This window comes from Cavia porcellus, unplaced genomic scaffold (assembly GCF_034190915.1).
Source record: "Cavia porcellus strain 051 isolate PalLab524CR breed Dunkin Hartley unplaced genomic scaffold, mCavPor4.1 scaffold_38, whole genome shotgun sequence".
Classification (NCBI taxonomy): domain Eukaryota; kingdom Metazoa; phylum Chordata; class Mammalia; order Rodentia; family Caviidae; genus Cavia; species Cavia porcellus.
In genome coordinates, this window is record NW_026947521.1 from 11,007,448 (window position 1) to 11,295,805 (window position 288,358).

The following is a 288,358-nucleotide window of genomic DNA, read 5'->3' on the forward strand; positions in this document are numbered from 1 at the left end:
ATTATTTGCAGATAACATGATACTCTATTTGGAAGACCCAAAAACACCATGAAAAGATTACTGGAAGTAATAAACAAATTCAACAGTGTAGCTGGATACAAAGTCAATGCTCAAAACTCAATAGCATTCCTGTACACAAACAAAAACTCACTGAGAGAGAAATTATGGAAAGATAGCCTTTCACAACTGCATCTAAAAAATGAAATATTTAGGAATCAACCTAACTAAGAATGTAAAAGACCTATATGCTGAAAATTATGCTATGCTAAAAAAGGAGATTAAAGAGGATATTAGAAAATCAAAGGAAATTCCTTATTCTTCGTTAGGAAGAACCAACATTATGAAAACGGCCATACACCCAAAACTGTTCTACACATTTCATGCAACCCCAATCAGAATACCAATAACATGCCTCACGGATCTAGAGAAAACACTCCTGAAACTCACGTGGAAAAAGAAGAAACCTACAATAGCAAAGGCAATTCTGAGCAAGCAAGGCAACGTAGGAGGCATCTCAATTCCTGGCCTGAAACTATACTACGAAGGCACAGTGATAAAATCAGCATGGTACTGGCAAAGAAATAGACCTGAGGATCAGTGGAACAGATTACAAGATGCAAGCACAACTACAAAGACAATCAACCACCTGATATTTGAAAATGGGGCTAAACATGTTCACTCTTTAATAAATGGGGCTGGAAAAATTGGCTCTCCACATGCTGAAGACTGAAGCTAGATCCATGCCTATCACTATGCACAAAATTAAAGTCTAAATGGACCAAAGACCTAAATATTAATACAGAAACCTTAAATCTACTGGAAGACCAGGTAGGCAGAAGACTTGGAGACATAGGGGTAGGCAGAGAATTCATGAACAAAATGCAAACTGCATGGGAAACACATCAAAGAATCAACAACTGGGATCTCATGTTATTCAAAAGTTTCTGCACATCAAGAGAAATCACCAACAGAGTGAAAAGAAAACCCACAGAATGGGAAACAATTTTAGCCAACAACTCCTCAAAGGGCTTATATCCAGAACATGTAAAGAACGGAAAAACATCAAGCCCCCAAATTCAAAGACCCTCTCCAAAAATGGACATCTGAGATGAACACACATTTCTCAGATGAAGATACACAAATGGCAAATAATTACATAAAGAAATGTTCACCATCACTGGTCATTTGAGAAATGCAAATTTAAACAGCATCGAGATTTCATCTCACTCTGAAAAGAATAGTGGCCATCAAGAAATCAACTGATAACAAATGCTGGTGAGGCTGTTGGGAAAAAGGAACACTGCTCCACTGTTGGTGGGAGTGTAGAATGGTGCAACCACTATGGAAATCAGTATGGAGATTTCTCAGAAAACTAGGATTGGAAGTTCGATTCAATTCAGCTATTTCCTTCCTGAATATTTTCCCAGAAAACCTGAAAAGGTCATGCCAAAGTCATGTATGTGCACTCAAGTTCATAGCAACACAATTTGTAATAGCTAAATCTTGGAAACAACCAAGATGCACATCAACTGCAGAGTGGATGAAAAAGATGTGGTTTTTTATACAATGTAACATTACTCAGCTATAAAACAGGATGATCTTGAGGCCTTCATAGGTAAATGGAGACAACTTGAGACTGTCCTCACTAGTGAAATAAATAAGAATCATATTTATAAATATGACATTGTCTCTCTAGTGTAAAAAGTAATAAGAAATGTAGGAGTAACATAACCCTAAATGTGTAATTGCTATTGTGAAAAAGAGGAGAAAAAGTCCGAGGTAACGCGTCTGGCCGGCTGCGCCTCCGGGGGCCGGCGCCTCGGTGAGCTGCGCCGGAGCCCCGGGGAGGCGCGGCGGGCGGCATCCGCGTGGGGCCTTGCTGCGGCCGTCCGGCCTGCTCCTGCTGGCTCCCGGCGCTGTTCTTGGACGAACGTTTCCGCGGCCCAGCGCGCCCGGGAGCTCTGTTCCAAGCGCTTCTCAAAGGTTGCTTCTCACAAGTTCAGGCGATCAGCGCTGTCATGTAGACGCCACCCCAACCCCGCCTCTGCCGTTTTTTGTGACAGCCAAGAAGAAAATGCACCCGCGTTTCCAGGGTTCGCATCCCACAGTCTGCCCCAGGGGTCGCTCTCTGAAAACCGCTGCAAGCGTCCCGCGCCGTCTCAGGATGAGCTTCACAGCCCGACCCGGGAAGTTGCTTCTATTTGAGTCCGGTGCTCTGTCTTGATACCGGAAGAGATTACAGACGTGGGGATAAGGGAAAGCAGCGACTGTTGAGGAAGCCATCATGGTGCCAAAGTGGCTCATCTAGTCATGAGCCTTGGCCCTGCAGGCTACAGGGGCTCCACGAGGACTTTTGGAAGTGAGCGTGAAAGAGGAGAAGAACCATGCCTGTGGTCAAGAATCTGACAGGTCAAGGAAGACCTTTGAAAGCAGGGAGATCTTCCGAAGACACTTCAGGGAGTTCTGCTATCAGGAGACCCCGGGACCCCGGGAGGCGCTGCACCGGCTCCGAGAGCTCTGCCACCAGTGGCTGCGGCCCGAGACCCACAGCAAGGAGCAGATCCTGGAGCTGCTGGTGCTGGAGCAGTTCCTGGCCATCCTGCCTGCAGAGCTGCAGGCCTGGGTGCACGCACAGCATCCAGAGAGCGGGGATGAGGTGGTGACTGTGCTGGAGGACTTGGAGAGGGAGCTGGACGAGCCAGGAGAGCAGGTCCCAAGTCCTACTTACGAGCAAGAAGAGGTCGTGAGGCAGAAGGCAACTCAAGGAACAGCCCAGGTATCCCCATGCAGCCAGTTCCCGTGCTCAGAAGAGCAGCTGCAGTGTCACATGCCAGAGGCGCGCCCAGTGCAGGAGAGCGGTAGCGAGGCTGGGACTCGGAATGTTGAGTTCGCACCAGTGGAGGAGGGCTCTAAAGAAATAAAATTTCCTGTGGAAGGACCTGGAACTCTCAGCAGTGGTACCACTCAGGTGCCTGAATGCGGAGATGCTTGTGGCCCAGAGGGCAGACTGGGCAGGCACCGGGTAAGCTCCTCAGTGGCGGAGAGGCCTCACGTCTGCAGGGAGTGTGGGAAAAGCTTCACACAGAACTCCATTCTCGTGGAGCACCAGAGGCGGCACACGGGTGAGAGGCCCTATGTGTGCGGTGTCTGCGGGCGCGCCTTCAGCCAGCGCTCCGGCCTCTTCCAGCACCAGAGGCTGCATACTGGGGAGAAGCACTACCAGTGCCGCGTGTGCGGCAAAGCCTTCAGCCAGAATGCCGGGCTGTTCCACCACCTCCGCGTCCACACTGGAGAGAAACCTTTCCAGTGCAGCCAGTGCAGGAAGAGTTTTAGCCGCCGCTCTGTCCTTGTGAAGCATCAGAGAATTCACACTGGAGAGAGACCTTATCAATGTGGAGAATGTGGCAAGAGCTTCTTTTACCACTGCAACCTTGTCCAGCATCAGAAAATCCACACTGGAGCTGAGCCCGTGGGCTCCTTGGAGCAGGCAGGGCAAAATCTCTGAGCCCAGACCCCAAGGCAAGGTCGCAAGGGCACGGTTCCTTGCTTGGCCCCTGAGAGAACAATCATAATTTCAGGTAGTGAGGCTGAATAGAAAAGTACAGGGAATACCAGGAGAAATTCCTTTAATTTTAGGCTAAAAGAAAGCGTAATTAAGTGCATCTGTCAAGGTCTCCATGTCAATGACAGCCACAGCTTTGCAATGGCAAATCTTAGTTCTTCATCATAATACATGCTTCGATCTACGTACATGTGCAAGAAGTTTCTGGATTCAGGAACACTACATCTTTCTAATTTTTTTTAAAAAAGTTTAAAAACATATGCAACCCGAGTTCAAAATTATATCAAAGGTAATTTACTGAGTATTACAAATTAATTTTAAAATCACAGTAAAATTTACGTGAGCTGACTTTTTTTCCATGTACATATGATTTGCATTTTAACCTACAGAAGGAGGCACATGGTGCCTCCCATGCAAATGTATAAAACCTCTCCTTGTTGATTTCTACTCAGCCTTCGGTCAGGAACGAGGACATGGAGCAGCCTCATTACTGGCAGCTCAGTGACTGCTCCCAGGCAGCAGTGATGGGAAGACAGATCTGCACAGCGACCAGGATACTTCACTAAAAATAGGCTATTTCAGATCGTTATTTTAAAAACTTTAGTTTCCTTGCATTTTTCCTGTAACATAATAAAAATGGTTAGTTTTTGCCTTTTGCTTTCTTTTTTCTTTTTCTTTTTTTTTTTTTTTTTAACCGGTACCAGGGATCGAACTCACGACCACGCGCTTGCAAGGCAGGCGCTTGTGCTGCAGAGCTAAATCTCCAGCACCAGCTTTTTTCTTTCCTTTCTTTTTTGGCAGTGGTTATAGGGATGAACTCAGGGCCTGGTGCATGGTAGGCAGATATTGTACCACAAGGCAGTATCTCCAGCCACTGTTCAATCTTTTGTTTCAAAAGTCTCAGCTTTCCAAGAGTAGAGAGAAAAGTGTGGTCCATCGTGCATGTTGATTGCTTCTGTCTGCAGTGCTGGGGGTGAACCCAGTGCTAGATGAACTACTCTACCACAGAGCTACGTTGCTAGCCTCCTTAACATCCACATTTCTTGGAACTCTTTGTTGTTGATTACCAGCAAGGTCATACATACAAAATTAAAGTTTCTTTCCCTTGCCTTTAAAAAAAAAAAAAGAAAAGAAAAAGAAAAAGAAAAAGAGGAGAAAAGAAGATGCTCTAACGGATATAAATGCATGCATGGGTAAGTATGTAAGATTAATTACCATATTACTAAGTTTTGTTGGATCACTGAACACAATTGTTTGCAGTCTCACTGTTTGAATGTCTACTTTGTATGATTTACTTCTGTAATTTGAACAACTATTTCTAAGAGGACAATATGTGATTTATCAACTAGTGATTTCTTAATTTTTAATTTTAAATTATGTTTTAATCATTATTTCTTCCCTCCTTCAGTTTTGTTTTTTCTTGTTTTCTCTTTAAATAAAAAAATTTAAAAAGAAAAACCAGAACCTGACGGGCTCAAAATGAAATTCTTTAAGAACATCAGTGAACATCTAATAATAATACTCTGCAAACTCTGCAATAAAAATAAAGGTAGGACTTCAAAAATCATTCTGGGAAGCTATCATTATCCTCACCACCAAAGAAGAAAAGAATACAACCATAAAAGACAATTAGAGGACAATTTGTTTAATGAACATAGATGCAAAAATCTTTAAGACACTAGTAAACCAAATACAACAAATTATCAAAAAGATCATGCACCCTACCAAACAGGTTTCAGCCCCTGAATACAAAGATGGCTCAATAAACACAAACACAAAATTCCTCATCTTCATAGAATCAAGGCCCAAAGCCACATGATCATTTAAATAGGTTCAGAAAAAGCCTGTGATAAAATGCAACACTCATTCTTGATTAAAACCCTGAAGAAAGTAAGTTCAGAAGGTCTTCATCTCAACATGATAAAAGCCATTTATGACCAATCTACTGCTAATACACATGCCATGGGCAAACATTGAAAGCCTTCTCTCTAAAATCAGGAACAAGACAAAGAAGTTGTTTTTATCACCATTGCTGTTCAATGTGGTCATTCACGTAATAGCCTGAACAATTATTTAAGAGTAAGAAATAAAAGGGATACATGTAGGGAAGAACGGAGTCAGAAGACCTTTATGTGCAGATAACATGATCCTCTACTTCCAAGACACAAAACCCTCCATCACACAATTCTAGAACTGTTAACCAACATTATCAGGATACCAGGATACAACACACACACACACAGATAAAATCAATAGCATTGTTATACAATATTGAAGAACCCAATAGAGGTATATATTACAGTAACATTTTTGTTTTCTTATTAACCTGATATGATGCCCAGTATTGCTCTCCCCATCTTGTTCTGTCAGATTTTACTATATTCTATTTTGTTGATAGTATCAAGTTTGAGGGTATAGGCAACCAATTTCAAGGCAATAAGATTCACTAAGATGCCCATTATGGTTTGATTATTATCTTCTTTTGAAATCCTCTGAGGTCTCCAGTGTAGGTTTTATTAGTCTTGTTCTGTACTGTTTTGATCAATTCTATTATATCTGATGATATAGGCAACTTTTTAAAAACATAGCAGAGGCACAATGGTAAGCATTTTACATCACCTGATATTTTATTTTTACATCATGTACTATGCCCAACCTTTTGTTCTAACCGACTCTGCTTTGTTTAGCCACGTTAGGTTTTATTCTCTTCAAAAAAATAATAAGAATTGTGGGAGTAAAAAAACCCAAAAAGTGTAATTGTTATTAAAAAGAGAGGAAAGGAAGGTGGTCTAAGGGATATAGCTGCATGTATGTTTGAGTGTATAGGATGGAAATCCATATTACTGAACTTTTGTTCAATCATTGATCGGCACATTCTGCAAACTCATTCTATAAATGTTCACTGTACATGCTTTAATTTTATAATTTGGACAACTATTTCAAAGATGACAATATATAACCTATTAACTAGTGATATCTTACTGTATTTTATTCTTGAAATTCTGTATTATTTGTACCCTTTTACTGCTTTGTTTATTTTATTTCCTTTCTTTTTTCTCTTTAATTAAAAAAATTGAAGAACCCACTGAAAAAGCAATTAGAAAAATAATATCATTGATGACAACATTTAAAAAAACTTAAATAGATAGGTGTTAGCTTAAGAAAGCAAAGCATTGTATAGTGAAAATTACACCACTCAAAACTAGGCACCTGAAAATATCACAAAATGAAAAAATAGTCCTCATTTCTGGATAGACAGAATCGATACTGTCAAAATGGCCTGACTTTCAATATTGGTAAACATACTTGGTGCAACCCCAAGCTAAATACCAAAGTCAATTATCACAGAGCTAATGGAACAATCCTAAAATTGGGGGAAATTAGAAGAGACTCAGACTACCAAAAGCAATCCTGAGTAACAAAAGCAAAGCAGGTGGCATCATAATCCCAAGCTCAGAGCTACACTATAAAGTTACAGTGATGAAACCCACATGGTACTGACATAGAAACAGGCATGTGCATCAGTTGAAGAGAGCACAACAGAGACAACTCAAAGCACACAGAGCCAGAGCACTGGGTGATCTTTGACAAAGGAGTCAAAAACATACCAGAGTAAAGATATTCTTTCAGGGATGGTGCTGGGAAAATTGGATACCTACGTGCAACAGATTGAGACTAGATCCACATATATCACCATGTACTAAACTATAACCAAAATGGGCCAAAGAACTAAATGTTAAAACAGAAGCAATCTTCTGGAAGACAAAATGGGCAGTACTCAAAGACACAGGCATGCAAGGACTTTCTGAACAAAACCCTAATGGCACAAAATACAATATAGACAAGCAACAAATGGAGTCTCATGAAATTAAAAAGCTTCTCCATTGCAAAGGAAACAACCAACAGAATGAGGAGACAATCTTCAGATTGGAAAAAAAAATACTTTCATTAGCCACTCCACAGGCAGAGGACAAGCATCAAAGTATAGACCTACCAAAGAAAACTCAAAAGAACAGACAAATGAAATGAAATGATACTTGTTAGAAGTACAAATGGCCAATAAAAACATGGAAAACTCATCATTGCTTCTGGAAATTACATAAATACAAATTAAAAATACACAAAGATAGCATTTTATCTTAGAAAGATTTCCATGAAAAAAATCTAATGATAAATGGTGATGAGAATGAAGGATTTTTCTACAACGGTGGTGCGAATATAAACCAGTATGAACACTACAGGAAAGAGTGTGGTATTTCCGCAAAAAACTGAAAATAGAAATCCACTTGAGACAGCTACGTCCCCTTGCAGAAATCTTCCAAAATAGTTAAAATCATACATACAGGGATATATATATATCTATGTTTACAGCAGCACAATTTCTAACAGCTATATCTCTAAAATAGTGTGTACATCCATTAAGAGAATAATGTACAAGGAAAATGGCAATTATACACAATGGAATACTGCACTATGAAAAAGAAAGATAACCTTGAGGAACTCATAGATAAATGAATGCAACTTGAGGATATAAAGTTCTTTGAAATAAGTCTGAAACACAAGTTCAAATATTTTCTGGTTTCTCTTATATGAGCATACTTCTCCAAATTGCATATTTTGCTTCTCTAAATATTTTATGTGCCAACTTGTTTATATTACTAGCTCATTTTCAATCACTGAAAAGAAACATTTACACTTTTTCCTTTTTATATGAAGCATTTAGGCTTATGTTTTGTACTCTGAGGAAGTTCCATGAACATAGCAATACACAGTGTTTTTCCTTATTGTTTTACTACAAAAGTTATTCTTCTCATTAAAAAGCAGACATCAGTCAAAATTACTCAATAATAGCGCATGACTTGTACTGCACAGTATTCCTTATGTTGCCCAATCCAAATAATTTTTCTATCTGATGGTTTGTGTTGATCTTTTTCATTATACACCAGTCACTAAGGTAGTCTTTCAGCTACTGACTTATTTGACTTATTACCACTCCACAACACTGCTGAACTCTTGTTTAAAAAAAGAACAACCATACCTTTCCGGCTCATTCACCACATTCTTTGTTTCTGTCTTTTTTAACAATGCTGCCGCTTCCATTCTGTTTTCCCTTAGAGCAAGCATAAGTGGTGTGAGGCCTTCCTGTGGAGAAGCAGAAACAATTTAAAACCCACACAACTGCCTGCTTCTCAGCTGAACTGAACAGCTTGTGAAGGACCCTGACTGTTAACCTGATATAGATAACAACACACAGCAGTCTCTTCCTTCTCACTCCCAGTGTTTCCACACGTGCTGCCCTGCCATACCCTCTGCAGTGCATGCTCTCTGCCCACAGTGGCTACAGAAACCCCAGGGTCACAACTCGCTCCAGTCACTGGTTCCAAGGGTCTTTCCATCACAGCCTTTATCATGGTACTCAGAGTTATGTAACATCTCCCGCTTCAATCAAATGCACCTTCAGGGCAGGGGCTGTATCTTTTTTCTCAGTAGCTCCAACCATAATGCACAGTCAAAAATGATTGAAGGATTTGGATTAAATTAATGAGTTAAATCATCATCCCTAGGGCAGGAATTCTCAGCCTATCTTCCAAAGAATAATTTTCCATGACTTCTATGTCTCAACAGATTTGATAATCATGTTTGAGAAATTATAAAACTGCATTATTTCCTCAGTATTAAAATCTCTTTACCTTTGCTTTACTCCTATTTAACATTACTTTTCTTCTGACAAATATCAACATGAGGAATTAACAGTTTCAGGGATACAGAGCTGAGAGCTTTCTAGTACTATGGAAATTTTTTCTGAGTTAGGCAAGAAACTTGTTGGATTCTCCACCTAGTGTAAGGATCCAAATACAATTCTTAACCATTCCAGCTTTCAAGGAGTCCCTGAGGACATGATCCAAGTGAACATGGATCCCTTATTACTACACAATCCATGGGGTTCTGTCCTATTACTAGATGAAAGTGGAAAAGATCAGTACAAAATTTCAATTGTCATTTATGCTGATAATGCTAAGATCCCCACGCAGCATAGCTATTGTTTTTAATAAGTTATATTCTGTTTCCATTTTAATTACTAATGTTATAGAAATCAGAGGTAAAATATAGTTCATCAATAAAGATTCTAATACTGCTTAATTTGCATTTTCCCATAATAAATAAATTCTAATACTGCTCAAGATGGATTTTCTCATAATGAACAAATTCTAACACTGCATAATATGAAAATTTTCTCAGAATTTTCTCAATATGAATTTTCTCAATATGAAAATTGTATCATAATGAAACTCACCAAGTCACTTATATTTTTAAGGGATAAGGCTGAAAAAGAAGATACAAAATTCTTGGTAACATGCACAAACTATCCAGTTGTGATTATAATTAATAATACCTTCAGGCATTCTAATAGGAACATGGTTACTTATAGTATATGGGAAACCTTTTTTAAAGAATCTCTAAACTTCATTCCATTTTAAAATATTCATTCTAAAATCTAGATTACATCCTTATAAATGAATATAAGATATTCTGAAATTCCTGACTACATTAAAATATACCATCATTTAAGAACTGGAAACTCTCACAGAAGCACAGTAGTGGGCAGGAAGAAGTACAGAATTGAGCCAATAGCAAACTGGATAAGCCATGGGAGCTTTCTGTACAGGGGGCACACCCTCACAGTCACAGGGGCTCTGAAGACAGCACAGCCTCTTCTTTGTGAGCATCTCCAACTTCAAATTATGGAGACGTTTTCTGAAATTTCATTGTGAATTCAGTTGATGGAAGCAAATTGCATAGAGCTAAGAGGCACATTTAGTCCATAGTGTTCTGCTTATATCTTTGCTGTGCATGTGCTTCCAAATGGTTGTGTACAATGTAAAATTCTTCCCTTAACATCATGTTTTACCAAAAAGAGAGGTCCTGCTATGAAATAAAAAAGATTATACCTATTTTAATAATTTTTCCAGCACGCATACTTTTCCTCCATGTGTATGCAGTTCTCCCTGACTGTTAAGCAGGTAAAAAGGAGTGCCGAAAGGAAATTATCAAAACTATTCCCAGCGGGACAGGGGACAGGAACATCTGTAATCTTATCATTCTGGGAGGCTAAGAAGAGGGATCCAAGTTCAGATTTGATTTCTGTCTCTGCAACTTAGTGAGACACTGTCTCAAATTTTTAAAAGTGATGAGTGATGAGTGCTGGGGATGCAGCTCAATGGAAAAGTCCTAGGATCAATCATTAGTAACACACACACACACACACACAAAATAAAAATAAGCAATAAAAATGTATAAAACATTCCCACCTATGTTCTTACAATTTCAAGGATTTTCACCAGGGGGGTCACTTAATACATTGAAATAGTCTATCACATGCCTTCAACTAAATACAGGCTCAAGATGGATATTGTTCAAACTCCTGCAAATCACCATTTGTCAACACTGGGCCATTAATGATAATAAAGAGAGGCACTAATGATGATAAAGAGATGTGACATTCTTCAAGATTCAATCTCAACCATCAGAGAATTTCTACAGAGCTTCACAGTGGCAGTGAATGACTGCAGATGGGAGGGAAAGTGGTGGGATTCTGCGAAATAAGAGGTTTCACTGATGATACTCCTTTTCACTTCCCATGGACAGAGGTAGAGAAAGACAAATGAAAGTTGGCCTGATTTTATTGGAAAGGAGAGATTAGAAGGAAGTGGTATTTAATCCAACTCATCTAGAGATTTCTTCAGTTTCTGAGAATTAGGAATTCACCATTAAACATGCCTGTCCATTAAATGCTTCTGAGCTACGTCAGAATCTTGAGGAAATGTTTTGAAATATCCATGTCAGGGCTTAAGACATTTACTGAACCCAAATCTCCAGGACAGAGCCTCAACTGTTTCAAACCTTTCTCCTGACCACAGAAATGCACAAGTCTAGATGAGGACTAGAGAACCTAGAAGATGACATCAGTCTCATCTCTCATCTACACAGCCACTACTTTTTACTAGTTGAGAATTTAGACAAAAGGAGGGAAGGTGAGAGACAGGTACTCCATGGAAGCTCCATTTAATCCTCTTGGCTCAGGGCAGAACAGGGACTAGTACATTCAAAATACAACTGATCTCATCATACAAGCTCCTTAACTCCCAGCTCCCAGCAAGACATCATATGTTTGAAAGGACAATTCAGATTCTTATCTTAGTTGTGGTTTCTGACTGAAAAGGAGAGGACTTCTCTTTATTATTCATTCATTTCCCTTGTTTCCCACTTAATCACCATGCATCCAGTGAAAAACTGGATTGATCCAGTTCTCCTAAAATTTCAGGTTTATATCATTCTCTTTACTATTTAAAAAATTTTAAGAGGACAGGAATATAGCTCAGCAGCACCATGCCTGCCTGGTAAGTGCAAGGTCCAGAGTTTGATTCCTAGTATTGAAAAAAAGAAAGAAAAAAGAAAAGAAAAAAATAAAGAATTTTTATTCCCAAATTGAGTACAACCAGATTATCTGCACTATGGAATGCTGAGGTAGGCAGATTGCAAGTTTAAATTCAAATTAGGCAACTAATTTGAAACTCTACCTCAAAGTAAAACATAACACAAAAGAGCAGGAGATGCAGCTCAGTATGAATATTCTGTGTTCAATTTCCAGTACTGAATAGAAAAAAAAGTATTTTTCCTAAAAATTGATCTTATCTATGCACATGAACCAGAAAAAATATTTTTTCAAAAACAGCCAACCAACAAAGCAAACTCTATGGGCCTGCATTATTTCTAATTATTTTTCCTTCTCATTTTTCCCATTTAAGTCAAATCAAAAATGGATCATTTTTATGAGCTGTCAACAGCAACAAAATTACCACTTATTGTAAAATACTGTTGTTCTGTTTAAGTTTTAAAATAATACCTATTTCTGAGGCTAATTTTGCTGTCCTGTGTTGTTTTACACTAGTGCAAAAAAAAAAAAGAAAGAAAATATAACCATTTGGAAAAAATAACAGAAAAATGATTTACTTTTTAAATTTCAGTGTCTTCACAAATGCTTGCTGTAAGTGCATAATAGAAACTCACATCCTCTAGCATTTCATTAAAACTATCAACATTGAAAGTGAAAACATTAACTATTAAGTTATTTAAAACAGTGTATTTCCATCCATGAAACACTTGACCTTCTAAATATGGAGAACTGACCAACCAATATGTCACTGTGAACAGGAAAGTATTTCAGAAACTTTGGAAAGAAAATTCAGTGCTCTATACCTTGTTTTTTGCCTCAGCATCGGCACCATGCGAAAGCAGTTTTGCTGTTAGTGAAGACTTTGAACTGTAAACTGCATAATGCAGAGCAGTGTCGCCCTTGGTATTGGCAATATTTGGATTTGCACCATGTTCCAAGAGAATACTAACACAGTCTTCCTCGTAGCATTTTACAGCCTGTGGGTATTGTAACAGAGGAGACACCATCAACTCAAGAAACTCCAAACACACTTTCCACATGCCTGGCCAAGGAGTTATATTCAAATTACATCAACTGACTTTGATTTTCAGCATTTAAATACAATCCCTTCCATGCTGAAATTGTTGGCTGCTATTTACCTTAATCAGAGCGGTGTCATGGTCACTGTCCCAGGCATTAAGGTCAAACTTTTTCTGTATCAGGAGTCTCACCACTTCTGGATGGCCATAGGCACTGGCATAATGCAGAGCAGTCCTGGGACAGTCAGAAAGATTATTAGGAAATTACAGCACTCCATTTCAAAATTCATAATTATTCATGGAATTGTGAACATTAAATACCTTTCACAATAAGTATTTAATTATCTTTGAAAACATAGAATGCTTAGCATCTCTTATTACTCACCTGTGAATGGAAGAGCAAGTGGGTGATGCTGCATTTGTGTGTGGTGCAGGGGATGGAAGCTGCTGTCTTGCACATACTAAACAAGATCCCTGCACTGCGCTACCTCCCAGCCTAGTGCAACCCACTGGAATAGAAAGAGCAGGCCTTGGATTTAGCTCAATTGGAATTTAATTCCTACTCTAAGTTCTTACTTTCTAGCCATCCCTTAGCCTTTCTGTGCCTCGGGATTGTTACCTACAAAATGAGGACTGAAAGCAGTTCTCTCACAAGACACCACTGTGATGGTTAAGTAAGAATCCACACAAAATTTTTCGAATAACTTCTCAAACAAGTAACAGCTCAATAATTGTCTGATACTATAATGTCTCCTATTACTACTTAACAAAGGCAATATTTCAATTAAGTAAAATAAAATAATTCAAATGGACCTACCTTGTGGGGTTAGAATTATTTCAATAAGCCTCCAGACACTTTTTCTCATATTTTAACACCTCTGTCATTGGAAAGCCACACACAGCTCAGAAGACAACAGGTCTTGTGTAACTATAACTGGTGGTGTGGGAGGGCCCCTCCTGACCTTTGGAGTATGGGGGGCTTTTTTTTAACATCAGCCTCTGTGTATGCTACTGATATAACACTATAACATAAACCAGCCTATAGAATGTTAAGGTATACCGGCCAGACTGGAAAATCCTTGCATGTGCCCATATAAGGGAGATGAAAAGACAAAAATTGTATAAAAGGGGGCAACTATACCATGTTAATCATGAATCTGCTGAGTTAGTGTCAGCACCAATGAAGCTGCCTCCTTGGGCAGCTGGAGTGCCCTGCCTCTCCATGTGAAAATCCCACAGCAGTGGCTTTTAAAAAGGTTTCTTCGTAAGGCATCATCACATGATTCATAGTAAAATCTATACATACAGATAATTTCTTTATTTCAGAAGAAGTAAAAAGTTATCAGAAATACCAATACACACACATAAAAATGAAAATTATCTGTGCTTAACTAATATTTCTGTTTTTCTCAAGGATTATTTTATTAATAATCAACTTTCACTAGAGTTTCATATCTATTATAGAAATCAAGGATAAGAGAAAGGAAAGAAGAGCACACAGTACCGTTGCCAATACTAATCATAACATGCAAAATGCAAGGCACAAAAATGTCAAAATATAGAATACTCAGCATTGTTTCTGGGCCAATGAAACTGTTAGAATGAAAAAATTTAATAAACTCCTAAATATTACAACTAGAATGAACTTCTCGATAATAAAAAAGAACAGAAAATGTCAAATGCCTGAAAATAACAAATTTTGCCACAATTTGTATACATTTTCTGTCTAAAACAAGACTGCAGCCTATCTGTGTGTATGCAAAATTAAACTGACTCTTTGCTCAGTGGATATATGAAAGTACATCTTTCCCTGTTAAGAATATATTGATGTGATGCCAATTTCAGTGATTATATATCACTCCATCCTATGAATGCACTGCAACTGATACAATCTCTTCTGTGAATCCATCACTATTTTAAGCAATACTGAAGAAATGCATATTAAATGCGTCTCTGTATGTCCTAAAGATATTCTAGAAGAGAGCTGATTGGTGGAGACATGCTTTCCTAAACTGTGGTATAGTACTTATATCAAATTTCCTATTTGAAAAAGTCATAAGCCATCTCCAGTTTTAAGCAGCAGAATAAACTTTTCTTCATTCTCACACTCTGTAACTGGAAAACATTTGATTCCTTTGTAAAATTAAATTCCCCTTATCAGGGACATTAAACATTTCTTTTTATGTTTACAGGTCACTTGTCAAACCAACCACATAATTTAGAGTTAAATATAGCTCAGCAGTACAGCCCAGGATATGAGGCTCACAGTGTTGCTATCTAGCATGGAAGTAAATTAGTATTCAATATTTTTCTTTGATGATTTTTAAAAAATTACCCTGTAAGTTTAAGATACATTTTTTATCTGCTGTATGTATGTATGATTTTGTTTCATCTGATGTATGATGTATTTTATGATGTATCTATTTATCTCTCCTTTATTTTATTTTATTTTATTATTTTATTTTATTTTTTTGGCACTGCAAATCTAACTCCTGACCTCACATTTTCATGTGGGCACTGTGCCACTGAGTTAATATCCCAGGCCCTTGTTACAAATGTCTCACAAGTATGTTTTTCATTTTGTTAATGATTTTCCAATATAAATGAGAATTTAATTTTTCTTTTGGTAGTCAACCTTCAGAATGCAGGTGGGGAAGGGGATGGCTGAGTGGTAGTGTGTTTCGCATGCACCATGTTCTAGGAGCAACCCCCAACACAAAAAAATGAATGTTCATTGTTGGTGTCATTCTTAGGAAGGCTCAAATAGGCTATGTGTTTTCCTTTGCCACTTTTCTCATTTTGTATGATATAAAATTTTTAATCAATACACCACCAGAAACTTTTGTGACATAAAAATCCAGGTTTTTTGGAAACACTTTACAGGCATTTCATTCATGAGTCATTCCAATTTTTCAACTTCTAAAATCTGACAGATATTTGAATGTTTCCAGGTTTTCTACTAAGTTACATTCATTTATTTATCTTTTGGGCTGTTGGAAAACAATTAATTTGTGAAAATGACTTACGAAGGTGGGCTTTCACTACATTTTCTTAGTGACCCCATAGCGAAAGAGGCTACGGACACTCAAGTCTTATGCGATTTTTTTATTTAGCTTCTATAAAGCTGATACACAGAAAGCTCACATTTTGAGACTAACAGAACTTTCTAGTCAAGAACATGCCGTCACCTTCCCATCTCAGTTTTCTTATAAGGTTCCTTAGTAAAGAACATACATGCACAGGTGTACACTGATAGTAAATGGACACTAGATTTTCATCAGGTTAAGTTTCCACCCTAAGTTTGTAGATTACAGGAAACATGTCATAGTTCCCTTTTTAAATAATATGTACAACAGTACATCTCTTAATGTGATACTAAGAATAAAACTCTATACACGTGTTACCATGTTTAAATAGCTTTTCTGCAGTCAATAATGTAGTCTACACAGGAAGTATAAGTCCACTAAAAACCAGTGAATGTTTGGTTTTTATTTTGCAGCTTATGGACACCACCTGAGGATCGACTCTCTGGCCAGCTTTGCCTCCCAGGGTGGTGGGAATCCCCCTGCCCCCGCTTCACCCACTTCTTCCTCTCCCGCATCATCCTGGCCCCACTCACAGCCCCTGGGCCTGCAGCCCCATTACCTTTGCTTGCTGTCTCTGTAAACCGTGTTCCATTTCTGGAGGAGACGCTCCACCTTGGCCTTGTCGCCCTTGCGGGCAGCCTTGTGGAGCTTGGGCACTGAGCTGCCAAAGATGCCTGGCATGGCAGCCCTGTGACTCCTCCGACCGTCCAGTTTCCGGTCCTCACCGGGCAGAATCTCAGGCCCCTTTGACCTCTCTGACTTTCAATGAACGCCAAGCAACCTCTTTTATCCAATGTCTAGGCTCTAATGGCCCTGTACATGCGCATTTCCACAAGTCCTGAGCAAGAATCGCAACCACCTCACCCGCTCCGCTTCTGAGTAAGAAGCCTAACCGCTTCTGCACGTGCACGGCCCGTGCACGGCCCCCGGGCAAGCAGCCTAACCGCTTCTGCACGTGCACGGGCCCCCGGGCAAGCAGCCTAACCGCTTCTGCACGTGCACGGGCCCCCGGGCAAGCAGCCTAACCGCTTCTGCACGTGCACGGGCCCCCGGGCAAGCAGCCTAACCGCTTCTGCACGTGCACGGGCCCCCGGGCAAGCAGCCTAACCGCTTCTGCACGTGCACGGGCCCCCGGGCAAGCAGCCTAACCGCTTCTGCACGTGCACGGGCCCCCGGGCAAGCAGCCTAACCGCTTCTGCACGTGCACGGGCCCCCGGGCAAGCAGCCTAACCGCTTCTGCACGTGCACGGGCCCCCGGGCAAGCAGCCTAACCGCTTCTGCACGTGCACGGGCCCCCGGGCAAGCAGCCTAACCGCTTCTGCACGTGCACGGGCCCCCGGGCAAGCAGCCTAACCGCTTCTGCACGTGCACGGGCCCCCGGGCAAGCAGCCTAACCGCTTCTGCACGTGCACGGGCCCCCGGGCAAGCAGCCTAACCGCTTCTGCACGTGCACGGCCCCCGAGCAAGGAACCTAACCTTCTCTGCAATGCATGTCTCTGTAGGTTCTGCGCATGCTCACCAGGTCTTCCTAGTATGCTGGCCCATGGGTTTGTGCTAGCCTGGGGATGGCCAGGTAGTTAATCATCATACAGGTTTTGTTTTCAGATTTGGAGATGTTGGGGTGAAGATGTGGGCATTATGGAAAAGGTAGGGAGATGCTGGGTTTGAGCTGGGGTTATTTGTTGTGTGTTGTAATATTGGAGAATTTTTATTTGAACTTGAGATTTTAGGCTGGGATTTATGTGGGAGAAAGGAATAGTGAGGTTGAAAACTGTGCAGTAGACTGTCAGTAAGGCCGTGTGTCCTAGAAGGAGAATGAATAGGAGTAGTGGAAGAGGAAGTAAGACCGAAGGCTTTGTTTTAGGCAGTGTAAGGTGTTTGAATCTAAAATTTTAGTGAACAATAAAAGTTTTGGTGTTGTAGGGAGAGACTGAAGTATGACAGCAGCAGTATGAGGACCAGCAGTAAAAAATGCCAAGGAAGTAAAGAGAGTAACAGAACACTGGGCTATGAACGGGTGAGGTGGAGGTGTGTAGGTCTTATGATGAGGCACATGTGTAAAATCTATTAGTCTTTATTTGGAGTGTGTTCACAAAGTTGATAGGTTGGGAAAGAAGCAGATAAATGTCTCTGAGGAGAGGTTTTGGCACAAAACAGCTGTGAGTGACCTGATGAATATTTTTAGAGAGGAATGAGTAGTGAGTAGACTTAGTAGTTTATATAGGGCTTGACTGTCTAGATGAAAGCAGTTATGTATGTTAGTGATGAGGTCTAAAACATTGATCTGGGAGGAAGAACTTGTGGGTTTGTGAATTAACTGTCACTGTATAGATGAATATTGAAGTGAAGTCAATGTGTTTGGGATAAGGGGGGAAAGACGAGAGACATATTGTTGTTGTGTAGTTAATTTAGCCTGTGTGTTCACACAGGTACTATCCTGACAGATAGACCTGATGATGTTTGGTGTCCCTTATAGTGAATGATTGTTACTTGTTTTGGAAGTTGTGTTGTCTCTAACAAATTAAGAATGAGAGGTGTATTAGTGATTAGGGGTCCCTTGTGATTACTTAGATCTCATATTTGTTACATAGTATGAGAGTAAAGTATGTTGAATGTATATTTGGAGTCAGTATAGATATTTATGATTTTGTCATTAGTGTGAGGTCCCATGTGAGGGCAATTAGTTTTCTTTTCTGGGAAGATGTTTTGAGTGGCAGTGAGCTTGCCTCTATGACTTGAAGCCTTTGATTATAGAATATTTTGTCCTCTTTTGAGGGTTTGTGTTGGCTGTATTGTCATCTATGAACTGTGTATCAGAAGCTGTAGGGAGATGAATACTGTTAATGTGAGGGAAGGGAGTAGGAGTCATCTGCAGGACCTCACTATAATTGTGTAAGGGGTCTCGTCAGAGGTGGGAAGTAAGGTGGCTTGGTTCAGGGAGATATTAACAGAGATGGTGATTGTAGGATCCTGTATAAGAATTAAGTCAACTTGTAGGTGAGACGTCATTAAGGCAGGAAATATCTTGTGTAAAATAAGGTCACTGGAGCAATGGGGTAGGTGGACAATAATTGACTGTTTTAAAGTGAACTCTTTGGCCCCTTGTCTTAGTGAGGCTGCTGAAGCAAGTGGAGAAAGGCAGGAGGTCAGCTTTGTATCATGTTGTCTGTTTTGAGAGATAGGCTACTGCTTGGAAAGAAGGGTGTGTGTGTGTGTGTGTGTGTGTGTGTGTGTGTGTACTAAAACTCCTACAGCATTATGATCTTGAGTGGTAGAAATCTTGGGTTGGCCTAAGGAGAATGAGAGCTTGGGCCTTTGAAACAGCCTCTTTTAATTTAGAAAATGAGAAATAGGAGTAGTGGATGTGAGGCTTCTGATAAAGAACCTGTGGATGCTTTTATAAAGGTTGGGCTAGTGTAGCAAAGTAAGGGATCCAGAGATAAAAGAAGTTTTTAAATCTAGAAAAGATAAAACTTGTTTTGAAGTTAGCACCTGGAGATCATGGAGATGGGCTCTGTGGTCTGAGGTTATAGGTGGGGATGAGAGTGAGACTCAGGTATTTAATCTTTGGTGAAGCTATTTGGGCTTTAGTAGGGAACACCCTATGTTTGAAACTTGAGAGATAGTTGAGAAAGGTAGCTGGATGTTATGTAGTTAGAGGATAGACTGGAGAATAGAGGAGAAGCTCATCTGTATATTGGAGAAGAAAGTCAGGTTTAAGATTGAGAGCCACAAAAAAAAAAAAAAGGTTGAGAGCCACGAGATCAGCAGCAGGGGCTCAGCTGAAGTGTGGAGTGTCCATGAAGCCTTGAGGTAGGACTCTAAATAAGTTGTGTAGATTGCAGTGTCTGGATTTGTCCATGGAAAGGCAAAGAAATCTTGGCAATTGAGGTGTCAGGAAATAGTTAAAAATGTATCATTAAGGTATAATACAGAAAAGTGAAAGGTACACAAAGAAAAATGAGAGTATAGTGTAAGCGTTTGGCACCACCAGATGAACTGACACTATCAATTGCATTTTTAGTATCTCCAGGATCTTGGACTGGTGATAGAAGCCATTGGATGTGAGGATAGGGACAATAGTGGAGTTGAAGGGTGAGTGAGTGACTTTTGGAGACCCATTAGATAATAAGCAGCAGATTATAGGTTTGAGCCCCTGTTGATGTTTAGGGGCTATTGGATATGGGGAAAGTGAGGGGTGTTTGAGGTGAATTACAAGTAATGTGTTGGCATGAATAGGATTGGAGATGTCTCAGACTGTAGGGTTGACAGTGGAGGAGGGAAGGGGAGAGGCTGATTCAGCAGCACATGACAGTTGGCTTGGGAGTCTGACCCCCATGGGCAGAGAGTATAAGAGAAACTGAGTTTTTGGAGCAGATTATCAAAAAGAGGTACAGGATAGTTTGGGATACTGAGAAGTTGTGTGTAATGGAAAAGTTTTGGAATCTGCAGGAAGTAGGTCCTGTCTGGGGAGATCATGTAAGCTGGCTGTCAATTCCCATAAGAGAGCCTGCAGAGCAGAAACACTGCCCTGAAAACTCAGGAAGAATACCATAGGTGGCCTCTGTCAACAAGAAAAGAGACAGTTTTACTTGAGACATCCAGTGAGACATGGGGCTCTTGGAGAGATAATTTGGTGGAGCCTGCAGGCCCCAAGCCTTGTCTATCCTCTTCAGTGGTGATGCTGGGCAGATCAGCTGGTGATGAGTCCAAGGCAGCAATGTCTTAGCCTGTGAGGGTAGGGAAGGTGATGACTTACTCGTTCTCACAGGGCAGTTGCACTTCCAGTGGCCCTCTTGGTTGTAGATGGGACAAGTTCCCATTCATGGCCACAGGTCAGGGCAGGCTTGTATCCAGTGTCCTTTATCTGCTGCACTTGAAGAATGGTGGAGAGGGGCTCAGGTTTTTAGTCATTTTTTCTACCTGTGTTTTATCTTGAGCCCTGAGTTCCACTGTAGCTGAAGCTACTGAGGCCAGAAATTGGCATTTGAGTTTAGCCTAAAATGCATCCTTTTTAAGGTCATCCTGTTTTTGTTGTTTTCTCCACTGTTGAAGGCATGGAAAGCCATACCTAAGAGGTATCTCTAGGGGGATTGAAGACCAAGGTCTGACTTTTTGAATTTAGTCTGAATGTTTGGTGCTGCTTGGCAAATAAAATAGAAGTTTAATCTTTTGTTGAGGGCAAAGAGTGGAAGCAAGAATAGCATCAAGATCCTTGTAGATAGGATTGAAGGATGAATTTGAGCTTTTTCTGATATCATTGTACGGGTCAGCAGCAAAGGATGTTACATGCTGGAAGATATTTGAGAGACTGGAGAGGGAAAAAGGGACATGAATGTGGATTAAGCATTTGGTACCTCTCACTTTGTAAAGGGGGAGAGGGTGGGGTGAGCATCATGTCAAAGATGGCTGGGGTGGGGATAATGAAGACAATGTGTAGGAAGGGTCATCAGATGGCAGTGAGTGCAAGCAGCTGCAAGACGGTGGTGAGAGAGGAGTGAGATCTGCTATGGTGTGGTGGTGGAGAAACTGATGACAGTGGAGTTGGGGAGGAGTGGTGAGGTGAGGAGAAGAGAAGATGGTAATGAAGGAGTAGTGAGGGAGGTAGGAGGCGGAGGAGAAGACGGTGGCACAGGCGAGCAAGGAGAGCTTTGTGGATATGCTGGGGGGATATGAGAGTAGAATGGATATGGTTTGTAAGGTCAGCACAATAGTCAGGTAAGGTTTTTGGCAGTGTGGAGCAGGATAAAAGTATTTGGTGGCCCAGCCTGGGAGGCTGAGGCAAGAGGATCATGAGTTTGAGACCAACCTTGGTGACTTAATGACTTAGGGAGAACCTGTCTCAAAACAAAAAATAAAAAGAGCTCGGAATATAGTGTAGTGTGAAGGCTCTGGGTTCAATCCCCAGAACCAAAAATAGTAATAATATTAATACTCTAATATACATTAAAAAGATGAAAAATGAAGAATAAGAAATATTTCCAGCCCACACAGGAATTTTTTTCTTGAAATTCTGTATTACTTGTACCCTTTTACTGCTTTCTTTTTTATGTCCTTTCTTTGTTATCTTTAAATAAAAAAATAAATAAATAAAAGATGGTTCATAGGCAGGGAGCTCGAACTGGGAGTGACTCCCAGGAGCTAACGCACTCTGCCATCCAAGTCATGGGCACCATAATGATAGAGTATTCTGGTGCAATAGAGAAGCAAAAGTACAAAATGAACAGGTTTATTGAGTTGAGGACGTAGAAAGGAGCACACAACCCATGGCGGTTGGGCTGTCTCCTTCCACTGGACACAGAGAGGCAGAGGGTTATATGACCTCTGATCAGGAGTGGCATATGGGGTAGATACTGGTGATGTGTGAGGAACCGATTGAAATTCTGTGTGTGTGTGTGTGTGTGTGTGTGTGTGTGTGTGCATGCAAACAGGAAGGAGAGTTGTAATTAGGGCTGAAGACAAAGAAACACCTGCGCTCCTGCATCTAAAGGAGGCCAGAACCAGTGGCAACAACAACAGCCTGAACAACCTAGGAGAGATACTGCTCACAGAAAAGCCAGCCCTGGTCCCGCTGTGGACTGAATTAAAGGAGCAAGAAACCGAGAGCTAGAGCAGGCGCGGCCCACACCACACTGCCGGAGACGGGGCTCCCCACAGCCAGACGTCGGGGCTTCCTCCCCCAGCAGCCTGCTTTTATCAGCAGATACAATGAACTGCAGTCAAACAGTGCTCCTGATAGTTAAAAAAATCTTTTATTAAAAATGCTTCTGGTAGTGGGCAGTGGGAAGTGCACAGACTGTTCAAGTGGCTGTGATACACACGCACATATACACAAACACACAAGTGGCTTGAAGAAAAGTGCAAAACCCCTAGCAGCCTAGGGCTCGGGAAGCCTGGCAGGGACACTCCGCGGGCGGCCTGGAATGGTTCACAGCCTCCCTCTGGCCTCAGCTTCTCCCTCCACAGAATGGGTTGAAGGCTGGGTTAGGGGGATTTTGAGTCCAAGCTCCTGGAATGGGGCACTGACATGGAAGGAAGCAGGATTCTGGAGTCAGAATCCCCTTCCCAGCCCTTCAGGAAGCCAGAGGCTCCTCCTGTACCTGCTCATGGTAAACAGAGCTGGAAGACAACTGCCTCTGAAGCTTCCTCTGGCTAACAGTGGGAACCGCAGGGAGGAACCTGCGGCTCCATCTGAGCCATGATGTTGTGGCATAAGCTGTTAAGGGGGACACCATAGAATCTATGCAAAACTTTGCTCTATTAGCCCGACATACTTCAGGTTCTGTCTCACCAAAGTGGACTTTGGCTTGGGCGCAGTGGCACACACCTGTAATTTCAGTTCTCTAGGAGGATGAGGCAGGAGCATCCCAGGTTTTCAGCCCAGCCTAGACAACTTAGTTTCCCAAAATAAAATAAAATAGCTGAGGATATAGCTCAGTGTGAAGGCCCGGGGTTCAATCCCCAGTGCTAGAAGAAAACAAAACTGGGCTTTGAAAGCTCAGATCTGTTGCTGAAGGTCACATGTCCGGCCAAACCCTGTTACAAGCTTTACACCGTTCCTGTCTGAGCCGGCATTGGTGGCTGCCAGGTGGCATGCGACCCTGCCTTCTGTGGGCTCTCCTGAAACCAGAGAGGACACTGTGTTCTGCAGCCTTGGTCATTAGACTTGAGGACCTGGTCCTGAGGGTGTGCACACAGTCCTTAGCAAAGTGGGGAAGAAGACCCTGAATCCTGATGAAAGCCCACTGGAGGTTCTCTTCTCCCCTCCCTGAAAGGGGAAGCGCTGGGAATACCCGACCCGGAGCCCCTGCCTGTGCAGCGGCCCCGCAGAATTATCTTAAGCAGATCTTCCTTGAATAAACTGGGGTCACTACCCGCGTATCCTGTGAGGTCAGAAGAGGATAGCAGGGTCAGGCTCCTACTTCTAAGCAGTTGCGCTGCCTCTGCCTCCCACCAGGTGGCGCCACGACCCCTAGGCCGCCCCTCCTGGGGCCTCTGGGAACTGTCCATCTACCATGGGACACAGCTAGCCTGGCTAGAGTTACGGCAGCAGAATGGACACAGTTTCTTCCTGCTATGGCAGGTCTCTGGGCTGTGGCAATGGCCGTTTCCCTCCAGGGTCCTAGGTGCAAAGGACACCATAGAGACCAAGCAGCAGCAGCCCACCCAGTGCCTTAGGCTCAATGTGGGGACTCTGCTTGGTGCCAGAGGCAGGTTCAGCTGTCCATCAGTGGGCGGGGCCAGCAGTCCATCGGTGAGAAAGGCCGGCATCACAAGCCAGCCGCTGTCCTGCTGCCGGGGCTGCCGAGGAGGGGCATGGGCCTCAGAAGATCTTGAAGCCCTTTAGGAGGGTGAGGGTGGGCGCCTTGCGCTTGCTCTGGGCACGCGATGACTTCACTGTGACCAGCTTGGCCTGAGCCACGGCGGGCATCTCCTTCAGGCTGACGGTGGACAGCGTGTTGAAAGTGCAGCTGGCCAGCCCGTGCCGGGCCGTGAGCGGCACCTGGTGCACGGGGGCCCTGTCCTCAGCGATGAAGAGGGGCCGGGCCGGGGGGGGGGTCCGCTCCAGCTCCCGCCGCGCTTCCCGCACCGCCTCATGGAACACGTGCTGAACATGCTCGAAGTCCAGGCAGGCGGAGACCTTGAAGAAGAGGCAGCCGAACCTGCTGGCCAGCGCTGTGACCAAATGGGAGGGAGGGGCAGGCAAGGTGGCCAGTCAGAGGGGCCGCAGCTCCTCACTTTTCTCCAGCTCATTTTCACACCAGCATAATGGGATTGTGACATCAGCCTCTCTCGGAGTTGTCAGAACTAAGAAACACGAGTGGCACTGAGTGCTTAGCGCAGTACCTGTTTCAGGTCAGGGCTCAATATGTTGTAGTTGACACACTGAGGAAGGAGGCGGAACCCCGGATAGACCTGCTTGTGACTGAGGTACCCCATCCCAGCCTCCTTGCTCCATCACAGCACTGGCCCCTCAGGCAGGAATGAGCCCCTGTGGTGGTCCTGGCCTGAGAAAGGCAGCTGAAGGGACCACACAGGTGACTCAGGAAGCCTGCAGCAGGCAGAGCTTTTGGGACTCAAAGGGACAGCTGTCTTCCTGCCCAGGAGACAGCCAGGGAGAGCAGGGGTGATGACATTTCACATGAGCTGGGGACACAAAGAGAAGGGGCAACATCTCTTCCTGCCTGGTCCTGGCCCACTTCTTATGATGACCGGAAGGAACATCTGAGGTTGGGAAGGTTCTAGAAGCTTCTGGCCCGAATGCCATGGAATGGAAGTAGGGGAAAGAGCACATGGGCTCTTGAGAGGGAAGAAGTCTGGAGGCCAAAGCCAAAGCTGCTGGGCTGCCCCACCCACCATTCCCAGGGACAACGGCCCAGCCCAGGAGATGACAGAAGACCCCAGGGTGGGCCTTGATGGGTGCAGGCCCTGCTCCCCAGTGACGGGAGCAACAGAGGGAGGAGGTGACCGGGATCCAAGAGGCAGGGGCAGAGCATCTAACCCCCTGCCGCAGAGACACACCCCAGGGCTGTGCCCGGGCAGTTTGCACCTGCCGCTGCTGCCCGAGGAAGCCACCGAGCGCGGGAACTCTTCCTTTGTCACGAGCTTCACCCTGAACTCTGTCCTTTATCCTGCTCTGCTGTGGCCTGGTGAGCTTCTCAGGGCGTGGGCATCGCTGCTCTAACACCATTCCCACCTTGTAGCTTGCAAGACACTCATGGGGCGGGTGTGGGGAAGGACGCTGACTTCAGGGCAGCTAAAACATCCAGTGCGAGTCCTGAGTCGCGAAGACTGGGACAAGACCCAAGAGAGAGGGGGAAGCGTCCTGACTCATCCCTGGGGACCCAATGACACTGCCTCACTCCAACCTTATATTCTCGGTCAGTTGCTCCCAAACCATTCTGAGACCACCCCTTTGGCAGTGAACAGGGACCTGTTGGTTATGTCTCCCTGCTGAAAACAGGCCTATTTGAAGCCTGGTATTCCAAAGCCCTCTCACAGGCCCTGGGATTCCTCAGACCCTGCAGTCGCTTTAATGCCACACACTCTTTCCTTGCTTCAAGATGTCATTCTCCTGGGCCCTGACTGTGGCCTGCTTTGGGAAACCACGACTCCCTTCTCCCACTGCCCACCCAGCCTGTCCTAGACCAAAGGTCCCCTCTTCTGCTAACACCAGTCACTGGAGCTTCAGAGCCTGGGAAAGCAGGGGCAAGGGGCCTGAAAGGGACGGCAGGGGGACAGGACATGGCTTCCAGGGAGAGTCCAGGAGGATTACTCATCCATCGAATGTGGCATCACAGTCTCAGCTGCCTCAGGGCCAGGAGAAGTTGGAGGGAAACCTCGGGGAACAGCGAGGCTGTGGTCAGCCAGGCTGTGGTCACAGGGAGGAGTGGGCCCTACCCCAAAACATTCCAGTTCCTGTCTTGTCGAACACCATGCCGGCCAAGCAACACACGGCTGCAGACTCTGCGGTCATCCACCTTGTGGCCTGGTCCTGACCTCTGGCTCAGGTCCAGCATCTAAGAGCTGCCCTTGGCACCGCCTGGGGGGCTGCACTGGGGTGGAGACAGAGCTGGCTGGACCAGAGTGACCCCCCTGACCCAAGGGCCTCTGGAAGCCTAGCCTTGGAATGGAACGGGCATGGAATCAACTGTTTAGCTGCTGAGATGGGACGGAGGTCACAGTGGCTTGGGCAAGAAAGGGCGAGGCCAGGAGAAACCAGAAACCCACGAGGATGGAAGGAGTGGCTGCTGTTCTGATATTCAGGGTCCAGCCCTGCCCTGCTGGTCTCTGGCTGCTGGGAAGCCCAAGGCCCTTTCTGCTCTCAATGCCTTTACCTAGGTGCAACGTCCTCCAGGCAGCTCCCTAACCCATGGGCACCACTGCGCTCACCTGTACTGGGCCATGTCCAGTTTGTTGCCCAGCAGCAGGGCCGGGTAGCAACGCTGCGTCTCCTTGGCGTGCAGGGCGAGCAGCTCCAGGTAGCTGCTGCTGCCCTCAAAGCTCTGGCGGCTGTCTATGCTGTACATCACCAGGAAGGCATGGGCCCAGTTCAGGTAGCGCTCGCAGTTCTGGGGATGTCCTGCAGTGAGGGGAGAAGCCCTCCAGGTCACAGGCCATGGGATAAAAACCTTCACCTGAGCAGTCACCCCCGCTTGTCCAGGCCGGGTCTCTGTATTGTTCCCCACCCGAGCCCTTTCCAAAGGCACACTTGACCACGGACTTGGCTTGGTGTGAAAGGAGACATTGTCTCATGACCCACCCCCTGCCCTGCCCCAGCCAGCCAGCCAGTCAGAGACTTGGAGACCTTGGCTACTTGGGCACAATGCCAAGGACATGGCACAGCCCCTCCAGGGACCTGTTGTCTCTGGGCACTGCTGGTTTGGGGTCAAGTTCACGCTGCCCTCTTGGCTTCTGTGAAGCCAAGAGGGAGGACGAGGGGGAGATGGCCAAGGGGCTCTCACAGAAGCATCTGTGTCAACAGGCATGCACCTGTCTGACTGCACAGGGCCCAAGACCTGCCACGGGTAACTCCCCAGCCCCCTTCCCATCCTCCTCATTTGGCAGATGGAAGATTTGGGCTCAGGGAAGTCAGTGTCTCATTTCAGACCACACAGCAAGTTGCACTTTTAAAGGGACCCAAACTCCCTGCCCTCCAAGGGGCAGTGGGGAGGTTACCGGGTCTGCAGTGTCCATGACCCTCAGGTGGATGGGCTGGTGGTCCACCGTCTCCTCGGAGCTGTAGGTGTCCTCTGCAACACACACAGACAGGTTGGGCAGGGCAGGCTACTAGACAGGAAGCTGCGACTGAGTCACAACTGGACCCCCGTGCCAACTGGAGGGCCCCTGGGTGCTGCTCTGGGGCCAGCGGAGGTGGATGCAGGAGGACTCTCACCGAGGAGGGGCTGCTGTGCTGCAGGGCTCAGAGCATCACAGGCCACAGCATAAATCCCTGGTGGGCAGGCCAGTGGCCAGTGCCTGGCTCACTGCAGACTCAGGAGTGGCACTGCCCACCACCCTTCCTTCCCAAACCCAAGTCCTTCTGACACCAGGACCTGGTCCATGGGAGACCCTCCAAGGACACCGCCCATCCCGGGGGTGGGGGGGCAGAGACAAGGGAAAAGAGAAGCACATGACATCTTGGACGGAGGGTGGTCGGACCCCAAAGAAAAACTCTAAGAGGGTTTTACAAATAATCCTCAACCGTATGACGAGTTTTAAGCCCCAGATGTGGAACCAAAGCCAACGTTAGCCATTTCTGAGCTGTATGCTTGGACCAAGTCAGCCGCGTCCCCGAGCTCATCAGCAGGCGGCAGCACCTCTGCCCAGCGCGGGCTCCAGGGCGGCCCCGGGCCTGAAGGCGGCGGCCGCGGCCTCTCGCCGGCGTCGGTCCCCGGGAAGGGCCGGTACTGGGGCGGCGGCGGAGGCAGCGGCGGGGGCGGCACCGAGTAGAAACCGCCACCACTGCCACCGCCACCGCCGCGGCGGGAGCCTTCCGCGGGGACCCGGGGTTGCAGACCCAGCGAAGGCTGAAGGAAGGGGGCGGAGGTCCCCGGATAAGGGCCGGGCCGCTGGGGAAGGGGCGGCAGGAAAGCCGGGGAGGGTAGCGGCGGTGGCGGGCAGCCGAAAGGAGAAGGAGGCGGCGGCTGAGGGGGCGGCGGGCCGGGGCGGGCCGGGGAGAAGAAGGGCGGCAGGGCCATGTTCCCGGTGGGCAAGCTCTGAGAAGTGACAGGAATCTCGAGCGGGTCTCCCGGAGCGTCTTCTGGGAGGAAGTGACGTCTTACTACGCGCGACCGCCTGCAACGTGCCTGGGGGAAGCAGGGCGCAGGAATGGACTTGGATTCAACCTGTGATCCTTCCGATTAAAATACTGCGAGGCTGGGCGTGGTGGCGCACGCCTGTAATGCCAGCAGTCGGGAGGCTGAGACAGGAAGATCGCTGCGAGTTCGAGGACAGCCTGAACGCACAGGGAAACCCTGTCCCAAAAACACGAAACGAAACACTTAAACTGCGAGGCAGAAACTGTCCGTTCTAGGTGGCGCTCCCCTACTTAGTGTAGGGAAAACTCACAGATCAGATACTCGCACAAATGTGGACGCGGCATGATGAATATTTGACTTAGGCATTAGAGAAAGTGAGGTTTCACTCAGACTCGAAGGATAACTAGGAGTTAAAAAAGGAGGGGAAGCACAGTTCGCATGGGAAGAGCATTGTGCTAGCAGATACAGATTGGGGTAGGGAACTGAAAAAATGCCAGTGTATACAGAGCACAGAAAACCTGAAACTGGCTCGATTGTATTCTTGAGAGTAAACAATTTTGAGAAGACTGCTGCTGGGGCCTCGTATGGCACACATCTGTAATCCTGGCACTCAAGAGGCCTCCAGGCAGAAAGATCACTAAGAGTTGGAGGCCAGCCTGGACTACATAGTAAGACCCTATCTCAAAAGAAAAAAATTAGTGTAAGAGATCTGTGTCATTGCCCAGGTTCTCTTAATGGCAACATCTTGTAAAACTATTTTTACAACATGTACTATGCCCATCCTTTTGTTCTAACCGACTCTGTTTTGTTTAGCCACATTAGGTTTTATTCTCTCCAAAAAAATAATAAGAATTGTGGGAGAAAAAAAAAAACCCAAAAAGTTTAATTGTTATTAAAAAGAGAGGACAGGAAGGTGGTCTAAGGGATATAACTGCATGTATGTTTGAGTGTGTAGAATGGAAATCCGTATTAGTGAACTTTTGTTGGATGATTGAACGGCACTGTCTGCAATCTCATTGTATGAATGTTCACTTTACATGCTTTAATTTTATAATTTGGACAACTATTTCAAAGATGACAATATGTAACCTATTAACTAGTGATATCTTACTGTATTTTTTTCCTTGAAATTCTGTATTATTTGTACCCTTTTCCTGCTGTTTTTTAAATTTTATTTCCTTTTTTTCTCTTTAAATAAGAAAAGAGAGAGAGAGAATAATAATGGAGTATCTCTCATTTTAAAGGAACAGAAAATCTTCATCCATACCAGGCCTGAACAGAATGCTCAAGCATAAACAGTAGGGGAGAGGAAAGAGGAAGGAAACAAGGAAAGAGCAGAGTGGTCATCTGGGCAGAGGACAGCATATGCAGAAGTCTATGGGCAGCATGGGGTCGAGTGCACACAAGTGAGGAAAGCCAAGTGAGTCTGAAGAAGAAAGAAAGGACCAGGACACAAAAGACCAGGCTCGAGCGCCAGGCTTCTCAAAGGCCTGGCTCATGCTTCATGGGCAAGAGGGTCAGCTAATACCAGCCTCTTTAGAAATGCTGTATCAATACTGGCCAGTTATACAAAATAAAGCTTGTCTTATCTGACATGACTTTAAGAACAGAAGGAATCCTACAGGCGCTAGAGAAAGAATTATTCTGCCTGGAGATCCTGATGTTGTTAGTTCCCAAGGGCCCCACTCGATTCTGCCTTCCTTAAAGTCTCCTTAGACTCAGTTCATATCAATTGCATTGGTTGAGTTTCAAATTTCCAAGTTTCCAGGTTAGAAAGCCATGTATTTTAACTCACTTTATCAACAAAAACACACCTTGTTTTTACTAAAAATGTTCTTCTTCTTGAAAGAGAATAAAATGATGTCCCTGAAGTCAGCTGGGTGCTTCACGTGAGTGTCTTCTGCGCGGTACTGGAGGACCCGAGAAGTCTTGTTGATTAACCAGTAGGGACTAAAGACAGAGAGCACCATGCGGTTGCCAACTCGCCTGACGTGCACCGACAGGTCAACTGTCACTGCTTCTTTGGAGTTAGACGTAAAACACACAAGAAAGAACTCGGGAAGCGTGTCACATATGCGGAAATGACCGGTCCAGTCTCTGCCCAGGTATCTGACCAGAACTAATTCCATGACTTCTCCACTGATTGGGGAATGCAGGACGTCTGCTGTACTGCCTTCTGCCAGCTCATGAGTATCTGCTGTTCCCTAAACACACGCACAAACCAAGTCTGTTTAGCAACATCTTTGAAATACAAAACCTGTATTCTACACAGCGGCTAGACTCTGCAAGAAGCAGGTTTCCTGCCAAGTCTTCCACAGAGTACCATGTTTATATACTGTGCATGCCACAATTACCAAGGACTAAAAAGAAAACACAGACCACATTTACAAAGGCAGGAACTGTCTTTGGCCATTAATAGGCCAGCAGCCAGGAATTTTGAGAAGGAAAAAAAATGCATCCACAACAAGAATCCAAGGCTGGATTCCTTTACTCAGGGACCCTGGCGGCTGGCCGCTAGCACGGCATTACTGAACACGCCACCTGACTGCCTGGTCTTCAGCTCCTCTGCTAGTCACACACCAGGCCTGACAGTCCCCTGCAGGGGGAATAAGGAAAGTGACAGCGGTCCGCTGCTCTAGCAAGCTATGTAAGCAAGGTGAATTATTTTTAAAACGCATACTAACAATACCTAAATCAGGCTCCCTTACTAACACCTTATTATTTTATACTTTTTATTTATAAACTATTCTTCTCTTTATCCACTATTCAGTTGATTTAATTAACTGCATAATTCAGAAATAGTTCATGACTAGGTAACAGAAAATAACAACATAGGTAACCAGTTTTTTTTGTTTTTTGCACCATGCTCGGGCTTGAACTCAAGGTCTCTCACATGCTAAAGCGAACTCTTTACTACAGAGCTATACTCCAAGACCTGATATTCCAGTTTCTGCATCTTAATATAACATAGTATGTACAAACTTTAAAATATTTACCATATACCACTGCTACAAAATGCTGCTTATTATTTCCCAAGACAGTAATTCTGTTATTTTTAGTAGAAACCTTGGACTAAATAATTGTAATATTAACTTTAGAATAAAAACTTTACGTAACCCAGTACTTTGGGAGGCTGAGGCAAGAAGATTACTGTGAGTCTCAGTCCACAGTGAATTCAAGGCCAGCCAGCACTACTAAGTGAGCTACTGACTCATAAATACATAAGTAAAACTTTAAGGTGAAATATTCTCATTAGATTTTCTCCTTTGCAAATAATGAAAATTTTACTTAAATTAATAAAGTAATAATAATGGCTCTTAAATTTATGGCAGATGCAACAGAGAAAGTGGTAAAGAACAAGGAGCCAAACCACACAGGCATAAATCCCAGCTCTTCCACTGACTAGCTGTGAGACTTGGCCGCCTATGTAACCCCTGCATGACTCAGTTTCCCCAGCAGTACAGAGGTTCATTAATATCCACCATAGAAGGATTAAACATGTGAAGTCACAGGACAGTGCCTAACACAAAGCAGATGCTAGTTCCAGTCTTGCTTTCATTAACACTTTTAAAACACTGTAAGTATGGTATATAAAACACTGACTTCAGCTAAAAATACCACGAAATAAACTAGAATTCACTTTGTACAATGCTGGAATCTAAACCAAATACAAGAGACACACCTCCAGTAAGTATCTTAGGGAATAGGGGAGCAGATTCCGCAGTGTGAGAGAAGGGTAGAGGTGAATGATGTACGCCGGGTTCCAATCCTCCCCGTGTGCGCTGATGTGGCTCAACTCGTCAGGCTCGGCAACCGTGTTCACAACTAGCGGCAGGAAGCTGCGCTGCACCGCCGGACACTGCAGCCTGCCTGTTACGGAACTGCTCCTGTGCAGCTCCTCCTTTCAGGGGATGTAGGTGGTCGACTCCTTGTACTGATGCTCTAAGTCCCCAGCCGGCTGGATAAACAACTGAGATCTGCAGAAAAGCAAGCCCATGTGGGCAAAGAGGCTCCTGAGAACCCAGGAGCAACAGCCTCATTCAAACCTCAAGTCAACAATGGTCACTCTATTTTACAGGTAAGGAAACATGGTTCAGGCAGGGTGGAGAATGTGCATAAAATCTCATGGCTAACTCACAGAGGAACGCTCTGCGGGAAAAAACAAAAACCTATGTGAACAAAGGTGACTGAAAAATATTTTCATTCCAAATATAAAGGCTATCCAGTAAATACAGATTTCAGAAAAGTCTAAACCATTAAAAAAGTTGCGTCCATTTGATAAACTCAATATTTATTTTTCTACAGAATAAACCATGTCTTTAAAATAGGTTTTACATGTTTTTAGATAATAATTATATGAAGTTATATTCTTCACTATCTCTAATTCATAAAGGTAAAAACCCCATTCAGTGAATTTTCAAAAATTTAATGTTTTGAAAGAAGTACCCACCTATACGAATCTAAAGGGACATGGAACTCCTCTTCGGGGCTGACTGTTCCAATGCGCTCCAGAAGTTTAACATTCTTAACCAGTTTATAGATAATAAATGGAACAGAGAAGTGGTTTTTAATCTGTTGGACAAAAATACATATAATTAGCTTTAAAAACATAAGTTAAAAGGAAAATCATTAGCTGCATACACTACATAACTAATGTTTTAAACACAATTTTGGAAGATACTTCCCTTAACAATTGAAACTTTAGGATATTTAAAGGCTACATACATATTAGGACTATTAACTATCAGCCTAAAATTCAGATATTCACATAATCTACATATTGTAATACTGTTAATCTATATCACTGTCATCCAAATAGTATTGTTGTTTAAAGATTCTAATTACATTTTCTCCATTATAATTTTTATCAATCAAATGATCAAATCACATGATTAAATAAAAAAGGACAGCAAAAGAATATAAGAAAACCAGTATTACTATCTTTTCTTGACCACAGTATGATATACATTGTATTGTTTCGTTTTTTATCTTACACTGTATTAGGGAGAAATATTCTGTTGCTGATCATATACTAAAACCTAAAATAATACACAGAAAAAGAAAAATGTTTGGTAAAGGCTTACCAGTAGAAAAGGAAAAAAAAATTTTTTTTTATTTTTTGGTACCAGGGATCAAACTCTTAACCTTGTGCCTACCAGGCAAGCACTTGAGCTACTGAGCTAAATCTCTGGCCTGAAAAGGAAATATTTATACAGACTAAGATGCCAAAATTTTTTTTCAGGAGAATAGCTCATTTTAACAGTCCTTGTTACACGCTCAAAAAATATAACCCCAAGTGATATACAAAGAGAATGATGTTATCCTATGTGACAATCAACTGTAATTATAATTTTCATCAATTCTTAAAGAAATACGCAAAAATATTTCATTAATGGTAAACAGAGGAGATACAAAAATGGGCTTTAAATTTAAAAATTTTATTAACCATTTAAAATAAAGAACATTACAAAAGCAAATTAGGGAATAGAAATGACATCATTACTGATGTAATGCTGTGTTGCGATATTCCAAAATGAGTTAAACTGAGAACTGAACAGTATACACTTCACTTTAAAGTCACCTGCAGCGCAGAGCGGAGGGTGATGACTTTATTCCCTTCGGTGGCATCAATCTGTACCAAGACGGAGTCTGAGTAATTGGCATGGGGATTCCGCACATTGTACAACCGCCGTCCAGGTCGGGCAACAGGGACATTGGCAACCTCTGTGTATCCATGTGGTACTAAGGCAGAGGACAAGTGAAAAAAATTCTAAATATTTATTTACTAATATGTTTCCATCAGAATAGTTACCCTGCCAAAACAAAGACAAGAGTATTCTTCTTGTGATTGGAAATAATCACCATGAAATACTTTTCTAAAATACAGGGTTTTAAAAAAGAGAAAAACTATTACTGATACAACATTTTTGACCCTAGATAATTTGAGCAAGTCAGTTTAAATATACGAAAACAAACAAAATGTGACAGATTTCTTATTCTCTCAACTATCCAGCAACAACTTTCTTGTAACAGTACTTAATTATTCTCACTATTTTGGGACTGCTATCATCCCAAAACAAGAAACAAGTATCAACTATTTAATCCAAGTTTTTACAAGTGTTTTTTCCCAAATAAGTATGCAGCAAAATATTTTTCTATATTTTATCAAAACTAAGCCCACAGTGATTCTTAAGGTGCTCCTGAAGTAAAATGCAGCATACCGAAAGTCAGCGTGAAGAAGGAACTCTCCTGACGGCTCAGCACAGACAGCTTCCCTTGAGAGGAAGGTTCCGTGCTGGCATACTCCAGTTCCAGATGCTGACCGGCATCCACACCATAGACATTGCTCTTCCCTGGGGAGCCCATCACTCTCAGGTTACGACTGAGCTGCACCTTCATGGGAACACCTACAGCATTTCTGACCGTAAACGGAGCTCTGTCTTTTAAAGAGTAATCGAAAGTAGAAGCAGTGCCCTCCGAAAAACCCTGAAAAGGAATGTAATGCCATGAGATAGTTACAAAATGTACATTTCTTTCAAACACTTTCCCATGCATACACATTTCTGAAACTAATTTTGATCACAGAAGAATGTATACAGTACATTTCACTCTTAAATTCTACTTGAAATATTCCAAATAAGAGCCACACATACTTTTGCTAAATTGCTGAAAACATTGAGACACGTTTTGGATATTGTTATATTCATTGTGTCTGCTGAAGAAATATAAATTGCCATTTTGGGCTCAGGAATAAAATCATCTCCTGGTATCAAACTTTTATCCTGGATCGGGTTCTTCTTTACCTACAAAGATAAATAACATAAAAATTTAAACAGCCAGTTACTAACAAATCTAAGATAGTCAATAGTGTTGAATTTTCCTAAGCTGGCACTTTATAGTAAGGCTCCTCCAAAGCATCATTTTCAAAGCTATTCAGAGGTTTCCTCTGCTCAGGTGAGGTGAGCGCAGCACAGAGTCTACTCTGGGGAAATGCTTTGAACTCTGTCAGCCACAGAACCTGTTCCATGCATACCTCCCACCCAAGATCCCATCTAATCATCCGGTACTGCCCAGCTAGTAACTATGAGTTGATCAGTAATAAAAGGTGATCCTGAAGTCTGAATCTGTCCTTATTAGAATATCATCTAGAAATAATACTTTCTTGTCTTCTGCTTTTTATTGGTAACATCTATAAATAAGTAATATCAAGCTTTCAACCAGCCCCCAGATTCCAGCTATTGCAATATTCATGGTTTTGTTCTAACAGAGTTGCAAAAGCCACGATTTCTGGTTACTGTCCTTATGCCAGAGAGAGGGAGGCCAGAAATACTAGTTCTACTTCATTTGGAGCACACAGGACACAAGTTAGAATCTTCTTTGTCAGCGTCCACGTGTAACAGCCCCGTGAGGCCGCTCTAGAGAAGTGCTCTGGGACAATCTGCTAATGCCAGCTCACACACTGGGTACTCGAGAAAACCAGGCTCTGCAACCCAGGATTCTGACACACTTGGAAAAATACCAGGAAGAGATAATAAGGAAAGTTCATAAATTAGTGGTGATTCATAAGATTTTTAGTTACACCCTTAAAAAAAATCATTATCTCAAAGAGCTTCATTTATGAAAGCTTCGTTTATCTACCAATACATATTCTATTAGAAATGAAAACTGAGAAAAACTTTAATATTTATCCAAAACTAAGTTAATACAAGACAACATTTTAGTGAAAAGTATTTTTAAAATACAAATAGTGAGATAAAGGACATTAATAAACTTCTTCAGTGCCTGCTTAAAAGACAGGTGGTCTCATCTCTGCTTTGCAGTCTCCTACAGAATCACACTCACGTACTTTCCCGAAAACTCCATCACACATTCATGAGGATGAAAATTAAAATGATATATAATGTCTGAATATACACATAAAAACATTTTCTATCTTACGCATACAATAAAAGGGCTCCACAGGTTCTGGACTACATCTTGACAAGAACCAAATTAAAGAACATCAATGAACACGTGCAGTGCCACTCCATACAGAGATGCTTTACTGTGTCCTTACATCAAGCTTTAAGTTCCATTGTTTCTTCCCCTCTATTCGCTCGATCAATGGCTCCCACACAGCATGAATCTCATTGTAATAGTGAACCTGGCACAGAATTATAAAAGGTCAGTTTTCAACCTTAATTATGCAATTCTGGAACAAGCAGGAAAACAAGTAATACGATACAGTAATAGCCGTTCAAAACCACTTGCCTAAAGACACAAAAAAGTACCTAAAAAGAATGTATTTCCCTTTATCCCTTTATTTCTTGTCATAAATCATTTAGCACAAGACTTCTTAAAAACAGTTACCACATATACAGTTACACAGCCACAAACTGAATGTCAGCATATGTATCTATTCATATATATCATCTAATTCAATCATGCACAAACAAACTATAAGAGAACAAAACAAACAGGCAACAACAGAACCTGAATCTTAACCCCACAGTGTTTTAGGCAGCTGCCCTTGGGGTACTCCACCATGTCTCCATACCTGCAGTGTCACATCAGCAGTAGCAGCCAACAGGGAAGTCCAATTCTTAATATTTCCTGAAAACTTGGACTCTGCCAATAGTAAAGGCACAGTTCGGTGCCCAAGGCCACATTCTAGAGTGACTTGGACCGATTCCACAGCAACAGCACAGTTTTCCTCTATCAGTGGATGATCCATCGCTCTGAAACTTTCTGTTGCTTCGGTTGCCATGTCAACACCAAGAAACCAAGAATTATAATCATCAATAGACTTGATATCCCAGAGACTTTCCATTTCCTTAGATGTGTCTCTCGATTCATCCTCTTTCATCTTTGGAGACATGGCAGCCATTATTGTCATCACAGTATTCAGAATGATGGGTGAAATCTTTCAGAAGCAAAGCAGAGAAAAAATCTTGAAAAAATTCTTTCCCAGATGAGAATTGAAACACACATGTTAAAGCCTTTAAAAAGTAACAAGTTAAAATTTACCTGGTTATTCAGCTCCTAGCTAATGAAAATATGGATTAAGGCGTGTGTCTCTGTGTAACGCCACGTCCTGCTCACAGAACCTGAAGCAATTAATGCTGCGCAGCAAGAGTCAAAACTAACCACCAAGCTGAACTCACAGCATGGCATCAACCAAAAGCGCAGAACTCCAACCAGCTAAGTTCACTACGTCAAGACACCTGAACTGAACAGAGAGGCATAGCAGTATCTCCCTCTGTCTTATAGAAAGGAGAAGGCTGAAATCACTCATGGATCCCACTTGGCTCAACCAAGATCCCTGAACTTTGCTTCTGATATCTCTGGGTAGAGCCTCTGCTCACTTTCTCATTCCTGCACTGCGCTTTAGTTCTGACACTGAGGACATCTTTGTCTTATTTGTTTTTCAATGTCTTAATTTAGTCTTGTGGTGCTGGGGACCAAGCTCCAGGTCAAGCCACGTGCAAGGCAAGCACTCTACCTGAGCTACCGCTAGTGGCCAAGTGCTGAAGGTATTTTTTGTATCCAGTCAGCACTCTGTCCTCCTATCCTTCAAACTGTCACCAGCAGAGTTTCTTTAACCCTGACTCCATGCATATCACTCCTATGCTTAAAATCTTCACTGAGCTCCGTAACTTTCAGAATGAAATTCAAACGCTCTTTGGCTTGGTGCACAGCACTCTTTGTGAGCTAGTTCCTAGCCTATCTGCTAGCAAGGGTTCTATAAAGTTTGAGAAATACTCAGTTAAATAATTTAAAAGGATTCCTTTACTGTTAACTTCTCACAACCCTTTCTTCACTAACACACTAAACACATACAACTGCTTCATCACAAAGAGGATCTGATGTACACCACATTCCTGACCTACTTGCCTGCCAACCGACTGCTTTCTTTCTCCTTGTCTTATTAATGTTATCTGTAACTAACATCCCAGTCCTATGACTCAAACACACCGCTGAATGCAGCCATGGGGACGATCCTTCTAAGTTCTTCAAAAACATTCTCCAACCTTTGCCTCTGTGCAGACAGCAAATTCAGTCTGGAAAACCTTCCCCTTCCTCTCCATCTATCTAACTTACACCAACTTGCAGTCCTTAGTCCAAGATGTGTCCCTTTCAGACAACTTTTCTTGATATCCTAGTCTGAACCGCAGCCCCCTTGTTCATGCTGCCAGCAGCTTCTGTGCACGCCTCTAGCATTCGAAGTTACAATCACCGATCTACTGCTCTTCCCCTGGTCATTAAGTTTGTTGAAAGCAGAGACCATGTACTGCCAATGTCATACACAGGGTGTGTTTTTAAGTATAGAAGGAGATCAAAAATGATTTATACAAAGAAAAGAAGTCTCCATAACACTTACCCTAATGTCTTAGAGCAAACACAAGCAAATGCATTTTTATTATGCTACATCATTTAAAAAAAAAGTAAATTCATGAGAAAAACACAATCTAAGCCTTTCTAGTGTTTTTGTTTGTTGCGTGCTTGCTTTTTTTTTTTTTTTTTTTGTCTTTCTCATTTTTATCGGCACCAGGGATTGAACTCACAACTGCCTGCTTGCAAGGCAGGCTCTTATGCCACGGAGCTAAATTCCCAGCCCCACGTGCTTGCTTTTTTCAAAACAGGATCTTGCTTAGTTCAAGCTGCATTTGAATTCACTATGTACTCCAAGCTGGTCTCAAACTCATGGCACTTTTCTTGCTTCAGGCTCCTGAGTGCTGGGATTGCAGGCATGTGCCACCACACCTGGTTTTACCCAGTACTGTTTTAAACTGAAAAAAACCTGCGTTGTTATTTAAAATGGTTCAAATGATATTAGTTTAAGTATTAATCCAATCATACTGGTCTCTGACCTACAAAAGTAAAGCTAGTATCATTTATGCATCACTAGAATTAACTGTCTCATCTTTGCATCTTTCAAAAGAGAGCAAACTAGATTTGAGAAAGTATCATGTGCTCCCTATTTACAATGGGGAATGAAGTCCTACTGAAAGAATTTTGAATGACACTGGAAAATAGATTGTTCTTTAATATTTTAAATGTAAAAGATCTTTTAAAAAGCAAACCCCAGTGATTTCCAGCATACATCTGTCACCACAAATATAAGCTAAGTATCTAATCACATACTTATCAGGCCAAATCAAACTATACATTAATAAAAGCCTAAAAATAATGTCTCCATCCTTTCTTCGTTTCTCTATCTCTTCTCTCCCCTCTGACACATACACCACACACAAATGCAAATAAAACAGAGAAAACTACTCCTGCCAGGTATAGGTATTAAAAAAGTAGTCTCTTAAAGAAAACAGAATAAGCACTTAAAATGTATTTTAACCCAGAGGCAATCTGATTACCAAATATGTGACTTACAGCAATGCTGAGACCAAAGACACTATTTCAAGAATTTACACACAAAGAATCTGTCAGGCACCAACCTTAATTATAAATTCTTTAACCATAATATTGATATTCTGTTTTCCCGAGGCCCAGGTACATTTTTCCATAGATAAAGAGCATGGCTGCAAGACCTAGACAAGTAAATGAAAAGTCACATTTTCATTAATGTTTACATAACATGCACTTACACAAACCATGTCTCACTCCACTGAGATTCTGAACTATAAACTACTATTAAAAATTACATTAGCTAAGACACTCTTGTGAAGGTTCTTCTGAATTACGACAAGTCCATGTATATTGTTAAAGGACTTCAATCAGTTCTGATGAAGTTCTTCATTCCAAATGCTGATGTAAAGACACACATTTACTATCAGAAATTTAAAGTGTTTCTTTTTCCAAACATATTTTTTCAGTGACGCACTCTGTAAAATATAATTATGAGGTATCTACAAAATGAGCTGATGACTAGAGCAGGGGTTAGGGTAAATGACCAGTTTCCAGATGATTATCCAGTTAGTCCCGAGGAACACAGAAGTTCTTTGTCATGTGACTCCACCTGAGTTTTTTTTAATCTGAGCTTAAACATTTATTTTTCTCTCATTCGATATACTTAGTGAACAAAAGAAATAGCTGAAAAACACTGATCTGAACTAAAATTCAACAGAAGATCATGAAAAGAGGACTAGTCTGGAGGCAGCCCCTAGTTGTTTCCCTAGCAGCCACAACTCGCCAGGTAACACTGGCAGAACTTGACCTCTCTGCCTGCAAACCAGAGGTTGTACTAAATAATCACTTAAATCCTGGACAGCACTCAGGCTCTGAGATTCTCGGACTCAGCTATTTCTGTCATTCTTCAGTTGAGGGCCCAAGGCAGTGCTTACTGTGGTGATGGTTTGCCCCCTCTTCTCTCTGAGGAAAGGACAAGCGAGCACTCTCAGGTCTTTGATGGATGCCTCCGTCACCTGCTCCAGCCCAGATGCGGACACACAGAGCTTACACTGGAAGGAGGCCGACAGCGCAGGAGCGTCCGCCCTGCTCAGGCTGGCCACAAACACCACTTCCGGGTCTGTGATCTTGGCCTTCAAGGTCATGTTTCGTCTTGCAGAATCATCTGGAGAAACAAAAACGGGGACCAGAAAATTTTTAAAGTAAATCTTCCTATGGCTACAATATTATCAACAGGCTGTTAAACTGTTCTCAGTATTTTTCCTATAATGGGTATAGTGAAAGCACTAATTTTGAGTTGGTTAATTAATACTAATAATGAAATGATTATTTAGTAAGTGGTAATTATGCAAAAAGATGCAATCCAAAAACTGCCCAAAACAGATCATTCCCATTTTGATCTTTGATATTTTGGGGAACAAAGCTGTTTGGAAGTTCTTCTGGTCAGAGTCAAGGCAGGCACTTGTATACATACATGAGAATGTGTGATTCTATGACACAGGGGCCAAGAGGAGGAAAACAGAGAGAGAAATAACAGGAAGAAAAAGAGACATCCTGATAAAGATGTTAAACTATTCTTATTTTTTACTTTGGCTTTACCCCAAGGATCAGAGTCAAGAGTCATATTATCTATACTATAAATATGTTCAAAATATAAATGAATGCAGAGATATCAGTATGATTACTATTTAACAAACATTTAAAGTAAGTAAATGGAAAAATAACATTCTGATCTTGCCAGTGTTAGTTTCCAACATACTGGCTTAGGCATTGCAGAGAAAACGCCTGACCTTAAGTAATAATAATTTAACAAGAAAATCACCGATTGGTATAAAGGTGATGGGATATAAAATACAGGGCAGGGCTCAATGTGGATTCAGCATATTCCCAGGAAAGAGTTAAAGGTGACATCTAAGGGAACCCTGCTAGCTCCTGCAACAGCCTCACCTTCTTCTATCTTTTCAACTGTTCCTCAACATGATACAGTTCTTCAAAGTATTTTCCTGGACTAAATGACCCACCTATAAAATAGCCCTCCAACCACTTACCCCAATTAACTTCCTTTCCAGATGAGTATAGAATGTGAGTGACATGACAAGTCCCAGAGCAGAGTCCCTGCCCCTAATATGCTTCTACTATATACTTCTCACTTAAAAACATTTACTAAGATGTTTCTGTAAAGTATGTTTAAACCTAAAAGCCTAATTTTATTTTCTCAAACCCAATATGTCTCTTTCTTGCTGTTTGTAATTTGTGTTAAAATATACAACAAGCTGTCATCTAAGACAGATACAGTCTGCTAACCTTTTTCTGTCTTGACTTTCCCCATGGTAATGTGTCTTGATGGCATTTGTATTTCCTTCGCCGTATTTTCTGGGCTCTGAGGCACAGCTTTGATGAAGAAATCTGCCACAGTCATCAAAAACTCCACACTGGCACACACATACAGCTTGTCAAGAACAGCATCAATTAGACTTGTGTTTTTGTCTTGTTTGTAATGAATATCAATCATAGAACTGCTGCTATCTTGGTCATTCTTTCTGTCAATCATTCTGAAAAAAATACACACATATCACTCATTATTTTATCTCCCACTAAAAATAAAAATTATGAAAGTTTTCCTATGTATTTTAAGAATTCTTTCATCAATTAGTTTTTATCTGAACATAAAATAGGACAGTGTTAACTGGATATAATAAACCAACTAGTAACCAAAACATGTTTCCCCATTTCCCAAACAAGGTGCATGAGATTAAGCAATTATATTTTATAATCACAATTTAATACTAAAGAAATATTATTAGAAATGACTTGAGCAAATTTCAAAATGTATAAATGCAGTCCCAATATTTCACTAAATAAAAGAATTCATCTTCCTAAAAGAATTTATCTGCAAAAATCATCCTATACATTTGAATTCCAAAGGTATTTCATGCAACTCAAATCAGCACACGTTTATCAAGGGTCTGCAGACTTCCGGGAGAACATGGCGGACAGATAACAGCAACTACTGGAGGCTCTCTGAAAAACTAGGCTCAGAAGCCAGGAATGGTGCGGACTAAAGAGACATAAGCAGGTGGAGTTATGCTCTGCTGACTCAGGAACGAACTGGGCTGAGAGAAACCAACTTGGAATGCAGTCCTGGTGCTAAAACAGGAACAGAAAAGCCTCGGTGCGGAGGCTGGACCCCGCGCCATTGGAAGCCACGATTTGGGTTTCCCGCCGCGCGGTGGCTGGCTGCCTCTACATCGGCTTGGCAAGGAGAGAGACGCGCGGAAGCTCTGAGAACGGGAGTCTGTGAACGGAGTTGAAAACAGAACGGGCAGGGAGGCGTGTACTGACTTGTGGCGAGGTGAGTGAGAGAAACTGACACTCCACCACAGTTTGACTCCAGCGGAGGATTTTCTGGGCCCGAGCAGTCCTACGGGAGCAGGGCGTGGTGGTGACTCCAACCACACATTCCCCTCGCGGGCGGGATTGGTGAACAGTGCCTGGCCTGCGTGATGCTGCCGGCGGACCCAGTAGGCTGGCCCAACCCAGATCCCAGAGCCTGACGGTGGCCGGGAGGGGAGACGTGTAGGCTGCCTGGTCCGTAACTCCCTGGTGCCCAGCGGTGAGCGGGAACACCTAGCCAGCACAATTCGATCAGGCTGTGGCTGACAGGGAGGGAAGTTGGGCCTCCTATGTAAGCTTGCATATATATAAGGAACAGAGAACATGGGAAAAGGCAGCAACAAGAAAGGCTCCTCGGCCCCCAATTCTTAGAAACAGGCAATAGCGGACAGCGCACCAATAGACATTAAGCGCCATATAGAGAGCCTCATAGACCAATTCAGGAATGAAGTTATCAATGACCTGAAGCTAGAAGTATGCAGAATAGTTAGAGAAATGCTAAGCACCACGCAGGAAAAAACAGATGGTGGAATGGAAGAACAGAAAAAGAGGGGAGAATTGTTTGATGAAGAAAACAGAAAGCACAGAGTACGTGAAGCAGGTTCAAAGGGACTACCAAGAAATTAAGAAGTCTATCGAAGACTGGCATAACAGCTTGAAAGAAACTAAGGACAGACTATCTGAACTGGAGGGCAGACTTGTAATATGGGAGAATGAAATGGAAAACTTCTTAAAAATAACAAAGAAACAAACAGCAATAATACAAAGACAAGAAGATGATAAGAGGATCCATAACTTAAGGATCAAGAACATAAAAGAAGAAGTAGGAACACAAACAAGTGAACTTCAAAAGCTACTCACAGAAATAATCCAGGAGAATTTTCCTAATTTAGCAAAAGGTAAAGATACTCAGATGTATGAGGCATACAGGACCCCAGCTACCTACAACCCAAACAGAGCAACACCCAGGAATATAATAATAAAAATTCCAGAAATTCAATACAAGAACAGAATATTAAAAGCTGTCAGAGACAAGAAACAGACCACTTACAAGGGAGCACCCATCAGAATTACAGCAGATTTCTCTGCACAAACCATCAAATCACGAAGAGCGTGGGGGGAAATAATTCAAGCTTTGAAAGATAATAATCTCTAGCCGAGATTGAGATATCCTGCACAACCGTCCCTGGAAATTGATGGAAAAACAAGGTGCTTCCAGGATAAAGAGGAACTGGGGGAATTTGCAACCACCAATTCAACTCTACAGAGAGTATTGCAGGATATTCTAAAAAAAGAAAAATACAAAGAATCCAGAAATAGTGGCGGGGAGGCCACAACGAATGGAGCAGAGAACAAAATGAGGAAGACAAACTGACAGCTACTAACAGAATAACAGCTCAACAGAAATGAGGCAGAGAAGATTGGATGATAGGAACAGCTATTTTGGAGAAAATGACATCTTAATAGGTAATTCTGATTTAGCATCATCTTGTTTTGAAGTCTCATCTAGCCTTTGTCCTTCTGTCTCCAATGGTCTAAATAGGTTGTATCTTATTGGATTTTATTATGTATGATAGTATAAGCAAAAACCTTTTAAAGACAAGGAGATTATACAGAAACCATTGTTCATTTTCTGTTAGTCGATTCTAAATACTCTGTAATGCTGTCATTCTCTTAAATGGTTTTACATTGTTTTGATATACTTAATGCTACAGTATACGAAGTTGTGCTCAAAGATTTCAAGGAAAGAGACAATATGGTAACTACTTTTAGGTCAGGATTATCTGGTGGTGAAACACTATTCTGCTTAAATGGCTAGGTTTTGATCGGCGCTGTTTCCTTGTTATGCCCTCTTTTATCTCAATCTCCACTCCATTATTTACTTTTTTATTTTTATCCTTTTAATTTAAGGAAAAAAAAGAGCAGGATATATTATAGTAACCCACTTTGACTTTCCATTACCTCGATTTAAAGCCCTGTATTACTCTCACCATCTGGTTTTTAACTGATGTTCCCCTATTCTGTTTTGCTGGATAGTATCAGGTTTGAAAGTTTAGGCATCAGCGGTGAAGATAATGAGATTCATTATAATGCCCATTCTCATTGACTGTTATCTACTTTTGAAGACCTACAATGTCTCCAATGTTTTGGTTTTGTCGGTTTTTTTCTTTACTGTTTTGTTCAATTGTATTATAACTAACGATATAGGCAATTCTATTAGAGATAACGGGAGGCATTATGGTAACCATTGTTGATCACCTTGTATTATGTTTTTACATTATCTATTATGTCCACCCTTTTGACTTGACCGATTCTGTTCTGTTATGTCACATTTGGTTTTACTCTCTTCCAAAAAAGTAATAAGAACCATGGGAGCAATGAAACCCAAAATGTGTAATAGTCATTGTACAAAAGAGAGGAAAAGAAAGTGCTCTAAACTATATAACTGCATGTATATTTAAGTGTATAAGATAGAAAATGATATCACAGAGTTTTATTGGATCATTGAACAGAACTGTTTGCAGTATCATTGATGGAATGTCCACTTTACAAGCTTTAATTTTGTGACTTGAACAATTATTTCTAAGATGACAATATGTAATCCATTAACTAGTGATTTCCTACTGTTCATTTTTTTTTCTGTAAATCTGTATAACTTGTACCCTTTCTCTGCTTTTTTTTCTTTTCTCCTTAAATAAAATTTAAAAAAAAAAAGGGTCTGCAATGACAGTTCCTATGCAGCTCCACATGTAATGTAAAGACCAGGCTACCTAACAGATTTCGACATTTATCACCCCATCTAGAGAGCTGCGGACAGTTCCCTCGACGTAAAATTCCCGTAGGAGAAAAACTGCTGCATGGCCACGCTACTCATTTATTTCTCCAGGAAATACGGGGTTTAGCACTATCCAATACGTACTCAATAGAATACAAGAGTAAGTAGCAACACAGCTTTTCTCCAAAGAAAACCAGTAAGTAAAAAATAGTACATGTCTCATTATTTCAAAAAGGAATAAAAAATTATTAGGCTACTGAAGTTACACGTTTCTAACTTCACAGTAGGCTGATTCTGTCAAAAATGTGTTGATAATGTGATTATGCTTGGGATTCTACTCCTATTAAAAGTGACAGAAATTTTGTAGAAATGTTTTAAAAGACAGACAAAATAAGACAAAGGAAAAAGTCATAACTTTAAGGATTTTTAAAACATGATTCTGGTGAATGGAGATAATTTGAAAAAATATATCACCACATATTTAACTACTGAAACTCACATTGTGGTAGTTCCATTTTTAAGACAGTACTCCAATTTATTAATAAACTTTCATTTAATATAACCATCCCAGCAGCTGAATCTGATATTAGCATTACTTCTTGATGCAATTCAGATTAAAGGTCTGACCAAAAAGACACAAATATTTTTTGAAGAACCCAAGCACAGCAAAGCCTGCAGTGATGCCAGGTTCAGGGTTAGCCGTGAGTGGCATCCAGCACCCTGCGAACTGACAGACCTGGACGTGGCTCTCTCGATGCCTTATCTGAGGTCATCAAGCGTGCATGTCTTCAGCTTAAGGCTGACATTCACTGAGCCATCCTTGAACATCTTCCCTGCAGAGGCCATCAGGTACAGTCTGAGCTCACCGAGACGAAAACTATCATTACGAAATGCAAGTTTGGACTCCTGTGGTACATTTTTCAAACAAAAGAATCAATTAGCTTTAAAAATCATGTAATATTATTAAACATATTTAACCCAGAGCTAAAACACAAATCAATCTCATAAATTTTCAAAGCACAGGTGGGAAAACACAGAAATGGAACAGTTACGCATTGTCTATGAGTACATACGTACATACAAATAAATGCGTATGTGTCCTGATCCTCAACAATAGTTAATATATTAAAAGTAACCTGATATAGTTTGAAGTAAGTGTGACTAATTAGCAAATAGTTTTATCAGATAATATGCAATTCAGCTAATAAACATTAATGAGCTCTTCTGTAAACAACAGTGATAAGAACTAGGGACTTCATAAGAAAAAATAAGCCTTACTGTTGATCTCAGTGATTTTACACCTTAGTTGAAAGAATAAACTAGAAGTACATTAAAAATAACAGTCCAACGAGATGCTACAAGTTGTACATAACTACATACCTTGCGATATATATTAATTTTTATTAATATTTATTAGCATCCGAACTTCCACAAAGCATATAAAGTAGTTAGATAAAAAAGTACAAACAGTAAAAACTCGGAGAGGTAAAATTAATTACTGTAGGCTGCAGGTTAAGAACATAACTGTGTGGTGGAGAATGAGGAAGACCAGATAAAGGGAAAGATGTCCACACGGGGAAAGCGTGAGCATGTGAGGCACTCTCAGGGCACAGGGCACCTGCCCTCCTTCCCTGGAAATGAGACCTAGCCAAAAAATAATCAGCCTTGGAAACCAGAGATGAAAAATGCCAGCCCCAACAGCCTATCTGTCCCTTACCTGCCATCACTACACTCTTGCTGCTCTTTAAGGGGGGTAAAGTGAGGATATGTGGATTAGGATGACAATTTTGGTCTCCAGTTTTCAAGGTGTATTATCTTCCAGTTGGGTCTTACATGGGGGGAAAACTATAAGCTTGAACATTCTAGTTAAACAACATAGGGAATGAGGATAGAAGGAAACATGGATGCCTTAGGGCTCAAATGATGATCTGCACTTTCAGTTCTAGAAATGGGGGCCTCAGTCTTCATTCCACCATAACGTAAGTCCACATACTCCAGGTAAGCCCAGATTTTACAAAGAACAGACCTGACCCAACTGATCAACCAACAACCTTATCAGCCACAGTGGCTCACTAGACACCATGGCTTTGTGAATAGCACCAATGACCTGCAGTCAGATACAGTGGTTAGAAGGCCACAATTCCTTTCATTCCAGGTAGGAGACTGCATGTAAGTAGGTTAAAATGACATTACTGCCAGTAAGCTTTGAATGCCTTCACCTTATGAAGAGAGAACTATTTTGCAATTTTTGTTCTTTAACTATTGACAGAAATGACCCGAGTCACAACTAGTGATCACAAGACACTACCTTTCCTAATATGGCTCCTGATGTAGACAACTTGGAGACCCATTGTTTCCTAAGGGGACACTCACACACTGTAAGACAGAACCCCTGTAAGGAGAACGGGAAGTTATAAGTGGCCACTGGAGATATACTTATGACACTTGGACATTGCACCAATGTCTAAGACAAATCAAACAAAGCCACTGCAGTACAAGTGTGAGCTGAGGAAGAGTCTTGCACAACAAGCAGCAGTGAAAACAGACAGGAAAGGACAATGTACACTGACAAGAAAAGCTTGACGGTACTCAGTGTCTAAAAGAATACAAAAAGTAAACAAGGAAAGAAGTAAAAGAAGAGATGAAAATTTGAAGGCTGAGGAACCAACAGATAGTAGTCCTTAGATGAAATCAAGGTTCTTTTAACTGCTCCTTTCCTGTAAGGACATTCTCTGATGGTTTCACGCAGACTGGACAGCAGAAATTAAGACAGCTCACTGCATAAATCATGGACACTAAACCAAAGTTCAACAGTAACAACGTACAAATAGTATACTGCTTTAATCTTAGAAAACAGTATGAAATCAGTATATGAAAATGCACATTAACAGATGTAATACCTAAAAACTCATAGATTTATGTGAATTACATATGCACAATAGGTATTAACATATGGCATAATTGATAGAATAAAAATATTATAGGACAGAATATAATTAAAAAAAACAGCCTTCAAAAACACCACTGAAACATTAGCGTCTACCATTATAGAATTAGACTTTGGTTCTTAAATTTATTAATAGTATTATTAATACAAATTCACTATATATAACATTCATTTTATAGAAACACAATCACTGTTTACATTCATAGACAATCATGAATTTCAGAATAATTGTCCAAAGCTCTAAAGCCATTAAATTATTCTTAAATAGGTATCTACACATATGTATTTAGCTATGTCATAAAATGGAACATATAATTAATTGCACATATAAAAATCCTCTATTAGTGCAGATCAAAACACACTTTGGTGTCCATGTTAGCTAGAAAGAACTGGTATACCTTGGCCTACTGAGATTAAAAATAGAAATCCAGAGAAGACCGGCAGCAGAATCAGCACATGCACATGTGGCACAGGACAACCAACACTGGCAGATACCTTAACACTTCCTAATGAATACTTAAGTGACAAAACGTTAGTGTTTTCTTTTAATTTTAAAGAGAGTAAAACAGAACAGTAAAATGAAACAAAACAAAACAAAACAGTGACAGGACAGTAGGAAATCCACTATTGTTACTATACTGCACATTGTTATCCCCTAACAGCTGCTCAGACTACCGGCCCCAGGCTGCTTCCCTACTTTAGCTATTGTTCTCTGAGCCCGTGTGGCATCCAGCTGCTTGAGGGGTTGGCAGAGAGGCCTGGGGATGGCTTCCTTGTTGCTTCTCCTCAGCAGGCAGGCAGGCAACTATTCTTAAAACAAATACCAAGAGCAACAATGCATCCCCACCAGACACTTTACTACATACCTGACTGACGTCACTGTTATAAAGGATAATGGACAGAGATGCAAAATGAAAGTCAAATTGGAGTGTGACGGTCTGGTCCAAAGAAGTCTGTCAAATCTTCTTGTTCTCATGGTTTAAACATGAAAATTAAAATTATAAAGATTTTAAGTAAGCACATTATTTCATACATATTTTAAAAGCTGAGATAATAATTTGCTGTACTAAATTTATGTTATTCCTTCCAGTACTCTTTAAATCATATTATGTGACAGTATATAAAAGCAGCAATGATTACCTTATATTTAGTACAGGGCAAAGTGGCAAAGGGGAGACTAAACAGTATTTCAAGGCAGTTTTAACAGTTCTTCAGTGTAAGATCACTTGTTATCATTTTTCATATCAAGGCATTTTCACCTGCCTGTTTCCAACCATCCTCAAGAGGTTACGAGACAGAAGGCACAGAAAGCCGGAACATGTGGGTCCAGGTTAGGCAGTAAAAGCTTTGCTGAAGAGCACAAGTCTTACTACCTTTAAATACCCACACTGCTCACCTCTGCCTTCAGAAAGTATAGGATATAACTCAGCGGTAGCATCAGAGCTCAAATATGATGGAAGCTGGGGGGAAACTTAGGAATTTTGAGATGAGAGAGACTTCAAGAAAAATTTAGTCTTTTTTCTCATCTTTAGACAGGACAGACAAAGCCTGCCTTCAGTTGCAAAGAGACTCAATGATTCTCTCAGAGACTGTTTCTCTCTATTGGTTACAGTATAGGAGCTTCTTATCTTACAAATTCTACAAAAGGAAGCACTCCATAATTTTAACCAGGTAGGTTTCTCCAAACTGGAAAGTCTTTTTTTCTCCACTTTTCCTAAAAATAATTTACATTCCAATCTTCACCACCTTTGCAATCTTCACCTCTGTGGCTCGCATCTGAACTCAAATTTTCCCAAGTTCCACATGAACATCAGTGAGAATGGAAAACAAATCTGATCACAGGCGGATCTAACGAGATCATTAACCAAAAAGCATGCCTGTCATGTATGCTCTGTTCATGTCTACACAGCTCCTGTCTGAGACACTCTGCTCCCCCAGCACTTTAGAAGGCAGTATAAAGCCAAATGAAGGAGAACGTGTTGGCCTCACCAAGCTATGCAATACAAGTAACTATCTACTTAGACCAGAAACCTGTTCTGCAAAATGTTCCCATCATCTGTGGTATCCCTAATTCCAAAACATGTCAGTCCACCTATATAAGCAGTGTTAGTATGGTATTATTTCTTGGCAGTTTTACCAATTAAACTGGGATGATCTGAGAGCATTTGCAAGCACATACATAACCGCCCAGCACCATTTATTACAAAAGCAAAGGGTACTTCCTCTTTTCAGCATGGAAATAGTAACCTATTTGCATTCTAATAAAACATCTGGTGTTCATTCTAATGACTTCAAAAAACTATATTTGATAGAATCTGTTTAAGCAAGTAAAAGAAACTTTTATTCTACAACAACTATCATTTAAAAATGGCTGAATTTAAAAGGTTCAGTGCTTTTTTTTTTTTGTCTTTTTCCTGTTTATCGGTACCGGGGATCGAACTCACGACTGCCTGCTTTCAAGGCAGGCGCTTATGCTGCTGAGCTAAACCCCCAGCCCGGTTCAGTGCTTTCTGAAAGTTCAGTTTAATAATATGAAACAGAGCTGAAGTTCATATGACTGTATCCTTCTCCACATCAGGTAAGTAAAGCTTCTTTCTCAGGGTTCAGTCACCCACGGGTGGTGACACCACACCAAGTCCCTTTTCTCTCCCAAGGACTTTGGGACCAGGCCACACTGCTTGCCTACTGACTTCCTCTCGGTGTGCACTGCCTGCAAATGATCCCAAATTCAGTGCCTGGGGAATTCTGCAAATGCAGCTTTCACAAGTCAGGGCAAACACGGATCATGTGGCAAGAATGAGGCTCATCCTCTCGTCACAGATGACGGGCAGATCCCCTCCCCCTGGGAGTTTCCAGAGGCAGCTGCCACAGGCCCTCCCCAGTACACTGCCCAACAAGGAATGCAAAATTAAAGGGCACTCAGTATAAAGAGGGTACCGACAACAATGTTTCAGTCATCAAGCAAGCATCTTCATCTATTTCTACCTCTCAGGTAGTCTGGTCCACTTGGAATATCTTTCCTCACTCTCACAGCCTCCTGAGCAGACAGTGCAGGGCTTGGCTGTGGAGAAGCTTCCCCAAGATTTTCCAGCAAAATTTTCATTAGAACTGTTAGGTCATCTTCACTGAGAGCAACCTGGAAACAGGCAATAACTGTCAATATAAAGTAATAAAAAATCCAGAATATCATACATACATACATACATACATACATACATAATTAAGTTTAACCAACTGTTTGCATCTTTTTAAAAATAAAGATGGGGTGAGATTGTAGCTCACTGACAGAGTGTTTGCCTAGCATGTGCAACCCGTGTTCAATCCCCAGCACTGCAAAAATAAAAAGAGAGAGAAACAGAGATGGTGATGGACAGACTGGGAGTTGGGAGGAGGAGTGGAGAGAAGATTGCCACCTGTCCAGTGTGAGACACCTCTCCTGGGAGGCACCCTCTGCTCTGCCCATAGCCAGGCCCTGCCTCACCACCATGCTGCCTGGCCTCCGCCTAGCTGTCCCTTTCACAGGCCTGAACTCACTTCCAAGATCCCACCTTCTCACGCCCACTCCATCTCTCTTCCAGGCCCCATCTGCTCCTCCTCCTACGGTATTCACTCTGCTCCAACAAGTTCAACACCAGATGGTACAGTTTGATTTCTAGTCTCCAACAGAAAATAAGATTTTCTCCTGTTCTGTAGCTCTGTTCACACAGTACATATGCACCTGGACATACATAGACTATCTTAACGTATCAAAAATAATACCTTTTACAATAACAACGAACATAACTACAAAAGATTTTCTAAAACCAAAACACACACTAGGAAGGTAGCATCTTTTCATCTTTTAACTTTACAAAAGAGTATTTTATATTTATAAAAATACAAAACAGCAAGGCTTCGGACTCAAGTAGATCTGATTGCAGCACCCTAACACTTTCAAGCTGGGATGCTGGCCGGGTTTTCTTAGCTTTCTTACATCAAGTCTGTTAGTCTTAAAACAAGAATAGTAGTATCTTCCTTACACAGTGTTGCAGAACAACACACTTGCTACTGGCTATTAAAGTCTATTAAATCAGTACTTTCTTATTCTATCTTTTGTAAATTTCACTTCCAAACACCAGAATCGTAAAACTTTGTTTTCAGAACTTACACATGGTCTCACACCAACACGTACACGTGCACAGTTAACTTCCGGATGCGACGGTAACCTGTGTCCCCTAAATTAGATCCCTTCAGCCTGCAACACTGCCTAGTACCCCTCCTCAACGAAAATAAGGAGATACTTTTGCACAAGGCAATGATCAGGGACTTCTTGTTTGTTTCCAGCCCCGGTCCTTGGATAACAGGAAAAACACCAATTCCTTAGAACTTCCTCAGTGTCCATTCCTATCTGGATACCAACCAAGTTATCACAGTAGCCCAAAGGGCAGCTGACCTCACCACCCTGTGTGCTTTGAACAAAAGTGCTATAGATCGCCTACTACACCGACCTTCAGGAAGGCTACAGGATAATTCTGAAAGGTGGCCCCAGAGTTCTTCAAGAACTGTCAAACAATATACTGAAAAGAATTTATTGGTGTCACTTGCCTGATATCTTTCTCAGCAGCACCCTTGACCCAGGAAATTACACGAACCGTGCCCAAAGCCTAAGTGATTCAACAGGCCTGACTCACTGACAGATCGGGTTGTGGAAATGTTATCCAGTGTGGCTGCACTACTGAATTAACAAGACCCCTTTGGGTAAAATAATGATCATACTTTGATGCTAACCTGCTGGATTTACTGCTTTTTTCCTTTTTCCTTTTGATATATTTCAAGCATAAAAGAAAAAGAAAATACTATAATCCTCCCATGTGCCTACCACCTGGCTTCATCAAATCTTAACAGTTACCACATTTCCTTCAGATCTTTTTCCCTTTACAGACATAGCTGAATCCTCCATGCAACTCTGTGAGAGCCCGTTCCCACATCCATGGAAAGACTCCATCCCGAGTACGACAATTATTTTCATGAATGCTTTCTAACATTTACCATTACTACATATCCTATAACTTATGCAACCCTTGCTTGTTAAAATATTTTCAAGTAACATAAAACTGTACTATCATTTTGCAATTAATTTTTTTCATTTTTATCTTTAAGATATGCTATAATTCTGGTTCATTTATTTTAGATGCTTTATAATTCCCAAATGTGAGTAATTATAATTTTATCCACATTGTCCCATTGACAGACATTTACATTTTACTTTTGCTTTCAGGAAATCTGTAACTCTACAATCTTTGAAAGGAAGAATCAAATATTGTCCTGGAATCTAATATCTTAGCAATAAGGAGAAATTGAGGCACAGAAGATATTGTCTGGAATACAGACTACCCTACAACTTCAGAGAAAAAACTCTGCAATATGTAGTGCTCTGTGAACTGAAAGAAAGAACCCATGCTCTGGAGTATCAATCATTCAACCACTCTTTCATTTAATACATCTACTTGTACTCACTGGGACATCTACTTAAAAACCTTCCATTTGCACAACAAGCTTCTACTTTAAATGCCTTCCTAAATGCTCCTCCAACCCCTTCTTATCACAGAACCAACCTAGAATAACCACGGATACCAAAACTACTGACATTATAGTTTGGTTGGCTTTTCACTCGTTCAATTTGCTTCCTCTCTCCCCACTATCTTGACACGTGCTGTAGAGCTTCCCACTTCACACACGGGTACTTGAGAACCACAGGGCTAGTACACTCCCATAGCTCCTGTCCCCGGTCTCTCCTGCTCCCGGGAGCTGGCACAACACCTGCAAAGACTGCCTCTGAGACGCTGCTTCACTGCTCTGCTACCAACACAAACCTCTGCCTACTCAAAGTGATACTCCAGGAGGCTTCCTACACCTGAAAATACTACTCCGTCGCTGTACAAATATTGTGTCAATCGAAAAACTTTAATTTAAAAAGAAAATCACAACTAAAAAATCTCTGTGGTACGTGAACATCACTTTTCATTCTCTTACAATTTAAACGCACTAAAATTTTAATTTTCCAAAATTAAGAACAGTAGTTTCAGCAGACTCAACAGGTTTATCTTAGTCCCCACCCCCTCTCCTGTGTGTGCATGTGTGCACACACACACGCATGTTGCTAGGTCAAGTGCTCCCCCACAGGGCTACATCTGCAGGCCCTCAACTGCACCAACTGGCCTGAAACCTGAGCCACTGTACCAGCTCTTTCAACGTTCTTGCTAGTTTTACCACACAGCTAATTAAAATGTAATAAAAGAGCAAGCGACAAGGGTGCTCTCACTTGATACAAAGCATCTCTTTTAATACACTATAACTGCACTGTGATCCACCATGAAGGTCCACCTACAATGGCCATCTATCTCATGTGATCCGCATACCTGCATAGGTTTTAACTTTCCTTTTATCTCGATCCCGGGAATTTCCATGTACCAGGTTGCTGATAAGTTTCGTTGTATAGACAAAAGCATGTTTACTGGTTTTAAGATTTCAATGTCATCCTGTGGCAAGTCAGCTTGCAAGATAGTTCTGAGAGGAGAAACAAGATCATGCTTCCATATACGCTTTAAATTGACATTTAAAATGACAATATCCCACACTGTTTAAGAGTTTCCACAAGGCACCTTCCTAAATACATAAAAGCTACTATCAGAACTCTTTTAGAACATATTTCTTTCCATAAATCAGAGCAAATCAGAATAAAGTTTATATATAGTTATCTAAAACAAAGACATAACTTCCAGAAATTATCACTGTATCATTTGCTATCTTTCACAAAAACTATATGATACAGCAGCTAGTATCTCATATTTGTACTCTGTGAAAACAAAATAAATGAAGCAATCATATACTCAGTCCTCAATATGTTACTTCTCCAAATCCAAAGAGAAAAACACATCAAATCTAAAGTGACTCACATGGCAATAAACATTTCTAACTTGCCTACAAACAGCCATTTGCACGAGGAAATAAGAACTCTGGCCGCTAAACAGAGTCAACACCTTCCCATCTGGATTCAAAAATCCTTTAAGCACCACACTACAAATACTAAATCTCACTACAAATTTAGGAAGAACTAGCTATGAGCAAATGAAATGAAGATGTATTTCTGAGCAAGTACATACATTCTGTAGCATTCTCCATAAATTTTTTTTCTTTGTTCCTTGAGATAGGCTCTTGCTATAATACACAGCATAGTTTGGAACTTGTGAGCTCAAGTGAGCCTCCTGCTTCAAGTACTACAGGCATGAACCACTAATCCCAGCTAGTAAGCTGATATCTTTTAACATGTAAGTTTTCACAGAATGGAAAATAACATTCTAAACTTGGTACTACAAAATACAGATACTATAAAGCACACCATTATATTGACAATTAGTCAAAAATGATTAAGGTTTCATAATTAAACAATGAGAGTAAAATATCACTATTTTAATCCTAGGAAAACTATGTAAAAATCTTCTTTCTAGCAAATTATGACAGTTACACACATAATTTTACCTGGACAGCTTCAATTGAGTGAGTTGGACCTTCATTTTATCAATGACTGGAGGGAAAGGGTAACGTTCTACAGGAAGCAAGCTAAAGCTGTTTTCCACGCTGATTAAACCGAGATCTGCCACCACAGCGTTAGACGACACTGAAGACTGAGGGATAATAATAACCGGTGCTTTCAGGTCCACATCCATCGCAAGGCGGAAGCTCTTCTGGGCCAAGTCCCTCACACTAGAAGCAGCTCTCTCTGCAGCCTGCATGGTAGCCGTGCTCAAAGCTTCCTTGGCAGCTTGGAAGTTGTTGAGGAAATTCTGTTGGAAGAGAATGATAGTTAAAGACTTCCCCCCAAAAGATGTTTGTTCTCCAAAGGAAAACACTTTCAAAAGTACGTGCTGCAAAATGAACAACTAAATAAGCATAATAAAAGAGATTATTTATGATTGTGTACGTGGAGAAGAGTAAAGTCTAGGAAGATATACCCTGCGCTATTAACAACAGCTACCTCCAGGGAGTAAAGATTCTTAACTTTCATTTATATTTTTTATTCTTTTTTTATTTCTATTTTTAACCATTAATTTTATGATGAAGTTCTGATATAATTCTTTTTAAAATGTTTCTTAGTAACTATGCCACATGCAAGGAAAGGAATGGAGGACAGCACTTTATCTCCCCAACAGTAAGTTCTATTCTGTACCTCTAGGTCGCAGTAAATACAGTCTACTTTTAAAAATGAGGGTTCAGGAAGCTTATTACTGAGTTTGTTTCTAATGTACTGCATATGGATGGACACAAATGGTTAACCACCTACAATTCTGCAATCATGACTAAGAATCAAAACTTCTTTATTTAGGTAGGATGCATTTTCATCTCCACGCAACCAGAAAGATTCTTCCCAGCAAAGAAACAGTTGCTCTTACAACTCATGTTCTTAATATCCACCATTTGTCATAAACTTAATCTCTTCCTCTTCTCCCGAAATAACTCACTTTCTACACAAGTGAACATGACAGTTCAGAGAGAAATTCATGAAAGATAAGCTCTGGTTAGCAACCCTGCTAAAAGCAGTAAGCAGACTTAAAACTTTTCAGCATAGGCTACTTCCATGACGGATAAAAACAAAAGAATTCTATGGTCTTAGTGATCACAAATATAAGCAAAAGCTGTAAATTCTAATATTAGTTCTTAAGATACTTGCCAAACTTCCTTTAAAAGTTCTTTTAGCTAAACATCTCTACAAGCATTCCCATAAACAAGTACTACTAAAAAGTCCTAAATTAAAAAGCACTTGTAAAATACACACCTAAAAAAATGCTGGAGAAACACAGCTTGTGTACTTACCAATGAGTTTTAAAATTCACTTAGTTAACCATCATCTAAAGATCTCTGACTGCAGTAATCTGGCTGGTGTTTGGGTGTTTAACACAGCCCACTGTGAAGACCTGGACTCCCTGGGTTCAGGAGTACAGGCAATTATTTAGGTCCCAATGAGAAATAAACACATACTGAAACATACACTTACCAACAGAGACATGAAGAATTTATGAACGTAAACGATCTGAATACAACCCACTTTGAGACTAAGTCTGCCATCCACTTTAGACACGTCGGCATAGGCTTCTCCTTCTGTGGCGTCTGGATACAAAGTCATCTGGAACCGAAAGACTTCCTCTCCCAAGATGGAGACAGCCTGAAAGAATGAGATCATTGGCTTTGGCACCGGAGAGTTGCAGGCCCTTCTCTGTATCACAAAGTTCCTCATTAGAGAAAGTGACCCCCGATTCAGCCTTAAACATTATTAGTTAACCCAACTTATTTGACAGTAACTTTTTTCCTATCGTTATAAAAAACCCTTTACTAAAGGCAGTATCAGTCCATCACTGCACTTTCAGAAGTAACCAGAAGGCCTAGTGTGCACATGACAGGAAAGCAGGTGGTCACCATCTATATCCCCACCCTTAGAGAAGGCCTCATGTGACAGACTAGTAAATGCATTGGACAACAACAAAAAAGCATCTCAAATATAAAACACAGAAGACATTTCAGTTGAGAAATCAATTTCTACCTTTTTGTGAATGGACTTCAAATCAACATTTGTTACTATGATATTCTGAAGTCTGGCAAACATATCAGTCTGTTTTGGCTTCACAGAAACAGAGGCGTCCATTCCTAGGGAAGGCAAGACTTTCACAAAGGATTCATTCAATCCAGATGAGTCAAGTGAGCAGTGCTGTGTTCAGTAACATACTACTAACATACAGAGTCAACACAAGCTATTATTAGACATACTGGTATTGTTATACCAGTATTCACGTATGAGGTATGTAAGACAGGTTACACCTTTAAGTACTTCATGCATCTTACATAAAAGTTGTGAGTTTAAACCCAAATAAACAAAACACCTAGCCAGACCTGGAGGTGGAGGCCTATAACCCCAGTACTCCGGAAAGCTGTCAGGAGGATCCCAAATTCAAGCCCAGCCAGGGCAACTGAGCAACTTCAGAAGAAATTAAGTTCTCCTGGCTCAAAATTACAAAAAGTTTAAAAACTAGAGTGAGAGTATAGCTCAGTGGAAAGCCTCTGGATTCAATCCCACAAAGGAAAGACAGGAAAGAAGGAAAAGAGGAGGAGAGGAGGAAGGGTAATGTGCTGCTTCATTCTTCTTTCAAACCGACAACATCAAAAGGTCACAAAGTGTCTTTCAGAAACTCCTTTGCCTATGCTACATACGGGGAAAAGGCAAAATAAATAAACTATTTTTTAAAAATTCTGCGATGTCTCAATTATCAGATTATTCTAAAAATACAAGTACAGAAACAAATTAAGGCCTCAGATATAATCTGAAATTTTTAAAATACACATGGAATGTCTCAAGTCAGAAAAGAATTATAACAAATTTACTACAAACATTTCCAAATATACCTTTAACCTTCAGTGTAAGGAAACAATGTTTGACTCATAAGAAATTCACCCCTACAAGCTCACTTTTGCTGGATGTTCATATAACAAAATAGAATTACTCACCATGTATTTTAACATCAGCTACAGAATAACATTAATAGCATCTAATTCAGCTGTAACCTTTAAATCGAACATATCCTCTTTAGAAATGGTGCCAGATACTAAAAAGTAATAGAAAATTTGTGATTGGCAAAGTGTAAAGATGATAGAACACACAAAATAATCTCAAATTCAATAAAATAAAATTGTACTAGGAGGAGCCAAAAAGCTCTCCATTAAGATAAAATGTGACTTTGAGTCAATTTTCAAAAACCAACCCAAAATAGCAGTTTCCCTTCACATTAAGAGTAAACATAACTACTGTTAACATCCTGATTGTGTTATTCATGACATGAAAATTTCACTGATTTTCCTTCCAGAATAAAATAAAACACTTTAAATTAGAATTCTATTCTATTCGTCTAAAAGTTTGATTTTAAAACCTGTCATATATTATATCAAAACAGTAACTAATACAGAACTAAAATATGTTGACTAGTTAACACAGTTCATTTTATTTACTATGGCACTTATTATACATGTTATTTAACTATGGAAGCAATCCAATTTTACTACAGTATATGCAATGGCTCTATAAAGAATTGTAAAATAAATTCAGAATGGATAAGATATAAATATAAAGGACTACAGTTCTTTTAAAGTTCTTTCCTATAAAACTGCAAAACCATCAGGATATGTATTAGTAATTAATCCCCATTACATGATGATAAGCTGGTTTTTTCCCTAATACCAAATGTGGCAACATCAAACCATGAAGACCAATCATACAGCAAAACCACAAGACTGTTTCTATGAATTAAAATTGCTTGTAGGTTATCGTAATTTTAAATATTTATTTTTCATGTATTCAACTATTTTTCTATGTATTCTATTTATGTTATAACAGAAGAATTCCAAGGCTATTACCTCTAGATACTGTACTGCTGTTGCAAGCAAATTAACAATAAAATGGGTAAAACGTTTTTACTATAGTTTAGAACAATTCGCTATCTTCCAAGGTTAAAAAAAATCAGATCCTTGTATCAGATGTAATGGTAATAACAGTTTTATTCTAAAGATCCCAGTAATACCAATCTATTCTAATTGAATTACTGTATGTTACAAGTTCATATCATACAATGTGAAAAACCAAAATGATGCTTGCTCTATAAACCAATACACATTCTCTATTGACTGTAGATACTTCAGAGCTAACATTTCACAGCTCAAGGTATCTGCCTAGCAAACATGTCCCCAGATCTATTTAGAAACAGAATGAGTCCATCTTCTCTGTGAGATTCCTTCAGTGCGCACAAGGCTTGAAGCCTGCTCAGCACTAGACAGGACTGGGCGCAATACAATTTTGTAACTATGCGTGACTGCATTCGAACTTTAACTTCTTCCTTCCTCATTTCTATTGCACTGAAGAATGCAAAGAGATGTCAATGCAAAAAAGATGCTATCTAGCCAGTAAAATAAAAAAAAACACACCATTAAACAACATTTATTTAAAACATTTCAATAAACTGATGTATAATCCTATAAGGAAAAATTTTGAGTTCTTTCAAAACTAACTTAAACTGTCAAATCAGGTAGAGTAACATCAAGATAGTAAGTATCTTCTTAGCTTAAAATACATTACAGTATTATATGAGAGAAAGCATTTGACCATTACTCAAAAATTAATACCAGCTTTGATGGCAATACTTCTGGACTCCCCTACAAGTGGTTTTAGCTCAGATTCCTTCCTAGAAGATGACTCAGAGGATGGAACAGCCGATGACAAAAAATCCATAAGGGAAAGTAAAGCTTCTAAATGAAGTAATATGTCTAAGGATGAAAATGAAACCTAAGAAAACAGAGAGGCAGAGTAAGACATAGTAACATTTGTGTTAAGTTTCAACACACACAACTAGCACAAGAGCAGTTCAATTAAAGAAAGGCCCTTAAAAAAATGAATTACTACCAGCATCAATTCTTAGAAACACTATTATGTTAATTGTAATCAGTCAGTAAACCAATACTCTTCCCACTCCTGTGTGCAAACATAATTCTATTGTCCACAGGGTTTGAGTTTTAAGAAAATGTATAGGAAGCGTCCCAACACTGACCCATTTGCACAAAGGGAATGTGAACAACGTCCTTAATCCTAACGCCAACACACAATGCTAACATTTAATGCTGAATCAGTATCAGGCCAAATAACTATGGACAGCATTTCCTTGAGAATACATTATTTGTTGTATAAGTAAAGAGCAATTTACATCTGGGAAACAAGCAATCTCTTTATAAATCAAATTAATTTTTATAAAAAGTGTATTTTAATTCTATATGCACTGGCTTTATCGACAAAAATTAATCTATTTTTATTTTCACAATATTCTAATGTTAGCACAACCTTACAACTCAAAATGGCTATGAAGCTACATTTAATCATTACCAGCTTACCTTTAGTCTCTGTTTGGTATTGTCATGAACAGTTTTAAATTCCGGTCCATCACTGTCTGCCTACAAACAGTGGGTAATTAAATCAATGGATTACAAACACTAAAATTGCATGTACTGAATAAACATCCATTTTTTACTTATTAAAGTATGCTATTAAAACACATTTCTTATAGGTAAAGAACATGATTTAAACCACATCTCCCATCCTACAGATGAAAAGAACTACTCTGGAGGAAATACTAATGGACAAATCTGAACTGCAGGGGAAATGCTTGTGTACTGGATGATAATACACTCTGCTTCAGAACACAGCACAGCTTTTCTGTTCCACTTGTCCAAACCACTTGTCTGGTTTCCCTAGAGAAACCAGAAAGTTAACGAGTGTGTGCAGATGCTTTCAAATTCATCGCAGTCAACCCAAGGATAAAGCACACTTTCAAAGGAGAAAAACTGGAGCACTAAACATGAAGGGAACAGACATAACTTAGCATATTCAGGAGTTAGACAGAAAGCTGGTACCTTGGTCAAGGCCATCTTCAGGAGCGGCTCCTTAGTCACGCGAGAGGAGCGCACAATGTGCAGAGGGCCTCCTTCTGCGTCTGGGGGCAAGAGACAGGCTGGTCAGCACTGCAAATGCCTCACACTTCTTACACAGCATGAACAGCCAGTTACATTAAGGTATGTTCATCAGCACTAAGAATTTTACACTAAATATGAATTACACTGCTAAATTTTAGTGTAAATTTTACACTAAATATGAAATCATGCTTCAAGAAGCCTGGCTTTGAAAAGAGAGAGAAAAATCCCTAAAAACAACAAACCCAGTACCAGTCAATTATATAACCTGTGAGATGTGAAAAAATGTTCAGCATCACTGATCATTCAGAGATGCAAATGAAAACATCACTGAGATTTCACCACACCCCGGAAAGAATGGCCAGGACCAAGAAATCAACCAATAACAAATGCTGGAGGGGCTGTGGGAAAAAAGGAACCCTTCTTCACATTGGTGGGAATGTAAACTGGTGCAACCACTGGGAAATCAGTGTAGATTCCTCAAAAATCTAGGATTGGAGGGCTCACAGTCTAGCTATTCCCAACTGGGTGTCTTCCCAGAAAAATTAAGAACATCATACCACAGTGATACATGTGCACTCATGTTTATAGCAGCACAGTTTATAATAGCCAGATCTTGGAAAAAACCTAAATACCCAGTGATTGAGGAATGGATAAAAACAAATGTAGTGTTTTTATGCAATGGAGCACTACTCAATCATAAAGAAGGACAAACTGGAGACTTTTATAGGTAAAAGGATACAACTTGAGACCATACTCATTAGTAAAATAAATAAGACACACATGTGTAAACATCATATTGTCTCATTAGCATTAAAAGCTGAAAGAAACAACATATATATGTGTATATATATTTATATATATAAACAGTCAAGATAATTTAAAAATTATGTAACATTTGATACTACTAATATTACTGATTTGAGCAAATCACATATTATATGCTATAAAGAACAAAACTATAAAATACATAAAAGCATGGATTATTCTCAATATGAGCTTGTTTTGTTTTGAGACAGGGCCTGGCTATGTAGTGCGGGCTGGCCTTGAACTCCCAGAGCTTCTCCTGCCTTGGCCGCTTAAGTGCTGGGGTCACAGGCATGCACTACCACGCACGGCACAAGCTTGTTTTCCTAAAGCTCTTCCACAGAGTTCTTATAAACCTTAAATGTCACCAGAAACTTTTAAAAGTTGTCTCATATCACATTGTTCCTTTTCTATGAGAAATCCAGCATAAAGATGAAGACAGCTTAGGAAGAGGAAAGGGACAAGTGTGGGGGACAGGTGAGGGAGGGAAGGGAAAGGGGATGAAGATGTGTGGTGTAAGGTGTCAACTCCACACAAGGGAAGGGAACTTTACACACTACGCACATGTACTAGCACACTAAAACTAAGAAAGAGAAAGTGAATTTAGGAGATCCAAGAAACTCACAAAACAACAATTTAGTTTTTACTTGAGGGGAAAAGAGACTTCTGGATTATGTTACATTTTTCCTTCCATAAACTTCTGTATTGCTGAAATTTCCTTTTTCATAAGCATATAGTGATATACATGAGAAGAAATTTTAAAATACATGTAATTTTGAAATGAATAGCAACAAATAAACTAACTCAACTTTCCCAAGTAAGTCCCTGTATGTACCCAGGTCCTGGTCTCCTGATGGATCAGCTCTCGTGGCACAGTTACAACGAAACAGTGCCTTTCCTAAGTACTGAAGTATCACACACAGTGACAAGTGGCTCCTTCTCCAGAAATACTCTACTCTACACTACCTGAGTATGTATGTGTAACTAGGTAAGATGGTAGGTTTTAAACCGTCACATGCCTTCGCATCAATACATTTAACCTGAATGATTATGGTGACACATGCGGGGTGGCGATCCAGAAGACCACCTGCCTACTGCATAACTCACTGACCAGTGAAATCCAGGCACCGCATGCTGACTTGCTGGAGATAAGCTTCAGCGGTCACGGCATAAGCTTGAACTCTAGCTTCCACTCCAAGCTGCAGGACACTGAGCTCGTGCACTGGCCTCCCACTCTTTTCCGCCTTTTTCATCAGCATCACCATAACCTGTAGGAATGCACCAGTATTACCACCCACGATTTCACTGCTGCACAAGAATTTAATAAGGACACTGATACAACACTGAGAGTCACACAATGTAAAAACGTCCACCTTCTTTGGTGACTGGAGGCGGCATCATTTACCCGAGGCGACAACTATGCTTGTTCAGACTGAAGCACTGCCACTTTTTTCTAGTGGTTTTCTCCACCCTGACCACTGTCCTCAGGGAAGAGAACTACCATAGTATCTACAGCAAATCATATTAGAAAGGACTGACAGGTTTTCCATCTACATATGTTAATTACACACTTGTCAAAAAATTGACTCCGATCAGTCTTTTAATTATCAAGCTTAAAAATCTTCAGTAACTAAGCTAGGCATGGTGGCACACGCTTGTAATCCCAGCACTCGGGAGGCTGAGACAGGAGAATCATATAGCAACTTTGAGACCAGCCTGGGCTACAAAGTAAGCTCAAGGCCAGACTGAACTGCAGAGGGAGACACTTTCTCAAAAACACAAACAAATAAAAATAAAAATAAAGCTTATGTAACTGATATTACACAGAAAACATACTGGAGGTTTAACAATCCAGAATCTAGTTGCCAAGTGAACACAGAGCCCATTCATTCATCTTTAGCTCAGAGGAAGAGCATGACATTTAGAGAACTACGCAACAACCAGGTATTTTGGGAAAGGTCCGTGGTTCCCTGTACGCTCTATGCTTTCTCACAACTTCATGCCCACTCCAGTCCATCCTGCACCCCCCCCTTTCTTAATCTCCTTTTCTCAGGTTATTTACTGCTGCTCTTTTAAAAGCTCAACTCAAAGTTACACTTCCTGCAGGAAAACTCAGTTTAATACACTTGCGGACCCTCTCGGTTTGCTCAGATGCACCTTCCCTACCACCAGTGCCACAACCTTAACAGAACCCTAACTGAGCACATCTTTAAGGGGGAACAAACACTTCCGAGCTCAAGGTCTAGGCATCTAAATACCTAGCACGTGCAATGAATACGTGCTGAGTGTGTGCGTGAGGGAGAGGAAAAGCTACCTGACCTTTCCTCAACAATCTGTAAATGGAAGTACACTGACCGAGTACCATTCTCCATGAGTACCATAACGCTTGGTGTACACTTACTGGTTTTATTCTCTTTAGAATTTCTAACATTTGTAAAGGATTTTGCATCACTAGTTCCCTGTCTTGTTATGCTTAGATAATAAAAAACGCAAAGCAAGGCACATTCTGGCTGTCTCATAATCATTAAAAGGAAGTTATAGAAAATCCTACAGCTTTCTCTATGTAATCTTATATCCCCCAAACATAACTCATCCTTAAACTCTCAAATTTTAAACATCATTACATGTAAATAGCCTACCTAAGATTTTTTCACCCATATTAATTACCAGAAGCTTATTTTAATACAGGTAATTCTACAAATCCATTAACTTACCTCTCTACAAAAACATGAAAATCACCTACCTCTTTAATTTCAAAATTCAGCAGTACATTAACAATGTTTACAGATCTAATTTCTTCTCTTTCAGCTCTTGAAGCATCTTTTGAAGCTTGTAATCTCTGTGATGTAGAAACTTCAGGGGCATCTTTGATTTCACCTACAGATGTTAAAAAGAAATTCATTCACTTCTATGCACACATTTCTTACACACTCAGGAGGACATGGAGAAGTGCTCTGGACCTAATGAAGGAACTAAAAATCCATAAATCAATAACCCTTCTGGCCCTCAGAAAACCCACAGTTTAGTACAAGAGACATATACATTTAAACTAAAAACAAAAGACTAGGCATGGTGGCACATACCTATAAAAAACAAAAGACTGGCACTCTGGGAGGCTGAGGCAGAAGAAAGGCAAGTTCAAGCCCAGCATGGGACTATTAACAACTCAGCAAAACTATGTCTCAAAAAAATAAGTAAAATACTAAAAAGGCTGGGGATGCATCGCTTTGAGTTCAATCCTCAGGAAGGGTGGATAGACAGACACACAGACACGCATGCACACCCACACACCTACACCCACACCCCCCCCACACACACACAGTCTGCCCACTAGCCAGCCAGGCAGCCATACCTACTCACATGGAGTGGACAAAGGTTAACAGACTCTAAGGTGCACAGATGACACCAAACAAGGCACAGCCTGGTTCCAGCGTGGGGAAGAAAGGCCTGAGGGCGGAGGCATCCTCCAAGCAGAGCTGAAGACATGCTCCCGAAGAGTGGCTCCCTACAGCTTCACATAAAACCCGGGGAGATACGAGACCCTCCACGGTGGGACCGGTCGGAGCACAGTGACCTCTGGGCAGATGGGGGCACTATCTAGGCCTCGCGAGCCATGCTGCACCTCACTCACAGGGATGACACAGGAGCACACACTATAAAAACTCTGCCTCGCACACAAGATGTGTTCATGGATGTTACAATACAGTCAGAAAAACCCTGAAATCCTATGTTTCACTTTAAAAAGGGGCAAAACGTTTTAAATCTGGTACCATCTGGTGTTATAAAGGCACGCAAAAGCTACCCAGTAGGAGTACAAACCTAATACAAGTTCTTTAGTGAGCAATCAGCAAGATCTGCCAAATGATTACATCAATTTGTTAGATTTTTATGTTACTAATAAATTTAAATTAATAAAGATTGCACAGGCCTTAACTGATATTTTCTTATGACACACAAGTGCAAATTCAGTGCAATGTGATACAAATGAAACTTTGGAAGCGTGAAATTTCTGTCAGGAGAGACTTGCTAAATAAATTATGGCACGTACTTCCACAGGCTCTAATACCAGGCCGCCATTAAACAGAATGAAAGCAGCAGGCATGCTGGCAAAGGTCTGTAATCTCAGCACTCTGGGAGGCGCTGTAAATCAAACTCAGCCTGGGCAGCTCAGCAACACAACAAGACCCTACCTCGAAATCTAGGAAAGGGCTGGGAATGTAGCGCTGTGTACAGCCCTAGTACTTGGGCCCTTCGGTGCCATGAAAAAAAGACAAAAATGAAGACAGCCTATAGGCAGCATATAAACAGATATAAAAAGTACACACAAAAGATACTGATAATTTAGGAAAAACATAGCAAGGTTCACAAACACAGGTGCTAATTTGAAAAACACTGAAGATTATATCAATATGTGTGTGTGCATAACACATTATTTATATACATAAGTGTGCGTGTGCACGTGTATATACAGCAGCATGGAAAGTATGTAGTGGTTAAGTCAAAAAGGCCGTATCTGATCATTTAAATTTGCTTACATATTTATTGCAGCATGTTCTGGGATCTTTGGAAGGAGTGATAATTTATCAACTATTTTAATTCTTACAGACATCTGACTACTAAGCCTAATTTAAAAATCATATGGAATGTGCTACCACAGCTTAGTGGCAACTTAATTGCAAATTTAATAATTACTCCAGGACTTCATAATACCTGCTTGCTTAACTAATAAGAGTCAAGCATCTTTAACCACGATGTGTTATTTTCTGTTTTTGCTTTTATTTTTAAGACAGGGTCTGTGTAGTTCACACTAACCTTGAACTCGCCACGTAGCACAGGCTGGAACTCAGGACAACCCTCCTGCCTCAGGCTCCTAAATGCTGGGCCATCAGCAGGCAGCAGCGTGTCCAGTTAACACATTTCCACTGGGTGGCACTTTGTTTATTTGCTGGTAATACAAATCCAAATCATGAATGTGTACCTGCTTACCTCACGTGCCCTGTCTGTGCTGGGCTGCAGGTGCAGCACAGGGGTAGTATGTGCACCTTAACTCCTAGACTCTGGATTCAAATCCCAACCCACCATACAGAGAAGAGAACGATGTCTTCTTATTGTCTATCAAACTGCAAAATAACTGTGAAATATTAGCCACCTACTGTGCATCTCTTACCTGTCTCTGGTACTCTTGGTTTCACTTTATCTAACTCTTCAGGAGTTTCACCAAGATTTTCCGACAGTATTCTAAACAAAACATTAAGATCTTGATTTAGACAAACCTGTGAAATATTAGGTTCAAAAGGTAGATATATTTCATTTAAAATGCAGCAGTTTATTACAGAACATTCTCAGAAACAAAGCATGAAGCACAGAATAACCCTACCTTACCAAAAATATATACAATTACTACGCACGTGTTTCACTATTTCATGTTAACATTTTATTTTCAAAGATAGTAACATAAATCAACATTCACTCCACTGACTTAATTTATATTATTTTTTACTGAAAGGTATAATTAGAGAGTTGATTTTTTTAAAAGACATTCTGCAAATACATCCAATTTTGTCTGTTTGTTTAAATTGAGTGAAACAAAATGGCTGTTTTCAGTTACCAGGCACTTCTCCCAATGCTATAATTATCTTAGAGGTACTACATAGATGACCTTAAAAATTAAGTGATATATGATATATAGCAGACATGAAACCAGGAAAATTTGTGCACAGATTTCCTTCCATATGTACAGAAAATGTAAAAGTAAAATATTACTTATTTAGAGATTTTTATTGAAAGGGGTAATACCTTTTTGAGCTGTATCTTACTGAAATTCTTACATCATTCAGTAAAATACTCTACTTTTCAGGGAGTTCTATATTAAGAAAGTCTTCAGAATGTAAGACTTCAATGACCAAGGGTTTTTTTGTTTTGTTTTGTTTTTTCACTTGTGCACTTACATTCATTGTATCAAGATGTCCTTTAATTTCCACAACAGGTACCTTATGATACCAACTTGCAGGTAGATTTCGATTTACAAAAAACTCAAAGTTAATTGGGTGCAACAGCTGAATATCAGGCTGGGAGGTGCCTGGTTGGATCACTGTCCTAAAGAAAAACAGAAACATCAGATGTGGACATGTATGAGGGAAACACAACATGTCTTTAAAACAGCAAAGGCAAGCGGTCATTTGCCTTTTTAAAATACTGATTTGAAGCGGCATTACTTGAATTTTTCACTTCAAAACCGAGTTATAATTAATTGATAATCCACTATCAGGGATAAATTAAAATGTCATACACTGTACACTATTAAGAAAACATTTTTCTTTTAAAAAGAAATTTACACCGTTGAAGATGTGCAAGAAATCATCAAACTGTTTCTTGAGGACTGGCCGAGTTAAAATCACCAAACAGAGGTATTCAAACATACTGCTACAGTGGACCAGGAATGTTTCCACAAGATCAGAATGGAGAGGACAAATGACTGCTGCCTAGAGATGTCACGACTGTCCTTGGTGGTAGTGCAAGGCACGATGTGTGGGCGTGGAGATGCTGCTGTGAGCAAGCCTACTGTACAGCCAATCACACAGAATCACAGCACATCAGACCACACAGAGTACAAAGTCTTGATCATAAACTACTGTCACTGGCTTATGGATTTATTATACTTTTATTACGTTAAACTATATTTACCAAACAAATGTAACTACAACAGCTTGCCCCGTCACACTGACAACAGCCTCATCATCTCTTGCTGACTGTTGATCCAGATTACAAAAGACCATATCAAAATAACTGACCTACACCAGCAAGGCTCATCCAAGGAGCACTGTAACATTCACACAATGATGAAATCGCCCACAACTCGTTTCTCAGAAGGCAGCCTCACTGCTAAGTGATGTGTGACTGTGCGTTTGTTGGTATGGAGACCAAAAAAGACAACAGTAACAGAAACATTCTCAAATCACATGTCTCACAAATTTACTCTCCAACAGTATTTTCTGCAACTGTCTTATGAGTATTACTTTTTAAAATATGGATAGTTAAATCACCTTGGATGGAATAGGTCCTGAGTTTTAATTTTTTGTGTGTCTTCATGTCTCACACAGTGTGAGCACTGAGGGTATTACTTAGAGAGCAGTCAGGCCAAAAATGCTTCGGCTTAATCAAAACCCATGAGGAATCACTCAAAAAAAGAGTTGTTTCATGGAACAGCCAGATTATACCTCTCAAACCAGCATCATTGTAAGAGACAGAAAAAGGTGCAAGAACTATTCTAGAGAAAGCATTTATCAGGAAAGAAGTTCTTCTCAGTAAGAATGGAAACAGTTATGTGTGATTCTGGAAGGGGAGGGGAAATTACTACAAACAACATCACTGCAACAACTGATATGACCTTAATGCAGACTGCACGTTAGGTAATATTACGGTGATACTATATTTTCAGAATCTCACAAATACATTGTAGTTAACGTCAAGAGAATGAATTTTCTTGTTTATAGGACACACATGGTGAAATATTTAGGGGCAAAAGGTCCAGATGTCTATTATTAAATGATTCAGCAAAAATGTTTTACATTGTAAAGATGCTATAAGTAAATGACAGCAAATGTATAACAGACTGGTGAATGTAGATGAAACATTTATGTGTACAGTCTTTATTTTTCCAGTTTTAAAAAGGAAAAAAACCACTGATTCTGTGAAACAGCAACCTGTTGAGTATGAACTTGAATGATCATGAAATATCATAGAAAAAGTGAACCTAATACTTAAGCCCGGAAACACTGGAGAACACACCTGGACAGCTTCAGGTCCGTGAGCTGCACATCCATTCTATCGATCACAGGAGGATTTACAGACCCTTCCCCAGACACAAGACTGAACTGGTTCTGAACTCTGATCAAACCAAGGTCCACCACAACAGCGTTGCTGGAGACAGAAGACTGTGGGATGACAATAACGGGTGCTTTCAAATTAATGCTGACAGAGAAGCGCAAACTCCGCTGGGCAAGGTCTTTCACACTGGTGGCGGCCTTTTCTGCAGCCTGCGCGGTGGCTGCGCTCAGGGCCTCTTTGGCTGTCTGGAAATTGTTCAGGAAGTTCTGTGGACACAAAGGAAGTACGGAGAAACTGAAACAGAAAGCAGGCTCTCAAGAGGGACACCACCTTTTGTCTCCATGATGCTGACATCTTTTAGGACAGGTAACTTTCTGTTAAGCCTGCTGTGACCATGTTAGATGGGAGCAACTACTAACTCATCCAAGGTCACGAGCTGCCTGGCTTACACAGGGGTTACACAGGGTTACACAGCTAAGGAAAAGGAAGGACGGAAATCCATTCTCATGATTTCTGCATGGAAGAATGCGGCTTCAATACTTACTCTAACAAAAGTAACTTCAATTCAACACAAAAATCATTAAATCACTCAGATTTTAACTGTTAAGACAATTTACTTGAACCTTCATACATAACTACCACATCTAATCAAACAATATCACCTACAATGCAAGATTTGGAACACTTGCAATCATAACTATCAGCATTGTTTCCTCAGCTGAAAAACTCATATGGAAATAGCGATTTTACCAAAAGGGACACAAGGAACTTATGAAGATAGACAATCTGAATGCAGCCAACATTCAGCGACACCACGCCATCCACTTTGGACATGTCAGTGTATGAATCCCCTTCAGTCGCATCTGGGTACAAATCCAAGTTAAAACGAAAAACTTCATTTCCCATTATTGACACAGCCTGAAAAACAGAAATGTGAACATATTCTTTCTACCAAAGTAACGACAAAGTAAATTACCACTTAGAATATGGTTTATATTTATAATCTTTATAAAAAAACAAACATTTTCATGAAGTATACTTAGTTTCAAGTATATTACTTTAAAATTGGATTTTATATGCAATCACCAAAAACATAGTCATCATTTATTTAGTCCAACTTACATTTTTATGAACTGTCTTAGGATCAACATCTGTAACAATAATATTTTCCAGTCTGGCAAAAAGTGACTGCTTCCTTGACTGAAGAGAAAGGGACGAGTCGAGGCCTGAAAAAAAAATTAATATAACTTCTATAGATCTAGAACGAATAAGATATTTATTTCTATTGTATAGTGCAATTTTTAAAATTTAGCAACATCTCAATTCCCAACTGATCAACAAGCTATATTAGATATTTTATACTTTTATAAACACTCAACTTCTAAGTTAATAAACATTAATTACCTGAGTTTTCAATCCTCTGACAAAAGTACGTGAGAGATGATCCCGGGATTTAGTATATCCCTTATATCTTAAACCCAGGTATCTACATGGAGACTATGGAAGTGTCACAAATCCAGTTCATTCTAGTTGATGTACTACCAGATTAGAAAGGACAAAAAGAAATCCCTACCTTTCAGGTTCTTAAATTCTTAAAGGGTTTCATGAAACAGACTGAGCATATCTTTACCTTCAGCAAATGACAATACATTCTTATAACTATTAAGACCAGAGACAGAGCGAGATGCATTTCAGCAGCTTTCTCTGTAGATACTGATGGCTCACAGGCTTTCTCTCATTGAAGGGCTGCTGTGCAGAAAGCACAAATGCACAGAGCAGTACTAACCTCCCTTCCATCACTACATACAGACAGATAACTACACCCATGATGAATAAGGCTGGTGAAGAGCAGGATGTTCGCAGACTTCGTGTGCAAGCCGGACTGCCACTCCTGCCACCCGTCAGCATTTCTGCGCGGACATGCACTCTTCCACCCTACACAAGCCTGGGCCAGGCCCACAGCACCAGCGCACGCCATGAAGGAGCGGCGACGGCCTTGAACAACTGTGCCCCAAGAAAAAAGCACCCGATTCAACAGTATCCTGCTGGCTCTACCCCTGCCGAAGGCCTCGTTCGTGTATTCTTTAACACTGAAAGGGAATAAATGAAAAAAGAAAAAAAAGCTCATCTTTTAATGAATTTTAACGCTGTATTTTTTACCTTGTTTCTTGTTCTGTTTTGTTTGGTGATGCATGGAATTGAACCCAGTGCCACCAACAGGCTACATTCGCAGCCTTTTTCATTTCGTATTTTTTTGAGATGAGGTCTTGGCTAAGTCACTAAGTTACCTAGGCTGGGCTTGAACTCTAGCTCCTCCTGCCTCAGTTTTCTCAAGTATGTTACCTTCTATCTTTTTGGGGTTTTTTGGATCCATGACCCAAACTCAGGACCTCATGCTTGCCAGGCAGGCATTAGGCCACTGGACTATATCCCCAGAACCTGTTACCTTGTATCCTGATTTCAGCAATACTGCTCTTCTCATTGCAAATGGTGACACAGAAAACATTTAACTTGGCAAACAATCTGAAGCCAGTAACATCACTGTCTTTAGAGGATACAATCACTAAAAAGAAAATAAGAGTTATTTCACAATACAATTCAGATAATATAAATTCTATTCAAGACTTTTCTATATTAACTGAACCACAATTCTGTTAAACAGAAATATACACATACACAAGTTAAATTACAAACTTAATTTCAAATACTTCTTTTGCCTTACAAAACTAGGCTTTTTAGTAGACGTTCCTTTTGCAATTTAAAAAGAAGAGTCAGTCCCCGACTTATGAACAAATTCTATTCCAGATTTGTTCGTAAGCCAACAAAATGCATCTTATAGTTCAGTCTGAATGTCAGTGAGTTGGTGACGTTCTGTAAAACAAAGTAAATAAGGACAATAAAATTCTGAATAGCTAAACAATGCACCTACAGCCACATAGTTTAAGTAGGAAGGTCAGACTCTGAACTGAGCACTTTCCTATCCGAAATCTGGGCTCTTGGCTTGTAACACCTATCTGGAAGCTGGCCTGTCCCTGGGTCAGGATGGCCTCCAAGGCCTTCTGAGGGAAGGATGGTTGTCAGGTAGTTAATAGAAGAGAGAAGAGCTTGGGTTTGCAGCAACAAGTTCAAAGAGGAAAAGGCCACCTAAAAAGTTTTAAAACAAAGTTACTTTTCACTGGCAAATGCCAAGCTGCTGTATGCACAAGGGGCCTGACAGGCAGCCAGGCTTGCATCGCGGCTTCGCAGCTTCCATCACTGGGAAGACAGCAGCGAGGAAAGTCATGACCCTCAAGGCAGGGGTGCAGAGAGAGCAAATTAGATGTTCTCGCTCAGTGCTCAGCGCAGATTAGGGCACAGGTCCCTAATCACTCCATTTCCCAAGCAGCTGCCCAGGGAGCATATATTCTGCTGCATGTGGCCACCTGTATTCCCAACATGCATCTTTGTACATTTCCCATTCACTACTCATCATGATCATATAACAAGTTTAAGTCAGAACCTGAAACTCCACAAGCACTACATACTACTAAATCCACAGAGGATTCCAAATGTGGCATCTGTGAGATTAACAATTGGGAGAGTTCTGTTACTAAATCATTAAAACTACAAAAATGGTCCTGTCATAAACACAGAGGAAAGTAAATGTCATAAAAGTACTACACTTTTAGAAAAATGACTCCAGAAAGCTAAGACAACAACACAAATTGCCTCAAAGAAAGTGGTTTTCTAACAGCAAGTTAAAACAAAAGGTCCTTATGGAAAAGAATCTTTCGTTTTCTCATTTCTGCATGGAAAGAAATGTACACAAACAGTATGCTTATAATTCCAGCACTCAGAGAGACTGAGGAAGAAGGGATACAAGGCCAGACACTGTCTCAAAATAAAAAATATAACAACAGAAAAACACATGCACACATCAAAGAGGAAAAGTTCACTATTAAACCAGACCCTCTCAACCCTCTTTTTTGGTGCAACCCACAAGCACCAGCTGCCACTTCTTTAGGAGCACTTACCTCCCTCCCTGTGTCCTACACACTTTCTCAGTCCTGTATTACTTGAAGCTTACAATCCTCTCAGCTGTTTATAGATTACTGTTCCCTTATCTAAAGCATTCCCTTCTTTAGAAACAACACTGCAAGGGCTGGGGATTTAGCTCGGCGGCATAAACGTCTGCCTTGCAAGTGTACAGTCGGGATCCCAGCAGTTGGGTGGCTGAGGCAGGAGGATCGTTGCGAGTCCGAGACCAGCCTAGGCTACAAAGTAAGCTCAAAGCCAGCCTGAACTGCAGAGAGAGACCCTGCCTCAAAAAAAAAAAAAAAAAAAAATTGTAATATGACACAGCCAGCCAAAGTAACAGGGTTAATTTTTGTCCATTTAATATGATATTGGCTGCTGGTTTGTCACAGATGCTTCAAGAATAAGACAAGGATGTCCACTATCACCACTCCTACTCAATATAGCTCTGGAGACATTATACAGACTAATTAGACAAGCGAGAGAAATAAAAGAAATAAGGATAGGAAAAGAAGTTGTTAAACTATCATTATTTTCAGATGACATGACATTCTACATAGAAGACCCCAAAAACTACATCAAAAGACTACTACACTTCATCAGATTCGGCAGTGTGCCTGGATACAAAGTCAACGCTCAAAAATCAACAGCATTCCTGTACACAAACAAAAAACTCACTGACAGAGAAATTATGGAAATAATACCCTTCACCCAAAATATGAAATATTTAGGAATTAATCTAACAAAGGATATGAAGGATCTATATATTGAAAACTACAATACTCTGAAAAAGGAGACCTAACATGGTATCAGAAAATAGGAAGCCATCCCTTCTTCTTGGATAGAAGGAATCAACACTGTGAAAATGGCCATACTTCCAAAACTATTATACGGATTTAATGCAATTCCTATCAAAATACCATTAGCATACTTCACAGATCTAGAGAAAACATCCCTAAAATTCATTTGGAAACAGAAGAGACCTAGAATAGCAAAGGCAATCCTGGGCAACAAAGGCAAGACAGAGTGCATCACAATTCCTGACTTAAATTATACTATAAAGCTACTGTGATAAAATCAGCATAGTAGTGGCAAAAAAAAAGACCTTAAGATCAATGGAATGGATCAGAAGATGCAGACAGAAATACAATGACACTCAGCTACCTTATTTTTGACAAAGGGGGCAAACGTTCACTGGAACATGTTCACTGCCTCTTTACTAAGCAGTGCTAGAAAAACTGGCTTTCCACATGCCAGAGACTAAAATTAGATCCATGTCTATTACCGTGCACTAAAGTAAAGTCAAAATGGATTAAAGATCCAAATACTAAAACAGAAACACTAAATCTACTGGAAGATAAGGTAAATAGAAATCTTGAAGACACAAGGTAGGCAAAGAATTCATGAACAAAAATGCAAACTGCATAGAAGTACTTCAAAGAATCAGCAACTGGGATTCTTATCTTATTAAAAAGTTTTTACACTTCAAAAGAAATCACAGTGTGAAAAGAAAACCCATAGAGAAAAAATTTTAGCCTCCTGTCCCTCAGACAAAGGACTTACTAGAACATATAAAGAGCTGAAAATATCAGGCCCCTCAAATTCAAAGACTTAATTCAAAAATAGGCATCTGTGATGAGCATGCCCTTCTCAGATGCTGAAATACAAATGGCAAATAAATACACAAAGAAATCTTCAACATCACTGGTCATTCGAGAGATGCAAATTAAAACAACATTGAGATTACACTTCACTCCACAAAGAATGGCTGTTACCAAGAAATCAACCAATAACAAATGTCGGTAGGGAAAAAGGAACACTTCTCCATTGTTGGTGGGAGTGTAGACCAATGCAGCCACAGTGAAGATCAGTGTAGAGATTATTCAAAAAACTAGGACTGGAGGGCTCATTCAATCGAGCTATTCCTCGACTGGGTAATTTTGCAGTTTCCAGAAGAACTGAAAACATCGTGTCAAAGTGGTAAATGTGCACCAATGTTTACAGCAGCACAATTTATAATTGGATTGATCTGGGAAACAACCTAAGTGTCCATTAACTGAGGAATGGATAAAAAAGATGTGGTATTTTTATAAAATGGTGTACCACTCAGCTATAAAGAAGGACAAACTTGAGGTTTTTATAAGTGAATGGATGCAACTTGAGACCAAACTCATAAGTGAAATAAATCAGACTTACATGTGTTAAGTATTGTACTGTCTCTCTTATGTAAAACATTGAAAGGGGGTCAGGGATTTAGCTCAGTGGTGTAAGTGGCTGGTGGCAAGTGCAAGTTCATGAGTTCGATCCCTGATACCAAAAAACAAAAACAAAAAACCACTGAAAGAGTAAGAAAGATCCAAAATATACAATAGATACTGAGGAAAGTGATAGGAAAAGAATCTGCTCAAAAGGAAAGAACAACTGGAATAGGTGAAAGGAGAAAACAAAGAGGGGAAAGACTATATGTACCTAGACTCTTTTTTTTTTTTTTTTGTCTTTTTTGAAGCAGGATCTCACTATGCAGTTTAGGCTGGCATTGAGCTCACTTTGTAGCCCAGGCTGGTCTCGAACTCACAGCGATCCTCCTGCCTCAGCCTCCCAAGTGCTGGGATTACAGGCATGAGCCACCACGCCCAGCTATGTACATATACTCTTTATATACACTCAATAGATAACTATACTACTAAACTATTAGTTTGTCCAAAAAAACTTTGCTCTTTCATTTTTATGCCTATATCTTGTAACATGAATGTCACTTTGAAGGGAACAATACACAATACATAACCACTGTTAACCTATTACTTTGTTTTGAAATTTTATATCATCATTATTCTTTGGCTTTTAAAATTTAAAAAAAGTAACAGCTTTACTAAAAATCAGAGTATTTACAAGGTTAATTTATAACTTTTATTGGTTCTTGATTATATCATCAAGTTACACAGATCCTATCCCCCCAAAAATACTAAAGATTTCCATTAATAATTATTTTCAATAGGATATATGCTTTAATAGAATTTCTTACCTTAAATGTCTGTTCAGTTTTTTCAAAAGTGGTTTGAAAACTAGGTCCACTCTTATCAGCCTAAATAAAAAATGAACAAAGGAATTAAGACCAAAGTAATTAATCCACTGTAAAGTCATGCATTTTACTGATTGTAATATGCTGTGTGTTCTCCTCTGGGAGCCCGGGAGAACAATTACTCACTTCAGGGAACCTACAGCAGGGTGTAAGAATGATACACCTTGGGAGGTAGAAGGTGCAAAGGTCATCTAGGTCATCTAGTACATTGGACACCTAATGCTGAAATCCCTTGTCCACTTCTCTGGTAAGTCTGTTTACATCTCCAGTAAAACTTAATGCTACAGTATACGAAGTTGTACTCAAGGATTTCAAAGAACGAAACAATATGGTAACTACTTTTAGGTCAGGATTATCTGGTGGTGAAACACTATTCTGCTTAAATGGTTATGTTTTGATCTGCGCTGTTTCATTGTTATGCCCTCTTTTATCTCAATCTCCACTCCATTATTTACTTTTTTATCTTTATCCTTTTAATTAAAGGAAAAAAATAGCAGGATATATTATAGTAACCCACTTTGACTTTTCATTACCTTGATTTAAAGCCCTGTATTACTCTCACCATCTGGTTTTTAACTGATGTTCCCCTATTCTGTTTTGCTGGATAGTATCAGGTTCGAAAGTTTAGGCATCAGCTGTGAAGATAATGAGATTCATTATGACGCCCATTCTTGTTGACTTTTATCTACTTTTGAAGACCTACAATGTCTCCAATGTTTTGGTTTTGTCGGTTTTATTCTTTACTGTTTTGTTCAATTGTATTATAACTAATGATATAGGCAATTCTATTAGAGATAGCGGGAGGCATTATGGTAACCATTGTTGATCACCTTGTATTATGTTTTTACATTATCTATTATGTCCACCCTTTTGACTTGACCTATTCTGTTCTGTTATGTCACATTTGGTTTTACTCTCTTCCAAAAAAATAATAAGAACCGTGGGAGCAATGAAACCCAAAATGTGTAATAGTCATGGTACAAAAGAGAGGAAAAGAAAGTGCTCCAAACTATATAACTGCATGTATATTTAAGTGTATAAGATAGAAAATGATATCACAGAGTTTTATTGGATCAATGAACAGAACTGTTTGCAGTATCATTGATGGAATGTCCACTTTACAAGCTTTAATTTTGTGACTTGAACAATTATTTCTGGGATGACAATATGTAATCCATTAACTGGTGATTTCCTACTGTTCATTTTTTTTCTGTAAATCTGTATAACTTGTACCCTTTCCCTGCTTGTTTTTTTCTTTTCTCCTTAAATAAAATTTAAAAAAAAAAAGAAAAGGAAAAAAGAAACCTCATCTTCTTAGAAATCCAATCATCAGGGTGCTCTGATTTAATGAAGTCTTTGTACTGCTTCAAGCAATCTCCCAGCCTTATTATTCACTGTATTTCTGATCCCTGAAACAAACAGTGTAACTCCAAACACAAAGATGACCTCCCGGGGCCGGGGATTTAGCTCAGTGGCTTAAGCGACTGCCTTGCAAAAAAGCAATCGTGAGTTCGATCCCCAGTACCGATAAAAAAAAAGAAAAAGACAAAAAAAAAAAAAAAATGACCTCCTGTGAGTTTTCTGCCATTGCTTGTCTGCTTGTCTGCTCCCACAATGCTTTTGTTTTGCTTTATTATATTCATATTACACTGCTATATAATAATCATATTGTCAACCAATCAACACATTTTAATTATTTATTTTTGTACCTCTCCCTTCTAGTTTATAATTTGCCTGCAAAACATAATGTTTGTCATCTGTGTCTCTAAGCACCTGGTAGTGTAATCCATTTAGAAACACATATAGACATTCAATAAATAATAAGTGATTAAAACAAACCTATTAAATCTTAAATGAACCTAATTTTATCAATTACTTCAGCACTTTCCTGGTGCATTTCTTGGTCTCTTTCCAGGCCTGGGAGTTCTCTGCAGCACCTGATCCAATGTGTTTTTTTCTTTGAATGTGGCTTAGCCAAACTGTCACCTACTATACAGACAAGTGTGGACATATAATTATGCCCCTAAAGAGAGAAACAGTGCCTCCTTCCGCCCAGGCTTCTGCATTTGAGAAAAAGAGGTCAGCAGCCTTCTAATAGCTCTTCACTTAGTGAAAGAGAAACAAGGTGTTTACGTGCAAAAAGAAACAGTTAAAAACTAACCTACCACCCAGAATGATTAGTAACACACTGTCCTGTCCACTTCCCAGGGGCACAGTCCAGACTAGTGCTGGCAAATCAAAGACAAAAGATGCTAATGTAGAAGTTGTTCTTTCCTAAACAAAAATCTCAGTATTCAGGTTTAATTGCACTTAATTGGCATTCTGCCATAAAAAAGTGGGTTTTGGGGTGCAGTCTGAGCTCTCATCTCTCCACAGGTTCTCCAGCACTGCCATGGTCCTTACCTTAATATACTCTACTTTTAAAAGATCTGACCCAGGTTTGTCAGAAGAGCTAATCAAGTGAAGGGGCTTTTTTCTTGATCCTACAGAAAAAAAAAAAAAAAAAACATTTTCAAACAAGTTGCTTCTAGAACTTGCTAGACACTTCTTTATAAAAGCTGCTAATTAAGCTTCAAAAGAATACCTGTGCATATTTTCATGGTTATTAAATACTAAAACCATCACTCATGGAGAAATAAGCCACTCCAAGTTCTTGCCTTAGGCATCTAATTTACTTTAAAACATGTATTTATTTTCAGTTGAATTCACATCTGTTCAAAACTAATCAAAGCTTCTTTAGATATTTTTAAGGCCACATGTTCATTAGTAAGGCAGCAGAACAGAATACAGGTGCCAGCATCAAGAAATATCAATTCCAGCTCACCTCTATCCTTCTGACTTAAACTACAAGACATATTTTTCAACAATGTAACGAACAAGTTGGATGGGATTCTGTTGTGTCTAAAATTCTATGAAAGAACTTTATATAGAGAGAACTTTGTGTAGACTGGGAGAAGAGAATTTCAAGAGAAGCAAACTGCAATGCTTCCTGTAAAGTTTAAACACAAGCAGCCTCCACCCCTGCACCTGGGCCAGGGAGCAGCTCCCACGCAGGCCCTGGGAAGGGAGCAGCCGCCCACCGCCCACCTGACCACTGGACTTCTACTCCTGCTTCCCCACCGCACAGGGCATCTTTCTCCCGAGTCCTAATCCTCCATGACAACAAAACAGCCTAGAAAATTTATCATCTACATTTCCCTCTTTCTTTCTGTAAATTCTTTCTTTCTGTACAAAAAAATAGTAACGTAAAATATTTCTTTTCTAAATTGAGGCTGATTTCAGTTACAAATACTCTCAAATTATAAAACCCAGGCCTCTATATTTGACTGAAGCACTAAAGAATTTTAATTATCATACATTTTATTCCTTCATGCCTCAAATATCTGAGGTCACAAGATAAATACTGAGATGAATAAAGTTGCCGAGCTTCTAAGAGAGTGAACTTCGTATTCTCCCATTTTTATTTTTAACTGGAGCTTATGACATGTGACCACTACTGCACAGAAAGCCTGGGACCTGCCAGGCACAGCTGTTGTAATCCCAGCCCTCAGGAAGCAGTGTTGGAGGATCACCATGAGTTTGAGGTCAGCTGGGGCTAAATTAGCAAAATTCAAGACCAGTTGCCTTACATAGTAAGACCCTGTCTCAGAAAGAAAAAACAAAGGGGACCCTCAACATTGTAGGATCAGAGACAAACTCTCCAGTCTTCTAGCCATAAATACATGACATGAAGGAAGCTACTGAATTCTTCTCTGACCCTTTTTGTCTGTCCCTGTGTTTGCTAAGGAGAGTTACACAAAGGCAGAGGTAACAGATCAGAGTAGCTGAGAACAGCAACCGCAGACTGCTAGCCTGCCGGACTGCCAAGATTTCATTCACGGCTCTGCTACTCCTTGTTAGACCAAGGGTAAATTTTATAAGAAATCTATACCTTAGTTACATAAAACTACCAACAGTAACACTATGTTATTGTAAGATTTAAATGAATTGTTATTTGTAAAGTGTTTTGAACAATGTTTACTCTTGTTTATAATAGATACTATCATAGAAATAAAAGTGTTTTAGATGCTTAAAAGTGCTACTTTTATCACTTCCATTTTTAGGAATATTACCTTGAATTTCATGGTAATCCAAGCTGATCTTTAAATAAGACACCACAGTTAGGTCAAAAGTTCTCACTGTGGCCTCTGTTCCTAACTGAGTAACATTAAATACTAGAATTGTATCTTCTTCTTTCTGTTGTTTAGTAAATTCCAAAATTACCTAAAAGAATTAGCATAGCCAAGTGAAAAGTTGACAAAAGTTTAAGTCATAGTTCAAATAAAAAACAAAGTCTTTCTCCATACACATCACCATGAATACAGTTAAAACTTTGCTCAGACCCCTTTCCCACCATAAAGTTATTTAATGTTATAAATTATCATTATCAAGAGTATAAATTCATGTATAAAAGATTATGGTGAAATTTAACATCTTTTGTTGACTTTTTTAAGTTTAGAAAAATTTAGAATTTATGAAGTCTTCCTTAATATTTTCTCAAACTAAAATCACATTTGGTGATAACAGAAGCTATTCAAGTAAAAATTTATGACAAGAAAGTCAGGCAGCGGGCATATGCCTGTAATCCCAGCACTCAGGAGGCTGAGGCAAGAGGATTGCCAATAGCTCAAGGCCAGCCTGCACTACAAAGCAAGACCATGTCTACAAAACAAAAACAAGAGAAAAAGTTATGACGAGAGTGCTTGTTATCATATTACTTAAGTTAATTGTGGAATGGCAGCTGATACATTTAGATAATAAAAAGCAAAGCATGGTATCTTTTAAAAGATATAAACTCCCTCTTTTTATTTATTTATTTATTTATTTATTTATTTTCCCCCAAAATTCTTTAATACACTCTCCAAAAGACAGAGGTCTGTGCTGCTTCCTCCTGAACCTGGACAGCCTGTGAATGCCTCAATCAATAGAGCGCAGAGGACTCTGGTAACACAAAGGGCCTGGGAAAGCTGACAATCACCATGGGAACCTGGAGAGTCAAGCCCAGATAGCAGCCAGCCCTCAGCCTCCGCCAGCCTCCGCCAGCCTCCAAGGGAACCAAAGCACCTGCACCCCAAGGCTTCCAGTGACTGAAGCCCCAGGTAACACCTGATCAAAGACAACAGGCAAACCCAGAGTAGTCCAGCTGGGCTTTTTGGTACTCCTAACCCACAATGCATGAGCAAACAAAAATAGCTGTCTTAAGCAGCTAAGCGTGAGGGTAACTTGAGAAACAGCAATGGTAGCCAGTAAAATAGAAAAACTATGGAAAAGGCACACTAATATTAGCAGGTGGTATGATTATGTACTTAAGAAAAATCAAGCCAAAAGCAACCAAAAACAGAAGATAACAACAAGATAATACAGTAAGTAAAGTTCAGCACACACTTTATATACAAAATAAGCTTCCTACGCATTATTTAAACAAAAGCAATGAAATCGTAAATACATAAAACATGGGGCCAGGAATATAGCTTAGTGGCACAGGGCCTGCCTTGACAAGCATAAGGTCCTGCGTTCGATTCCTGGGACCCACAAAAGTAAAAGGGAGAAAATATATACATTTAATATATACATATATATATTAAATGTATATATATATATATATAAACATAGGTTTTATCTATATATATATATATACATACATAGATTTTATATATATATAAACATGGGTAAGTATTTTGCGAGAATTTTCTAGGCATACACTAAAACTGGGTCATAAAGAAAAAAACTGATAGATTTCACTATAGAAACCTTTTTAAAAAGTTCTACTGGGAAAAGTATTCCAAACAGCATTATTCTTTTTCCTTCAAAAGTTCTGTTTTCACCTCAGTTCATTCAATAGTCAATGAAGTATTTATTGCATATCATGTGCCATGCATGTATCAGGCTGTCCCAGGAGCTAAAAAGACCAAGGTTAAGCAGGCCAGACATAGTTCTTGCCCTCATGTGCCCCACATGCCAGAGAGAGAAGGAAAAGGAACACTGCTCTCTTGAGGTAGTCAGGTCTTCCCAGTAAGGAGACACATACAAGCGCTTGAAGCACACAAGAACCAAGCCATGCTAGGAAAGTGCCCCCAACCAAAAAATGGCAAGCAGAGAAAGTTCTGGTGCACATATGTGAGAAAAAACACATTTAGTGGACTTGGCGGTGCAAGGACTTCGCTCCCCACCCATTTCCAACATCAACACCGATGTCTGGTGGAGGACGGCACCGCACTCACTGGAGGAATGCAAGAAACGCAACTGCAACAGAGGAAGCAAGCAGAAAACAGTGGCCCAAACAGGCAGGCGGGTGATCCCTGCAAGGCCTTGCAGGCCACAGGAAAGCACAAGTCATCACTGAGCCAGGGGAGGGCACGAACAGAGCAGCGCCAGGACGCAGCCTCCGTGTTAAAAGGGTCGCTTTGGCTGCCTTATGGATAACAGAGCAGCGGTCAGGAAGCTGCTGCAAAGATACAGCCCGGAGATGAAGAGGACAGGACAAAGAGCAGCAGTGGGGGAGAGCAAGCATGTGAGTGCAATAGAAAACAAAGCTGAGAGGTCTGCTGCTACTGGGGGTCAAAGAGGAAGAGGAAGACAGCAGGCTAAAAAGGCTAACGCATCTCACTTCAAACACATACCAGCAATGCTTGGTCCACATGCACAAGTCAAATCAGTGACATTTCTCAGATCTGTAGCTGTAAACACCGCACCCCGAGATGAACAATCTGTACTTATCAAAGAAAACATGTATATGAAATTTTAAACAGATTGTGTCCTTGCTAGTGTACATTCCATTTTCATCAAGTAACTATATACCATGACCGTATTTCCAGGTTTCCTTTTACTACATGACTTATTTTTTGGACCATTTTGAGACAGGGTCTCGCTAAGCAGTACAGTCTGGCCTTGCGCTCACTTTGTAGCCCAGGCTGCCCTTGGACTTGCGGGATTCTCTTGCCTCAGGCTCCTGCGTGCTGGGATTACATTTGTGTGCCACCACACTCAGCTTACTAGATGACTTTTAAAGGGCAGAAAAAGCATGCTGGAAATTTAGGATGTTTACATTTTTCCAAACTATAAATATGACAATGAGCAACTATTATTTAACTCACAAATGAAAGTTAAAAAAATAAGCTGAACTTTGTGACACATGCTGGTAATCCCAGCTACAAAGGGGAATCCAAGGTCAGAAACAGCCTGGGCAACTTATCAAGACCTTGTCTCAAAATACAAACAAAAAAGAGCCAGGGAAGTAGCTCTATGATTCCTGGATTAAATCTCCAGTACCACAAAAAAAAAGTCAGAAATTGTCTGAAAAAACACAAATCCTAATTAAAAGCTCTGAGCTCTTCCAAAATAGATCAGACCACAAGTCATCCCTATTTAAAAAAAAAGAAAAAAAAGACTTTCATTGTTTTGACATGGTGTGTGGGGATACATTTTCCTAACCTGATGTGTGGTCTACCATGAAACAGTTTAATGATGACAAGAATACATTCATAGACAAAAAGTACACATACTCCTTTAACTTCAAACTTGAGCAGAAGATTAACGAGGGCCTCGTTCGGAACCTCCGCAGCCTTTCGGGGTTCGGAGCCTGGCGCACCTCTAGGCACCTGGGAGGCACCGCCTTCAGCGTCGAAATACTCATCATCAGACTCTAGGGTAGAAAGACATCCACTAAACACTGCACAAAGCACTCAAGCCCAAGTCCTCTCAGGCAAAGTTTATGCATTAGATGTAACTCTATATTCACACTCAAAACTGCCCCAGAGCTTTTATCAAGTCCCACGAGGTGACTCAGTTAGGCACGTGATAATCAAATTTGAAATCAAACAGCACTACAATCTTTCCTTCAGTGACTTCATTTTTGGCTTAGTTCACTCATTGAGTACTCCATGAAATAGTTACTGACCCATCTACCATGTTCCAAGCTGTGTCAGCCCCCAAGAACTTAAGAGTGACCAGAACAGACATACTTATTATCTCTGCCAAGCTTATGCTCTAGCTTGAAATCTCAAAAGATCAACTAAGCATGGCTACAGAAAAGGATCACACAGAGATCAGGTCATCAAGTAGCTTATTTAGAACCTGAAGTAAAAATTGTTGACCACCAAAAGGGCTTTAGTAAAGAAACCTGACCTTCCAAACGTAAATAACTGAAGGCACACTGTTAGGTAACAGCACGAGAACCAGAACCAGCAGACTGCTGTAATGCACTCCTAACACCTCTGCTTTTCTGAAAATGTTATTGTGATAAAGATAATTTAGAAACACACTTTTACACTCCTTACCTGAATCCATTTCACTCAGCAATAATGAAGTACCAAGGAGAACTTTTGTCCCACTTGAAGCAACAGGAACTGACGATACCTAGCAAAGTACACAGAAACAAAAACAAAATATGAATTTAACAGGATTAAATACACACGAGACTGAAAACTAACAAAGTTCAGAGATGGAAAAACTCATACACGCCATATATAAATCTTCCAACAGAATACATGACATCCAGACACGGGGACACGTGCCTATAATCCTAGCACTCAGGAGGCTGAGGCAAGGAGATTGTTGTGAGTTCGAGGCCAGCCTGAACTATACAGCAGGATACTGTTTTTTTAAAAAAATTTTAAATAAAAAAGGAAGGATAAATTCTGTAACTGAATAATAGTTGAAATTTACAAATTAAGATTGTCATCATGTTTAAAAGATAAAATTATGTATAACTCTAGCAGATAAGGTGATTCATTAATGTTTATCATTTAGCTGCTGTGAACATCAGAGGTCCCTAGAAAATGAGTTCAGCATCAGATGATTCTCTCAAAATGTGTTTCTAAGTAAGCAAAAATCCAACATTTCTTCTGTGTGTTTGGGGTGGAGAGGAGGGTTTTCACTAGTAGTTCACGCTGGCCTTGATCTCATTATGTAGTCCAAGCTGGCTGTGAACTCAGTGATCCTCCTGCCTCTGCCTCACAAGTGCTGAAATTACAGGTATGTGCCACCATGCCTGGCCCAACATTTCTTTTATGCTATGAAAATTATTTCAATTAAAGTGACTCAGAACTTTAAAGTCCAACACAAAAGGAAATTTTATCCCCATTATTTTATCTGTAACATTTCTAAGATGATTTATATTTCTAATTTTATTTAAAGTATGTTTTCTATTTTATTTTCCTTTCCTGTATTTTTGGTTCTTTCAAGCATAAAGTTTGCCCTAAAACTGCCTTCCGACTGCTACTCTATTACAGCAGTTGTCTGAAAACAGAAGATTGAATATTTGTGTCATACCCATTACCTGTCTCTCTGGAGATTGAGTTGATGATTTCTGTGGCAAAGGTATACTGTTAATCAAACACAGCACATCTTTCATCTTCTGGTCTGAAATCCTCACATGCATCAAAGGAAGTCCTCCTGATGCTTTAAATCTAAAAACACAATTCAGCCGTAAGATTTCAGGATCAGCCAGCCTCTCCATCAGTACTGCAGAGGGGGAAGGAGCTGCAGAGTCGGGTTACTGTAGACAAGTTCTAATCCAATCCCCGGCTTGTGCTGACAATACTGTCAGCCAACTGGGATTCTAAGTCAGGTTTCCAGGTAATTTAATTAATTTAAGGATACCTGGTAATTTAATTTCCAGGTATCCTTTTTTAAGCAGCCAAACTTTTAAAGGTTTTTACAAAGCCTAAACATACTAAACAAATTCTCTTTTTAAAACCAAAACCGCCATGTATACTTTATTTCCAAATATCCAAGATTTCTCATCATTAGTGGAAAAGAGTATCTATCCTGTCACTATCTCCTTGTCTCTTATTTATTTTAACAGAGCACTTGGGAGCACTTCACAAGTCATATACGGATACACTAGCTCATCTCACATCCCTGGCTGCAGTGTAAGTTCCCTGAGGCCATCTGTCCATCTGTCCACACTGTGTCACAGGCCTGCTGTCCTCAGCAACTGGCCCCACAGCTGTTCCCTGCACCCACCCCAGTCTGCCTGTCTCCATTACACTGTGCAGCCACTGCCGCCATAAAACTCTTTTAAGTTATCCCTGGCTTCCTGGCTGGGCTGTGAATAGCCGGGCTTACAGATGCCTACCTGCAGGTGGGCTTTTAGGGTCAGGATAAAGGCAGCAGTGGTTAGAGGGAAACTCATAGCGCTACATGCCTACATGAGCAACAAGGCTCAAACGAATGACCTCAACTACTACCTCAAGAAAATGCGAATGAAAGGGCAACAAAACTCAAAATACGCAGGAAAAAAGAACAGCAGTAAACATCAGGGTAGAAATGAGGACCAAAAAAAGGCAAAAACAGAAATCAACTTGAGAAAATATTTGAAATTAAAAAGAAGGTTAAGAAAACTCATAAATCTCTAGCAAGACTTGTAGGAAAAAAAAAAAAGAGAGAGAGAGAAAACTCAAATCACTAATACCAGAATTGAGAGAGATAACATGACTACAGATTATTAATGTATTAAACAAATAAGAAAATACTATAATTTTATGCTAATAAACCAAACAACAAAGATAAATTTCTTAAAATCATGTAAAATATTTGCAACACTCAAAGGATGATTCAAAACAATCTGAATACATGTGAATCTCTATAATAAACTAAATTTATAGTTTAAAACCTAGAAAAAAAAGAAAAACTCCAAGTGCTGATGGCCATTCTAACGTCTCTTTCTAACGTCCCCTTGGCCAACTCCACATGAATACCCATGGGCTGCAAGAAACACGCAGCCGATGGGTGGGAAAATAGACACTTCTTCCTCTTTAAAAAAAGATTTTAAAATTCTTCCAAACATAGAAAGAAAGAAAGAAAGAAAGAGAGAGAGAGAGAGAGAGAGAGAGAGAGAAAGAAAGAAAACTGATTTCTATGTAACATTTCCCACATAGCCAATATTACCCTAATATCAAAACAAAAAAGAAAAGCATGGATCAATATCCCTCATGAACACAGATACAACACTTGTTAACAAAATTTTTGCAAATTATTCCCCATGATATTTTGAATATTACCAAGTAAGGTTTCTCTAGTAAGACAGTTGGTTTAACATCTATCTGGTAAAGAGTATGAAGGAATTGCTGATACATACACCAACATGAATGAATCACTAATTATGTTCAAAGAGATCAAACAAAAAATTAAAAATCTATGTTTTCATTCATATAAAATTCTAGAAAGTTCTAACAAATCCCCAGTGTCAGAAAACAGACCAATGTTGTCCAAGGATTGGTTGAGGGGGAGAGGAATTAGACAGGGAAAGGAAGGGAAGGAGGAAATACCAGAGTTCAAGGAAACTTTTGGAGGTGATGGATGTGTTCATTACTTGCCTGTGAAATTTTCACGGAGATACACACATGTCAAAACTTACCAAATCATACACTTTCAACGACTCAGCCTACTGAATGCCAACCATATGTCAACAAAAATGTTTTTCTAAAGGGCAGTTTAACTGACCAAAATTCAGTTTTAATTTTTATCCTCTTAGATTTTTTAAAGATTTCAGGTAGTTTCATGGTGAAACATGTTTCTGGAGGCTTTACCTCATTAATAATGCACCTTGAAAGAGCTATAATGCACCTGAAAGCCATTTAAAGACACAGATCACCTAATTTTATACTGTCTAAAAGTCTAGATAAAACTTCTCAAAAGGTTACATATAATTCAAATTATCATTTCTTTAAAATGTATTTTAATTTTCTGTCTCCCACAGAAATCTATCCAGTAGCTGATATGGACAGCATTCACTTTGTTGGTTTCTGAAACAAAAGACACCCACGCATTACCTGGCCATTCTCGTGTCCTTCTCTACCATCGCCTTGGCTAGCTCCACATGAATATCCATGGGATGCAGTATATGCATAGTGGACGGGTGCTGAAAACGACACTTCTTCCAGTTTTCCCCTTCAAAAAAGGAGTTTAAATTAATTTTAATGCATTATCGACTATTCTGCAGAAAACTTTTAGTAGAAAATAGTGAAGGGACAGAGTCAATGCTCACTTTTAATTCTTTCATTATACAAGTATTTCTGCTGTACTGGGGATCAAACTGAGGGCTTCACACATGCTAGGCAAGCACTGTACCACGGAACTAGGGTAACCTGTATTTTAAACATAGGCTCACAGAGACTGTGATATAAAGATAATTCTATATACTTTTTGAAAATGTTTATATGACAATGCTTGCATTTCAAAGCAAGCATAGGGGGCTCAGTGGCCTAAGTGCCTGCTTGGCAAATACAAGGTTGTCAGTTCTACTTCCGTTACACACACACACAAAAAAAAAAAAAAAAACCAAGAAGGGGGGAAAAAAAACAGGAATTACCTCAATTCCAGAGTTAGCAATCAAGATAGGTAGCTATGGTAAAAAGTAGGGGAAAAAAGCACAAAAGGGTGAGGGTAAGGTTGATGGAATTCCTAAGAACAATAATTACATTTGCTTCACATATGATGGCAGAGAAAAAGTTTTGTAATGCAAGATTTTATGATAAAAACATCGGATAATGGACTGGGGATTTAGTTCAGTGGCATAAGCGCCTTCCTGACATGCACCAAGTTGTGAGTTTGATCCCTAGTAGCAAAAAAAAGTGTGATAATCACTTTTTCAAGAAAAGAAAATCTTAAAGATAGATTTCCCAATGGCTGTCTTGTACATGTCTTCCTGATGGCAATGTGGAGCATGTTTTGTCACTTGTACTTCAACTGTTTGTAAATACATACTCAAAAAGGGAAGTTTAATGGTTTGTGTATTTGCCTTACAGGAACTAACAGGCCCTTAGTGTACAAAAAACTCACTCTTATAGATTGTACACTGTACTCCGTAATTTTGCCTGTACTTTTCTCCGATGATCTATCACAAAGTGATATACAAAGACATTTAATAAATACTTAATGCCTGTAAAACTAGAGAAAGTATAAATACCCGAAGCCTTTACTCATGGGATAGAGAATACACCACATCTGTTTTGTTCAATTTTATTGTAACTGATGATATAGGCAATTCTTTTTAAGATAGCAAGAGGCATTAAGGGTAACCATTGTTGATCACCTTGTATTTTGTTTTTACATTATGTATTATGTCCATCCTTTTGATTTGACTGACTCTGTCCTATTATGTCACATTTGGTTTTACTTTTTTCAAAAAAAAGTAATAAGAACAGTGGGAGTAATAAAACCCAAAATGTGTAATTGTCATTGTACAAAAGAGAGGAAAAGAAAGTGCTCTACAGGACATAACTGCATGTATATTTAAGTGTGTAAGATAGGTAACCATATTACCGAGTTTTATTGGATCACTGAACAGAACTGTTTGCAGTTTCACTGTTTGAATGTCCACTTTATATGCTTTAATTTTGTAACTTGAACAATTATTTCTAAGATGACAATATGTAATCTATTAACTAGTGATTTCCTACAGTTTTTTTCTGAAATTCTGTATAACTTGTACCCTTTTTCTGTTTTTTTCTCCTTAAATAAAATTAAAAAAAAAAAAAAGATAAGTAACATATATAATAATAAAGGCAACATGGGAAAATGACATCAAAACATTCCAAAAAGCATCAGGACAGAGGAACCTGAACCAATCACAGCTTCCATTTTGGATTCTGAACTGTTTTACATCATATTGCAAAAATACAATTTGTGAATTGACTGGGTTCAAACACCACCCTAAGATGAATTGGCAAATACTGTTTCAGTTTATAACTGACAGTGGTTTGCATAATATGCTTCTATATGGTTTTCTTAAGCACCAATAGTTATTTGTGCAAAATCGTTATAAAGGTTTATATATGCACATGAACACATACATGTATCTGACTTAAGCCATTCACACTAATTTCAGTATTCTGAAAGTTGATCAGTGCTATACCTGCTCTTGCAAAGAGTAGTTGCACACTCTTTATTTCAACATCAAACTTGTCATATGCTTTATCCATTATTTCTTCCAAAGATGAACTGGTAGTCTTCTGTAGACCTTGACATTTACTGTTGAGCTAAAATGAAGAAAAAATTTTTGATTTTTTTTTACACAACAGAATGTACACAAATCAACATATTTTAGTTGTGTGTTTTCCCAAAACTTAAATAAATGAGACTGTCCTTAAGGCTCTGCACCTCCCACCACCCTACACCAGGAACAGCAGGGCTTTACTCCTTCTCTCCACTGTTCAGTGATAGCAATTAGCCCATGAGAAATTAGTGTCCAGTTCTATTTCCTTTTCCCCCTTCCTAGCCGAAGCAAAGACTTATTTCTGAAAGTTTTATCTTTCTTCCAGAGGTTGAGATTCCATGAGAGTCAAACACCAAAATCTATGGGTTCTTTTGTTCTACTTAGTTAACTGGCAGTGATTAAATAAATATATACATACAGTCTCCTGTAAGCAAAATACATAAGCAACATGCAACACTGCATAATTAATCTCGAGAAACCATGAAAACTAACACTGTTCCTCCCCAATTAGGAAAACACAAAAGCAATCCCATCATCAATGTGAAATCACCTACTACTGATTAATAGTGCTATTTAACCGTTATATAATGCATATACTGTAATGTAGGCAAGCACCAGGGAACTACACTCACACTCATACTGAGTAATCTAGACTAACCTTGACAAATGCTAAGAAAGTCTTAGTTTAGTTTAAGTGAACTCTGAGAAGTTTCACTTTTTATGGTAGAAACCTAACTGTGGCATTATCAGAAAAGACTTCAGATTTGTCCTTAAGTCAAGCACTTTTCAAGTCTCAATAATATGTTTGTTTAAGTTCTGAAGAAAAAAAATGGAAGATGAAATGGTTAGGCTGAAATATGTAATAAAGAAAATATGGAAAGAAGAGCAGGCTATCAGTTAGTGAGCTACCAAGCCTGTCAAAGCAGACAGAAGTGTGCATACACCTACCTGAAATGTACCAAAATCTAAAATGAGAAGATTTGACTTTTCATGGTGGAAGCCTGTCTGTGGAACTATTAGATAAGAAGGCTTCAGATTTATCCTTAAATCACGAACTTTTCGAGTCTCAATTATATGTGTAAGTCCTGAAGGAAAAGAAAAGGAAACGGTGAAATGTATAATCACACTACTAACCAGACTAACAGATTCACTTGAAAGGCACTGAGGAGGGCAGCAGGCTCTCATAAGTCAGATTCTCAGCTGAGGTGCAACCTGCACACAGTCAGTGAAAGTAACTGTGTCACAGCGGAGCATAGTCAGCTCAGTACGAGTCCAGTGCTAGTGTTCTCTATGGAGAGAGAATGAACAGGTAACACACTTGGCATGAGTAGAGGCCCCGTCACACAGAAGCGTCCAGCCTGAAAACCAGCATCCTGCGCTGCATGGACTGCAGCTTCCCAGAACAGATGGAGGGTGCCTCCATCTCAAGCTCCTTCTGGGCAGGGTCCTGGACATAGAGCAGGTGGAGTCATCTGCACTCCCTACCGTTCTCCTTGTCCAGCCTAGAATGGACGTTTCAGCTTGAGTTGCCTTGGTACTTTTGTCTTTTCTTTTTTGCTTTTTAGGTTTTTTAAAAAAATTTTTTTTGGTATTGAGGACTGAACTCAAAGCTTCCCACTTGCTACACAAGCGTTGTACCATTTAGCTAAATTACCCCAGTCCCTGTATTTCCACTTGAGTAAGCCGTGTCTGTTGTACAATCCGCACAACTGAAGGAACCTACACTAGTTTAAATACATGGACAGAAGAACACACATTTTTCAAGTGTATGGAGACATGAATTCTTTACCAGTAGCTGTTCTCTCTTTAATTTCTTCCAGCTTCATCAAAGTAGCTGATGTTATTTGCTCAAGATCCAATCCCCTATTTGACTGAAAGAAATCAACCACTGCATTGATGGTTTTCTGTAAAGGAATTTAAAAATACAATCAAGTTAAACATATATACCTCTTTCAATATTGTAACTTTTTAAGACTTTGCCTCATTCTAAAATAGTAATGGCTTTGAAAGGAGAAATCGAAAGATATTCTGGACTATTTCACCTCCCACTAGAGGAAGAGCAGCCGAGTAAGCTTATAGGGAAGTTGCCAACATCTGCATGTCACCTCAGTGTCAGCTGCATTCCACAGGGGTACAGCGACACAGGCAAGGAACTACAGACATCACTGCTAGCTTTAGCCTCTCGTCGGTCAGTAAAATAGTACTTTTGAAAACTGTGATTGGATTGCATTGTACTCTGAAATTTAGAGAGGAAGTAAGAAGAAAACTATTCAGGCCTTATTTATATACAAAAGTTGATGTTAATTCTAAAAAGAGATTTTTGTAAAATGAAAAAGGTTCTGGAGATTGGCCATAGAACACTATGCCACTTAACACTACTTTAAAACACTTAACATGGTAAATTTTGTTATGTGTATTTTACAAAAAACATAAAATTTTTAGACGTTCAGAAGCACAGTGCATTCTGGAGTGTCTGCATCCATCCTCCGTGTATACTGGGAACCCATCTCTAACCTCCACAGTGAAGTACAGGAGGGTGGCGGTGGGTGAGGCAGTATGTGGAGTGAGAGGGAGCTTGGGCTAGCGGAGGGCGAGGCACAGACACAGAGCTGGAGGCAGCGCTGTCCGGAACACCTCAGCGTCAGTGCTTGCTCCCATATAGACAGCACTGGGAATTCTCCCCCCACTCCTCGAGCTTAGGTTCCAAACACGGAGAGCAAAAAAGACCAGGCAAACAGTGTGCACCTAATCGGCAGTAGCTGGCACATGCACAGGCTGCTCTGTAGGTATATTAGGGTTTTTACATCTAACATAAGGAGACATAAATAAATCTTAAATACTTAAGGAAAAGAATGGCAATAGCATATGAGAAATTAAAATCGACTACTATAACACACACTGCTTTGAAACAAGAAAAAGCTTATGAAACTGAAGCTTGCTAATTAAACAGAACAGAAGAGAAATAAGCAAACACTAAATGCAAGGCAGCCGCAGCAAGGAGCCCAGCCTCCCTGCACCTACAGCATCGTAGATGACCTCCACAGGCTGGGACTGGATGGTCAGCGTCTGGTCAGCAAGGCTGTTCTCTGGATTGGTTTCAAACTCAATTTTAAGCAAGGATGATGCAGTGTCGCCAATGGAAGCCACAAGGGATGGCACAGTATCCTGCTGTCTCAGACCTGTGATATACCAGTGTTCTAACTTTGCTTCTACCCTGCAGTCCAAGGAGAATGAGAAAGTCATAAGAGCCTTTGTAATTTAATAGGCTGAAATACAACTTTTTCTTAAAACAGTCTTCCAAGAATCAGGCCCAGTCTATTACCCAGAAGTGAAATTTAGCTTCCTTAGCCTGCCGTCCATTCACTTTCGTCATCTGTTTGCAATGCTGCTATCACTTTGTGACTGTTTTTATTACCTCATTGTCTGCTGGAAAAGCTCACTTTCACCAACCCCAGGGGACTGCAGCGGTTCTGACCACTTTTTGGTGAATAAAAATTCATGCAAAATGGGAGAAGTTATCTGCCTGCTCCTATGCCAGCCTCACCAGCCTTCATCTCTCCCCTGCTTCTTCTCGTGCTCTTTCCCATCAGCCAGCCTAAGCCTTCATGGGTTCAGTTGGGCTCTTGCCCAGATGAGCTTGTGCAGCAGTAACAGAAGGTACTAATGTACACCATCACCTCACTCTGACCACCTAACATGTTACACAGCTCCTGAATTACTAGCTTTATGTATGTCGTACCAGCTACAGCTTACACTTCCTGAAAACGAAGGCTCACGGTGCCTACACACAGCTTTCGGAGCCTGAAGCACATGGCATCAAATGTTTGTGAAGAAAAGAAAGGAGAGTACAATAATGATGAACTCTATGTAGTTCCATAATAACTGAAACACAAGATGACTATCTTGGCACACACAAAAAAATTTTAAAAAGAGGTGTTACTGGCCAGGGATTTAGCTCAGTGGCATAAGTGCCTGCCTGGCAAGCATGAGGTCATGAGTTTGATCCCTGGTACCACAAAAAATAAAAAAAACTTTAAAAAAAAGAGTGTTACTGATCTTTTCCATGCTGCATAGCATTTCATATATTCTGGTCTACAATCATTATTAGAGTTAAAAACTGAAATAAGTTTTTAAAAACTTACTTAAGGGCTTGCGCTCCTGGTCGCTGGCATACTTGGGTGCCCAGGCCAATGATCTGGATTTTTAGGATTTCAGGAATATTTTTGTTTTCTCTGATTACAATAGAAGTGCTTACCAACTTCAAGGTCATTATATAGGCAACATACTGAAGAAAAAAATTGAGTGAAAATTGTTACAGTTTACATAACCTTTAGCAGTTTCTTTTTAAATAAATATGATGAATTATAATGTAACCTAGCAACATGTAGGTTTTGGCAATCACATAATTACCACAAATGAAGAACAGCAGAATATTTGATAAAATTTTCTCTCTAATACACATTTATAAAGATCCAAAGTTCATTTCTCTTAAGTTTTAAAGGTAGTATAACAATGACGTACAATAAGACTTCTTGTAGATGAGCAAAAAAAAACCAAACAAACAAACAAATCATAATAAGAAACACCCACCTGATGGCTGCAGGAAGTTAGCAACACACTAAAAGGAGACTCCTGACCCGATGCTTGTCAAGTCATGACTAGACCTAGACACAGGACAGCCAGTCAACCGGAAGATAACTCTGGAATCTGAGATCCTAACTCAGCCAGAGTGCTTGAAAACTGAATGAGGGAGCCAAGGGGCTGTGAAGCTGGCCAGCAAGATCCAAACTGGAAACGAGGTCCCCACAAAGGGCAATGGCACCGATGAGACTCCCCAACTTTGGCTAGGACCCTGATGGGCCACAGTGCAGGGCGAAAGGCAAGCATCTAAGTAGGCAGACTCCCAGGATCCACAGCACAGCATCGAATCACATCAAGCCCCCCAAAAGACAGAGGTGATCCCACGTAATGGTGCTACAGACACCAGGAAGAAACACAACGTCTCCCTGAAACAAGAATCTACCTTACTGGATACTATTTCCCTATGTCTCTAAAACATAAAAGTATATATCATTTGCAAAATCAATATCTAATATATTAGGCACATGTACAGATATGCTCATCGGATCCAGAATATGTCCAAACAAACCCAACAAAAACCACAAAGAATAGATACTCACAGGGACTCTAGACATCACATTTTACACTCACAGGAAGTGTAAGCTTAGAGGTACACTGTGGTGCTCACTATACTCAAGGAGCTAAAAGACAAAACTGAGCATGTTAGTAAAGAATTTCAAAGCTATTCTTTAAAAAAGAAAAGTGTACAGAACCAAACAGAAACTCAGGAACTAAACGATACAAAAAATAAGGAATTTAATGAATAAACAATCAGCTCATGGGAGAATAAGAGGAAACAATTTAAATTAAGAACTTGGATATACAGAATAAAGAAGAGACAGACACATGAGATATAAAATCTAAAGATATTAGAAATTTTAAAAAGAGAAAGAGAATGAAGAAAGAAAAATAAAAGCTTTAGTGATTTCCCATAAGACCTCAAGATAGCTTAATGAATTTAAACAATCTATAATTCTATATGCAGAAAAAAGAATCCTTCAAGAAAAAAGGGAAAATAGATACATTTTTAGAAAACTAATTACCAACAGACCAGTATTAAAAGGAATAATGTATAGGACTAGAGATGTAGCTCAGCTGCACAGCACCTGTCTGGTAAGTGCAAGGTCCTGAGTTTGATTCCCAGTACAAAAAAAAAAAAAAAAAAAAAAAAAAAGAATATACAGAAATGGGCACTCTTTGGGCAGAAAGTAATAGTACATGCATGGCCAAACAGAAAGGAACTAAATAACCGAAACATCCAGTTTGGTGACATTACCACTCTCCCTAAAGTAACCCATACATTCAGTTCAATCTCTAACAAATCGTCAGCATGTACTTCTGGAAACACTGATGATTCTGAATAGCATGTGGAAGCATGAATGATCTAGAGTAGCCAAGATTCCCTTATCCAAAGATCAAGCCAGTCATGGTGGCACAAGCTTGCAATCTCAACACTCAGGAGGCTAGGAAGATGAAGATAACAAGCTCAAGGCCAATGTAGTCTACACAGGGAGCTCTTGTTTTAAAATAATCAGAGCTTAACACCACTAAAATTTAAAAGATTGATGCCAAGTGTTGGTGAAGATGCAGAATCCTCATATCTGCAAATGGAAATGTTTTCCATCTTGCAAAACTATTTCAGAGACTACACTATTACATACACTCGTATCCTATGACCCAGCAGTTTTATTCCTAAGTAGATAATACACAGGAAATCTTAAGATATACACACTACAAAGATACCTACAAGAAATCCATGGCAGCATTACTCATAATAACCGAACAAACGGAACAACCCAAATGTTCATCAACAAAAGCACAAATGAATAACTTTTGGTATTTTTTGTAAGTGTTGGAATCCTATGGAACGACAAAAATGTGCAAAATATATGCAGTACAACAGGATGGGCCTCACAGCAAACACAAACATGTACTTTATAATTCCATTTAGAGAAAGACAAAAATGTACAAAATAAAATCAGTGCTTATACTAAAACAAAAATCAAACGAATTGTTAACACAAAAAGCTGGTTATTAACTGCCTCTGAAAAGCAAGAACAGGAATATACACAGGGGTTCTATATCAGTGGCAAGACTAATCTGGACCCTAACAGTAATTATACACTTGTGTCCTTTCTGATCAACCAAGTGAGCAGGACATTTCAGTTTCTTTCACTCTTACATGAGTTATGTTTCACAGCAAAAAACCTTTTAAAGATTCAATTTAAACTATAAGAAGCACTTTTTAATCAGATTATCCTTACACTCACTAATATCTAACGTTGAAGGGAAAATTTTAATTGGTAAGGTCTGACTGGAAGCATTTAACAACTGAAGAGTAAAGTAGAAACTAACAATAACATATTTCCAGCAGTTAAAAGTTGGAACTTATGTAATCCAATTACAGACCACGCGGCAGGAAGGATGGAAACACCTCTCCAGTGCAGTGTAATTACCTTCTTGGGCAAAGTCAAGTTATGCATGCTCCTGCTGTAACCAATAGCAGTGAATAGTTTGTCCTTCTCCTCAGGGGTCATAAGATCATCAATAGCTACAAGGAAAACAGTAATTCAAGAAATTAATTTCTTCAGCTTTACAAATAAAACCAACAAGTCAAAACAAATGTCCCAAAATCAACAGAGGCAAACGATAAAACAAATCAGCCAAGTAATTTCCTCTAATACTCCACTATGACAAAAATAAGCACCTGTCTGTGTTCACCATTTCAGTAAAGACAAAGAGATGGTACAAAAGAAATTCTGTTTGCAAAGGGTTTTAAAAGAGGGTCTTAGAAAATTTTAAAACTGAAGTGAAACTTATTATTAAATATTCATGGAAAAGGTAAGTGCTAAGTGCTGAAACCCCTAAATCTGAACATTTTAAATTTCATATAATTCTTCTCAAGAAAAAGTTTTACTTGAGATAAATTTACTAGGATACTGAGCTGATTTTTTTTCAAAATAAAAGTTTTTTGAAATAAAGTTCAACTGGAAGACTAAGGTATAATTTACCTAATATTTTCTCATGATTATACAATAAACTGGCAGACTCGGAACTTACTTTCAGGAATCAATGATTCTTCACCTTTTTTCTTAGACTCCTTCTTACCCCAAAACCCACTAAACCAGCCTCCCCGTTTCTCCCCTGTGTCAGTGGATTTCTTCCTAAGTTTCTGCCCAGATCGAATCACCTAAAAAATTAAAATTAAAAAATTAACTGAAAAATAAATGCTTTCTTCATTTTCATGCTCAACACAATGTCAGACTAAAACAGGCACAAAAGCCAGGTCCTTCTTAAATGATTCTCACAATACCATTTGGTAAACAGCACCCTTGTATTTATGGAAAGCATCTTGATGAGACTAAATCGGACCAGCAATACAACTGGTTTCAGGTAAGACTGGTCTGAGGGTTATAATCCAGAAATCTTTCAGTTCAAGGCACTAGAATTGCAGGTTAGTAAAGCAAAGGCTTCCACTAAAGAAAGATGTTCTCAATACCCAAAACGTATCAGTTCAAAGCAATTGTATTTCAGAATTCACATCCACTGCTGCTTTGCTAACTATGGTATGGCAGGAGAGGAGGGCTACAGATGGCACCCGAATCACACATCAGACTCTCTCCGCAACAAATTTCTCATCTGTTTCTATTACTCCCTCTCTTTGCCCACTTACCAGATAAACCAAAAAACAAAACACAGAGGCAAAGAAAATTTTCAGTTAGAACATAAAATATTCTAAGCTTATAGTGAACAATTCTATAGTAGAGAGAACAGGCTTGGTTAGTAAATTATAAAGATTAAAAGCATGAGAAAATGTTAGACATTTATCATATGCCAAGGAGGAGTGAAACACTAAAATCTTGTTTGAATTTGCAAGTCACAAGTGAATGACAGACAGTTACTGCAGATATCACAGCTCACTGGGTACTCAATCCTTTCTGTGCATGTGCATCATCAAGAAGCTTAAGAAAAACATCAAGGCCCAAGCCCACCCCAATTAAATCCATCTTAAGGGTGTGGGGCTCCAGGCATCCATATGTTACAAAAATTCCCCAGGTGACTCTAATGTACACCAGGTTCAAAACTACAACAATGGAGTTTCCTTCAACAACAGCAGAGATCAAAACACAGGACATTCAGAAGCTGGGCATGGTGGTGCATGCCTGTAATCCCAGCACTTGGGAGGCTGAGGCAGGTGGATCATCGCAAGTTGGAGACCAGCCTGGGCTACAAAGTGAGCCAAGGCCAGCCTGAACTGCGTAGAGAGACTCTGCCTCAAAAAGACAAAAAAAAAAAAAAAAAACCAGCCCACAGGGAGTTCAGCTGCTTCAACTTTTTCACAGCAGATGAAACTAAGCTACTCTGCAAAGGATACCCAATCACATGCCTACCATCTCGAGTTTGAAAGGTCTGAATTACAGTACTGACAACCCTCCCAGGAAAATGCAGCCTGAGATGGCACCCTGGAACCCCTCCTGGATACCTGCACTTCACAAATGGGAGGATTTATGAAGCATCCTTCATAAACCTAAATGCCAGAAAAACTGCAAGGCACCTGAGTATTAAAAATTTTTAAGTAAACTGATCACTTTAAAAGAGTAGACACAAATTATAACCATCATTTTAGTCTCCATAAAAAATCTAATTTATGATAATAAAAACATGTATTTTAACGAGATACATTTTTATTTTGAAAAAACATGAATTCATTGAAAAAAATCATTAAAACATTAAAATAAATACTCTGTTAAGAGACATCAAGTAATGGGATAACACACGGCAACATTCAATTTTCTCTTTTTCAAATCTCTACTTAAGTATCTTTTAAAAAATTCTTTTAGGGCCAGGGATGCAGCTCAGCAGCGCAGCACCTGCCTGACAAGCACAAAGTCCTGAGTTTGATTCCTGCTACAAAAAAAAAATTATTTTAAAGGAAGATAAAGTCACTATCAAAGTTGAAATCTCAGTTAGAGATGTGATCAACATGCTAAAATTTTCAAAGCGTTTCAAAATAAATTCAAAAATAGAAAAACAATTAGGCAAGGTGGTGCATACAATAATTCCAGCCAGCACTTGGGAGGTTGAGGCAGATGTTCAAGTTTACTGACACACACACCCAAAAAGTTAGCAACACTTTTTCTCAAAAGAAAAAAATTATAAACATGGCTGGGGATGGAGCTGAGTGTGAAAGTCCCAGCTCTGATCCCCTGTTCTACTACAAGGGGAAAAAATGTAGAAAGACTTAATAAAGAGAAAAGATACAAATTAATACAAAACATCTAATGAAAACACTAACCTCAATGACAAAGACTATGAAGAAAATAAGGAGTTCACTAAAAACGCTTTGATTTGTTTTGATGATTACCATTTTAAAACGATTACCATTTTAAAAATCTAAGAATCACCACTTAAAAACGTGACAGCTATCAGAAACTCTACTCAAACAGTACCAATTTCAAATCCTGGTTCTGATACTGTGTTTTAATTTACATTAGATGTAACCCCTGGGGGAAACTGAGTCAAAGAGACACAGGGACTCTGAAAAATATCTTTGCTGCTTATTTTCTGTAATGGCTCTATAATTATTTCAGAGTTTAAAATTTTTACACACACACACAGAGAGACCTCTTTTACATGTGTCTGTTAAAAATCAAAGTGCTCATACAAGTGACCAACAGAAACACAGATCCAGCACAGCCCTCTCACCTGTTCCACGTATCCGTGACCCACATCCTTCCCTGACTCACAAAGGGATTACAGTAAGCAAAACTTCAGCCCTGATTTAAAACTCTCTGGCTCCACAATGAGAACTGCCAATCTTAAATAAACTGCACTGCCTCTGTTTGCCCTATACCCGCCCTTCCTTGTCCAGTAATCCATCCTCAAGTTCTGAGCAGCTGCAAGTGGCCCTAACAGCACACAATGGAACCCAAGTGACTTAAGGAGGCCTGAAAGTATCTGTTTCCTCCAGTGATTCATTTCTGTTTCATTAGAACAATTCACAAATGGCAAACAACTCTTTAAAATATTTGTACTCCCTGACCCAACAACTATCCACTAAGGAATCTGACCTTATAAATGCAAACTATTCTCAAGATAGACAAGACTACCCACTAGTGTCACAATGGAATACAGCTAATGCAAACAGTGACACATATTCTGATACCTGCACAGACTGGAAAGCTACCCAGTTGTTTAAATGATGCGCAACAAGTAACAGTAGCAGCACTAAACCCTAGTAACTTAAAAAATAAAATAAAAACCAAGAAAACAACAAGAAGCAAGATATAAAGCCTCTTGATTCCACATCTCCCACGCTGCCACTCATTTCCGTTCCCCTTGCACACACTGTCTGTACTTACTCAGAGTCTCCAGTTCCTAGTCTTCCATTCTCTCTCGTTCCTTTCAAGTTTCTGCCTGTACCTTCTATTAAAAATGCCCCTTATTTCAAAAATTTATTACCGAATTGGTAATTTATTACCAAATCTGTTTTGACTCCATGGTGGTATTAGCCCTTCCTTTCTACTGATTAAAACTAAGAATTCCAAACATATTTTAAAAAACATTCATCAGAGCCTGAAAGTAGGCAAAGCAGACAGATGGTAGAAAGGGACCCAAACATGGAGAACCAACACACAAGAGTTTTGAGTTTCCGTGTCTTCTGTTTTTCTCAGTGATGTGCCCCAGCATCTCCCGCCCTTGGGTGAACTCCTGCCTGTGAATGCGGGTGTGCCTTCTGACTTGTTTCTAACCAACGGTGGTACAACGCATTCACTCTGTGCAGTGTGGGAGTTGCTGTTATAAGCCTAGTACCACAGCAGCCCTCCTGGGGGAGTCTCCCTCTCCCTTTGAAGAAGTAAGCTGCCAAGTTACGAGAAGCACATGACTCAGAAGGCAAGAAACAGAAAGTGACACTTAAGAGGTAGGAGAAGCCTGGAGTCAGCAGGCAACAGAAAAACAGTAATCCACCCCAAAGCCGAAAGACGGTAAATCCAAAGTACATTCAACTCGTGAGAATGGAGTATGTCAGCCATGCTTCAGCTGATACTACATCCCAGGTAACACCTTGCGGTATTCTGATCTCTTCCCAAGCAGAAGGCTCAGCCAAGCCATGCCGAGACTTCCTGCCCACAGAAACTGAAGTAGTCTAAGTGTGTTATTCTATCCTAAGCTCCTACAGACCCACAGAAAAATACCACACCTGGCTCCAACCAAGGAAGGGAGCTGCAAGAAATACGTGCAGCACAGCTGTGCAGGCAGCTACAACCCTGAGAAATCCTTATTTCTGACCAAACAACCAGAAAGTAAGTCCATGCTGGCCAGAGTATACAATGAGAAATCCTATGGGGGACAGAGCAGAGACTAGCCCTTACTTCTGCACGTGAATCTGCCTACAATCCAATTCAATCCAAGATTCATTATGTATGAAACTGATTCAACCAAAGAGACAAAGGCTTAGAGACCTGAACTGAGACATAAACCATCCCTCTAGCAGAGCTCAAATTAACCCCCATACAATTCATGCGTGTAACAGATTCATATCTACATGCTGAAGGGTTAGGAACTCAATTCAGACTTGAGCCACCATCCACAGAAGGCAACGCACACCTTAGGACCAGAACCTAACCAGGTTTTGTGATAATCACATTTTCCAGACAAGTATAACGGGATCCAAAGACTACATGCTACAGTAGCCCCAACATCAAAAATACAATCTGTAATCACTTGACATTAAAAAAAAAGAGAGAAAACAGGGAAAAGTGGCCAGTTCTCAACCTTAACGGTAACAGGTACCAACAGTCAAATAACTTAGTTTCTGAAATTAAAGAGCTCACAGGATAAGCTCAATAGCAAAATGGAGATGATAGAAGAGTGACTTTCAAAAGAGAACAATGGAAACTATTCAATTTTTAAAATACAGAGAAAAATAGATCGGGGAAGAAATATAATCAGTGCTCACAGAGCTACAGTACAACATCAAAAGGGCAAAATATATATACAGATAACAATGTAAGTATACAGCAGTATCATGTTCACCTAACAGGACATATAAAACAAAAATATGCTAATATAAGAACAAAAACAAGGAAGAAAAATAGAAATATGTGACCAATTCTCAACAGAAAAGATAACAGATGCGAACAGTCAAGTAACCACAATACATTTATGTGTGCATGAGAGTATGGTTTTGAGATATGTGTGTATATATGTATGATATCGCACCTTTATCTACAAATATATTTGTGTAACTTTAAAGGTTTTTAATGTAATACTTAACTCTCAGTGCCACCTCAAATGATGAGGCAGGTGACCCTGTCTTCCCTGAAATTCTCCTCTACTCCAGTATGAACACACTGCATTCAGACAGCTTCTCGACTACACCTCCAGCAGCCCCTTCATGGGCATCTTTGCTGGGCTTTGCCCATCTCACTGACCATAACAACAGGGTGCTTCAGATCTTCAGTACTGTCCGCTTCTCCTGCTACTCCAAGAAGTTCAATGATCTCATCCAATCGCATGACTGTCAATGCAACCTACAGGCTGACCCTTTCCAGATTCACACACCAGCGCGGATTTCTCTGCTAACTCCACAATCATGCACCCAGCTGCCTGCTGAACCCCTGAACTTCTCGCACCTCGCTCACACTTGCTAAATCCAGCCTTCCTCATCTCACAGAATAGGGACTATGTCCTTCCAACCATGCTCAGGAAAAATCCTTAAAGTCATCTCTTCGCTCTCGTACACACACATCTAATCGGGCAGGAAACACTGGCCCTGTACTCCATCGACCCTTTTTCTCCACTTCACTGCAAACTTCCCCAGGAAGTCACTACCACTGACCTCAATTATCTCAGCCACATCCAAAGAGTCTCCCTGCCCTCCTCCTGCCACTCTCTTACAGCCTGCTTTCAAGGCAGCCAGAGTTCTAAAACCACCACATTATACCGTCCTGTTCTCAAAAACCATACACAGCTTCCGAACTCAGAACACAAGCAAAAATCTACACTTCAGTTTGCAAGATTCTGCAGAATCTGACATCCTCCTCCTTCCCACAGCACCCCTTTCACTCCTTCCTCCTCTGACTCACTGGTCACCCCCCCCCCCCGCAGCAGATATGTTCCCACCACCCCAAGACCGTTGAGCTGGCTATGCTTCACTCTTTCTGCAGGAATAATCCTTCTCCTTAGAAACCTTTCTGAATGACTCCCTCAGCTTCCTCTGTCTTTGCTCAAACATCTCCCCAGTAAGATTTTCTCTAACCCTCCAGTCTACAACAGCAATGTCTATCAATACTGCCCAGCCCCAACCCTCTCTCCATCCATTCCTATTGACTTCATGTAAGTATATGCTTATTATCCTCTCCTAATGGAATGTAAAAAAGAAAGTTATGTCTGTTATGTGGATTTCTGTGTAATACGCAAACAGTGATGAAGGAAAAAACCACTTACTAATTACTACGTGCCATGCCCCCAGTAATCTAACTGCCTCACAGGGACTAGCCATACTCCTTACAATAACCCTATGACGCAGGTACTAATAATTAATGCCATTTTTCAAAAATAAGGCAAGAAGAAATTAAACATCCCAAAATCACACAATTAGAAGATAGCAAAGCTGGAACTATTATTATTCAGATGCTCTGATTCTCAACTCCATACTCTTAATCGTAAGGCTAGAAAAACCAAAACTCAATGAGCACTTGCTAAATAAATGAAAAATTGTGTATGCTTTAATCTCATTTTTAAAATGAGTATGGGTGGAGAGAATTTACAGCTACAAAAAGGACTAACAGAATACACAGAAAAGTGTTAACATTAGTGACTACGACTGAGAAGAGCCTGTGAGATGGTTCTCTCTCCATTGTTGATCTGTATTTCTAACTTTTCTACAGTGAGTTGTACTGCTTGGAGCTTATCACTGAAACATCCGACACAATTATACAAACTACACAGAACAAGGCACAATACATAAGCAATTATGAACAATTACAAACATAATTCAGTCCAACTTTGTAAAGAAGGAAAGTGAAAGAAGACAAGAGGAAAGAGATACGAGATAAGAAAGAGGAAACAGGAAAAAAGAAACAAACAAAAGAAGTTTTTTTAAATGAAAGATAAAAAACAAGTAGGTACATAAGTATGAAAGAGAAACTGGAGTCCTGCACAGAGAAAGGTTAACAAAAGCATTCTAAGTTGCTAAGATGATAACTGATCTCGATTTGCTTTCTTTTCCATGTATTTCAAATAGGAATTATAAATGTTCAAAGCTCTTCACCTTAGTGTTCGTAGCTTTTTTCTAGAATTCCAATTTATTTTCTTCTGATACTAAATTAATCAATGAAAACTTAAATCTCTTCTCTACTTTAGGTAAATCTGAATAACTTCCCATAAAACTTAGATGTCCTGATCCTGGATTTAAAAGAGCTGTATTAACATGTTGAAAACATCAAATGAACTAATAAAAATGATTACCTCGACTTGTGCTTGTTGCCTTGCTAAAATTATGTTAAAAACATCTAAAGTCTTCTCCAGGTCCTACGAAACAGAGACACTTGTAAATAAGGGAAATAATCATTAGATTAAAGTTTTCTTATAAGATTTCTAGGCTTATCTAGTTCATTCCCAAAACTTGTGATATAATCAAACTGGAACATATGCTAATCTTTGAAACCATTTAATTTTTACAGCAAGAAATTAAGTTTTCTAAGGAAGTATATTACATTTAAACACCTTAAGAAAATAAGAACTTTTCTGTGAAACTTTAAAAATCACAGACAGCTTTACATGTACATGGCAACAAAAATATTGAGAAAAAGGATTTCTTTTAGGTAGTAGCCTTACTTCTTACACTTCCTACTTTCCATATTATTTCACAATTATCATACTAAAGGCATCATTGCAAAACACACAAAATATTAAGAATATAAAATTCTGCAAGTCAGTAAGTAAGCTAAAGTAGAAACTGAATTTCAGAATTTACAATGAAGTATGTAGGAAGTATTTAACATTTCCCAGATGACTTGTATTTTAGGTCCTTTATGTATTATCTTATGCAATTCTCACAACTTGTAAGACAGGCACTGTTTCTACTTCCTACCTCAGAATAACAGACTTAAGAAACTCATGTCCAAGATCAGAACACTTCGTAAGCCCTGAGCCCAAATTCAGCTGACTCTGATACCTATGCCAATTCTAATATATTATGCTAGTGATTGTTACGTATTTCACAATACCACAAATTCAACTTGTACTTCGCATTATCAACCAGTGGCAGAAAGAGTTCTATAATCCAGATCATATGACAAATTATGTATTCAGTATATTTTCTATCTGTTATAAGAACAAATAAACCTCTGTCCTACCCCAAACTAAAAGCTGTTTTAAAAAATAATACCTTAAACTCTTTTTTAAAAAAGCCATGGTCACATAAATACGGAACTTTTAAGAGAAAAACATGTAAACAGAGCTAACTAGTAAATATATAAAAATGCTATTACAAAACCCTAAACATCTACCAAAAGGGTTTACAGTAACATTATTTCATCTGTTCTCAGGACTGGGAAAAGATTTTATTAAAGAAAAAAAAATGGAAAAACATACTCTTAAATTTCCCATAAAATCCTCTCACAAGCTGTTCTAAAATTATATTTTAATTCAAATAAGTGAAGAATCAACATTAAAAGGTGATCAGACAATTAAGGGCTCTCACCACTGTGCACAAAGTATACCTGAATTTGTTTCTGGATTTCTTCCAAGAGTTTAGTCTGAGTTAGCTTATTCTTGTAAGCGATTTTATAACTCTTGAGTAACTCTCTATGCTTCTTTATGTTACACCATGACCACATCTGTGTACATCTTCTTATATGAACTTCAAGAACTGAATCAATGGCATACTTCCACCTGAAAATCAAAACTTTTTAATGCATATGCACATAAAACATTTAAGAGAAATCAAGGAAAATAGCTCTGACTTTTAGATATTGCACTGTTAAATATCTTGGAATAAAATTTCCACTCTAACAGTGTGTCTCAATTATAGTTCTCTGGCTTAAATACATTCAGAATGAACACCCTCCAGGAAGAAGGTATGCCAAAGCAAATCAACTCTTTGGCACCCAGCAGACCACATATGCCCTGGTGGTCCTGTAAGATTACAGACCCTCTTGCCCTCACAGCTATCCCAGTTCAGCAAGTTCAGGAAGTAAATACATACAGATACATGTTTCAGAAGTTACCGCCACTGCTAAGCAACACATGATAGTATTCCAGCATGGTTACAACCTTAGGTCCCAGTAAATGACTACAGAGAAAGCAGGGTTTTTTAAATGCTGAAAATCTTAAATACTAAGTTAAAAAATTTGGATATAGATGCAAGAATACAAAAGGATGTGCTTACCAAAAAAGTACCACAACCATATAAAAGATGTCCCTCCTCGGCTTTTGGAGAGGAGGGGAAGACCCTATTTTTTTCTGAGTGGGTATACTACATTGCTTACAGGTCTCTTAATTTTGACATATTGTATAATTATGCTTCTCATAAAATAAAAAAAGCAAGCTCATACTTACCATTGCCTACAATTGGTATGAAGTGGTAAATTAGGTTTATATTTCCTATAAGGTACATTTCTAACCATATAATCCAACGATTCCAAAAGGTCAATCATACTTAAGTACTATTAAAACAAAACAAAAAACCAGGTTCATTATATTACACATTTTCAATAAATGTCAAATTTTATTATATTTTTTACTCTAAGACTTCTTCTCTGAACTTCTTAACAACCTAGTTCTACTTATTTCTGAACTAGTTTATTTTTAAAACTATTTCCATGTCTGCTGGATCATAACTTCACTGGTAGCTATCTATGAGTTAATTTTCAAACTGCTCCAGGAAACCGCTATGCAACTAAACAGGATAAAACTAACTAACCAACTAGCTTACCACCATCACAACAATGTGTGGATTTCAAACACTTCAACACTTCAAACGGCACGGCACGAGATATACACAGAGCGAACTCGAATGCAAGCAAGACCAAAGAAAAGGCAACTTCAGTTTGCTCCTTGCCAATTTTCTTAAAGCAATTCAACGGTTACGTACATTCATGTCTAGTGCGAACTTAAATGTATTTAAATTAAGAACATATCTGTATTTCAAAGACTGAAGGGGGAGAGAAAAGATGTAAAATATTTCTTTGAAATTTTTTATGATGACAAGTTGCAATGATAAGATTTTGGAAATATTAAGCTAAATAAAATAGGTTATTAAAGTTAATCTCATTTTTTTGCTTTGCTAATGTAGCTAACCAGAACATCTAACATTACAAAAGTGCTGTATAATAACTAGACAGTACTGGGCTAAACTCTCTTGGCCAAATCTCATACCTAAATCTGCAACTCAAATCAGTCATACAACTATACTTGGGAAACAAAAAGAAAAAAGCTGCCAAGACACTTATTTTACAAAATAGACAACACTTAACATGAAGGTCTAGTGTTAAAAACTAAGAAAGGAAAAACCACATTAAAATTTAAATAAATGAAAATATTATTCATTATAGTTTGATAAGATTCTGCAACATCTAAAGTCAGATAAATGAAAAAAAATTCTTCAGCTTGAAATTTTTTTTTCAGAAAAAGATTACTTGAAAAGTCAAATCTCCACAAAACAAACAAAGAGAACCAACAGATTTCACAAAAGAATCATCACAAAAGACAAAAGCGACCTAGATTCAAAACTACTAACGTGCCCTTGCATCTCACCTGGGGCTTGGTCAGCTCAATGGCAATATTCTGCACTTCTATGCTCCAATCTAATTTGGGAGTTTTGAGTTCTACTTCTGCATGAGGATTCATGTAGAGTTTTGCAGAGGCTGATATTGGCTGGAAAACTGACATCACATGAGAAGATATGAGTATGTTTATACACCCTTACATATGAACAACTTAAATAATCTGAGAGCACTATTATTTTAGAAGTAAAATGATCGAAAATAAAATAAAATCACTCCCAAAAACATGTAAAGTAGCTGTTCATCTTCACCCTGCCAATAAATGTTTGTATACACACTGAAGTCCTGTACTCCTAGGTAAGAAATGTACATAACACAGTCTACCTTTGGCTACTCATTTTGTATAAAATTAAGTTTCTTTACCCTTGCACAAAGCATTTAATACACTTATTATTCACTAAATATACTAATAAAATGAAATAAAATACAATTAATTTTCCTTAATCATTGCTAAAATTTAGGAACAGAATCATGAATAAAATTAAATACCTAAAAGACACCACTACTTTATGATTTTTAAAATACTCATGACACATGTACTATTACAATGAAATAAATAACGTAATTTGGAGGCTGAAAAAAATGTGTATTAGCAAAGATGATAGCTCAAAGCAAGGTGATAAGCTTTGTGAATATAATTTCAACTGTTACAACACTTTATGATGCTCATAAAATTATGAAAAGTATTAACTTAGCTACAAGATATAGATGAGCCCAAAGAATGAAGCTGTAGTGTTTTTGTATTCGTTTATCCATCAATGAAACTAAATGCTACTGCAGACACAGCTGCAGCACAGTGGCTGCCCTGAGTTTGATTCCCAGTAACAAACCCACCTCCATCCCTGCAAAAAAACTAAAGGCTTTCACAAACAGCGCTTGAAAACTACCATCACTAAGGAGAGGAGTATGAGTAGGATAGAAAGTGACAACCATCATCCAACAGCAAGAGAACAGGAAGAAGACAACAGAAGTAAACCAGTCGAATACAGAATATGGAAGAACACAGGTACAAAAGCTGAGGACAGTTAGGGCCATAACTCAGCGGCTAAGTACCTGCCTGGTAAGCGAAGGTCTTAAAAGTTCAATTTTTAAAAAGCTGAGGACAATTACAAAGGGACACAATAAGCAAAAGCAAACCAATACCTTCTTTAGAATGAAACTGAAATAGAGAAAATATGGGAAAGACACCTTTCAAATAAAGGTGACATTGTCAAAAAATAGAAAAGCTCACTTTAAAAATATGGGCAGATTTATCTTGCAAGAATAGTGGCAGCACAGAGGAGGAATGCTTAATACCCAGGGGTCAGAGACTTGGTTATCTTTTATAAAGAAAGAAAAAGAACTGCTAAGTCCTAAAATGAGTACAATTACAAGGCATAAAGAAAACATGGAAGCCAAAGAAGGTTGGCTACAAGGAGCTGACGGCTTTCGGGCCCTCCTGCCTCCTTCTCCAGCAGATGCCTTTCGAGCTATTCCCAAGCAGCACAGCGCTCTAGCCATGAAATGAAGGCATAAAATGAGTGTGCTCTTCTTGTCCACATAAGTTAATAAGGAAGTGCGGTAAAATATTCCACTACAACTTACTAGTACTTACTGTATTGATGGTTTGGAGGTCTCTGTCTACTTGGTAAGAATTTCATTTTTCAGTTGATCCTAAAGAAAGCATTTAAATTTTTTGAGACTAGAAAAGAAGCTGCAAACAGATTCAGCCACATATAGAGAAACAACTTGGTTATTACATCAATATTTTTATTCCTCTCTTTGTAACTAATTAGTCTATAGGAAAAACATGCTGAATATCATTTACAGATATATTTCTCTAGCATACTAAAAATATAGAAAGTGGTAATTTTTAAAACACTAAATGTCTACATTGTAATATTATTTCCCCCTTTTTTTCTTTTTTGAAGTCAGGGTCTCACTATGTAGCTCAGGCTGGTCTTGTGCTCACTCTGTACCCGTAAGGTGGCCTCAAACTCAATGGTCCTCCTGCTCAGCCTCCCGAGTGCTGGGATTACAGGCATGTGGCATCACACTGCCCCTCTCTCTGACTTTAAAAAAACCCATATATATGTATACTCCTACAAATTTCTAGTCAAAGGTTAAGTTATTTACTGCCATGAACACCAGCATAAGAACATGTTTAAGTCCTACTTTTGGTCTTTTTAGTTGCATACCCAGACCACACATTAAGTCATTTTCATCACTTCGCCACCTTTTAAGGTACAACACATGTTTTTAGCCAGGCATGGTGATGCACACCTCTAATCTCAGCACTTGGGAGGCTGAGGAAGATCTCTGTTGAGGTCAAGCCCAGTCTAGACTACATAAGTAAGTTTAGAGCCAGGCTGTAGTAATACACACTGAGATTTTGTCTCAAACACACTCACATACACACACACACACACACACACACACACAAAGTACACACACAAAATACACACTACGATGCATTCTGACATGGAGTATATTCATGACATTATTGTTGCGGTAGAGATAATGAATATACTCATCATCCCAAATTTCACTTCGTCCCTTTACAAGCCCCAGTTCCTCCCCACCACTGACTTCCAGGCAACCACGGATTTACTTTTTGTTCTACAGATCATTTGCAGTTCCTATGCTTTTTTTAAGAAGTACAGTATGGTTTCTTTTAGCCAGCATAATTATTTTAACACTGGTCCTTATTATTGTATTAATAATTCTTGCCCTTTAACTGGATGTAGTATTAATCATCTAATAGACATTTGGGTTGTTTATAGTTCTTATTCTTAGAAGGTACCGTGAACATCTTTCTATGTTTCTGTAGATATAATTCTCTTCTCTTGTGGATAAATAGAGGACAAACACTCAGTGTAACATTAGCTACGAGAAACTGACAGACTGATTTACAAAATGATTTTACCAATTCGGCATTCTCACCAGCTTCGTATAAGAATTCCAGGAAATTATAACATTATCTCACTTTGGTTTTCACTTGTATTTCCCTACAGAATCAAGATGTTTATACATCTTTTCATGTGTTTGTGTGCCCTACAGAATTTCTTAGGTGATGAGTTGGTTGACATCTCTTTCCCTATTTTCTTGTCTTTGTTTACAATATTCATAATCATTGTCAAATAAAATATTACAATCTAAGAGTGCCATTAAAATGAGTATAAAAGCCCAAATGAAGTTTTTAAGTTTTATAGGTTCTTACATCACTATGTAGCGAACAATTTCACAAAACATTCAAATCAGAAACTATCTTGAAGGCATACAGATTTCAACACTGTTTTTCACACTTCCAATTCAGTGACATACAAGTTAAACAAAGGACTGTGGCCTGTCCTCATTGAGGGGCTCTGTCATACAACATAATTAGGGAGTGGAGGTGGCTCTTCCAAAATTACCAAGATCTGTTCTCGGGACCCCTGGTAGGACAGGCGGCAGTTCACATTCCAGTAAGCACTGAGACTATCCAGTCGGATTAGCTAGGAAAGAAAAGAAAAACTGTCAAGCAATGAACAAACACAAAAGATAAAGCAAACTATGGTAGAAGACTACGCTCATGTTCACAACCCTGAGATTAACCAACTGCCACTTTGAACTTTTAAAGAAAATAATGCAAAGTTAAAGGAAAATATGTTCACAGTCTCTATTATTAAGCTTAGTATTTGCTAAACTGTGTGCCCAAGAACACAATTTCCAAGATATTCATTCATTCAACTATCAAACTGACCGGAGTTTAGCAGTTAGCAGATCCAGGAAACATTCTGCTAGACACAGAAGAAATGACACCTCTGGCAGACACCAGTGACTGTCTCCAAGGGAGGGGAGGGTGGTGCCAGAGCATCTCTAACCAACACAGTGAGGACCGCTAACACTATGAACATTGCAGTAGGAGGTTCACTGCACTTATTAGCATATTAAAGTACCTTGAAGCCCTTAGCTTACAATAAAATGAAACACACCTGTTTAATTACAGCGTGCTTGCTACTTAAAATTAGTAGCCTCACTTAACCAGAGAATACTTTTCCTACAAAACCTAACAGCATCTCTGACTTACATGAGATACTGTCATGCGCTCCAGGCCTCCAGTTGGACTCATGGAGGGCACTGCCATGAACTCTAGGTCTTCAGCTAGGCTTGCACAGCCAACTGAAGGTGCACACAGATAGCAGAGTTGCAGGATCAAGACACAGGATGGCAGAGTTGTTGAGCCAGGACGGCTTCTGCCTAGATTTCAGAGCAAAGCAAGTGTGCTCCTAAGAGGGCAGTGTGTAAAAGGTTTGAGTATAAAGCAAAAGCAGAGGGGGTCAAGAGAGAAGCCCTAGGTGCCACTACCATCAGAAGTGCCATGGGGCAGTCACCCAAGCCCTCTGGAGTTCACAACTTGCCACAGATTGCCTCCAAGGCTGGACATGGAACTATAGGAACTATAGGACTTAATGTTTGCCCTGCTGGATTCTGGACTTGCTTTGTCCCATTCCTTTATACCCTGCTTGTACATTCTGGAATGGAAATGCCTGTATTGTGCCATTGCATCCTGAAAGTTTAAGTCTCTTTTCATTCATACAGAGACTCACAGCTAACAGTTTGCCTTAGATCTTGAGAGACACTTGAGACTTGGACTTTTCAGCAATGCTGGAACTGTTAGGACTTCAGCAACTCTTAGCAATGGACCAAATGTCTTTTGCATAAAGAGATGTACATGAGTCTTTGGGGGGCGAGGGGCAGAACGCTATGGTTTGTGTCTAGATGTCCCCCAAAGCCTTATACAGTCAGAAAGACTGGCTTTCCAGTGGTGACTGAATCTAGAGTTGTGATTGATTCATCGTCTCCTGTTGGGATGGGGGGTGTGAGTCTACACCCAGCCTAGGGTAGGCAGCCCACACACAATGTAAAAGAACAGAAGAGGCTTGCTCCTCTTTTGCTCATTTCTTTTGCTGTCTTCCACCACCATGAACGGTTGCCCCTTTCCCATACCACCCCGAGACTTAGAACTAGCTGATTATGGACTGAAACCTCCACAAACTGAGCTAATAAACCTTTACTTCCTTTAAAAAAATCTAATAGTATCTCAATTACCTAATGCTTCATAAAATACCATATTCTTCACCTTACAGACGAACAACCTAAGATTGAGAGTCACACAGTAATAAGCAGAGCCAGAACTAGACTTTGGACTTTCAATTCACCCCAAGAGCACATTCTGCTCCACCATTTCAAGGAAAGACATTAAGTACTTGCACCTAGAAAACTAACAAAAGAATTTTTACTCTAATAATAATAATACAATACCTTGTATATAATTTTTTCTGCTTCATTTAATATGCATGGAGTCCAATTCTCGTTTGTAGTCTAAAAGAAAGAGTAACTATGAAATGTGGTATATGACAGTGTTTTAGTATCCTCAAGTAGAAACAAAATAACACATAAAGAAAACATACTTAGCTACTGTTGGCTAGTGTTACCTAATTCTTTATGTATCTGCATGGCAAAATCAAAGGAACTGTGAAACATAACTTGGGTTCACTCCTTTAGGAAATTACAGAGTTAATGTGTGAATGGAAGAATTGGGTATGAACAGAAACAAGAAAGCCTGCCTGTATTCTGTTGAAGAAGGCACACACTTTTAAAAGATACTACTTTCTGTAACATAGAAAGCAAACCAGAAAAGCATGGGAATGACAGCAGGGCCATGTGCCCTGCAAGGACAGCATAGCCAACAATGCTGTTTGGACCCGATTTAACAGCCAGCACATTACTGATGACCTTGCTGAGGACAAGAAAGGGGGAAGGCACAGGTAGTAAATTCCAGAAAAGTGTGGTTGTATAAGAGAGAGAAGGCAGTAGTTTCAGGGCCTGAGAGGGACTGGGGACATTAAGGAGGGGCTTTTAGCTGTGTTATAAAGAGGAGCCATGCACATGTTTAAGTGTGTGGGCAGGAGGAGATGAAGATTTAGGAGAGGGAGACTGACTCCCTGGGATGCTAGGGCGGGACACAGGTTTCTGAGGGTACGAGGCCTGAATAGAGCGGGAGGAGGATGTTAGGTTGAAAGGTTAGACACACCCTAGTTTCCCTGTTCATTGATTAATTCCTGTCACTGGTTGTCCAGCTCTCTTTCTCACTCTTCCACTTCATGTACCTATATACCTGCACTTCCTGGTGTGTGCTTTTAGGACTGCTCCATCACCACATCTCTCGGTTTCTCTGCCAGTAACCCTCGTTCACGTTTCCTCCTCGCCTTCCCTGAGGTCCTCGCCCTCAGTGGCAAGTCTCCCGTATGACTTATCATCCACCGCCCTTGAGTTTAACTGTATATGCCGTTTATTTGTAGAAAAGCCTTATGCAGCTGTTTTTCCTCATTTCTATGCCCTTCCCCCGGCAAATGTTTCCTACAATTGCCCTAAATACAAGCAAGTCCAATCTATATATATACAACTGTATTCTCTAGCAAACAAACAAACCTATTTATGAAATAACCAAACTGAATCACTTATGTGTCTCCCAATGTGACAGATTTACGTAAATACATACACATGCACAGCCACCTAGAAAATCCATTTACCTGTATCAAGTGGTAGCACTTAGCCCAACATACATTTTCCACCCCACTTTTCGCACATATTAAGATAGTTCTTATTCCTTTCAGACTGTTTGCTATTTAGATATATTTGTAAATTTAAATTTTAAAATTTAGTATTTTAAGTAACTTTTAAAATTGGTATTTAGATCTACTTGTGGTAAGAAAAATGAAAATGAAAGAATGTCATGTAATAAGAGCATCACCAAAAATGTTGAATTTCTACAAAACTGCAGCAACCTAATATAAAAAATGCATTAGCTAGTTGCAGACATAGTTGATTTTAGGCAATTCAGCTTATGACTTCACAGCGATATTTCAGAGGTTCCACCAAAATCAAAACCAAGGCAACATTACCAGTAGACTAAGCTCCCCCAGGGTAACACCAAATGAGAGCGGCTGCTCCGGATCAGTGACCTGCCAAAGAAAAGGGACAAAAGGATACATGGAAAGTGATGGTGACCTGTGGCCCATCCCTTCCAACAGTGGTGGGGAAACATGATTACAGGTGAGTCATACAACCCAACTGACAGGAAGGAAAGAAAGGCCCAGAAAGAGCAGGTCAGCACCCACAGCACCAGGGACAACACACTTCAGGATCTAATATGCTTTCCCAGGTTCAGAGACTCAGTAACCATCGCTAACAGAGTCCTAGAGAGAGTTAAGGAGAGACCGTCTTCAAGACACTCAATAACACTGCCACTAACTCCTTTTTATAACACTTAAAATTGTCACAATTAGAAACACAAATTGCTTCTTTGGGCCTTTACTTTTCTTGACAGTGCTTTCTTACGAAGCATTTCTACAATGCTTTGTTAAGAAAAATTAGATTAATATTTAATTTCCTGTCTTTTCATTCAAAATCTACCCATGTTAAACTTTTGTTTTATTCCTGAACTTTTGGTGTAAGTTATATTTACAGAGTGTTCAGAGCTTTCCACAGGATGCACAGACATTATCTGAGACATCTTGAAGACAGTCAAGTTACCAAGAACCACTGCATTGGGCCAGGGATGTAGCTCAGCAGCGCAACACCTGCCGCAAGCACAAGGCCCTAAGTTTGATTCGTGGCACCCAAAAGAGAGACAGAAAAAAAAAAAAAAAAGAATCACTTGATCATGATAGAAATGAGCAAAGCACAAAGAAATACTAGTATAATATTCTAAGTAACCCAAGACCCCAAAATTTTACCACATGCTCTTCTTAAACAGGAAAAATGCATATACGCCCTCATATAGTTGATACTGTGCACTCTTAGCCTTATTTGTAATTAACGCAGGTAATGATTTATAGCAAAACACTTCCCTATTTCCTTACATTCATCTTTTTGTACCTACAGATAAAATAATCTGTGGCTATTTCAGAAAGAACTTCAACAACACACAACTCCACAATCTCCACTACCCTATTCACAATTACTATTAGCCAGTGAGCACGTTTATGATAAAAAATACTTTCCCATTGATTTTTTGTTTTATGAGAGAAAGTCTCAATATATAGTTCACACTGGTCTTAAAACTAAGTAGCCCAGGGCCAGGGATTTAGCTCAGTGGCTGCCTGGTAAGCTCATGATTGTGAGTTCGATCCCTGCTACCAAAAAATAAAAAATAAAAATAAAATAAGAAACTATGTAGACCAAGCTGACCTCAAGCTCGTGTCAACCCTCCTGCCTCAGTTCCCCAAGTGCTGGAATTACACACATGTGCCACCACGCCAGGCTATTTTTCCCACCTCTTACATTCTGTGTTTCTCATAGCTTTTTAGCTATAACAGGAACTCTTTATGCTTTGTAATGTTCTTCTTTAGATAGTTCTAAAACATTTTTGTCACCAATTAAAACATGACAGATGTTACTTACCCTATTCCTGTGCATCTCTTTTTTACTAAAAGGAAAGAAATAATGTACCTTTCTAATTATACTGGGACAGTAAAAAGCTTAGTTTAGGTTCAAACTGAGGCCTTCATCCAATAATATGTCAGAGTGATTTTTTGCTATTTTCCAAATTGACAATGTATATATCCAATTCCAAGTCCACACATTTGTTTACTATAAAATGATGTGGCTTTTGGGCTGGGGATTTAGCGCAGTGGCATAAGCACCTGCCTTGCAAGCAGGCAGTCGTGAGTTTGATCCCCAGTACCGATAAAAAGGAAAAAGACAAAAAAAAAAAAAAAAAAAAAGAAAGAAAGAAAGAAAAATGTGGCTTTCAACAATCTTTTCTCTTAAGAGTCCACTTCTTATCATTAGGGAGTTTTGTGTTCATTTACGTATTTCCAGTAAGTAACTTGCTTTGCCACCATCAGTATGTGAGGGTTCACATTTCTTCATAGTTTTAACAAAATCTTTCACTCTCCTGTGTTATTTTTGTGTGTTAGAACATGAGCTTTTATAATGCATTTTGTAAGACATTTATGTTAATGAAATTCATCTGAATAAACTCCGTAAAGCCAGTGTATAAACCTACTCTAAAATAGAGATCCTTTCTGAAAAGCTACCAGTGTGCTTGAGTACTAAGCACAGAGAGCTAATCAGGAAATGAAAATATACCTACTGTCAGTACTGTTTAATTCAAACCCAAAACAAAAAAGAATGCAGATTCATTTTTAGAAAGATGGACTAAGATTTCCCCTTTCTTGAGTAAATAATAAAAGCTAAAATTTCTAAACCAAGAGCATTCTACCACTGAACTACACTCCCTGCCCTTTTCTAACGTTATATGGACACAGGATCATGCCCAATTGCCCAGCTCACCTCAAACTTAAAATCCTCCTGCCTCAGCCTCCCAGGAGGCTGGGATTATTCCAGTGGACCCCACCCCTGGTTTATTTCAAGCTTTAAACTCAGGGAAACAGACACAATTCAAGATACATTATACTTTAGCTAAATTCTTACCAACTAATGGTAAGCTTTTGGTCATAAGTGAAATTTTTGGTTTCTAAGTATAATGTCGCATATTGTAAGTAGCTGTGGGTGGCTTAATCCACTGAGTAGAAGGGAAAGAGAACGGCACCACACTCAGACGACCGTTGTTTTAGTCCCTTTCCTATGGATGACCACTACCACTGGTTATTTAATAAACTCCAGGAACTAACTGCTCAGATCCTTAAAGTTATCAGTCTTAACGCATAAAACAAAATTTTAAAAAACAGAGGACAACACGTGGTGGTTTCATGTCACCTTTACATATGTGCGTACTCAATGAAAAGAGCCCAGTGCAGAAAACACATGCAAGAACATTAATCTCAGATTCTGGGGAGATACGAGTCAGGCACAAAAGCAAATGCCTCTACTGACTGCACTGAGATCACTGAAGCACGAGGGGCACAAGTTCAAGTCCTGCATGGGCCCCTTCACAAGACACTCGAAAAATTTTTAAAAGGTCTAGGACTGTAGTTCAGTAGTAGAGTAACTGGGTTTGATCTGCAGTACTGCAAAAAATAAAAAATAAATCATGTTGGGTACAGATGAACCATACAAACCAAGACTATTATATAATATACATTTGTTAACTTAAACCAAATAATTGAAATTACTTACATCATCTTCATATTTAATGTGAATGTCTGTGATTTTCACTTGTACATTTTTTATTATTTGAGTTGCCAATTTTTCCAAAAATGTATCCTTTTTTGCTTCCTTAGGCTTATCTATTAAAAACAGAAAACACAAGCTCAAGCCGTGCCGTTCTCACAGCACCATGTAACGGACGCCCGAAGGAGAGGTAGGGACAGCTCAGAGGAAATTACACCTGCCCTAGCGTCATTACTTTTTCTCAGATTTAGTTTAGATTTTAATGTGATTTTCAACTTGAAATTAAATTAGAAGCTAACATTCATTTTACCTTCTGAGATAGATCAAGTGGCAATGTGTGCAAACAACACATGGCATAAAAACTACTTTTACCTACCTTTTGAGCGATCAAGACCTTTAAAACGTTTCTTAAAATGTTTTTTGTGCTTTTTACGCTTACGTCCTTCTCAGTGGAAGCATATTAGTGAGAAAAGGATAAAATTCAAGTTAGCAGACAAGAGGATAGAAAAGAAAATAAGAAAATTCTTCCCAAAAGCAAATTTTGGTATGATTCAACTTACTCTAATCAATACAAACACAAATTCATAGACCTCCTTTAATTTACAATAACATTTCTAGTAAAGAATAACCTTCCTTAATCTAGAAAATAACCTAAAGGTACAATTATACAAAAATGGGATAAAATATTCACTTGCAACATCCTTTATACATAACTTATTACTTGACAAAAGTTCCCCTTCGATTTTAATACTACCAAAATATTGGAAATGTAATAATGACAGAACTTTCAGAGGAAGGTTTGGATAAATGTGTGGCAGGAACACAAGTGAAATGGGTGGGCAGGATGCCGACAGATGACTCCCCAGATGATCCGCCTCGCAAACAAAACCCATGAGTCAAGGATGCAAAGAACATGAGAGTGACAGGAAATGCTCACAGAACCATGCACTGAACTGCCTTAGTAATTCCCTTAAACCTCATCCTTTGTTACTTAGCAGTGACTCAGTGAACTCCAGAATTAACCGACACTCGCCTCTCCCAAGCCCAACTTCCAATCCTTCACCCCCAGCTGCCCACTGGGCATCACCTCCACTTCCAAATCTGAGGTGGCCTCCGCATGGCTGCCCTGCTTCCTGCCTACTGAAGGCCCTTCTTTCCACCCACCATGTAGATTTCTTCTGAATACTACCCACAGCCTGTTAAGCCCTTGTTCAAAATTAGTTAAAGGCTCTCTGACGCCTGCCAGATAAAATTAAATCATGTTTGCCTGACAAAAAAGAGCTCTTTTGTGATGTAACCTCAGACATCCCTGTCTGCTTCTATCTCCAGCCACTCATCTTCATAATGGAAACTTCAGGAATATTATTTGTAATTTCCAATACAAGCCGTACTTTACAAAGTCTACTGTGTAAAATATCATTCCCTAAAGCTGGATTGTCCTCCCAGAAATTACCTTCTAGCAAACTTCTAGGAGACCGGGAAACCTCAGGCTCAGCACCTCTGTCTGGGTGTAGCCTTACTTAACTCCTCTAAGTAATGTGGGGTCAAGTCTCACGTGGAATTCCAGCAAACACAGGGAATCCCAGCACTACACTGCATTCACGGTGTTTACACAAGTCCCTTGCCCTGAAGCAGGAGGTTTCCTCTGGCAGTCTGTTTGTTTTAGGGCAGGGTGTAAAATCTGGGCACTGTTAAAATGAATTCAAAAAAACCCACATGTAAACATTATAACGAAACATATAAAGTCTATGTGACAAATTGACTTGTTGATTAATTGTATTGCTATACACAGACTGCATGTTATACATACATTTGAGAGCATATACATGAAATTTAGCTTGAAATTTTACTTTGTTTTCTTGATATTTGTAAACTGTTACACTACTAAATTAAGAATCAACTTCAGTTTATAAGACTAAAATCCCAAGTTTCAAGGAGAAAATATCTACTAAAATATGTAACAGAATCTGGGTAGTACTAATAATAGTATTTCTAGTCACAGTGATAGTCTGGACTCTATTTCATTCATAAATTAAAAATACATGCCAGGCATGGTGTGATGCACCCCTATAATCTTAGCACTTGGGAGGCTAAAGCAGGAAAATGAAGGCCAAGTTCCAGGTTACCCTGGACAACATAACGAACTCAGGCCAGGTTAAACTACATAAGGAGATCCTGTCTCAAAAAACAAAATTAAATAAATAAATAAAAAGACTGAGTTCTCAAATACCATGTGAAAACAAACAAGTAAGACACTAGCTCTGAAAATCATTCTACCTGGCTAGAACAGCAGGGTCTCTTCTTGTCTGACCTGTCCTTGTTGTTCCAAGGTTGTTCCAGCCCCTTGTCACGTCTCTGAACTCCATGTTAGAGATGCCACATTACACTTCTCTGAACGGTTTCACAGCTGAGTACTACATAGTTCCTTAGAGAACATTTCTAACTAATCTGGTAAATAATAAATCTATTATTCTCAATCATGCTCTAAAGCAGTTTTCAAATATTTTGGTCTCAGGATCCTTTGACACACTTAAAACCTGAGGCTTTGAAAGAGTTTTTATCTTTTGTGGGTTGTAACTTACTGATATTAATTATGCTGGAAATCTAAAACAGAATTTTTGAAGTATTTTGATTAATTCACTAAAAAAATAAACTATTACATATATAATTACACAGACAGCATATAGTTAAGAAGACAAGCATATACTCCTAAACAAAAACTTGGAGTGAGAAAGAGTCACACGGTTACAACCCTTTTAACAGCTGGCTCAAGACACAGCTGGATTCATGTGTCGCCTCTAATCCAATCTTTTGAGATACGTTGTTCTGACTAAAGGATATGGCAAAAACATCATTTCACTACAGATACACAATGGGAAAGACAAATATTTTCATGACCTTTCCAAGTAATTATGAATACAACATTCCAAGTGGTAGTCTCTTAAAGGCAGTTGTCTCATGAAATCTAAAACATTATCAATGAACTTTTCACCAGCATTAAAATCAATTGGTTTGCTCTGCACTTTAACCTTTTAAATGATTTATTTCTATTCATTACTAGTGCATTTGGAAATGTTGCTTATCTGAACTGTGCAAACCTGTCCAATGTTGGGTCATTTCCTTATTTAATATCCAAAGTCCTATCTGTTACTATCACCAACAGTCTCATCAGAAAAGTCTTCTAAGTATTAAGAAATGTCAAGCTCAAAGTAGCAAGTGTAAGGTTTTCAAAACTCTTAAAGTATTCCTCAGTTACTTTGTTCCATCGAACAACTCCCAAATCTGAATAATGATAATCCGTCAATTATTTTTTCAGGTAAACATGATTTTCCATTAAAAAAAGCAACCCAACTGCATGAACACTTTCTTCAGACCTACCCCTTAAGTACACTTGCTCTTTTGTTGCATATGACATTAAAGAGACATGTGATCAAAGTTGCAGTTTATTAAAATTGTAATTTTCCTACTTTACGAAAAATGTTAATACTGAAAAGGCAAGGTGGTAAAGAACACAGCCACTACCAACGCAGCAGGGTGCCCTGCCTTGAACCATGAGCCAGCAATTTACTATCGCATTTGTGCCAACAGGGCAAATGTCCAACACTGTGCGAAATCAAGCAATATCTTAGCATGATTACGAAAATGCTTTTGACTCTGAAGAACCACTGTCCTAGAATCAGAAAAGAAAAAAAAAAAAAAAAAAAAAAAAAAAAACCTGACACCAAAAGGGGAAAGAACATATGTTTGGAAACTGAAAAGAAATAATCATGAAGTACACAGGAATTCCTGGGTAAGTGAATGAAAATATCATCAACAAAATTAACTGTTCCCATTTCAGAATCATCAATATTCTGGATCTCATTTTTTATCCAAAGTAATGCACATTACAAAGGAAGAAGAAAACCAAATCCATTAGGTGTTCCTTTATAATGACTTCTCCACTGCTTTTAACAATAGCACCCAGGGATTTTGTGAGGTATCTCACTAGGCCACTAGTACTCATTTGTACATTGGGGATGGGTCATACCTAGAAAGATTAAAAAGTACTGTGCAGCAGACTACAGAAAACCACAACCTATTAAACTGGACAGACAGCCATATTCATCTGCGTGCTGCCTTTTACATAAAAGTAGCTAAAACAAAGTAACATAGTTAGCGAACTAAAAGGGTAGATTTGCTACAAGGAAATGTGCTTTCTGGGTAATTTCACTTAATGCTGTGAATCTGCCAAGCAAATTCTTTTTCCAACTGTCACAATGAACCTACATATTAAACAAGTTTCTAGGTGCAGAAGTAATTCTAGCACAATGCTTTTTGTCTAAAATTTGAGTTACAGAGCCCGCTTGCCATTTCATCAAACCAAATTTTAAGTGCGGGTAATATATCAAATTCTTTACACTTTTAAAGTACAAAATGCAATAAATCAAATTATGGTATTAAAATAATTGCATTTGATAGGGCAACCTTCAATCTGTCCTTATGAAGCTTTGAATATCAACATGCTCTACATAACAGTAGGCTACAGACCCCCCAGAACTACCTCTAAAGCCAAACAGATCAGGGAGAATACCAGAAAAAATGCCATGATGACCTTCTATCAGAATTCTGAATATAGTTCTGTTCCCCCAACCCTGAAAAGTTTTGTTTCTTTCATAAGCTTGAAAACCACTGCTACAGAGAGAGGAGGGACTTAATTGAGAAACTGGACTACTGTGCTAGAAAACTAAAATCCCAAAGGCAGTATAAATTTCACAGTGACCGACAGATCAAACTTTGGAGTTTCACAAGGGCAGGGAACTGTGCCTGTTTACCTTGAACAACTGGCACCCAGCATCATGCTTGCCACAAAGAGATAATCAAATGTTTAGTGAATGAATCAATGGCTGGAGAAGGTAGGAAAAAGGAAACGATGGTAAAGGGAAAGGTATGAATTACATTTCCATATTTTTCAAAGGATGGCACACCATCAAATGGACTCCTCTAAGAGCACAAGCATGGATAAGAGTATAACTTTTACAGTTGAAAATAATTAACCATGCATACCCACCAGGCTTGACGTCCTTGTAAACCAAGTTTTCCAAGCCATATATGAACTGTCCTGAATGTGTGCCTGTATCCACATGGCAGCAATAACCAAAACGCAAAGCATTAAAAGACAACTTTAATTTCCACGTGTAAAATACACCTAACCTTGATTGCAAAGAGAATTAGAAACCATTCACAGGACAACTGAAATTCAATTACACCAAACCATCTACTTCTGAAGAAATACTTACAGTGACATCATTTTTATTCTTACCACATACAAACTGCATTTTCGTAGTATTAAAGTAAAAATTCTTAATCAAAACTGTGACAATCAAATTAAGCAAGACAGGCAAATACTACTGATTATAGCTAATGTCTCACTGAAATATTTTACAAATTTTCAAATGGAACAAAATAATCTATTCCTTTGGTTCTCTTTGCCTGCTCTTTTGCCCATTTCAGAAAAGTGATATTTAACACTAATTTCAGAGTCAGCGGAAATGTCCTCATTTAAATTGGTAGGATCTGCTTTCAGACACAATGTCAGAATCCTTAGGGCTCACCACCCCCTCTTTGGATTTTTAAAGAAGGCAAAAGGAGAATTTAGCTCCCTGCTGGCCGCAGATTGAAGTTCACTATTAAGAATACAGAATCTAGCTAGGGATATAGCTCAGTAGCACAAGCATCTGCCTGGCAAGCACAAGGTCCTGAGTTTGATTCCTAGCATTAAAAAAAAAAGAATACAGAATCTAGAGTCAGAGTATATTAAAATTCTAGAGCTACCATTTTCTCATTGTGTCATACGCAGCAAATGATTTAACATTCAGCTTCCTCAACTCTAAAACAGATGGCAACAGCACCTGAACTGCTGGGTGGGAACTATTCACTGAGCTAACTCATATGAAGTACTCCGAAGAATGCCTGCATCACTGAGGCTTTCCAACCTCTTAAAATTACCCTAAATTAGCTTCCCAGCCTTCCAGGGATCCACACCCTATGCAGCTCCCTAACCGTCACAGGCAGTACACACCTTCCCACCCTCACTGTCCCCTCTTACTCTTCTGCACTCTTCACAGCTAGCTGAAGTAAACAACACGACACCTTCTGCCCCGATCTCTTGTGCTGCACATGATAAGTCCAATTCTCAGCTGCCCTAACGCCTGCACCTTTTAATCAGGATGCAACACACTTTCTCCTGCTTATCTTTATACAACTGCCTCTCTGTCCAAATCAAATGTAAGATCCCTGACAAGAGGATATAATAATTTTCTAAGTTTTATGTTTCCAACAATGTGTAAGCAGACTGACATTTGACTTCTCAAAAGCATCCTTCAAATTCTTGATTTTCTAGCTAGGGTTTAATCCCTAGGCAAAATACACAAGGCTAGAAGTAAAATAAAACAACATTTAGACTTAAAAATTTTACAAAATTACATTAAAAGCTACTAAATGTCTCTTAATGACAACACCCATAACAGGAGTATGGGAAAGCAAAGACAGAAAAACGGAAAGAGAACTAGATATAGTTAATTAAATGCGAAAGAGCAACAAAGAACAGTGTCGAGGAAGACAAGTATATAACAAGCCTTTAAAAAACAAAATAGAATGAAACAGGAAACAGTTCAAGGCCAGCAGTGGAGCTCAGCGGTACAGCATAATGCCTACTCAACCAAAGGCTTTGGAGTCAACACCTAGTGCTACAAAAAACACAACAGTTCAAAGGGAAAACTTCATGAAAAAGAGGTGGAGAGGACCAAGAGATGGGTAAAGACAACCTGAAAACAATTTTCACAGTCATATAACAGATCAATTTCACATAACATGAAAAATTTAAAGTATACATAGAAGACTAGGCAAATAAAAAGCATTTACAATGCAAGAAAAATGACTACAGAAGGAAGGACACATGACCACCATCCATTATTTAACCTATGCAGTGCACAATAATATTGTCATAGTAATGTAAGTACTAACCAGAAATTGCCAAAGTTATGATGCATCCATATTATGGGATAAGGAAGAAGGCAATGCAGGTTAGAAGAGGCAGTAACAGAGGTAAACTCCTTGACTCACCACAGCAGGAGTCCTTGCCAATGCCTGCCAGCCTTCCACTAATAAGCTGCACAACAGCAGAGTGTCTGCTGCTCAGGCTTGTGATTCCCTCTCAGGAGGGGGTTTGAAGAGCAGCAAATGTTGAAAGCCAAGCTGCCTTTTCTTATCGTAAGTCTTTTTTGGCAAAGCTTTGGATTTTTCAGGGTATATTTATATAGTACTTTGACAGAATTAACATTTTAAATACAGAATCTAAAATTTAGGAGTTTTCTGTTATTATCAGGAATTTCATATTCTGGGGAATATAAACTGATATGGTAAAACAAAAGGACAAAAGTAATCATTTCTACAAGGAAGCCAATTCTCTAGAAATAAAACCAAAGTTTCTTTTTTTTACATGACAGTGAGCAACACTCTATTTTGTCAAGTAAAACAAATTTTACAAACACTAAATATATCTATAGTATGCATTATATATCAGGCTTAAGTTATCTAAAACATAAACTTACTTACCCTTCTCTGCTGCTTTTTGAAGGGCTTCTTCAATTCGGGAAAGCTCTTTCTGTTTAACATCCTGCAAGGATTTTTCTTCTTTCTCAGCATCATACTTAATACCTAAAAATGTGTAGTTAATCACACAAAAGAAATGGAATCAATAAATAAATGTGAAAAGTTCAAACTTACTACAAATGTGTAACATAATATATTTTTTAAGTTCAAAAACACTTTTGTATTCTTTAGTTTCTCAAAATACTTAAATATAAGCGATTTCTATTGATTTATAAACCATAACCAAGAAAGGAAAAGAGCGAAGAAGTGACAAAAAGAAACAAAGATAAAAAAGGGAAAGAGGGAAAAGGCTATACAGATACATAAAAAGAGAAACTGAAGACAGAAATACCTGAGAATACTGGCAATTACTGAAAAATTTTCAGTAACTACAAAAATGATTTCCCATCCAATACCACCTGGTATCAATGTAGAAGGATAAAAAGGCTTTCAGAAATTAATTCAGGGATATGTGTCAACAATCATAAAATATATACCCTTTTTGTCTAGGAAATCTCATTTCTGATGATGTATCTTAAGGAAATAAAGTAAAAGCACACATTAAAAGATTTGTAAAAAAAAGATATCGACAAGGTTCGCTATAATGGTGATCAAACATTAGCACACCATGGAACACATTACGGCCTTTCAAAATTGTCACTACTACTAGACAAACTACAAAGTACATAAAAATGTCGTATCTTACATAAAAGACAGGTCAATGCTGCTGCTACTTAAAGGTTTATAATGTATATAATAAAACTTTGTAAGAAAAATACAAAACTGAAATTTGTATCTGTACTATGATTAGAAAATGATTAAGTAATTTTATCCTAAAACATCCAAATTTTTCTTATCACACTCTTCAAGTGGAAAAAATTAACTAAAGATGTTAAACTATAATATTTCAAAGAAATTCACTAAAATTAAAATAATGCAATTTGCTTAAAAATTTACCTATGTTGACATAAATTTTTGAAAAAACATTTACTTAAAATCAGAAGCAGTGAAATAGAATAAATTTTCTTATCTTGAAATGGGCAAATTAACATATCAGTACACTTTTAACAATTTATTACATTTCATTTCCTAATAAATTTGCCTAAAGCATCTTAACAGAAAGATTAGATGCAAAATAATTACTCAGAGAATAGAATTTAAAACACTGCATATATTCTTTATAATAATAAGACATTATACACACAAATGTGGCTATTTATGTATACATATTCGTACCTTACTAAATAAATTAGATATTTAACCCAGACAACAATTTAATATCCCTATGATATCACTGAATTGTTATAACTTAAAACATACTTGCTCCAGGGACAACAAGCAGATACAATCCCTCTAGAGTTGCAACAACTGCTTCTCCATAAAGGTTTTTCCAAGGAATCTTCAAAGCTAATTTACCTGCAGAAACATAATTCAATCTTAAGTCCTTGTTTCACTGCTCAATAAGAGAAAAATTTCTCACTTTTCATTAAAAGTATCATTAAAATTCTTCATGCATACATTATTACTCAGGAAAATTGCAACACTAGCATTTAAAATCTTTTTTCCATATAATATTACTAGTAGAAGCAAACTTCTTTATATTTGTCAAATTTCTTGCTAGTTCTTATTTGACATTCTAAAATGATAAGAGAAATGAAGCAGCTACTCCTTCAGTTTTTTAACAGAGGAAACTCGGTCTGGGAGAGGTTAAATTGTCCCAAATCCTTGCAGCCCATGAGAGAGCATCCAGAACCCTGCGTGCAGACCCATGCGCGTCCACTCATATCAGCCACTGACTCTCCAGAGCCCAAGTGTAAAATGGTATCTGCGCAAGATGCCAGGAGCTAAAGCATACACAGCAAGGAGCCCCAGGGGACTGAACCGCCACAATGAAAAGAGGGTAGCTCTAAAGGCAAGATAAATTACTTTATCAATAATGCTATGATGTTAGTAGTGTTACACGACTCAGACCATTTATACTCCTAACTTGTATTTACAAACCACTGGGAGGCAGAATACATTTGTTCTCTTGGACACAGGTCATTAATGTCAGGTCCTTCAAAGCCGGAGAAAGGTATGCAGGGCAAAAGGCAGAGAAGAAAGCTAAATTCTGAAATGGACAAAATCTGTTTTGGGTATTTTCTCCCATGTCCTCCTTCATCCTGTCTCCTTCTGTATCTACCTGTCCAGGTCTCCAGGCAGCCATGGCCCAGTCTCCCCTTAGTAGTATTAGTAACAATCCTGCCCACATCTTTCCTATCCCTGCTTTTTATGTTCCAAAAATAAATACCTTCCTTCCTCATAACTTTTTAAAAATAATGATATAACATCTACAGTTCTCTCAGTACTGCTGACCAAGACTTTCAGCAGAAAAGAATCTTTCAACTCACACTAAGCCATAGTACAAGAATCGATGGCATTTGTAATTGAAGATGCCCAAAGTTCAAAGAACTGATAAAGAATGCAGTGACCTGAAGAGGGAATAAAGTAGTATCTGGAATGCAGACTGTCCTGCCGGGTTGCAGCACTCAGCCAGAAATAGAAATACCAGCCATTTCTTTCTGGCTGGTAACGTGCTGAGTTTCTAAGGGGCTCTGAGGCAGGGGATCTGCTAAGACCACCGCGCTTCTAGTCACCTCTGACAATCTTGTGGTACCAAATACATATATGATACTACCATACACATATTACTTGCAATCATCTCACAATCTCATAACAAAATGTATCTGACTGCCTTCCTAGCATAAGACCGAGACTGGGAAGCGCTCCTCTAGGTGCTATATCCACAAAGGACTGCTTATGTCCTACACCTCTTCTTCCCTCTGTCCTAACTCATTGCCCTCATCCCTCCAGAAGGTCCTGGAACTCAGCTAGTTGTATTATCCCCTCCTTTCAGAGATAAGAACTTTGTTTTAATTTAAGTACAAGGACAACCTAGAGTCACTCACAGATATGATTAGCTCTTAGAAAATCAAACCATGTTTCAGCTTACTTAGCTACACTGACTCTACAAGTTAGGTACAATATTTTAACCCTGAACAGAAATTTAATAACTTATATAAACACTCCATAAACCAGAAAAGGATAAAAATAAAATATACTTTATATCCTAATATGTAATGGCCTTCTCAATACTCAATGAATAATCCTGGAAAAGGTATAAGTCCTCATGGCACGTTAAAAGAAAACAGAACAAATTTTAAATCATGAGAAAACTTATTCCAACATACAAATCTCCTTGTAAGAATATTTGAGTAGCCAAGGATTTAGCTCAGTAGCATAAGCACTTTGGCAAGCATGAGGTCCTGAGTTCGACCCCTGGGGTACCAAAAAAAAAAAAAATTTGAATAACATAAAATATGTTAGCTATATAACATATGTCAGTATAACTCATCCAATATACTAGAAATGCAATTTTAACTTATGTCCCAATCTTAGATCTCTGTAACTTCCTTGAAGGCAAACATACCATATTTACCCTAGCCTCTCCCACAACTATTGGCAGAGTTTTGGATTTAGCACATGTATGTAAAGTAAAAGAATGAATAAATGGCTGTAAGTTCTACACTCTGGATTTCATTAAGCATACGGCCTCAACAACAATACTTCTCAAGCAGTGCTAAAGAGCACAACAATAGTCAATGCTACTTAAAATACAAACAAAAAAGGTGACATATGTACTTGAGATATTTCCAAAATAAGGGACTCTTATTTCCAATGTGAAAAAACATGAAAACATTCCTTTACATTAACAGGACACATAAAAATGGACCCGAATAAGTAAGTAATTACTAAGACACTGGAGTAGTGAAAAACAAAGCCTTCTCAAACCTTGAGTACTAAATGAAGAGAAGCAGCAGTGTGATACACTCCTGGGATATAGACGGATATGGCAAAAGTGAAGATTCTACAGTATAAATAAGGAATCAAGTGTGGGTGTAGAGATGGATGGATAGATTGACAGACAGACATCTCCAATAGTGTGGATTAGTTGGGAGAACTTTGTAGATTAAACTTCCTATTGAAAATCATATACTTAGCTGTGTATGGTCTAAGTGTAAGAATTTAGCTGCAGGGCCAGGGATATAGCTCAGCGACACAGCACCCTACTGGCAAGTGCAAGGGCCCTGAGTTCGATTCCAGAAATCAAACAAAAAAAATTTAGCTGCAAAGAGAAAGACCCCATACTCACCAAAACATAGCATCCGTACCACACTGCTGTGTAATACAGCAAGTGAAAATGGTTGAACAAAACGTGAGGGAAATAAGCTGCATTTAAAGTTTATTAATAGTTTATGAATTATACTACTTTCACAAACAAAGAAAAGCTTACACAAGGTGGATATCTATAGTCAAGCCAATGCTGTATTTATGCAGCGGAGCCAAGCCTGAAGAGCACAGATGCAGTTTAAATGTCCCCTCACCTTGGAGGGTAACTTCTACCCTTCTGCCAAAACATTCAGGTAGGTATTATTTATATGTTATGTGTATTAAGTTCAGAACTCTATAAGCACTAATGGAAGACAAAAATTTCTCACACTTTTGGTCAAGCTTAACACCATTTCTTAGTTTAAGTAATGCAAAAAAATAAAAAACAAAGGAATAATAATAATTCATACAAAAAGTTAAGTACTTACCAATTTGCCCAGCCTTGACTTTAAAAGGAACGTCGAATTCACTCTTCAGGAAAAAAGAGAAATTTAAAGGACATCTCACATTATTAAGCCCCCAAAAGTTACTCTAGTATCACGTATATACAGAAATACAGTACCCTCTAAAGAAAAAAATAAATAATGCATTTTCCGTATTTCAGTAATTCAGAAAAGGGTTTATAGCTTTAAAAGAAAAAAATCTTTACTGAACTTTGACTCTGCATAAAAAATTCACATGGAAAACTATTAATAAGAAAAATTTAAACAGCTTGTAGTTTAAAAATGGAAGTGGATAAATTGGTTAATTTGCCCTAATAAATCAAATCAAATATAAGCTCCATTAACTTAAACACACAGACATAGTTTAAAAGAAATGCTAGAACAAGAAAAGGAAGTTATCTCACACAGTAACTAAAACAGTAACTTAAAAAAAAATTAACTAAATAATTGTCTCATATTTAATAAATAAATAAAAAAATTTTAAAGATACATTCTTCAACTTAGGCTAAGAATTCAATTTGTTTTCTATGCTCATAATTCTATTTATACTTATGTTTTTATAAAATATTGACATAAACTGAGAAAAGTAAGCTTTATTCCAATCTCTAACAATACAAAAATAACTCAAGTTTTTGGACAAAATTTAAAAGTTGTGATGTGCCATATAAACACAGGAAAAAAGATCCAAATATTCTGAGGACCCACAGTTTTCCAGTTCATTTTTCTTTTTTTTTTTTAACTTTTTATCCGTACCAGGGATCGAACTCACGACTGCCTGCTTGCAAGGCAGGTGCTTATGCCGCTGAGCTAAATCCCCAGCCCTCCAGTTCATTTTTCATCTTATTCAAGCCACAAACACAGGTATTTTAATGCTATAAATTAATTGTGCTTTAGCTGGGCGTAGTGATACGTGCCTATAATCCCAGCACTCCTGAGGCTCAGGCAGGAAAATTGTTGTAAATTAGAGGCCAGTCTGGGCTACAATGTGAGCCCAGGGCCAGTCAGAAAGAGATGGCAAGATCCTGTCTCAAAAAGACAAATAAATAAATAATAAAGTGTGATTTAAAGATGATTAAACCAATGCAGAAAGATATTATTAACTAGAAATTAGGAACCTGAAAATGTGATGAAGTGACTTCATAAATGTAAATTTAACCCAACAAACTAAATAGAAAGCAAATGGGATAGGAGAAAAATTGTTTTGCTTGCTCCACAGTAAGGGACAAAAATTATTTTCTGCAGTTAGTATTTTTTTTTTAATTCTTATTTTTTAAAAAAATTCTTTTTTTCTTATTATTACTGTTTTATAATGCCAGACTACTATAATTCATTACATAGTTGTTAAAGTCAAGCCCTTATTTAGTTGAAAAACGTGTAAAGATAATTCAGAAGAAAAATGTAGACTATGATGTTATAGTCAAGTTAGGTTAGGTAAAAGTTCCACTTTCCAAAAGATACTATCTTGATCATTAAGAGAAATTTTTTTCTGTATTTTTAATCTGAGATTTCCTAATGGAAAATCATTGTCATTAAATAAAATGACTCAATCACTTTATATGGTACCTGGTACCAGATGCCCAGTAACCAAATTAACTGAGTTATTAGCGTAGTTTTAAAAAAGACTTACCAGAGCATTTTCTTTTATCTGTAGATTATCTAAAGCCACATTGCCTTTTAAAGAGAGAAGGAAAAAAAATACATTAACACAACAACTAGTATAACCTATCATAATGCACACCAACCCCTAGGAATACAATGTTAAAAGCTAAAACACATGGCAAAGGACCTGCCTAAAAATGGAAATATCAGCAATGAGGCATAAATCATAATGTGTCTACATTAGAACCAAAAAAAGTAAAGAAATACAGTAAAATATGCACAGAATATTTTAAAAGATTAAAATGCATAGATTGATCCAACTTCAAAAGCTATACCAAATACACTGGTGTATGCACAGCACTGATAAAAAGACACATAGCATAAAGCTCTTGTCTCTATAGGACATCTTCTGGATATTTGTAGTTTTCAAATTTGCTAAAATAAATTGCTGAAAAGTATTATAAAACAAGAGGAGGACGCAAGAATATAGGCAGTAGCCTAGCACCTACAACACAACGAAAAAACTTAAACTAAGGCAGTAACTTCAGAGTCAAAGACATGGAGTCACAGTAGAGTGATTTTGGAGTCAGGACTGACAGGCTGGCACCAGTGCAAATCTAGGACTAACACAGTAACTGCAAAAAACTGGCATGTGCTTGGCAGTTGGAAAAAAAATCCTTAAGTATTATTTGCAGTAAAGTCATATAAGATGTACATATATTCCTGGGTTTTAGTCTATCAAACAATGAATCATACTAAACACAACTAGGAAGTCAAACCAACAAAACAGATATGCCCAGCGCTAGTGCATTACTAAAGCCATTCAAACTACTCCAGCAATAGCTGAAGTGCACAGGAAGACTTGCATACCTGCCTGGGAGGATCTAAGCATCACCAGGAGCGCTCAGAAGTCATTGGCATTAGAGGTGAAGTTTTCAAAACAACTACCAAGACAGTAACACAACAGGTGTAAAAAAAAAAATCTTTTAAAATAAGGGATGTTTCCAATGCACAAATTTTGGCTCTGTGATGAAGTAACACACTGGGAAACACTGAACAGCACCAATACAGGTAATGAAGTTAAACAAGTGTATTTAAAAAGATGGGCAAAGAGCTCACAAGAGATTATAACTGGGTGGTGGATTAAAGATGGCTTTTTATTTTTTCAATATTTTCTACTTGTCATATATTTTATCCACTTACCAGATTATAAGGGAAATGGGGAAATAAAGGTAAATCCCAATGTCAACATGACCTCAATATGTTTTATATCATTTCCTCCTGTATCTTCTATCTTATCTGCAGACAAAAAACTAACAGAACTACGTATTTCTGCTATCCAAAATCTAACAAATAAATGCGTACTTCCGCTCTGAAAAACAATGTGGATGCTATTTGACAATGTAACTATAACAATCCCATTCTGCACACTGTTTGCACTAGAGGAGGAGCCAGGAGCCCCAACACAAAGAGGAGGCAGCAGCTTGCAGATTAACAGGGCCAGGAAAAAGGGTGAAAAGCCCTGCCTAAGGGGAAGCAGCAGGTATGGTGGGCTCCTCAGGAGAGCTTGGGAGTCTCCTTAACACACTATAAACACTTTGCACAACAGCCATAAAGTCACACATCAGATCTTAAGGCCCACCGTGGAGATTTTAATCTCAAAGGGTAAATCTTTAACCCATATTTATCTATGAATCTTCATTCTCAAACCAGAAGACAGAAATGGAACTAAATCCATTAAAATTGGCAAATGAAAATAAATTGGCAAATGAAAAAAAAAAAAAAAAGGTGCTACATTACAGAACAACTAAATCCATCTATTTGCGAATAAAACTCCAATGGCAGTGGGGTAATACAGAACTATGCCTAGTAAGTATAAGAACAGCTTTTAAAATACATAATGACCTAGAAAATAAATATACAAATTATAGTGCTGGTGTTAAAACCTCTAACCTGAAATTACCTCCCCCAACTTTCTCAGAAGTTTCAGCTGCACCTTCTTTGCGATATTTAACACTTTATATAAACCCAACCTAACTATAAACCCTTGACTCTCCTCATAGCAAGTACTCCACCAATGCTGAATTCATCGGTTCAGGATGCACACCGTACGGGGCAGAAGCAACTCCAGTACAGACATAAACTTTTATTTTTAGAGAGTACTTCCAGATCTATGACACCACTGGACCCTCACAGCCCCCTGGGCAGAAGGACAGACATACTAAGAAAGCATACAGATATACTGAGGTTTAATGTGCGGTTAAAGGATGGGCCTCAAAATATCACAGGGACCTGTAAGCAGCAGGGCCACCATTCCGTCCTCTGTGTCCAAGGCTGGGCTCACAGCACCACTCTGCAACAGCAGGGCAGCAGCGGAGCAGGACTTTAACTCAGAAGGTCAAACTACTTCCTTGAGAGGAAAAAATGCCAGAGGAGAGCAGACACCAGGCTGGGAAGCCTGTGTACTTGTGGGCTCTACTTTCACACTCTGCATTTTCAGAGAGATGGAAAAAAATTCCAGAAACAAAAAGGGTAACTAAAATTAGTACAGCCAGGGCAGAAGCGCAGGCAGCACCAGCCAAGGGATATTGTTAGCAGCACAGAAGGAAGGACAGGCCGCAGGCAAAACCTGTGGGGGCGGGGTGAAAATCTACTTTCTCAACAAAAAGAAAAAGAAATTCCCAAGCTATGTTTTAGACCACATAAATCTAATCCTCCCTCATTATTTATACATGAATAAACCATAAGGACATCAAGAGATTTATCCAAGATTCTCCAATATTGTTGTGGCAGTAGTAAGCATAGAAACTATGTCTCCTGACTCCATGGCCAATGTTCTGCATATAAAAAGAGACAGTCATCAAAAACTGTGATTAAAATTCAAAAGCACCCAATATCCAAACATATCACACCCTAACCCAGGACACTGGGTAAAACAGGAAAAAAGAACACTCGGTGCCACAGACTTACAGATTTCTGTATGCACCTGTGACAGAAGCATTCTCTACTCATTTGAAAGTGTAACAAAATGTACACACACTCATTTCCCAAAGAAGTCAGGGAAATTATTGAAAAGAAGGAATCAAGTTATTTTAATGACCAGTTTTAGGAAACATGAGGAGAATACTGTAGCAATTCATGAACAAATTTCACACCAGCCTAGCCATGGACGCCTCACTATCCAAGGGACACTGCTTCTGATCTGCATGGAGACTGCTGGGAGCAGCCGGGGAAGAGAAGAAAAGCAACTCCTGAAAGGGGAAGTCCTGGCAACGGAAGGTCCAAGCTGCAGTCACCCGGAGCCCTCCTGAACTTTCTCCCTCCCACGCAGGAGAGATCCCGTGAGGGTGAGTAGTGCTCTCACTTCCTAGCAGAATGGTTACAAAGCGCTGACTCTCATTTTCTAACCCATAATGCTGCTTCATCTGATAACATATATATTACACTCCAGAAGGATCTTTCTGTGGATTAGTGTATATACTACAGGACAAGTGGGTAAGAAACCAGGCCTTCGGTTACACCAGGTGTTGGCCTGCAACAAAGGACTTTTCAACTTTTCTCTACAGGCTTAAAAACATCTGGGCACCTGAGTCTTGTTTTATTTATTTTTTTTTATTTTCAATGTGTTGAGGGAAGAAAACAAAAGATCTTCTTTTTCTTTCATTCCCACACTGCCCTACAGCTCCCTTTATGATAATACTGTAGCCTTGGACCGTGTAATGCCCAGCAGTGAGCAAAGAACACACAGGACAGCATCTGGCTCACCGGACCTCTTCTCACCACGCAGCAGGGTCAGCAGCAGAGCGCTTACCTGCTCACCTCACAAGGGGCTCAGGCTGCTCTGGGTTTGCTCCCACGAGGAAAGACAAGACCTGGCCCATCCTTCTGATTTACAGATTAAGAAGCAAACATCACTGCTCAGTGTGACCTACCAAAGCCACACAACCTGGCAGCACCGGAGTCAGGGTTGGAACCCAGGCTCCCGAATTCCTGGTGCCACCTCAGAGCTAATCCTCCTTTCCAATGCTGCTCTGCTTCACCGCCACGGGCAGCATCCCTGATGAAACACCCAAAATCCAAACTGTTCGAGACCATTAAAAGCAGCTCTGAGCAGGACTTAAATTTTACTAGTTAGCTTTCTATGTTTATCTGTGAGTCTGTCCTAGGCCTAGGCACCTTGCCTGGCGACAGGAGCTGATTCATAGTAAGTGAACCTCTATGAATCACTGGTCCTGGCTAAGGCCTATAGTGGCCTGTGAGGTCAGGGATACCTCAAAGGGCAAGATAAGGCCACAGCTTCGGACACTTGGCTCCAACCCTAATTAACTAGGTAAAGACTGCAGCTACAGAAATTACTCCTACAGTCACTCCTAGCATATCTTCATGATAAGACAGAGCTACTGAACTGACTTGATTCATTTCTTGGAGACGTCCTTGAAGTGACTCCCAAGGTCCTGCTCATTGCCTGTACTTTCCTCAGTTTCCCCACCCCTTGTTGTTGGACCTCATAAATAAAATGGGCAGTCCAGAGAAATCTCTGTCTCAGCCCTCTGAGTCTCGGGCTTAATTAAAGGGTCTTGACCCTCTTGAAGCCCTAAAAAAATCATACAATTTCTCTCTTTTAATTTAACCTCTGCCGTACACTCATTTGGGAGATGGGCGATCTAGATCAGGACCCGATACCAAACTGCTACAAAATCCCAAACCTTTGGAATGCTGCCTGCCACACTGCCACATGAAGCATCACAGTCAAAGTACACTGACACTAAAAACACTCAGGCTACATGCGTAAGACATGTAAGGAACATACGAAATATACATGAATACTGTGTTTAAACTTGGATCTCACACAGAGAAATCTCATTTTACATATGTACAGATATTCCAAGATCTGAGGACAAAAACCCAAAATGCAAAAACAGTTCTGGCCCCAAGAATTTCAAATAAGGGATCAGGCTACGGCAGTGATGGCAAACCTATAGCACGTGTGCAGCAGTAGGCTGTTCATGTCACTGAAAGCTCTGAAAGGTTCGCCACCCCTACTCCATGGGTACTGGCAAGCAACGGGGAGTCGAGAGAAAGATGGGACAGTAAACCCCACAGAGCAGTCTGGCTTGCAGGGCTTCTGAGCACTCCCTACCTTGTTCCTCTTTACGGCCACCTCAGCCGCTCCCTCCGACCAACATCTCCTGGCCACCTGTGTACTCCACTCCTCTAACCCAAGTTGAGAACCAAAGGTCTCACCAGAGATGTCCCTGCTCCTCCACACTAAATCACTATGAAAATCAAATTGGCAAAGAGCCTACCCCGGTACCTACATTGCAAAAGACCTACATTTCAACACACTTTCCAAATACTCGCTGCGCATAAAACAATTACATCCTGGATGCACCCCAGATAGCTGAGGGCTGTGCAATTTCTCTTCTGGTGCCAGGATGTGGAGAACAAAAACCTAAGTAAATCCTCCTATCTGCACAAGCAACATGTGTCCACCAGGCATTCCTCTCAATCTTCACAAACCCAAATTCCACACCAGCTGGCAGGAGGGTAAATGCAAACCCAATCAGACTTTTTAAGAAATTCCCTGGGAAAATAAGAAGTGTTTAGATACATAATGCTAGTTCTACCTTCTATAAACTGTAAGGCACCAGAGTTTGAATTTAAAAGAAATATACTTAGGAAATAAGTAAACTTTTTTCCATCACTCAGGTGGGATTACTATCATCATTCCTGTTAGTACTAACAATCACGAGACATTTTCACATCATTATAGATCCTACTCACTTTACAGATTAGGAAACTAAGACTTAAGAGAATTAAAATGTTTTGCCCACGGTCCTATAACTAGTAAATACTTAGGGTCTAATTTTTTTAAAACAGCAATTTTTGAAAGGGCATTCTGCCTAAACCCATTTAAAAATACTGAGAACTGCAAGAGGAAAACCCAAAAGAAAAACAATAGCTTCAGTTATTTGTTGGGTTTTGTTTGAGGGGAGCAGCTTCTCTAATTCAAAAGCAATACCCACGGCCCAATTCTGATACTTAATCCCCTGTCCTTTTTATTATTATTAAAAACATTTATTATTTTTATTATTGATTTTGCTGAGTGCCTATATATGTACAAGTTTATATACAACCCAATCCTCTTTAAATCATGTAAACACAGTATTCTAAATCTTAAAACCACTTCCTGAGACCATCCAAAAATTATGCAACGTAACTTCCAGTCACTTTTAACACATTGTTTCCTCTCCTCACTGTATGTCCTCTTTCTTTTTTTTTTTTTTTTGTCTTTTTCATTTTTATCGGTACCAGGGATCGAACTCACGACCGCCTGCTTGCAAGGCAGGTGCTTATGCCGCTGAGCTAAATCCCCAGCCCCCTGTATGTCCTCTTTCAACGGCCCTCCTAAAATGCGTGCAGTGCCCTGTACATCTCCTATACATGCAGAAGGCAATCTTAGCATTCATTCTCTTTACACCAGTGTCTCAACTAACACTGAAGGCTGTGTAATTCTTCATGGCAGAATACTGCCAAATATCCTCCCACCCCCTGGGGACCAAAGTCACTTGCTCACCAAAAAAACTACTTAAACTAGTCAAATACTACCATTACCAAGTATCAACACAGTTATTTCCAAACACTTATAAGATCAACTATGTGAATTCTTCACCACTTGAAAACGTGTAAATTCAACAAGAAAAAAACTGAAAAACCCAACTGTGAAGATGCAAACCTAATCTGATAATGCAAATAATTTTCAATTAGAACCATATAAAATTTTCAATCTTTGCATACCATCAATATTACAATTTCATAAAGCTTTATCAAGTTTATATTCCCATTTGTTCATTCCAAAATGTTTCAAGCTACTTTCTTTAGTAATATTTGCTAAGAACAGAAATAATCAATTCAGATATTCTATTTTAAGGGAAATTGGTGTTATGAAGATATGCTGAACAGTAACTGTAAATAAAAGTACCTAACTTCTCTCTTCCTTTGTAGTAACCACAAATTATGAAGCAAAATTATAAAATCGGAGAGGTGGATCGATAAAGCTGAGGGAATGAATATCCAAGTAGATATGCATTCGACACAATCCGTGAAAAAAATAAATTTGTTTGAGCCTATTATACAGTTCCCGTAGGGCCTGTCTGAACACTATATTCTAAAATACAGAAAACAGTATCAGGGTGTGGGTGTACAGTGTACCATATGACATGAATGCACAAGGCCTTGGGGCTTGAACCCCAGCAACAACGAATAAACACAAAAAAAGGATGAAGCTGGGAGTGATGGTGCATGTCTATAATCCAAGGCTGAGGCAGGAGGATCTTTGCGAATTCGAGACTAGCCTGGGCTGCAAAGTGAGTCCAAGGCCAGTCTGAACTGCATTGCCAGACTCTTGTCTCAAAAAAGCCAAAACGGAAAAAGAGACAAAAAAGGTAAAAAGAAACAGAGAAATAAAATTTAGTAACATTTAATTTAGCCCAATATGGTCAAATATCATCATTCAATAGATGAGGATTTTAAAAATTACTGAAATTGCACATTTTTCTCCTGTCGTATTACGAAAAACGTTCATACTCAAAAGCCAGTGTTTATATTACATTTGGACCACGTCTTAGTTCACACTCATCACATTTCAAGGGCTCCACAGCTACCTTAATAGGTAGCTTCCCTTTTAGAGCAGGTTCCTAAACATTCCTTAACTGATTCAGTAACTACCACATTTGCGTACTTTTCTGCATTTCCCACTAAAGCTGACAAAATCTTCCACAGAAGAAGAAAGTATTCGCAATATCCGCAAAGCTGAAGGCAAAGTTTTTGCAAATAACTAAGTGTCCGCACTGGAAACCAGGGCCTCAGGCACGCCGGGCTCCAGCCCTCCCCCAAGCCACACCCCTAGCCCCAAGGAAGCTTCGGGAAGAACGCTTAAGTACACTACTCAGAATCCGCTCTGCACGGCTAATCGCTGAGGACCAGAAGGCTGCGAGCGTTTTCCGGCGCCCAGGCACCTAATCGATGATGATGATGATGCAGGTCTGGGCTAGGACTGCTCTGTATCGCTGCAGCACATAACTGCGGGCGGTGTTGGCTCAGCGTGCAGGGGGACATCCCTCAGCCCACCCCCCGCTAGCCGCCCGTCCGCCCGGAAGCAGCTGCAAGCGACCCCTTACGGCACGGCTCACCCGGCCGACCGCACTGACCCACGATTCCGCCGAGGTCCTGGCCCAAGCCCGCCCATCCGTCCCCAGGCCCGCGCCGCCGCCCGCGCATACCACCCCAGATGCCCAGCTTCAGCTGCGACTTGTCAAGGTTCTCCACGTAGTCCCCCAGGAAGCGGTTCAACAGGTCTGCGACCACCGACTCCAGCACCATGGCGCAGCCGCGGCGGGGAAGGCGGAGCCGGAACGAAGTAGGCGGCGACCCGGGCGGGCACCCTGCCCCTGCGGCGGCGCACCGCTCAACCCGCACGGAGCGTGCTCCGTCCGCGCAGGCGCGCCGCCATCGGAGCGAGCGTGGGACCTGCGTGCCCGCGTGCGTGCGTGTTTGTGCGCGTGCGCGGGTCCGGGCGCGTGGGGCAGAACCAGGGCACGCGGGTACCCGGACCGAGGCGATGGGCGCGGGGAGAACTCCATTGAGTAATTTAAAATCTCCCGGGGACAAACGCGCGTGGAGACGGCGGAAGGAGGAGGCCTCCCTCCGCGGGGCTTCACCACCCGGAGGGCACCACAGCACCCAGGGCTTCCTGTTCTTCCGTCTCCTGACTATGGTTGCCGGTTCATCGTTCCCTGTGTCTCGCTGGCTTTGAACTGGCACTGCTGTGCCGTGACCTCAAATGGGAATACAGTATATGCGGGAATGACCTTCAGCCTAGTGAAATGGAACTGCCCGCTGGGATACCGAATCTCTACAGAAAATAAACTGCCGACGAAACAGTTCTCTGAAAAGCTGTTGAAATCCCATAGACAGAAACCTAAGACACGCTAGGATTTACTGTAGTCGCAAGCGTTTGTTGAATGCTTTACTGCGAGGCAGTTAATCCCAAAGACTATGTATTTATTGCTCTTGACATAAGTTTTTAAGGATACAAAGTGCATATTTCTTAAATGCGAAGTCCTTTAGATATAGAGAAGAAAAAGTCACTTTAGTGAGTGGAACAAAGGGTACGACCTAATCAGAGAAACGAGTGTTAGTGATGCCTTGCATACTCATTCCTAGTATTTCTATGTAAACTCTTGAAAGAGTAATGTATAAATGTGCTCTTACATGTTCGTTCCATTTTGTTACGTGTAAGCTATACTTTATTATGCCTAGGTAGGCATTTCCATATAATTCTCACAGAAGATTTTTACATCCATCAGTTCTCCTGTAACCGGACACAACCTTCAACACCCAAACCTAAAGAAGGACAGGTTAAATTTGACTATTTTAAGGGGATCCAGTCCATGGTCATCTGGTTCCAAAGAAGATGTATCATGCAAAAGCAGTATCACCGAGCAAAGCTGCTTAGTTCTTGGCATCTGGTGAGCGGAGAAGGGGAAAGGGACCGGCTATAGACCCCAAGGGTCACACCTCAGACACACCAGGAAGTGTACTCCACAATCCAGACTGCAAAGCCGGGTTAACCCTCCAACAATAACTGACACAGCTGGTGAGACAGTAAGTCAGGTAATAGTACTGTCTGCACAATGTAGAAAACTGAATTAATGTTGTGATTTACTTAAAATGACACAGCACAGAACGTATTACCTCCCTTTACTTCACGAGCCCCAGCCCCATTTCTCTGCCAACAGTTACACAGTTTAATCACCACGGGGCTACTAGTAATCCTCAGAGATCTTCCTTGAGAAAGATAATGCCAAAATAAAAACTTGGAAGGTGGAAACTTCAGCTCAAACTTTTTACTACAAATAATAGTATCATATAATTAAAAAATCTTACTATCTTCCATTTTCAACTTGTTCTGAAAACTTGTTATGGGCCTCCAACCCATTATAATGCCCCAAATCTTCTGTATTTTTAAGGAGTCAGATATGTACAGTCTCAGTTTAAAACAAGGATAGCTAATGTCAGGAAGAAACACCACTGGCATCCCTCAAGCACAGCCCTTTACCAGAAACTGCATACAGAGATGAACTGAAAAAAAAATCCCATAATTATAATTCTCACCTTTATTCGGGCTTTTTGGCAATGAGGACAATAAAGGCAATTACAAAACAAAAACTACAGTGAGGGACCGAGTCATAAAAACAAGCAAAATATTTCTGTTAAATTGCAAGTCAAAGTTAGGCAATATTTCTTAAACATCAACAACTGTTTAATTTTTTTAAAATTCTAACTTTACATCACCTGACATCCACACCTCTGCCCCGACCCATCCACCCAAGAGTTTCTGGAGGAAAATCAAGGATTTGGGGACAAAAAAAGATGCTGAAAAGGCCACAGCATAAGCAACTATGTCATAAACAGTAAAATTTAGGAAGGTAAGCTAGGAGGAAGCACAGTGTTAGGGCCAGAAGTAAACTTTAAGTTTGTCTGATTAATCCAATCCCTTACCAGACAGATGGAGACACAGAAACCCCCAGAGAACTAAGGGACTTGTCCAGTGCCCCACAAGTCAGTGACCAGGTAAGGTAAAATGCACATGGCCTGCCCACTTGGTCTGTGTTCCTTCTAACTCTCCATGTTCTACCAGATCAAATAGGATGCACACATCAGAAACTAGTATTTTATTTGCTTTAAGCTCTCTTCTTGCTTTGCCTGCTATCTAATCCCCTATGTATTAGTTTTGTGAGTCTGCATCTTCCTTCTAATCAACACATCCTAACTGCATATTTTGTAGTGTAATGTTTTGATTCATGTATAGTGATTTAACCAGGATAGTTAGCATACTGATCACCTTAAACTTTTTATCGTATCCTTACAGTGAGTACAGACTCTCTCCTAGGGACGTTGTGATCTACAGTGCATCATTGCTAACTACATTCACCCAACTGTGCCATAGGCCAGCAGAATTTATGCCTCATCTGACATTGTACCCTTTCACTATTCTCTCCCTCACCTCCCTCCCAACTCTGCTTTTAGATGTTCAGTTTCCTTTTAATCTGCAAGCACCTCCAGGCTTGGTGACATGCAATCTGTTTACGCTCACATCACGAATTGTTTTCCAGCTCCATTACCAAATGTTCCTATGGCTACAGCAGTGAGCTCAGGATGACCACAGTATTCCTCTGAGTAAGTCTGTGACCCTGTCACATCATCCTCCTGAGTCCTGGCTGGCTCACACTTCTGAGTTGAGTAAAAATAAGGTTTAGTGTGTAGTCAAGGGCCCCAGGCACTCAAGGGCACATCTCTGCTGATTTCAAAAAGCATTGTACACGAAATGCTTCTTAGGTATTACTGAAGAAAGTGAATCATTAATTTTAAAAAACACTAAACCTTTGTTTGGCTATGCAGAGAAATGTTTTTAAAGGAACCTATGTGAATCAGCTAACTCCCTGCCAAGGAAACAAGCATAACAACAACAACAAAATAATGACAGCTGTTAGTGGGCATTTGGTGCCTGCTAACCATTTTCATAGGTGATTTTTTAATCTTTAAAGCAGTCTTACATCTTATGTGATAGACCCTACCCCATTTTACAGTTTGGGCTTGGAACAGATTAATGAGCCTGATTAACAACGTCTCAGCCAACTTCTCAGCCTGAACTCTGACCTGTGCTCCTCTTCATTTTCACCAGAGGCTCTCTCTGCTTGCACAAAGCTAACAACACCTAGTTTAGAAAGAAAAGTTGAATAAGAAGTGTACCCTTTGGTAATTATCATCCCACAGTTTTAGCTTCAGCACAAGAATTTGGACCAACGGCCAAGGATTTAGCTCAGTGGCATAAGCACCTGGCAAGCACGAGGTCATGAGTTTGATCCCTGATACCAAAAAAAAAAAAAAAAATTGGACCAGGAATAAAGGTGGTATCAAGATAGAAAAGAACTGTCTCTAGAATAAACTCCAGGGCTCTCCAATCTTACCTTTCAAACTAAATGTCTAACTGGTGTTCAGAAGTCTCTTCTTAGCCCAGAGTGATGGCACATGACTGTAATCCCAACACTTGGGAGACTAAGGCAGGGGGATCATTGTGAGTTCAAGACCAGCCTGAGCTACAAAGTGAGCGCAAAGCTAGTCCGACCTGCACAGTGAGATCCTGTCTCAAAAAGACAAAAAAGCCTCTTCTCCCTCAGAAGACAGAATTCAAATATATCATTATTTAATAATAATTCCTCCTCCCCCTCCTTCTCCTCCTTCTTTTTCTTCTGATGCATGAACATAACTGATATCACCTGGAACAGCCTGGACCCACCTGCCAAGCACAGTGGCAGGGACCCAGAAAGCAGTCAATCAATACTGCTTTGAGTGAATGAATGAACTAATTGGCATTTGTTTTCCTCTATAATAATAAACACAGTATCTGACATGAGTATGCAAAGCTCTGTGCTAAGCAGTTCACATGCATTCTCTTAATTTATACCCTGACAATAATACAGGTAAACACCATTAATAATTCTAATTTGAGATGGAAGCTCAGAAAGGCTAAGTAACTTGCTCATGGTAAGCTCCCACTCTGGTATCAAAATCAGCTATGAGTTCCGACCCAGTTTCCTCAGCCATTATGCAATATTCCTGCTATCCTCACCAATAATAACCACTGCTCCTATGTGTTTACCATGTGCCATAATTTATATTATCACAGGTTTCTGAATTTAACCCCCCAAAACATTCACTGCCCATTAGTGGGTATTATCTCCCCCGCCTCCTCTCATCAGTGTGTGACCATGGGTAAGTTATTTGACCTCTGAAACAGTTTTTCACCTATAAAACAAGGATGGCCAGAACTCACAGGGTTTCTGAGACAATCCTAGAGACTATATCTAAGTCACCTACACAGCAACTGTGTGCTCTGGGAACAAAATACATACACCCTCTTCTGAGGACACCTTCACATGGAGGCAGTTTAATTCATTCAACATTATTGGAAAAGCAATTTGAAGGCAACATGTTAGAGACATCGTACACCACGCCCTGAACAAAATGCTCAACTCTCTATCTGCCAGAGCTAGGTGGAAACAACTCCCCTACAAAATAAACCCGAGTCAGTTTTCAAACTGAAGGAAAAGGGTTCCTGGTTGGCCAGATACAGTCACAGTGCCTCCAAAGATGATTCCAATAGCCCAGACATACTCAGGAATATATTTCTTTTAAAAAGGAATATATTTTCCTAAACAAAAATCATACATAGCTCAAGGAATAGGTTATGTTTTTTAATTGAAGTATAATGTACATACAATAAAGGGCCCTAATCTTCAGTGTACAGTAGATGATTATTTTATATGTTACACCCATTTCACCCACCCAGGCCGATATGGAAATTTTCCAGCACTTTATGAAATTCCTTCCAACCCACAGTGATTTAAATTCAACTCAGCCCATCTAAAGTAAAAACAGAAAACCAGAAAGCAATAAACAACTTAAAAAGCTGTGCAACGGAAACACAGGATTTCTAGAAGGGTAGTAAGAGTGAAACAAGCCCTACTTTTGTTTTCTTCTGAAGGGTGAAAGCAGAATGTTCCTGCATTCACCTTCCTTTGGGGTTTTGATCCTCAAAAATGACCCGGTTCCATAGTCAATTTAATCCTCTTTAGCACGGCAGGAAACAAACTTTGACACACCAGGAAACAAACACGGTTCAGGGTTTGGGAGAATACCTTCACCCAAAGCAGGAAAACCCACAGGCTGCGAGTCTGCCCGGCAAATCCCGACACGTGGCAGAGGGATAGGGCAGGGCCTGGCGTCAGGTTACCAGGCAGCGCAGCCAACGCCAGCTGGTATAAAAGCTGAGGCCAGCTGTCCCTGACATCGGTGCTGAACCTGCAGCGCGAGCTTTGAATTCCCGCGAAGCTGCGTGCCTCTTCCGGTGGGCGACACGAAGTCATCTAACACTGTTTGGAGAAGCAATTTACAAGGTAACATCGGGTACAAGCGGGACCCGAGCGGAGTGCTCAGTTCCCAGGGAAGGAGAGCTCTGCGGGGGCTGAATCTAAAAAGGGAGAACAAGCCAACTTCCCGGAGGAGACAAATAATAATTCTCGCTGGGAGCTAGAGTACAAGAGTCCCTTACGGATTCAGGGCACCAAAGCACAAAGCCGAGCGCCTTTTGGCACCAGGGCGACCAAAGTCAGAAGCCAGCACTGAGAATCTGTGCTTTAGGTCAGTGAAGGGAAGCACAAAGCTGCGCGACCCCAACTGCATGCGATAAGGCATCTGACAGGACAGGAGAAAAGCGATGTTCCATCACTAAACAACAAACAGTTCACAACCGTGAGCTACAGTCAGCCCTGTCCCAGCAAGGCAGCGAAACCGCAGAGTGCGCCGTGCGGGTGGTCTGTGTGCTGCAGGGAGTCAGTCCTGGGCAGAGAGTAACCGCGCCCGCGCCGGCCTCACGTGTGGTGCCTGGAGCGGCTGCTGCGGGGCAGGGACCGGATCCTCAGGAGTCGCGCCCGCCGCTCCAAGGCGCGCTCCCCCGCCACCTGCGCCAACGTGCTTACCCCGGACCGCATCCCCGAGTTCTGCATCCCACCGCGACTCGCGCCTCGCTTAGCCCTGGCCGCCCTCCAGAGCCCCCGGGCGGAAGAGGTCGCAACAGACGACGGCGCCAGCTGCACCGACTGGGACCCGCGCTCGCAGGCTGCGCTCTCGCTGTCGCACGTGCCCCGTGCGCGCACCGCCTACGGCTTCTGCGCGCTGCTCGAGAGCCCGCACACACGCCGCACGGAGTCGCTCTTCCTCGGGGACCCCGCGCCGCTCCCCCGGGCCCGCACCTACGGCGGCGGAGGGACGGGAGCCGCGCCCCTCACGCCCTCGCGGGCACCAAGCAGCGCTGCCCCCTGCCCGCCCCGGGACACGCCCGCCCCGGGGCCCCACAGCCGCCGCCGCCGCCTCCTGCGCGCCTCCGACCGCCTACTGAGCCGCGCGCTTCGGGCCGGGGGGAGTCGTGGCCCAGCCCGCTCCCGCTCGGTCTCCAGCGAGGAGGACGACGACCACGACAGCTACGGCAACGGTGACGGTGACGAGCGCCACAAGGACGCGCAGTCCCCGATCGAGCGCCTGCGGGCCGAGGGCGCCGCGGCTCTGGATCCCGATCCCGGCGCGCGCGGTGGGCGCCTCCGCCTGCGGCTGCTGCGCCCCGAGAGCCCAGCCACGGACGCCCCCGAGTCCCGCGTCTCTTGCCGCAGCCGCCACCTGGCCCTGCGGCCGACGAGCCCCACACGCGAGCAGCGCCGCCTGATGCTCGGCTGGAGCCGGGAGTCTGCTCCAGACCCGGAGCCAGACTGCACTGGGGCGTCAGGGGAGCCGGTGCGCCGTCTGACTATGCGCGTCCCGGTCGGGAACACGGGGCGCCCACGGGCACGGGGCTCCCTAGTGCTGGGCTCGCTGCTGCTGCTGCCCTGAAGATGCACCGTGGACTCTCCCACACTGACAGCTGCTCTGTACAAAATAAATGTGTTTTATCCTTTTATCCAGTGTTGGCAGAGATGATAGTGGATTGACAATCACCGTAAAGGACAGAGGCGTGTGTGTGTGTGTGTGTGTGTGTGTGTGTGTGTGTGTGTTCACACCTTGAAGATTTTTATCGCAGTGATGCTCTGCAGTGTTTCCTAGTGGAGAGAGCCAACTTCATTTCATATGTACCACACTCTAGAAATACATCTTCATGCAGTGTTAGAAAGAATGTCTTCATTTTGAACTTACTTCATTCCACAACAACTACTGAGACCATTTTAGAGCCCTCGTTACTTTTGAAGCAGTAAGACTCTGCAAAAGAAAGGGAAGCCAATGGACTGGAGGTTTAGCTCAGTGGCTCAAGGTTGCCTGATAAGCGCAGACCGCGAGTCCCTCCCTGGAACAAACAAACAAACAAACAAACAAAAAAAAAAAGCCAAGCATGGTGGAAGGACTTACCTAAGGCCGACAGTGATTTATTAGCGAGAATTCTAACCTGATTTTCATATCTACATCTTGCATGAAAACCACTGGAGAAAATAAAATCATCTTAGTAGTTTCACAAGTGCGTACCTGTGTAACTCTCAGATCAACCCTAAATAGTATGCAATGCTGTCTCCACTTTATGGAAGCCACAGAATAAAGAACGGAGTCAGGATTTGAACCTAGGCCACCAATACTTAACACACTCCTCTTGGGTAAGTCATTCCACAGTGAACTAAAGCGCTCACCTCGTGAATATGGTGAGCGGCTTCAGCTGCTCTGAGATTAGTGTGTATGCAGTTGAAATGAGGAATTTATACCAGTAACATCAGATACTGCGTTGTGCTGGAGGGTCCGAGACTTTGAGACCTCAGGACCACAGAAACGGGGTGACCTCCCCTGATTGGCACCAAGTGAACCAACCCACCAGGGCAACGGTATGAAGAGTGCATGTGACATTGTTCCACTCTGGCATCTGGTAGTGATAGACGACTATTTTTAAAGGACACTTTTCTGCAGGGTGTGGTGGCTCATGCCTGGAATCCCAGCACTTGGGAGGCTGAGACAGGAGGATCATTGTGAGTTCGAGACCAGCCTGACCTGCACAGAGAGACCCTGTCTCAAAAAGATAAAGGACGCTTTTCCTTTATCCCTCATAGTCACTGCCAACCAAGTGTCTTCTTCCCTTTTAATGCATATGAGAGGAAAATGTGTTCTAAGTGAGAGTTCAAAATGTTTAAACGGGTGGCACTGTGTTAACCATGGCAATGTGAACCCTCTCAATTCAGAATTGCTTTCTGCTTTCATTCAACATCTGGACAGCTGTAGGTGCTCCATGAAGAGTACTATTTAGAAAAATGTTTCAGTTTCCATCACAGCTCAGGCATAAACTCAATCACCGTAGTTTCACAGCTCAGGCATAAACTCAAAGTGGGCCACTCTGTGTAGTGTTTACAGTGGTGACCACTGACTGACATCGAAATCAACCACATCCAGAAGCCTGCAGTGGTGACCATGTGAGTGACGACGTGGTCCTCATCTCACCTGTCCTTTTACCTCCTCAAGGCCACCACTGCTCTATCCCACAAGCCAATAGTCACTTTTAAAATGTGTCACCTTCTTGGTGACTGCAGAATTTCAGTAAAGTAACTAATACTGGGGTTATGTACATCATACTTTAAAAGAAAAATGCATGGAGAATGAGAAAACTAGCTACGTAGAACATTGTGAGCTTCTCTTTTTCTATTTTTAAAAATAAAAAGATTATATTGATGCTTTAAACAGCAAGCCTCTATTCCAGAAGATAGCGCCACCACTACTGTACCTCAATTATACTGTCATTTAATCAAGTGCATTTATCACATAGATTTCCCCAAGACAAGTCAACTTATTTCAGTAACCTAAGTTTTCCATGAGATAATGATGGTTATTTCCAAACAAAATTTCCATTACTCTAATGCCAAGTTATGGTTAATCAAATAATCTAAAGCCTAACAAAAGACTTTAAAAGGATTAAAATACAATCATAAAACCATGGAATTTGAGTTGAAAAGAATTTTTAAGAATCATATTATTGCATGTTTATATACAAAATGTATCAGAGTGCCAAATTTTAGATTGTTTCAAATCTAAAAAAAGTGATGGGAAACAATTCTACCCTCACTGTTTTCAACCTAATGAAGCACTTATGCGTGTGTTATTTTATGAATGAATTAAATTAAGTGATCACATTTAGGAAACTTGTAGTAGGAAATACTTGTGATACCAGCTTTTCTGTGGGCAGATTTCAATCTGATTTACACTTGCTGTCCCCTAGTGGAAATGCCAAGTATCTTTTCAGTGGCTTTTTTTTTTTTTTTTTTGCCTTTTTATTAGGTTATCTCAATTAAATACAACCCATGGTTATACTGGAACCCAACTCTTGAAAGATGTTGGTATTATTATACTGAAAATCTCATATAAAAATAACTAAATGCAGCTTAGATGACAAAATACAAGAAATGGATCTAAAAAACAGATAAACTTTTCCTCTTTTACCATAAACCCTCAGTATCCTCAGAAAATTAGTCTGGACACCAAACCCTGAGCATGCTCAAACCCTTCATATAAATGTGGCATAACATTTGCATATGAGCTATAAACCTCCTGATTCACATTAAATCATCTATATATTACTTATAACACTTAACAGAAATGCCTAAGTGCATACATAAGTAGTCACTAAACTGTGTTTAGGGAATGGTGACCAAAAATGTCTGTACATAATAAAATACATATGCAACTTTAAAAAATATTTTTGACCCTCAATTGGAAGAATGTATCATGGAGTACACATTGCCATGAATAAAATGGACCGCATATTTATGTGCCCCCAAAATTTGTGTATTGAAATTCATTCCCCAAGCTGATGGTAAGCCTTTGCAGAGCTCTCAGAAAAGGATTAATGCCCTGATACACTAGAGGGATCTTTCATCACTTCTGACACGTGAGAATACATGGAGATAGTGACTAATTATAAGGAAATGGGCTTGCCCAAGAATCTAGGATGTTAGTGCCTTGATCTTGAACTTGCCAGTCTGCAAATGCAAGAAATAAATGTATTAAGAGCTACCTACTCTATGATACTTTATTATAGGAGCCTAACTATGATGGTATCCCTAACTAGGCAGGGAACAAATAGTAACATGGTCTTTGTTTTCATTTGACCATTTTCACAGATAATGTCTAACTTTTACATACACTTAAAGCTTCTCAACCAACCTTTGGGATAGTTACTCCTGTTGTATCGGGGAAAGGTGCTGTAGATTGGCTTTTTCAACACCCAATCCAACTCCCCCATACCATCGGTTCTATACTACAGAGGCTAGAAAACAAAGCCATATCTGTACAAACCATTCACAGCTTGGGAAAACCATGTGACTCAGCAATGGCCAATGAAATCCAGAGAGAGTTAGTAGATGGTGCCTCTTCCTCTGTGTCCCCCTAGAATACACAGCGACCCTCACTCAGCAAGCAAGACCTAGATGTGGGCACTGATCTTCCATGCCATCTCTGGCAACCTCCACCCTAAACTTATATCTATGGACAAATACATCCTTCACTCACAATCAGATCTGTATGAACACACTCCTAACTACACACAATACCCACTCCACAGAGAGCACCTAGATTAAAAAGAGCCGAATGAGCTGCATAAGATCACAGTGCATATATACCATGAATTTATGGGCAGACTTCTCAGATATCCATGCTCACTTCTTTTGTACATCTCACTGTTTCTCTTTGGGTAAGTCCACTTTTTAAAAAAAACTTGAATATAACTGACCTACTAGAAGTTGCACTTTTGTAAAGCAAACACTTTTGTGAGTTTGAGACATCACTCCACAAAATCGCTTCTTCCATCAAGGTAATGAACATATCCATCATTCCTAAGAGTTTCTTCATGCTTTTAGTAACCTTTCTCTCCTTCCTTCCTCACCTGTCCTCTCCCATGTCTACAGGATGACTGGTATGCTTTTTGTTGCTATAAAGTAGGTTATAATTCAGTGAGCAGGGCATGATGGTGCATGCCTGCAATACCAGCACTCAAGAGCCTGAGGCATGAAGATGGTCTTGAGTTAGATGTCAGCCCGGATTACACAGTGAGACACTGTCTCAAAACACAAAACAGAACAAAATTAGCTTGCAATCTATAGAATTTTATGTAAAAGGGAAAATAAGTATATATATTCTTGGGAGGCCAAGGCTTCTTTCACTCAGCATTACTATTTTGAAATGTATCCATGTTGCTAGTCTGTTCCTTTATATTGCCGATTCTGACAACTTTCAAAATTGGTAGTGCTGGTATATTATAATAAAGTATTTTGCTCTTTGAACTCCTCCTTCCCATTCTTTAGACTACTGCTGTCAACCATTTCACTTGTACAATCATTGATACCTTCATGTCTGTCACTGACTTTGGGAAACTTCTGTTTCCCTTTACTTTAAACAGTTTATTTGCTCCTTTTTCTCTGTTCCCCTGAGTATTCTAATTACTCATGTTACACCTCCTGAAATAGTCATAGCATGGATGTTGTGCTCATCACTTTCTTTTCCTCCTTCACGTTTCCCTTTGCCTTTCAGCTTGGGGAATCTGTCTGGCACAGCCTCAAAGCCTCTGACTGTCTCTTGGTCATGCTCCATTTATTAAGGAAGCTATCAGAGGCTTCCTTTATTTCTGTTGCAGTGCTCAAAATTTCTATCACTTCCTTTTGACACTTTTAAATCTATTCAGAGTATATATCTGTTCCTGTGTGTTGTCTACTTTTCTCATTATAACCCTTAATACATAAATGAGAGTTAAATTCCCCATTTAATCCTTCCAGAATGTGTGTCATGCACAAGTCTAGTTCTGATGCCTGCTTTGTCTATTCATACTGTGTTATTTTTCTTCTCTTTTAGTGTGCCTTGTATGCTGCCCTTTGCTGGATTTGATGCTTTCATGGAGTATCTGCCTCATACTCCGTATGTGATGTGTCAGGAAGGGAAAGTTGTGTATAATCCTACAGTGACATCTCACTCTTCTGGTGGAATATTGTTCTTGGACTATCAACTGAGCTTTTTAGATTTTTAGTCCCCACCTCACCCTGCACCTCTGCCCTTTCTCAGATGACATGGGAGAGCTAGAAGGGCTGGATATGGGTAAATGGTCTTTAACAAAGTCATGAGGATATGGTAAAGTCCTTCTTTCCTACTGGATACACTTGTTACAGGAAATGTTCTGGCAGTATTTCAAAGTGGTTATTTTTAATGGTTATCTTAATGTTTTTCTTTAGCTTTTCATCACAGGAACCTCATAGTTTCTGGAAATAAAACTCATAAATACGTGCCACCTACAAACCCTTGTCCCCAACTCAAGACTGCAGGGACCGAGAATATCTCGAGTTCACTTTAGTCCTTATTTAGCTCCAATAACTGGCCAACATAGACATTAAAGTTTTTGTATCAGTTCACAGCTCCCGAAACTTCTGTTTCAGATAAGCTGATGTTGACTTCATTGTATCATTCAGGCTCTCTTCAGATTTCAGGGTAATGATTTGTCCTGCTTCTTCAAATCTCTCACGTGCCCAAGAAAAGTTGATTTTCAGCTTGTTCAGATTTATTTGTTCTTATTGTAAAACTGGGAGTGGCGACTTATGAGCTGTTTACACATGAGTGCTCATTGTAAGTTTGAAGCAGGACAGCTGACCCCATTCCAGAACCAGACTTCTGAGTCAGCCTCCATTCACTAGTGTGGGTTATTATAGATAAAGCTGCTGTGAATATTCATGGACACGACATAACATGGACACACGGCTCCACTTCCTTGGAAAGCACCTAGAGTGGAAGTCATGAGTTCAATCTTCAGTACCAAAAAAAAAAAAAAAAAAAAAAAAAAAAAAAGAAAGAAAGAAAGAAAAAGAAAACCCTATATTTTCATCCCTAAGAATTGATTTTAATTAAATTAATGCCATATTCTTTGTTAAATTAATACCATATTCTTAGTCTCAGATTATTTAATGTAAATGTGAATTTATATTAAATGTATTCCAGCTTTTTTACTTCTATCAGACTTTTCACTCGTGCCTAAAGGTATAAATTATTTACACTTCCCACTCTATTCAAATAAATTATTTCCCTTTAAGTTTAGAAAATTATGCCAGTCACACACAGCTTTCTAAGTATGAACAATATAGAGTTAAGCACAAAATCCCTGTGTGTCTGGAGGAAAAAAATAAACCAAAAACAGTTGCTGACAGCGTTTGTTTTCCTAAAGGGATTTTCTTCCGTATTGCTGTAGTTTGTGATTTTAAGATAACAGAAAACCTCACTAACACCATTAAATTCATTCTAGAACATCTAATTTGCATTTTACCTTCATGGTGGGTTAAAACAACAGTAAAAAGTTGCCAACGATATGGGCAGCTCTTCAGCTTTGTAACTGTAGCCTGGGACCCTGATGGTCAACCCAGTGGTCAGCAGAGAACTGACAGAGCCCTTGTCCTCATGAGGGACCATGCTCAGTGTTCAGCACCTCCTGACACAGTCCCTGTAGCAATCTATATTGCCTTGGGCTCCTCCAGCGTCCACTCCACAAAGCCCTGAGAGCCTCTGAGCATTCCTGGAGTGGTGACGACCCAGGAAGGTTTCATCTGGAGAGGAAAGAACCTGGGATGGACCAGTGTACAGTTCAGTTCTGTTAAGACCAGTCCTGTGCAGCACCTCTCAGTAATAACCAGAGCCCACCCGTCACTGCCTTAAAGCTCCTTCCTTCAAGGCAATGCTCCCCCAGGGACACTTTGGCTTTAAGACCTGCCTCTCTTACATTGGTTTCTGTCTTATTGCTGGGACAAAACACCTAACATCCACCACTTAAAGGAGGAAAGGCTTATTTTAACTCAGTCTGATGAGGGTTCAGTTCATAATCTCCAAGGCAGGGTGGCATGGGGAGGGGCATTGCAGAGCAGAAACAGACCATGGCAAAGCAGGCAGGTGACAGCAAGCAGGGAGCAGCAGCAGGGAGCCTGCTTTCCTCCTGTCCCTTTATATTCCATCCTGACCTCAAGCCTATTGATCAGCACCACCCACATGCAGGCCGGGGCTTCTATTTCCAGGTAATCCATTCAGCCATTCCAAAACTATTCAGTCAGTAGACTAACCCTGTTATCACACACTCATAACACATACTCACACACCCTAGATCCAGAAACCTCTGAAAAGCTACAGCTAAGGAGCACATGAAGCTTTCGGGGGACATCTAGATACAAGCCATAGCAGTTCTCCAGAAGCAGCTGCTGAGAGGGAAATGCAGGGAGGGCGGGCTCCTAGAGCTGGAGGTGTGGCTCAGTGGTACTGTACTTCCCAGCATGTGCAAGGCACTGGGTTCAATCCCAGTATCTCAGGGGGAAGGGAAAGTGCTTCTGGGGGAACCTAGGGAACAGTCTGGAACTCAGTACTCCTCAGGACAGATCGGATCACAGGCAGAGTCCTAGAGAAGGCAGCTTCCATCTGTGCCCCGAGAGTAAGAATGCCGTAGCATTTGCCCAGGCCAAAGGCAAGGGGACCAGGTTTCCTACCCTGTCACCACTCACCTAGTGACTAAGGGCTGAAGGAGCAGAGATTCCAAAGCCCTTTCTTGCCCTCCAAATGAGTGTGACCAACGGCTCCACAATGAGGTGGGAGGCAAATGTCAGGGAGCGTCTGTCACAGTGATAAAACCTCCAAGAACATCACAAAGCACAAGTTTATTTTGGTTCAGGTTTCAGGGCCATCAGTCCACGTTTTCCCAGTGAACTTTGCTTTGGGCCTGTGATAGCACAGTATAGCATGGCAGGAATGCTAGGGGCAGAAGGATGCTTACCTCATGGTAGCCAGGAAGGAGAGAGAGAGAGAGAGAGGGAGAGAGAGAGAGAGAAAGAGAGATAGGGGGACACAGATACAGAGGTAAAGACAGAGAGAGGCAGAGACACAGAGAGACAGAGCATAGGTCCAGGGTCCCTATGCCCCCTTCAGTGCCCTCCCCAGTAACCTAACTTCCTTCTGTACCCTCTCCCATCCCCAAGGTTCTGTCATCGCTCAATGAGTCCACGGGGTGGTGGTCAACCCTTTATCAAATGACCCTTTGGGGCACTTTTCAGATCCAGACCATAACAGGGCCCATGAAACAGTGCCACAGACGTCCATCTGCTCATGGAGCTTGTCTGAAAGCATCAGTGCTGTGAGAACTCCAGGTGATGGAGCAGCTACAGCGGCTGAGGGCTACATCTAACCAAGTAGGACCCAAGATGCTTGCTGGCTCAGCCTGCCACACCCAGGCTCAGGGTGAAGCTCTGGCCTCCTGATCCGTACTTACTGATCCCGGACTCCTTTGTGTTGTCCTCAAGGCTTTGCACATGGATGCCCAAAGCACAGCTCCCCATCTACCTTAGCTTCTGAGTGAGCATCTTAATTCACTGGAGTATGATGAGGCCCCCTTCACTGGCTCCTCTGCCTCCCGCTCCACTGCTGTCGTTTTTGCTTCCCCTTCCTTGGCCTTCTCCCTATCAGGTGTTGGGGTAGCATCACTCACTGAACACAGGCCTCGCTACCCCATCTCCAGCAGCTGCTAGCTGGGCGTTTCAAAGGCCAGTACGAGAGACAGGCAAGAGGAGGGGTGAAGCAGGTTCTGCTAGACCAGGCCTACTGTTGGCCACCAGCCACTGGCAGGCTGCCCTGGAAAACCAGCCTGAGAATCTTCAGCCACATTTAAATCAGGGTTCCTAGTAAGAATTTAAATCTGAACTGCGTTGGCATGGCTGGATCTGGCAGGTTTGCACCTGCAGGAATACAGAGGGTTAGAAAAAGAGCTTCCTTTTAATAGCTTATTGAAGAAAGATTAACAATTTTTAAAAGTAGGAGGTGAGCCGCAACATTTACCATGACCGTGCGGTGGTCCTATACCCTCTGCTGGAGATGCCCCAGGTGTCTGCGGTCAGAACGGAAGCTGCTAGATTCGGTCAGATTCTCAGGAGGCAGTGTGACATGAAGAATACTGTGCCACTCCTATTGCTACCATGCAGCTCCAGGACATCATCATAGACAGCTAAATTAAGTAGAATTACAGGCAGTCAGACAGGGCGAGGCCCTCATGTATCAGTGCAGGAGATGAGAATACATTGCAACTGGTGAGGTATCACGTTGGTTAAAGGCTAGACCTCCAGAAGAGTTAGAATGACTACATCCATTACTTCCCCTAGGACTGAACGGCAGTGATTATGACCTGAGAGAGAACTTCCTGCTACTACAAAACAATAGCCTGCCCTCTGCAGACAAGAAGTAAGGGCCATGAAGAAATTTAGGACCAGACCTAAAGTTTTCCTGACACCATCCCTATCTACACAGCTGTGCTGACTGTCTTTGCAATTTTGAGTTTAAATACTCCATCCAGAGTCATTGAAACTGTGACCCCAACCCTGAACCCTATTTGTACTTAGCCCCTCCTCCAAATAGCTGCTGATGTCACTCAGATGTCGCCTGCCTAAAGTAGGTGGAACAAGCTCTAATCTTTCCCACAGTCTCAGTCCCTGTGTGTTTCCTCGTACTGCTGTTATCTAACACCACTCTCCTTGGGTGGAGGATCAGGAAGACTCCCTGACCCACCACTTTTTGCTCTGTTCATTCCATGTACCCTTGATATGTGACTGGCTTCCCCATTTAATCAATATTACCTAAGGAATTGTACTCGTAATCTTACTGTTGACCATAGTTTTGTCCTACCTCACATCCCACTTGTAATTTCCCATAGAATCCATGTTATCTAAGCAACTATACTTGCAATCGTATTAGTTGATTATACTTTTTCTTTCCTTAGACCCACCTCACCTCATGCTTTTGCTCTACAAGAATTCCTTGAGAAGTAGGGTCCTAGACAACCCATTGGGACCCCTTCTAGCTCCCTCAGAAGCTTTCTTTCCCCCAATAAACATAGCTTTCTTTACTTCGATAAATATGTCCTACTCGTAACCTCCTGTTGTTCCTAGAGTTCATTCTTTGATACTAGAGAACATGAACTCAGCATATTGGATATCTATCAGGTGGGTAGTTATGATATCTGCCTTGTATTACTTGGATAATTTGGAGGTACAGTATCATCCCTAAATCAACATTAGGTTGCACTTTTATTTCCTAGCAGAGTTTGGTTATTTTTTACTTACCACAGAAGATAAGGATTACATTTAAATACATTGTAGGAGTCACTGGGGAATTCTTTATTCATAGGTCTTTCATGATTTAATCTCAGTGGTAAAGGTGAATGAAACTCCTAGCCCGACAGATGTCCTAACACTGAGTTCATGTTGTCCAAAATTGAAGAATGAATCCTAGGAACAACTGAGGTTAAGAGTTAGAATTTATTGAGAGAAAGAAAGCTTCTGTCTAAAAGGGACAGATAGGGGTCTAGAAAGTGGGTTGCTCACCAACCCCTACTTCTCAAGGGTGTTTCATTGAGCAAAGTGATAAGGTGAGGTGGGCTTAAGGTGACACAAAACTATAACCAATCAGTAAGATTTCAAGGATAGTCGCTTAGGTAATATTGATCCATGGCAACTCAGAGAGTGGGTGTGAGGCAGGCCAAAACTATGGTAAAGTATACAACAAGTGTAGTGGCTTGGATAACACTGATTAAATGGGGATCAAATGGAGAAAGAAGCCAGGTGGCAGGAGCACATGGGACAGGGACGCTGCTGGAAGGGGTGGGTTAAGGAGGTTTGGTCCTCCTCCCCACGGTGATCGATGCCTACTCCTGATATTCATCACTGCTCTTCATCCCTAGGGAAGTATATGGTGAGTACTTATTTTTCTTGACGTCTGGCCTGAAGTGAGCGGGCCCAGCCCTGTTTGACTGATATGGGGGATGAAGCTCCCAACCTACTAGATGTCTGATGTGAGTTCGTGTTCTCTAAAATCAAAGAAAGAATTTAAGGAACAGCAGAGGTTAAGAACAGAATATATTCATTGAGAGAAAGAAAGCTTCTGTCTGAGAGAGACAGAAGAGGTCCTGAGTAGGTTGCTAAGGACTTTGTCTTTTCTAGGGAATTTTATAGAGGAAAACCACATGGGCATGAGGTGGACAGAACTATGGTCAACCAATAAGATCAGTTGTTCAGGTAAACTTGACTGAGTCAGGGACCAATGGGGAAGTGAGTCATGTACCAAGCAGGCATGCTTAAAGAACAGTGACTCTTCCTATAGGGATTGGGATGGTGACTCCTGGCTCCCTCAAGGAAATCCATAACTATTTAGAATATCGATCTGTGATATTTATACATAGGGTGTGGTTGCCTTTTGTTTTGAGATCTGGCCCACAGTGGGAGGTGTCTGTCTCCTCCAAGTTGCAAGATATCTGATCTTCTGCACAGGTTCTTCAAGGGCCCAGCCCTGCCTGACTGCCTGTTGTTGGGGTCTGTGCCTAAATCCCCAACACCCCAAATGGGTGCACGATGAAGGTCCAAAGGAATGAGACAAGCGGCACGATCTTTAGGGCTCCAGGAGGACCAAAATCCTCTGCAGAGCTCATAACCCTGCTAGCCGGCCAGCCGACTAATGCGGGGCAGCCTGTATTTAATCAGAACAAGCAATGAGTTGAGTGGAAAACACCAGACACCTAAGCAGGGTCTTGGAGGGGTTCAAGGACCCCTTAGAGCAACAGACGATGCTAATCAAGGAAAACCATCCAGATAGTCTCCAGGTGGCCTCAGCTGGGGCCTGTCTTGCCCCTCGAGGTCTCCTCATTCTCAGTTCAGTCATGCCCAGGCCACGCCACAGCCCTGCACATGTACTCAGCTTCAACAGCTCCACCAGCCTGTAATAATTCTGACTAACTCAGCTGCCTGTGGTAGACGGCCTACCATATTTTTACCTAAATTAGCAATCTATAATACCAAGGCACCTTTTTGAAGAAAAACAGTTTTGGGTATATGTTGTCAGTCATTTTGTTGCGAGCACTGGCTAAGGGAAACTTACTCCTTAGGCGATGTGTAGCATACAAGAAAATGTTTATAATTAAAGAACCAAGAAATCAAATATGGCACAGAGGGAAATGTACAAGGAGCTAAGTATAATTTGTGATGAAATATTCATCTTTTACATTTTTAAATATTTATCTGTCATAGCTATTAAGGGGTAGTGATAGAATTGTGTGTCTGTGAGTATTAAAGATAATAAGTGTTCCAAAATGCCTCCTGGTTCATAAAAAGTTCAAAAATGTGGCAGCTTATTATTGATAAACAGGAAAAAAATTCCAGGTTCAAATAAATTTTGGAAATGTTTGTTGAAACAGAATTAAGTAGACTACATTGCTGTAAGTGCTCAGAATCATTTACAAGCTAATACAGTTTGGGAATTATTACAGTAGACTAGTATGTTCTGAATTCCAGACCCATGAATACAGAATTCCCCTTTTTCTTTCCTAAGTAAACACAAGTGTTCTGGGAAATGCATTTTGGGAAGCTTTTATTCACCCTTCAGAAATACAACTGTAGGAAAAGACGTTAAGTAACATTTTAAAAGCCAGCATCTATTACTGTCCATTTTATGAAATACAGATTCTTATGCCCATAGGGACAGGGGCCCCACAGAGAGGAACAAAACAGGATGAAGGCCTCATTGAGCTTTATTAAAAATTAATAGAGAATGCTAGTAAATATACTTTCTGTCTCTGGAGCTAGACTTAAGCAATGAGAAAGACAAAGGCAGTGAAAGAGGGAAAGCTAGGCCTGGAAGGCCTCTTCGCGTGATTACCTCGAGAATCACACACTTGCCCTTTATTTAATACTTAAACCTAAACTACCTTTTCATAAAGCTCCACCCCTACTCCTACCCACCACCAAAGGACAGAGAAATGTCATGGCTGGAATAAATGCAAGGATTATAGTCTGCAGTTTATCCTTTTTCATGGCTGAGTATAAAAAAATCACATCTTTTTTATCCATTCCTTGGTTAATGGGCATTTGTGTTGTTTCCAAGATCTAGCTACTACAAATTATGTTGCTATAAACATAGGTGCATATATATCACTGGGAACTATGTTTTTAATTCTTCTGGGAAGATACCCAGAAGGGGAATAGCTGGGTCAAATGGGACCTCCAATCTGAGTGTGCTGAGGAATCTCCACACTGATTTCCATAGTGATTGCACCAGTCTGCATTCCCACCAACAGTGAAGAAGGATTCCTTTTCCCCCATACCCCCTCAGTAGTTGTTATTGGTGGATTTCTTGATAATAGCCATTCTTTCTGGGGTAAGGTAGAATCTCAGTGTTCTTTTAATTTGCGTCTCTCAAATAATCAATGATGCTGAACATTTTTTCCATATATTTATTTGTAGTTTGTATTTCTTCATCTGAGAAATACGTGTTCATCTCAGATGCCCACTTTTGGATTGGATCTTTAAATTAGGGGGTCTGATTTTTCTGAATTCTTGAAATGTTTTCAACAGTAATCTTTTGTCTGAAGAACAGCTGGCAAACATTTTTTTTCCCACATTGTGGGTTTCTTTTCACCCTTTGGTGGTTTTTCTTGCTGTGCGAAAGCTTTTTAATAATGAGATCCTAGTGGTTGATTCTTAGTAATAGTTCCGATGCAATCAGGGTTTTATTTATAAAGTCTTTGCTTATACCAATGGTTTCAAGAGTTTTACCTATTCTATCTTTCAGCAGATTGAATATTTCTGTTTTAATACTGAGATATTTGATCCATTTCAAATTAAGTTTAGTGCTTGGTGAAAGATATAGGTCTAATTTTAACCTTTGGCATGTGCAGAGCCAGCTTTTCTAAAACTATTTATTAAACAGATCATCTTCCAGTGAATGTGTTTGACACCTTTGTCAAAGATAAGGTAGCTTAGTATGTCTGGAGTTGTTTCTGCATCTTCTAATCTGTTCCGTTGATCTTCAGGTCTCTTAATCAATCCTGGCTTGAAATTCACTTTGTCTACAATAGGATAGCTATCCCTGTTTTTTTTTTTTTTTTCTTTTTCTGTGTTCCTGTTGCATGGAGTAATGCTTTCTATTCTTTGACTTCCACTCTATGTTTTTTTTTTAAATTAAGTATGTTTCTTGTATGCAGTATATGTTGGATCTTGATTCTTGATCCATTCTGTCTTTTGATTGGTGAACTGAGATCATTAACATTGACAGTTATAACTGATATGCATTGATGTATCCTTGTAGTGTTATTTCCTGGTTTTTGGTGCCCCCAACCTCTGTTTAATTGTTTGCCTTGCCTGGTGGGTTCTTTCTGTTGCGGTTCATGGAGTTGTAATCCTGGTTATCTCTTTGTAGAATGTCCTTCAAAATATTTTCGGTTAGGTGCTCATAAATTTCCTCAGATGTTTTTGTCATGGAAGTATGTTATTTCTCCATCAGTTTTGAAAGATAATTTTGCAGGTTACATAAATCTTGGTGGAAGGATGTTTTCTTTCAGAACTTGCAATACTTCACTCTAAGCTCTCCTTGCCTTCAATATTTATGCTGAGAAGTAGACTGTGATTTTGATGGACTTTCCTTTATAGGTGATTTGTTTCTTTTCTCTAACAGCTTTTAATATTCTATCTCTGTGTTGAATTTCTGGAGTCTTGACTATGATATGCTTGGCTCTAGTTTTTTTGGATTGTAGCTAACTGGAGTTCTATGTGTCTCACTTGTGTGTATGTCAAATTGTTTTTCTCTAGTAGCAAAGTTTTCTGCCATGATATCTGCAAAGAGTTTTATTTTTTTATCACCTTTGTGCTATCTCCTTCTTTTTCATTGACTCCAATCAATCTTAAGCTATTCTTTGCCTCATCTAGTAGCTTCAGGATTAATTTCTCATGATCCCTTGCCACTTATAAGAAATTTTCCTTTTCATTATTGCTAACTACAAGTCTGTCTTCTATATCTGAGATCCTGTCCTCACATTGACTTAAACTGCTGAAAACACTTTCAATTTTCATTCTCCTGGATATCTTCTTGAATCTCCCTTATTGGATTCCATTTCTTTCCTATTCTGAGTATTCATGGCTTCCATAATTTTCTATTCTTGTCTATTTTTTGTTTGTTCATTTGTTTCCATTTGTTCTACTGTCACTAAGCATGGTCTTCATTGTGGACACCATCTCTGCAGTTATTTGAGAAATTATCTCTGATTTCATTTTTTTGCAGAGCCTCATTTGACTGCTTTGTGGTTACTACTTGAGAGAGGCCAGAGGGGTGGCTTTCAGTTTGCCCCACCTCACTGTACCCTGGATTTACCTTTGGTGAACTAGATGCCAGGGGTTGCGTTGTGTTTCACTGTCTTTTCATTTTCTCTTCTTTTGTTAATTTCTAGAGTGATACTTATATACTACCTGTAATGAGTTGTATTGTTAGTATTTAGAACCCTTAGGTAATGACTACTTCTTTGAGATATCTTCCAAGTGTAGTTGGTTTTTGGGTTTTGAGTCTGATGTAAGATCCTATACCTTCAATTTGTTGGGGATGAGCAGTGGCTGCTTGTCTGAACCAATCCCTGGTTCTTTGGCACTGTGCCACAGCATTTTCTGTTTCCCTTAGTCAATCTCAGTCATAGAATACCAGAAAAAATAGCTGTTTAGAACAATTATGTCAGTTTTGGCTACAGTGGTACCATTAGCATCAAACACAATCTAGAAAATGACAAACTGAGCTAACCCTTAATTTGCCACTTTTAACTGTATGAACTAGATTTGTGGTTATATTACAAAATGTAACACAAATAAGAATATACAAGTCCTAAAAAAAAAAAGAATATACAAGTCCTTCATAGGTCAATTTTTGCCCTCACGGTTAAAATTTAAGGAGAAAATAGAGAAGTAAAAGAAGAGGAAGAGATTAAAAGTAAGGCTGGAGGACAAACAGGGATCCAGTTAACTTTGGGAAACTGGTACAGAAGATGGGAGGGAAAGAGAAAAGAGATGATAAGAACAGAATAAAGAGGCTAAAATTCACATTCATGCTCATAAAAACAAGATCTAACAATGAAGAAGAAAAAAAAATAAGCAAAAAAATGAAAACAAAACTATCACCACCCAATAGCAAAAAACAAACGAGAAAGAGAGGAAAAAAGAAAGGAGAAAGAAAGAAGTCCACGTCCAGATTTGTGTCTACTGTTGCTGGTAGCCCATATGTGGAGCTAGAGTCCAGATCTGTGTTGATGCATCCCAGCAAGCCCGCAGTAGCTTTTCAGTGAGGTAGTGGACAAGCTCAGTGCACCTGGACTTTCTGGCCGAGACCAGACTCATTTGGCCCACAGCCATCATCATACAGCCCGAGCTCAGCTGGAAGCTGCTAGCTGGAGCTGGAAGCCACTCTGAGCTCTGATCTCAGCAGGCCTGTCTCCAAGATGACTCCTGGCCAACTGCTCTCTTGCATGGGAGGACTGAGCCCTCGGCACTCACCACCAGCTGGTGCAGTCTTTCATGTTCACTGCCCTGCTCACTGCCATGTCTCTCCACAGAGGCCTCTGGGGTCATCAGCCATCACAGTGTGTCCACAGATTTGACCCGCTCCTCTAGCACAGTGAGTCAGTCTTGCCTCGGGAGAAGGCGCCGCTGGGTACCTCCTTCTTCTTCATTGAAGTCTCTCTCCTCCCTCTCTGTAGGCTTCAGTTTATGCCTCAGATCTTTCTGGGTCCAGGGCAAACTTCCCTCCTTCTTGTCTTCCTCATATTGCTATATTCCAGTGTCTGGAGGGCGACTCTCAGAGAGGCTCTTTTTCTGCTGCTTACTGCTCCTCTATTTTGGTAGGGCCCCCCATCTCCTTTTATTTTCAACTCTGCTTCTTCAGTTCTTTACTGATGCTGGCTTTACAAACCCTGGGAGCTGTGTGTTGTTGCCGAGCAGAGGCATGGCATGGACCTTACACCTACATTCACCTGCTACCATCCTGCTATCTCCATTTTTATTTTATTTCATCACTTCATGACCAATTACATCTTGTACAAACTTTGACAAAAGGAGCCCTTGTTTATGGATTTAAAAATAAATTTTCAAGAGCAGTCTTATTGAATTAATACATGTATAGATCAGGCACACAGTGCATAATGATGCTTTGATTGACGAGGTACCACACAGATGTGGGTCCTTTTAGATTAGCACAGGTAGCCCAGTGAGAGATGGGTGGTTTCCACTCCTTTCCACTCCCTTGAGTTTAGGCCACTCTCCAGGGCCAATCCTCCTTCCATTACTTTAAGAGAGGTAGAAATAACAAATAAAATAACAAAGATCTAGGAAATCTCTAAAGGTCCAGGACACGTGCATGTTAAATCTAGGGGCTTGACTGTCTGTAAACTTTCCCCTACTTGAGCCTTGCTTAAGGTTCATAAATATGGACTGCATCTCATCTACGTAATTTAATTGGAAAGACTTTTAGAGTGTGTTTCTTTGTTACGAGTCCCTGAAATGACTCAGCACCTTGTCAATCATTCTTGTCAGTCTTAGCACCAGGGCTGGGATGCACTTTGTTTAAAATCTGAAAGCTTGATTTATCTGTGTGCTTTTTACTTTCCTGTCATCTCAACTTTTCTGTTTGTGCAACATGTTTGTTAGCAGGGACATCTCCCCATGATCTGCAATAAATGTGACTGCTTTTCTCTTACCATTGGATGTACTTTTGTGATTCTTTGCTCAGGGTACACAAAAGCCTGGAATCTACCTGCTAGATTCATTCCACAGTATTGGGGTGATACGGCCTATTGATTTCCTAGGCATAGCCATATTAGACTCCATAAACAAACTCCAAGATGATCATCAAATCATAGGAATCAGCAGACAATACAGTTTTTAGGATTTACTGTTACTGGTAAGCCACACATGACTATATATATATATATATATATATAGTCTCTATATATATAGTCTATATATATAGTCTATATATATATAGTCTCTCTCTATATATATATAGTATATATATATATATATATATATCCATATTTACATAGGGGTTAATGCCAGTTTTTCCTCCAGATGGTGTTCAAACAGAGGATTTAATACAGGCTACTAGTCATTGAATCAAGTGTGGAAAGAACTAGAAGAACAAAAGAAGAAGACAAAAGTTCAGGCACAGATGTTCACTGACTTAGGTAGGGCTCCATCCTGAAGATCTCACAATAAACAGGTAAAATATGGGGTCAGTGCCCTGATCTATAAACCCAGCCACACAGTATACCAGAGAAGAAGTTTCCATTTATGATCTAGCTGGGAGTTGTCAGCACCAGGAGAGAGTGTCATATGGTGTGTTGCTATCATGGGCAAAGATCAAAATTCAAAATACAGTTTCTACTGAGTGGGTATAACTTTCTCAGCACCATAAAGAAAAAGAAACTCAAGCTATCTTAACTGAGCACTGCCTGTATTAGGAATCTGATGAACTGTTGTGAACCTTCTAAAGGACTGGGAACAAGGGTGGGTGCGCTGTCTTCCTGGGTGCACCTCTCTGCTCTGCCACTAGAAATAAGTACCCTGCGGGCCACCAGGGAGGGACTACTGAACTACAGCTGAACCTGCCAAGTCAGCCCTGGGCAAGTGAAGTGTCAAATAAATAGCTGAGCTAGGAAGAAATATTACAGGCAGTCAAACAGGCTGGGCCCTCAAGAGGGTCAGGGCAAAGTTGAAAAGTCATCACAGCTGTGATCGGAGGTGCATCCGCTGGAGGTCAGACCTCAAGATAAAGACAACTGACCAGGCCTGAGCTAAGTTGTAACACCTGTGTCTGATGAAGTCTAGATAGACATCTGTCACCTAGTGGGTGACCAAGACCCTCAGACTCATTGGCAAAGAAGAGAATCTTGAAAAACTGAAATTGAAAACCAAACCAGCCAGCTTGCACAAAGCAACTGTGACATTCGTTCCTCCTGTTATCTTGCTTGCGCAACCCGCCCCCAAATCCCTGTGCCTAACCACACCCCATGCTGCCTCTATAACTCAGCCTACAGTCCTGCCTAAAATCCATCTATAAACAGACAAGAGGCATGTGGGGCTCAGACTTTGGGGCATGCCACGCCTCTGAGTCTGCCAGCATAATAAACCATTCCCTCCACCTCTCTGAGTGGTGCTAAGTTCTTCCCCCATGGGGACAGGCTCATGACAACATCCTCTCTTCTAGAAAAGTTCTTCATTTGTTCAGTGTGTATTTGCTTTGTGACTTGCTTCCCCATTGGACCAGTGTTACCTCAACAGCTATACATCATCTGATTGGTTTGTCATAGCTGTAACCACATAGTTGTATTCTATAAAACAATCTCCTGAGAAGTGGGGTCCTCAGCACCCCACTCGGCTCCCTCCTGTCTCTCAGGAGCTGCATCTCTTCCCCTTCAGAAAGGTTTTTCTTCTCTTAGCCTCTGTTGTTTCTTAGAATTAGTTCTTCAGTTTTGGGAAACATGAACAAGCATACTGGACACAGAGCTGGCTGGGTGCTATGAGAGTTCTCTTACATCATTTTTGGAGGTCCTAATATCATTCCCTATACCTCTGCCTGGCTGGTGTAGGACTACTTTTCTCCGTCTCTTCTCAGCCCCTGCTACCTACCGTTCTACCCTCAACTTCTATGAGCTGAGTACTTTTCGTTATGCAATTTTTTCTTTTTTCAGTAGTGGGAATTGAACTCAGAACCTTGTACTTATCAGGCAGCCCTGAGATGACCCTTTCAGATTCCACATATAACTGAGCCCGGGTGTCACTTACCTTCCTGTGCTTGTCACACCTTCTGGACCGATCCAGTTCGATTCGTGCCATCAACAGTGACTAGACTCCATTCCTGTTTAAGGCCTTGTTACTGTTTGTCTTTTGTAAACAGCTGCTCTTACTGGAGGGAGGTGATATCTCCCTGTGGTTCTGATGTGTATCTTCCTGGTGATTCGTGATGCTGAGAATTCTGTACACCTGTATGTGGGGTGCTGGGAATTGAACTCAGGACCTGCTGGCAGGTGTTGCACCACTGAGCTATATCTTCAGCCCCTATCAATCAGTGTTTTGTTTTGTTTTGTTGCTTTGTTTTGGTTTTTGTTACTGAATTTTTAGAGTTTCTTATCTAGTAAGCCCTTGTTTGCAAATAGTTTCTCCTATTCTGACAGTTTTTCCTTCAGCCTTACGTCTTCTGCACTGCAGAAGTAAAGCCATTTCTCTTTCCTTTCATGATCAAAGGAGAAATTTTTTAAACTTTGCAAATCTGAATTAGTAATGAAGATTAAATTAGTGCTGAACTAAGGTAATTTGAGGAAATAGTACTTTTTTTTAAAAAAAGAAACTTCTTTCAACTCAGATCTGAAAGTGATAAAATGAAATAAAATTTCCATAACATATATTACAATCTTAACTTTCTTTAAAACATAAATATTTGACTTGGCTAAGCATGACATTTAAATTAGCATTAAGGACATTACCCCGTAGCTCTGCTTTTTAAATATGTTTTTTGCAAAGTTCACTCCTCAGTCAAGTTTTAGGGCTAATAATATTTATGTGGTTCTGTGTTTCCTCTGCTTTTAAAAAAAGAATACTGGTACTTTAATTCCTTGAGCTATTATTCAAAGATAGGAAACCCCTAAAGTGCCTCCTTTTGGTGAGACAGGTAAGGTCATGTCAGAAATCTGAATGCTTTCTCAGACCTAATATCACAAAGAGTCTTGGCCCAAGGAGCCCCCACTCTGTCTCCCACTGTAGGGGTAATTTTAAAAGAAGAGGAAATTTTAAAACTTACACTTCTAATACAGTTACATTACTGATCTCTATCCAAGAATGGAACTGGAAGTACAGTATGTTCCTAGAATTAGAAAGCTACAAAACTTAAGGAGCAATGACATTCCATTTCCAGCTGCAGGGTAAGTGTAGCTCAGCCAAGCAGTGATGTTTTTCTTGCTTTCAAGTTCCCAGACACATACTGTCACAAGGATATCTCAGTTCAAGTCTTTTTCCTTGTTATAGGATAGGAAACCCAATTAAGCTTAGGTAGTGTAAATTCTGCCTAGCAACATATGACAAGACATGCGTAACCAATTACAAAATGCCATGTTATCTGCCTTTGCGCCTCCTTCTAGAAACCTGTGTAACTGTTTTTCAAAAATGGGACTGGTGAGTTAGGCCTCATTGTCCCCCAGCCCGCCAGGTTAATAAAGCTGTCTGCCTTCCAAAGTGCCTCTGGTGCCATGCCTTCCCTCTGGTCATCATTACTAGCTTTCTGCCCAATGGCTTATTAAACATCTATTAAGGATCCTGGGTGATGCAGACAAATGGATAAATGAAAGAGATTTCCCTGAGATTTTCATCCACTAAGAGCTTCTAATCAAGTTCACTGATCCTAAGACTTTCAGATTCCGAAGTTACTAATTCATAATTTAGGAAAGGGATAATGTTGCTGACTTAGTGTGTGCTATTGTTAAGAATATACTTGAACTTTTATTGTTTCTAAAAGAAAAACCTACTTCAACATCAAAGAGTTGGGTGTTAGCTGGCTTTCATGACACAAGTCTATTTGGGAGGCTGACATAGGAGGATCCCAAGTTTGATATCTGCCTAGGAGATTTCACAAAACCCTATCTCAAAATGCAACACAAAAAAGGGATAGGGATGTAGCTCAGTGACAAAGCATTTGCCCAAAATGTTTGAGGCCCTAGGTTCAAACCCCAGTACTGAAAAATACAAGAAGAAGGAAGGAAGGGAAGGATGAGGGAGAAATGGAAGGAGGAAGGAAAGATATTACTGAAGGTAATCATTTTGTATGCATAAATTAACCTCTGAAAATTTATTGCCTTGGTTTTTTTCTTCCCCTCAAAATAAAAAGATGAAAGCCTCTTCATGGAGAAGTGGTTATTTGCTAACCACTGTTTTTCAAAATTCAAGAAGGTCATGTTTCTGCTCAGAAGTTGCTAGAACTTGCCAGAAAAATCCTGAGGTCCACTGACCATAAAGCCCTACTTCCACTCTCTGACCAATCACAAAAGTTTAGCTGAGGATCACATAACAGAATGTGACAATGTGAAGGATTAGACCCTCAGGATCCCAGGCAACTCTAACCTAAATCTTGTTATACAGCATTTGCATAAAACAAAGCCTTCTCTAGTGCCTGGCCGCAGGTGGGCTTTGGGAGGAAACCAAAGGGGTTAGCAGATGGAAGTGGAAATACACTTGGGTAACACAACTGTGTTATTTAATCCTTTTAGCCATTGTGTATGTTTTTAGAAGAACTGAAAGGAACTGAATCCAAAAGGAGGCAGATGTTATCACTAGCTGGATGAGATTACAGGTTATTTTTTTGTGGGAATTTTCAGTACTTTCCACATTTCCCCCAAGATGATACATTATTTATACACTGAGAAAAGAGTTTATCTTGAAAAAAATAACTACATAAGAATTTTGGACTATGGGCATGAGCTTCCCTAGAATTAGGCAACATACAGCCTGCAGAACCATATACAAGGTGTGTGCACAGACACACTCAGTGCTACTGTATTACTCCCTTTCATACCTTTTGAATTTTGCATTTTATGTGTGTATTATCTATTCAAAATATAATGACATGCCCACCGAAGTGGTGCACACTTGTAATCCCAGCACTCAGGAGGCTGAGGCAGGAGGATCACTGCAAGTTTGGGGCCAGTCTGGACTACATAAGTGAGTTTAAGGACAGCTTGAACTACACTGTCTCAAAATCAAAAACAAAATATAATGAGGTATTTTTGAAAATGTTCACAAAACTAGAAGGGTAATTTCTACACCATGAAGTTCATCACATCTTCTGCCTCCCTCTGTGGAACTCTTTTCTTATCCCATCTTGGAGGCTTTGTATGTTGAATAATTAGTACCCAGTTCTATGCTGGAAGTATGATTATTTTCATCTAACAGCACAGCTTTGACTGGCTTGGTTGTTTTGTCATTTTGAGCACCAGAAATCGAACTCAGGACCTCAGGCTTGCCAGGCACTGACTCGATTGCTACAATTAGGATGGCAAACAAGGATCAAGGAAGAGACTGCTTTAAAAATATGGTGCAGGGGCCAGGGATTTATCTAAGCAGCATAAGTGCCTGCTGCAAGCACGAGGTCATGAGTTGGATCCCAGTACCAAAACAAAACAACAACAACCAAAACAAGTGATTACCAAAACAAGGTGCTGCATTAGAAAGGTACTTAAATATAAATAAAGCAGAGCTCTGTGAATCAGGCCACGAGTCATGCGGTGGACGGGATTCTGGGGTCCCTCGGAACCCAGCTCCAGTCTCTGACCTTACCTGAACTTTCTTACTCATCCGTAAATATTTGAGATGAAATCTTTTTTTTTGTTCTCATCTCCTAATTATCATTTTTCCAAAGCATCTGCTTCTGGGAGAAGATTAATTAGCTATAGATTCCTAAAGGACGGATTCGAGGCCATCAAAGGCTTACAAAATAGAGAGAGCATGGTGGAAACTTCTCTTTAGAAGAGCTGGGAATGGTTTTGGGGACTCAGAACGAGCAAAGTTTGCTTCGGTTTTTCTTTCTTTAAGAAAATAAAGGTTCCTGAAAGCACACAAATATTTAACTTGTACTGCATTTTATTAGCCTTCTCTTTGAAGGACTCCCATTTAAAAATTCTCTCTACTGCAGTGCATAAACACACAGAAGATGTGTTTTATTTGAGACCACACGCAGAGGCCTTTCGGTATTTAGCAGGGAAAAAACGTCCTTGGAGGCTCAAGCCTGGTCTCCCTCTGCACCTCCCCGCTGGACTCCCCGGATATGTAGAGGGTCATCCTGCAAACAGGGCTGGGTACCACGTGCAGTTCCAGTATATGCAGAGGGCAGTGCCGGCTTGGGGACTCAGCTCACCTGTGCACTGCTTGACCTGCAACTGCGAGGAACTCTGCTTCCTTTGCCTTTAAAAAAAATCATCGGGGCTGGGGGTTTAGCTCAGCGGCATAAGCACCTGCCTTGCAAGCAGGCGGTCGTGAGTTCGATCCCCGGTACCGATAAAAATGAAAAAGACAAAAAAAAAATCATCATAACTTTTATATTTTGATCTGATACCTACATATATTTGGTAGCAATTTTAGAAAATACGCAAATTTTAAATTTCTGTCAATTGAACGGAGATAACTATTATTAGCATGTTGTTGTTTAATCTATCCTTCCAGCCTTATTCGAATCAGAAAAATACTTTTCGACATAAATTACATCTCACTGTTCATGCTATTTTTTAAATGTTCCTCCCCTCTTTTGCCCTTCCGCGATCCTCACCTAGAAGGCAGAGAAGAAAATAACTCTGCTCTGAGTGAGGCAGGCCTTGGAAGGGTTCTGATAACAAACGCCTGTCACATTTCACCAGTGGGAGCCACATATCGGAATTAGGAGAGCTGGGTAAACCTCTCCCGGCCCTCACCAGATACCCAAGATCCTGGGTCCCGAGATCCAGGAAGGAGGATTTCTTAGTTATGTTTTTTTTTTTCTTTTCAGTGCTTTTAATAAAGCATTTCATGCTTTTTCACAATTGTTCCTTGTTCTTAGCCCCCCCCCCCCAAATTGATCAATAACCTATTCCTCTTTATTTCATTAACCAGGTTCATTTTTTAAAATGGAGCTGATGTGTTCATTCAGACAACACGAGTCCAGATGAAGTCTGTCCAGACCAGTGTTGTCTGTCTAGACCTGGTCCACAAACCTGGCTGAGCCTCAGTCTCCCCATTGTAGAGACACTTGGGCACCTGTTTCCCAGTGTTCTCGGGCAGTTCCTGGGGAGCCTGGGAAGATGCACTGGGTGACACCCAGCCTTAAGAATGAGGCTGAGGAGACATCCTGTGCAGACACCAGTGTGGCGAGGCGGCTGCGCTCACAGATGACCCTGCCACACCTCTCACCGCCAGGCTGTGGAGGGGTGGGCTGGGGAGCTCGTGAACCGAAGGACCTGTCGGCCTCTCAAACCCAGGAGACCTGCATGCGCCTCAGCTAGCTGCCAGTGACCAAAATTTGAAGCAAAAAACAGGAATCACTTTAGCTGGGGATGGTGGTGCATGCCTGTAATCCCAGCCCTGGGAAAGCTGTGGCAGGAGGATCACTGGGAGTTCAAGGCCAGCCTGTGTTACACGGTGAGTGGAAGACAGCCTGAACTACACAGAGACCCTGTTTTCAAACAAAAAACAAAAGCCACTGAATCACTCTTCCCAGAACCTCCCCAGAATTGAGGAATTTTTCCTCCTCTTCCTTTCTCCTCACCCCCTTCTCTCTGTTGTTTCCACCTCCCTTCAACATCCCTCCCCCTACAGCCCACGGCCCTGTATGGTAAACAAACTGCATGTAACATTAATGCCTCGTTGTTATTCTTTGGTGCAGATTTCATTAGTGTTTGCCTTCCCCTTCATGCACTGGCGAGGAGCGAGAGGCCGGCGAGAGGGAGAAGGCAGAGGAGGGGCCAGGGGAGAGCCCGCAGCAGCGCCTGTCCGCGGCGCCTCGGAGGAGGGGGAGGGGAGCGGCCCTTTAGCCTAGCTCGCCCCCGCACCGGAGGCGACCACCCGGGTTGGAGCGGCGTGGGGCGCGCGTCGCGCCGGACGCAGCGCGTGAGAGCGTGCGCCTGCGCGTGGGCGACAGGGAAAAGGCGAGCACGCCCCCGCCCCCGGCTGCGGTCGCCCAGCTTGTGGCGGTCTCTTTCCTCCGTCCGGGCGTGGACTGAAGAACGCCCTCTCTCTGGTCTCCTCCCGCTCACCCCCTCAGGAAGGAGGCGCCCCAGAGTCTCCACTTCAGCCCGAAGAACCCTGAGGGGCAGCGGAGCCTGCAGCAGGGGAGCGGCTGAGGAGCGCGAGCGTGGGGGCTAGAGTTTCCCGTGTCCCGCCCCCGCCGCCGTCTTTCCCTGCCTCGCTGGGCGAAGCTGGCAGCGGAGCGGGGTCCCGTGGCCCTGAGCGCCTCTGGCTTCTGAGCTGCCCTTGCGGCTGCCGCTGCAAGTTGCCTCTCGGACACCCCGGCCGCCGAAGTCCGCAGGTGAGGGGGGGCGGCGGCTTGGGTTTTGTTTGGGATCCGGGAGGAAACGTTTGGGAACTTCACCTCGGCTCGCGGGGCTGGGGAGAAGGGGATCTCGCGTGAGGAGGCTGGACACGGAGTGGGGGAGGCACCGCGGAGCAGGGTCGGGGCGCTAGGGTCTCTCTCCCGGGTCATCCCACTTAACATTCTTGTGCTCACACTAGCACTAGGAGAGGCCACTACACACCTCTTTAAATATTAAACAATCCTATGGCCAATTCATTTTAAGGAACGGGACTGGGAGGGAGCTGGAACTCCTCTTTGACTGGCCTGGGATTTCCCAGCTTCTGCAGCCCCAAGAAACCCTTGTAGGTCCCAGGAGACTGCACTGAGATCAGAACCACAGTCTGAGGTCTTCCCAGAGGGTACTGGGGACACACCTCTCCCCCTTAAGATCAGAGGTGTTGACTTAACCTTGGGACGACCTGGAGAGTGGTTCCAAGTGATTGTGTCTTTCACTGTTTGTGTTATGAAATGCTTCTTCTCAGACTGTATTTATAGTCTATTAATCACTCCTAACCCAGGGAATTATCCAAGCCTTGGATGTTAGAGAGTTGTACATTGTTTTCTAATGCCGATATATAAATCTGTTAAACCTCACAAGTCCTTGTCAGTTTCTTGCATATCACGGATCACTGGAATCACTTGCATTCTTGATTCCAGAGGGCCAATTAACAAAAGCACCCCGTCTTCCAGTGTAGTTGAGAAGCAGTAAATACCCCTCTGTTCAAGGACAGATTAACATATAGTCTGTTAAAAGTGTTTGATCAAGGTGGTATATCATAAAACTTCACAAAACTTTTACTTTGGTGAAATAAGAAATTTTTATGTTTGAAAGACATCTGATATGGTACGGTGGTTACTGTAATTATAGTTGTACAATTGTGGTTACTTGTAGTTGCTCAACCAGCACAGGTTTTATCCTGACTTATATGGAATATTTAAAAATCCTGTTGAAGTGTCACAGGGCTGATAAAGTTGATTTTCTTTGTGTGTATCATGACTTACTAATGTCAAGGAATAGCTTTAAATCTAAAGTCCCAATGGGTATTCATTGGGTATTAATCTAAACAGGTACATAGAAAAGTATTAATGTCAAATTGGGATCACTGATTCATGATACTTATTTGCACATTTAGCCTGTACAAGATTTAGCACACACCTTTCAATCCTGAAATGTAGGTAACTGATCCAACTTCCTTTTCATAGGAGTGGGCAAGAAAAGTGTAACAATCTTAGAAACAAGTTCCTCTTACTCTTTACAGTTTTTCATATAAATTTATATGTAGAACATATTTGTGTTTGTGGTAATAGGTGGAGTTTCTGCTTAAAGTTGTAACTTTGTAAGTGCTAGTAATTTTATTACTTAGGTTAAGTAACAGTAATGAGAGCAGTGTATTAGGAAGTGATCTTAACATGTTTCAGCGTTAATTTAATGAGTTTTTATTTTGCACTGCTGAGGCACAAGGTTTGTATGCTTTCTGCCTTGAGGGAGTTTGCAGTCCAGGATGTAGGTAGGAAAGATACCGATTCAGCTATTAATTTTAACATTAAGTTATTGTGATAAGCAGTACAAAGGAGAATAGGTTTTGAGAAAGTCAGGATGGCTCAGAAGAAGTGAGGTCTAAGGGATGATGTCGAGGTTGCCAGCTAATTAGTGTGCGTGGGTGTAGAACACAGTTCCTGTTGGTTCCCGGATCCAGAATGTGTTCTGTTAACCTTCTGTCTGATTACAAAAGTGAAAAGAGTAGGCAGGGCTTGCTCAGTTGGCTCATGCACTATGGAAGAGGTCCAGGGAATGGAAAAGTGAGGAAGGAACAGCTGGCAGAAGCTCTCAATAAATCAGATGGCATTTGTCAAATTTTATTTTTGTTAAATGATAGACTCAGAAATCTTTTTGTAGGAGTGGTAGGAAAGTGGAAATGTTCAGTAGTGAAAGGTAGAGAAAAACAAGTATGAGCACAGGATAAACAGTTTTTGTATCTTAAGGTCAATGTATGGGACATATGGAAGAGGAGGAGGATGAAGAGGAGAGTGGAAGGCCGATGATAGCATAGCAGATCGTCAGCATCAGGGAAGGGTTGGAAATGAGCAGGCACACAATCTGGTTTTAGGAAGAGAGGAAGGAGGAACAGATTAGTGAAGAGATTGTTGGGAGATGGCTTGCCAGAGTACCCTGTGCAGTCATTGCATGCCTTCTCAATTCAAAACCTTTTAGCTTCTGCCTGAGGCCATTTCCTTGATGACATGATTCCTTTCCTCACACAGTAGTCCATTCCTTCTTTGAAGACCTTCTAAAAGGTTTTGCTTTATGAAATACAATTCTTGAATATTTTTTTCTGTTCCTTTGCTCAGCGTCAACCTATGTGATTCATTGCTTACTTTAAGGGTTCATTTGTCTTTTCACCTTTTTCTCTCACCTACCCATTGAGTTACCTATGTTTATCTCATTCTTTATATTCTCTTCTTGTCTTCATAGCTACCTGTAAGCTAATGAGTGTCCACTCTCTTCACATGCCAGTGGATCCCTTCACCAAATAGGCTTTGGTCCTCCTGCCTGTAACTTCCCTCGTCTGTTTTCCCTAACCACAACCAATTCCCATGTGAGGGCTCTCACATTGTTGGGATGATCCTATGGATTTGTCTTGTGTCACTTGTCGTGTGGCCATCAGTGTTTATCTGCTTACCTAGTTGAGATCTAAAAGACCTCCCTCCTGTTTCTCTCATTTCCATGGTCAGTAGTTCTGTTTGGTCTTTATCTCCTCAGTATTTTGTGAATGTGTTTTTCCTCTTCATTCCCACCTGGACTAGCAGTAGTGTCTCTGTCAATCTCTTTGACTTCACTGTTACCCTCTAGAAGTCTGTCCTCTTGCTGGAATAAGCTTTTTGATGTATTTTCTTAAGCATGCCGCTAACCCCACCTAACATTTCTTGTTAGTGCTCCTCAGCTTGGGCATTAGAGTCTAACCCTCTTGGCATGAGACTGTGAGGCCCTTTGTGTTCTTTACCACCACCCCTCTAATCCCAATTCAAAGTCTCCTCTTTTGTCACCCCTAGTTTGCACCTCGTGTTCCACCAGGCTAATTAAGTTTGGCATCTCTGTATCTTTGCATGTGCTGTCTTTCCTGTGAAATTCAGTTCCCATCACACCTCATCCACTTGTGAAACTCCTCATCCCACCAGTGACTTTTTCTCTACCAATCCTCTCTTCACTAAGAGTCTTCCTAGTCCTCGTTCTGTTTCTGTCCCTTTTGGGGTACTTTTTGTGCAACTTACTTTGTCTTCTTCGCCAGTCTTCACTTTGTGAAGATTGACACTGTCTTATTCATCTTTATATTTCTAGTGAAGCTGAACATCTGGCACAGGGGGATGACAGCGAACATCTGTTGACGGAATGTTGAGTTGCCTTCGTTTTTAACTCCCAAAACCATACTGCTCACATCTTGATGGCCCTTCATCTGTCTAATGGAATTTGTTTGTATGCAGGCAAGTGCTTGTGTGTGTGTGTGTGTGTGTGTGTGTGTGTGTGTGTCCCAGTTATCCTTAATCGCTTTATTCACTTTTTATAGTGTTCTGATTTTTTGTGTGCTTGGCCATCCTCCTGGTTATGCTTCCATTTTAGTATTTGTTGGTTGTCATCTTTTGAAAGATTATTGATCTTGCTAAGTTGTCTATAAAAAAAAGATCCATGCCCTTACGTGCCTGTCAGAATGAGTTGCAAAAGAGATCATAGATTTCTGGCATGAATGCTCTAAGCAGGTAAGGAATGTGACCGCTCTTTGTAGTATGTTTGAACATGAATAACTGATATTAAATTCATTGTGATATGGGAGGATTTGTATATGGAGTCAGGATTGGGGATATGACTCTTGGTTCTACAGTTTCGTATATCTTTAGGTTGGAGGCTCTAGGCAAGAAAGAATAATTATTTAACGGGATTGTCAGAAGAATGAACTGACATAAATAACAAATTGTATTGTAGTAAAATGGCTTTAATGTTTGTGTACTTTTAAAAATACACTGTAATTCTGTTAAAATATAGGAAGTTTTTGTTGATCCTTGTTGGTTTCTGCCTCCTGAGTTTTCTGTACATCAAGATAAATATTGAAGTAACAGTAATCTTATTTTATGGCATTTCTATGTAGTAGTTACTTTATTTCATAAGAGATTTCAATGTGATTGGGAGGTGTTTACCATGTCATTGTGTTTTGGCTACTGAGTAGTGTATCCATATGTTTGCCAGGCAGGTACTCATGCTGCTGAGCTAAATCCCCAGCCCTTGTGCTTAAGTTTTTAAACAACTAACTTTGTTAGGCAACACAATCAAGTGAAAGATGATTTTAAAATATAGCCCAAATTTTGTATTCATTTACAATAAAAAGTATTTTTTTAGTTCAAAACTTTTTGATATAAAATACCAAAGAGGGAATTCAGAACCATTGGTGTAATTTTGATCTCTTTCTAATCACTGTCTTAATCCTTTCTGCACACAACTTTTTTTTTTTTTTTTTTTTTTTTTTATCGGTACCAGGGATCGAACTCGCGACTGCCTGCTTGAAGGCAGGCGCTTATGCCACTGAGCTAAATCCCCAGCCCCTGCACACAACTTTTGATGGTTTTTCATAACATTATAACGTTTTGCTTTGTTGTCATATTTGAATCATTGAATTAAAAGATTTTAAAAATACAAGTTCATGTTTAAACACTGTTTATAACACATTTCATCACTTATACCAGAAAATTCATTTTTAACCCATGAAAAACCACTTATAATATTTTCCCCTGTTGCATTTGCATATGCGTACTTTTTTTTAGCAAAATCTTGATTATACTATTGTTTTCAAACTCATTTTTTCACCTAACAGTGTTTTAGAGATCTTTGTAAAGCAGTACATACAGATTTTCCTATTGCTGTTTTTAAAATGTATATATCATATTCTAGGGAATGAAGGTAATATTAACAGTGGCCAAGAATTCCTTCTGTAGAACACTCAGAGTTCCAGGCAACATACTATTCCTAGCAAGAGAGCCCCCCCCCCCCCCCGTTCTTTAGATGGGAAAACTGAACCTGAAATGTGAAGTGCCTTCCCAGAGTCTCATTATTGTCGTGTGGAAAATTGGGCATTTGAATACAGGTGTTTCCAACTCAAGTCTGTGTGGTTTTTTGTTGTTGTTGGTGGTGGTGCTGGGGATAGAACTCATGAGCTCCGACTTGTCAGGCAGATACTTGTGCCGCTGCGCTATATCCGCAAGGCCCAAGCCTGTGTTCTTGGCCGATGTGGTGGCATGTGTGTAATCCCAGCTCTTGAAGCAGGAAAATCATAAGTTTGAGCCAAACTTGAATATTTTAAGGACTTAGTGAGGGCTTGTCAAAAAGTTGAAAAAGGACTGGGGATATATATATCTCAATACAAAAGCTGTGGGGTGAGATCTAGTGTAAGGGCAAAAAGGCTACTAGCTATGTGTTTTGTTACTGAAATACTGATCTTGAATGTATTAAGAATAACAGGTATGATTGGAAAAATCTTACATTGTTTATAAATTAATATATATGATTTTCTTTTATATGTGTAAGATCAAAATATAAGTTCCATGTTAAGTAATTATGAGTTACTTTAATGTACAGTATTATCACAAATATTAGATGCTTACTCTTAGGCTGGAAGGGGGGTTATAAAATTGGCTGAAATGAGCAATTTTTGTTTTCCTTTTTGACTTTATGTGAAGAAAGGGCAGAGAGAGTTGGTAGCTTTGTATGTTATATTTTACTGAAATCAGGATTTGAGTTCTTAATAAGGAGTTAACAGTAGGGTAATCTGAAAATCAGATAGTAGGTTTTTGATTTTTTTCTTTAAAAAATTACCATTAGAAATAACTTCTTTAAAATGACTTTATAGCAAGAATTTTTCAGCTGAATTGTCAGTCAGACTGAGCTAAAGTTTTGGCTGTGGAACAGTCTGACTGAAAAATTAAAGATACCTCAGAATAAGGACCTTTGAGACTCGTGAGAATCACACATTGCTTGAAGCATAGCTTGCAAATTACTTCTGTTTCCCTTGTCTTGAGTTATATTCTGGGGGCAACCAGGTCAATTTCCATGCCTAAGAATAAGCATCTAATATTCGCGGTGAAAGAACTGTTTGGGAATGCCTAAAACAAGCATAAGAACAGGGAGATCTTCCCATAAACAGAAATAATTGTCCCAGCCAGGATGAGAAAAATTTCCTTTCTTCTCCATTGCTGATGGACATGGCCTGCCTCTGCTCTGTCCTTTTACCTGCCTGTGCATTTGCTGGCTGGGAGATAACATCTTGTCTCAGAAATTTCTGGAGTCTTATCTTACTTGAAATTAGTTTGGATCCCGTTTGTTGTCTGAAATGGAAAGAGAGGGAGAGTGAATAGGATAGGAGGAAGAGAGGGGTGGGCTTTCTTTCTCTTTGTTCCCAACTCTGAACAGCGTGCCCCATAGCATTTCACTACCATCATTGATAAGCAGAGGCACTAAAGTACATATGTGGGTTTTTAATGTTTGGATAAAGTTAATTGTTTCATTTGCTTCTTAAAACATTAAAAATTATAAAATTTTAAATGGTCTGTAAAATAAAATGTGAAACCATATGCTCCAGGGCCAGGGATATAGCTCAGTGGCACAGCACCAGACTGGCAGGAGCCAGATTGTGAGTTCAGTTCCAGTACTAAAAGAAAGGAAAGGAAAAAAGAAAACAAAAATCTTATGCTCCAGTTCTGTTCAGAGAATTTTATTCACTTTTAATAGTTATGGACTTTATATTTTATAAATACAGTTAAATATTTAAATGACAGTGCATGTATAACAAAAATAAGTATATTGTGCATGCTGGTTTTTTTAAATTTTTATTTTAAAGAGAATAAATAAAGAACAAAACAAAGCAGATCAGAAAAAAACAATGCAAGCAACACAGGATTTGAATACAACAGGAAATCAACAATGGCTACCATATCTCTTTGTTTTCTTCAAAATAGTTGTCCATATCTTCACACACAATGAATTTAAACAAAACAAAATACTATAAAACCGATCAAAATAAAAGAATGAAAGCATTACCGGCCTTCAAAACCAGACAGTAGGAAAATCAACAATGGCTACCATAATGTCTCTTGTTCTCTTCAAAATAACTGTCCGTACCTTCACATATATTGAAATTAAATAATATAAAACAGACTAAAACCAATCAAAATAAGTAATAAAAACATTCCTAGACTTTACAGCAAGATGATAGGAAATCAGCAATGGCTACCATTATGTCTCGGTTTCTTCAGAGTAGCTGTTCATACCCTCACATGTAATAAAATCAATTCTCATAAACTCTTCAGAAGTTCTAGGTTTGTATAAGCATATACATGTACATTTATTTCTGCATTAGAGTGAAAGCAAAACAAAACAAAACGTATTAGGGGAAAAACAAGAAACAAAAGAGACAAAAAAAATAACAATAATGGAGCCCAAAACAGTAATAATATAGACTTTCAAAACAAGGTGGTAGGGACATAATAACTAAGATTGTTATTTTGCAGTTATCTTTAAAAGAGTTATTCAGATTACCAGTTATAAACCTGTGCATGCTGTTTTATAAGCTTGTTTTAGGACCTCTTTCTATCTGCATATATGTAAAATTTATCAGAGTTGTTTTGCTCTCCCTATGATATTTTGTTTTATAGATGTATCATAATCTCTGTAACTAGGGGTGTGTGTGTGTGTGTGTGTGTGTGTGTGTGTGTTTGATCACAAATTTTCAAATGCAAACTAATCATAATCACTTTCCCACTACTAGGACAAAATTCTTAACATCCTAATTTAAAGGAGGGGAATTTTTCTGGCTTATGGTTTCTGAAGGTTCTGTCCAGGCGTACTTGGCTGACTCCAAGGCAGAAGTGCATGGTGGTGTGGAGGAGGAAGGCTGTTCATCTTCTTGCAACCAGAGAACAGAGAAAGAAGGGAGGAACCAGGGTTAAGAATACACCCTCTTTCTGTGTCACACCCCCAAGTGACTTTACTTTTCTAACCCAGCCCTCACTCCTGACACATTCAGCACTGAACCCACTGATGAGTTATGTCTCAGTCATCTTCCAAAACTTCCATCTCTGAACATGTCAGACTTCGGGTGGGGGGATGTTTGAGGTCTAAACCAGTAACACAAACAAATGGTGCAGTGAGCCTATTTTTTATAAATACCTTGTGTTGGTGTGCAGGCATTTCATGTAATGACTCTGTAGAGGCAGAATTGTAAAGTAGGAGTACTCACATATTACATTCTGGGGGTTATTTCCAAGTTGTTTCCCCAAAAAGCTCTCTTGCCACATACAAGTTGTATTCAGACATCATAGACTTTGCCAATTTGAGGCCGTTTTGGCCATCTTGAACCTAAGATGCTGGCAGAACATTTCTGTAAATGGTTTATAGAATGCGAGCTCTGATAAGTATAGGCTAGACATGTCTGTTCTGGAATTAGCTAATGGAAGTGATCACAGTTCAAGTCAAATAGAGCTTACTACCTAGGAAGAAAAAATATTTAGGGACAAACATTTAGGCATACATCCTTAATGGAGATTCCTAAGGAATGAAATAACTTCTATTTCTGGAGATACTGCAACAAATCTTAGAGTAAGAACTATATAAAATACTAAGGTTTATTTGGCACCTGCATAGCTTAGTGAGAAGCATGTATAGAAACAAATGGGATAGTTGTCAAGTATGTGATGCTGGTTCTCTGTCATGGTGTGACACTGAGTTAGATTGGTGGAGAGGATGATAGATGTGTAGTTCTGGTTTTTGGCTAGGAGATAAAGTGGCGTGAGGCAGAGTAAAGGCAAAGCAAATGGAACTGTACTTGGTCAGTAAGCGTTTCATGAAAGTTTCATTTGCAATCTCAAGTTTACCATTTGTTGTGTAATGGAGAAGTGGTTATTAGGTGATGAATCAGAACCATATAATCTTTAAATATGATCCCAATGCTAATAAAGAAGTCAGAGGAAGTATATTTGCTTCTTGTCCCTGTTTTCCCTGATTTTACTTGCCTTTTTTGTCATTCCTTGCTGCTTATACTTTGAGACTATAATTCTAGTTGTATACAAATTCTGAATTATCTTTCTAGTGAGTGGGTTCTTATTGTTATTTTTAGGAATTCTATTCATCTAAAAGCTGAGCAGTCTTACTCTAATATAGCTGTATCAGCTATGTTTTGATTTGTTTATAAATGTTTCCATTTATAATTTTTTAAGCCTTTTAGTAGTCTTCTAGGACACATATGTGGAGCATGTAGTTAGTGTTTTTTATTGTATTTGTCTGACAAATTTTGTATTTTTAATGGGACATGTCTCTTTAATGTAATAGCTGATAACTTTGATTTTACAGCTTCTACTTCATTATTCTTTGCCCTGCCTATTCTATGCTGCCTTGTCTCACTTTTCTTCTTTTATTTTTTCTCTCTTTTAGCTTGACAGTGTAATTTCTTTTATTGTTCATTTAGTGGTTTCCTAAATGTGTCTTTGACTAGACTTGTATCATTTCTTAGACAGTATAAGGTCTTTATAACCATTTGCCTTTCCCTTCTGATTTTTATATTGTTGTTGTATATTTTAGTTGGTTTTATATTTAAGATCCACAAGACATTGTTGGTTTTTTTTTCTAAGTCATTATTTATTTAGATCTGCCCAAATGTTTACTTTCTCAGTTACTCTTCATTTATTTCTGTGTCTCTGAATTTCCATGTGGGACGCTTTCTTCTGCCTGGAGAAGTAGTCTTTAGTTGTTTAGTTAAGTCTGCAGAAATTAATTTTCTCAGCTTTCGACTGTCTCAAAACATTTCTATTTTGTCTTCAGTAGGGTACTGAGTGTGTAGTTGTATGATGATAGTTTTCTTTCTGTCCTTTAAATAGTATGCCATTTCACTGTTTGCTGAACTTGATCTCCTTTTGGTGAGTAGTCAAGTGTAAATCTTTTCTTCTTTTGGTTAATCTCCCCACCTCCCACTCCCAACCTTGGGCCACTTTTAAGAGTTCCCCTTTAGATATGCTTCTCAGAAATTTGATTACGTTATGCCTCCTTGTGTTTTTTCATTGCATTGAACTGTGTTTTGGGTTTCTGGTATTTGGGATGATCACTTTCATCAGCTTTAGAAGGTATTTGGCCATTCCTTTCAAATCTTTCTTTAGTCCCATTGGAATTTAGTTCACTTAGCTTTCTTTGCATACATCTCTTTCTGATAGGTTCAGAAAAACTATGCTTTTCAGATTCTCTGTCCTGCTTTGGTTGTTTAGGACAACAGCAACAGTTTTTTTTAGATTTCATACACTGTCCAGGGGCAGCATTCCATTTATTGAGTTCTTACTTTCACCCGTTGAATTTTTCTGTTCTGGAATTCCATTTTGTTTTTTCTGTAGTTTTTGGGATTTTGCTGAGCTTTCCAGCTTGCCTTTCTGTTTCTTTTTTAATCCTCTCATAATATGTATTCCTGGAATGGGGGTTGCTTTTGTATCTTTTGGGTCTCCTGAATTCTGGTGCTACTTGTCTTTTCATATGTTTGTTTGTGTTTGAGTCCTTGGTATTAAATATGAAGGGATGATCTGCATGGTACTGTCTTCTCGTAGAAAGAATTTACATATGCTTCTGGTAGGTGATTATGTTAGAGACACTAATAATCTCAGGGCATGTTAATCCATTCAGGGATTGAGATGATTTAAAACTAAACTTTCAACCCTGTGAGCTAAGGTACTTTGTTTCTTGGATATAGTCCTTTTGGGTCCTACTCTACATTCTAAGGGGTTTACCTGCCTTTTGGACAAGTCCTAATCCCAGTTTATTTTCTGGCAGATCCTGGATTTGTAAAAGCTGTGATCATTTCAGCCTCTTAAGCGTAGCTTTTATTTTTTTTAAATTTTATTTTTTTGTGTTTTTGAAACAAGGTCTCTCTAGGCAGTACAGCAGGCTGGCCTTGAGCTCACTTTGTAGCCCAGGCTGGTTTTGAACTCGATCCTCCTGCCTCAGCCTCCTGAGTGTTGGGATTACAGGCGTGATTCACCATGCCCGGCTAAGTGTTGCCTTTAGAATCCAATACTTGTGATCAAAAAGGAGTTCCAAACACCAGGCAGCCTCTGGGTTTTCTTGCTGTGAGTCTTCATCTCTCAATTCTTTATTGTTTTGATTGCCCTCACACATATATTTTGTATTTTATCTAGTTTCTTCAGTTATTCTCAGTGGAAGAGTTGATCTGAACAATGCCTCTTTCTTTTGTCCTTTCTCTGATTTATGTTTTTGAGACATTTTCAAACACATCTTTGTTTTTTGGTGTCATGTACAATCTACTTCTTACTGCCCCTACTGAATTTCTGTGAAAAGTTACTCAGTTTTGTGGCCAAAAGCATTGTTTCCTGATTTCAGATTGTTCTCTTTTCATATACAAGTTTCTTTAGGATTTCTGAATTTTATAATTTTAATGACATTCTAAAAATCTCTTTTCTGTAAATTTTTCAGTGGTTCTTTGCTCCAGTTGATGCAGATCACTTTTGCCATCCTGAATTGTGTTTTCACTTCCTCAATTGGTTTAAAGTTTGGTGTTTGATCCAGTAAGAAAAAGGATCTTTTAAATAAAATAATTATGAATTTGCTGAAGTACTACTAGGTTAATTAAATCCTGCCTGATAGGAAACTTTTGACAGAATAGAGAGTTTTATACTCACCAGACCGTGTGTGGGAGTGGTGACTGTTCAGGGCTCTGTCAGCTTCTGGTGTTGCAGACATGAACAGATCTCTTAAGCTTAGATACCTGTTGTTGATGTGGGGATACTTTTCTCTGAAGCCAAGAGTCTTTGGGAGAACCAGAACAACAATGTGCATTTAAGTTTTTTGGGTTTTGCCCAGTAGTTAGATTATAAAATGTACTTTTACTGGTTGTAAATAAGATGTATGTGATTCTTCTTAGTAGTTCAAGAACTATTTCATGAACATTTGTTGTATATCATAAAAGAAGGTAATTTTATGGTGTTAAGTGAATCATGGAAAAGCTAAAACAGAATTTTTTTATATTAAAATCCTCCACAAACACATCAGTAGTAGTATATAATGCCATATTAAGATTAGATCTTAAATAGGAGCAGGTTACTTTAGCCAGTATCAGCATGGCTAAGTGATTATTTGTGTAGTCACCACTTTCTGGGCATTATGATACATTTATTGAGAATGAGGGATTTGGAACCCTGGGGATCTTTATTGTGGAAATCATCCTCAGGAATTCTTATTCACGTAGTTTGAGAAACATTTTCTGAGTATTGCCTGAAAGAACAGAAGAGATACCTCTATTTGTGGTGCAATGCAAATATTCTGAATTTACTTCTTTGTGAATTTAAAACAAATAGTGTTTTAGAATGAGTTCCCTCTCTCAGGGAACTTAACTGTGATAGGATATTACCTACTTGTGTTACTAGTCTTCTGTGTGTATTTGTGTTGCTATTCTTTATTCATGTGTGTTTAAGAAATGTCTCTCTATAGCTGTGGACATTAGGAATATTGAAAAGAACTGCTGTCAGTTATTTTCCATGGAAATGATCATGTGTTGACTTTTTTATTTAAAAAGGAAAAAAAGCAGTAAAAGGGTATAAGTAATACAGAATTTCAAGAAAAAAATATACAGTAAGAAATCACTAGTTAATAGATTGCATATTGTCATCTTAGAAACAGTTGTTCAAATTACAAAATTAAAGCATACAAAGTGGACATTCATACAGTGAGATTGCAGACAGTTCTGTTCAATGATCCAACAAAAAACTCAGTAATATGTTTTTATATCCTACACACTTAAATATACATGCAGTTATATCGTTTAGGCCACTTTCTTTTCCTCTCTTTTTTACAATAACAACTATACTTTTTGGGTTTTATTACTCCCATAGTTCTTACTACTTTTTTTTTAAAGAGAATAAAACCAAATGTGACAAAACAAAACAGAGTCAGTTAGAACAGAAGGATGGACATAGTATATGATGCAAAAATAGAATACCAGGTGATCAAAAATGATTACCATTATGCCTCTTGCTTTTTTGAAAAGAGTTGCCCATATCATCAGTATAATAGAATTGAACAAAACAGTACAGAACAAGGCCAATAAAACCTACACTGGAGACCTTACAAGACTTCAAAAGAAGAAAATAGTGAAACCATAATGGGCATCAGAGTAAATCTTACTGCCTTCAAAGTGGTTGCCTATACCCTCAAACTTCATACTATCCAACAAAACAGAATATGGTAAAATCAGACAGAACAAGATGGGGAGAGCAATACTGGGGTTTAAATCAGGTGAATAGGAAAACAAAAATTTTACTATAATATATCCTGCTATTTTTTAATTTAGTTTTCCCTTAATTAAAAAATAAGAAAATAAATTAATTTTAAAAAGTGGGAGATTGAGATAAAAGAGGACACAGTAACAGACCAACACAGGTCAGATCTAAACAATTTAAGCATCACTGTGTTTCACCACCAGATAACCTGATATAATAGTAGTCACCAGTGTCTCTTTCCTTGAATTATTTGAGTATAACTTCGTATACTATAGCATCAAACATATTAAGACAGTGTGAAGCCATTCAAGAGAACGTAAGAATTACGGGGTATTTAGAACCAGCTAACAGAAAACGAACAACAGTTTCTGTATTATCTCTTTGCCTATAAAAGATTTTGTTTATACTATCACATATAGTAAAATATAATAAGATACAACATGTTAAAACCTATGGAAACCGACGAACAACAGCTTGATGGAACTTCAACACAAGATGATATTAAATCAGAACTAGCTATTATGATGTCTTGTTTTCTTCAAAATTGCTATTCGTACTATTACAGACAATAAAATCAAACAACCCAGATTAAAACCATTCCAATTAATGAGTGAAAACATTATATGGCTTCAAACCAATATGATTGGGAATCATGATTACCACTTTTATGTATTCTTATCATTTCTTACACTAGGGAAACTATTTGGTATTTATACATGTGAGTTTGATTTATCTCACGAGTATGGTCTCAAGCTGCGTCCATTTATTTATAAATATCTTAATGTGATAATTCTTTGTAGCTGAGTAGTACTCCATTGTATAAAAATACCACAACTTGGGGCTAGGGATTTAGCTCAGCGGCATAAGTGCCTGCCTTGCAAGCAGGCAGTCGTGAGTTTGATCCCCGGTACCGATACAAAGGAAAAGGACAAAAAAAAAAAAAAAAAACCCACAACTTTTTTATCCATTCCTCAGTTGATGGACACTTAGGTTGTTTCCAAGATGTGGCTATTACAAATTGTGCTGCTATAAACATGGGTGCACATATATCACTGTGGTATGATGCTTTCAGTTCTTCTGGGAATATGCCTAGGAGTGGAATAGCTGGATCAAATGGGACTTCCAGTCCCACTTTCTGAGAAATCTCCAGACCGACCTCCACAATGGTTGCACCAGTCTACACTCCCACCAGCAGTGCAGGAGAGTTCCTTTTCCCCCACAGCCTCTCTAACATTTGTTGTTGTTGGTTTTCTTGAACTTGGCCATTCTTTCAGGAGTGAGATGATATCTCAGTGTGGTTTTAATTTGGATTTCTCTAATGACTAATGATGATGAACATTTTTTCATGTATTTATTTGCCATTTGTGCTTCTTCACTGAGAATTGTGTATTCATCTCAGATGCCTATTTTTGGATTGGGTCTTTGAATTTTGGGGGTCTGATTTTTTTAATTCATTATATGTTTCAGACAGAAGTCCTTTGTCTGAGGGCCAGTTCACTAAGATTTTTTCCCAGTTTGTGTGTTTTCTTTTCACTATGTTGGAGATTTCTTTTGACGTGCAGAAACTTTTTAATAAGAGGCGATCCCAATTATTGACTGTGAGAAGTATTTCCCATGCAATTTGAGTCCTGTTCATGAATTCTCTATCTACTCCTATGTATTCAAGGTTTTTACCCAATTTGTCTTCCAATAGATTTAGTGTTTCTGTTTTAATATTTAGGTCTTTGATCCATTTAGATTTTATTTTAGTACATGGTGATAGGCATGGGTCTAGTTTTAGTTTATGACATATGGCGAGCCATTTATTAAAGAGACTGTAGTTCTTCCAGTGAACATGTTTGGCCCCTTTATCAAAGATAAGGTGGTTGAGTGTGTTTGTAGTTGTGGTTGTATCTTCTAATCTATTCCACTGATCTTCGGCTTTGTTTTTATTCCAGTACCATGTTTATTTTACTACAGTTGCTTTGTAGTAAAAATTCAAGTCAGGGATTGTGATGCCTCCTGCCTTGCCTTTGCTGCTCAGACCTGTCCTTGCTATTCTAGGTCTCTTCTCGCTCCAGATGAATTTTAGGAGTGATTTCTTGAGATCTATGAGGTATGTTGATGGTGTTTTTATCGGAATTGCATTGAATCTGTATAACAGTTTTGGACAATGGCCATTTTCACAATGTTTATTCTTCCTATCCATGAGCAAGGGATGTCTTTCCATTTTCTGAGATCATCTTCCATTTCATTTTTCAGTGTATTATAATTTTCCCTGTATAGGTCTTTCACTTCTTTTGTGAGAGTAATTCCTAAATATTTCATTTTTTTGGTAGCTAATGTGAAGGGTATGGCTTCTCTTATTTCTATCTCTTTGATTTTGTTGTTAGTATATAGGAATGCTATTGATTTTTGAGTAATGATTTTGTATACAGCCACAGTGCTGAATTTATTTATTATATCTAGGAGTCTGTCAATGGAATTTTGGGGGTCTTCTATGTAGAGTATCAGGTCATCTGCAAATAATGATAATTTAACTTTTTCTTTTCCTATCTTTACGCCTTTTATTTCTCTCTCTTGTCTAATTGCTCTGGCTAGTGTATCCAGTACTATATTAAATAGGAGTGGTGATAAGTGACATCCTTGTCTTGTGCCTGATTTTAAAGTAAAGGCCCTCAATTTTTGGCCATTTAGTATGATACTGGCAGTTAGTTTGTCATAGATGGCCTTTCTTATATTGAGGTAAAGACCATCTATTCCAATTTTTTGCAAGGTTCTTACCATAAATAAATGTTGGACCTTATCAGAAGCTTTTTCTGCATCTATAGAAATGATCATGTGATTCTTACCTCTGGGTCTATTGATATGATGGATTTACATTTATTAATTTATATATGTTGAACCATCCCTGCATGCCTGGGATGAATCCCACTTGGTCATGTGTATGATCTTCTTGATGATTTGCTGCATCCTATTTGCCAATTCTTTATTGAGGATTTTTGCATCTATGTGCCTTAGGGAGATTGGTCTGTAGTTCTCTTTTTCAGTTGAGTCCTCAGGCTTTGGTACTAGAGTAATATTTGCTTCTAGGAATGATTTAGGAAGGATTGCTTCCCTTTCAGCTTCATTTAAGAGTTTGAGAAGTGTTGGCATTAAGTCTTCTTTGTATTTCTTGTAGAACTCTGCAGTGAATCCGTCTGGGCGTGGGCTTTTCTTTGTAGGTAAGGACTTAATTACATTTCAATTTCATTAATAGAAATTGGGTTATTCAGCAGTTTTACATCTTCATGAACTAGCTTTGGTACTTCATATGCTTTTAGAAATCTGTCTATTTCTTCTGTGCTATCAAACCTTTGAGAGTAGAGGTTTTCGAAATAGGTCTTGATGATCTTCTGTATTTCTATAGGGTCTGTAGTGATTTCGCCTCTTTCATTCTTTATCGCATGAATTTGAGCTTTTTCTTCTCTTTTTAAAATAAGGTTGCCTAGGGACTTATCGATTTTATTTATTCTTTCAAAGAACCAACTCTTTGATTTTTTTTTTTTGGATTGTTTTTTTAGTCTCTATTGCATTGATTTCTGCTCTGATTTTTATAATTTCCTCTCCTCTTTTGGCTTTGGGCTTGACTTGCTCTTCTTTTTCTAGATGTTTGAGGTATAGCAACAGGTTGTTTATTTGTATTCGTTCTGTTTTCCTCATGTGGGAACTCAGTACAATAAATTTTCCTATGAGGACAGCTTTCATTGCATCCCACAGATTCCCGTAAGTTGTATTTGTGTTTTCATTTGTTTGTAGGTATTGTTTAATTTCTTCTTTAATTTCCTCTGTGACCCACTGATTACTCAAGAGTGCATTACTCAGTTTCCATGTGTTTGTGTTTGAGAGAGAGGGAGAGAGAGAGAGAGGTCCGCCCCTGAGGCTAGGCCAGGCTCACTGTTCCTGGCGGGAAGCTGTGGCACATTCCCCAAGCCAGAGAAAGCTCTGCCAGGCTGGAAATGGAGTCCTGCGGCTAGCATTTGTTTATTTTTTTTTATTATTTTTAAATTTTTTTTGTATTTTTGTATTTTTACTGGTATCAGGGATCAAACTCATGACTGCCTGCTTGCAAGGCAGGCGCTTATGCCGCTGAGCTAAGTCCCCAGCCCCGCATTTGTTTATTTTTTGAGACAGGGTCTTGCTATATTGGTCAGGCTGACCTTGAGCTACCTATGGAGTCCAGACTGAGCTTGAAATTATGATCCTGTTGCCTCAGCCTCCCAAGTAGTGGGATTACAGGCATGTGCCACCATGCCAGACAATCTGATGGTTTCAGCTGTGAAATGTCATTAGAATTAGACTCTATTTCATTAACTTAATATATGGAAGATTCAGAATTACATATTTTAAAATAGGTTATTAACTGCTTCAACTTTTGAAAGCAAGAACATAAACACAAAGTTAGATCTGAGATTTGTAAGTTATTTTGTGTTTGCCAAATAAAATGAATTTCAGACTAAATAGTTCAGTAAACCTTTTTACAGAGTATATGCTACATGCTGGTCACTGTGTTGGGGCAATGAAGGTAAACAAAGCTTGTATTGTGGCTTGGTAAAGTTGACACTCTAGTGAGAATGAGATAGGGAAGGAATACATGTAATTAAGTTATTTATGTGTTGTTTAATTTAAAAAATTTTAAATTCTAGTAGCGGTAAGGTATTAGCTGGTATGGTGGTGTATGCCTGTAATCCAAACACTGTGGGAGGCTTAGGGCAGGAGGATTACTAGTTGGAGCACAGTCTAGGCAACTGAACGACCTAGTGAGACTCTGTTTCAGGATTTAAAACATTCAAAAGGGGTCCAGGTGTAGCTCAGAGTGAAGGCTGTGGGTTTCACTTTCAGGACTGGGATAAAGATAAGAAATTTGTGCATTGTAATACACACAAGGAAAAACATTTGTGTGTGCCCGTGTGGAGGTGAGGTGATGGTGATGGCTTCTAAGTGGGCTGTTGTAACTATCTGCAGTGATCACTTGGAGTGGGATTATGGAGGTGAAAAAAAGTTCATGGAGTGAAAAGATTTAGTTGACAAAATAGAATTTGTTAATGGACTGCCTGTGGTGGTGAGGGATAGGAACATGTCAAAGATGATTCTAAAGATTCCTTAGGATTTTGGTAGCAAGATGGTTGGTAGTATCTTTTACTTGGAAAGAAGTAAGTTTTAGTGGGCAAAAAGAGCATGAGTTTAATTTTAGATATAATGAATGTGATGTGCCTTTGAGTTTTCCAAGAGGCAGGTGTTTATACTGCCAGTGTGGCAGTTTTTCTCAGATGTGGGTAAAAGAGTTTTGCCCTAGAGTAAGTTACAGCATTGGCAGTGGGGGGTGGGGAGGCGGAATCAGGTTTACCTGTTTACCTGGAGGTCACTTCCTCCTTCCCCTATTACAACTTCCTTTTTTCTTTGCCAGTGCACGCAGAAAAAAGTTCCAATCAGCTCCTCGCCTGTCATCAATGCCCACCCTAAGCACCACCCCCAGACAGAGGTTATATATATATATATCCCATTCCCATGTTCCAGTCAGAGGAACCCAGACTGCCTATGGTCACGTTCTATTCTCTCACATGCCTATTCTCCACGTCCTTGGACTTTTATACTTTGCTCTTTCATTGCGCCAAAAACACTAACATCATGGTGCCATGACTCAGAGGGCAGAGTGCGTTAGCTCCTGAGAGCCCCTCCCAGGACAAGCTACCCTGCCTGTGAACTACCTATTTTTTCCTCTGAAACTGTTTACTTGCCACCACTAATTTGCATGCCACAAGGACCTTCCTCGCTCATCACAGGTGTCTTTTTGTCCAGTCTGTTCATACTGAACACATTGTTTGTCCATTTGCCTGCTCTGTAAACAACTGTTCCTTTTTATTTGAGCTCAACGATCTTTTTCCCTTCTCTTTTACGTTTTCAGATCATTTAATCAAGGTTTATTTGGGTTATAGATTTAAAAAAAAACATGCTTTCACCTAGGTTGCCAGCTGATCAAAATGATGCTAGAATTGGTTAGACAAAATCCCTTGGGCTGAGGCGACATTGGACAGAACTTCAGTTGACAAAAAAGTGGCCACCTGGTAACTTTAACCAGCTCTTGTTCATTAATCAGAGGCCCCAGTAATCTCCATAACCTTATGGGAGACATCCCAACTGAAGTTTTTATGACTATTCATTGTTGCTGATCTGATGGTATATTCATGCCTTCATATATAAAATTGGGATTGTTTATGATGATAAATGTTTTCTTTCAGATCCAGACATATGCCTTTTTCTTGTGCTCCAGCCAAGAGATTCAAATCAAGTCAATATGAGGTCATCAAATGATAATTTTTAAACAAAAATTTATGTAATATCCATCCACAAAGGACCTAAGAGCCAATGAGTTCCAATTGCTATAACCTAAAAGCAGCTTCTAAACTTAACCATCAGCCCTACTGCTCATGCTTTGATTATATGTTTTATACTTTGAGTGTGCATGCTTTGATTAAAGTTTATTCTTGACAAAAAGGTGCCAAACCCCAAGGCATCATAACACATATACTACTAAATTCTTTTTAGATTCCTTTTACTGGGATCCATGAGACCTTTTCCAGAAAAATGTTCTATGATGCATATTGGGGCCATAATTAACTATACTCAACTGGCCTTAACTGACACCACAGCTGATCTCTCTCCTAAATAAAAAGGTAAAATTAATAAAACAGGCCATTCTCCAAAAATCAGATGGCATTAGACATTATAACAGCACAGGAGGTACTTATAAAATTGTGAAATCTAAATATGTGTATGACAAATGAATGACCTTATTAAGGTATCCTTCTTAGAGCCCCAAGTCCCTCTGGAGGTCTTAGGTAAGACATTCTCTGTACTTGTGGACACAGAGGCCATGCATAGTGTTCTTCCTGAGTTTTCAGGCCATTATATTAAGCTCAGTCTCTATAGTGGGTGTTGATGGCCAAGCTATGCAGCCTTTGCAGACAGGGCCTATTCCACACAGGTTCCAGACTCTCTTCTTTACCCATAACTTCCTAGCAATTCCAACATGTCCCACACCCCTTTTAGATAGGGGTCTTCTTCAAAAGCTTAAATTCTCCTTTACTTTCTCCCTCTCTACAGCTCTTGTCCTCCAGCCACTCTCATAGTGTACCACAAAGCCATCCCCTCCCCTACCTTCTTCGCTGGTCGATCCCATAGTTTGGGATACCTCCAATCCCACCCGCACTACCCATGCCATGCCTATTTTAATTTGTTTTAAGGACCGTTCAATTTTTCCTTGCGTTCCCCAATATCCCATAGCTCCCAAATATTTACAGGGACTTAAACCTATGATCAAGCACCTTTTAGACAATGGTTTTCTTGAACCTACCCATTTACCCTGTAATACTGCCATTCTTCTGGTATTCAAGCCTGTGACTCTTAACGTCTAGTGAAGGATTTTAGGGTAATCAATAACGCTGTTACCCCAATCCACCCAGTGGTGCCAAACCCTTACATCATGCTCTCTCATATCCATTCCTCCACCACTCACTCTACAGTCATAGATCTCAAAAATGCCTTTTTTTTTATTCCTTTGTGTTTATGTAGACTGACTGAGACACTCTTGAGGTCTCAACAACTTACATATGTCATCTCTATATAGTATGTGTCAGGGACACATACCACCTGCTTCCTTTCCTATTCATCAATTTCGCAGATACATCTCTGGCCAGGACTGGCAAGTAGATATTTTACACATATGCCCTGCCACAAAACTCTCAAATATCTTCTCACCTTTGTTTGTACTTTTCAGGATGGATAGAAACCTTTCCCACAATCAGGGAGACTGCTGATATAGTTACTAAAGTCCTGTCACAGGAAATCATCCCAAGGATTACAACCATGGTGGAGCGACCGCTGCCTGTCTTCTTGGCAACCCCAGCAGCGGTCAAAGTTGCTGGACTGCCATCCTGGTTCCACATCACTCAAGCTAAGCAGTACCCTCCCAACCCTGAATCTAACCATCCTGAGTGATCATCTCATCTGCTATCTCTCACCCATCTCCATCTCACCAGGGCCTCACAGCCACAACTCTCGGGCTAATTCATGTTTTGTTATCCAATTTGGTTCCTAATCCCTTAAATTCTATTAAGTATTTTTTTACAGCAGGAATCTTGACAGTCTTTCCTAAAGACTCCCAGATCATGCATAAAATCATCTTCATGTTCTCTCTACCTTCAGCTGTTTAGTTAAATGTGAGATCCCTGTAGATCTATGTGCTTATGTTCCTTATATAGTGATACAGCCACAGCCCTCCCCACCCCTGGGCCGTAATTTCCTGAATATGATTCAATCATCAGGCCTTATATTTCTCATGCTTCTTATTCTTTTCAGCTCAACTCCTAGACCAAAGACAAGCCCAACCTACCTACACTTTTAACTTTTACCCTTTCGGATGGGTAACTTCACTCCTCTTAACCCCATACTTATTTTTCAGATTCTGCCTCACGGTGCGCTGATGGAATAGCATATTTAAATCAAAGACACCTTTCCTTCTACCTCTCTTGGGTCCTTAAATATGATAGTGCCTGCCTCCTAATAGCACCTTGTCTCTTTGTTTTTCTAATCTAGGATGCAGACATTACCAATGATAAAGTTGTCCTGGCTAAAACATCTGGTACCAGCTTCCACATGGACATCAACGATATCCCATCAACCTTTCTAACCCAAAAGATGGTGCCCCCTTTCAGCACTCTTCAGAGTGAAAGACTTCACCCTGTTCCTAACAATAAAAAGACAGGAATGAAGTTTTGCCTAGAATAAGTTACAGGATTGGCAGTGGGAGACGGAATCTGAGGATGTTTACCTTAAGGTCACTTCCTCCTTCCCCTATTACAACTTCCTTCTTCCTTTTCCAGGGCATGTGAAAAAAAGTTCCAATCAACTCCTAACGCATCATCAATGCCCTCCCTAAGCACCACCCCCAGACAGAGGTTTTATATATATATATATATATATATATATATATATATATATATATCCCATACCCAAGGTTCCAGTCTGCCTATAGTTATGGACTCCTGTCCACGTCCTTGGAATAAAGGTTACTTTTTACTGTTATACTTTGATCTTTTACTGCGCCAGAAACACCAACAGTGGGCAGATGTGGACTATAGACTTGGAAGTCATTTATTTAGATAATGGTTGAACTGAGAATGGTAGACTACTACAAGACAGAAGCATGTGGAGAAGTAATGGGAAGATTGGGAGAAGGGTGCATCATAGGAGCAAGAAGGGAGCCTTAGATTGTGTTGGTGGTGATGAAAGGTGAATATCCTTTGTGTTTCAGTACTCTCAGTCACCAGTGACCTTATTGACAGCCTTAGGTAAAATTTAGAAACAGGTTGAAAGTTTAGTGGGAAGGGAAGAAATAAACGCTTAAAAGTTCTACAAATTTAGCTGTGAATGAGAATGAATGCACTGGTTGGGAATGTGTTTAATGGGCAACAGGTTTGAACATACTTAAAAATTAAAAACTATTTGACATAGTTTGATTCTATAAGAAAATGAGATAGTGTCCAATTTTTGAAAAGGAGAACATGGAGTTCTGAGTGCTAACTGAAATCTTCACATTTGGAGGAGCAATAATGCTAGCGTTCAGCCAGAGGAAAGGAATATTAAGACAGATAAAAATTTTAACAAAGCTGTGAGATCTCTTGCTGTGTAGAAGCAGGAAATTTTCTGGAGAGTTGGAGAGTTAGTTGACCAGACAAATAGGATTACTAGTACTGTAGCAATGCTAATATGGCTATACTGTAGGAGGAGATAACATAACATTGTAAGTTCTATGGGGATAGCAGTGTGTGTGTGTGTGCGTGCACGCTTTTCTCCCCAGAATAGGAATAATGGTGTGAATAAGAAATCCAAGAATACTTTCACTGAGTACATACATTGGAGATTGGGGATTCCAAGTCAGTAAGGACATTGAAGAATGTAGGTTCCAAGTATATGTCTACCTACTGTGCAATCTTAAGTGAAAATTTAAACAAAAACTCATGATACGGAAGCTATTTCGAAGCTAACAAGATATATTATGGTAGCCATTTCTGATCTCCTTTATCTTGTTTTGAAGACTAATATCACTTTCATTTTAAGCTTTGATTGGTTTTATTCTGTTCTGTTTTACTTGATTTTATCATGTCTTAAGGTGTGGACAGCTATTTTAGAGATAATGAGGAATTTTGGTAGCCATTGTTGATTTTTCTGTTACCTTGTTTTAGAGTCCTGTATTGATCTAATTGTTTTGCTTTAATTGGTTTTACTATTTCATTTTGTTCTGTTTTGTTCTCTTTAAAATAAAATTTGAAATGTCTAATCTCTTTTAAAAAATGGTTATGTATAAGCAGTGGTTAATGTTGATTGATTTGAATTTTGTAGACTCAAATAAAAGTGAAGGCTTTTCCTGTAACAGTATTTAATTCACCATTTCAGCAAATCATTCCCTGTGGCCTACTGTTTCTTTAACAGTACCTCATCCAGGCAGCAGATTTTACTCATTTCAGGACTAATCCTTGTCTAAACAGATAATGGTAACATGTTAAATACATGGTAAGTGAAATAGATTTTTACCTCAGGGTGATTTATAGACATCCTTCTCTAAAATCCTGTTGTCTAAGAACATAAACTTTTACAACCAATTCTTAGCTTTGTAGAGGCTAATTATCTATTTTACTTATATCAAGGTAACAAAGTACCCTTGTTTCTCACCCCTAAGCTACCTCTCTGTTTGTCTATTTTGTTATTGTAAACTCATGAGTAAGATGAGAAGTAGAAAATGCAGATAAATTAATGACTGAAGTGATTTTTTGCATATTTCTTTTTTCTTTTACTTTGATACTTATTTCTTTGGCTTATTGAGTTGTCAGAAGTGACTGTCATCTAATATTCAATGTGATAAACTGGCTGCTTTGTGGCAGTAGTACAGGCCTGGCAAGTGCAAGGTCCTGAGTTGGTTTCCTAATAAACACACACACACACACACACACACACACACACACACACACACACACACACACAATGAGAAAAACTGGATTCTTGATGTGTGAGGATACCTCCACTTTATTTTGCTCATGAAAACAATTAATAGTTCCAGATAATAGTTAGAAATCTATGGTATTCTCAAGTGAAAAGTAGTTCATGGCACTTTATGGGCAGGAGCAACCTGTCTCTCCTGTCCATCTTTAGCATTTCTTTTTCTGACAGTCTTGTCCACAGTCCCAGGCATCCCCTGCTTCCTTTCCTTTCTTATCACTTCACATACTGCAAGCACATGAAATACTGGCACCTAGTAACCAAGGTAGATAGACTACAGTGAACATCTGGCTGAGTACAGAAGCATGGTAGACAAATTCAAATTATTATCACTGGACTCCGTTAACTCTAGGTAATGACCATGACTTTTAGTTCAGTACCATCAAGGCCTAACTCAGTTCTTGACATGTCTCCAGAAGTATTTTAATTTTGAATGAAAGACTTTCAAAATTATGTTTTTGCTTCTATAGGTTGAGAAGATGAGGCTTAGATTTAGTTGCATCAAGATTTATGTTCCTGTGACTTGACTAGTTATGCTTTAGTTTCAGCTGTTCAAGGAGATAAGTGAATATAGTATACAATCCCAGCTGCCTAGGAATCACAAGTTGAAAAGTGAGGCAAGCAGCCATTTGTCTAGCAGGGAATTGGGGGGGGGGATGGTAGTAGTAGTGTATAATTTTATTTTGTTCTCGGTGACCATATGTGCTGAATACTGTGCTATAGGAGGTACAGTATGGAAGGCATGGCCTTTGCCCTTGAGGAACTTGTGTAATGTGCTGTAACGTAAGACACCATGTAAGAATGAATATGTATCAAAAGCAGTATGTAGTAAATTATATATATACACCTTTGTATTTGCCAGTTCCGTAAAATGAAAAAAATTTTCATGGTCTAGCATGAAGAAACCATGCATTTTCAGTTGATCTCCCAAAAGTAGGGACACAGAGCAGTTGGGGGAACTCTGTCTAGAATTTTATATTGGTGGCTTCTGCCCATTTGGTATAAGAGTGGAAAGGGTTTCTCTGTGACAGCCGTGTGGAGATTGAGCCTTTTGATGGTTTCTGTTGTATCGTGGGATGCCATGTTACAGCTAAGGAATTCTCCCCATCAGTGATGTTGAATAGTGCTCGGCATATTGTAGAGTTATTAATGTGTATGTTTGCATGTGCTGAAATTCAAGTCCTAATTGGTTTTTTTCAATTTTTGTTTTGTTTTGTTTTGAACTGGTGGGGAGATCAGCAAGCAAATCCAGTGGGAAGCAGCGCCATGCATGGAGTCCCACTGCACTGGAGCAGCTGACCCCAGCCTTTCCCCATGAGTCAGCGCTGTTCCTGGACAGGGGGTAGAGATAACAAAGGACATATCAGCCAGCAAAACCAGTCTGGGAAGCATCCCCATGCATGGTGCCCCACCTGACTGGGAATAGACAGACCCTAACCCCTTAAGGCATGTGGGCTGGCAAACAAGAAGTACCAGCCCACATTGGGGTATGGAATACCCGCCTCATCCCTCCTGCACCCCCCCCCTTCCTCCATAAGAGACTGGCATATCCAGAGAAATACAGGCTGTGATAGCTATGGAGGTGAAATGCAATTGGATGCCTGTGATGCTTTGGTGCTTCGCTAACATTGCAGGTCTAGGGCCAGTGGTGGGATCATGGGTTCAAAAGATAGTGGTACGCAGTGTGGCATCTAGGGTGGTCTCCTTCTGAGGGTTGTAGCCATCGATTCCCTATGGTCTTGTTTTGAAGTCCTATATCATTTCCATTGCCTTATTGGATTCGGTTTTATTCTCTTGTTTGCTTTGATTATGTCAAATCCAATGGCAGGAGAAGCTCTTTCAAAGATAGCAAGGTACATTATGGTAGCAATTTTGGATTTACTACTGGCTTGGTTTGAAGTGTGGAATTCATTGTCTTATTTTTATTGTTTCTGTTCTGTTTGATTTTTACTATGTCCAAAGTTATCTGCAGCTATTTTGAAGACATCAAAAGGCATCATGGTATCTGTTGTTGATTTTATAATGTTTTTAGGCCTGTGTCTCTTACACTGGTTTGTTCCAATTGGTTTTATTGTGTTTTAGTCTCTTTAAAATAAATGAAAATGAACTGGTGGGAATCTTGAAGATCCTCAGTGTATTACTTGGTTTCCTTTGGCTGGAACAAAATGCCTAATATGTGCAATTTAAAGGAGGAGAGATTTATTTTGACTCACAGCTTCAGAAGTTTTGTCCATAGTAGGTTGGTTCCCAGATGCAGACATCATGTCCAACTAATTGCATATGGGAAGGAGCTGGCAGGGAAAGGCTGAGGAAAGGTAACTCTTCAAAGGCAAGCCCCCAGGGATCTGCTTCGAGGTCCCACCTCGTAACAGCCCATTCAGCCTTGAACTTATCACTGGATAAATCTGTTTTGAAGTTAGTGCCCCATGATGTAATCACCTTCCAAAAACCCATCCTCTGAACATATGAGCTTTCTGGGGGACATTTTTTTTTATCCAAACCATAACAGTATGCTTGAACCTCTTTCTTGTGTTAGAGGTTGTACTTCACTTGAGCTGTGACAATGTTCTCTTGTAACTTGTAGCTTATTTTCCTTTGTGTTGAATTTTCTTTCTTTTTACTAAGTTCTAGCACAAATATTCCTAGATAGAAAATGAGTGTTAGGGGCTGGGAATTTAGCTCAGTGGCATAAGCACCTGCCTTGCAAGTGTGTGGTCATGAGTTCAATCCCTGGTACCGATAAAAAAGAAAAAGACAGAAAACAAAAAAGAAAGAAAGAAAGAAAGAAAGAAAATGAATGTTGTATTTGCACTAGTTGGGGGAATAGCTGAGTATAGATAGAAAGAAAAGAAATTTGGGGAGGGAAAAGGTGAAATGGTACTTCCAGTGGGTTTATCAGAAGCACAAAGGAAAAAGAATTTAGGTACAAACACTTGGTTGGCTCTTTTTGTTTGCAAGCATGATGACTGGTTTCATTTTTACTGATAGCAATGGGGGGTATGAACTGATTCTATGATATGTTTGAGTTGCCAAACTCTTTAAGATAATTATATTTAGCATCTAAGTTTTATGCTACTCTCATGGTGTTTATAATTTAGTTAAGAGATAGTGCGTTCAACACCTTTACATTCTGGGAGTTAAAGGACCAAAACAAGTTAAATAGCAGTATAGTGTGTATTTGTATAAACAAAGGCTCCTTACTGTTGTCCTAGTGTCTGCAGTAGTGCTTGGCATATAGTAGATTTTTAGGAAATCTTGGTTCTATGGGTAGATAATAGTATTGATGGTAAACTAGAGGTTCTCTAGGGGCTGTGAAATTTGGAGAAAGCCTGGCATCTTGTGGAGTGCAAAGGATAAGTAATTTCATTCTGCTGGGTGTTGGAGACCACTACAAAGAGGCTCTGTGCAGCATTTAAAATTAACTAGTTGGCTTTCTATATTTGTGAGTCTGTCCTAGGCCTTGGCCCCTTGCCTGGCAATGGGAGTTGATTCATAGTAAGTGAACCTCTACGAATCACTGGTCCTGGCTGAGGCCTGTACTGGCCTATGAGGCCAGAGATATCTCAAAAGCGAGACAAGTGCACAGCTGCAGACACTCAGCTCAAATATCAATTATCAAATATCCCTGTCACATAGAGCATCGTTTTCTCATCTTTGACTTTCAGTTTATTAACCCTCTTTCCGGTTAAGTATATTTCCTATTCAGAGCATCTTGATGGCTCCTGCCTCCTCATCTACTCTGCCTGTGTTTCTTTTTGTTAGTGTATCAAGGCTGTCTGTATTAGAGATTATAGCCCACCTTCTCTACCTCATCTCTGCTATTCTATTTTTCTGCTATTATTTGTCCACTTTTTTCCTTCATTCCACTGTCTGCCCTGTTCATTGGGGCCTCTCTGCCATGGCTGCTGGAATCCTGGCATTTTTTTCTATCTCTCTCTAGAATGTCCTTCAGTATTTTTTGTAGGGTTGGATTGGTGGTCATGAACTCGCACAGTTCCTCATGATCATGGAAACGTCTTGTTTCTCCTTTAATTTTGAGAGTGAGTTTTTCAGGGTACATCAATCCGAGTTGGAGTTTATTTTTTTTCAGGGCTTGGACTATTTCACTCCAGGCTCTTCTTGATTTGTTAGTTTGTGTTGAGAAGTCTTTTGTTATTTTGATGGATTTTCCTTTATACGTAATCTGTTTGTTTTCTTTGACCACTTTTAATATTCTGTTCCTGTGGTGAATTTCTGGGATCTTGATTATTATATGTCTGGGTGTAGATCTTTTTTGGTTGTAGTTGGCCGGAGTTCTATATGCCTCATTTATCTGGATATCATTTCTTTTTCCTATGCTTGGGAAGTTTTCCTTAATTATTTCTGTGAATAGCCTTTGTAATTCATTTGTGTTTACTCCTGCTTCTTTGCTCATGTTTTTTATTCTTAAGTTATCGATCCTCTTGTCATCTTCTAGCCTTTGTATTGCTACTTCCTGGTTCCTTGTTATTTTTAAGAGGTCTTTTCTTTCATGATCACACATTGCAAATCTATCTTCAAATTTTGAAAGACTCACTTTGGTTTCTGTCAGGGCATTTTGCCAGCTTTCAATGGCATTTTAAATTTCCTGGTAATCTCTTTGGATCTGTTTCATGTATTCTAGGTTTTGTTTATATTCTTCACCAAAGGTTTCTCTTCTTTTTCTGGGTCCTTCCATTTTTTCATCTGTGTCTTCTTGAGAGGGGCTTAGCATTTCTTTTATTAATCTTTTTATGTCTTGCCTCACTTGGATTAGAATTTCAGTTTTAAGTTCATCTATGAGGTCATGAATGTATTTCTTTATGTCCGCTGATGTTGTGGCCAATATTGTACGATTGCTGTACTGGTTCTCTTCTGTATTTACCTCTCCTGGACTTACTTTCTCAGAGTCAGCGGCTGGAGGCTTTTTCTTATTTCTTTCTCTTGCCTTGTTTTTGGTTTCTTTCAGACAGGTGTATGGTGGAGGTCTCAGGCCCTTTCCTTATTGCTTGTGGTTTTTCTGAAGCGTGCTGGCTGGGGGCTTGCTGCCTTCTCCAGTTTGCTGTTATGTGAAGTGCATGCAGGGACAATGTGGGCTGGCCCCTCTTCTCTGAGCCAGTCAACGGGAGAGTGCCTTTAACACGTTAGTCTGTGCTGTACGGATATCACAGGTTCGAGACAGTTTCGTCCCTGGCCGTTGGGTCCCGACCAGGGACATGACTCAGCCCAAGCATGTCCCACCAGTCCTCATTGGGCCAGCGGTGACTGATTGACGCCCCTGAGGTTCCGGGTTCAGGCCTATCCTACCGGATTCCCATATGTCCTTCAGCCAGCCCCTACCACGAGACCCAATTTCCAGCATTCACCATGAATTAATGCAGCTCTCCACCTTGGCTACACTCTATGCTGTGCCACGTCCTCCTGCCAAGGGCCCCAGACTCAACAACTCCTATTATCGGTGGTCAAGGCTTTAGTGCGACCATGAATTGTCTGACTCCACGGCATGCCCAGCACAGCACGGGACTGGTCCCAGTGAGCGCGTCTGGTTCCAGCCTTTTATCCATGTTTTTGCTTCCTTTCTTTCTTTTTCTTTTTCCTCAGTTTCTTCCCTGTCACGAGAATCCCTCTCCTTTCGTCTGGTCTTCTCCATGGTGTTAAATTCTAGCGTCTGAGTTGTTTTTCTCAGAGACTCTCTACCCTGCTACCTATCAAGCTGCTGTCTTCAGAATTCTGGAACACCTATTTCTTTCTGTGCCTTTCTGTCCCCTTTCCTTATTCTCTTCCATGTTCTCTCTCTTCTTCTTGCCCCACTTGCCCTTCCAGGTGGGTCTGTCTGCCCTGGGGACCTCGTGGCCAAGGAGTGGCAGCCATATGTGTGTTCCAGAGTTGGGCCGACTGTTGGGGACTGCGGTCCAGGTCTCGTCTGAAGTCAGGGCCACCATGGTGCTTTGGTTACCTACTCCCCAGGGTGCTGGCTCTGCAGCACCCTCTCCATGGGGCTTTGCCACTGTGTGTTTCCACATCTCTCTGGTTATCCCGAGTTGTCATCATCGCAGTTCGTCTGAGATGATGAGATGCAGCAATTAATTTTGTTCTGTTCATTTTGGCTCATTATGCTTTCAGTGCTCCGAAGACAAGTACGTGACAAGTGCCTACCAGTGGATGGTGCCCTTCCTGCATCGCTGTGAGAAGCACTCTCCTGGCGCGGCCAGTGAGCTGCTACGAGAGTACTTAGTGACCTTGGCTAAGGGAGACTTGAGGCTTCCCCTGAAGATATTTCAGCATTCCAAGCCAGATGTAAGTAGAAACCGCAGCTTCTCAAATTGTTCAGCTGTGTTTTCTTGATAGAACTAAGTTTTATTTATAAGCTTATGATAGGCATTGTAAATGATTTTCCTGTAAAGTAAAAGACAACGGTTGTCATGCTGTTCATTTTTCAGCAGCGTTTTGTATCCATTTCAGCAGCATTGTGAGCACTGAAAATGTTAGTGATTATTAAATAGAACCATAAGGAAGTGTTATCCCCAGAATTCAATGTTACTCTGAACTAGAATCCAGGTTTTAAATATTTGGAGCTATTTTTAGAATTGGTGTAATTTGATAAGATAGGATGAGCTTTGCTTCCTGATATATGATTTTAATTGTTCACGTGCAGCATTTCCTTAAATTGCTGGAAGCCTCCATTGGCAAATGGCTCCACCTTTTAAAGCCCATCTAGGTTGCTGTGTGGGCTCTCATTGCCCTCGGATCACCCTGCAGTGATAAACACACAGAGCTGAGAAAAGAAAACACTCATGATTCATTACTTTGAAGGGGGTGTGAAGATTTAATGCTACGTCTCATGCATTGTGTGTGGAAATGAGCTATGACAATCATTTGAGTCATTGTAATAATTTTATTTTCTAATTTACATATATTCACAGTAACAATAAAACAGCTAGATGTGGTGGCACCTGCCTGTAATCCCAGCTCTCAGAAGGCTGAGGTTAGGCAGGAAGATTGCAAGAATGAGACCAGCCTGGGCTACACAGTAAGTTCAAAGCCAGCCTGAACTGCATAGTGATGTTGTATCTCAAAAAAACAAAACCAAAAACACATTAATAAAACAACTTAGGGAAGCATGTTGGCACATACCTGTTATCTCAGCACTCAGAGGCTGAGGCAGGAGATTGCCGTGAGTTCAAGATTAGCCTGGGTTTATAGTGAGTTTTGGATCAGCCTGGGCTACATAGTGACACCCTGTCTGAAAAAAAACCAAAGTTCAGGGCCAACCAATATCCACAGAGTTACCCTTGGTCTTTTTCCATCAGAGGGCACACAGCAGGATGGCACAGGCCCTGTGGGACTGACTTTGTGACGATGTCCTGCACAGTAGACTGCGGTGCATGTGGGGGACCCTCAATGCCGTTCCCATTTGAAATTCAAAGTGAATCTGCTTCCCGGTGCTTTGATAAAACGGGAATGTCAGGAAATAATAGTCTCAAGCTGAAGTAGAAACGAAAGCATTGCCTTCTCCTGGAGTAGAGCGTTTTTGTGTTTGGGGAGTTTCAGGGCCACTCTGGCTGCCTGTGTGTGGGCCTCTCCTGGAAGGACACTTCTTTGCTTCGGGCCCCCTCTGTAGCTGGCTTCTCCTGGCATGTGATTCTCTGGGCACTCACGTGCTCTGCATCACTGGGCTCTTTTCATGGTGCTTTGTAGCTGGCTTTCTTTCTTTCTTTGAGACAGAGTTTTGCTCTGGAACATCATTCTAAAGCCTAGACTGGCCTCGAAATCATAGCAGTTCTCCTGCCTCAGCCTCCTGAGTGCTGGAATGACAGATGTATGCCAGCACTTTGTGTTTTATGGCCCATTTCCTTTTTTTATTTTAAAAACAAAACAGTAAAAAGGGTAGAAATGATACAATATATTTTTAAAAGTAGGAAATTAACAGTAATTAACATATTGTATATTGCATCTTAGAAGTAATTGTTCAGGTTATAAGATTTAGGCATGAGAAAAAATGGCCAAACAATGAAAGCACAAACTGGTCTTTTGGATGAACTAACAGATTTGTAGTATAGTTATCTATCATATGTATATTCATGTATCTTTTTCCTTCTTCCTTCTCTCCTTTCCCCCATCCCAGTTGTTCTTTTCTTTTGAGCATTGTCTTTCACTATCACAATATCTATTGTTCATTTTGGATCTTATTACTCTTTCAGTTTTTTTTTTTACATTAGGGGGACTATATGATATTTACAAATGTGAGTTCGATTTATTTCACTTACGAGTATGATCATGTGTTCTCTCCATTTCCCTTGAAAAAGCCTCAAGATTATCCTTCTTTGTAGCTGAGCAATATTCCATTGTATAGAAAGGCCACATCTTTTTTATCCATTCCATGGTTGATGGGCATTTGGGTTGCTTCCAAGATTTAGCTGTTACAAATTGTGTTGTTATAAACATGGGTACACATATATTGCCATTGTTTTCAATTTTGCTGGAAAGATACCTGGAAGGGGAATAGCTGGATTGAATGGACCTTTAATCCTAGTTTTTTGAGGACTCTCTACACTAATTTCCACAGTCTACACTCCCACCAGCAGTGGAGAAGTGTTCCTCTTTCCCCACAGCCCTGCCAGCATCTGTTGTAGGTTGATTTCTTGATGGCAGCCATTCTTTCTGGAGTGAGCTAGACTCTCAGTGTTATTTTAATTTGCATTTCTTGAATGACTGGTGACTGGTGAACATTTCTTCCTGAATGTTTTTGTACAGTCCATTTCCTCTGGTTCGAGTGGTTCTTCTCTGTTTCTGATCCTTCGAGTCCCTGCTCTCTGGGAGCTTCTCTCCCACAAACTCTTTCGCCATCTGTCTGCCAGGATGGGTCCTTACGCTTTTCCACTCCCGTTGTGCCCTTGCCGCCGTGTTGGGACAGTGGTCCATGGCTGTCTGGCTTCTACTTCTCATTGATCTCCATGTGAGCAGGAATGAACCCAGGGCTCCCAGAGTGGGCATGCTCAGTGCGGGTGGGGACAGACTGGCTCTGCACAGGGCTGTTGCCTGCTGAGTCCCTTCGTGTGCTTCTCCAGGATTGTGCCACGCACCAGTCTCGCTTCTCTGAGGGCCCTGTATTTGTCCAGATGGCACAACATTCTCAGCCATGAAGCCTGGCAGAGAGGAGTCCACAATCCAGTTTACAGAACACAGAGAGAAAGTCATCTACGAGCCAGACCCTGCGGTGGACCTCTGTGCCCTCTGCAGTAGGTCATTTGGTCTGGCCACTGAAATGAATGTTCACAGATCGAAGGCATCGGGAAGAGATGGAACTGTGCCACGGAAGGCCACCGAGTGAGGACAGGAGCATAAGAGTCAAGAAAGAGCTGGATATAATCACAGGGACAGGAATGTACCGGATGGCCTCAAACCAGTGTATGACACAGTGTGAGGAAGAGCTGAAATCAGAAAATAGTTAAAGAGAGAATGTGTTTTTAAAGATAAATGTAAACTGAGGTTGTCATTACAGCCTTATCCTGAAAGGATTATCTGCAAGTGTTCTGCATAGGAAGGAAATAATCCAAAAATAGAGTAGATAAGAGAGTGGGGAAATAGTACTTAAGAAATAATAAATATGAGAATAGTATAAGTGAGTGTTCCATTATTAATCATGAAAATAGCAGGTCAGAAAGTGAAGACGAGGGAAGCACAGTGAGCATGTGGTCAGGGTGGGTGAGGCTGGTGTGAGGCAGGGGTCTGGCATCAGAGATCAGAGGGTCTGGGGCTGTTGCTCAGGTGCTGAGGACAAATGGTGACACTGGCAGGGACTTTGATGGCTCCAGTTCACTCAACGCCTGGCCTGTTACACTTCACTCTGAAGTGCACAGCACTTGCAGTAGTCAGAATGACGACCCCCAAAATATGTGCACTGTCAATCTGGACCCTGTTACAGTGTCCTGTACTCCCAAAAAGCTGGGCACATGGGGGACATCAAGCCACTGGAGGTCTCCCTGGTGTCCAGGTGAGCCCACTCTGATCGCATGAATCCTTTGAGCCACTGACCTTGATGATCTTCAGCTCCACTCACAGATGACTGCCCAGTGTCCCAGCCCCGTTTCTTAGGCAGCTTCTCCCTGCCAGAGCCGCCAAAGGTGCCATTTGTGTTACCTCTCCGAGTTCCCTTGATTATGGGCTGATTCCAGAGTGTCTGTGCTGTTGTGTTGGTCTGATTGTCCCTGCATTAGCACAGTACTGTTTTAATTATGAAGATTTTAGAGTATGTTTCAGTGTCAGATAAGGATAGTGTTTCCTTGCAGTTATTTTTCCTAACTCTTTTTGTTTTGAAGCTATTCTCAGATGGTTGTTTTTTCTATGTGAACATTGGTATCGGCTCATCTGATTCTAAAATTGGCTTACTTATATTTTTATTATGATTATGTTGAACTTGTAATGATAAGTCACCTTATTTAAGAATAGGAGACATTATTACATTTGTTTATGTCTTTTTAAATGTCTAGTTTGTCACATCTCTTGTTAAATTTATTCCTGTTTTATTGTTTCTGTTATAGATGGAGCTCTGCCACCTCATTTCCTATCACTCTTTATTCCTGTGTGTGAAAGCTGTTGATTTTATTTGTTCATTTTGCTCCTTCAGTCCTCTTTCTTACTTGCTTGTCTTATCATCTGCCATTCATTATAGAATTGAGCATTCTACAGTGCTCCATTTCAAGACTGTTTTTCTCAACTGTGATTCTCTTGCGTTTTGCTCAGTGCCTCATATGGACAGTGGCCTGCTGCCTGTGATGCAGGAAACCTACATAGCTAAGCTCTTAGAAAGCGCCAGGTGAGCTGGCACCCTTCTTCAGTTCAGGAAGGGCAGATAATGGTTTTATAGAGACTGCTGAGATACTAGGACTGGAATGATCAAACTAAGGAACAGTGTGTGGGTAGGTTTTAGAGTTTGGCATCACATGGGTGAGAAGGACAAGTATGCTGTAAATTTGAGCATCATGATTCATGGGTAGCATATATCACATTAGAAAAATATGCTGAGTGGCATAGACCAGTACCAAAAGAATACAGAGAAAAAGCGCTTCATGCATTAAGATAGAAAAGGATTTATTCATTGACTAGAATGGACTGCTGGGAAGTAGGGCCTCATTGAGGGAAGAAGGCCTCTAGGTGCCTGTTTTTGAAGGCCTCAACTTGTCTTTGGCACTCTCTTGATCTCTGCTTCTTAATTGCCTTAGTGTAGGCCAACCTAGGGAACTTGTATATGACCAGGGGGGATGTGTTGAACGTATGCACAGGATCATAGAGATCTTGGAAGTTCCAACTGAATCAAAGTGAAATGGAGTTAACACTGAATTATTAGGTTGGCAAGTTCTTGAAGAAGACATGTTAGGTGAGCATTCTACAGTGCTCCATTTTCTCTGTATTCTTTTGGTACTGGTCTATGTGTCAGATATTTTAAATAATAGAGTGGGAATTAAGCATGTAAGAGGATATATACCAGCAATATGCAGACATTACGCCATTTTATACCAGGCACTGGGGTGTCTGCAGATCCGGGGTCCACAGGGCCCTGGGGACCAGTTTCCTCAGGTGCTTAGTGACGTGGGTGGTGTAGGGAAGTGGTCTCACATGTGGCATCAGGAGTGTGAGCAGAAGGCAGGAACACATCCTCTGCCTTCTCTTGTGCACAGAAGCACCGCTGCAGGGTTTTCACAGGGGGCTTTGAGCAGACGCAATCAAACACAAGACTCTAGAACGTCAGACTTGAAAGCAGGCCTGTCATGTCTGTCTCCAGGAGGAACAGCTATGGAGCAGGGAGAGGGAATAAAGCATTCAGCGCTCTGGCTCCTGAGTCAGATGGCTTCCCAGCTACCCGTGAATGGCAATGGTGTTCGGGGCTCGCGGGTCCTGGCGCCTCCTTGCCACATGTATGTTTCATCCCCACCTTCCCTTGGGCCTGGCTTCTCCTGCCCAGATCTCCTGCAGGAACGCCAGATCCCATGCTGCTGGATGTTGGTCCCGGCCTTGCCACTTACAGCCTCTAGCAGCTTGAGCACATCACTCAGCCTCTCAGCACCTCAGTTTCTCCTTTGTATACAATGGAAACAATGTAGGGTCATTATGAAGATTGAAAAATTAATACAGTACATGCAGAGCACTTAGAAATGGAATCCAGCACAGAATAAAAAGAGTTATCATATTAATTTTTTTTTTATCTTTTTAAGACAGAGTCACTATGTAGTGTGCTGGCCTTGGGCTCACTTTGTAACCCTACTTGGTCTCAAACTTGGCGATGATTCTCCTGCCTCAGCCTCCCAAGTGCTGGGATTACAGGAGTGCACCACTGTGCCTGGCTGGTCATATTAATTTTTAATAGACTTTATTTTTCTGGGTGGCTTATCCTTATCTCACCAGTCACTTTGCTGCTTTGGTTCCCTCTTTTTCAAATGCTAGTGCCAAATTCAGGCTGTTATTTGTTTTCTTAGTACCTTGAAGCCATATATCTAAATCCTTAACCTAGCTGCTTTATTTCCGTAGTAATTTTCAGTATTTTTTATATATATCCACTGGTGTGTTTCTCCTAAGAAAATGCCTTTGCCAGCGTCTGTCACTTTTCTGTTTTATGTGTACTGTAAGTTTCAATTAGAATACAGGAATCCGTAGATAATTATTATAGAAATTATATTAATTTCTTTCTATATTAACTTCGCTGTTGAAAAGCGCTGTATGAAAGCAGTTTCAGGCTTCCGCTTTAGTTTCTGTGGTAAGAGCGTAAGGATTCCACATGTATTAATTTAATCTTCACAGTCACCCTCTGAGGGAGGCATTGTTAGTCCCTTGAGATTGCAGCATTTGGTTGTTTTCATAGTTGAGGAAATGCTCCCCGGCTGGTTTGCAAGGGAAGCGTGGTATTTGATATAAAACGAAGCTGGAAGTAGCCACGCCTGTGCTCCAGAACACGGAGCACTGTCTGTGGTTTGTGTGACACTGTGTCCCGTTTGGCTTGTTTTGGATGGAATGTCAGCCCGTGGTAGTTAAATGAGTAATACATACTTCATACTTAAGAAGTACTAGGTTCTCACATTGTTGAATATAAGTTAAGGAATTTTGTGTATTTTTGTAATTAAAACACACAATTTGGCTTTAGGGTTAGAAATGGTGTTTTTAATGAATTGCCTTTCGAATGCATTGCGCTTTTCTGTTTTATCTTGAGTGGATCATAATGTTTTCGGCAGATGCAAAGCTTTTGGTTACAAATGATCTTTTCTAGCTGATTCTGTAATTAAAGTGTGATTCCATTTAGAATTATTAGAGACCCCAAGGTCTGTAAGCTAAAGAAAAATCAAAATTGTTTCTGTAGCTGATTAATTGCAGTGTTTAATATTCCATTGACAATAGTACTTGGATAGGGAGAGCCTGTAAATCTCTCGACATTCAGTACATGCTCTCTTTTCCCCAGCTCCAACAAAAAATTATCCCCGATCAGGACCAGCTGATGGCCACGGTGCTTGAGTGCATCTACAGCTGCGGGCCCAGCAACCAGCTCCCCCTCTGCTATGGCATCCTGGATTGCCTTCCACAGAGAGGGCCTGGGTAAGCAATGCTGGGAGCCGCCCTTCACCCGAGCCTTAGCACGTTGCTCTCCCAGATGTTCAGCACAGCGGATGGCTAGAAAGTATAAAAAAGAAAATAAAATCATGAGCTACCCTATTGTCTGCTAGTGAACTCCTATTCTTTTACCAATATATGAGAAATTCTGAAATTTTAGTGTAATTATAATTGCTTTGCTCTAATTGTGCTAAACTTGATAATTATCCATTTAAGCAAAAAATTCCACCACCACAACAAAGAATCCTGTTAAAAATGGATTAATAGTGATTTATTTGCCTTTAAGTTGCATTTTTAATTAAGTGCTTTCTGTATTTGTAAGGTAATGGTATTTGTGATTTGTGTGTTCTAGGTCTGTCCTTATAGTAATCTTTTTAAGTAGTGATGGATGAATATTTATAATTTTTAAGTAACTTTTGTTTCAGTGGAAATTTATATAACATGCTTTTGGATTAGTTGTATGCAATTCAAATTTTATTTTCTCTTTGGAAGCAAATAACATTATTCCTCTACTCTTTAAATCTAGTACATGTTATAAACTCAGCATCTGGAGAAGAATATATGATCTTTGCAACACATAAAACAGCACTGAATGAAAAATCCAACCTACTTTAACCATTTGTGATTCTAACCAAGTTGCTTAATTTTTCTGCTTATCAGTTTCTTCGTTTACAAAAAAAAAAATTAGACCAGAAATTTCTTTATTGTTTTCTGTTTCCCTTTTTCATATTGCCTTGTCTTCTTTTTTTCTTCCTTTGTTTGAGGTAGGGTCTCTCTATGCAGTTCAGGCTGACCTTGAGCTCACTTTGTAGCCCAGCCTGGTCTTGAACTCACAACAATCCTGCCGCAGCTTCCCGAGTGCTAGGATTACAGATGTGAGCCATCACGCCCGGCTCTGCCTTGTCTTCTTTCAAGAAAACTCTTTTCTTTATGAAACAAGTGATAGCAATCACCACTTTTATAATCACTGTGAAATAATTGTTCATGTAGTCTTAATAGTACTGAAATCAGGTGAAAGATTAATGGTTAAAGATTAATTTGCATGTTAAGAGAATCTTATTTCAGAAACTTATTTTTTTTTGTTTTTGATTTTAAAGGTTAAAAAAAATTTGAAGGTGAAATTGGTCAATTGAGGTTTGACTGCCATTATTCTAACCAATCAAAGTGGCATTCCTCATGGCCAGACCACCTGATGATATGTGCCCTGATGCAGAGTAGCACGAGTTGCTGGTTTTGCAGCATCCCTTCCAGGCAGTTGCACTGAAATTGTTCACCTGAATCTCACTAATCTATGGGCTGGGCTTCTAGTTACTACAGAGAATAGAAGATCACATTTTATAACACCATGAAGGAAGCAGCAAGTGCAGAATGCAGGTTCTATAAGTTACTTGATCTTCTTTGCTATAGAAATTTAGTGGCAGTTAGGAAACCAGATTGTTGGACAGGTGTAATTGCAAAACAAAGGAGTCCAAAGGGATGCAGTCCCTTTCTAATTTTTTTTAAAGGAGAAAAAGAAAACAGAAAAAGGGTACAAGTAATACAAAATTTTAAAAATAAACAGTAAGAAATCACTAGTTAATAGATTACATATTTTCATCTTAGAAATAGTTGTTAAAGTTACAAAATTAAAGCATATAAAGTGGACTTTCAAACAGTGAGAGTGCAAACAGTTTTGTTTAATGATCCAAAAAAAACTCAGTAATATGGTTATCTATCTTATACACTTAAGCAGTTATAACTTATGCAGTTATAACCTTTAGAGCACTTTCTTTTCTTTTCTTTTGTACAATGACAATTACACACTTTGGGTTTTATTACTCCCACAGTTCTTACTACTTATTTTGAAGAGAGTAAAACCAAATGCGACATATCAGAACAGAGTCTGTCAAATCAAAAGGACATAATAGACAATGTAAAAACAAAATACAAGGTGATCAACAATGGTTACCATACTGCCTCTTGCTATTTTAAGAATTGCCAGTTATAATAAAATTGAACAAAACAGTAAAGAATAAAACCAAAGCATTGGAGACATTACAGGACTTTAAAAGAAGGTAATAGTCAACCAGAATGGGCGTCATAATGAATCCTATTGTCTTCACAGTTGTTGCCTATACTTTCGAACTTGGTACTTACTATCTAGCTAAGTAGAATAGGGGAAAATCAGTCAAAACAAGATGGTGAGGGCAATACAGGATTTCAAATCAAGTTAATCGGAAATCAAAGTAGGTTACTATAATGTATCCTACTATTTTTTATTTATTTTTCCCTTAATTAAAAAGATAAAAATAAAAAAGTAAATAATTAAAAAAAGGGAAGATTGAGATAAGAGAGGGCATAACAACAGAATAGTGCAGGTCAAAACATAACCATTTAAGCAAAATAGTGTTTCACCACAAGATACCCTGACATAAAAATAGTTACCATAGTGTCTCTTTCCTTGAAATCTTTGAGTATAACTTTGTATACTGTAGCACCAAACATATCAAGACACTATAAAACCATTCAAAAGAATGACATTATTACAGGGTATTTAGAACCAATTAACAGAAAATGAATAATGGTTTCTGTATAATCTCCTTGTCTATAAAAGTTTTTGTTTATATTATCATCTTGTCAGCCCCACCCGTGCCTCCTCGGGGGTCTTCGTCCCCCCGAAATCTGGACTCCCTGACCTGCGCAGGCTGCCCCGATTGCCCCCAGAGACTGTTCCGGGACTGCAATACTCCCAGCACTTGCCCGGCCGCCGCGGACCCCCTGCTAGGGGCCGTACAAATACCTTGTGTATTTCAATAAATAAGCATTCCGTGCAGGGCGTGGTGGCGTATGCCTGTCTTCCCAGCACTGGGGAGACTGAGGCAGAAAGATCGCTGCGAGTTCAAGGCCTGCCTTGGCTACATAGTTCGGGGCCAGCTTGAGCTATATAGTGAGACCATGTGTCAAAAACAGAGGATTGAGGGGCTGGGGATTTAGCTCAGTGGCATAAGCCCCTGCCTTGCAAGCAGGCAGTCGTGAGTTCGATCCCTGGTACCGATAAAAAGGAAAAAGACAAAACAAAAACAAAACACAGAAGAGTGACAGAGAAGCATTTAGTGATTGCGTGTGCGCGTTCATGTGTCCAGCCATCCATGTGTTCATTTCTGCATGTATCCACGTGTCCATCTGGTGGTGTCTATATGTCCATCCAGCCATGAATCCATCTGACCATCTGTCTTATGTCTGTGTGTCCCAGATGCTCGACGAAGTACCGAGGATACGGAGATAACTAAGCTGCTCTGGTTCCTCCAGTGTAGAGGGGAGAACCTGCAGTAAAGTTTCCACCTAATCTTGCATAATCTTATGCTCACAGTGCTGGAGGAGCAAAGGGAAAGGAGCTTCTGACTGGTACTGGGAGCTCAGTAGGGGAGCAGTTATGGTGTTAGAAACCCAGCTGTCTCCAAGGCAGAGACTTTAGGTATAGGGTGAAGAGTATCAGTCAGATTTGTGTATATTCATCAGGCCTGAACATGGAAGTATTTAATATACCAATTTTGTAGTGGGATTTCTTTAGTAGCATTGTTTGTGTGGGTATAGGGTATAGGGTATAGGATACTCAATGGACTTGTGTCAAGTCGTGGGTTAATGAGCCCTTGTAACTGGTCCTCCTGTGAGTAAAGCGTCTTAGAGGTCTCTGCCACTTTCCTGCATAGACCTTGATGAGTGGGCTGGGGATTTAGGTCAGCTGCATAAGCGCCTGCCTTGCAAGCGCGTGGTCATGAGTTCGATCCCCGGTACCGATAAAAAAAATAATAAAAATAAAAAGAAATACTTTAATGAGCTGCAGCCAGCCTGGGCTTTGCCTGGGCTTCTCCAGCCTTTCACTTGGTGTTTTGGTGTAGAAACACAGTGTGGTCCTGTGAGCTTTGTCCTGATGTGGGCCATGCTCAGTCTTGGTACTGAGTCTTGATTCAACTCATTTCTATTTTGACCTATGAGTGGAACCTTTTACTCAATTCTCTGAGTATTTAGCAAGTGTTCCTTAGGGTTATAAAAATGATCAAATGTGTGTTTTTTAATTGTAGCCTCGCGGTAACCGTAAACATGGTGCATCATTTATCATCACAAAAGCAATCAGAGGTAAATCTATTTTTTGTTTTGTAAATGATATAGTTACCTGTTTCTTTATATTTCATTTGTAACTGTGCTGTTTTAGAACGTTTAGGGATTTTGAAATGTGTTCTTTGGAGCTTTCAAGTGGAGCATAACAAAACAAAGTAGTGTAGGTGTTGTCTCAGTTTAATTTTGTATACACGTATATAAGCAGATGCATGTATGCATGCCTGTGGATTTTCATGCACACATATGTTTAAAGCAGATTAGAGCCAGAGTACAGGAGTTTACCATTAGGGGTGTTAGAAGAGCTAACATACTCAATTTTCATTATCACAAATGCTTTGAAGATTTGAACATTTAGACGATACACACAAATAATAAAACATTACAGAAAATATAGAAAATAACTGTGAGTTTGAATTTTTTTTTCATTTTACAACCTAAAGACAATCTATTGTGCTTGAGACTCAGTGTGTAGACACACATGTATTCTAAACCAAATCATAAGAAGCACCATTACTATTATCTTGTGTTTCTTAAGATAGAAACCAGGCTTGCTAGGCAAATGCTCTGCTGCTGAGATATTTTAGGTATTGCTATTATTTTTTATGTCTTTGCAATAAAGCATAAATTGGTATTTTGGTTTAATTTTTATACAAATAATTTAGCTCTAAGAGTAATTACTGTGGTTTTTCACCCATGGCTTCATGATAGCTTTTTGGATTAAATTTGACATCTCTAACCATTGTTACATTTTTGTAGTTAGGAAATACTTCAGAGTTCTAACACATAAGCTTAGAGATGATGTAAACAAATATGTGACCTTGTAACCATTTGAGTGTATACATTAGATTATTCTGATTTTAGGAGTTGCCTTCTCAATGTTTGGTTTCATAATGACTCAGCCTGTAGTGTATTTAAATTTTTCCTCTGTATAACTAATTTGAAAATGATTCTTAAAGGACAAATGATTTATATTTGGTTTTATTTTTCTCTTTATTACAGATTATTTATTATTTTTGCACCAATACCTCTGGTACAGGTGAGACAGTGGTTTTTCAGAGACGCTGAAAATCAGACACAGATGTTATTTATAATTTATAATTACGTTCTCATGACTGAACCCCAGGTTGTGATGGGTTTCTCAAATGGAGTGTAATGATACTCATCTGAGCCCATTTCTAAGTAGAGATTTTTTTTTTTGTTTTTCTTTTTTACTGGTAGCAGGGATTGAACTCACGACCACACACTTGCAAGACAGTACTTACGCCGCTGAGCTAAATCCCCAGCCCGCTAGGTAGAGATTTTAAATGTTTTGACCTGAGCTGAGGTCTTCTCCGTGGATTGGTAGCTTCTGCCTCCTTCCTCCTGGTTAGAAATGTTACATGATGACCCTGCTGCTCTGATAAGTGGGGACCTCATCTTGGCCCCCACTTGTAGCAGGCCTGTGATGTCCCTGGCTTTTCAGAAGCATTTTTGTCTTTACGTTTCCATCAGCTCTTTGCTGCTTAGTGTTCAGTGGCCATGCAGTGGTGAGGTTTCTTTGGGTTTCATTCTTGTGTGCTTTTGAATTCTTGAGTGGTAAGTATCTTTTCAGGCAGGGTGGTGGTTTTCAGCCTTAAAATTAGACATGTGGGGATTGCTTTGTAGACCTAGGTACTGCAGATTGCTTTTTCCCAGCCTGAAAAGCCCCCAAGGATGGGTAGCTCTGTGAACGGGACCTCAGCTTGTGTCTGTGCCTACCATGGTTGTGTCTGCCTGTGCCTGTCCCTATCCCTGCATGTACTCTGGGCCTTTTCAGCCTGCTTTCGGGATCTGGTGTTACAGGTGGAGAAGAAGATTGAGGAGAATCAAGGGAGGGGAGCCTGGAGCCTTTCTCACTGTGGAGGGGGTGGTGACTAGAGGATATGTCACCTGCGCTGCTCTCGATGGTCACCTTGTCCTCTCTGAAAGCCCACAGGTCAGGCCTCATGGGTGACTCTTTATCTCCCTCTTGAGAAACCTTTCTCTTTGAATTGGTCATCCTTGAATGACTAATTCAATGAAATTGAATTCTTCTTGAATTTTATTTTGAAATAAAGTTATGCTAAGTTGCCCAAATTGGACTTGAACTTGTGATCCTCCTGCCTCAGCCTTTCAGGTAGCTAGGATTATAGATGTGAGCTGTGCCCTAGTAGTCTTTTTCCCAGAAAGACTGTATTTTCTAGAAATAGAGAATTGTCCATGGTAAAATTTCAGATATTAGTAACTTTTGATTTTCGGTATGCTAATATTCAAATTTTTTATTCTAAGGGGGAAAAAATAGGTATCCCTCCCTGTATGCACATGGCAGTATTTACAATATTTACTTACTTGTTTGTGGCGTTCTTGCTTAGATTAAAGCAAGCTAATGTGTTGTGGTTGGTTTCAGCCCTGCTCCTTTTTTACTCCCTGATGGCCTGGTTTGCTTGGTGAATAGACAGATAAGCTGGCATTTGGTCCTTGCAAGGTAAGGTGGTGTGAAATTCACATAATGTGCTTCTATTTGAATTGGCTGTTAGTTTTTATTATGGGTGTTCATTTTGGGCCCCTTAAGACTTTCCTGCTCAGCTTTTATCTGTATACATTCTTTGTTGCTTGTATTGGCTAGAGGATCAGTATTGATCAGTGATAATAGGATGATAGGATCAGTATTGTCTAGAGATGTTCAGTCAAGCTATATTGAGTCATTTTTATGCTTTTTACGTACCTAGATGCCTACATTCCAATTTATTAAATTGGAATGTAGATGTCTATATGCATCTAATTATAAGGTTTAAAGATAATTACCGACCAGGAAGAGGCAGAGAGGAATGTGACTCCATTCTGCAGAGTCCATTGTGTCGACCCCTAATAGCAGTTTCACCACTGAAAGCCAAGGGTGAGAGATGACAGTTTTCTTCGGCAACATGGTTTTATCCTATGATTGATAAACAAAACAGTTTCATATGCCATGTCTTGCCTCAGAGAAAAACTCCAGAGATGCTCTTTGTAAGAAATGTTGGTAACTAAACATGTAAATATAAAACCAGCCGTATGTCAACATAGTAATGTCAAGCAATAACATGTGGAGAAATGTTCAATCCTTTAAAAAAAAGATGGGCAATTAGAGCTAAAAAGTGTAAAAGTTATTGTAACTTTGAAAAATAATTTGCTCTGTATTGAAGGTATCAAATGAGTAGCTGTTGACTTGGGTTTTTCAGTGCAGATATTCATAATGAGTTTTCGCATTCTTCTTCCCTGGGAAAGCAACGGGAAGCTGCTGGCTGCTGTTCAGGACCAGTGTGTGGAGATCAGGTAATGGTTAATGCTGCTGCTCTCTAAGGCTTTCTTTCTTTTTTTTTTTTTGTCTTTTTCCTTTTTATCGGTAATGGGGATCGAACTCATGACTGCCTGCTTGCAAGGCAGGCGCTTATGCCGCTGAGCTGAATCCCCAGCCCCTCTAAGGCTTTCTTTGAGAGAACCTTTACCTGGTTTTAATTTTTCAAATGATTGAACTGCTAAGTCGCTTACTTTTGTGTGGTGTCAGACACTGGCTGGTGGATAGTGCTTTTTTGAGGAGCTCCTCATGCTTCTACTTCCCCAGATCTCTGCAGTCTCCACTTTTTCAGTGAATAAGGCTCTTTTGAGTTCCAGAAGTCGTTCCTGTTTGGCTAGTTACTAAGAGAGCTAAACAAATGCTCAGGAAGGTGCAGAAAAGAGCGGGACAGCTTTTGCTCTGTCGGCCAAGGCTGCAGGTCAGGCTAGGGTGGCTGAGGATGATGGTTACATTAACCACAGTAGTGGTGCTGTTGGCCCAGAGCACCCAGTGCTGTCCCGTGCTCCTTAAGATTGTGAATCTGGGGTCTTTGCTTTTTCTTTTTGGTGGTGTTGAGGATTGAACCCAGGGCCTTTGTATGGGGCTCCCCAGCCTCTTTTATTTATTTATTTTTGTGTAATTTTAAGGCAGACCTTGCCGGGTTTCCCAGGGTGAGCTCAAACTTACACTCTTTCAGCCTCAGCCTCCCAGAGGGCTGGGATCGTGGGCCTGCACCATCACCCCTGGCTGCTGCTGCGCTTGTTGGCTCATGGTAGTTAACCAGTGTGAAACCGTTGTCTTCATTTTGCGTATATTTTTCAGGTCTGCAAAAGATGATTTTACGTCTGTTATTGGGAAATGTCAAGGTAAGGGTTTCTAAAATATTTCCAAAAAGAAAATTTTATATCTCCAATGCTTTGCAGTATTTATTAAATTGGAATAAATATTAAAGAAATATATATATTAAGGATTATTATGACTATTAAAAGTTTTAAAATTTGTGACTGCCTTTTCTTAATTCCTTGAGTATTTTGCATTTTGGGTGGGTTTGAAATTTAAACTATTTTTAAAATATATAAGCCAGTTTGGGGAGAAAATATTTGTAAGTATCCATATTCTTTTACTTTGAATTCTTACTTAGTTATAAGTCAAAGTTGGTCAGATATAGTCTAATAAAAACATCTGGAGTTGACAGTTTTTTGATATATTTAGCAAAAATTTATTGAGTATAATATGAAATGTAATAAAAATACGGTGAATACTTACAATAAAAGGTACATTATAATTAATCTCCATGAAAATGCTTCCTTGTGCTTTGAAGGTACTTATTGAATTATCTTTGCCACTTCCTGCAGCAGCTGTGGAGTCGTCTTTCATGAGGGTCTTTTGCTTTGCTATTCTGGCTGCCTGGCTGCCTTGACGTCCTGAAAGAATTAAAAATGTTAAAAAAGGAGCTAGGTATGGTGGTGCATAGCTATAAGTCCAGCACTTGGGAGCTGAGTCAGGAGAACTGTTGCAAGTTTGAGACCAGCTTGGGCTATAAAATGAGCTCAAGGCTATCCTGAACAGCATAGTGAGACCCTGTCTTAGACAAAAACAAAAGAAAACAACTCCCACACCAAACTCCAAAATGTTTCCATTTCCTGGTCATTGTGACTTTGGGGAAGAGCCAGGAGTTGCACTGCACCAGATCTGGTGACTGAGGTGGCTGAGGACACAGCATTGTGTTTTTACAAAGCGGTCTTTCCTCTGGATGGCATTTGGCAGCAGCACTCATCTATTTCTGATCACACCTGGAAAGACCCTCAGGAAAGAGGATTTCTGGAGCTGGTACAGAAAGCAACCAGGATGATAGGACTAGTGTGTGTGAGCCGAAGGGAGGATACTGAAGGAGATAATAGCAGTGTATCTTTCACTGTACATTTTTGAAATTTTTATTTAGTGCTTGCTGTATTTCTTCTCTGTAGTTTTTGATCTTGCTTTTTGTGAGCATGAGCTACCCTGCTGGGTGCTTGTGCTGTGACTGTGAGCAGAAGGCGTGGTCTTCTGTGAGAATGTGGAAGACGGGGCTAGGGGGTGAGACTCAGCCCCTGGGGCTGCACATGCTGCCATGATCTCCTCCCTCAGCTCTGCTCATCCTTTGATCGCTGCCTTGGGGTTATGAGTCTGTCTGTGGTTTGATCCACAGTACACATAGGTCTTCGTGATCTGCTCACTGTCTGAGAGCCCTGTCTCTGGGTCCAGGAACCTGCATGGGGACATGTTAGCTCCAAACCACAGCAGAAATGGGAGGACACGATGAGGAGGGTTGTGTTTGGTGAACAGCTCTGTTGCCTTTGTCTCCTATGCGCGCCTGCAGTTCCTGTGTCCATAGAGCCAGAGTGGTGCTCTGGGAGTCACTGTGAGGATGACACGGTATGCTGGCATGGTATGGAGTGCTTCGCATGTGTCTTCTCATTTAACTAAAAGAAAAGAGCCTGTATGTTTTATCTAGAGCAATAATAAACATTTGACCGTGAAAGAGAACAAGGTGGAGGAACCAGGAATGGTGGAAGCCACGCGGGGTAGGGGAGCCTGCCCAGGCGCTGGTGCAGCATGCCTTGGTGGTGTGGGCCAGCTTCCTTCCCAGGTCCCTCTCAGCCATGTAGGTGTGTGGGGGAGTCAGATGGCCCTGGGAGTGTGTGCGACGCTGCTGAACTGCACAGCCCCCGTCCCAGCCCCGAAGCTGAGTACTTACCCGGTTCTTCCTTCTTCGGGGTTTTTGCTTCTCTAGCAGCTCTAGGAAGACTTTTGAAAAGCGCTGTTGATGATCATCTTGTAAAAGCTGCGCTGTTCGTTCTTTTCCAGAACTACATCGTAGGTGGCTGCAAAACCCAGGGATACAGGCTTTGTTTCTGGTGGTAACTGAAATCTTAGCTCTTGATGAAAAGGCATGCTCTTGGGGACACGGGCTGAGGATGGTGGATGCGCTGTTGATAACCGCAAGTCTCCGTGAAAATGAGGCCCCCAGAGGAGTTTATTTCCTAAATCCACTCATCCCGTCAATACGAGATGAGGTGGGGAACGGGGACAGTGGAAATGTGTTTGTGGAGTTTAGTCAGCACAGGAATATTTTCTGGGCAAAGTTGTTCTCTTGCTGTTTTTTTTTTTTTTTTTTTTTTTTTTGTCTTTTTCCTTTTTATCAGTACCAGGGATCGAACTCACGACTGCCTGCTTGCAAGGCAGGCGCTTATGCTGCTGAGCTAAATCCCCAGCCCCTTTTCTTGCTGGTTTTTATGTAGCATCTGTGTATACATCGGTGTCTTTACTCTCGTTATCATTTTGTGTGTTTACTTCCAAATTTGATTTTTCTTTTTAACAGTCTAAAGACAGGGAACTGATTTTCTTTTCATTTTCTCCTATTGAAAAAACAAAAGCAAAAACAAAAAAGCTTTGTTGCCGGGTATGGTGGCACAGGCCTGTAATTCCAGGGCTCAGGGGGCCGAGGCAGGAGAATTGCTGAGAGTTCCAGGCCACAAAAAGATCAAGGCCAGCCAACACTACTTAGTAAGACCTTGTCTCAGAAAAGCAAAAGCAAAAACAGCAGAACAACAAAATGTCAACTGAGTGTTTGCAGCATCTTGTTTGGATTTAGTATAGAGGACCTTTCTTGGACTTTTTTTGTAACAGGATTCGAACTCAGGACCTCACACTTTCTGGACAGGGGCTTATGCTGCTGAGCTAAATCCCCAGACCCTCTTCTTGGACTTTTTAAATATACTTCCGTTGTTTTGTTTTTTGAGATATGGTCTCGGTGTGTAGTTCCCGTGGACCTTGAACACTCAGCGATCCTCTTGCCTCAGCTGTCTGATGTTGCAATCACAGACATGCACTACCATGCCTGGTGCTTTTTGAAATATACTTTTTGCCTAATCATAGTCAAAATGCAGAAATTTCTAGATCAGGTATTTTTGCTTATATACAGAATATATGGCACAGAGGCAGATGGAGTGTGAATAATTTCCAGCCCCTTGTTAGGTGTGTGTGTGGGGGAGACTTCTATTAGACGTCTTGGGGACGGCAGGCCTGTTCTATTACTGTGCCCTGTTGGCAGAGATGTTCCAGAGACAGAAGCCTCCCGAGTCAGGGTTGTGACACGTGCTCTGCTCCCCATCTGGAGTGGCGGTATCTAGGCAGACCTTGTTTCTGAGGGTGTCCAGAGTCCTCTAGGTCAGATAGTTATGAAACAGCGATGTGCTGTGACAGATGCACCTAGAGGTGTGTCGATGGCCTGGGGGTCACACAGAAGAGAGAAGTTGGCTCTGAAAATGTGGAGGGAGTAGTAGTGACCCTCACAGAGGCCTAGCAGGAGGAGGAGGCCAGAGGGAGCCATGCGGGGCAGAGGCTGCTGTGTGGAAGGCACATAGGTGTCCAGCACGCAGCTGGGGACATCCCTGGGGTGGGCTGCAGCGCATGCACTAAGGGGCCTCTACACCGTTTTCCACATGCCTGGGCTGCATGTGTTCCCTGCAGTGGGGTGCATGGCCCTTCTCACCAGCACTCCTTATGTGTTGTGCCTTTTGGGGGTTCGTCATTCTTATCCATTGTTGGGGAGCCAGTCCTCACTGGGCTTTGAATGAGGGCTCCCAGGTGACCGCTGATGTGAAGTATTTCCTCACCTCCCTGTCGGCCAGTTGTGCACCTTCTTTGAGAAACATGGGTTTAGATCTGTTTCCTGTTTTAAAACTGAACTGTTAAAAAAAAAAAAAAAACGACAACAAAAAAACTGAACTGTTGTTGCAAATTTTGATTTCCTTGTATATATATTCTAGGAATTGACCCTTTGTCAGGTGGTCATTTTATTTAAATACTTTCTTTGTTTTTTAATTTTAAAGAGATTAAGACAGGGGCTGGAGATTTAGCTCAGCAGCATAAGCGCCTGCCTTGCAAGCAGGCAGTCATGAGTTCGATCCCCGGTACCGATAAAAATGAAAAAGACAAAAAAAAAAAAAAAAAAAAGAGATTAAGACAAAAGAGGACATAACAAAGAAGATCAGAACAGAACAATGTAAGCAACACAGTTCTTCACCATAAGACAACCCGTAATTAACAGTAACTACCATAATGTCTCTTTCTTTGAAATAGTTGAGCATAACTTCATATACAATAGTATCAAACATAACAAAATAGTATAAAATCATTCAAGAGAATGAAAGTATTACAGGGCATTCAGAACCAGATAACAGAGAACCAGCAATGGCTGCTATATTTTCTCATTTTCCATAGAAAATTTGTTTATACTATCACACATAATAAAATCCAATAAGGTGCAGTATGATAGAACCAATGGAAACAGAAGGACAAAAGTATAGTAGGACTTCTGAGTAAGGTATTAAATCAGCACTATTATAAGTCTTATATAAGTTATATATAGTCTTGTTTTCTTCAAAGTAGCTGTTTTCATATTATGACAGATAATAAAATCAAACAAGCCAGGATAAAACCATTCCAACTAATGAATACAAACATTATAAGGCTTCAAAGCAATGAATGGGGAATGATTACTATGAACTCTTATGTACTCTTACCATTTCTTACTCTAGGGAGACTTTACGGTATTTATGTGAGTTTGATTTATTTTGCTTACGAGTATAGTTTCAACTTGCGTCCATTTATTTATAAATATCTCAATGTGATCATTCTTTTTTTTTGTCTTTTTCCTTTTTATCAGTACCAGGAATCAAAATGTGATCATTCTTTATAGCTGAGTAGTACTCTATTGTATAAAAACACCACAACTTTTTAATCCATTCCTCAGTTGATGGACAGACACTAGGTTGTTTCCAAGATCTAGCTATTACAGACTGTGCTGTTATAAATATGGGTGCACATGTATCACTGTGGTATGATGTTTTTAGTTCTTCTGGGAATATGCCTAGAAGTGGAATAGCTGGGTTGAATGGGACTTTCAATTCCAGCTTTTTAAGGAATCTCCAGACTGACCTCCACAGTGGCTGCACCAGTCTACACTCCCATCAACAGTGCAAGAGAGTTCCTTTTTCCCACAGCCTCTCCAGCATTTGTTGTTGGTAGTTTTCTTGATCCTGGCCATCCTTTCTGGAGTGAGATGGAATCTCAGGGTTGTTTTAATTTGCATTTCTCTCATGATCAATGATGATGAACATTTTTTCATGTATTTATTTGCCATTTGTATTTCTTCATCTGAGAAATGTATATTTATCTCAGATGCTGCCCATTTTTGGACTGGGTCTTTGAATTTTGGGAGTCTGATTTTTTAAAATTCTTTATATGTTTTAGAAGTCCTTTGTCTGAGGGACAGTTCACTAAGATTTTTTTCCCAGTTTGTGGGTTTTCTTTTCACTATGCTGGCGATTTCTTTTGACATGCAGAAACTTTTTAATAAGATACAATCCCAGTTATTGATTCTGAGAAGTATTTCCCATGTGGTTTGACTCCTATTCATGAATTCTCTAACCTACCCCTATATCTTCAAGATTTTTATCTACTTTGTCTTCCAACAGATTTAGTGTTTCTGTCTTTATATTCAGATCTTTGATCCATTTAGATTTTAGTTTAGTATATGATCATAGCCATGGGTCTAGTTTTAGTTTTTGGCATATGGAGAGCCAGTTTTCCCAGCACCATTTATTAAAGAGGCTGTCGTTCTTCCAGTGAGTATGTTTGGCCCCTTTATCAAAGATAAGGTGGTTGAGTGTGTTTGTAGTTGTATCTTCTAATCTATTCCATTGATCTTCAGATCTGTTTTGATTCCATTACCATGTTGATTTTATTACAGTAGCTTTGTAGTATAACTTCAAGTCAGGGATTGTGATGCCTCCTGCCTTGCCTTTGCTGCTTAGAACAACTGACTTTGCTATTCTAGGTCTCTTCTGGTTGTAAATACTTTTGGTCATGCTGTAGTCATGGTATAAGTTTTCTTTTCATGCTGATGACTGTTTTCCTTGCTTGGCAGAAGCTGTTTTAGTTTGATGGAATCTCATTTGTCTGTTTACTTTGGTTTCCTGTGTTTTCAGTGTCCCCAACCCCCGCTTACGCTGCCCAAGGTCCTGAAGTACTTCCTTCTGTTTCCTTGTAGTAGTTTCACTGTGTTGGATCTCGCATTTAAGTCTTTAGCCTCTTTTGAGTTAATGTTTGTAACTGCTGAGGTGTAGAGGTCCAGTTTCTTTCCCTTGCGTGTAGATACCACTTTTCCAGCGCCATATATTGGAAAGGTCAACCTCCCCTAGTCTTACTCTTACCACGTGTGTTCACAGTGAGCTGACTGTAGATGTGTGTTTTTTCTTGTGACATGCTCTTTTCCTTTGGTTCTGGTGTTGATATTTATCCCAATGTCATTCTGTTTTAATTACTTGGCCTTTGTGGTTTATTTAGAAATCAGATGACGTAATGTTTTTGTTCTTTTGCTCAACATTTTTAAATACGTGATTCCACACAAATTTTAACCTCTTTTTTTTCTAGTTTTGTAAAGAATGTCATTAGCATTTTGATAGGAATTGCTTTGAAAGTGTAAATCATTTGAATAATTGAAACAATTTTGGCTCTTCCAATTCATGAACATAGAATGTCTTCCCATTTTCTATTTTCCCTTCAGTTTCCTTCATCAGAGTTCAGGGTTTTCAGCACTCAGGAAGCCTATAATGGAGGCTTATGCCTGTAATCCCAGCACTCATGAAGCCAAGGCAGGAAGTTCGCCACAAGTTGGAGGCCAGTGTGTACTACAGAGTGAGACCCTGTCTCAAAATACAAACATTGAACAATTCCTACTTTTCTTTTTGGAGCACTTTCACCTTTTCCTTTGATTAAATTTGTTCCTAAGTTTTTTATTACTATTTTCCATAGCCATTGTACATGGGATTGCTCTCTCATTCTGTGTTTCTGGTAATTTGCTGTTGGCACGTTGTGGCTCTCCTGGGTTTTGTTTGTTTTTGGTAGTGCTGGGGACTGGATCCCTGAGAAGTCGTTTTCGGCTCAGCTGCCCCCTGCTTATGCTGCCAGTTCTGTGTGTTGATTTTATATCCTGAGACTTTGCTGAATTAATTTATTCTGGCAGTTTTCTTGGTGGAATCTTGGGGTGCCTGTGCAAGGTCATCTGTATGCAGCAGCAGTTTGGCTTCCTTTTTTCTGAGTGAGATCCTTGCTGCTTTCTCCTGTGTGCTTGTGCTGCCTGGTCTGTGTTGAATAGAGGTGTAAAGGCAGGCAACCTTGTCTAGTTCTAGATCTTCGAGAGAAGACACTCAGCGTCTTGCCATGGCTGTTACGTGTGGCCTCTGTTCCATTGAGTGGCTGGACCTGCTATGTCCGGTGTTCTCCTCATGGAGGCAGGTTGCATTTTACCATGTGCCTTTTGTGCTGCTCTTGAGGTTTTTCTGTTCTTTGTGTTTACAGATGTGTGATAAAGAAATATGGTAAACATTTAAAAAGACAGTATTTATTATAGTAAAAGACATTTGATCACCCCTCCCCCTATACTGCTCCCTGCTTTAAACCCACTCACCTCACTGTGCCTGCAACTTTTTGAAGCAGCTCCAGATGTCCTCCTCTGTGTTTTTAGTTGCACTGTCCTACTGCCTTGATGTCTTAAATTGATTCAAGGTATTGATCTTTTGTGGTCATTTTGACTTCGGGGAGAGCCAGGAGTCATGTGTGCCATGTCCTGTGCCATGTTTTATTTAATTAATTTATTTCTGTCAGTGTGTGAGCCACAAGGTAGGATAAAGACATTTGGTGACTGTGTAAATGAAGAGTTGGTAGAGAGAGGGCACTGGGCCTCCTACCTGTCTCTTTAGTGCTGGGCTTCTAATAACAGGAAATGGGAGCACAGAAAATAAACAGTAAGAACGTCAAACATAGCATGGTTTAAAGTTTCTCAGGCCTTTCTTTCTCTTCTCTAATAGCTAGCAGCCTTTTTGTTGTGCCGAAAAATTCAGAATAGGAGACAATCGAGGAGCTGGATTATTAGGATTATGAAGGTATTGATTATCGCAGTCTTATGATTGTGTGATTGTCTAAGGACAGTTCTAGATTTGTCTGCCTGTGTGCCTGTCCTCCCTTATTCTCATGCTGTGTTAGCATCGGCATTTGATACAGCTGAACTTCTCAGTTTTTGGTGTTAGAGGGGCTGAACTCATTGGGTTGGAATTATTTTCTGCCCATTCTTTCCGCTGCTTCTTGGTATGTAAGCATTTTGCAGTGTGCTATCCCGGAGCCTTTCCTGGTGAGGGCAGCGCGTGTGATGGTTTACGTCTGTGCTGTGCTTTGCTACTAAGTGAGGCGTTAGACAGCGCTGGGAAGTGGTGCATTATGCTTACTATAACCACAGTTACTAAAAGTGTTACTGATTTTTGTAACCTCTTCTCTTTTCCTTCTAGTTCCGAAAGACCCCAAGCCCCAGTGGAGACGGGTGGCGTGGAGCTATGATTGTACGCTGCTGGCCTACGCAGAGAGCATGGGCACTGTGCGGGTGTTCGACCTCATGGGAAGCGAGCTGTTTGTCATTGCCCCGGTATGATCCGCCGCAGACTGGTGACTGTTTGGGGGTATGTGTGATATCTCTGTATGGATGCTCCAGCGAATGAATGTGAGAAGGGAAGAGACAGATATAATAAACTATGACATTGAGACACTCAGGATCTAGCTGGGGATTTCCATCTGGGTAATCCTTAGTTTTGTATTCTGTGATGCATTGTGCAGATGTAAACCGCCTAGTAGTAAGTAAATTCTCCATGGAGGCTGTTCAGCCAACCCTCATGAGGAGGCGTGTCCAAAACAGGAGAGTATACTGAGCCATTTTCAGGCCACAGGAAGAATGAAGGGCTGGCCCTGGGGCAGGTCCCATGATGCTGGGGTGCGGGGTCCACACTGGCAGCAGGTGGAAAACACTGCCTAAGCCAAGTGCTTTTTGAATTTTGGAGAAGGAAAGGTCCATTCACATTTTCCCTGTATCAGCTGTGGTGAGCTTGAGCAGGCTTGGGACAGGAAGCTGGGTCATAAGTAACACTTGCTTCTGGCTGGATAGCGCTGGCATCCGGACAGCCAGCCAGCTGGGGTTTAAGTCAGGGTTTTGACATTGACTGTTGTCTGATTGTCTTTTGCCTGTGTTAACTGAGGATGCCCTTGTCTCTCCCCAGCCTTCCCTCATCTGGCCTTTTAAAGTAATTTTAGAACACTCCTGGTTTTTATCATAGCACAAAATATTGTTATAAAGTTCCATCAATGAAACGTCCATAGCAGGGACAACTTCTGGGAGTTCAAATTTATTACATGAATGGAATAGAAATTGAAAGAGAAAGTGAAAAAAAAAGAATGGTTGTAATAATTTGTAATTGTGTTCTGCTATTAAGGATTGTATGTACATTCTCAATATTCACGGCAGTTATGTGAGTGGATTGGTGTCAGTTTTTGAAGTTTAGGAAGGAGATTGAGGGGAGCAAAGTGGCAGCCCCTCTCCCTGGGTCTCTTCTAGGAATCGTGTGCACCTTAGCATCTGTATTCATGTGGATAGGACCACGGTGGGCAGAACAGTGGCTCTGACTCTGGCTGTGTCTTAGCATCTCCGAGGCTTCACAGAGAAAACCAAGGCCAGGACCCAGATGCATGCCTCGCCTGCCTGTACTTGCCATGGGCTCTGCCTAAGTGACTCCTGCAGGACCTGGAGCTCATGGTGTTTTCAGGCTTTTTAGTGTGTTCTCCTAAGTTTAGTACTGAGAGCCAGGAATTCCGAGAATGGTTTTCATTCAGGAAATGAATATGCATGGAGCAATCTGGGCAAAGTACACTGGGCTCAGGTTACAGGAGTCCCACAGCTCCTGGACAGGTTCTGAGGAGCTCTCTGGAGATGGAAGCTGGCGCCATGTGCTTGGCCCCGCAAGCCCTAAGGTCTCGGCAGGAGCAGCCTTGTGAGAAAGACTCAGACTGGCCCGTGCAAAGGAAGGACTGCTTCTGTGGGCTGCGGGGCAGGCTGGGCCTGGCCAGTTGTTGTCTGCGTCCCCATTGTGTAGGGTGTCTCCTGGGAAGAGTTGGCTGTCCCAGGGGCAGCGGGGGCTTCTGAGATGTCTGTTCCTCTGCAGAAGCCTCAGTTTTGTGAGGTTCTGCCTCTGGAATCCAAGGTGACTGGAGGCCAGAGGCTGTGACAGGTAGGTGAGCGTCCCTACAGGTCTCTTGCTTCCCTGTCCTCAGCCGTCCGAGTAGGCGAATGGAAGTGAAGAATTTTCCATTTAGACTACTGCTGGCAGTGGATGCTGACATTGGAAAGCTGCTTCTAGAGTTCTCTAGGGTGGAAGGGTGGAGAGTTCTGTGTTGCAGTGGATGTACGGTTTGAATAAAAATGTGCTTCTCTACCCCTCTACTTCAAAGTTATGTATTGTGGTGTTGCCTGAGTAAATGAAAGATTACAGGTAATTAAAAAAACCAGAGCTGGGAGGACTGCTGTAGACCGGGCAATTGGCACTGGGCTTTCACATGCCCCCCAGTTGTGCATCGTTATTTATGGAGCGTCTCTTTAGTAATGCAGTTTTCTTTTCTCTCAAAGGCATCGAGTTTTGCTGGTGATTTGAGCTGTGCCATCCCCGGGTTGATATTTTTAGAATACAAAGCCAGTGCGCAGTGGTTAGCAGAACTCTTGGTCATCAATTACCGAGGAGAACTCAGAAGTTACCTTGTCAGGTAAAAGGCGCTTTGGGAAGTGTATTTGGTGCAGTGTTATTTCTCTGTTTCACATCAGTTAGTGGTGCTGCTTTATGTCCTGGCATGTTGTTATGAAAAGTTGGAAGTACAATTTGATAGTTGAAAGAATTGTATCTTAAACACTCATGTATTTCCAGTTGGATTCTATAATTAGGATTTTACTGTACTATCGATCATATTTTTACCATTTATCCATCTCTGTGTCTTCTTGTATTTTAATGTATTTCAGAGTAAGCTGGAGATGTCAGCAGTTAGATTTAGCATGCATATCATTAATTAGGGTTCAGTGTTTGATGAGTTTTCTTTCCGGTAATATTTATATTCTGTGGAAATGCACAAATCTCAGTTGTACCTGTTGTGACTTAGTATCAGTGTGTACATTTATGCAGTCAAAACCCCTGTGGGGATTCTGGACGTTGCCACCATGCTAGGACGTTCCATCTTCTCCTTCCCAGCATCCCTTTCAACGTCTACCCCCAAACAAGTAACTGTTTAAAAAACTTGTTAAAAATCACAGTTGAGGGCCAGGGATTTAGCTCAGTGGCATAAGTGAGCCCTGGTACCAAAAAAAGAAAAGAAAAAAATCACAGATGAGTTTTGTCTGTCCTGATAATTCATAATAGTGGAATCATGTATGTGGATCCTTTTTGTAAACTCTCCTTTAATCAGCATAATATTTGAGATTCATCCATAGTTTATGCCACTCAGTAGTGTATTCCCGTCTTACTAGTGGTCAGTATTTTATGAATACCGTGAATAAATGTGTAGGTATCTGTGTGTGGCTACATGAGTGCTGAGTGGTTGGTTTATCCATTTTTCTGTTTCTAGACGTCCAGGTTTCCAGCTTAGGGCTGCTGTCATACAGCAGCTATGCCTATCCTTTATAAGTATTTATGAATATATATCATCATATCTCCTGATGTTTCCCTTCCAATGAATCGTACAGTCAGTGCAGTTTATTTTTGTAAGAAACTACCAGACTTTTTACCAACAGGACTGTATCCATCAGTCATGTTAACACTGTCAGAGTTCTGATTGTTTTACATCTTTGATATTACGTGTCTTCCACGTTACAGATATCGTATTGGGTATGTAATGATGTCTGTTGAAGTTTAATGGTATTTATTTCTTGCTTACCTTCTGAAATTTAGTGTTGAAACAAATCAGAGCTACCAAGAGAGTCACAGTTTCAGCTTCAGTAGTCATTATCCTCATGGAATCAGTACTGCGATTTACCACCCTGCTCACAGGTAAGCAGCTGTTTGTGCTCTGACTCAGAGGATTACCGGGTGGGTCCACCTTGGCGTAGATCCAGAGGGAAGAGCCTCCCCTCAGTGATTCTCCTGTGGACCTGTTCATTCCATATTCCTGTGCGCAGTCATGTAGAAGACCTCGGCAGCCTGTTCCGATCATGCATGCACCTTTTCCTGCCTGACTGGTCTTCTCCAGCCAGCCAGGGCACTGGCCTCTTGGTTGAGGAAGTTTTCCTGCTTGCTCACCCCACCAAAGCACGTCCTCCTCGTTGTAACAAGAGTGCGACAGCACGGAGCTCACAGCCTTGTCCACAGAGCCCATGAAGGCCATGTCTTCTTGTGGAGGCTGCAGTAGGCATCCCTCTTGCAGGCTTCCTTCCTTGCAGGCTGAGGCTCTGCTGTCTGTCTGTCTGTCCGGCTCCTCCAAGTCCTGTGTCTGTTTCCCCTGCGGTGCCCCACCCTCTGTTACTCAGCTTTGTCAGTGAGTTTGACTGGAAGCTTTTGGCATTTTCTGCTGCCTGCAGTATCTGCCCTTTAGTTTTGAGGGTTAAGTATATGTGTATTTCACGAGTCAGCCAAGCTCTTTGGGTTTGTCACTAGAAAGAGTGTTCAATTTTGAGTCAGATTAAGCTAGTTAAGTTCTGGATTTTTGGACTAATCAGTGACTGCCGGCAACTCCTTACACTGACTCTCTTCTTGGTGGAAAGTGTATGCAAGTTTCGTATTCTGTTTATTCATCAGAGAATTTTATTGTGGAATCCTTTTACTGTGAAAGATTCCCCTCTTTCCTCTCTCCCACTCCTTTCTCTCCTCCTCTCTCTCCACCCCCCCCCCCTCTTCCCCACACTCCAAAATCCTTTGGGCTGTCTGCTAATGCCATTTTGTCTCCCTGAGACAATGACCGAGATAATGACCATCTTGACTTTTGTTTCATCCCCTTGCTTTCTTTAGAGTTTGAGCACTTACAGTTAGCTTGATGTTCTGACTTTATGGAAATGAAATCATGTGCTCGTAAATCTTATTGTGTGACTTGCTTTTTCTTTTCTTTTTTTTAACAAGGTATTGGAACTGGAACGACTTGCTTTTTCATTCATGTTGTTGTAGTTCATTCAGTTTTTTTTTAGTTTATTTTTAACCACTGAGGATATTTTATGAATAATACGCAACATATTTAGCCGTTCTCCTGTAAACGAAAACTTGATTTGTTTCAGCAGCATCTATGTTATAAAAATATCACAGTGGTAAAAGCTTCTATGTTATAAAAATATTACAGTGGTAAAAGTTATTGTGTACTCCTTTAGCACACATGCTGGCTGTGGAAGGAGAAGTGACTCTTCAGACTTCTGGGAGGGAACAAGGTCCTGGCAGGTGTGTCCCACGGTGGTTGTTCTGGATGATGTTCATCCTCTTGATGGTGAGATGTACGGCACTTTTAAACATCTGCTGGTCGGTAGGTGTAAAGGAATATCTCATAGCTGTTTTCAGTGATTTGAAAACCTGTGGGAGCTGTGTAAGAAAAGAGGGTTTCATGTACAGGGCCATCTGAGCCCACCCCTGAGGAGGGCATGTTCCAGGAGCAGCGCTGTGAGAACGCAGTGCAGGAGCCCTTGGGGCCAGGGTGTGTGACGCCGATGGAGGTGTGATTGGCAGGCCCGTGAGCAGTGGTGAGCACTGATTTCTGCGTGGTTTTGCAGCCCACAGAGCCCCTGTTCTCACTTGTGTTTATTCTCCTGTAGTTCATCCCCCCCCCCCATGCTGGGGTCACACTGAGGACCTTTCTTGTGTGAAGAGAGGGCTGCACGCTGAGGTACATTTTCAGATTTCCTTTCTCCTTTTTCTTTGTTTTAAACTGCTGAGTTTTATGATGTACCTGTTATAGATGTACCCCTAAATCCACCTCACTGGTGGTATAAGTCTCTCTTCAGTGCATCATATATATTTGTGTCGTGCAGGTTTTCTCTCTGTGCAGAGGTCTGTCCCGGAACTTCCCAGTGTGCTGCAGTGTAAATTTACAATGGCTGATAGCTGTTGTCCTGGAGTCTCTGCCACACCCTGGGAATTGCATTCATGTGTTGTCTGGCTGCATTCTTGTTTCCTAGGTCCCTTGTGCTCTCTCACTTTCTGTTTTTCTTAGTTTATTTCACTGTTTTGGCCACTCACAGCCTTCTGTATCTTCCCAGAAACAACATGTGGTATATGGAAGACTTGCATGTCTGAAAATGGCTTGTTCTGTCTTTATGTTTAATTGATGATTGGGTTCAACAGAGTTGTAGGCTGGAAATAATTTTCTTTTAGAATTTCGAAGGTATTTTTTCTAGCTTCTAGTGTTGCTCCTGAGAATTCTAATGTTCTTCTGATGTAAAGCCCAGTTTTGTTTCTCTGGTGTTTGTCCCCTTCTCACTAGACTTTCTTATTCCTCAGTGTCCTGCTATCTGACCTTGTAATGGCTCACAGCAGATTTATTACTATCTATATGCTGGCTTCTTAGTTTTGGGTTCAAAATGTAACCACCCGAGGGAAGTTTTATTTAGTGGGCGGGACAACCTCTATTTAAATAAACATCTTAGAAAGTTGAATATATTCTTTAATCAAAAAGGAGGTTCTCTTTTTGGTTCTGCAATCATTTATAACTTGATAGCAGTCAGTGTGGAGATAGATGACATTAATGTCTCTGTGTGAAAATTACTATAAAACAGATAACAGCAACTACCGGAGGCTCTCTGAAAAACTAGGCTCAGAAGCCAGGAATGGTGCGGACTAAAGGGAATAAGCAGGTGGAGATATGCTCTGTTGACTCAGGAACGAACTGGGCTGAGAGAAACCAACTTGGAATGCAGTCCTGGTGCTAAAACAGGAACAGAAAAGCCTCGGTGTGGAGGCTGAACCCCGCGCCATTGGAAGCCGCGATTTGGGTGTCCCGCCGCGGTGGCTGGCTGCCTCTACATCGGCTCGGCAAGGAGAGAGACGTGCGGAAGCTCTGTGAATGGGAGTCTGTGAACGGAGTCGAAAACAGGACGGGCAGGGAGGTGTGCACCGACTAGTGGTGAGGTGAGTGAGAGAAACTGACACTCCACCACAGTTTGACTCCAGCGGACTTTCTGGGCCCGAGCAGTCCTACGGGAGCAGGGCGCGGTGGCAACTCCAGCCACACATCCCCCTCTCGGGCGGGATTGGTGAAAAGTGCCTGGCCTGCGTGACGCTGCCGGCAGACCCAGTAGACTAGCCCAACCCAGATCCCAGAGCCTGACGGTGGCCGGGAGGGGCGGGCCCCGCATAGGCTGCCTAGTGCACAGCGGTGAGCAGAACACCTAACTGGCGCAATTCGATCAGGCTGTGGCTGTCAGGGAGAGAAGCTGGGCCTCTCATATAAGCTTGCATATATGAGAAACAGAGAATATGGGAAGAGGCAGCAACAAGAAAGGCTCCTTGACCCCCAATTCTGAGAAACAGGCAATAGCGGACACCGCACCAATAGACATTAAGTGCCATATAGAGAGCCTCATAGACCAATTCAGGAATGAAGTTATCAACGACCTGAAGCTAGAAGTATGCAGAATAGTTAGAGAAATGCTAAGCACCACCCAGGAAAAAACAGATGGTGGAATGGAAAAACAGAAAAAGAGGGGAGAATCATTTGATGGAGAAAACAGAGAAAGCGTAGAGTACGTGAAGCAGGTTCAAAGGGACTATCAAGAAACTAAGAAGTCTATCGAAGACTGGCATAACAGCTTGAAAGAAACTAAGGACAGACTATCTGATCTGGAGGGCAGACTTGTAATATGGGAGAATGAAATGAAAAACTTCTTAAAAATAACAAAGAAACAAACAGCAATAATACAAAGACAAGAAGATGATAAGAGGAGCCATAACTTAAGGATTAAGAACATAAAAGAAGAAGTAGGGACACAAACAAGTGAACTACAAAAGCTACTCACAGAAATAATCCAGGAGAATTTTCCTAATTTAGCAAAAGGTAAAGATACTCAGATGTATGAGGCATATAGGACCCCAGCTACCTACAACCCAAACAGAGAAACACCCAGGCATATAATAATAAAAATTCCAGAAATTCAATACAAGAACAGAATATTAAAAGCTGCCAGAGACAAGAAACAGACCACTTACAAGGGAACACCCATCAGAATTACAGCAGATTTCTCTGCACAAACCATCAAATCACGAAGAGCGTGGGGGGAAATAATTCAAGCTTTGAAAGATAATAATCTCCAGCCAAGATTGAGATATCCTGCACAACTGTCCCTGGAAATTGATGGAAAAACAAGGTGCTTCCAGGATAAAGAGGAACTGGGAGAATTTGCAACCACCAATTCAACGCTACAGAAAGTATTGCAGGATATTCTTAAAAAAGAAAAATACAAAGAACCCAGAAATAGTGGCAGGGAGGCCACAACGAATGGAGCAGAGAACAAAATGAAGAAGACAAACTGACAGCTACTGACAGAAAAAGAGCTCAACAGAAATGAGACAGAGAAGATTGGATGATAGGAACAGCTATTTTGGAGAAAATGACATCTTAATAGGTAATACTGATTTAGTATCTTGTTTTGAAGTCTCATCTAGCCTTTGTTCTTCTGTCTCCAATGGTCTAAATAGGTTGTATCTTATTGGATTTTATTATGTACAATAGTATAAGCAAAAACCTTTTAAAGACAAGGAGATTATACAGAAACCATTGTTCATTTTCTGTTAGTCAATTCTAAATACTCTGTAATGCTGTCATTCTCTTAAATGGTTTTACATTGTTTTGATATACTTAATGCTACAGTATATGAAGTTGTACTCAAGGACTTCAAGGAAAGAGTCAATATGGTAACTACTTTTAGGTCGGAATTATCTTGTGGTGAAACACTATTCTGCTTAAATGGTTATGTTTTGATCTGCGCTGTTTCGCTGTTATGCCCTCTTTTATCTCAATCTCCACTCCATTATTTACTTTTTTATTTTTTTTATCCGTTTAATTAAAGGGAAAAAAATAGCAGGATATATTATAGTAACCCACTTTGACTTTCTATTATCTCGATTTGAAGCCCTGTATTCCTCTCACCATCTTGTTTTTTTCTGATGTTCCCCTATTCTGTTTTACTGGATAGTATCAGGTTCGAAAGTTTAGGCATCAGCTGTGAAGATAATGAGATTCATTATAACACCCATTCTCGTTGACTTTTATCTACTTTTGAAGACCTACAATGTCTCCAATGTTTTGGTTTTGTCGGTTTTGTTCTTTACTGTTTTGTTCAATTGTATTATAACTAATGATATAGGCAATTCTATTAGAGATAGCGGGAGGCATTATGGTAACCATTGTTGATCACCTTGTATTATGTTTTTACATTATCTATTATGTCCACCCTTTTGACTTGACCGATTCTGTTCTGTTATGTCACATTTGGTTTTACTCTCTTCCTAAAAAGCAGTAAGAACCATGGGAGCAATGAAACCCAAAATGTGTAATAGTCATTGTACAAAAGAGAGGAAAAGAAAGTGCTCTAAACTATATAACTGCATGTATATTTAAGTGTATAAGATAGAAAATGATATCACAGAGTTTTATTGGATCATTGAACAGAACTGTTTGCAGTATCATTGTTGGAATGTCCACTCTACAAGCTTTAATTTTGTGACTTGAACAATTAATTCTAAGATGGCAATATGTAATCCATTAACTAGTGATTTCCTACTGTTCATTTTTTTCCTCTGTAAATCTGTATAACTTGTACCCTTTCACTGTTTTTTTTTCTTCTTTTCTCCTTAAATAAAAAAAAAAAGATCCAAACATAACAGTAGGGCCCATAATCACACATAAAATGCAATGTCAGCTGTTAAGAAGAGAAGCATAAAAGAAAGTCTGGAAGGAAATTTGGTAAATGCCAAGTAAATGCTAAGTTGCTCTGAATGGTAAAATTCTGATTAATTTGTGGTTTTTCATTTGGACACGTGCTTTTTCACTTAACATTGTATCACAGCAGGTTTCTGTATCATGAAAACCCTTTCAATGTGATTTTTACTGACCATATAATGTTCTTCTATACAAGCATTTGGCTATAATTTCCACAATAAAAACTTACAAGTTTCATGCCAGAAAAATAAGTTCACTGTTGAAAAGTCTGCAGGTAAGATTTGGTCTTACCTGCAACCACCCAGCGAAGGCAGCAAAATGTTCACAAGCTAAGGAGTCAGATATCTCCGTGAGGCCTGCATGCTGCCGGCCCACTGGTTGGAATGAAAGAGGGTGAGCCTCAGTGTCCCCTCTGTACAAATAGGGATAACAGTCCCCACTTCACCCAGAGAGCCCATGAAACACATGGTGGGGACAATCAGCCACTTGGGCAGTGCATCTGACACCTGCAACTTAGAGGAGGAGACTTTTATTTGGCTCATGGTTTCAGAGCCTTAGTCCATGGTCATTTGGCTCCAAAGCAGAAGTGGCATGTTAGGAAGGTGTGGCAGAAGAAAGCACCTCAACCCATGGCAAACAAGAAACAGAGAGAGAGAAAGGGAAAGGTGTGGGGGGGGGACTGATTGTGACTCAGAACCTCTACAAACTGTAAGCTAAATAAACCTTTCCTTCCTTCCTTCCTTCCTTCCTTCCTTAACTTTGGGTGTCAGGTATTTTGGATCAGCAATGAGAAAGAAAAGTAACCAACACACAGCACTTCCTTCTGCTCCCGGGATAGTCTAGTTATCCCTGCTTCAGTGTGCTGTCCACTTGTGCCCTTGTTGGCCTGTCTGCTCCTGGAAGATCACCTCCCGGAGGGTTTATAGTCATGGTTTAGTGTCCAGTCCACAGCTTCCCTGGCACATAGCAGAGGCCCAATAAATAGTTTTTAACTGGATGGATTGAATTGAGAACACAAGTTGAGAATACTGACATCCCACCTAAGAAGCAAATGCTTCTGTTCCAGTCCCACAGCCTTTAGCCTGGAAGAGTGGTTCTGTACCTGTAGTGGTTCAATTGTTTGTGTCTCTTCCAAAATTCTTGCTGAAGGGTAACCCCAGTGCAATAATATCAAGACTTAGGGGCTTAGGAGGTGCCTGGTTCATGGGGTTCTTTCCACAGGAATAGAATAAAGATTTCACAGAGCCTTTACCCTCTGCCTTTCCTACCATGTGAGGGCCTCTGAGCTCTCCTGAGACCCTGCCCTGGCCCACAATTTGGGTTTCCCAACCTCCATAACTGCAAGAAACAAACATCTATTGTTTATAATTTACTATGTGGGTGGCTTTCTGTTACAGTAGCATGGGTAAGATTACATTATCTGTTTTAACATGCTAATTTAAAAATCATTCCTTATCTGCCTTTATGTGTTTGTTGACAGTGAATGTTTAATTTGGTCTTATGTGAATTAAAAAACAAACAAACCACTTTTGAGCATCCACCATTGCCCTCTCAGAGGCATGCCCAGTGTTACCTGTGTTCTCCACCTGCGAGGAGACAAGGTCATCCTCGAGAAGAGGGGAGGAACATGCTGTAACCAGAAGTCCATCTTGGGGGAGAAACAACAGTAGAGAGGGGCCTTTGGAGCCAAGAGGACAGACGAGCTGTCTCCAGGAGGAAAGGTAGAGCCAAGAGCAAGGGCTGCAGCCTTGCGCCCTGGGCTTCCTGAGCCCACAGCATGAGGTGCAGCAGGGAGGTCAAGGACAAAGAGGACAAGGGTCAGGGGGACAGAAGACAAGTTCCCTAAGGGCAGTCCGGCTGGACTGCAACCACTGAGAGCCAGGGGCCATTTCTGTCACTCCCTTTATAGCCCAATAAGCACTTTTCCATTACTGTGTTTTCATCAGCTGAGTGCAGCAAGCTCTAACAGGCCTGCAGAGGGCCCGAAGCCAGAGCTGATCGGTTTCTCCCTGTCCCTAAGGGGACCGGGGAAAAGGAGTGATTCTCTACACCTTCACCTCCCACGGCAGCTCCCTGAGCGTTAGGAAGCACTGCCACATCAAAATTCCAACCCCAGAGCCCCTGCAAATACCCAAACATTCATTTACATTTAGATTGTACTTCCTGGATTCAGACTCTTTCCCTGAAAACTCTAGCCATCCAATTATTAAGAAAACCAACATGTCACTTCTAAAGCCTTTTGCAGGGAGGAGACATTTCCTCTCCCATGAAACTCCCCCGTTCATCACAGAACAGGTGGTCCTGTCTGGATGGATTTGGTCAGCATCCCAGCACACTTGAGGACAAAATTTTAAATATTTGTGCTTTTCAGTAAGGAAAGACGAAGGTTGAAGAAGCAAGTAAGCAAACTGTTGCATTGATGTGCAAGAGGAGACGAGGAAGTGTTGTAAAGGGAAAGTTTCTAGGGGAAAAGCTTTGGAAAAACTGCTTAGGGCAGCGGGAAAAGCTCCCCTCTGGAATTACAGACAGTTAGTTCTCATCCCAGCCCAGGGGCTTCTTACTTTCTGACTTGGGATTCACCTGTGCAGATGCATCCCATGCAGTGGGGCTGGAGAACTTTAATTGAGCCAGTACGTGCTGTATAAGGCAATACAGATAATCAAATGACACAATGTCAGTGAACATCCTTGGTGCAACGCAGACATGCTTTTCTCTGTGAGTGAAGGATGGCAGTGATAATGTGAACAAAGTAAGAATCGAGTATTCTCCTAGGAGTTTGGGCCCAAGCTGTAATCCAAATCATAAGAGGGCTGAGCCACACAGGAATTCATTCCCTAATTTGATGCTTTGTAAATTTCCTCTTCAGTGGGTCCTAGGGTTAATTCATCAGACCTTGGAGTAGGAGGCTCCAAAGCTGGGTTTAAGATCACATAAAAGGAAGGGAAGTAGCCAAGCAGATGATTAACACAGGGACTGGGTCATGTCCAGAAGATACACTAAATTTATTCCCTCTCAGTTGTCAGTGGGATTTCCATTCCTTGCTTACTAAAATCCAAACCTAGTCAGTGGAAGAAAATGGAAAAAAGAGAGAGAGATACAGAGAGAGAAGAAAGACAAAGAAAAATGAGAAGAAAAACAGTAACCACAAATACTTGAGGTTTTGCCTATACCTAAGTCAGAGCTCCCACACCAAAGCAGCCCTTCTTGTCAAAGATCCCAGACTGCACTTCAGCACACAGCAAAGCTATGAGATCACTCTTCTCAGAGGTCACATGTGGCCAGCAGACACCTTCTCCAACAGATGTCAGCCCAGTTACTTTCAGTGGTCTCCAGCCAACATCTCCACTGTAGCATCTGGTGGTCCGAGATGCTTTCAGAGCACCCCTTCTTGTCCAGCCTGTCCTCCAAACTTCTCTGATAGGAGGAAGATGGCTTCATCTCCCTAGATATTTTGGAAGTGGGGCAGATGAAGAAACTGGGACACAGAGAAGAACTTGGCCAAGAAGTACGGAAAGCCGGTCTTGTGAGTATTCTCCTTTGATGCGGTTTTAAACCTGCCGCATCTCAGGACCTCTGCTCCCTCATTAGTAAAGGAGAGATATTAGCCTGTAGCTCACAACAAATATCTGTGTCAGGAGCATTAAGGGCTTAGATTTCCACAGCCGCCATGTATATTCACATCCATTTCTCTTCTAAGATCCTCACAACATTGTTGAAAGGAAGGCTGGGAGCACGGCAGTTCCTCCCCCATCACAGCTGAGGAATCTGAAATTCAGAGAATTTAAGAGGCTGCGCAAGAGCCATCAGGAGCAGAACTGGCCTCCGTCCCGCTGCCCACTCCGCTGCAGCCCACTGCCAATTTTTGCTATAAAAATGCAATTGATTGTAAATTATTCATAAAATATGGTGTTTCTTTTTATATAATTTTATTGTTTCCCATTTTATCCAAAGTATTGCATATTCATCATAGAAAATTTAGTAAGAACAAATAAGTAAAAAGAAGAAAATCATGATTACCCATAGCTCCCCCGAAAAATAATGTTACTTAACGGAAAAAGAAACGGACCAGAGGGCACCACACCAGGGGCCTAAGACATGGTCCCGAGGTTATCAGAAGCCTGACGAGAGCCCTAGGGCTACAGTGCACAGGGGCAGACACAGAGCTTTTGAGGAGAGGGGCAGAGAGTTAGCATTTTAAGGTGGCGGCTGGGGAAGGAGCCCATGGAGAGAGAACAGCTGCAGGTCCAGGAAGGAAGGGGAGAAGCAGGTGCTGGACTGCTGCCCCAGAAAGGTAGGGCAGGGCGTGGTGAGGGGTGCCCGGCTTTGTCCACAGCATCAGACCATCGGCAGAGGAAGCAGGCATGGAATAGATGGGGGTGCATGAGCTGGTGGGCTTCTACAAGCCCTTTGCTGAGTCCTTCTTTTTACTTTTTATTTTTCACTGAAATAGGAAGCAAAGTCTGGGTGGAAGGATGCAGAAAAGGTCTGAAGAGTTTAGAGAAAAATAGCTATCTCAAGAGAGTCAGCGAGAAACCTACCATGAGGGTCCCTATATGTGGTGTGCATATGTGTGTGTGCGCGTGTGTGTATGTGAGGAATCAAATCCAGGGCCTCCCACATACTAGGTAAGTGCTCTGCCACTAAGCTATGCCCTTGGCCCCATGAGGGGTCCTGGAGCTTTCGCTTGGCTGTGAGTTTTTCTCCAGTTGCAAAGCCAGAGACTTGGGGGAGATCAAGAATTGGGTTTAACTGGGCTTGTGGCTCATCAAGCCTGAAACAAAAATCAGGAGAGAGACAACAGAGGCAAAAGAGAGGCAAGAAAAGAGGAAAGTTAAGAAGAGACCGAATGCATGTAGGTTCACGCCAGCAGATGAAAAGCTTTTGGAGACGGTGTAATAAAGGATGCATACTGGAAAAAGAGAAGGCGGAGTCACAGACGGAAGCTCGGACTGGAGATTATTGGAGGCATTGTAGTTTTTAGTAATAACAAGGTCTAAGGTTTGACCTTAAAAGTAAGTGTCTGAATTAGAGCAGGAAAGAATCACTGGCCAGAAGAGTTCAAGCAACTGAAAGAACAAAATACTAGCAACATCGTGTATATCTATAATAAAATTTCTGAGCACTAGAGTGGAATTCCAGCATTTAAATTGAGACAGAGCTAAAATTGTGCACAAAATACAATAATGACCCAAAGACAAGTAGATGGTTTTCCCCTGCACATAGACATTGGAGAGGCTGGAAGCAGCACTAGTTATGTGGGTTTATTTGGGTTTTAGAACCAGACAATTAAAGTACTTACAGTGTGATGTTAATCTGAAACTATTTTTAAAAACTGAGTTTTTTTTTCCTTAATGTTTAAGAAAGCAATTAAACAGCAATTAAAATAAAAATATAAAACTTTGTAGTACATCCATTCCCAGCCTCCTCTGCTGGGGAAATTCTATTTCAGCATGTCGATCTTTCACCAAAGAGTGTCAAGTTTTGTTCCTGCAGACATTTAATTACCGGTATCACTGTGAACCTGCAGAGGCTTTGTTTCAGACTTTGTTAGGCAGGCTGATGTCAAGCGTGGTTTGTCCTCTCAGGGGTGGTTTCTCGGGGGCATTAATGGAAAGCCCCAGGTGTCACCTAGTGCTTCTGATCACTCACGATTCCTCTGGGATCCTGGAATCTTTGCTTGGATATGCAGAATTCAGGAGTCACTGAAGGAATTGAGAAAAACTCATCTGCACATTGGTTGGTCCTCAAGGTCTGGTGTATCCTGCTCCTTCCTGTTGGCCCACATGGTTATGGAGAGTGTAGCTTCCTGCTTGAGCTAACCCGCTGTAATCTTGTAGACCGGGGCATGTCCACATGATGTGGCCTCACCCCGTACCTCTGCCTAGTCTCCAAGGTTAAATTGCCTCCAGTTTGGGCTGCTATATATTACTTTCTAGTGCCCTTAGTGGCTGTGGATATTTACTGTCCATAATTTATTTCAACAGGAGGGAGAGTCCTATAAAAACTATCACATCCCTATTATAAACATCTGCTAACAAATGCCATAACTTGTTTCTCCTCTACTCAAAGCCCCACAGCAGACCCCCTCCAGCCACAGGCAGAGGCAGAGTGCTCGAAGTGGCTTCACATGGTCCAGTCCGGTCATAGCAGGAAAGATGCTCTAGTCCAGAGGCAACACTTCTTAAGCTGAGATGTGGGCAAAAACAGGACCAGATGGCGAAAGCAGCCACTGAACATGTGGTAGTTCAGGGAGCAGCAAGGCACTCAACCCCACAGCGGGCAGAGGAGGGGTGAGGAGGACCAGAGAGAAGGGCTGGGTCAGCACCTCTCCGTCCCTAGCATGCAACAGCACCACGGGGTTCTTGCTGAAAGCCAGGTCTCCCTGATAGCCTGATGCGTAACTCCTTCGAGAAGCCCTAGCTCAGAAAACCTGCAGTTCCAGCTGCACAGTGAGAAGTTTGGGGTTTAATCTCTATGAGGTAAGGAATCATTGGAGTATTTTCTACCACACATCCCAGAGTGAAACAAGAATTCTGCAGGGCTGAAGTTCCTTCCCTTGAGCCTCAGCAAGACTCTTTCCAGCATTCCAGGAAAGTGTAACCCTCCTTTGCACTGTTAACAGATGATTTCCGAGACAGGATCTAGCACATTAGGGTCTCAACAAACAGCAAATAAATGAATGAATGCATAACAATTAGCTAAGTAAAATCAAATCTGGTTATATAATTAACTGTAACCTCTACTCAACATAACTCCACACTTAACATCACTCTCTTAAAAGGCCTTGTTTATTGCTTTTAAAGTTCCTTTGCAAACTCTAATCCCATTCAGAAAGCCTTTGGATTGTTCACCAAATTTATAGGAAAGACAGTCTTGAGCCATCTGGTGCCTATTTAATTTTTAACCACCTCTCCCTTGAAATATTTCTTTCTTCATTCTTATTTTGTCCTAAAAACCTGGCTATGAGCTAAACTGCACCATCTGTGACTTCCAGTAAATACAACTGTTGCTAATGAAATTACCCAGTTTCATCATTTTGATTTAAATGCTGTGCCTGTTTTTCCTCTGACCTTTTGTTGCTTGCCATCAAACTCAAGCTTTTGTGAATTTAGAGACATGCGTCCATGTAGGTCAGTCTTGGGGAATAAATCTTCTCTGCGAAGTCCGAGAGTCGCGGCCAAGCTCGCTCAGCAGGCTGACAGGGCAGTGGGGGCCGGGGCTGTGCGGGGAAATATAGATGGCACTTGTGCCCGGCTGCTCAATGTGCGCAGGGCCCCGGGGCAGACCCCCACCATGTGACCAAGTGGCCGCTCGGTCTGTCTCTCCGGCCTCCCATTTGTTAGGATGCTGGTGATACTAATGAGCTGGGTGTGAGGCCCGTTCTTTGGCCTTTGGTGTTCCTCCCTCCCTGTCTGCAATTGCTTGACCTGATTGAAGAAAAAGAAAGTTCAGAGACTCCAAACTTTGCCCATGTGGGGAGAAGGCCTTCCAGAAAAGGAGGCATAGCTTTGGGAGAAGCCAGGCCCTCCCTGTGCCACAGACCACTTTTCCACTTAGGACGGACTCTCATCTTTGTCGGTGGTTTCCACAAGCCCATGTTTATCGAAGGAGCGATTTGGTCACCTCTGTGCTGCCTGGTCCTGTTGTTTACTCTATGAGTTACTCAGTACTTTGGGGGAAGGAGTGCTTACAGCAGTTCACACTGACACACAATGTCAGGAGCCACAGTAAATCCTGAACCTAATTCAGCCATCTAATCCCCACGATGATCCCAGGGCTGGGAACTGTTATGGCTCCCACCAGACAGCAGAGGAGCTGAGGCTTCCAGAGGTGAAGAAACAAGCCAGGGTCCTGCAGCTTCTAACTGGGCTGTGTAACCTTGATGCTGGATCACTCTGCATTTCCTTGTGTGCTAGATACTGAGCCAGGAACTGGGGACACAAAAATGAAAGGGACATGGCCCACTGTCTAAGGAAGCAAGGCATAAAAATGGAATTACATCATCTGATGGAGGCTACAATGGGGTGAAAGAAACGTTCTCAGCTCACAGGAAGAAAAGAGTCTGTTGGGGGAGGGGGGAGCCAAGGTTCACAGCAGGGGAGATGGAGGATGGATGGAGGTTTGAAGGAGAAAGGAGGGTTTGCTTGAGGGGAAGCCCTGGCCAAAGGAACAGAGTGCCCAGAGGAGCGACAAGCATGGGAAGCAGGCAGAGGAGAAGCAGAGGGGCCAGGGTGCAGGGAGAGGATGGGAAACATCCTTCTTCCCAGGCTGAGGGGCGATGATCAGGAGAAGGGAGTCAGCCTCCAAACTTGGCTCCGGAGCTTTCCACACGGAAAAAGACCAACGAGGTCTCCAAGTCGTCAAATAGATCTGGTTCATATTTAGCTCACAAAGCAGCCAGAAGGAGCTCTCTTTACTAAGTTGTCATTAGCCCGAAGGACTTCCTGGTCTCCAGGCTGGGTAAGAGCTCAATTTAGCCCACCAGTGAGCCCAAAGGAGGGTTAATCTGTAGCCCCCAAACTGTCCTATGACCCTCAAGGTCTCTGCATCCCTTCTATTTTGAGAATGCTCCTCCTGGTGACCAGGAAGGAGACCTGAAAGCAAAAGATGTCTTTAGCTTTTGCTGTTGTAAAGCCGAATCTCTAGTACATTGTTCATGTAGCAGGACCTGAGCAGAGGCACCCACAGATTTCAAATGCACTCTGCTGATCTGCCTTTAGTGTCCACGATACATCCCTCCTAGGACAAGCTGTAAAGCTGCTGGTGCTGCTAGGGAATGTGGGGATGGGGCACCCCAAAGAACAGCTCCATCAAGAGAGTAGAGCAGATCAGCCACTGGCCCCCAAATGCCCCAAGAGGAGGAGGGACCAGCAGGATCAAACCCACCTCCTCTCAGAACAAGGGTCAGGTGTGGTTAAAGAATCAGTGCTGCCATGCTCCAAGCTGTCTGATAAAGACAGGGGTGCAGGTGAGATTCAGCCCCACGGCCATAGTTTGCCCAACACTGAATCAGAAGATTCTCGTTACACTGGTCAGTGGGCCTCTGTAAAGAGAAAGGATGCCAATCTGAGAGGGGTTCACATATGCAAAAAGTGAGACCTTCCTAGTAATTTTGTGGTGGTCACAAATATGTAACCATTTCCAGAGGGTGTTTATGGGAATGCCCCGCTCTTCTAACCTCCAAAACTGTGCCGGCATCATCTTGGGTTCACACCTGAATTTCTGTTCAGCCTGTCTAGCCCAGAAGCTGCCCTTTCCTCCACTGAGGTCCCAGAAGCTCAAAAGGACAAGAAAACCTATAGCTAGCTAGGCAGTAATGAGCAACAAAGCCCAGACTGAAATCAACCCTGGCTGACACTGGAGACAGATGACAATTTCTGTTGTATCTTCACGTCCCAAGAGGCCCTGGGTCGTACAAGCAGTGCAGCACAGCCACGGGACCACACCTCTGGCTCATCAAGGAGAGAGGGCTTAATCAGCAGGACTTTCCTCGGGCCTTCTACCTCTGCACACAGCCAGACCCTTTGAAGACCCGCAGACCGACACCTACAACACCAGCACTGCGGTCGCATGTACGCACTGCTGGTTGTGAATGCCCAGGACGCAGGTGTGGAGTCTAACTGCAGGGTATAAATGGATGAGTCAGATGCGAGCTTCAAGTCAAAAGTGAGAAGTTTGCAAACGTCATAAGAAAGTTAAATTTTCACACGAGAAAAAAAAAAAAAAAGCAACAAGCCTGAAACAAGTGTTGGAGAGTCAGCAGGGGATAAACTATTACTTTAGAGTACCCAAATTTTATTCTTTAATGATTCAGGTCTTCTCAATTTTTAAAAATATCCGAGGAGTATTTTTCAGGGTTATTTCAGGGGCCAGGAAAGTCCACACTGCGCTCAGCTCCCTGGATAGTGGAATCTGAGCTCAAGAGGAAAAAGGAGCCCAATAGACACTGAATTGCAAGATCCAGAATTGGGGAGCAGGAGGTGAGGTGACGCCCCCAGACTGCCCAGCTTTGGAGTCATTCTGAGGGCATGGGCTTTGGATGCCCAGGGACCAGGGTCTGGGCTTTCCTCCTTCCTCAAGCTTGGATTTTTCCACTAGTTCTTAGAAGGCCACTGTTAAGGCTTCAGAAATGCATTTCTTTTCTTTTCCTTTCTACATTTGCTTTCACAAAAAAAGATGCTGCCACTCTCATCTAAGAGGAAAAATCATGCAGACAAAAACCATTAATAGTATCCAATTTAGTTCAGGAATCCAAGTCCAGCCTGGGGTTTTTTTGGTTTTTGTTTATTTCTTTGTTTTTGCATCAGGGGTTGATTTCAGGGTATTTGCACTCAGCTACATCCTTAGCTGACTCTTTTTATTATTTTTTATTTTGAGATGGGACCTCACTGAGTTGCCTAGGCCGGGTTCCAGTTTGCAGTCCTCCTGCCTCAGCCTCCCAGAGTACCAGGTTACAGGAATGTGCTTCCACACCCGCCTCTCACTCTGCTCTGCTTTTAAAGCTTGCTCTACAATTTTCATCCTTTTAAGTGAGACAGAGAGAATGCAATTCAGCAGAAAGCTTCAACCATCGAGTCTACACTAGACAGAGGCTGGCAGACAAGTTTTTATCAAAACTTTTCCTTTGGGCTTCCTTAAAACGGTACCCTCACTTGAGGTGTTCCCTATGTGCTATGGCATTGTGACCAGGCCACTTAACTTTTCTGAATATTAGTCTTAATCTATAAGGTGAGACAATGGAAACACATACTTTTAAAAAATAAAATTTCCCTGTTGAAGAAAGGAGTATGGGAAATATTTTGGTTAATTTCTCAATTTTCTACTTGTCATATTTTTAGAATAGTAAAAATAATAGCAATAATATAATAAATGATTTAATTTCCATTTGAAGCGTTAATCTTCTGCTTTAGAATCAAATTACTATTTCTTATTTTCCCATTGCCTGTAATTCTCTCTCTTACTTTTTAAATTCTTTGTGACTTAATTTTTATATAATTACAGTACTATGCACTGAATCCAGGGCCTTTGCACTAAACTGATCCCCAATCTCCTTTTATTTTTATTTTGAGACAAGACCTCCCTCAGTCTCTGAATTTTCCAGGCTGATCTTCAATTTGCAATCCTCCTACCTCAGCCTCCTAGAGGGCTGGGATCATAGGCCTATTAAATGATACACAGCCAATGCTTTCGTTTTTGCAAGCATCCCTTCTCCCTGCAGATGCGGCAGGTGAGCACTGTGGATGTGCTTTGTCCACAGTAACAAACCTCCCTCTCTGAAATACGTGTTCCTCATGAACAAAGAGTCATGCATCAAATTCCACCTTTCTGCTCATCCTAAAATTCATCTCTCTAATTTGTGCTGTCTTTTCATTTACAAATTGTTATGGCTTTTATCTAGATTTCCCCCCAAAGCCTCATGTGGTCATAGATGGGGAGCTTCAAAGGTGGCTGGAGTAGGGTGTGTCAAGAGGATTATTAAGGATGTGATGTCAGGGTTAAGGGTGAGATGCTGGGATTAAGGGTGGGTGCTGTGGTTAAGGGTGGGGTGCTGGGATTAAGAGTGCTCCATCCTTGGTACAGGTGGCATCAGTGAATAAGCTTGCAACCTGAGTGGAATATAAAGGGACAGAAAGAAGGCAGCCTGCTGCTTCTCACTTCTTTGCTGTCTCCTGCCTGCCATGAACTATTTCTCCCTCCTGTGCATGTCTGCCATGCCACCCTGCCTTGGAGCCAGCCAGCTATGGGCTGAAACCGCTATAGACTATGAGCTGAAATAAACCTTTCCTCCTTTTATTTTGGGTGCTGGGCATTTTATCTCAGCAATGAGAAAAGTAACAAAGATACACATACTCATAGGAGGAACAGAGGTATCAGACCCCAAACCTTGGTGCAACTGAGCATATTAGAGGTCTACTGGAGGTTACAAGAGCCTGTAGTATCTCCAGGCCCCTGAGGATGGAAAGAATGAGCCAGAACCAAAACCAGAACTAGGCAGCTGCCAAATTCCACAGGAAAAAACTGAGAGGAACACAAACCTCCCAAATCCCTCTACCTTAGAGCCCAATTGTCTACACTATCAGGTGATCAAACATTAAAACTCAAACATTTGTAGAAGTTCATTGCTTAAAATTTTGTATTATACGTGCAATTATAATTTTTAAAAAGCTTTATGACTAATAAGATCATTACAACTTGGTCTGGTGCGATCCAAGTTGAGCTCAGGGCAATGGGTTTTGCTGCTGGTTTCTTCCCATGATGCAAAGGTGTACTTCCTTGTATGTCTATCCTCAAGGACTTCTAATTTCTTCCTTTCATTGTTCTGACGTCCTTCTGGGGAATGAATGAGTGAATGAATTAATGAATGAATCACTGTATCTCCATTATATATATGTACACGCACATATAAAACTATCTCACAGCCTGCATATCTTGTTTAAATTGCTCTTTCAGGAAGATTTATAACACTTTGCTTCACAAAGAAAGTTTTAAAAAGAGAGAGAAAATGAAACAAAACAGTGACTGCTCCCCAGTGCAATTACTCTGTCAAATACTCCCCTAGGGAAAGGAATTTGCTCGAATTGTGAAATAAATTATTATAGAAACCAGCCTCTCACTATAACTTTCCTTTCTCCCCGGGCAGTATTTTCCCACTACTGTTCTCAAAATTTACTTTTGGTGATACCACATATGGGAGGTTGAAAATAGTAGAAATTATATGTTTGAATTTTAAATACATTCCCATTTCTATAAATATTAGCAGCTTCTCAAATTATCAGGGTGCACCCCGGTGCTCTGAGATTGTCTGCTCAGGGACCACCCGCTCTCGCCTTCCCCAACTTGAGGGGCAGAGACAGCAGTTTGCCTCACCATCCTTTTACCTGCCAGGGATCCGGGTTTCTTTCCCAGCAACTGCCACTTGCCTAGGAAATTGGGAAGGACAGAGGACCGCTTTGCAAAGGGCGAAGCGAGCTCAGTCCTTCTAAATCCCACCACTCGGGGTTCACTGGACGGGTCGGGTTCACCATCCACGCTGCCAGCACAAGCCTCGCCTGGTTCCTAATTAGTCATTCGCGGCTCGGTTAGTACCCTATTAGCTTCACACCTGTTAACTGCAAACCAGCAGACGGATTTCACTTCGCTGCAGCCATGTTAGGAAGGAGACAGAGCTTGTGATGCATCATGGAAATCCATGCAACCAACACACTCTGTAAGTCACCTGAAACAGCAACAGGAGGGCAGAGCAGGTGAAATTCATGGGGGAAGGGTTTAACCACACTACAGAGTCGGTAGGAGGAGGTCTTCTCAGGGGAAAATCTGAACTACACAGTGCCAGGAAATGGTAGGCAGGGGAGGAAAATAATGATGAAGGTCTCCACCTTGCACCCTGGATGCTCAGGTCTTGAGGGCCTTATTGATGGCCAAGCCCAGGTCTCTTTCTGAGACTTCCTTAGTAGTAGATGTTTCTGTGTCGAAGTGAAATAATTTCACCAAAATACAGCAACGCCTCATCTTTACTGAGTTCTTCCTTGGTGCCAATCTAAGGGCTTTGCATGCTTTAACTTGTTTAATTCACGCAGCCTTGACAGCCAAGGATCATTCCTGTCCTTGTTTGATGGGAATAAAGGTACAAAGTTCATGGCTAGGACTGCGGGGGGAGGAGGCAGGCAATTTTCATTCAGATCAGAGGCCTGCACCCGGGTATTGTCTCCCAAAGGACTTTTAAATGCCAACACACACTGAATACTATTAAGTATACTTGCTGGGTACAGAGGTACCTGCCTATAATCCCAGCCCCTGGAGGCTCAGGCAAATTCAAGCCCAGTTTGAACAGTTCAGTAACTTAATGAAGCACTGTCTCAAAATAAAAATTTGCACAAGGAGCCAGGGATGTAGCTTAATGTCAAGGCCCTGGATTCAACCCCAGTGCCTCTCAAAATCATAAATATCATTATCACTTATTAAGCACTAATTTAATTCCTTTGAGACCTGTGGTAGATACATTGCATATGAGTGAAAGTATGATATGTTAGTGTATTCTTGGCACTCTTATTTTAGAATGTAAAAAGCAGAGAAAGACAAGTTTTTCTTAAATATGAAAAGAGGAAAAGATAAATTGCCCCCATAATCTAACCACTGTTAACTTTTGAGGATAAAGACTTCGAACCCCTTGGCCAGACCACACCAATTGAAAATAGATGGTGGCTACTCTGTTTGGTTGGTAAATACTATTAAATGTTTTTAATGTTACTCTGCCCATCATGCATGCTAGGCATCACTATGTGTTAATTGTTGCAAACACAGGTTTATTCAGGTTCTTAAGTTGTTGTTTTTATCACGTGTGTATGATGAACTTTTTCCTTTTTTAGACGTTTTTGAGAGCATCACTTAAAAATCATCCACTCACAATGCAATGCAATAGATACACTATGATTTATTTAACATTCTAATACTGTTCAATATTCATGCAGTTCCTAATTTTCTTGTTATTAGAAATATCTTTGTACATAAAATTTTGGGTCATGGTCCTGTAATTTGAAGCACATATTTACTTATGTGGCAAAATAGCATTTTAATTTTGGAACAAGCTGTTACTTCCACAAATCACTAGATTATTGGATATGTTTGCAGGGGATTCTGCTGCTAGGAATGAAATTCATAACAGCTTTACAGATGCCATTAAATGTAAATGAGTGCAAAAATGTCCTGTGAATGGTAAATTGCTGTGTAACTATGTTATTGCTATTATTTATAATGGTATCACCGACTCCTGGTGTTAAAAACTCGCTGATGTCTATCTTGATTTTTAGGCTCTGAAGATTTTTAAGTCCGTATCGTAGACCACTCCTTACCCAGAGACCCCTGCCACCACCTCCTCTTGCCTGGTGGCTACTCTGTAAGGTGAGGATAGGCCCTTAACACTGTGTCAGGGTTCCTATCTGGATGACCCCAAAAAGCCTCATCGGCTCAGAGCTGGGAAGTGTGGAAGGTGACTGGATTAGGCATGTGCATGTGGATTAGGACTGTGATACTGGGATTAGGGGTGTGAATAATGGGAGCCCCAACCTGGGTATAAATGGCACCAATCCATAGGCTTGGGTGGAATATAAAGGCACAAAGAGAAGGCTTGCTGGCTGCACCCCATATATTATTTCTCCTCTGCAATGCTCTTCTACTGTACCACACTGCCTTGGCACCAGCATTTGAGGTTCTCTAGTTTTCTAGGCAGATTATTTTCCTGCTAGGTCTTATTTTAGGGGAAACACAATCCCTAGCGTGTAGCATGCAAAGGCCCTGGCTTTCATCTCCTGTATGACAAAATAAAAATAAACCCACTGTGAAACAATATCCTTTCCCTGATCCCCGTTTGCTGACCTCACATTTGGCAAAGCCCCTATTTTGAGGTAACAAGAATTGGATGCATCTCAATAGACTCATAGCTGGGTCGGAGTAAAAAAGAAATTGAAATATTGTCTGACAGTGACTCTGCACATCCCTGCTCCTGGACAACAACACTGAATTTTTGTTCATAGTTATCCATGTGGCTTGGGCTGTTTAGGACACCGCCCTAGGTGGAAGGTCTTGAGCCACGTGGTCTATACCATCCCCAACCAGAATGGGGAGCTCAAAGGGAGCATCAGCCCAGATGTGTGCCAGTGAAGCCCCAGGTGCTTCTGGAAAAGTGAAATTCGTTTTCTTGTGTTAGTAAAGCTACCACAAGGGGGCATCACTTTCCCTCTGGATTTGTGGCAGGGAAAATCTGGACCGTTATCATGTCATCTCCGTAGCATAGGGCAAGAGCCTAGAATCCTCTAGAAACTGCTGTGAACAGAGAGGGAAGGACATGAAGCCAACCTTGTAGTTTTGGAAAGACAGCGGCCTAAAGATAAACTGAAAAGCCTCCTACTGAAACATCTAGAAATGCTGGCTATATATCATTCCTTAATGTAACTCTCAGTCTAAACAGAGAGGACGTGAATGTGTGCACGCATATGCGTGTGTGTGTGCATGTGTGTGTGTATGTGTAGAGAAGGAGAGATATACAGACATCAGAAGTCAACATGCTTATGCATAATCCTTTTAAATGAAGTAGGCTGAAGAGGATAGAGCACTGGAAAGTAGACAAAGATCCCCAAAGGAGTGTGAGGTCATCACCTAGAGAGCAATGACTTCCTCAGTGGCAGTCAATGAGCTGACCAGCATCTCCATTTTGCTAAAAGCCGAGAGGAGCCTAGGCTGTAGGGAGGAGGAGCGGGCGCAGGGACCACCAGGGTGAAAGCAGCAGGCCAGAAGGAAGACAATCGCTCCCCAGCCCCTGAAAAGAAGACATCTCCTTAGTTACCTGAGGATGCAATTTTCAGGAATTTTGACCGAGTGGATTTTGTGCTGACTCTCTGACACGTGCCTGCAATCTCTGTCCTATGTTAATGAGATTGCCTGTGTGTAAGACTATCAATTATTTTCAGCAGCCTGTACCTTAAATGTTATGCTGATCATCTTGATTATGGGCTTAAATACCAACCTGGTGATGGATTCACCTTTTAACTTCTCTCTCCTGGAAAGAGCAAAATTGGGAAATCGAAATAGACCCCACATAGATTTTTCAGTGCTCGTGGAAGTTAGTAATGGCACAGCTGGAGCTGAGCTGGCATTTAAACAGGTAATCTGCTGACCTTGAATTCCAAAGCGATTTCATGTCCCTTAAAAATTTGGAACATATAAAAAATTATATTAGCATCCATTATTTTAATCATTTTTGTTAAGATTTATCTTTCTCAATTTTGGATCATTGGTATTGTAACCCTGTATCTAGTGTCATATCCCTTCATTAATAGTCATTGAGAGTATTTTCTACTTCAATAAGCCCAGACTAACTTTTTATAACATATTCATAAGCGTTACTTTTAAAGGTTTTGAGTTACTTCCACCTTCAATGAAAGTAATAATTAGGGTTTCGTAGTCATGCAAGTGACTCCTCAGAGACGGAGGGAAATAATGAGGAAGGATGGACTTCAATTTATCTTTGCAAAGACCTTTGCTTCAGGCCCTGCTGTACAACACTACGCTGTCTTTGCCCTACCCAGCATCTTTCTGAGTAAAGGAGGTCTAAGAATTAAGCCCAGAGATGATACTTCAATTCAAACCAGGGTTCTTAACACAGGATTTCATGGCTCCCCCCTGCACTAGTACTCAAGACCAAGTGCAAGCAGGTGAGTGGTTATTTCTGGTGAGGAAATCCATAGTTTTGACCCTATTGTCAAGAGAAGAAGCTTTGATGGTTAGGGGTATGATCATTTTGAACCTGAGGACTGTGAAATGATATTGGGTCTAGATTTGCTTCAGAGGATAGGAAGAGCCGGTATGTGGGGGCTGATCAATATTGAAAGCAGTTAGTGGTGTTTAGAGGCTATTCCCCTAGTAGAATGCATTTGAGGAAAGATAAGTAAATGTTGCACAAGTCCTAGCTCACCCATCTCCTGCACCCATGAAGCCAGGCTGCTTCCGGGGTGAAGCGATGGATCTCAAGGTAAGAGCAGGGGAAGGAGGGAAGGAAGGAAGAATTTTGGACAGGAAGAAGAGAACCAAGAGGAGAAGGAGGAGGAAGAGGAGGAGAAGAGGAGGAGGGGGAGGAGAGGAGGAGGAGGAGGGATGGACTACTAAAAACCTGATCACGTGCCTTTGCAAAAGTTCTGGATCACTAAGCAGAAAAGTGCCAGCTGCCGCCCAAAGGTGACTCACGTACAGGACCTTAGATCTTCTGGCCTCACTTGAATCAGGAAGTAGGCAATCACAAAAGTCAGATTAAGAAACCCTGGCACCCAAGCTGACCCCAACTTGGCCTGCTATGATTTGGATTTGGTTTGAGCGCCCTCAAGGGTTCATGTGTTGAAATTTAACCCCTATTGCAAGGTTTGTGATGTTGTGTTATTGGCAATAGAAGATGGATTAATTCATATTCCCTGTTCAATTCAACTCTCTAGAGAGAACAGGGCTGCCCCAAGCTGCCTAATGAGATGCCCACTAAGAAGACTACAGCTGGCCTAGAGACCGTGCAAACTGGGGTGCCACAAACACAGAGACTTCTGTGGGAATAGGCATGGGCTTTGCACTGGTCTACAATCTGCACTCTCATTGTCTGTGACATCTGTGATGTTCCAACCTTGTTCCCAGCCACCACAAGCCTCCAACTCTCCAGGTCGGTTCCCTGCCTGCCATTCTCACTGTCCTAGCTCCTTTCTCTGGCTAGACTCCATTTGGGCCTTACTTCATTCATTCATTCACCCAGCAAATACTGACCTGCTCCTACATGGCCCTGGCTAGAAACTGTGCAGCTTCCAAGAGAAAGTCATGGTCCTTGGCCTCCATCAAGCTCATGCCCAGGCCTTGGGTACCACTGAATGTTTAGCTCTGAGGCCTGAATAAAAACCTGATCACGTGCCTTTGCAAAAGTTCTGGATCACTAAGCAGAAAAGTGCCAGGGCTCCCAAAGAGTCCGTTGCTCCTAAAAAGTGTTACAAAATTTGCCTTCTATCTAAGTCTTCTTGTGGGAGGAGACTCCGAACCACATCCCTGGTTGGGTCATGATCCTGGTCAAATCCCAACATTCCACCCTGCCCTGGGAACCAACCAGTATCTCCCCAAAGGACCTCATTATTCTTCTGAAATGCACCACTTTGAGACAATCCATGGGCCTAAAAACAGGGGAACTCCCAGCCCCACCTAATTTTAGGCCCATCATCACTGACTTAGGTCACAGAGGGGAAGAAGTAATGGCTCGCTAAAAGGATTGCCATCAGAGACTTGGGATAACTGGATATTCCTTAACACCTACAAAGTGCCTGGCCTGTGCCTTCAGCTCCACCCATCTCATTCTGCTCTACAGCTGCTCTGTGAGACGTTCGTATCCTTTTCGACAAGTGAGAAACCAAGGCATGAAGAGTGTCCCAAGACAATACTGGCAAAATCAAGATCAGGCTTACGACACTTGTTCTCTGTACCTTACGGTTATTATATGGTAACTATGATTCTCTAGAAAATTCTCCTAAGATGTTCAGATGAAAAGCATACAGCAGATTGAACCTCTGGGATGTTACAAACCAACTGCCCACCAGGCATTCGAATACCAAGTAATATTGTTAAGAATTCACTTATTCAGTCAACATCATTGAGCATCTACTGTGTCCGGTGCCAGTGGGACATGGAGCAGAAACACCACGTTGGTTGTTCCTCACCTGAACATGGAAGGGAGCTGTCCACAGCCACTCAGACTCTGAGACTCCTCCAAAACAGCCAAAAAGACACATCGGCTTCATTCTTGTCCATGGTTTCCCCACCTCCTTTTTTCAGGACCATGAAATTCCCATGTTCTTTCCCCACTCCACATGAAAATCTACTTTAAGGAAAGACCCATCAATTTTGTACACTGTGGTGGGAATTTCTTGTCTGAAGGGCATCTCCCAAGGCTCTTAAAAAGGCTCATTTTCAATGGAAAAAATAAATTAGTTCCTTATTTTAAAAATGCCAAACTGTGCCTCAAATTAGAAATTAGAAATAGGCAAATGCCTTTCAGAATCAAATCTGACCTGTGCAGAGATCTGCAGGAAGGTACACATGAGAAATGGTCAAAGAAAAACCAAATCCATTGTCCTGTCTTCTATTTTATCTTGTCTTCTCCCTTAGAAGAAGCTACCTTCTTGTTTCCTCATATTTCCAGCATGATCTTTGCAAAGTAATTACAGTGGCTCCTTGGTTCATGAGATTTATTCTGTACACGTTTATGGTCGCAAACTGAATTGGATGAAAACCAAATCAGAGTTCCTACCACAACATTGAACCCAATCATTGAATTTGATTCGGTTCTCATCCAATTCGGTTTGCAACCAGAATTGTGGCAAGAACAGAGCCATCAGTGCATTTCGAGAATTTCTCCTGTAATACATTCCTAAGTTAGAGATTCTTTTTTTATTTTTAAGAGAATAAAACTGAATAAAATCAATCAAAATAAACCAGTGTAAGAGATACAGGACTTCAAAACATTTATGAAATCAACAATAGTTATCACAATGGCTTTTAATGTCTTCAAAATAGCTGCAGATAACTTCAGACATAGTAAAAATCAAATACAACAGAATAGAATAGAAACAATAAAAATGAAACCATGAATGCAATAAAGGATTTTAAAACAAGCCAACAGTAAATCCAAAATGGTTACTATATCTTGCTTTCAAATAGCTGCTTCTGCAGATTTAACATAATCAAATAAAACAAAAGAGAATAAAACCCAACCCAACAAAACAATGGAAACAATATAGGACTTCAAAGAAAGACCATAGGGAATCAACAATGGCTGTTAGTCTCAGAAGGAGATCCCCCTAGATGTCACACTGTGTACCACTGTCCTCTGAACCCATGATCAGACCACTGGCCTTAGACCTGCAATGTTAGTGAAACACCAAAGCACCATAGGCATCCAATTGCATTTCACCTCCATAGCTATCAACCCAGTCTGTATTTCTCTGGATCAGCTGGTCACTTACAGGGTGGGGTGGGATGTTGGTACTTCTTGTATGCCAGCTCATGCACTGGAAGGGGCTGGGGTCTGGCTGTTCCCAGTCCAGAGGGTCCCATGCATGGCGCTGATTCCGAGACTAGGCTTGCTTAATGGTGTGGCCTTGTTCTCTCTCTTCCCAGTCTGCAAATGGCACTGACTCACCAGGAGAGGCTTGGGTCTCAGATAGAGACTCTTTCAAAGAGCACATTATCCCAAAGAGATGCACCAAATTCCCCAGGCCTGGAGACAGTATGCCACTTGAGAAAAAGATATTCAGTAACTGCTTTTACAGCCAAAAAGTGAAAAACACATTATTTTCACAGGATAGGAACTAAAGTCTAAAAATTATTTTAGCTGATGAAGACACAGAAGAGACTGATGTGCAGTGGAGACAGAGGTAGTGAGAGAGATAAGAAGGGCATGCGAATCCTGGCACCAAAGGAGGGGAGTTTCAGATATACCAAAATAAAGCTTCGGCTGAAAAACACTAGGCTGTCCCCTGTCCAATTTATATGTCAAGTGTGTAAATAAAGCAATGTGTCTAATTTACATAATCCTCTTAGTTGTCGCTATGGAGGCAGTGAGTGTATCCCCAGCCCTACTGCTGTGTAGAAGTCTTTACTCTCCAGTGGTGGCGTCAGAGGGGATGCTGGGAGGTGATGAGGTCAGAGGACAGAGCCCTCTCGAGTGGGATTTGGGGTCCCCTTATGAAAAGGGACAGAAGATATGATCTTTCTCTCTGCTGTGTGAAGACACAGAAAGAGGGGGCTGCCTACCAGCCAGGAAGGGAGCCTTTTCCAGAGCCCAGCACATGTCCTGATACTGCTCTTCCAGCGTTCACAACAGTGAGAAGCACGTGCCGTGCAAGCCGCTGGGTCTGTTATGAGTTGTGGCAGCTAGGCTAGCTCACATAGTCATTTGAATATAGTGTGCCTATACCCATCCCTCCACTCTACCTCCGCAGGAGTCAGGCGTGGTTGGCCCTGGTCATCACTTAACTCTAATACTATTTTCCGGCCTCCAGAAAGTTTCAACTTTGATGAAACTCTCCCTACTCACAGGAGAAAGATGGACTGGAGTGTCTGATCCTGAAATATGTTAGGAGTGTGACCACCAGCATGTTCGCCTGCCTGAGCAGCAACAGAACTGAAGGCTGGTTCGAGTCGCCGGTTCCCTGAGCTTGGGCTAACATTCTGTGTGCTTTTCTTTTCTTTTTCTTTTTCTTTTTATATTTATTTATTTATTGTGGTGGATTGGGGGTTATACCCAGCTCACTGAGCTACGTCCCCAGCAATTTTTCATTTGTGTATTTTTTACTTTGAAACAGGGTCTTATTAAGTCACTAACTTACCCACCCTGGGCTCAAACTTGCGATCCTCCTGCCACACCTGGCTTTGACCGATTTTCTAGAAGGCATGGCTGTCCTGTCTATGCCATCATCCATCAAGGGCTCCCAGCAGCCTGAAGCTGGGGAGCTCAGTCAGCGGCACCCAGAATCTGAGCTGTTTGTCGCAAGAAGCTGGGGTGCATGCTCCCTTAGTGGCTTCAGAATGACACCCAAGGGTGCCGAGAGGCTCACCAAACCTGGGGCTCACTCTTTCTAATGCTGCATTTTGTTTTTAGTTTCCTGGGACGTCTGAAGACAGAAAGGCTGTGCAAGGGACCAGGTGGGCTGGGGACTTCAAGTGCCGTGGGGAAACTGATCCCGCTAGAGCAAAGTCTCCGTGACCAGGTATGCTGAACTAACTCACTGCCTCCCCCAGCAGCAAGGCAAGGACACCAACGAGGGGGACAGAAATGAGGATGCAAAAAAAAAAAAAAAGCTCAATTTCTAGAGTGACGGGAGATACGTTTTCCCTTCGCCTTGTACAAGAAGTTTGGTCCTCAGACTTGAAGGCGGTAGCAGTCACCTTGGTTATCTTCCCAGTAGGCTGGGGTGGGCCACGGGATTCCTGCAGCCCCCAGGAGAGGTTGCTATGGCAGCAGCCAAGCCTTACAGTGAGCAACAGGGCCTTATAACAACAGTTACCCAGGAGGTGCCTCAAGGAGGGTGCGGGGAGGGGAAGAGGCAGAGGACAGTGAAAATTTGGTATTTTGTGCACCTGTGTATTCTTTGACTTTTTTCTCCACTGTGTCCTTCCTTTGTGAATCTATAAAGTCAAATGCCCTAGGTTCAATCTTCAGGGCCACCAAAAAAATCCAATTTAGTATTTAGGGTTGTTCTGGTTTTTATTTGCTTTTTCAAGAAAGGAAAAAAAAGAAGAGCTCTGAAGTGTAGTTTTTGTTTTTACAAAGTTTGTATTTGCTCAGATTCTGCCCAAAGGTTTAGCCGAGGAATTCTGGGATATCACAACTCAAGAGGCACCCATGCAGGACCCAAGGCTCTTGCCAAATCCCAGCAGTGGTGACGATCAGATCCCTATTAGACCCTACGAGATCCTGTGCTTCTTTGCACTCATGAAGATGGATGGTTATAGACTGTGGGTTCCAGAGCCCTGGACATGTGTGCTTTGGGGTGAGGAGTGGTTAATATGCAAATTTCATTGGTAAATAATTTTAAACTTTAAGCACATGCAGAATTTTATGTAGCAGAATTCAGACATTAAACACCTTTTCTCAGATAAAACAGACATTTGAAAGAAACTTTCTCCTGGTCCTCAGACCTAGCTTCCCATGGAGGCATCTTGATAACAAGTTGGAGAACCACGTCAAGTGGCAGCTATGATGTGGCCAAGATCAGTGGTCCCACAGCTGTCTTTGGGGATGCAGACAGGGAAACTGCCCATCATCAAGGGCTTTATCACCCAGTCAGTGCTTGTCCCACAAACACAGCATGCTTCCAGTTCTGCTCATTTCAAAAGCTGCCGGGTTCGGGACCCCACTCCTTCTACGTGTGAGGTTCTCCTCCTGTTCCCTCATCTTCCCTGGTCTCAAAAGCAGCTCAGGACATCCCCCACTTTTTCTCCTTTGCCCACAGGATCCAGTCTTTACATCCCAATCACCTCCTCTGCAGTCAACAATCCCCCAAGGCCGCCTCTCCCCCCAGAGGGCCAACCATTGTCTTCCATCACCTAGACTAGAACAATGGCCTCCAAGCACCCCTCTCCTGCTTTCCCCACCTCGATACCCCTGCTGTCTCACCCAAGCCATGCACATCCATGCCTGTTTGAGATCGCTGGCTCCGCCCAAACCGAGCTTCACAAAAGGGCCTTTGTATGTGGTGTGAAAGAGCAGTTCCAGCCTCCTCCCCGAGGGCTCTTCTATGGTTCTTATTCCACCTTGTCCTTCTCCAACCACTCTGCCTCCCGGGGCCCCCAGTTTACACCACATTCCTCTGCCTAGAATGAATCTCACACTTTCTCTGTCTGATGAGATCCTCTATTCCCCAAAGCCCACTTTAAATATCACCAACAAGGAAACCACCTGTGCACCTCCTGGGTGATGTGACCTCTTTCTTTCCCTCTTGGCCTCAAGACCACATGTCTCGTACCCGCCTATCTTACTGCCCTTTGCCACCATGTCCCGGGGGCTTGATTATTCACAAACAAGGGTCACTGCCACATACTGTTTTAAGACCAGAGTCTAACCCTTCATAGTTCTTTGAATGCAAGTACGAATGAATGATATATAGCTTTTCTGCTCAGCCTTCTGTTTAATGTCATACAGGAGTCTTATCTGGGGAGACATGGAGTGAGGGACCATTAACCCCCTTTTCTGCGATGGGAAAGCCCACACCTTTGTTCAGGGGAATATTGAGAACCTCTGTCCTGCATGGAGCCCTGGGTTTGGCCTCTGGATTTTTACATCCAAATGGCAGCACCAGTGGTGGGATAGGCATCAGATACATTTCTGGGCAAGAATTCAAGACAGGACAAGACAGATATCTTTAGTCTCACTAAAATTAAGTTTTTATAGTTTGGAAATGCTGTGAATAGATTCCCTGCATGTGAGAGCACAGAGCTAGACATCCAAGTGACCGTGGTGAGAATTGTGTGTGCTGGTATCTTTTAGGTCTCTGATACTCATATCAACACAATCAAATGTCATCTTCCATGGGAATACAGACATATCTGGTGTGTGTCCTGTCCTCTTACCCAAACTGTAGTGTGAGCATACTTTTCCCTACACTGGGTTAACTTGAAAACTTAATGCTGACCTTTACGTATGGGAGAATTTTAATAAATACTTAATGATCAAGAAGAGCCCACTGTAGACATGGACACCTATATATAAATCATTTTTCTCATACTTTGCCTACAGCGCTCACTTAAAAAGTAGAAAGAGATGCAGCCAATCAGATTTTGCAAACAAGGTAGTGCTCTATGCCTGTGTGGATCCCCAAATGGATTTTGCTTTTGGCCCTGCCAGAGGCAGGGGGTAGATTAGTTAACTCCTGCAGGGATCTTGTAGTGCTGTGCTTTCCCTGGACATTTTCTCCCTGGGAGAATCTGTGTACTGGACGATGGGACCAAATGCAGAGGCATCACTGTGGATTGCACCTGGCATCAAGGACCCACTCTGGTGAATCTTAAGTATGCTAATACGGATAATTTAAACCTTATAAATAGCTCTCCATTGTGTGCTTCTTGCCCAAGGGGGTCTTTTGGTTGCAGTGCGGTACAATCTTCCGTTTGCAACTTAAAAAGGGAAACAGAATATGAGAAGTATAAAATTTTATGTGGCATTTTCTCTGGTAAGTTGTACCCTTTGAAAGAGCCGGTAGTAAGTCAGGGGAGACAGAGCTGTAAAGGAGGCACCCTGAGGTCGTTCCAGCTCTCGGTGGGGTCACCCTTATTAAATGGGGGAAGGGGTGGTAGATTAAAAAATCAAAAATTCCAAGTTCTTTCACCCGAGATGGGAAGCCTGCTTGTGCCATGATAGTCACATTAAATCTGCACTGATCAGCCAGCAAAATTTGGTGGATGACACTACAGAATCAATGAGCTGGGCAAAAACATAACATGCTGCCCTCTTTATCACCTAGAAGCAAGCAGAAACATAATTGGGCTTTCAGACCCAGCTTAATAATCATTCGCTCATCGCTTGTTATCTTTTTAAGTATATGTCTTCATTACGTTCTGTACCAAGTGCCCAAATTATGAGAGAGGTTATGCAGGTTTAGAATTTTCCTTAAAGGTATAGTGCTTGCTACAGAAGTTTCACACCCAAAAGTCCTGGGTCCTGTGATCAACAACCTTGGAGAGCCTTTTCCCATAAATTCAGGAAGGCATCTGTCTGGACATCACACTATTACCAAATTCAGAAATTTTTAGGAGAAAAATTTGAGCAGTTTACTATAGATATACATATGTGCATATTTTTTTTGAGAAAAGCATTCACTATGTCTTCTAGGCTGGCCTTGAACTCACTGTGTAATCCAGGCTCTTAAACTCACAGTGATCTTCCTGCCTCAGCCTCCTGAGTATTGGGATTACACATGTATCACCATGCCCAGGAACTTACTGCATTTTTAATTGGAAATTCACTTCATGTTTATCAGAAAATAAAAATCTACAAGAATTTTTGTTGAAATATGAACAGGAAGGCAGAACAGCAGTGTTTAAAATTATAGGTTCTACACTCAGACTCTGTTCATTTAAACCAAGACTGATTCACGAAGGATGTGGCCACCGGTTCTCTGAGCCTCAGCCTCCCTGTCTGTAAAATGAGATCATAGTACCAACCTTCTAGAGTGCTTGAGAAAATCAAATGGATAAAAGTAATTAGAGTTCTTCACCACAGCAAGCTTTTGCTCCATATTTGATATTATTATTTTAAATACATGAGGTTAGTGGGCTCAGGAGGTTAACTCCCAAACCAGTGGTTTATTGGTCTTAAATTCCTAGAGAATTGACAAAGTATTAAACAAACCTCCATACAGAGGACTCAAATGAAAAGAATACCATTGCTTCTAAAATTAATTTAAATGTCCTGAGAATACATCATTTCTCTGAACTTAATGTTTTTAAACAAATATGTATACATGTATTTAATTCATCAGTTTTGCCAAAAATCATGTATACGGTGTGACTTCTTTGTCCTTGTGATCACTGTGAGAGGAACCCTGGGAAAATTGTCACCCTCTCTGAGGTGGGTGTGGCTTCGCATCTTTGATGCAGCCCAGTGACCAACTGGCAGCCAATTTGGAAGCCCAGAGTTGCTTCTCTTTCCTGGGCTTTGACTCAGCTTTAAATGGGCAGACTCAACTCTGAAGTGTGGCTGAAAAATACGTGAACTCTTGAATGTTTAAAAATGCATTGCAGTAAAAGACACAGTGTCACATTAATCAGCCTCAAAATCCCCCCTCACTTCCAACATGCTGGTCCCATCATCCTTGCCGCTGTCCAAAGCAGTTCTGGAAGTGCTCTTTCTTTTGGGCTTTTCGTCACACTGCTGTGGCTGTCTCCCAGCCCTGGGTAAATTACAAACATTTACCTTTCAGTTTCACTTTGGTTTTGGGGAAGACCCACAAGTCATGAGGTGCAGATCCAGTGAATCAGGTGGACAAGGATGCACGTCGTAATGTTTTCACAAGCGTGCCTTCCCGTTGATGACGCTGGGTAACAGCATGCACTGTTTTTTTTTTTTTTTTTTTATCACACCTAGCAAAGACAATCATGAAAGACAATTCAGAACTGCCTTAGAAATCATCGAGAATACCTAGACACAGGAAGAATATTTAAAGTGAGGGGAAGTACTTTGGTATGGGAGGATTAATATCAACATACCTCTTACTGTAAAAAAATTTTAAATTAATATTCACTGTACATTTTGATCATTCTGTGTAGATGGCCCTCTTGTTGGCTATCTCAAGTTTTATGCTCTTACCCACACTCCTGAAAATAAGGTGTTTGGAATAACTGAATGCTCAATTTCCTTGACAATTAGAGTTAGTGCTATGGGTGGACTGCAAATGCCCAAGAAAAAGAGGTTCTTGGCACTGGAATTCACATCCAGAACTACATGGTGCAGAATGGATACTTGATTCAATGCCCAGATGGCACCTCAAGACCCAGAGGGTGCCATAGACCCAGTGTCAGAGACACAAACCCTCAGACTCTACTGCCAAGATGTGTGGTTTTTCTTCCTATAAGTGGCACTGCCCCATCCACCTTGCATCCTGTCCTCTTTTGATGTCAGGATCAGGGACAATAAAGAGGTGAAGACACATTCGAAGACACAAATCACCATACAAATACCATGATGTACCATTGTACTCTGTCAAAGAAATGGGAAGATCAGTTAATTCAAATGGGATGCCACACGCCAGCTCGGAGAGCCATGGGAGTGTCAGAATTTTCCATCCAGTGTTCAAAACCCTGTTGACACCGCCTAAGTTGGTTTGATGACATCCCGTACAGAGCATAGGATCTCGTATCCATTAGATGCTTAGGTTTTAATTATTCACCAAATCTTGACCCACTGCAAGCAGAACTTAGGGAGGGAGGGAAAGATGCAGCATGTAAACCTACAAGTTTGCCTGTCAAAGGAAACGGAAAGGCAGCTGAGCTTTCCCTACCAGTGATCACCTATAACACACAAGTTACATGAAGGTGTGTGTGTCTGAAAGACTCCAGATTCTAATAAAATGAAGATTTATCTCACTACAGTTTGTTAGTGAGAATAACTGAGAATCCTCATTCCGCCTAACCTGTTGCTACAACCTTTCTTGGGTGAAAAGTTTACTAATCTTGGTTTCCAACCAGAGGTGTGATAGTGATTCAAGAATATCAAATCATTCTTTTAAAACAGGCAAAAGGAAAACATAGAGAACTTCTGCAATCCAGACAGTGGAAGTAAATGTGTCAAACCAAATGCCGGGAAGCGGGGACAGCAGCTAGCAAATCCACAGCATTTGACTACTAACAGTCTGGAATCCGCTCAGCCCTTTCCTAAGAGCTTGAGTTCCTGTGCACTTCCTAAGCTCACACCCAATTTTTGTGATCATTGCTAAATATTTAACTGGCCTGACTCCATCAACTGGCTGCACTTTAACGGCACAAAATCTTTTGTTGAGGACCAATTATTCAATTAACCCATTTTCCTTTAACACGCTTGCTGCTAACCTAGTGTAAATTAAGTCTCCTTGAACTCAGGGAGAGGAGAGAAAGGCGAGTTGGACCGAGCTGTCTGTTGCACGTCTCATTCTGCCAGCCACCAGTTCCAGTCAGGCCCATCAAATAATGGACTTTGTGTGTTTAATTGTTAACCAGCAGCCAGGTGCTAAGAGAGTGCTGAATCAGCCCAGAAGGAGAAAGAGAAGAAAAAGTTTGGTTTATAGGCTTCAGCCAGCAAAGGGAACAGAACCTGGCGAGAGTTATACATTGCTCAAGGCAGGCACAGGTGGATGGAACTGCAGGCCGGTCAGAAAGAGAAAAAGATTTATGTTCTGCACAAACAAAAGGGCAGAAGAAAAATCACCAACCTGGCCGGGCAGCAACTGGAGTGAAAGAAACAGCTGTTCATACTGGGAAGGAATGGTCAGGTAAGCCAGGCTGGAAATAGCAATCAGAAGGCCAAAACTGCTGGGCTGGGACGGCAGGTCCTCAGGGCACAGAACAGATCCTGTCCCCCAGGACGCCAGGGAAAGGGGGCCATCACCAGGATAGCCATCAGAGTTACATGAGCCCCATGTGAGAAGTTGCTCAGCAAGTCTCCTCCGGACTGAGAAGTGCAGCACAAATAGTGTGGTCACATTTGGGGACTTGACTAAACCACTCCACCTGGTCTCTCCATGAAGCAAGAATGCAGGGAGGCAGTTCATCAAATGTCAGCACTCGCTGCCCATCACCTGTCCCAGCAGTTGGGGAGAGAGTGGGCACCAGATCTGTACTTGGCATGCGGGGCAGCTACTGAGCTGGCAAGAGACCTTGCATAGGACCTCAAGAACTTGTAGCCCACGTGCAGGGAAATTGGGTGTGGGTGTCCTTTAACTGTGGAAAGCAGTCCACTGGAAGCCAGAAGGGGCACAGAGAGCAGGGAGGGGCCAGGGAAGGAACTGGAAACGACCTTGCATCCACGGGCAGTGCACCCACTGAAACAAAGACTCACGGCAGGAGAGCTGTGGTCTGAGCAAGCCAGCAGCAGCGAGGTCCGACCAGTACTAATGAGTGCCATCATGGTACTCGTGCCAGTGAGCCAGATCTCAGATAAAAGGTGGGAGAGAGAGAGATGAGACTTACATCACAACACAAGATAAAAAATGCAACCCCAAATGTCACAAAAAAGGGGTTGACAACTGGTGGAGCAGCAAGCCAACCAGAAGACTAGTACAGTCTGAAGAGCTAACTAAGATTAATAAGAGAGCTGGGAGGTTATTAGCCAAAGCACGAAGCTGAAGTCAAATCCTTTGACCTTCTGCCTTCTTTCTCTGATCCACATATTACAGTATCTCTGTCCTGGTGCTGTTATAATTTGCACACCCGCACACACACCTATAGAATACACGTGTGTGCAGATGAAAAGAGAGAAAAGCACTAAGTTTATTGAATGCTTATCAAATGCCAAGCACTCCTCTAAATCTTTTCCAGGTTTTAACTCATTTAATTTGCGCCATGCCTATGTGGTAGAAACTATTTCTGTCATCCCACCTTCTAAAAATTACTTCCATGGTTCTGTTTCTGTTGTGTCTTCGCTTCCACACAGGAGGACACCAAAGCACAGAGAATGTGCAAGATAACTGCTAATCAGCTTGAGCTAAGGGCTGGACCGGGCGTCCCAGGCCAGGCAAGCGGGCACCACAGGACCCTGCTGCACCCGAGATACTGAAATCAGGGCAGAAACCACAGGGTGGGGGCGGGAGGAGTACTGCGTCCTGAGCCCCACACCACCCTCCACGCCGCAGTACTCCTCTGCCTGCTGCTCTCTGGGATGTGGTCCCTCGGCTCTGTCCTTGAAATCCTCCTTCTTTGAAGCCTTGCTCAAGATTTCAGAGGCCAGCTCAATGTGTGCCAAGCCAGCTTCATCTTCTTCCCATGCTCAGGTGAGGTCAAGTGGGGACTTGCCCTACGCTGTGGCCGCGCTCTACCCAACCTGTGAAACAGAAGCAGATTGCCTCTGGGGCCGAGCTGTGAGACTGCAGGGCAGCACCCTCCTCCTTGTCCATGGCAGAGGAGTGTGGGGGTCTCAGAAGCCACATGGAGGAGGCAGTGAAGTCGGCTCATAGAGGGGACCAAACCCTAATCCCTGCTTAAAGGAGGGCCACCCAGGAGTCAGCAGCTCCCATCGGGATCTTTATGTGAGTAGGAAATAAACTTCCACCCCGACTCTCAGTCACAGTGACAGGGTTTTATTACAACAGCCATCAACTTCCTGTTTAATGTGAACTTTTCCAAACCCAGCTCTGTGCTAGGTTCTGGTTGTGTGAACTGGCTCCTGACATTAAAGGATTCACAGAAAGGGGAAAGTGAAGAGAGGTAAGTAACATAAGTCAAATATGAGAATTATACAGTAAAAAAAAAAATGTAGTATTCTATGGCAACGCAGCTGAAAGCATACAGCCAGGAAAAGCCCTCAGAGCTCATCTGAGGAAGAGCTGGCATGGACTCCTGTCTGATAAGCCTTTCCCATTCCTCCCTTCCAGCCTCGGTTTTCCCTTCTGTCTCATGAGCTTGCACTTGCTTTATAACAGCTGGAGAAACTGTACGGACAACGTCAGTCATGGTGCTGACCACCTGGCCATCCCTTCCCAAAGACTTGTCCTCTTCTTGCCGCTGTGCTAAGGAAAGATGGCACCCTCTCCCATGCAAAGATGAGCGTGTCTTTCCTCCTCATCAGGCCAAGGCAGCTCTATCTCCAAATTGAGCAGGGTCCCTGATGTCACACTCCACCCCAAGGTGAATAACAAGCCAGATTGGGCCCCACCCTCTCCCAAAGCTGAATGGAGGCCACTAAGCCCCCTGCTGGAGCAGGAGGAAAACAGGGGAGGCAAAGAGGATCAGAGATGGGCTCTGTGCCACAGGCCAAGGGTGGCTCGTGCTCCTGAGGGTGTGCTAATTGGCTTCCCAGGAGCCAGCAGCAGATTCTGGCTGATGGGAGAAGACTGGGGCCCTTTCAGGGATAATGGGAAGAACACAGAAGCCCCACATCTTAATCAGCTCAGATGCTGTAACAAAACACTGCAGGCCAGGCAGCATAACACTCACTTCTCAGAGCTCTAGAGAGATGCTGAGAAGGCCAAGATGAAGATATCGGTAGATTTGGTTCCTGATGAGAGTCCACTTGGTAACTTATACACAGCCTACTTGCCGTGTCTCAAAGGCACAGTGGAGGGAGAATGCTCTGTGCTGTCTTCCTCTTATAAGGACACTAATACCAACATGGGGGCCCCACCCTCATGATATCATCTAAGCCTAATCACCTCCACATACCACCACATCGGGGCTTAGGGCTTCAGCATATGAATTTTGGATATATACACACATTTAGTGGTAACTTCCTTGAAAGGAAAGCAGCTCTGCTGCCAGGAACCACCCCCCAAATCACCCAGAGCTGCCTCACAAGGGCGCTGTCTCTTCCAGCATTGGTAGCCTCTCCATGGAAGGGCTGCTTCCATCAGCAGGCCCAGGCCAGGCTCCCTACTCTTCATCTTCCATCACACTCGTCAGCTCCCACCTTGTACCTCCATCCGTTTTGATGACATCTGACACCCCCTTCGTGGACAATGGGTTCATCTCCATGTGCCTCTCAGCGCCTGGCCATGACGCTTTATACTCTATGATCAAAGGAAGCCACACAGATTTAATAAATGACAAAGAGTTTCCATAGAACAGGACAGGGCCTAAAGCACAGATTACATTAAATTGAATTAAATTAAATTTAATAGAATAATCATGCAGTAACCAATGCACTAGTAACATAGACATTTCTCATTTAATCCTTATCACATAACCTTATCTTGCTGATAATTATTACCTTACTAGAAAGGCCTTACTATTGTCTTCATTTTGTGAAGGCAGTAAAAACTTGGACTAAGGAACTTGTCCAATTTCACTCACCAAGTAAGCTGTCGGAACAAGACCTAAGCTGTGGATTACGCCTTCCAAGCTCACACTCATGACACTTTCAGGTTATTTAAACAGGTCCCCACCCACCCCCTGCACACTCCTGTTAAATGCCACCAAGTTAAGAAAAACATTCCCAAAGTCCATTTCTCCCCCTGCTTGCTCCTTCCTCCCCCTCACTCTCCCCCCGCAAAAGAAGAGGTAATAATGAAAAGACACATGCCACATCCATGCGGAGACCTGTGGCAGTCCATTCAGCTCGTTTCAGAAAAGATGATGCTAATTATTAGAGATAATGAAAACTTGCTCTCCAACCACAGCCCACGGGGAGTAGTCCAATTGATTAACAGGGATTTCAACCCACGCATTCAATTTCTCTTGCTCGTTTTGTAACGGATGGGAAAAGTTGGTTTGTAGATAGAGATTTTTGAGAGCTAAGTGTCTAAGACACTGAAGGGAACCATCTCATTAAGTCCTGGTCCTGGGTAGGCAGGTTCTCAAAACCAGAGGCAAAGCCGACGGCAGGTAAACTCACTACAGGCAGTATTTAATGAAAGTTTGTACTTTATTAGAGCATTCTTCCTGAAGCCTCAAATTTTTTTTTACATTTTTTTCCTTTTCTTTAACCACTCATTTGTCTTTTAAAAATGTGGCATTGAGACAGTTAAAAATAAATCTAGGATTTGCAAAAGAATAAGAATTTAATCATGGCAGCAAACTAAACCCCATAGACAATTTTAGTCTCAAAGTTAAAATATGGTGTATGTGACTCCGAGTAAATTGACTTTTCACAGAATTCTCTAACATAATGCATAATAGTCATGCACTTCCAGAGAAGCTCCTGGGTATTGGTCCAGAGCCCACAACCAGCAGGAAGATCATAGTGTATGTTGAATAAAATTACCCATTCTAAAGGTCCTTAGCAATCTTGAATATTTTATTAAAAGCCTTTGTGTGGTGGAGACCAACTGGGGTCTCTTTCTCCTAGGAGCGAGCTGTTACCAGCAGTAGAATTGAGAACCAGACAGACTCAAGCTTAATTAGATCCCCCCACCTCCAACCCCACATTTCTTTCCTGACCGTGAACCTTGATAAATAATCATACAGTGGGATTCATTTCCCCAAACCTTTCAGAAAGGAAAGAGATAGAGTTAGAGAGACAGAGAGAGAGAGCAGAGAGAGAGAAAGAGAAAGAGAGAGAGAGAGAAAAACACAACTGTGGACAGCGAGGCAAAGAAAATAAAAATGTACCACCAGATTTTAAAACTCAACACAAACAATTAGCTAAATACTACTGATCATAACAATAAGATCAGAAAACATTCCCGGGTGTCTTGACGGGACCCTTGGCAAAGTGCCCACTGTGGTGCAAATTCTGTACCCTTGCGTCTGAAGCCAACACTTTGCTGGACAGCGCAGCAAAAGTGGCCACCAGTTCCTGAATTTTGCGGGAAAATCTCAAGGTCAGGCCCTCGGTCCCGAATTTCCATGTGTCTTTGGGTTGAAGTATGTGTCCCAACTCTGGGTTAAGAAGACATGATCTGTGCCAAAATCAATGCTGGCCATGGGGAAAGTATAATTTTATTACTGCAGTAGTAAGGAAGTAAAATCATGGCCTCTGAGTGTACAGGACAACATTAAGAAACTTATTATTTATTTCAGGCCCACATTTTGGGCAGTTGCTGTCTTTGGCTTAAGGTTTTAAATACTTTCACATTCTTAAGTATGATAACTTCCATTCTACAACAGGACCAAACACAAAAAGACCTGTAATATTTCCCCCCGTGCCTCGAATTTTAAGGTGACTTTGAATTAATGATGTTATTTGCTCTATATCCTCATTTGGGGAACACACTTCTTCAGTTGGCCTGCCCTTTGTGGTAATTTTCTACAGTGGAACATCTTACAAATAATTTAATATGAACATAGATCCCTTTGAAAACTGTGTGTATATCCAATTTCCCCTTCATTTCACAATACGCAACACATCTGTTATTTCAATGATAACAGATGTTATACTGAAATTGTAATAACTTGTGAGTTAACTGTATTCAAAACTTTATAGTTACACACGTTCCAATAACTTAATCCGCCACCATTATCTCTTCAAATTGATTTAGCCCTGCAGAAGTTGGAGAAAATCAAATATTCATTGTGTTTGCTTTGTGCATATATACAAAAATCACATCATGATTTATCTCTCCTGGTATTAATCCTGTCTTTCTTGGAAAGATGGGTTAGAAATCATAACAGCATCAACAATCCCTCCTCTCTTTACTCATGAAGATAAATTTCATGGCCGATTCAGGATTATTATGCATGCGTCTGTGTGCCAGTACTTCTTATGGATTTGTAGGAGTCTTATAAATCCGATCTGCGTCTCTAGCCATTTACTGTTTAAATAAATGACCTTTCCTCTTATCTCAGAGGCACAAGCCTGCCCCCATTTGGCTGATGTATCTTTTATTAGGGAAGTATCTCTCTTCTCCCAAAGCCCACAACCTTTTACTCTCTTGAGCTTCTTTTTTGTCTCCCCCCACCCCACCCCACCAAACCCACAGAACACAAGCCCTGTGCTGAAATGTATGAATTACAGTCCAGAAGGGGCAGGAGGCAGCGGGGCCTTGTAGGAGGGGGTACGGTCAGGAGACTTCAGTCTTCTAGTGCTTTCCATACTGGTACCAAGCATTTGTAATATCAGGGAGCAAAATACTTCCTGGGGCTCTATGCCTCTGAGTACATGCAGAGTGACTCTAGGAAGGGAAAGGCAGGAGGGCTGCGGGGCCGGGAGAGCTTCGCAGGGGAGCACAGTGCTGAGCTGGGCTTGGGAGGGGCTTGGAGTTTGGGGCTACAGAAATGCAGGAAGAGGGCACCCAACACAACCGGTACTCAGTGTGGCCCTCAGAGCCAGTGTGCAGGAGAAAAACTGAGTCTGGACCAAGAGGACCCTGGTCCCTCTCTGGCTGGGCTGACCCAGGAGGGGATCACGTGCTTTCCATTCTTCCTGTTCACACACATCCCTCTGGACAGAACGCAGGAATGCTGGTCTTCTCACAGACGGACATCACCAAACACAGCCAGTCACGCAATAGGCTTTGAAGCTAGGCCTCCTGGGTTCAAATCCCGTCCAGCTGCTTCCTAGCTGGCAAGGTCTTTTAACTCCTCATGCCTCAATTCCTTCCCACGGAATGGATAGAAGAATAACACTTCCTTAACTTGTTGCAGGAAAACCCACTGATTTTTATTATATTACTGTTATCACTGGGCCACGGTCCTTTGTTAGACCCGGTTTCAAAGGGCTGGAATCCCTGCAGCAGCCCCTGGAGGAGACATAACTAGCTAAGAGCCCCCTTTCATCCTCCACCTAGGTCACTCCTTGGCCTTCACGCACATCCTTTTGCTTGGGTCTCCTTTAATCTGAGCAACAAGTTGGAGAACAAATGCCACTGTACAGAGATGGTCACATTGCCATCTTTGTTTGTTGTAGTACCAGGAATTGAACCCAGGGCTTTTGCACTGAGCTATATCCCCAGCACATTGTTTATTTTGAGACAAGATCTCACTAAGTTGCCCAGGCTAGGCTCGAATTTATGATCCTCCGCCATGAGCCTCCCGGACTACTAGACTGATGGGCCTGGGCCACCATGCCTGTGTTTACTTTTACCATCTTTTGTATGATGCTCATGTCTCCAGAAAACATAGACCTTTTCTGTAAATGCAATGCTGGACCCAGTAGGCACACAACAAGTGCTTGGCAAATTGAAGGCGACGACTTGGTGTTCCCACCAGCAGGTGCCTCTCGGTCTACAGCATGTCACTGCTAATAACTGGTCAGTAAGCATTCTCCTCACTGGCTATTAAGTCTTCACAGAGGGTGATACATTTCATGCCATCTTCCAGGATAACAGAAAGTAAGCTGTGTGCACTACATGAGAAGCAAAGTATCAGGTATTTAAGGAAAATAGAAACAAGGGAAAATAATGATTAAGTGTGTTATTTGGAAGGAAATTCTCCTAGAAACAGAAAGACTCCAAGAGTATTAAGTTTAATTCTAAACCTGTTGGTGTTTAAAACTCTAACTGACTTGACTATAAGTAGAAAACCCGCTTGGGGAGCAGGTCCTGTTTCTGAGCCTGTGTGCTTAATGTTTTACTTAATCGTGTGAAGCTGGGCAGAACAATTTGTTGTTATCAAAAACAAACAACAGGGTAGGGGGCCGGAAATTTAGCTCAGTGGCATAAGTGCTTGCCTTGTAAATGTATGGTCATGAGTTTGATCCCCAGTACCAAAAAAAAAAAAAAAAAAAAAAGTCAGGGATTTAGCTCAGTGGCATGAGTGCCTACCTGGCAAGCACAAGGTTGCAAATTCGATCCCTGGTACCCAAACAAACAAACAAACAAACACACACAAAAAAACAAACAACAGGGTTAAATAAGAATCGCCAGAGAATGCCGACAGGGAGCCCAGGGAGTCAGGGGCCAGCCAGGAGTGTTTCAGCCATTAAAAAAAGTAAAGATAAAGTAAGGGAGAGCCTCCTGTGACCAGCCTTTGGAGAGGACTGCAAGGGGCTGGTGTTCAAGGGGTGGGAAATGCAATGGTCAGGCCACCATGGCCCCAGGAGGTACAGGGAAGGTGCAACTCTCACCAACCAATTGCCTGACTTCAGTAGGAAGATGAGGACTCCCTGGGTCACCTTCCTACCCTCTCAGAAAGTGCAGCCGGTGACCCTGCACTATCTTACGGAGGTGAGAGTGATTTCTAGGGGCACCCAGATGTTCACATGAAGTTCTAAGGTGAGGAAACCCCAACCTAGGAAGATTGACATGCACCATCAGGGATCCACAGGAAAGTCTAACTCAGCCACAAAAACCTCAGATCTTGATGGAATGAGAGTGCCCAGAGGGGCAGCACTGGGGAAATGAGGGAGGTGCCTTTGAGAAGAAATCAAGTGAAATAAGGCTTTAGCTAGGATGAGGGAAGGAGAGATGGTTCCAAGAAGGTAGGTTAGCACATCCAAGGGGCAGGCAGGAAGAAAAATTCACAGGTTATACAGGAAGAAAGGGTGCAAAGACAGCTAGGGCATGGGCTAAACCAGAATGAAGACAGAGCCAGAGCTGGACTGTGACAAACCTTGCAAGCTTGGTCAAGGATAGGGGTTTCATCTGAGTGCTATGGTTTATATCTAGATGTCCTCCCAAAGGATATGTGCTTCCATGGTGGACTCTTGGAAGATGACCAGATTATGGGGGCTTATGGATGACTTGCTACTGAGAGCTGAGCTCCAGTAGGATGAGGCTGGTCAATGGAGGCGTGGCCTGAAAAAATTTGTCTGTCTCCCCAGCCACTCCCTTCACTTTCTCTCTGCTTCCAGAATGCCCTGGTGCGAGTACCAATTCCTCTGTTACGTCTATCTGCCATACTCTCCTACCTGGAAGCTACAAGACTATGCACTTACACTTCTGCAAACCGTGAATCAAAACAAACTTCTCCTTTAAGTTGTGGGTGTCTGGTAGTGTGTCTCAGCCATAAGAATAGTAACCAAGACTCTAGAAGACCCTGGGAAGCCACTGAGGCTCTTTTCAGCAATGGGTTGATAGCAATTTCTTTTAGAAAAGAGTTCATGGCCCCTAACTGAAGGAGAGCAAGACTGGAGGACAGGTCATTGGGTCAGTGGTCACTGAGAGGCTCAGGAAGCAATGGAGGAGGAGAAAACAGAACAAGGAGGGGAAGGAAGAGGGGTCATTCCTGGGTTTCTAATCTGGGTAGGAGGGAGGACTGTGGTTCCTATAGGTGAGAAAGGGACCTAAGAGGAGTAAGAAGATTTAAGCAGGACTCTGAGGAGTCTGTGAGATACACAAAGGGGAAGCACTCGTCAGCTAGACGTGGATTTAGAGTACAGGCCTTTGCACTGCCTCTGAGATAATAATCTCCACTCCTTCTATGAAAGAGAGCATGTGTTTCATTCTCTCTTCAAGCATCATGACCTCACACACACGAATAATATAAAGTGAGAAGATAATTGCTCCCCCTTTTAGGATGAAAGATCATCTCTTTCAAAGGCTGGTTTCTCTATCCAAGCCTACCCTTAAGTCTTAGCAGCCAGAACCTGACCAGGTGGCCAGACTAGGGTGCTAGTCAGACTCTGGAAAAGTGGAACAGGAACTATGAATGACCAATGGTAACCCAATCCAGGACTGCGAAAAAATTTGCCTCTCTGCATTCTTCGCTGCCCAAGGATAAGGAAACAAGAGCCATACTCAGGATGAGTTAGGCTACGTGGTGGCAGCTGAAAGCAACAGAGTCCCTTCCTCCTGCGACATGTCCAGGGCAAGATGGCGAGGTTGCTGGATGCTGAGAGCCGTCTTCATGAGAACCAGGCTCATGGATGACCTGGCTTCTCTGTGCTTCCCGGGTTATTCTGGTAGGAGATGAAAACTCTTGATGTCTTCCACCAACAATTAGCTACTACATTGGTAATCACATGCCCCTGCCCACCATCAAGGGCTAGGAATTTGAGTCCTCTAAGTGGCTCAAAGAGAGGAGAACCAGCTGTTGAACAGCGGCCTTAGCAAGCACCTGATCTTCAGTCTCGAGATATCTAGGGATACTCTTGACATGGAAACCTCCATGCCCTGGAAGAACCGATTTCATTTCTGATGTTCTTTGATTGACAAAGAATCCATCTTTATAATGAATTAAAAACTCCCTCTGCAGCACCTGGCCCCTGTTCTGAACTGTTTTTCATCTTCCCATCGCTGGCCTTTCAGCTATTTAAAGTTAATTATCATGCCCTCTCAGGTCCTCATCTTAACAAATTGAATCAAAATTTCAATTAGTAGTTCAAAATTTCAAGCATCCTAAACACAGTGGCATTAAATTGAAAGTTTGAAAAAGAACCATTTGGATTAGCTTCCAAGAAGGAGATCCAAACTGACATGTCGGATCAGATCAAAAGATAATGGGTAATAGAGGCAAGCTCCTTCTGAAACTGGGGACAGAGCACCAAATCATAAAGATGTCTTTTTCTCCTCTGACTCAAATTAAATGTAAAATTCTCATTCCTCAGTTGCCACTCACTTCCAGTCTGATAGAGTAAAGATATCTCTGTAGTTACCTTCTTCGGCTGCTGTAAAGTACTAAGGAAAACACACAAAGAAAGCTTGAAATTCCTCTGATTCTAATTGACTCATTTTTGTTTAGACAAGTGTTATTTGAGGCTGAATTACAGAGTCTTAATGCAAATCAAGACTCTTAGAATCTATGACTACTGAATCTTTCTTTTTCACAAATGTTTTTTTTAAATACAGCCACTTAACTAAAAAGCCAGGAGAGCTAGCATATACAACTTCTCTTCTTTCTGGGATGTGCTTATGAATTGTGGATTAATTGCATAACAAGGCAGCCAGTTAACACCTGCTGGATATTTACCTACTTTCAGCAATATATCATCTCCCTCCTGATACAGACTTTGTTGAAACCATGTTTTACCCAGTCTGGAAGGTCAGTCCCATTTGTCAAAGCGGGGACAGTCCCTTTGTCTTAGCCTTATCTGGGCTGTGGAATTGCTCAAGGACATCACCTGCCTTCCCGTTCGCACAGCCTTGAGAAAGTTGAGCCTTGGAAACAGCAGGTCTTCTTAGTCATTTATTTCCAGCATCTACTGTTGTCCTCATTAGCAAGCCAGAGCCCACAGGCTGGTGAGACAGAGACAGCTTTCACTTGCAAGGACCTGGGAATTTAGTTCTGTGAAGTGTGTGCATGGTACAAAAGTTCTAGATTTTTTAAAAATTGTGCTCGTTTCATCAGAGAGTAGGTGCTGAAGGTCTTTGGAAGTCACTGGATAGAGGGTGCGGTCACTGGTCAGGAAACACTAACATTCAGTAGAGGACACAGATAGCAAGTTTATTTATTTTGCAAGTGTTTATTGAGCACTTACTACTGACCGAGCCCTGACAGACATTAAGAGCCCACAGAGATGAGTGTAACAACCCTATTACTTGTTTTCTTGGGGCTCCTATTTCAGTGGGCATTAGTCACAATCATCACAGTATTTAGGCAGTGCTTATTCAGTGCCTAGCTCTGTTCTGCAAAACTATACATTTGACTGTATAAAGCAATTACCATTCTCAACCCCATCTGACAGATGAGAAAAACTGAGCTACACCAAGATGGGGAAACTGTCTTCCATCCCACAGCCAGTAAGTGGCAGCACCAGGAGGAAATACAGGCAGATGTGTCCCTTGGGCCTGCTGTACCAGTCCCCACACTGCATTTAATCACTGCATTACACTGTTCTCAGGCACACATAATTCTCTCTCTCTTCGTTAACATTTCAGAACCCAGGCCACATCCTACAGTGAACAGCCACCATCGAAGTGCGGGAGTTGCAGTGGATTTCTTGCTTGGTGGACCATGATGCGCTCTGCCGCGTACAATCCAAATGCCTCCCACGGGAAGGAAGAGAGAACTTCCTGTTGGTCCCGCCCTCCCCAAGGGCAGAACACAGGGCCAGGCTGGTGCAGGACTTACTTTCGTGGTGTTTAGTGATAAAAGATGAAACCAGGACCCCTAGGTGCCGAGTCGTACTCTCAGGACCAGAGAGGGCTTCAGGAGGCACAGCTCTGTGTTGAAAGAGACAACCCAAGATCCATGAGGAACAGCTGTCACCCAGGTTACTTTGAAGACTGGGTCCTAGACAGAGGCAGACTGTCTACCCCAAAGGAGCCACGGCCAAAGGCAGTCAGTAAGAATGTCCTGTTTATATGTCTGTTGGGTAAGCAAAATTTTTTTCCAGCAAATTCTTTGTTCCAGCAAAATTTTTTTCCCTTTTACCAAGGCATTCCTGACAATGATTGTATCCCTTCCTGCAGAGAAAGTCTGATCCCTTATTAACAGCAACGTGGGTTTATTCTGTACTTTCTTTGGTGACACTGCAAGGGGTGATTTGATGCCTCTCAACCTGTGTTTCCTTGAGCCAAGAACTGTTCCTTCCTAAACACCCAACAGCAGCTCTTAATCCATGGATTTGCAAATGGCTCCTTTCCCCGCTGCACGCAACTCAGCCGTTTTTGAACCATCCGGAATATGCAGACACACGGAACCTTTGAACTAAGGGAAAATGTGATTGTAAAACCAGTCTTCTCTCCAGCCTGCGTTAGACGAAGCGGGCAGCCATCTAGGGGACTTCTGTCAAGTCTTTCATTAGAACGCTGCCTGCTAGCATTGTCCCTAAAAATAGTTGTCACGCCCATGGAGCCCTGGCTCTGGCAAACAGACCGCTCTCTGCATCAGGATCCTTTTTAGCTGCTTCTTAAATTACAGGAATTTTAACTAAATTAGAAAGTTTGCCACTTTGTTCCTCATGAAGAAAAAGCTTTTAAGCCAGAGTTCCTAAAACACAGGTTCAGCTCCATTTGGAAAGAACAGGAAAATGTTGCTTTTGCTTCTAGGCACAGAGAAGGGTGGAAGCTTGAGGTTTAGAACAAATGGAACCTCCTACGTATGCATGCTTGGGTGGTCGGTTTCTGCACAGGGCTATTTCCTTTTCCGTGAGCCTTTTTACTAATGTTTTATCAGCGCTGGACCACAGAATGACAAATGCTGTCCTGTGGAAAAGGTACAAGAGCCCTTAGAAACTCATTGTATTCTTTCACAGCACAGCTCCACATTGTAAAGTGTTTTTAATTTTCCTCATATAATGTTCTAATGATTCTCGAACAGACAGTAGAGAATGCCAAGTAAATAAACAATTGAAAATTTGCTCAGCCAGATCCAAGATGGGTTTCCTCAGATTCGTTCCAAATTCTTCATTCTATTTTTTTAGGCTTCTCTTCTGAGCCTTTAATGGAGTCTTGGGTTTCCCTATTTCTAGCATCAGCTGTTGAGAAGTTTTAAATATGAGTTCTGCTTGCATTTCTTTGGAAGGTTTCTTATTTATTTTATATTTTTAGGGGACTCTTCCTCCTACTATCTCACCATGGTTCTCACATCAAACAGACCGGCTATACGCTCAGGGGGGTGTTGAGGACTGGGCTTATCTTTGGGGCCCCAGCGATAGTACCCACAATTAGTTTTTCTATACAGCTGCTATTATCATGGTGCTGCTTTGCTCACAAAAAGTATCATTACACACTTACCAATAAAAACAATTTTGTAGGGGCTGGGGGTTTTGTTGAGCAGCACAAGCACCTGCCTGGCAAGTGCGAGGTCATGAGTTCGATCCCTGATACCAAAACAATTGTGTGTATATGTGAAAGTGGTAAACCAACACAGTGAATATTAAAAATTTTTAAATGCATTACATTTAAGGACATACTCCTGCAAAATACTCCCCCTCTTCAAACACTTCAAACATAATTATCCCATCATTAACACAATTACCCCAGCATTCTGGCCATTTTCTGAAACAGTTCTGGAAGTTCTATCACAAGTGTCTTTAGCTGCACCTGCCTTGATGTCCTGAATAATTTCAAAATATTTACCTTTCATGCTCGTTTTAACTTGGGAGGAAAGCCAGAAGAAGCTGGATGGTGCCAGATTTGGTGAATATGGTAGGTGAGGACCCAAGTAATGTTTTTATTTGACAGCAATTGTTGTAACTTTCTTGAATCAATTAAGGACCTCACAACAGCTACAACAATGAAACTAAAGACCCTCGTAGAAGACGTCCAGAATTGCTTCAGAAAGTGGTAAGTATGATGGATAAGTGTGTTCAGAATGAGGAGGGATTGTTTTAAGGGCAATCAGTGGCAATTTGTCTTTTACTGTAATATATCTTTATAGTTTTATTTCAGTATTAACATATTTTTCACCTTGACTCTTACATCTTTGGGTATGGGTGTATTCATATCTCAGTGTCCAAGTATATTAACATATTATACAACATAGCAAAGATATTGCTTTTTTATTTAAAGAAAGAAAAAATAAAATAGAAAGAAGGTAGAAATAATACAGAATTCAAAAAAAATTTAAAAATTAACACTAAGAAATTGCTAGTTGATACGTTACATATTGTCATCTTAGAAATAGTTGTTCAAGTTACAAAACCAAAGCATAAAAAGTGGATAGACAGTCAAACATTGACAGTGCAAACCATTCTGCTCAATGATCCAACAAAACTTTGTAATCATCTATCTTACACACTTAAACATATATACAGTTATATCCTTTAGAGCACTTTCCTCCCCTTTCTTTTTTATAGTATCTATTACACATTTTGGATCTTATTACTCTTTCAGCTTTTATTATTTTTTACACTAGAGAGACAATGTGATATTTACTTGAGTCTTGTTTATTTCACTTATGAGGATAGTCTCAAGTTGCCTCCATTTACCTATAAAGGCCTCAAGATCATCCTTAGCAAGATATTACTTTAAACACAAGGTTTATGAATCTTACGCAGAGTTCTGATATTTTGCTGTGTCTTAACTGACTGCTTTGCTTGGTTTTGGAAAGAGTGCCCCCTCCTGTGGATGCAGTTTGGGAAATTGCTATGTAGTTAGACATTCAAGGCCTTCTATAATCGAGTCCTGTACTCTCTGTAGAATGTGATCACCCTATTTCCTCTCTTATAATCAGACCTCCAGTGACTGCCTAGAAACTCCCAAACTGCCCAAGAGGTGTTGGGGCTAGGCTGTGTGTAGAATAAGGTTATTCCTTATTCTAACTGACAGATTAGAGGTGTCATTTATTCCTGTAAGCCTTGTCATGAGTGGAATGAGAAGAATAAAGATAACTATGTCACTTTCTCATTGGGAAATAAAGGGCAGCATGAGATCACACTTGGTAAAATGCTAAAATGTGGCAGGGGTCTTACGCATGTGTGAATCCCTGTAGAGCACACGAATCTCTAAAGTCAGGGCATGGAAAAGGAAGGCTTTAAGTGGAGTCTTACACTTCTCTTACAGGTATATATGAGACATCACCTTCTATCAGATCTTTCATTTAGGTACTAGCAAGTCTCTGTTAGCTCTTCCTCAGCTTACTAACACATCAAAAATCAAAGTTTTACACATCCACTGAACGAGTGAAGCTTGGCTTCAGGGAAAAAATGAAAGGGGTAGATTTAGGAGACTAGAAAGATCCTGCCCAACTGAAGAGTGGATTCTCTTCCCAGAGATGAGTGAGAGGGGGAAATCCAGCTTGGGTGGTAAAATCAAAAGTCCAACATTAGACATGACCACATGTGGTACGATTTGCTGTCGAGATGAGGATGCAGGCCAGGCCACTAGCTCAGGAAGAGGCATGGATAGGAGACAAGAACCTAGGAGTGATAGTTTTCCCACTCTTCTAGGCTCCTTCTCTGTGTACCATCTTCATGCCTCTCGTTTGCCCCACCCTCCTCCACCCCTGAACGTGATGACACTTTCTATGTACCGGGCCCACCTCCCTTTTATTTCATGTGACTCTGTGTGAACTAGACAGCAGGCTTTTTTTATTGGACACAGAGTCTCACTATGTACCCAGGCTGACCTGGAACTTATAACAATCCTCCTGCCTCAGCCTCCTGAGTGCTGAGATTATAGATAGGCATGTGCCATCATACTAGGTGATGATGCACTCCTTAAGGACGAAGATTAATATCATTTTCATCTTTATGTTCTCTAAGCATTTATCACTGTGCTTTGTACATATTTGGTACTCAAAAAAGTTTTACTGGTTCAGTTAATTAATATTTCCTACCTATACCTGGTTCAACAAAATTCCACCAAAAAAAAAAATCATTTGAGAATGTTTGGTGCATGCATATGTGAATGATCCCTGGATCCCAGAGGTCACATTGAAATATCTGGATAGAACTCATGTTTGGCCCTCTGCATAAATAAGAGAAACCTAATGTCCTCTGGCCTGGTAGAGCTGGGTGCCCACTGCAACCCCTGAACTGCCCATCATAAATCCCCATTCAGGCCTACCTTAGCAGCCCTGGGTGCTATCGCCTGTCATTCTCTGTGTTCTCTAGCCAAAGGGTACCACCATGGCCATTGTCACAGCGGCAGTCAGACTGCAAGAGAGTCAGACCCATGTGTGCTGGTGTGATCTGGGGAGCCTGCTCTCTGCCCACCTTTTCCCTGCCATACCACAGAGCTGCATTTAACGCGAGTCTTGAGAGACTTATGCTCGGAGCAGAAATGGCTCAGCACTGCCACTGGGTAGCTAGTGACCTTCCCATGGGAAGCCTCAGGAAGTCAGGCCTTCTCCCCACCTCCACACTACACCAGTGTGTTTGGGAATAATTCAAAGGAGACAGCGTGTTGGGAGCACAGAGAGTCAGCTGTGCCCAGGAAAGTCCCTGCTGGCCAGGAGCCCTGCCCAGCCCCGGAAGCAGGCGGTGCTTCCACGCTCAGCAAACCTTCCTGGCACTGTATCTGTGCTGTCACAGAGACCACAGCTTTCTTTCCACGGTTAAAAAGAAAGCTCCATTCTTCCTTCTGCACAGTAGTGGTGATGATACTATTGCTGATTAGAGCACTTCATTAGAAAGCCCTCTGTAAACTCTGTCCTGCAATAAACTGAATTACTGCTATTTTAAAGTATCTTCTCTCTTTCTCTGCATAGGGGAAGCTAAAGATGACTACCAATCCCAAGCAGAGGGATTTTTTTCAAACATGTGGGAATCTTTTGTCTGAGCCAAGTGTTCAAACAAAGCTTCCTGGTAAAAAGAGGGGGAAATTATGAACTCAGGAGGATTCAGGGAAAACTCAACTCTGCTTATGAGACCAGCTTACCCTAGATCATAAAGGGCAAGTGGGTTTGGCAGGCTACCTAATGCTAAGTGTGAGTATTGAAAGAATCTTTTAGTCCACCCACTCTTCCCAGAGTCTATCCCAGAGGAGTGAATTAAGGGCACTAGAAAATAAATAGAGGCTGAAGCCGCTTATGTTTGTGGATTGCTCATGCATGGGATAAAAAAATATTGAATTCTAACAGCAAGTAAATGCATTATATTAATGGATACAGAGAATTATCTAAGAGCATGTTAAAGTTAAATAAATAATAGCATTTCTGTTGCTTAACTATTTAACAACTCTGTAAATAGCCCTGAAAACTGAGGAAGATGTAAAGTCCATTTTGAGTCTCAAAATTAAAATACGGTGAAATATCATTAATCCAATTACACTGAATTGAGAGGAAGTGAAACGGGAAATGCTCTTTAAACAAATGCAGTTTTGTTACTTTCAAGAAATGTAGGAGGAAATGACATCTCTAAACAAATATGGCCAAGTGCATGAATTTTAGGAAACAGTGTAGTAGCTCATTAAAATATAACCAGGGATATTAAAGTATAACAGCTCCTCTGAACTGCCCACATACCCACTTTTCTCCTCAGTGCCTTCTGTAAGAGAAAAGTTGAGATATTAAGAGAAATTCTGTATCATGGGCCCAAGAAATACCAACTTGGATCACAGGCAAATAAGAAGTGAAAGAAACCATGGCAAATGCTGTATGAAGGGGATTAATCTAGGTGATGCAAGGCAGAATTCCAGAGCAAAAGTGGGGATGCTGGAAGCTTTTAATCTCTCATCTTTGAGCTCAGGCTTCCACAGCTCAGCTATCTCTCCACGTAGTAGGTGCTCTAATGGGAAGCTGAGCAATCTGACTAAGAACACAATCTGACTAAGAACTGTGTGTGGAACCCCGAATCCGCTGGGGTCAGGGTGACCCTAGGAGAGTAGAAAAGGGAGTTCTCGTCTTCCTGAAAGTCTTTTGCATCTACTCATTTTTAAAAAGAGCCATCTAAAGCAGGTTGACACCCTCTAGCAGTTGCCTAAAGAATCACACGTCATGCACTATAGGAATCTGAATAGGTGGACATGACATTAACCGTTGGAATGAGGATCTATAAAATAGACTCCTGTCCTTCACTTTCCTCCACAGAGGTTAAATTTTAAAACAAAACAAGCCACCATAATGCTCAAGACAACACTAGTCAATCAATGACTCCGAGGCCCGAAAATCAAGATGTTCGATGGTGGTCATTCTCAGGCCACCACGTCAATCAGTGCATTCATAGAAGCCCATGCAGGGAGGAAATCAAGGCTTCTGGATGGAAAAAAATAGTTTAATATTAAACCTAC

The 288,358-nt window shown here is 41.0% G+C and overlaps 5 protein-coding genes and 2 long non-coding RNA genes across 22 annotated transcripts; 3 read left to right on the forward strand and 4 right to left on the reverse strand.

Annotated features, from left to right (window-relative positions):
* Positions 1-2,314: 2,314 nt before the first annotated feature.
* On the forward strand, positions 2,315-4,705 carry LOC134474753 (zinc finger and SCAN domain-containing protein 23-like; the record flags this gene model as incomplete). Its single annotated transcript, XM_063243332.1, has 1 exon — positions 2,315-4,705. A coding segment is annotated over one exon (1,191 nt), but the record flags the coding sequence as incomplete, so codon positions are not given.
* A 5,145-nt stretch (positions 4,706-9,850) lies between these two features.
* LOC134474754 (ankyrin repeat domain-containing protein 26-like) lies at positions 9,851-17,161 on the reverse strand. Its single transcript, XM_063243334.1, has 4 exons — positions 16,682-17,161; positions 13,157-13,271; positions 12,821-12,994; positions 9,851-9,886 (listed from the first exon to the last, which is right to left on the reverse strand). Exons 1-4 carry the CDS (start codon positions 16,801-16,803, stop codon positions 9,866-9,868), a joined length of 432 nt encoding a protein of 143 aa, XP_063099404.1. The 5' UTR covers positions 16,804-17,161; the 3' UTR covers positions 9,851-9,865.
* A 5,694-nt stretch (positions 17,162-22,855) lies between these two features.
* On the reverse strand, positions 22,856-143,451 carry LOC101787056 (intermembrane lipid transfer protein VPS13C-like). The gene is given in 66 exon segments (XM_063243335.1): positions 22,856-24,798; positions 27,016-27,205; positions 27,802-28,931; positions 30,698-31,087; positions 32,566-32,860; positions 33,334-33,455; positions 34,465-34,625; positions 35,105-35,369; positions 35,537-35,686; positions 36,940-37,026; positions 37,420-37,785; positions 40,316-40,408; positions 41,162-41,391; positions 42,531-42,778; positions 47,132-47,301; positions 50,209-50,325; positions 52,326-52,478; positions 55,741-55,888; positions 56,861-57,165; positions 58,374-58,541; positions 58,917-59,020; positions 59,876-59,902; positions 59,905-59,973; positions 61,541-61,700; positions 62,300-62,359; positions 62,819-62,898; positions 64,794-64,950; positions 66,426-66,559; positions 68,850-68,955; positions 69,631-69,778; positions 71,471-71,775; positions 72,260-72,427; positions 72,632-72,735; positions 73,956-74,072; positions 74,476-74,653; positions 78,546-78,605; positions 81,006-81,085; positions 82,715-82,865; positions 86,144-86,283; positions 86,918-86,996; positions 87,919-88,048; positions 90,416-90,533; positions 92,500-92,623; positions 93,529-93,665; positions 94,370-94,484; positions 95,602-95,794; positions 96,723-96,865; positions 99,657-99,751; positions 100,261-100,390; positions 107,674-107,736; positions 108,930-109,101; positions 109,768-109,874; positions 110,965-111,092; positions 112,588-112,618; positions 112,620-112,646; positions 114,386-114,466; positions 116,277-116,336; positions 117,920-117,979; positions 121,101-121,210; positions 121,471-121,536; positions 126,142-126,204; positions 128,688-128,789; positions 130,044-130,139; positions 133,361-133,403; positions 135,003-135,046; positions 143,257-143,451. Coding segments are annotated over 64 exon segments (9,024 nt in total). The 5' UTR covers positions 143,357-143,451; the 3' UTR covers positions 22,856-24,798; positions 27,016-27,205; positions 27,802-28,340.
* A 6,001-nt stretch (positions 143,452-149,452) lies between these two features.
* On the forward strand, positions 149,453-150,548 carry LOC101788096 (C2 calcium-dependent domain-containing protein 4A; the record flags this gene model as incomplete). Its single annotated transcript, XM_063243424.1, has 1 exon — positions 149,453-150,548. A coding segment is annotated over one exon (1,029 nt), but the record flags the coding sequence as incomplete, so codon positions are not given.
* Positions 150,549-175,939: 25,391 nt separating this feature from the next.
* LOC106025320 (NBAS subunit of NRZ tethering complex-like) lies at positions 175,940-283,059 on the forward strand. Of its 16 annotated transcripts, XM_063243464.1 has the most exons (15): positions 175,954-176,497; positions 207,041-207,214; positions 214,365-214,498; positions 221,016-221,093; positions 221,873-221,920; positions 222,744-222,787; positions 231,311-231,444; positions 233,470-233,603; positions 234,776-234,874; positions 236,179-236,327; positions 236,614-236,684; positions 255,542-255,632; positions 258,713-258,927; positions 262,906-263,014; positions 281,621-283,059. In XM_063243464.1, the coding sequence occupies exons 2-12, from the start codon at positions 207,080-207,082 to the stop codon at positions 255,569-255,571; spliced, it is 1,056 nt and encodes a 351-aa protein (XP_063099534.1). In that variant the 5' UTR covers positions 175,954-176,497; positions 207,041-207,079; the 3' UTR covers positions 255,572-255,632; positions 258,713-258,927; positions 262,906-263,014; positions 281,621-283,059. The 16 variants fall into 16 exon arrangements, with proteins under 16 accessions (XP_063099531.1, XP_063099530.1, XP_063099537.1 ...); XM_063243465.1 differs by lacking the exon at positions 258,713-258,927; XM_063243473.1 differs by lacking the exon at positions 258,713-258,927 and having other exon boundaries at positions 175,956-176,497; positions 236,179-236,245.
* On the reverse strand, positions 221,087-225,166 carry LOC134474791 (uncharacterized). Its single transcript, XR_010045637.1, has 3 exons — positions 224,659-225,166; positions 223,188-223,345; positions 221,087-222,745 (listed from the first exon to the last, which is right to left on the reverse strand). It is a non-coding gene; the product is annotated as an uncharacterized LOC134474791 (long non-coding RNA).
* Positions 252,850-254,022, reverse strand: LOC134474792 (uncharacterized). Its single transcript, XR_010045638.1, has 2 exons — positions 253,837-254,022; positions 252,850-253,064 (listed from the first exon to the last, which is right to left on the reverse strand). It is a non-coding gene; the product is annotated as an uncharacterized LOC134474792 (long non-coding RNA).
* Positions 283,060-288,358: the final 5,299 nt, after the last annotated feature.

Bases quoted from the DNA above. Each gene is read 5' to 3' on its own strand.
- LOC134474754 (XM_063243334.1), bottom strand. From the start codon at position 16,803: ATGCCAGGCATCTTTGGCAGCTCAGTGCCCAAGCTCCACAAGGCTGCC. The intron at 12,995-13,156 runs GTAAATAGCAGC...CAATACCCACAG, and splicing joins ATGACACCGCTCTGATTAAG to GCTGTAAAATGCTACGAGGA. The intron at 9,887-12,820 runs GTATAGAGCACT...CTTCTTTTTCAG, and splicing joins ATGCTGAGGCAAAAAACAAG to CCTTATCCCTTAAAAATATA.
- LOC106025320 (XM_063243460.1), top strand. From the start codon at position 207,080: ATGGTGCCCTTCCTGCATCGCTGTGAGAAGCACTCTCCTGGCGCGGCC. The intron at 207,215-214,364 runs GTAAGTAGAAAC...TCTTTTCCCCAG, and splicing joins TTCAGCATTCCAAGCCAGAT to CTCCAACAAAAAATTATCCC. The intron at 263,015-263,592 runs GTATGCTGAACT...GTATTTGCTCAG, and splicing joins AGCAAAGTCTCCGTGACCAG to ATTCTGCCCAAAGGTTTAGC.